This window comes from Myxocyprinus asiaticus, chromosome 4 (genome assembly GCF_019703515.2).
Source record: "Myxocyprinus asiaticus isolate MX2 ecotype Aquarium Trade chromosome 4, UBuf_Myxa_2, whole genome shotgun sequence".
Lineage (NCBI taxonomy): Eukaryota > Metazoa > Chordata > Actinopteri > Cypriniformes > Catostomidae > Myxocyprinus > Myxocyprinus asiaticus.
The window spans coordinates 41484820-41773177 of NC_059347.1; the positions used below are offsets into that span (position 1 = coordinate 41484820).

At 40.4% G+C, this 288358-nt stretch overlaps 5 protein-coding genes across 10 annotated transcripts; 3 read left to right on the forward strand and 2 right to left on the reverse strand.

The window, feature by feature from the left end:
• The first annotated feature begins 14686 nt into the window (after positions 1–14686).
• LOC127440112 (tenascin-like) lies at positions 14687–74653 on the forward strand. The gene is made up of 23 exons (XM_051696510.1): positions 14687–14946; positions 29870–30428; positions 31307–32527; positions 33194–33457; positions 33805–33920; positions 35376–35529; positions 36709–36978; positions 37932–38117; positions 45955–46044; positions 50685–50948; positions 54083–54358; positions 57485–57757; positions 59001–59123; positions 59648–59791; positions 67385–67504; positions 67801–67944; positions 68204–68334; positions 70428–70560; positions 70697–70848; positions 71214–71310; positions 71469–71630; positions 72906–73069; positions 73224–74653. Exons 2-23 carry the CDS (start codon positions 29957–29959, stop codon positions 73332–73334), a joined length of 5067 nt encoding a protein of 1688 aa, XP_051552470.1. The 5' UTR covers positions 14687–14946; positions 29870–29956; the 3' UTR covers positions 73335–74653.
• Positions 74654–82162: 7509 nt separating this feature from the next.
• LOC127439619 (beta-1,3-galactosyltransferase 1-like) lies at positions 82163–84056 on the forward strand. Its single transcript, XM_051695822.1, has one exon. It carries the CDS (start codon positions 82245–82247, stop codon positions 83238–83240), a length of 996 nt encoding a protein of 331 aa, XP_051551782.1. The 5' UTR covers positions 82163–82244; the 3' UTR covers positions 83241–84056.
• A 5614-nt stretch (positions 84057–89670) lies between these two features.
• On the forward strand, positions 89671–128263 carry LOC127439615 (dual specificity testis-specific protein kinase 2-like). 3 transcript variants are annotated; one of them, XM_051695811.1, is made up of 10 exons: positions 89671–89944; positions 90423–90519; positions 113307–113500; positions 114756–114877; positions 117494–117542; positions 117698–117847; positions 125428–125595; positions 125727–125810; positions 125950–126036; positions 126422–128263. In XM_051695811.1, exons 2-10 carry the CDS (start codon positions 90489–90491, stop codon positions 126521–126523), a joined length of 987 nt encoding a protein of 328 aa, XP_051551771.1. In that variant the 5' UTR covers positions 89671–89944; positions 90423–90488; the 3' UTR covers positions 126524–128263. The 3 variants fall into 3 exon arrangements, with proteins under 3 accessions (XP_051551771.1, XP_051551772.1, XP_051551773.1); XM_051695812.1 differs by lacking the exon at positions 90423–90519 and adding an exon at positions 96983–97177; XM_051695813.1 differs by lacking the exon at positions 90423–90519 and having other exon boundaries at positions 89672–89944.
• Positions 128264–176852: 48589 nt separating this feature from the next.
• LOC127439375 (NMDA receptor synaptonuclear signaling and neuronal migration factor-like) lies at positions 176853–218060 on the reverse strand. 2 transcript variants are annotated; one of them, XM_051695621.1, is made up of 15 exons: positions 217742–218060; positions 216454–216540; positions 205496–205557; positions 204468–205151; positions 204317–204389; positions 195564–195616; positions 193725–193814; positions 192553–192680; positions 190909–190992; positions 190536–190569; positions 190308–190378; positions 190094–190173; positions 189898–190000; positions 181342–181417; positions 176853–179939 (listed from the first exon to the last, which is right to left on the reverse strand). In XM_051695621.1, exons 1-15 carry the CDS (start codon positions 217810–217812, stop codon positions 179842–179844), a joined length of 1794 nt encoding a protein of 597 aa, XP_051551581.1. In that variant the 5' UTR covers positions 217813–218060; the 3' UTR covers positions 176853–179841. The 2 variants fall into 2 exon arrangements, with proteins under 2 accessions (XP_051551581.1, XP_051551584.1); XM_051695624.1 differs by lacking the exon at positions 216454–216540.
• A 5126-nt stretch (positions 218061–223186) lies between these two features.
• LOC127439603 (C-C chemokine receptor type 1-like) lies at positions 223187–225004 on the reverse strand. Of its 3 annotated transcripts, none has more exons than XM_051695791.1 (2): positions 224645–225004; positions 223187–224091 (listed from the first exon to the last, which is right to left on the reverse strand). In XM_051695791.1, exons 1-2 carry the CDS (start codon positions 224915–224917, stop codon positions 223984–223986), a joined length of 381 nt encoding a protein of 126 aa, XP_051551751.1. In that variant the 5' UTR covers positions 224918–225004; the 3' UTR covers positions 223187–223983. The 3 variants fall into 3 exon arrangements, with proteins under 3 accessions (XP_051551751.1, XP_051551752.1, XP_051551750.1); XM_051695792.1 differs by having other exon boundaries at positions 223187–224123; XM_051695790.1 differs by having other exon boundaries at positions 224187–225004.
• Positions 225005–288358: the final 63354 nt, after the last annotated feature.

The following is a 288358-nucleotide window of genomic DNA, read 5'->3' on the forward strand; positions in this document are numbered from 1 at the left end:
TCCATCTACTCTCTACTCAGTTATCTACATTGGAATCTGAAATTGTTTGTTCAAAGCCTCAAAGCAATGAGCTTCACACTTGATCCCTGATTTATTACACTTGAATGTACTGTTCAATATCATAAATGCACACTGGTGCTTCCTCTGCCCTCTTTGTACCTCAGAGTATCCTTATGTTTGCTGCTGTGAGTGTCAAACAGAGCTTGGTCAGGTGAGATGTCTATGGTCCAGGGTGAGAGCGAGGCCACAATCTGGGAGCTCCTCTGACTGCTAACCCCCTCAAACCCAGTGACCTGTGAACACAAATATCTAAATATGAGATGAATGGACACCTAAGCAATCAAGTTAAACATATTTAATATGTACACATTTAATAACTATATTTAAATGCATAATTAGATGCTTATAATTAATAAAGTTCAATCTTATATCAGATTCCACATTATGAGATTATAATATTTCTTATATCATTAATATGCAAAGATGGTAAAGGTGTGACTACAGCATATTGTTGTTGGTATTTTGTCAGTATGTTTCTTCAGGCCATTTTATTCATGCTGTGCTCATACATATTGGAAAAGTAAGGTTTCTATCGTTTACCTAACTCCACAGAAGTATTTATGCCTAACATATTCTGTATATCAAGTTTTGATGCTGTGATCTTGGAAAGGTTCTATATAGAACATTTTCACATGGCTACAAAAAAATCTACAAGGTTTTATCGTTAAAACAACTTTGTGAGATGATGTCAAGAGCTGGATTTCAAACATAGTCAAACACAGCTAAGTTCGCTCTTCCAGGTGCATTACATTTATGATGTTTGTCGATATATGTGTGAAAATGTGTGAAAGTGTATTTCTATGTTTGTGTGTGTTTTAGAGAGAGACAGAGAGTTCTTAGGAGTTGACAGAACTGTCTGATGTGCTGAGGCGTGACTTGTCCTCTATTTAGCACCCTGAAGGATTACTCACACAAGGGATGTGGATATGCAGATGAAAGGAAGTAGTGATAAGAAGCAGAGAAAGAGTGAAGGAAAAGGATTGAGGATGGGCATTATTTGTATGTGGGTTTCAGTAGTGGTATTGCCAAGGAATGATATGGTATTTCAGAGGTCTTGTGAGATAGAGCACAGAAGAAAGCAGATTTATAAATTCAGGGCTATCATACATAAATGTCATGCTATCACATTGGAAATATGACATTTTACATGACAAAGAAGTGTACAGTATATAGCTTTCCAAATAAAGCATATTTGTAGATGTAACTTGGTTTCTCCAAATTATTATTATATTTTTATGTATTCTGTACATATACTGTCAACATCTACAGTTGTGCTCAAAAGTTTGCAAACCCTGGCAGAAATTGTGAAATTTTGGCATTGATTTTGAAAATATGACTGATCATGCAAAAAACCTGTCTTTTATTTAAGTATAGTGATCATATGAAGCCATTTATTATCACATAGTGCTCCTTGAAACAACCACACCATCTTTTTCCAGAGCAGCCTGTATTTCCCCTGAGGTTACCTGTGGGTTTTTCTTTGTATCCTGAACAATTCTTCTGGCAGTTGTGGCTGAAATCTTTCTTGGTCTACCTGACCTTGGCTTGGTATCAAGAGATCCCTGAATTTTCCACTTCTTAATAAGTGATTGAACAGTACTGACTGGCATTTTCAAGGTTTTGGATATCTTTTTATATCCTCTTCCATCTTTATAAAGTTCCATTACCTTGTTACGCAGGTCTTTTGACAGTTCTTTTCTGCTCCCCATGGCTCAGTATCTAGCCTGCTCAGTGCATCCATGTGAGAGCTAACAAACTCATTGACTATTTATACACAGACACTAATTGCAATTTAAAAAGCCACAGGTGTGGGAAATTAACCTTTAATTGCCATTTAAACCTGTGTGTGTCACCTTGTGTGTCTGTAACAAGGCCAAACATTCAAGGGTATATAAACTTTTGATCAGGGCCATTTGGGTGATTTCTGTTACCATTATGATTTAAAAAGGAGCCAAACAACTATGTGATAATAAATGGCTTCATATGATCACTATCCTTGAATAAAAGACAGTTTTTTGCATGATCAGTCCTATTTTCAAAATCAATGCCAAATTTTCACAATTTCTGCCAGGGTATGCAAACTTTTGAGCACAACTGTAAAGTTTCTGTCAGGGCTTAAAGTTCACTGAGTATTTATTTATTTTTTTCTTATGTTGCACTGGCCGACATGGCAGTGGTCTTGGACTCATTCTGACACCTAGCAGCATAGATTAATAATTACATTTTCAGTAACCAGTGCCATTGTAGAAATGAGCTAGTCAACCATAATCAATTTATTCTATGAGTGAAATTGTTCAATAATAGGTGGCTGGTCATGTGATGTCAATATGTCAGCCCCCATGATTCAGCCCAGCTCCATGTAAACTCAAACATAATTTAATAAGATACAAATATGCAACCCGTTTTCACTTCCAAGGCATCAAATACTGCCACTTGTGCAAGAGTCTTACACGTCAATCTACAGATGCCAAAAGCGCTATCTGGCGTCTGTTTCCGATGCACACAGCAGGTAAACCCAGGACAGTTTCAAAAAGAGGTGTCACTGTCAATCTTCGGATAGTATCGTGGGTGTTTAACCGCAATGTTGTACTTGTGAATTGTAATCTGGTTCTGATTACAAATTACATGACAAAAAAATTTAATCAGTAATGTAATCTCATAATTACATTTTTTGAGGTAATCTAATCAGATTACTTTTGGATTACTTTTGGATTACTTTCATCCTAATTCTATTTTATTTTGTCACATGCATTTGAGTAGGACAATCATTTTACAAAGAGGAGAAAATTTATTCCATTCTTTATTACTAACAAAAAGAGCCTCACAAAAAGAGCTCTTTTTGTTTTTAAAAAATGCATTAAACATTACATGAATGAAATAAACATTAAATCTAACAGCAATGACAGTGGATGACCAAAGTTTATAATTCAAAACACTGACACATCAAGTTAATTTTAAGTGCATAAAACAATAGCAACATTTCGAACATTAATGACCATAAAATCAACACCAATGATGTTGCTAAGTCAAAGCTTTCATCTAAAAACTGAAACACTTCCAACCCTTACTGCTTACTGACAGTCCATCACCTATTCCAAAGCTGAGGTGCACAATATAAAGTTTCAAAGAATATATAAAATAGCACCGAGTCAGAGTTCCACCAAGTCACACAAGGAACAGTTGTGTCAAGTTTTATGTCACGTTTCATGCAGTGGACTAGAGAGGTGGGTTTTGTTCCATATTGTTGCACATTTTGCAGTTGAACTATTGTGTACCCTGCGGGCAGGACCCTTAGAGTTTGCAAGCACTAGATCCTTTGAAGCAATTAAGTTCAATGTGTGAGCTGCACACCACTGGTGTAATTTCATTCTTAAAAATGAAATCATCTCTACAGATCTAGTAGTTAAATGCTGAGGTAGACGGCTCCATCTTCACCTGGCTGGCTAGTAGCGAGTATCAGTTCTGAGTGCAATACACACAACCCTCCCTATCTCTTCCGAAAACACTTGAAGACTTAGCGAATGTACATATCAGCGGTGTGCTGATTTAGAATGAAAAATGTAAAGATTGAAAAAAAGAGAATGATTAGGATGATCAATAAATTATCAAAAATGTACTGCCGTTGCCTTGTTAATATGTAATCATGTAATCTATAAAAAAGTAACTGTAGTCCAATTATGAGTATTTTAAAATGTAATTGAATCCAATTACAAGTACATGATTTTGTCATCTGATTACGTTATCCAGATTTCATGTAATTCATTACTACACAGCACTGATTGTATTTATACAATAAACATTCATACATTACACATTATACATTACACAGTCATATAGATTGTTTTAGATCCCCCAACCCAACCTAATTCCTAAGCCTAACCAGTTATCAGCTTTTATAATGAGGAACAAATTACAGTGTGCACTTTTAAGGTTTTTACATTTTTAGCAGTAGAGCAGAATGCGGTCTCATTAGCATTAAGGAAGCAGGTTGAAGCAGGGTGAGACAGGTGTGGAAAGACAGATACAAATTTGGTGTGTTTACAGACTGCGCACACACTTTTCTGAAACTGACACTGTGTGAATACCTCTCCCATTGGAGCAGGTAATACTGAGTTGACAGCACAAAGTACTTTGTTGAAAGAAGACACTTTCAGACTGATCTGTGTTCTGCTCTCATGCCTCTCTTATATGGGTATTGTATGGAATTTGGAAGAATGGAACTGACCCAAGATCAGTATGAGAAAGACGATTTCCATCAGGAACATTAACAGCAGTTCTCCATAGAGATGGCTGTCGTAACCTCAGCTAAGCTCATCTGCCCTGTAAAATACCCCTTATTCTGCTTTTTGTTCCTCTCCCACCCTCTCATTCATCTTAGCAGAGATGCATGGCAGATAGGAGACAAAGAGCTAGTGAGGGTGAAGACAATCCACAGCTCAGACAGGGCAGGGCTGGAAGATCACAAAGCCTGAGTCTTAAATGAGACTATCCAGAAAATCTCTTGTCATGCTGCCAGTGCAGTAGCCCCGGACCCTCTCCCAAATCCATTTAACAGCTAACAATCAGTGCTATTAAGGTATAAAAACACTACATTAAAAAATAAAAAATATATATATATATATATATATATATATATATATATATATATATATATATATATATATATATATATACAAATAGTGCATTATGTTTTAGACAGTTGCATGCTGAAAAAATTTAGGCTGGTCTATTTGCTGTTTTTAAAGGGGTTAGGGGCACTTTTCAGCTGGCTAGGCTGGGAGACAAGCTTGCTGCCCAGTTAAACCAGCTGAGCACTAGCTTGGCACCAGCTTGGCCAGGCTGGGAGACCATCTTAAACCAGCTAAGATAAGCCATCTTATTTTTCCCCTGCATGGTTATCAACTTCGGAAACTACAGATGAAAGACTTTCCTAACTATAGGATTTGTGGAGAGTGTGTAGTCAGGTCATGTTTGTGAGAATATTACTTTGTAAAGCTTTGCTGGGTATACCAAGGCTTAGTCTTGCCTGCGCTAAATGCATGTTATTGCACTCCTAGCTTGGGGAAACAGAGACATAAACCTCTAGGACATCTTAATCTCCACAGAAATACACCCTGACACACAGATCTGTGCCTCTACCTGGTATGTATGAATAAATCATCCATCCAAAGTGGCGGCTGTCTCTATACTCAGCACTGGCAATGATGTATCATTCCCGGTGCTGGCAGAGATATGGCTTTATACTCTGCAGGCCCGGATAGTGCACATATACAGCTCAATAATTGATAGTGTGAAGAAAAAGACTGCACATTGTGATAAAAGTGCCACAACATGCCTTAACTGATATATTACCCCATTTATTTTGAGAAAGAGAAGGAGAGGCAGCGGACACTGGATAAGAGCGTTGCCTTTTGTCAAACCTGGTGAAAGTCACAGGGTGAAAACACTTATTCTCAGAGTTTATACGTGATGGTGGGGATTACATAGTATATGTGGAAACCTGGAACATTGTACAATGTTTTTAGAGCTGTTTGTGGAAAGGCAGATGGAGGAGGACACAGGGAGCCCAAGCTTGTCAGAGAAGGAGTGAATCAGATTAATTTGGTTTTGAAGCTTGTCGTCCACTCTCTGCAGCTTGTAAAGGGTGTTTGAAGTACATTGTAATGATGTATTGTGTACAACAGCAAGAGTATTCTTGGATAGTCTGACGATATGTGTGTTATAGCATAGCTGATTTATCTGCCAATGTGGTTCTGGCATTCCTGTGATGTTCAGTATGACCTAATGAAATGTACCCATGAAAGTCTCCCTGTCCTGTTCATTTCTATTTTTCATTTTACTGTATCCTCCTGCGACCCCTGTGTCCTCCTGCGTGGACATTGTGTTTTTTCTTTGCTATACACTATGCATAATTTCATTTCATTTAAGCCAACTGATTTCAGTTCAGAACACACTGGGCTGTCAGTAAAGTATTAAACTTTCGACGCACAGAGTCATGAGACAAAACAGTATGGTGCCGAGTTTTTTGGGAGAAAACTACATCTGTTAAGAAACATCATTAAGCTCACACCTGTTTGAGTCAAACGACTAGAGTCTCTAGTTTCATCCGATATGCCATTTTGAGAATTTGAGTGATTTATCACAAAACAGCACCCTGTTAAACACATTGACCACTGACATGGACTACAGGCCTTTTTTGTCCTTAGAAATCCTATATATACTGTGAATTTTCACATTGAGAAAAAAAATGCATTTAGGCAGGTGGATGCAGTTAGGATGAAAATAAGGTGCATTTCAAACCATTCTGAGACCATTGCAGACAGACAGCACATTGGAGGTTAAGTAATTTACTAAAAAGGGAGCAAGGGAGCATCCTGTAGCTTTCCTATGCAACCAAGTGCATACACTCCAAACATCCAAACAAAAGTTCAGTTTCAGGCTGCAGATGAGGTTTGCACCACTCAACATGGTTGGCAGACATGGCACAATGGTATTCAGTAATTAGATTCAGAATTTATAAAGTATAATTTTATTTTAAAATGATTGGCAGTGATTGGATGATGCTGGGCATTACTTGTATCAGAATGAATTAAGCTAATTTCTGATTTGTAAAATGCTTCAGCACTTGTTTGCTTAACAGTGCAAATAGAGAACATTGATATTTTGTTGCCAAAGTAGAAAAAAATAATTGTAACATAAAAGTCAAATCAAGTCAAATAATTTTTATTTGTATAGTTTTTGTGTGTGTGTGTGCTTTTCCCAATACACATTGTTCCAAAGCAGTTTACAACATCTCAAAAACATGAATAACCAACACACCTGGAAATCTGACTTTCTATAGCCTGGTATTTAAAATTTCACAAATTAGTCCAGCTCTCCCCATGAATTAATATTTTTTTTGGAAAAATATTTGCTCTAAAATGTATTTATATATATATATATATATATATATATATATATATATATATATATATATATATATATATATATTGCATGTTAATTAGGGGCTACTATTTATATATCAAAAAGGGAAACGGAAAAATGCACACAGCAGTCACACTCAGGTCTCAGGAGGGTATATAAGTAAAATATATTTATTTGCTATATATCAATTTTACTATTATTTTATATATCACCAACTAATTTCGATAGACAATGAAATGGAGCATTACAAAATCATGCCCTTTCATCTTCCTCTCATTTTAATATGACCTTTCCCCATATTAAATACAGCTGACATACCAGTGATGACATGTCTCTGAACCCAGTGGTCCTCTTATCTATTGATAGGTTCCCTTAAATAAAAACTATGTGCAGTGTCACTAGATTTTTAAACAACAGTGACAAGCAGCTGACAGGAATAAAAAGTTTTCGGTTTTGGGCCACCTCCCCCTGATGTGCACTGAAGATGCAAATAGCACAAAAAAAGAGTATTTGAATTACAAATATAAAGAAAGGAAAGAGTTCTTATATACAGTATATGCAGGCGGTTGGACTCTGCAGACTTTTCTGTATTTTCTGCCCTGATTTTGTGGGAAAAACTGTGGAATTAATTTAAAATATTTTAAAGGTTCACCCAAAAAGGAAAATTCTGTCTTTATGAACTCATTTTCATGTTGTTCCAAACCTGTATGACTTTCTATCATCCGTGGAACACAAAATGTTATACTGAGCAGAATGACAGCCTCAGTCACCATTCACTTTTATTGTATGGGAAAAAGATATAATGAAAGTTTATGGTTACTAAGGTTAGCATTCTGCCTAACATCTCCTTTTGTATTCCACGGAAGAAATAAAGTTAATGATTTTCAGTTTTGAGTGAACTATCCCTTAAAACTGAGCTGAGATTACTATGTTCTTATTGGTTGCTGAAAGCATGATCAAATTAACCTAACCTAACCATAACCCTAACCCTAAACAAACATGCAAGGCGTGGAGCATTTGTACAACATTTGTGAATGAAGGACATTCTAATTCTGTGGAATGTGCTGTGCCTTAATTTCTAAAATCCTGATTTTTTTTTTTAATAAGTAATAAACAAGACAAGAAATGTTCTCAGTAATATTGTTTCTTCCTAATTTGAATTCTACTGAGACATGAATAGTTAATTATTTGTCAGAGCATAGCTTCATACTGTAGAAGTGATAAACCTGCTGCATGCAGAATGTGCGTGCACTTTAACAAGCTTGCACACCGAACTGATATTTGCATAAATGTTAATGATGTATGTGTATGTGCTGTCTGAGACTGAGCTCTGTGTCTCAGGAGCTGTGGGAAGCAAGCATTCAACCATCTCTTATTCACTCAATAGAATCCTTTTCAACACAGATATCTCTGTCAACCCCCAACCCATGGTTTCACTGGACTCACATTGTCGTGAGCTAGTGTGAAGCATGCAATTTATTTGTCTTTCTATAATTTTTTCAGCACCTTTGGTGTCAAAGGAACATGTTAAATGCACCCTATCTTTGTAAAAACATACACACCTGAGGAAGAATGAAAGATGCAGATTCTGCTCTCTAAATTACCCTGAATGCTAGCTGTAAATTATCTTGATGGACCTGATGGACTTTTTCCATCTTAATCATCATAAGGGCTAAAAGGACCCTCTATAAACAGGGTAAAAATGATATACTGTACAGTGTAATGTGTTCTTACATAGTGTCTGTGGTACACTTTCTCAGAGAAGCAGTTAATCTTTCATCTTTATGGATCTTCACATACCATGCTTCTGAGACTGAGAGAAGCTCATATGCCATTGGCTACCAAAAGCAGAAAAAAGTCTGAGACAATTTTGGTGGCTCCTGAGGACTGAACCCCTCAGAGGTTGTAAGGTCACAGAGTACACATAAATGCTCTAATCTGCTGGCTTTGTCCTCAGAAATGTACAAGCTTTTTATATACGTATACCCACAAATGTCCTGACCTGTGTGCGGTCTTAAGCATCACTCTCTCTGACTTGAACTACCACCACATCACATGTGTCTGCAATAGTTATTTCACTCCCTTCTGTTGTTTTGGTCTCTATATTTCTCTACTCACTATAACTTAAAAGCCACCCTCTCCTTTGGAGGGAAGTAATGGCTGTTTTTCATATCCCAAAGCCTAATGTCCATAATTCACTGCATCGCCAATGCTGGACTAATGTATATATGTACAGGGCAGAAAAAAAAGCCTTTCAACTCTTCCTCTGTCTCTTTATTCATGCCAATCTTTCACTTTACTTTATAAATTGTGGATCAAGTCCTTTGCTTAACTAATTACAGACACAGACCCATTTCACTGATGGCCAGTTTCTCCCTGCACATACTCTTTGCTTTTTACACTCACGCAGGCCATTAGTGTTTTAATTTTCCAGCCCTGGTGGCAAAGCCACACTCTGGGTGGGAGAAAGACAGAGTAACTTCGGCAAACTGTCCAAGTGACCTTCTTCGAGTTAACCCGTCCTGCTCGGGCTCCCTCCTGCATAATAGATAATGGTAAGACTTGGGCAGGTTGGGAAGGCACAGGAGATGAGCCAATATTACCTGTTATTTCATTTTTAATGAGGTTAACAGGTCTGTCAGGGTCATGAGGGTGACCGTGAGTGGAGAGTTTGTCTGTGCAGCTGTCTCCTCTCTCATCACCGTTCCGCTCTCCTCTGACACTTTACCCAGCCGCAAACAGGGCTTCTCCGCTCATAATTAGATCTCACTGGTGCTGAAACAAAGTTCCCTGCTACCCGTTGAGCGCTCGTTCTTTCTTCAAATGGACTGCCACCAATTACGCAGGTGAATGAACTGTATGTGAGTTGTGCTCTCAGCAACCTTTTCTTCAATTTGTAGAGACGGTACCTTTGGGTAGATTTAGTTATAGCCTGCAAATGTGGAATAATGTGGAAAAATATATGGCTGTTTTTTGAACTATAGGGGCACTTTTGGCCTTGTGGACTTATAAAATGAACTCTCTTAAACACACCTTCCACACTCTCTAGTTTATTTAATTTGTTTACTAACAATGCACAACAGTGGACATACAGTATTTAGAACATAGACACAAAATAATACTTTGTGAGAATTCAGTAATTCTTATTATTGTCTTTTTTCTGAAAGCTTTAGAAAAAGGTTTGCACCACAATGTAATTTCCTCCACATTTCAATGTATGTTTCATGTTTGATAGTATTCAGTCATGTAAATAACCTTGTATGTATTTTATGTATCTTATATATACACAATTAAATAATATTAAATAATATCTTAAATAATATAATTTTTTTTTTGCATAATCTTCCTAAAATTACAGCTTGATTGAAAATTTCTTCACTCATCACATATCAATCATACTTTTCACTGACAATGATGTGTACTTGTTAAGTTAGTACACTAACTTTGTAAGGGACTAAATGGTTCATTGTGGTAGAAATGACATGGGACTGCTGAAATGTATAATGATTTCAAACAAGTTTTTGTGTGAAAAATTAAATATGCAAAAATGTAAATTCTCTCATCATTTACTCACCCTCATGCCATCACAGATTTGTATGATTTTCTTTCTGTTACAAAACACAAATTATGATTTTTAGAAATTTTTAGAAATGTTGACACTGCAAAAAGCACATAAAGGCATCATAAAAGTAATCCATATGACTCTAGTTTTTAATCCATATCTTCAGAAGTGATATATTATGTTTTGGTGAGAAACAGATCAGTATTAAAATCAGTTTTTCCCATAAATTCTCCTCCCTGCCCAGTAGGGGGTAATATGCATGAATAATGTAAATCACCAAAAACACAAGAAGAAGAAGAATGTGAAAGTTTACAGTGGAGACTGACTGAAGGTCACTTCTGAAGACATTGATTTAACCACTGGAGTCGTATGGATTACTTTTATGCTGCCTTTATGTGCTTTTTGGAGCTTCAAAATTTTGGCACCCATTCACTTGCATTGTATGGACCTACAGAGATGAAATGTTCTTCTATAAATCATAATTTGTGTTCTGCAGAAGAAAGAAAGTCATACATATCTGGGATGGCATGAGAGTGAGTAAATGATGAGAGAATTTTCATTTTTGGGTGAACTATTTCTTTAAGTTAAATCTAACCAAAGCTAAAGTTGAGCTAAATGTTTCATTTTTTCTCCCACATTAAAATGTATTAGGTGAAATTGAAATGTACAAGTATATGACTCTGTACATCAATAATGATTGTTTTAATGGCTTTGCAATGTAAGCATCATAACAAAGAATTTTAAAGCAAGCACATCTACATGCGCTTTTCTTTAAATGGCATTATGTGCATAAACATCTTTATGGCTCCTCTATTTCTATGGCTCAAAGAAATTGGCTGACAGGGAATGATGCACACTCTTTTGTCAGCTGGGAAATCAGAGCTGGTGGATGCATTTTCCCATGGATGTCAACAGCACAGGTATGCCTGACAAACCCAAGGTGCTCCCACTGCTATTCCCTGTGAAGCACTGTGATTCGGTGAAGGAGAAATTGTGAGAGAAAGGTGAGAGTAGAAACAGATGGAGAGGGGTGATATGTGTTCTCAGGAAGGCAAGGACCCTGAGAGATCCACACACACACAGTGCTGGGCTAGCTAAGCTACAGCTATCCTAGAGAAAATGAGCTCAGCTGAAAATTACCATTTAGAGAAAATAGTTAGCTACACTACAAGTTACATGGCAAGACAAGCTTGCTACTTTTAAGCTAGGTCATCAGGTCTCTCCATAGATATAATTATTTTCTTACTGTACAAACTATAGATTCTATCCCCTAACCCTACCCCTAAACCTAACCCTCACAAAAAACTTTCAGCATTTTTACATTTTCAAAAAAACATTGTTTAGTATGTTTTTTTTAAGCGATTTGAATTATGGGGACACTAGAAATGTCCTCATAAACCACATTTATAGCATAATACCCTTGTAATTACTAGTTTGTAACCTAAAAAAAGTCCTCTTAACCACCCAGACCTGTATTCACACGCACACACACACACACACACACACACACAGACTTTTATATACAGTTTTGGACAAGCTACTCAAAAAATTAGCTAGCTAAGCTACAGATAAATTAGCTGTGTTCCAAATGATACACTAAACCCTATGCACTTACAATATAGCCTACACTATGCAATCAGCCACAGTGAATGCATTTTCAAGTTGTAGTTTCATCCCAAATGGAACACTAATAGTTTATTACTACATGGAAGAAATTGTATTTTTGGCTGAAAGAAGTGATGTTCAAACACACGCAATGCATTGCTGCTAGCTTTAGCGTGTTAGCCAAACTCAGTTCAACACGTCTATCTCAAATAATGTACATATTCACACAGCGTGGGGTGATGGTAAAGCATTCAACTCACATTTGTAAGATCTTGTCTTCACAGAAATTTCTCTAGTTCTCAATTCACCATAAATTACAATTGTTTTGTCAGGCCAGCATCGTGGCCAGGTAAGTGCATGAAGTGTCCAACATTCCTAACTCGTAGTACACTTCTTTTTGTTGCATTTTCAGTGTAAACATACTACTCGCACTACTGCACACTACAAAATGGCATAGAGTAGTCCAGAAGTCTGCGATTTGGGAAGCAGCTATTAGCTAAGGGTGAAAACTACCCTTCAGAGAAGAAGCTAGTTACACTACAAGCTCCAGTACATGGCAAAATTAGCTTGCTACATTTAAGCTACTTTTTTTTTTTTTTTTTCGTTTTTAAGTTGTAGTTTGGTGTAATAACTGTTCATTAAATAGAAAAAAAAAAAACATCTTCAAAAGAGGTACAGTAGAAACATTATTTGCATACTATTTGCTTACTAAATTGCATACTATTAAAGACACTGAAATGTGTGCGTATGTGTGAATTGAACATTGCTAGTTCATATTTTAAACAGCTGAGAGAAAATGTGGGAAAACGGGACAGATGACTTGATTGCTGAAATATTGTCAGGCAAAATGTAGTGTTGCAGCAAGTGCCACTAAGTACTTCTTAATTGATAAAACAGCATAGCCACTGAAAGGATACATGGTTTAAAAAATAGTAACACTACCATTTCGCTGCTTAAAAATTTAGGTTAATAGTGTCACTATTTGTAACAACACTATGCTTACATTACATGGGTTTGTATACATACTGATGTTCATGTACACCAGTTGAAGCTATTATGTTCTGAGCATAGTGTACCTTCTTTTTCTGCTTACTGACGCTAAAGAGATTGACATATTGGCTGGATATTTGAGATATGGTAGGTGTTATATTAATGAACTTCCATAAAGAACTCTTACAAAGGTTTGGGAGATCAGATCTCATTCTGGCAGCATTTCCCTCACCACCCACCACATACATTTTGCAGAAAAATAGAAAGGCATACACAAATGCACCACCACCAAGAGCTTCTCTCTGTGGAGTTCACCTTGGGAAACATCCTCTGCCTATGTTCCTCTCCTGTTTCTCACATTTTACTTTTCCACAAAAGGAAAACCTGCAACTGATATCATTTTTGCCTTGCGGTGGATGAAAAGGAAGCACTTGAATTTGATCAGTGCCTGGGCCTGAATTGAAATGAAGTGATTCTCTCCTCTGAAAATGAGACCTAGATTAAAATCCCATGTTGACCAGGAATATCATCACAAATTCATGACTTATTGAGTACAGACTGATGGGGGTTGATTTTCCCTCACCAGAAAAATGCTTCTTGATTCCTCTCTGGGGGAGTCGAGGGCCCCCTCTCCACGGGTGCTTCTGTAACTCCCAAGCTCTCTCGCCCCCCAAGAGGACTAAAGGCCAGTTTTTGACATCTCATGCACCAGTTGCTCTCTAATTAAATATGTCTGAATAGCATCCCTGCTTGTTTGAAATGAAGAAACATCTGGAGAGAAGATGGCAGTGGAGATACTTTCATATGTTAGTTCTTTGTTCAGTGTAATTTTATTTTTTATTAAGGCTCCCGTTTACACAAAATGCTGGGTGCTGCAGAGTCTGGTAATTGCAGCTGCCGTATTCGGGTGCTCTACTGTACCTGCAGTGCACATTGGGGGAGGAGAGTGTGTGTGTGTGTGTGTGTGTTTGTGTGTAGTGCAGATGGAAAGGTGAATAACCAAACACTCTGCAGAAGGGATGTGTTTACAGAAGCAAAAGGGGAGTGTGAAAAGCCAGAGGTTGCAGCACAGTGAGTGACATTTAAGATTCAAAAGGAGGAACCAACCTTGACTAAAATGACTCTGTTCCATAGTGAGGTTGGATTTGGGATTAAAGGTTGATTATGCTGATCACCGTACATAATCCCATCATCCGCCGTGTCATCCGCCATCATCAAACACACAAGGGTCCTTCCTCCTTTATCCTCACAGTTCTTAATTCTAAGCTGAAATGTATGTTAATGCAGCTTTGCATATATCTCTTTCATCCAATCATTGGCTGCTCCACTTTATGGTAAATGGTCTCTCTCTCTCTCTCTCTCTCTCTCTCTCTCTCTCTCTCTCTCTTCTCCTCCTCTCTTCCCAGTGTGTGTGTGTGTATATGAGTTTGCCAGCCTTGAGGCATCCCGTTTCAGCTCCCTAGCTTCCAGTCAGAGGGAGAAAGGGGAGGGGGGTGTATATAAGAGTGGTAGGTAGGAGTGGGGTCTGACCGCAAAGTGTCTACTGTTTAAAAGAAAGGGACTTCTCCCTCCTTCTCTCTCTCTTTCACTCATTGCTTCTCTCTCAGCACTGCCTGGATGGAACACACTCACTCAGAGCAGAGAGACAGAGAGGAATGACAGAACTGTCATCTCTTTAAAGAAAATAAAGTAACACTTCAAGAACTGAGTTACTGATGTTTGCAACGTTTCATTTTGGTGTCACATTGCATCTCATAGAAAGAGGCACGTCTCTGAGCTTGCACTAGAGGACTGATTTCACTAAGGTAAGCTGTGATGCTCTAAGTCATTTTCATGTACCTGTTAGTGTGAGAATTGCATGTTAAATGCCACTGACTGTTTCCTCTTTGCTGATTATGGTTTAATTGTGTTTGATGTGTTTGGTAAGTTCTGCCTTTTCTTGTTCATATTGCTAAGTCATAAGATTAAAGACTAAATTAGACTAATTAAATCATATTAAGCATGTTGGCATTTTGTATTTCTGTTGTAAAACCAAGCATACTTATAAGTTGAATATTGATGAATATTACAGCTCTCTAAATGTAAGCTGTCTAATAGTCAGAAACTTCTGGAGCTGCTTTTATACTGATGCAATCTGTCTGGTTTTAGGGTGCTCATTATGGTTTATAAGGGAAGTGGCCCACATTTTTTTAAGCTCAGCAATTATTGCAGTTCTGCACGCATTATCAGTGAGGTATACACAGTAGCGTGCCTCCAATCGCTGATATCCGGTAGTTTGGCGTAACTCTACATGTGGTGGGCTTGCCTGCAGTTGTGGTCTCTCGGATGTGGGTCAGCTGGTGTCGGTTACCTGCCAGACTAGCGATGTTATTTAGCTGCCGTGTCCACTCCAGCCAGGGAGAGTGACAGTTGGTTTGTGTTATCTCTCTCCAGCTCCACGTGCAGTGCTGCTGTAAACTGCTGGCTACCTTCTCTCGACTCATTAGCAGCAGGAGGCAGACAGATCTTGGATCAGTACGTTATCCGTACTGATGGGTTGTATCCGTTTTAGAGAATGGCAAAAGTGAAGTGAACATTGATGAGATGATTGTGTGTGTGGTTGTAGGGGGAGGGGTCTAGGCAGGGAAACGGAGGGGCTGAAAAACTTTCTATGAGTATGTACAAGTGTGTGTGTGTGTGGGGGGGGGGGGGGGGGGCGGGGGGTTCTATTGAGAGTGAAAGAAGCTAATTTTTTACCAATGAGGGGCAAGCTTTTGTGACTGCTTAATGTTTAGGAAAAGTGCAGAACATTTCCTAATTAAGTAAAAAAGTATGGGATAGTTCACCATGAAAATGGAAATTCGGAAAAACTTTACAATAAGGTTCCAATTGTTAACATTATTTAACAACATTAGTTAATATGAACTAACAATGAACATTACTTTTACCACATTTATAAATCTTAGTTAATGTTAACTTTAACAGATACTAATATATTTTTAAAATCAAAAGTTGTATAGTTAATGATGAGCTAACATTTTATTAACTAAAATTAACAAAGATTAAAAAATGCTGAACAATTGTTCATGGTTAATTCATGATATCTTATGCATTAACTAATGTTAACATATGGAATCTTATTGTAAAGTGTTACCAGAAATTCTATCATCATTTACACATTATCTTGGTTTCCGGAAACCCATATGACTTACTTTCTTCCACTGAACACAAAAGAAGATGTTAGGTGAAATGTTAGGGACTGACAGCCTCAGTCACCATTCACTTTCATTGCATCTTTTTATTTTTCAATACAATAAAATTAATAACAGAATTTTCAGTTTTGAGTGAACTTACCCTTTAAGTTCTCTGCTTTTTGTGGTTTGAATTCAGAATGTGAGTAAACATTCTTATTTCATGATCTGTTTTACAGATGTTGTTAATGCCTCCTCAGTTGTTAATACCTTCTCAGCTCTTTGCTGCCATTATCTTGAGGACATTGAGGTGCCAACCACACATGGTTGTTGCCTAGACGGAATGTGTAAATGTTTTATGATGCTATGCGCAGGGTATTCATTGACAGTGCCACTCATTACAAAGCTGAGTGGGAAACTAGCCTTTGTTTGAACAGCTGCTCCTTGCCTGGTAATGCACTTGTAGCAGCTATTGGACCCTCAGTGTTCTCCTGTGATGGACAGGCAAACAGGCAGTCTGTCTGTCTAGATGTCTATCTGTCTGTCCATAACGTCCGTCTGTCCATCCATCCATCCACATATTGAAATGTCTGTCTGTTTTGAATATGCTCTGTAAGGATGTTTTTTTTTTTTTTTTTTTTTACTTCCACACTCAAAACTGGTCACAGAGGCATTCAGAATGATTTGTTGTCATTGGTGAACAAAGATTTCCTCAGTAGACTTGTTAAAGTGTTTCAGCCCCAGATGGTTTTAATGGTTGTCTGATGCTAATGTAAGATGGCTAGGAAAGCTGTGGGCTCCGAAAACTGACAGTGTCTCTATTGGTGGCGGCCAAGAGATGAGCACATGTGTCCTATTCAAAATGAATCTGGTTACTTGTCAGTGACACTGCATGCTGGAATGCACGCATCACTACATGCCTAGGACTAGAAGAGCATTTTGTAGTGGAAGATTTAAACTGGGATATGGTTACAGGAAGATCTACAAAGCCAATGTTGGAGTCATGTAATGCCCCAAGTATGTGAATTGGTGACATTGCTCAGTTTCCTCTTATGTGAAAAAGAAAAACAGCTGGCTTAATGTCTCAGTCAGCATACCTGCCTGCATTTCTGTGTGACATTTTTCTTTCCAGAGTGGGTAAAAAGTTCAGTGGAGTCAATAATTTTCTTACAGTATAACAGCCAACAAAAGAGATGATCTACATGATCACGTTGTGCTTATTACTCTATGCATAAAGGGTGAGTAATTGGTCAAACTAGCTGATAAAGTAGGGTGCATTCTATGCACTTGTTTTTTTAATGAATATCCGTAATGTTATCAGGTATACACGATCATGCTTTATCTTTCGTCAGAGAGAGGAAATATACAGTTTCTAGTCGCTTGCAAAAAATAGCAATTCCTGTCAAAATTAAACATGTAGTTACATGGTTGATTTTATTCATTCTAGAGCCAGAAATAATGATCAATAGCTTGATATTTGGGCAGGGAAGGATGCTTTGTACTTGTTTGATGTTCAGATAAGTCTGTTTATCCAGTAGAAAATTTAAATTATGACCTTGTTCATCTAGATTACACTATGTAAACATTCTTTGCACTCCATTCACAAAGTTCTCAATTAAATGTCTATTGCCGTTCCAGACAACTCACAATAGCCCTAAGAAAAGACTTTTGTAAACAACAAATTTAATCTTTCTTTGCACCAAGATGTGAAAGGAACTGTCTATATGGTGTGAGGATAGCGTTTCAATAGTTTTGCAACTGGCAGGCAGAAATAGCAAGAGTTTTGAACATGCAAGGCTGCTTTTCTGGCTCCAACCTAGGTTAAGCTAATAAACACGGGGTCAGCGTTGCTGAAAATGAAAAATGAGACAGCAAGTAACAAATGTTTCTCTTTCATTCCTTCCATCTGGACCTTAAGAAAGAGGACAAGAAAGACACACATGGAGTTGAAATCAGAAATTATACAACTTAACAATCCTGGAGATGTCTCCAGTGTCTCCGGTCTCAAATACTGACTGATGTGTCCTAAAATTTCCATTTCACCTTAATCAGCATGACGGAGTTCACCTTTAGCAATTTCACTATACTCTCGCCCTATCGCGTCCGTCTTTTGTGGAGAAATTGTACCAATATCAGTGAACCACAGGTCCATTCAGTGTGGTGCGACCACCTCTATCTCTGCCTGTCCACCAGCCTGGCTTATCGCTCTCACACACACAAACCCGACTATCGGTGCAATCAGACCTTCCAGCATCATTAGAGCTCTGTAAATGGGGCTCGACTATCATGAAGCCCAGCTTTTTCATCATCTGCATTACCTTTCACTTATCAGTCTTCATGTAATTTTATTCCATTACTATACAGAGAGACAATATAGCCCTCAGGAATGGAATAAGCTGACATGAAAACAGACAACTATTTTCACATTGTATCTAGTGTCTTTGGGTGTATTTTAAATTGGATTAAGAAGTAACATTTTTGAGTTTCTGATAAACATTTTTTATTATTTCATACAGATAACAAAGAAAAGCAAAATATATATACACAGAATCAACATTTAACCCCCCACTATTACGCCCACTATAAGGCATACCCTTGCATCTCTAGATACAGACTTGACATTTTTAAGAATCCACACTCCCTCCTCCAATACCAAGTATAAATCTTTCTCCCATAATCTCTTGATAGAAGTTAAAGCTCCATCCCCCAGACACTGAATTAGCAGGACCTTTTCCAAAAGCAGTAATCACCATTCACAGAGTATCTGCCACTTAAGGGGGGTGTATGCTACTCCCCAAAATAGTATAGAGCAGGTGGCACAGCTGTAAATACCTAAAGAACTGAGATCTGGGAATCCCAAAATGTTGAACCAAATTTTCAAAGGATCTCAACACTCCACTCTCATATAGGTCACGAATGTATTAACCTCCCTCACAATCCACTCTGACTAGCAGAAAGGGGACTTATTAATACATCATTCTGGGTTCAGCCATATGCTCGAGGCAACATTTAAATAAATGTCTGAATTAAACATTCTGGACACTTTTGTCCATACCGAGTGCAAATGCGAGATAACGGGGTGTAACTTAGCTTCTCCGAATAGTTTGATAGAAAGGCTTTGCAATGACGAAATAAGGGCAAGAGCTTCCTGTTCAGTACAGAACCAGGGAGGGGCTCTCTCAGGTGGAAGCGACCAATGAGCCAAATGTCTGAGACCAAATGCATAATAATAAAACAAAATCTTGCGTAGGCCTAGCCCACCATTGTCAATCGGCCTATGCAACTTACTGAAATGTAATCTGGGATGTTTACCATTCCAAATGAAGGACTTCACTATGCTATCAAATTGCTTGAAATAAGAGCGGGGGACATCTATGGGGAGAGACTGTTGCAGGTAGTTGCATTTTGGAATACAATGCATTTTAATAACATTAACCTTCCCAATCATAGATAAATGTAAAGAAGCCCACTTGCCCACATCGCACGAATACCTTTTTATTAAAGGTTCAAACTTAATTTAACTAAATCACTCAAATTTGCTGGGAATAAAATACCCAAATACTTAAATGTCCTGTTTGGGCCACTGGAAGGCGCCGGCTCAAAAGCTGTTACCGGGCAGTACGCTGTAAGAGCCAAAGCTGCAGATTTAGACCAATTAACTCTGTATTTCAAGAACTTAGAAAAGGAATTAATAATTCTGTGGAGGCAAGGCACAGATCTAGTAGGGTCGGAGATGAATAATAAAATATCATCTGCGTAAAGCAAAAGCTTATGTGCCACACATCCCGCCACCACCCCTGGAAAATCATCCTCCTTTCTTATCACGGCTGCTATTGGTTCCAGGCAAGACACAACAATAATGGGGAAAGAGGACAACCCTGCCGGGTGCCGGTAAAATAAATCTGAAATGAATCCATTTGTTTGTACCGCCGCTACCGGGTGTCCATAAAGTAACTTAATCCAACCAATAAAAGTATCCCCGAACCCATGCATTTCCAAAATCTTAAAAAGATAATCCCATTCTACCATATCAAACGCCTTTTTGGCGTCAAGAGAGATGGCAGCGACCGGAGTCTGATCATTCGCCACTGACCACATGATATTGATGAAACGCCAGAAGAGCTACGGCCCCCCCAAAAAACCACCTGATCTATATGTATAAGTGATGTCATAACTTTACTCAATTGGTTAGCCATAATTTTTGACAATATTTTAACGTCTAGCTGGATCAGGGAAATTGGACAGTAACTCTTACACTCGCTTGGATCTTTGTCCTTTTTAAGAATCAGACTGATCCGGGCTTGTGTCATGGCTGGTGGAAGTTTTCCATTTATTAATGATTCCATATAAACTTCTAGCAAAAGTGGAGCCAATTCTGTAGCATAAGATCTAAAAAACTCAGCAGCAAAGCTATTTGGCCCTGGAGCCTTGCCTGTAGGCAAGGCCTTAATTACCTCACCAAGCTCCTCCAGGATTATCTCAGAATCAAGAGATTTTTTTTGCTCCAGTTTTGCTCCAGTTTAGGAAGTTCTAATGGTTCCACAAAGTTTCTAATATCCTCATCAGTAGACGAAGATGTGGAACTATAGAGATCAAGATAGAATTCTTTAAAAGCATTATTAATATCAATGGCTGGGGTAAATATTTCACCACCAGCAGATTTCACTGAGGGAATGGTAGAAAAAGACTCTCTATCTGTTTTATATATCTAGCCAGATGTTTTCCTGCCTTATCCCCCGACTCAAAGTATGACTATCTTGCCCTGAATAGCCAAAACTCCACCTTCCGTGACAAAATAATATTATATCTGTGTTTCAATAGGGTAAATTCTCTGAGGCCATCAGATAACATTCGGCACTTCAGCTCTGCCTCGGCACTTTTAATATTCCCTTCCAACTCCACTTTGGATTTTTGGGTGAATGAGGCATACTGTATGATCTGGCCCCTAAGAACCGCCTTAAGTGCCTCCCAAGCCACGCCCACAGAGGATACTGAGGACCAGTTGGTCTCCATATAAACATTGATTTCAGCCTTTAACATTTGTTGGAATTCAGGATTTTGCAAAAGGGACACATTAAAGCACCAACTATATGATTTCCTTTTCTCCATATGTGGCAACACCTCTAAACTCACCAGGGCGTGATCTGAGACTAAAATGTTTCCAATTGAGCAATCAATAACAGATGAAATGAGGGACTTAGATATATATATATATATATATATATATATATATATATATATATATATGAGAGAGAGAGAGAGAGAGAGAGAGAGAGAGAGAGAGAGAGAGAGAGAGAGAGAGAGAGAGAGAATAAATATTATGAACTGAGAAATTTATAGTCCCTTCCAGATGGGTTCAAAAGTCTCCAAATATCTTTAAGACCAAAATTTTTACACATCCTGTGAAGCATCAATGTTGCTGTAGGGGGCTTGCACACATTAGCTTCACTATGATCAAGGACTGAGTCCATCAAAAGATTAAATTCTCCTCCCAATATTATATCATTAGTGGTGCCAGCGGCTTGCAACATCCCTTCAAGATCTACAAAAAAGCCCTGATCATCAAAGTTAGGAGAGTAAATATTAGCCAAAATAAGACTTTGCCCCTGAATTTCTGCTAAAACAATAATGACTCTTCCTAATTTATCTTTAATCTGTTTGAGACATTTGAATTGTAGACTCTTACTTATCAGTGTAATGACTCCCCTGCACTTAAAGAAAACATGTCCACCCCATAACTTCCCAAATTTTTCAGCTTATTGCGGGGAAAGATGCGTTTTTTGAAGAAACACTATATCATCTTTCTTACGCTTAAGAAGAGAAATAACCTTCCTTCTTTTTATGGGGTGCCCCAAGCCATTCACATTCCACATGGAGATAGTCAATCCGCTCATATTAACACTTGACATTTTGACATATGAGAAAAAAAGGATTGTGTGTCAAAAACAAAATTATAAAGACCACATTCCAACATTAGTGCAACAATCAAACCCCGAACTTCCCCCAGAACCAAACAAATAGAAAAAAGAGGAACATGCGCATTAACCTCACGCACGTCCATCCCTCCAAACTTGCTGTCGGATTGCTCAAGTCCGGTGTTTCTATACAAATTTTGTGAGACAGAGATACACAACAAAAGATATTCTATAAAACAGACTCCAGCCAATAGGCGGAATAACATAAAGAGTGTAGATTCATCCACATAACTGTGCCGAAGGTGTGTAATTCCACAAAACAAAGTCCAGCCGCTAGGCGGAACCAGCACAAAAAAGGCGCTCAATTTCCTCGGACAGTCAAACGAATGTTCAGTGAGCCGGCCCATTCAGCTGCTACATGAGTGCAACAAATGACCTAATCACTCCAGTGTCTTGCAAGAAATACTCCACAAAACAAACTCCTTCCAATAGGAGGCATATGCACAAAGAACATGCAAATTCATCCACAAAACAGTCCTGTAGGAGTGTTACTCCACAAAACAAACTCCAGCCGCTAGGTGGAACCAGCACAAAAAGAAACAAAAAAGGCACTCAGTTTCCTCAAACAGTCAAGTGAATGTTCAGTGAGTCGGTCTATTCAGCTACAACGTGAGTACCACAAAATAACTTACTCCATTGACTTTATGAAGGACATGCTGGGGACATGTGAATGTTTTACGGCCATCCTTAGCATCTATTCTCAATTTGGCCAGTAACATCAGTGCAAAAGCGACCTTCCGCTGATGTAAGAGTTTATTGCATTCCTTTAATCGATCACGTTTCTCTCTTGTCGAATTTGCAAAGTCGTTGAACAAGAAAATGCTGTGGTTCTTCCAAAAAAGCCTTCCTTTATTCTCGCCTCGTGTAACACCAGATCTTTATTGGATGATCTCAGAAATTTGGCCAGAATTGATCAGGGCCTGTCTCCCTCAGTGGATCGCCGAGCCGGAACCCTGTGAGTTTGCTCAATTTCCATCTTATGGCCTGTTATGTCAAGCAGATTCGGAAAGAGCCCTTCCAGGAATTTCACCATATCCTGACCTTCTTTGGCTTCAGGAATTCCGACGATTCGGATGTTATTCCGTTATTTACAGTTCTCTAAGTCCTCCAACTTCTCCCAGACATGCTCCAAATCCACCTTGGTCGCTAGTGGATTAGCAGCTAATTCCCTCTCCGATGACTCCAGATAATCGATCAGTTTCTCGATCAGTTTACCCATGTAACCACCTCAGAGAACTTTGTCTCCATGGCAGTGATCCATCGATGAATTACAGCAAGATCCTCCAAGTCAGCAACGACCTTCGTCAGCATTGCCGACATGTTCAACATTTCTTGCCGAATTTCCCTCATTTCTCCGACCAAATCGACTCCCTGGCTCGGGGCCTTCTCAGGGGTATCAGCTTGAGCATGTAAGTGTCTTTTAATGTCTCCAGAGCCTGATGATTTTGAATTCTTTGACATATTGTCCTCCTAGAACTGTTATGGAACAGAGTGTATCGAATCTCACCGATTTATGTCATTAATAGTGTTAAACTATCAAAGTGCACAGAGCTCGCGTTCACACGTCTGAACCTCACATGGTGTCATGTGACTCCACAAAATTTTCGAGTTTAGAAATTACTTAATCATGTTATTAAGGAAATTATATAGTAGTTGGATACACAATATACAATATGTTATTAGGTTCTGGTTTCTGTGTGCATTTCACACCTTGTTGTCAATCCACTACTGAGAGAAATACCAAGAGAATGCTTCAGGTTAGATATCACTGTCTGTGGCATTTGAGAGACCTTTATGCTTACATTGCACATACAGTGGTGAGAGCGTGTGCCTGTGTGTTGATGATTGCCAGACGTATTCATTTGTTTGAATCTGCTCACTGAACCCAGCGCTAGCCCTGACTGACTTCCTTTTGAAGCGTAGATAAGCCAAGTAAAATGGGGAACAATGGTGTAGACACTCACCAGTTCTGAAAAGGCTCATTTGAGGCCAATAGACAGTGACCACATCAAGCCATAGGAAGTGAATAGACAATCTGCATTCAGATCAGAGCAGAAATAAAAATAGTCTCAACGTCTTAGAAGTCCGTTCACTGACCATCTTAGGCATATTGCACACAAAACTGGAAAACTCTTACTCATACTGGCAAGCTCTAATCTGATTGGCTGGCTTTATGCAACTTCCTGGGCATGTAAGTTTTTAAATCGATCCACCAGTATATTATACTATTTGGCTTGCACAAAAAAGTACGACTTTAATTCCCATAGAGGCCAACCAATCAACATACAGAACAAATCGATACAATACAGGCATCACATTTTAGCTTGCCTCAAATTCAACACATTATTTAAGAAAGGAAACAACTGTGAAAACATTAGGCAACTTATTCCATATGTATTTATGCAGTATAAATGACAGATATGCCAATAACCTGTAATGCTGTTCCCTCCTCTCATTCCAAATCATAATGTTTTCTTTCTTCCTTAGTGCACAAAAGTTCTAATCCTATTAAAATCATGGTAATTAGATTTAAGGTTGTGGTAAGGGGTTAGACTTTATGGTTAGGTTTAGGTTTGAGGTAGGGGACAAACTTAGGAAAACTCATAATAACATCGTTTGTTGGTTCATTTGTTAGTTTATTTTTCCCTTTGGAGTAAAAGTCTTACTGTTTTGTACGAGCCAACTCGAGCAATTTTGCCATCTTGTACTATTATAACGACTTGTCATGATACCAGGTTTACCAGACCTTTTGCTTCATGTCAAATGATATGTGGGAACAGATCAGTAAGATAGAAGAAGAATTGCAGGATAGAAGGATAAAAACAGAATAAAAGAAGAATATTCATTGGTAGGTGCTGGTCAACTGAGCCACTTCTCTTAAATGAGCATTGCTCAGGAGCGTGAGGACTTACAAATCCATTTATAAAACAATAACAGTGGGTTTACGCTTTGCCATCGATCCAAGCACACACTATTGAGCGGCACTATGAGCTCTCCTGGAAATCCATCTCTGTGTTCATGGCTTCATGGTGCTGGTTTTCAGCAACCTCTGTCTTATTCTGACCTTGGACACTGTCCGATCGATAAGCATCCACTTCACAAAACGCCCTTTTATATATATAATTTTTAATTATGATTTATCAGTTTATCAACATTTTCTCATCATCAACCCAGACCAGACTTTGATTTTCGTCCAGAAAGTTTACTTGTTTCATTATCTGGATTAAGAGCAACTTCATAGTATTGATTTTTAATGAAGGTGGACCTGCACCAGTGGAGTTATGATACCGTAAAACCAACATACTTCTGGGAGAGATATTTCTTCATCATTGACTCCTTCCCAGTATTAAACAAACTGTCAGGGCATTTTTATAGCATCTATTAAGGTGAATAGAGTCTCAAGACAATACCAATTCATTCAACATGGCAGACGACCCAAATTAAGGCTTTGTCCCAGAGAAGGTAAGTGCTTTCTGTCATGGATGACCTACAAAACTAAGTCTGCTCCTATTATGATTTCAAAGGAATGAATTAAAAAGAGAAATTAGGATTTGCTATTGTTTGGATAAGGATAGTTTCCCTTCTGTTCATCAGACAGTGGATTCCATCATTTCTAATCACTGAGCAAATTAAAGCCACCACAGCATTGACTTTTATGGTTCAATAACCTGTGGTATGCACAAGTTCAAGTTAGTTACAGTAATTATATTTAGCTAATGTTTTTTTTTTTTTTTTTTTTTTGCCATTAACCATTAGGCCACCAACACTTCTACCACTGACCCTTTGAAGACAGGAAGAGAAGCCAATTTGGCTTAATATTACAAAAGTAAATACATTCCCCCAAAAATGAAAATTCAGATAATTTACTCACCCTTATGTTGGTTTAAACCCATATGACTTTTCTTTCTCTTTGGAATGCAATACAATACACTTGATTGAAGCTAAAATTCTGCTTAACATCTATTTTTGTGTTCCACAAACAAAAGAAAGTCATATGGGTTTAGAACAACATAATGGTGAGTCAATGATGACAGACTTTTCATTTTGGATGAACTATCTCTTTAAATCTACCAAAATAACTAAAACCTTTTGCCCTGTCAACAGTTGTCATCAAAACTCATTTTAAAACAAACTCACTCCAGTTTACAATAATAATATGTTTTGTACTCTGTAATCTGGTGTTTAGCAAATTCCTTTAAAGTTTTATATCTCCGGGCAGTTGTGGTATGTAATCTGTATAGGCAGTTAATTATGCTTCACTCCCCAACCACTGACATGTTAATTGCTCAATTATGTGAACAGCAACAAACATCTAATTTGTTTGTTACACATTTGTTGGTGTGGTTAAAAAATCTTTTTAACTGTTGTGCTGTATAATTTATAACATGCAAATGTATGCATCTGATCCCTGTGTGAGGTATTCTCCCTTTCAAGTGCTGTAGAGTCAGCATTCATTGCTAAACACAACACAGGACCAATTTAGTTCACTAGCACTAAATATGTGTGCCAGCAGGTTCACCTCCAGCATTGAAATTCCTATCACATTAGGCACATGGAAGCCAAATGGCTCAGCCAGAGTCTGAGAAAGTAACAATGTATAAAAACTAGACCTGGCATGAGAAAGCAACAGTCACATTGTGTCTGGTTTATCTGAAAGTGCCAGTATGCAGCAGCATTAGCACACTGAGCTCAGCACTGTTTTAATAGAGCTCTAATAAAAGAGACTGGCTTTGTCTGCTTCTCACAGTAAAAAAAAAAAAAAAAAAAAAAAAAAAAAATTATATAAATATAGATACACACATATAGATATAGATAGTCAAGCCTACTATATGTTTCATTGCTGCCATAAAGCCAAGCTTCTTTCATTTTTACATTAAATTTCATTTTGTGTTGTTGTTTATTCATTTGCAGTCCTCCCTTGGCCAGGGGTAAAGGGAGATAGGGCAAATGCTCACACAAAGACCAGTTTAAAGTGATTTTCTTTCTTCAATTCTTGTGGCAACAAGCCAGGCTTCAAAGTGAAAAAGCCAGCTATCCATCCAGAATTAAAACCTCAAAGCAACTCAAAGCAATTTTCAGCCTATTTTGCTGATTTAATCCCAGGTTTTAGATCAAGAAGTGGGGTGGGTCCCCATCACCCCCAAGGGATGTCTCCAGATCGGGAGTCTCCCATCATCGAGCCCTCCTTTAGTGCTCCATCACAAAACCGCTCATCCCCGTCTGTCTAATCATAAATGGGCGGCAGTATTCGTGGTATCCCTCATCTGTCAGGCCCGGTAATCACATGTCAGAGCAAATCCTCCACTCACTAAACACATCATGCAACATATTACCTGCTGTTGACCTTGCAAGCTGTGGTTTAGGGTCAGCCCCCCCCTCCCCCTCCCCCAATCTCAAGGCAGCCTAGACGAAATTATGATCTGTGGAACCACATTGAATTGCTCTTTTGTTATTGAAGGACTGTGTTCTTGCCCTTATAAAGGAACCTTAAAAGGAAAAGTTCACCCAAAAATGAGAACACAAAAAGAAATGCAGAATGTAAGCGTCAGTTACCACTGACTTCCACTGTATCTTTTTGCAATACAATGAAAATGAATGGTGTTTGACAAAGGCTGTCATTTTGCCAAACATCTCCCTTTGTGTTCCAAGCAAGAAAAATAAGTTAGATGGGCTTGGAATAAAATAAAGGGGGTGGGAAGGTTACTGAAAGGTGAGTTTCATTTTTCAAATTTACGAATTTTTAAGTTAAATAGAGGAGAAAGGTCTATTCAATTTATATGGTTAAATCGGGTTGCAGGTTAAAATGATGGCTTTAGACATTTCAAGTGCAAGCTGAAAGAATGTACACAGATGCTGTGAATTTGATGGAAACACTGGGTGTTTTATGGTACTGAAAAGCATGTGTGTCAGCACATGTGCAAGGTGTTTATTTCCATCTTAAATGCAACCCATTTGGTTTTTATAACATTCAAGAAAACAGTTTATGGAAAACTGAATCTGCAGTCCTGTAATTGCCCAGTATGTGTGTAGTCATACATGGATATGACCTGAAAATGTAGGCTCAGACTGCATGTCTGGAATCAGCCAGACATTCTCAATGTCCCTATCATACCCCATATTACAGACCAGTAACACACACACACAAAAAAAACTGCTATTTCCATTTCATTTGAATCTTTTTTTCAATAGAAAAATGTGCTTAGAAAGTGTCTCTTGAACCCTGCAAAAAATACACAGCTAACTTTTTTTTAATGAGGAAAGAATAGTTTTTCAATGCAAATACTCTATCTGGAGAGTGGTCAAAGAATGATAACTTTTATGAGAAGTGTGAACCCTGCACACCCACACTAGCGGAAACGCTGCAGATGGTCTCCTCAGCACGAGTATTAATCTGTCAGCGTGGGCTGTGGGCATACCGTCAGAGTGGAGAGTACGCTCCCCAGATTCAGGTGTTGCCTGCTGCGGATCATGGCAGCCTGTCATAGAAAACACTGCTGGAGCACTCTCTCCTGAGCACTAGATTGCCACGCTTTTATTGGCCAGAGCTGGTTTCTGTGGAAGCCAAGGCAACCGAAACCTTAGAGTGCTACTTAGCGTCTGTCTGCCCTGCAGTGTTACAGACTAGCTTGAATAGTTAATTGTTTTTTTGCAAGATATGCAATTTTGTTCTAAACATGAACACTCCCTGGTGTGCGTTGCTGTATCTGAAATGAATATGACCTGTTCTAGCTAGCAAGGGATTTCCAAATACAATTTCAAGTACTAACATTTCTAAGTAATTACAGATCTATGAAGGGATTTGATAACTTTCAATAGTTAAAAGTTATCAATGAGCGCTTCTACACTGATCTCACTGTCAATTCAGCGACAGTACGTCGAAAGTTCTTCAGCTAAAATTGGTTTGTGCTTACCAAAATTCGAACCACTGCCCCCAGTGGCTGAAGCGGGAATTGTTCTTGAATGTATGGGCATGTGTCAGCTTAAGTTTCCCTGGTGAAATGTCCACAAAGGGGTGGCAAAGAGAGTTGTAATGCAATTGTTTTTTAGTAAACATTGTTTTTTTAGTAAATGATACTATGTGATACATTGAGGAGGAATGCATTTTTTATTAACTCTATCCCCAAACCCCAACCCTAAACCTATAATGAGTGAATGTAATCTTTGGGAAATCATATCATGCTCATCACTGATTATGTGAACACAGTTACTTCCTGGGGTAAGGTCATAAATGGTTTAAGCAAAAATCAATGGGCACAAATAGATTTTTGCCCAATGTGCACAAGTATCATTAGAGAATAATCTAATGATTTCAAATCTCATGTAAACAGAAGTATTGTGTTGGTGGATGTTTTCAATAAACTGATTTTTGGTACAGAGGGTATTGGTGTGCATGTAAACCTATTTAAGTACTTAAAAAAAGTTGTTTTATTTTACATACAACGGATCGCCTCATAGGGGCCAACAAGTTGAGATCACATGACCCCCCCCCACAATATAATAAATTAATCATGGTTGACAGACTGACTACTATTGAGTGCACCTATCAATTAGAGAGACTATAATCACTTTTCTTTCCTTTACAGGATTAAACCTACATCCAGTATTTTAAAATCGTCTGAATATTCACCACTGCATTTGACACACCAGAGTCCTGTTGAGAGCACATCATCATGGGGATGAGAGGCCTGCCCCTGGCCTGTGTGGCAGTGGCCATTCTAGTCCAACTCTCTAGTGCTGGCCTGGTCAAAAGAGTAATTAGACACAGAAGAGAATCGCTATTTTCCCCAACCACTGAGAATTTGACCATCCCAAGCCCTGATCAACCTGTGGTCTTCAACCATGTATACAACATCAATGTCCCCTCTGGATCCCTGTGCTCGGTGGACATGGATTCACCTGGAACAACAGAAATGAAGCCAAAACCTGAACAATCCGACCAGCACATAGAACACACCATGGATGGGGAGAACCAGATTGTATTTACGCATAGGATTAACATTCCCAAACAAGCATGTGGTTGTGATAACCACCTACCTGACCTGAAGGATCTTCTAAACAGGTTGGAAATGCTAGAGGCAGAGGTCTCCAGTCTAAGGGAGCAGTGCACCAGTGGAGCAGGCTGCTGTGGAGCACAGGTTAGAGGTGAGGCCCAATAAAACACAGGTGTAGGTTATTTGATCTGTTTGATCCATCCTTAAAAATGATCCAAGTCATTAGTTATCAGTCTTTTATCAGGATCTCAAAGCAAACCTGTCAAAATCACTCCTGCTTGTAATCCTAAACCTGAATGACAGTGTATTTTGTGACTGCAGTGCCCAGCTGAAAAGACCAAACAATGCAATTCCCATGCTGGTCTAGGCTGGTTTTTGCAGGTTAGTGCTGGTTTGGTGCTTATCTAGCTGTTGGACCAGCATAACTATGTTGCTCACCAGCTGGTGAAGCTGGTCGACCAGTATGTTTTTTTTCTGGTATTGCTGGTTAACCAAGAATCATGCTGCTTAAAGGAATAGTTCACCCAAAAATAAAAATTTAGCAATTTACTGCTGTTTTTCAGTTGTTTTCCTTTGTAAACACATGCTAAAAGGACGTCTTTGACCATTGCACTGCATCTTGCTGTTTTTCAATGTCTTGCACAGGAATGGCTTATTTTTTTAGACGTTCTGTCAAGTTAAAAAGAACTTTAAAAACGTGTTTTTTGAGACCTGCGTTCTGCTCTATTCATGGCGCTGCATCTAGCTTTTTTAGTGCAAGGACATGTGTAGGGCCCCTTAACCATCATTCAATTTCATTGCATTTCATTTAAAAAAAAAGCGAATGGTGACTGAAGCTAACAATGTGCATAACATCTACTTTTGTGTTTAAGCTAGTCAAAATCCTTGTTGGAACACCAGCATTATGTGAACTACCATTCAAAACACAACACATTCTGGTCACCAGCTATGATTGTTTTTTTCAGCAGGGCATGTTTGTCAGGATTAGGCCAAGCATAAGCCATAAATGACAAAAATATTTGTTCTCAGGTGAAGTCACAGCCAAACCCTACTGCAGTGGCCGTGGCAACTACAGCACTGAAACCTGCAGCTGTTTGTGTGAACCTGGTTGGAAGGGACCCAATTGCTCCGAGCCTGAGTGTCCAAACTTTTGCCAGGATCAAGGCCGATGTGAGGATGGCAAGTGCATCTGCTTTGAGGGTTTCGGTGGTGAGGACTGTGGAATTGAACTGTGTCCAGTAGATTGCGGTGAGAATGGAGAGTGCATTGATGGGGCTTGCCTCTGTGAGGAGGGCTTCATCGGTGAGGACTGCAGCTTAACCAACTGCCCAAACAACTGCCTCGGCAGGGGCCGCTGTGTAGACGATGAATGCTTATGTGATGAGCCCTGGACAGGGATGGACTGCTCTGAGCTCATCTGTCCCAATGACTGCTACGACCGTGGACGATGTGTCAATGGAACCTGCTTTTGTGATGAGGGCTTTACTGGGGAGGATTGTGGGGAGCTTACATGCCCCAAAAATTGCAACCATCGTGGAAGGTGCATCAATGGACAGTGTGTGTGCAATATTGGCTACAGTGGAGAAGACTGTTCTAAGCTAACATGCCTCAATGATTGCAATCTGAGAGGTCACTGCTTCAATGGGAAGTGTATCTGCGACCCTGGGTTCGAGGGTGAGGACTGCAGCATTCTCTCTTGCCCCGACAACTGCAATGACAGGGGCCAATGTGTCAATGGCGAGTGTATTTGTGATGCTGGATATGAAGGTGATGACTGCTCTGAGCTTTCCTGCCACAATAACTGCCACAATCATGGTCGTTGTGTCAACGGAAAGTGCATTTGCAAAGTGGGCTTTGCTGGAGAAGACTGCAGCATCAAGACCTGTCCCAATGACTGCCATGGCCGTGGACAGTGTGTGGACGGAAAGTGCGTTTGCCATGCTGGCTTTACAGGCCATGACTGTAGTGAACTGACTTGCCCCAACAACTGCCATAACCAAGGACGTTGTGTAAATGGCCAATGTTTGTGTAACAGCGGGTTTGCCGGGGAGGACTGTGATACAAAGACATGTCCAAACAACTGTTTGGACCATGGGTACTGTGAAGATGGAAAGTGTGTCTGCTTTGAGGGCTACACTGGTGTAGACTGCTCTGTTCTCACCTGCCCAGGAAACTGCAATGACCAAGGCCAGTGTTTGAATGGAATGTGCATCTGTGATTTAGGCTTCACTGGCGAGGACTGCTCTGATAGTAAGTCACCATATATCAGAATAGAATATAATGCTTCAAAACATAATTCTGCTGTAAAAAAAGAGCTTAAACCAGCCTGAGCTGGTTTTCGGGTCTTAAACTGGTTTTAGATGGTTTAAGATGGTCTATCAGCTTGACTAAGCTGGTTTCAAACCTGATCAGCTGAAAGTTCCCCAAAGCCCTCTAAAACCAGCCAAAAGACCAGGCTGAGAGACCAGCTAAGACCAGCAAACCAAAGCTTGTCTTAGCTGGTTTAAGATGGTCTCCTAATCTGGAAAAGCTGGTCAGCCTAATGGTCTCACAGTCTGGCCAGCTGAAACATGCCCAAACCCCCTTTAAAACCAGCCAATAGACCAGGCTGAGAGACCAGCTCAGACCAGCAAACGAAACTGGTCTAAGCTGATTTAAGATGATCTCCCAGCCTGGCCAAGCTGGTCAGCTAGAAGGTCTCAAAGCCTGATCAGCTGAAAAATCCTCCAAACCTCTCTAAAACCAACCAAAATTCCAGGTTAAGAAACTAGCTGGTCTTAGCTGGGTTAAGATGGAGCTGTTCTTGCTTCAAAATATTAATGAAATGTTCTTTTTCTAAGTTCTGCATGTTCCCATTGACACACAGAGGTTCTGAACTAAGATAAATTCAATGAAATGCCATGTCTCAATCCCCAGTCTCCCCACCCAGAGACCTGACTGTGACTGAAGTGGACCCGGAAACAGTGGACCTCACCTGGGTCAATGAGATGCTCGTCACAGAGTATCTTATCACTTATGTTCCTACGGCTCCTGGTGGTTTGGAGATGGAAATGAAAGTGTCTGGTGAAAAAAAGACTGCCACCATTAGGGAGCTAGAGCCTGGCATTGAGTACCTAATCAGTGTCTTTGCTGTCTTGAACAACAAGATGAGTGTTCCAGTCAGTGCCAGAATAGCCACACGTAAGTCACCCACCACCTAATGGTTGTTGATGGATACAAAAGGTAACTTGGCAAAATTTGCCATGAGTATGCAAGTATTATGTTTCGTTATTACTTTAAGGAACACAAAATTTTTCATTCTGTCATCATTTACTCCCCCTCATTTTGTTCCAAACCTGTAAAATTTTCTTTATTACATTGAACACAAAAAGGAGATGTTAGACAGAAAATCTTTTTGTGTTCCATGAGAGAAAGAAAGTCATACAGGTTTGAAACAACTTTAGGGTGAGTGAATGATGACAGAATTTTCAGAATTCTTTGGGTGAACTATCCCTTTAAAGCTAAACTTCTCTATTCTTTACAATCAGATCTTCCTGAACCCGAGGGCCTGAAATTCAGATCAGTGAAAGAGACTGCAGTGGAAGTTGAGTGGGACCCCTTGAACATCCCATTTGATGGCTGGAACCTTATCTTCAGAAACACAGTGAGTGTACTGGCATCATCTACACATCTGCAGAGTGGTTATGATCTGCACCAAAACTGCATCATATCTCTCATGTTTTCTTTCAAAGAAAATACAGTATGTAATATAAAGAACCATTCTGTTTGCAAGAACTTTATTAAAATGAAAAGCTATAAGAGGGTCCAGTGGAAAATAGCTGAGTTGTGCCACTAAACAAAAGCTACTGTCAAGAAGTCTGTGGTTTTGCCAGACCAAACCCTCTAAGGAGCTCCTGGCAATGGCATGTGTTACCATCTGCCACAGAACTGGTATTGTGAAAGTCAGGCCTATTGATCTGCCAGCCTGTGGGCCAAATCCGGCCCGTTTGAAATTTTCAGTGGCCCACGTGAGGTTGTCAGTTGTCTTAGGGGCTGTTCACTCTAAACATGTATTGTGTTTTTTTTTTTTTTTTCTCATTCTTTCCTATGTAAACTTATGGACGCCACGTCTCGATGTTTTTACAGTGTCTCGTGCAGGAGCACCAAATTTGTTGCTGCACTATAAATAATCTTTATCTGTCATTTTGACGGAATGAGAAGATTAAAGAACTAAAATCATGGACTACTTTCAACTGTGAGTTCGGAGAGACATAAAAGTTCTATTCATTAATTTGGTCAAGAAAAGATTTGATAAAAAAATCAAGAGTTTAAATCATTGTCATTTTGGAAAGCACTCTCTATTTTTTAATGATTGTCTCAAGTTACCTGTATTTTTTTCAGAATTTCCTGCTAGGTGCAAATACTACAAAAGCTATAAGCAGGTATTTTATTTAAATAGTGAACAAATATTTTAAGCCTACTATAACACAATATATGTATATAGAAGCTTTTCGTCAACAAAAGGCTTGGCCTGCATGCCCCAAAGATGTTTTTTTTTTTTTTTTTTTTTTTTTCATCTGTACCACTTGTCAATAAATTTGAATAGCCTTGTCAAAGTAATTCTTATTTTCTTTCTCAAGAGCTTAAGCAAAAAAATTAATAAATACATAAATAAATAAATAAATAAAACAGCTCCATTAGAACATGCAAACCACCCCAACACCCCTCTTTCAAAATACATTTTGGCAGTCGCTTTCATGCATCAAGTTTGGGGGCGTCAATGCCAAAATAACACTCACTGTGAAGTGAAACACTCATCCAAATGGAATCAACTAAAAGCTCAAAGTGTTTACTCTCAAGAAGCCCTTATCATTACTCATGGAAGTTTTACTTTGTTTTACTGAAGTTGTTTCTTAGGTTAGGTAATCATATGACCAAAGATTTTGTATCAGAACAGACATGATAACATTCAGATACCAAAAAATTAACAAATGGAACCTTTACCAGCTATCTATTTTCAGATATAAATATAAGACTATTACTAAGTATCTGTAGTTTTAATTAAAAGTATAATTGCAATTTTATCAATTAATCAAATATTACTGTTTTTGAATGGCAGAAAGAAGAGGATGGAGAGATTTCGAACTCTCTCACCCCACCTGAGACCACCTTTGAGCAGTCTGGTCTTGGACCTGGCCAAGAGTATGAGGTTAAACTGGAGGTGGTAAAGAACAACACCCGTGGACAACCAGCCAGCAGGAACGTTGTCACAAGTAAGCAGCTGTCGACATTAATCAACTCATACCACCAATGACTAGACAGCTGGGGGTTTTTTGCTCAAGACTTTATCACCTGCTCTGTGTCTTAATATAGGGCACCTGATCAACAAACCAAAAATATAAAGCAATAAAAAATATACTTTTTATAGGATGAATCACATCTATTTACCCTCTTTATACAATTTATGGTCTTAAAAAATAAGAAAAATAAAAACATTTTCGCTTATTTAAATGGTGTGGTTGATTTATTTATTTTTTATCACTGGTAAACTCCACATTTCAGAGTTTTAGCTACAGGGAGTAACATTACATAGCTTCTTCATCCTCTGAGACAACAAAGCACTTAATAAAAAATAAATAAAAAATTGCTTAAATTTAATACTTGAAAATGGCTAATGGTTTGCAGTTTAAATACAACCATATGTTGAAAAACCTACTGTATTACCATTGTGACATTTCCCAAATACATCCCCAAATTTCATCAAGCATCTTTTAGAATACACTACAGGTTGGACTGGAATGAGGTATTCTTATTACTCTGTTCAGTGCTAACAAACATAGTTTACCTTCATGAGTTGCTTATTTTGAACACAGCTGTCTTACAAATGTCTAAAAAAAAATCTCCCAGCATGCATCTAATGCTCCGTGCTCTCTCCATTTATTTGACTTGAGCCACACAGGATTTGCATTATTGGGGGAACTAATTGCTCAAAGTGAGTTCTCTCTAACACTCTGTGTGTGTGGGAGGCACCACTCAGCAACATGAGCTCTCCTCCTGTGAGATAACTGTGCATTGGAGCATCTCACATGCACAAATCTGCTCTAAGCTGCATGCAGATTCTCTGTTTTATCTTCCTCTCACATAAGTGTGTGTGACCTGTGTGAGTACACTGCCTACAAGCTAATTTCATAAACTTACTAAAAACCTTATTTCACCATGAAAATAAAGATTGAAATTCTGTATATGATTATTTTACTTTCAGTGTTGGAGAAGCAAGTGTGCAGGTAAAATTAGTTTTATTTACTAATAACTGCCATGAACTATTTGCATATGTAGGGACATGTCTAGATAGGAATGCATGTGTTTAATAGCATAGACAAGGGACTTATCTGCTGATGTCTGGTTACCATCTGGTTTCATCAGCTGACACACACCTCTCCTCTCATCTGCAGTGATTGATGCTCCCAGCCAAGTTGATGTACGTGATGTGACAGACACTACAGCCCTTATCACCTGGATTCAGCCTGTAGCTCAGGTGGACAGGATCTCTGTGTCCTATGGCCCGAACACTGGTTCCTCAGACAGGAATTCAATTGAGGTTTCCTCCATGGATACCCAGTATCATTTGGCTGAGCTGTATCCTGACACTGAGTATGAGGTGTCTCTCATGGCCCACAGGGGAGAGATGACCAGCTTTCCCATCTATGAGACCTTCACAACAGGTATGAGAAACACATTTTAAAAGTCATTTCAATAACTTGTATTATAAAAATGTATTTAAAAACTCTTTAAATGAATAGTTATCCCAAAAATAATCATTTCTGACATTAACCCACCCTCATGTTGTTACAAATTCATGACTTAATTCTGTGGAACGCAAAAGGAGATTTGAGGCAGAAAGTTAGCCTCAGTCACCATTAAAGGAATGTTCCGGGTTCTGTGTTAAGCTCAACTGACAGCATTTGTAGCATAATGTTGATTACAACAAAAATTAATTTAAACTCATCCCTCCTTTTCTTAAAAAAAGGAAAAATCTGGGTTACAGTGCCAATTTTTTTTAACATTAAAATACTGTTTGGATAGCACAGCCATGTGTGTTAACATGATTTTAGTGTGATAAAATCACTTACTAACCTTTTCTGTGTAAAGTTATAGCCAGTTTTACAACTTCGTTACCATGACAATGTAATGTCAACAACCCTTAAAACTCTAAAATGACTGTAAAAATTTCGATTTAAACAACTTTACAGCTCAAATAATACACAAGTTTTAACAGAAGAATTAATGCAAGTGCTTTTATAAAATTATAAGCTTCACATTTCTGGGTTTAAACCCTCCAAAAATTGGCCCCATTCACTTCCATTGTATGTGCCTCACTGTTACCTAAATTTTTGCTTTTTTAAAGAAAAGGAGGGACAAGTCGAAATTAATTTGTGTGGTAATCAACATTATGCCTCAAATGCTGTCGATTGAGCTTAACTTGTATTGAACCCGGAACATTCTTGTCGTAATAAATTTTTTGGGGTAATCATCATTATGCACAAATGTTGTTGATTGAGCAACAATTTTACAGCACTTAAATTTGTACTGAAACAGTTTTGTTTATCTTGCCCTGGAGGATAACCATTCTATTGCAGGAAGCATTGCTGTTCATCCACATGTTGATATGTTTCAGACCTGGATGCCCCTAAGCACCTCAAGGCAGTGGAACAGACAGATGAGAGCATCACCCTGGAGTGGAAAAACAGCAGAGCCAACGTCCTCAATTACCGCATCAAATACGGCCCACTTTCTGGAGGGGAGCATAGAGAACTGGTCTTCCCCAGTGGCCCACAAGATACCACTCATGCTAAACTCACTGGTGAGAGGCTGAGCCCATTTTGAATTACACTATTACTCTTCTCCAGAGATTACAAACCACATCAATTACAAACAAAGTACAGAGATTAAAAACTGTGTGGAATAAAAGTAAAAACTAAGTGGAATAATATTAGGCTCAGCTGCAATAAACAGCAGAGTTAGGGATAGTTTTTAGTAAACCAATTTTTTTATTACTTGAAAAACCCCTTTCTACAGGTCCAAATCATCTGTGTTTTCCTGAAATTACAACAGTAATTCCTTTGAAATGTTGGAAGACATTGCTGAACGCTTTGGGGGAATTCCTTTTCCATGACCTAGTTGAAGCCTTTGTATCATAATGCCAATCTTATGATTGGTAATGGCGTTTGAGCCCCGTCCTTTTAGGCGTGTATTTGCCCTATATAAGCGGGCACTCACACACCATTTCTTCAGAATTTTATTCCTTCAAGACCGACATCATCTCATCTTGACAACGCACCTGGATCAGCCCTCTCTTCGTTGTAGACGGACACCCATCAGCGGATGGGATTCCCTGCAGATGCATCAGGACGTTCTTCACCTGACTCTCAGCGCCTGCAGCGAGGATCACCTGCCCCCTCCAGTGTTCTGGTGAAGAAGTCTCTCTGCTTCGCAGCCGGATTGGGTTCTTAACTCAGCGAGACATCTACCTGCATCCCGCAGCTTCCAGGCAGGAGCTGTAACCTTGCGCAAGCCCCATGAGCCCCTCGATCTTCCCAGGCTGTGTCTTCGCCAGTGCAGTATGCACGTGACAACCTCTGGCCCCCTATGAATGAGCACGGTGTTGTTGTATTCGGCGGGTCTGACGATGATAATGATGCGTGTCCCTTGCAGCATCGGAAGAATAGTGCTATCACAATTAGTGTCAAATATAAAGTGCCCGCTATGCCGTTATGTGAATGCGTGGCGGCCGCTCACAGGCATGTCAGATTGGGTGCTAAAAATTATCGAATATGGGTATTCGATCCAATTCGCACACAGACTGCCTCGCTTCAACAGTGTTTTGTCCTCGACGGTTCCATCACGAGATATGCCTGTATTACGTGCAGAAATTCACAATCTCCTTGCAAAAGATGCGATAGAGGTTGTTCTGAGCTGCCACGGCCGCAAAGGGTTTTACAGTTGCTACCATTTCTGAAGAAAAACGGTGGGCTTCGGCCGATCCTAGATCTGAGACGTTTGAATCACACACTGGCAAAACGTCCATTCAAGATGTTAACTCAGAAATAGATCTTATCACACATCCAACCACGGGACTGGTTTGCGTCAATAGATCTAAAGGACGCGTACTTTCATATCCGAATTATACCGCGCCACAGGCTGTTCTTGAGATTTGCATTCGAAGGGATGACATATCAATTCAAAGTCCTTCCTATCGGATTGTCTCTGGCACCACGCACGTTCACAAAATGTGTCGATGCGGCGCTCGCCTCTTTGAAGATGAATGGCATGCACATTCTAAATTACCTCGATGATTGCCTAATACTGACCCGATCAGAGGCTCTGCTATGCGACCACAGGGACATTATACTTCATCATTTGAACAACCTGGGTATCAATGTCAACTGGGCTAAAAGCAAACTTCCCCCGGCCAACAAATCTCCTTTTTGGGGATTCGACTCGAATCCATGAGCATGCGTGTGCACCTCAAGAGCGAGCGTGTCCAGACCATTCATCAGTGTCTGTCTCAGTTCAAACTGGGAAAAACATTTCTACTGAAGACTTTTCAGAAAATGCTGGGTTTTATGGCGGCATCTTTTACACATGAGACCTCTTCAGTGCCGGCTCAAACACCATGTACCGAGTCACACCTGGTGTCAGGGGCACATCCACGTCACCATGACTCGCCGCTGCCTGGCTGCTCTAGCATGGACAGCTCCAAACCTTTATCTGCAGGGTGTGATGCTGGGTCAGGTTTTCATATGAAAAGTGGTGACCACAGATGCATCCAACATGGGTTGGGGCACACTGTGCGATGGACGCCTGGTTTTCGGCACTTGGACAGGTGTGAAATGAGCGTGGCACATCAACTGCTTGGAAATGCTAGCCGTCATCTTAGTGGAGAAAGCCTTCCATTCCAACATAGTGAATCATCACATTCTGATTCATTCAGACAATATGTCAATGGTAGCATACATAAATCTCCAGGGCGGCACTCGATTGCTAACAGTGTTGAGCCTGGCGCAATGCCTCCTTGTGTGGAGCACACGCCATCTCCTCTCTCTGCGCGTGACATATGTCCCGGGCCGTTTGAACTGCGGAGCGGACATGTCAAGTGATGCGTTCTTGTCCTCAGTCAGAAAATTCTGAAGAAATGATGTGTGAGCGCCCGCTTATATAGGGAAAATGCGCGCCTAAAACGGCGGGGCTCAAACACCATTACCAATCATAAGATTGGTGTTTTGATACAAAAGCTTCAATTAGGTTGTAGAAAGGGAACTCCCCCAAAGCGTTCAGCAATGTCTAGTTCCCTTCATCTCAGGGAAACGAGGTTACAACAGTAACCAGATTTCCAATAAATTTTCGATTAATAATAATTGGAAACCACTTGTAGGCATGCCACCTGAATAGAAATAGGCTAAGTAAAAGGTTTATATATATATGTATAAACATCAAGATAACATGAGTGAGCAGGCAAAACACATTTCTTTTATATCTTATGGGATTCATATTCAACTGTAGGTTATAACAGAATGGCACAATCATAAAACAAAACATGGCAACAAAGAAAAAACTGAAATGACCCCTGTTCAAAAGTCTGCATACCCTTTAGTTCTTAATACTGTGTATTGCCTCCTTTAGCATCAATGACAGTGTGCAGTCTTTTGTTATAGTTGTCTATGAGGCCCCAAATTCTTGCAGGTGGTATAGCTGCCCATTCGTCTTGGCAAAATGCCTCCAGGTCATGCATAGTCTTTGGTCATCTTGCATGAACCGCACATTTGAGATCTCCCCAGAGTGGCTCGATGACATTAAGGTCAGGAGACTGTGATGGCCACTCCAGAACTTTCAGCTTTTTCTGTTGTAACCACTGGAGGGTAAACTTGGCCTTGTGCTTAGGGTCATTGTCGTGCTGGAAAGTCCAAGTGCGTCCCATGTGCAGCTTTCATGCAGAACAATGCAAATTGTCTGACAGGAATTTTCTGATAACATGCTGCATTCATCTTGCCATCAATTTTCACAAGATTCCCCGTGCCTTTAGAGCTCACACACCCCCAAAACATCCGTGAGCCACCACCATGCTTCACAGTGGGGATGGTATTCTTTTCACTATAGGCCTTGTTGACCCCTCTCCAAACATGGCGCTTATGGTTGTGACCATAAAGCTCTATTTTGGTCTCGTCACTCCAAATTACAGTGTGCCAGAAGCTGTGAGGTATGTCAAAGTGTTGTTGGGCATATTGTAACCAGGCTTTTTTGTGGCATTGGCGCAGTAAAGGCTTCTTTCTGGCAACTCGACCATGCAGCTCATTTTTGTTCAAGTATCGTCATAATGTACTCCTTGAAACAACCACACCATCTTTTTCCAGAGCAGCCTGTATTTCTCCTGAGGTTACCTGTGGGTTTTTCTTTGTATCCCGAACAATTCTTCTGGCAGTTGTGGCTGAAATCTTTCTTGGTCTACCTGACCTTGGCTTGGTATCAAGAGATCCCCGAATTTTCCACTTCTTAATAAGTGATTGAACAGTACTGACTGGCATTTTCAAGGCTTTTGACAGTTCTTTTATGCTCCCCATGGCTCAGTATCTAGCCTGCTCAGTGCATCCATGTGAGAGCTAACAAACTCGTTAACGGTTTATACACAGACAGTAATTGCAATTTAAAAAGCCACAGGTGTGGGAAATTAACCTTTAATTGCCATTTAAACCTGTGTGTGTCACCTTGTGTTTAAGTAACAAGGCCAGTCATATTTTCAAAATCAGTGCCAAAATTTCACAATTTCTGCCAGGGTATGCAAACTTTTGAGCACAAGTGTATATATATATATATATATATATATATATATATATATATATATATATATATATATATATATATATACTGCGTGCACAATTATTAGGCAAATTGTATTCCTCAGGAAAAGTTAGTTTTGTCTTTCTCAGGGGAATATATAAGTGTGCACAATTATTAGGCAACTATTAGCGTGCACAATTATTAGGCAACTAAATTACAAAAATAATTTCTCCCAACTCAATTGTTTATTCTCAATTTTTAGAGTAAGTGCAAAAATAAGTAACACAAAATGACAATTAAATAAAATTTTTGTCCTTTCAAAAATATTCAGTGACCACCCTTCTTTTCAATAACTGCCATGGGCCTTCCATCCATGGAGTCTGTCAGTTTCTTGATCTGTTCATGTTCACTTTCGCTGAAGCAGCAACCACAGCCTCCCAAATGCTGTTCAAAGAGGTGTATTGTCTTCCCTCACTGTAAATCTCACGTTTGAGAAGGGCCCACAAGTTCTCAGTAGTATTTAAGTCAGGTGAGAAAGGGGCCAAGTCATTATTTGGGCATCTTTGAGGCCCTTGCTGGCTAGCCAAGCAGTGGAGTACTTGGATGCATGTGATGGAGCATTGTCCTGCATAAAGATCATGGCCTTCTTGAATGCTGAGGAATTCTTCCTGTACCATTGTTTGAAGAAAGTACTTTCCAGAAACTGGCAGTAGGTTTGGGAGTTGTGTTTCAGTCCATCTTCAACTCGAAAAGGTCCAGCTACCTCAACCATAATGATAGCAGCCCATCCCAGTACCCCTCCTTCACCTTGCTGGTGCCTGACTCGAAGTGGTGCCCTGTGTCCATTAGTGATCCAGCCATGGGTCCATCCAACTGGTCCATCAAGGGTCCCTCTCATTTCATCTGTCCATAAAACCTTCGAAAAATCTGTCTTCAGGTATTTCTTTGCCCAATCTTGACGCTTCAACTTGTGAATATATTCAGTGGTGGTCGTGTTTCAGCCTTCTTGACCTTGGCCATGTCTCTGAGCACTTGACACTTTGTACTTCTGGACACTCCATGTAGGTTGCAGTTCTGGAATATAGTGGCACTGGAGGATAATGGGTTCCTGGTATCTTCACGTTTAATTCTTCTCAAGTCTCTTGCAGTTAATTTGCGCCTTTTATTCTCCATGCGTTTTTTTGCCCCAGTTGACTATTCGCAAAAAAACTTTGATTGTCCGGCGGTCACACCTCAATAGTTTAGCTATTTCAAGAGTGTTGCATCCATCTGAAAGGCATTTTACAATTTTTGACATTTCAGTGTCAGTTAAATCTCTTTTTTGGCCCATTTTACCTGAGGTAATGAAGCTGCCTAATAATTATGAACACCTTGATATAAGGTGTTAGTCACTTTCGCCACACCCTCCCTCACTGCACAAATACATACCACCTGAAAATGATTGAATCCAATAAGCAATCAAGTTTATATTGTTTGGAGTTGGAAAATGTTCATGGAAATAATGATAAGATCAGAATACTCACTTGCCTAATTAATAATTGTGCACACAGTGTATGTATATATATATATATATACACTATATTGCCAAAAGTATTCGCTCATCTGCCTTTAGACGCATATGAACTTAAGTGACATCCCATTCTTAATCCATAGGGTTTAATATGACGTCGGCCCACCCTTTGCAGCTATAACAGTTTCAACTCTTCTGGGAAGGCTTTCCACAAGGTTTAGGAGTGTGTTTATGGGAATTTTTGACCATTCTTCCAGAAGCGCATTTGTGAGGTCAGACACTGATGTTGGACGAGAAGGCCTGGCTCCCAGTCTTCGCTCTAATTCATCCCAAAGGTGCTCTATCGGGTTGAGGTCAGGACTCTGTGCAGGCCAGTCAAGTTCTTCCACACCAAACTCGCTCATCCATATCTTTATGGACCTTGTTTTGTGCACTGGTGCGCAATCATGTTGGAACAGGAAGGGGCCATCCCCAAACTGTTCCCACAAAGTTGGGAGCATGGAATTGTCCAAAATCTCTTGGTATGCTGAAGCATTCAGAGTTCCTTTCACTGGAACTAAGGGGCCAAGCCCAGCTCCTGAAAAACAACCCCACACCATAATCCCCCCCTCCACCAAACTTCACAGTTGGCACAATGCAGTCAGACAAGTACCATTCTCCTGGCAACCGCCAAACCCAGACTCGTCCATCAGATTGCCAGATGGAGAAGCGTGATTCGTCACTCCAGAGAACGCGTCTCCACTGCTCTAGAGTCCAGTGACGGCGTGCTTTACACCACTGCATCCGACGCTTTGCATTGCACTTGGTGATGTATGGCTTGGATGCAGCTGCTCAGCCATGGAAACCCATTCCATGAAGCTCACTACGCACTGTTCTTGAGCTAATCTGAAGGCCACATGAATTTTGGAGGTCTGTAGCGATTGACTCTGCAGAAAGTTGGCGACCTCTGCGCACTATGCGCCTCAGCATCCGCTGACCCCGCTCTGTCATTTTACGTGGCCTACCACTTCGTGGCTGAGTTGCTGTCATTCCCAATCCCTTCCACTTTGTTATAATACCACTGACAGTTGACTGTGGAATATTTAGTAGCGAGGAACTTTCACGACTGGACTTGTTGCACAGGTGGCATCCTATCACAGTACCATGCTGGAATTCACTGAGCTCCTGAGAGTGGCCCATTCTTTCACAAATGTTTGTAGAAGCAGTCTGCATGCCTAGGTGCTTCATTTTATACACCTGTGGCCATGGAAGTGATTGGAACACCTGAATTCAATTATTTGGATGGGTGAGCGAATACTTTTGGCAATATAGTGTATATATATATACATTTTTTAAATCTCAGAGTTTATTTGTTATAATGTTAGTCTGTCATAGTAATACTAATCGATATGACTCATGCACTATATTCTAAGCCTTCTTAAGTAGTATGATGAACAGAATTCAAATGTAATTTGTTATTCACTTTCATATCAAATCATACTAATAAAGCACTTAAATCAAATATGGCGGCTACACTGATAAACATCAAACCTTCATCGCGTCTCGTGACTGACCATGCGATACGATGTGAACTGACATGCTGCCGTATTTGATTTAAATGCTTTATTATTATGATTTGATTTGAGAGTGAATAACAAATTAAATCAGAGAAAGTAGAGGCTTTCTTCAACTTAGCAGCACTTCTATTATACACTTGTGCTTTGATGTAATCTCCTATGCTAATTCTTTTTCTTTACAACCAAGAGTTACTGCGAGCAGGGTTTATCAAGGCTGGGAGAAAAAAATATATTCATAATGGATAATAGATTCTTTGTCTGGTTTGGTTCTTTGTCCTTGGGAGGCCTGTTCCCTGTAAATAAGGCAGACGATCTGTTCAGCTAATAACGCAGTGTCTTTCTCTCTCACACACACACTCACTAGTTGTCTCTTTCACACAGTTATTATCTGTCATTGCCGTCACACCTGTGATTTTATTGATAATGAGCTTCCTCTGCATTAGGCATAATTTCATGCTGGAGGACTCCTGCACAGTGACCTCTGTAGGAGCCAATAGAGACATTAAGAGGGGTAAAGTGTGGGATTTGGACTAAGGGCTCTTATGAATGGGGTTATGGGGATCTGAGAATTTCTTTGTAAGATGGCAAATATTGTTTCTGGCCTGTGGAGAAGCTCTTTGATGCAGCCACTGAAAGGCATTAGATTGATATGGCGTGCAGATGAAATCGAATCTGCACTGTGGTGAGTACAAAAAACAATTGCCTACCAGAAAGGCTCCAAAAATAACTAATGTGGGAGATTGATGGTTTGGTTTTGTCTAATGATTTGAGAGTACTGAATTTGTTGGGTGCTCTCTTAGGTCTCAAACCTGGAATCGAGTATGGAATGGGAGTGACATCAATCAAAGAAGAGCGTGAGAGTTTGCCCGTGACGACCAATGCTGTGACTGGTAAGCAAGGATTTTCACAAATGGGCAAGACTAAATGTAAAAGTTTAAGAATCTGCTCCTGGAAAACCCATGTTGATCGACCACAAATCTGAATACCCTGCTGAATAGACCAGCGTAGAACAGCAGGAATTTCCAAGCTGGTCCAGGCTGGTTAATGCCCGTTGGTGCTAGTTTGGTGCTGGTCTAGCTGGTGAACCAGCAAAGCCATGCAAAACAGTACTTAGTAAGTCCAGTAATTAATTATATCAAATGCCATTTTATCTGGCTTTTACTTCTGACAGTGGATCTTTTTTCTCATGATATCAGATCATTTAAACCTATAATGCGTAGTAGACAAAAAAAATCAATGCTAAACATCAATTGCGAATCCTCCGAGTAGGCAAGCAAGGCAGTGTCTTCTTAAAAATTCGGATGAGCAAAATAACGACAGTACATAAATAAAACAAATAAAATATTATGAAATGTGAGCTCAAACAAGTGTCGTGTAAGAGTCATATTACTGCAGTCTCTTTGTCAAACAGCGACACCCAGTGGATACATTTTCAGAGGGAGGCTGCATCTCTCACACCTCTCTTCAGCTCATTGCAATATCACTGCTCATAAAGCGTGTGGTGAATGAGAGTTGTGGTAACTGCCGAATATAGACGAAAAGTCACAGAGTGACGTTGGCTCCAATTAGCTGTAATCTGTTCAATAGGCTGTCAATCAATCAATGCCATAATGATCGCCTCTCATGCTCCCATCCTCATAGCGTGTCTCTGCAGATCGCTATGAATGGGACGACCTGATGAAAGTGGAGAAACTATTTGCACAGTAAACAACTAACTGACACAGACAACCGCACTTTTGGTCACATCCAAATCAAAATTAACTTAAAATTACTTGAAATCTGAAATGGTATGTGAGTGACACGCTTTTTAGTAAGCATTCTCTTAAAAGGTACAAATCTGTGCCATCACGAACCCTGTGTTGTTTATCAAGGAATATGATGGATGATCCAAAAATAAGATGACTATAAAAAATAATTGGTGAACAGATTAAATATACATGAAATATGCTTGTTGCTGTATTCTTGTAGTTATTGTTTTTGAGGCAATGAAAAAAATATATAATTATAAAACAATGCAGACACTTGATGATTCTTTGATTTGACTTGATTAAATAAATAGTGTTAATATGAACTTACACTGTAATTAGGCATGAAATACTTATTTTTGTAAGTTAAAAGGTATTTCATATGCCTTCCCGTACAGTGATCTGATAAATGGCAGTTAGCATATATAATATTCATTTTGTTTGGGCATATATGTACATAGCCTATATAAATTTAATGAAAATAAACTGATTTAAGGAAAATATGTTACTTGTAGAACAACACCCATTTTTAGTATTTTGTTATTATGATGTTACATTTATAAGCAAAATATGTGACTTTTTATATTATATATTTTTATGCAGGCCTACTTTTTCATATCATATGTTGTGATAAATCAGATTTGTATGGATTTAACCTTAAAGCTATTTAAATGTCATCTAGAACTGAAATAGGAATTTATATTGGACCTTTAAAAAAAAGAAAAGAAAAAGAACGCTGAGATGGCACTCTGCCTCATTTCAAAACTCCACCACACGCCACTGCTAAAAACATACAGTACAATAAAGCACTTTATTGTACAAAAATAAAGCAAATACCCATCACCATTAATACTTATACTAATATATAGTTAAAAGTTATATATAATTATAAGATGTATCTTAACATGAACATTAGCCTTCTACAAATGAGTGTAGAGTTTAGTTTATTAATTGGAGTCATTGTAAAATGTTGTCCATATTACTAGTAATAAAAAGAACATTTAATCAAACCTATTGATGTAATTGTTTTAACATGGTAGCAGTGTACACCAGGCAAGCAAGAAACCCCCTTGCATTGCAGAAAAGAAAATCACTTGATAAATTCATAGTTCACAGTATGCCGAACTCTTCAGTCACCACTACACCATTGTGATTAACTTAAAGGGCAGTGGCAATTTCTCAGGGCCAGCAAAGCCTTCTCTGCTGGTGTAACATTCCTAATAAATAAATATTTTTCATCCTTTCATTCTCATTTACCTTTTTGCCTATGTATTTTCAATCACTTTCCACTCCTAATTCATCTACAAACGAATAGTAAAAAACAAAAAAAAATTATCCAATCGGAATTTATTCCTCGATGCTTACAAGCAAAATGTGACAACTGTTTCACAAATCGCATGCCCGAAGCCATGCTCCTTAGACGAAGCAGCGCGTGAGTCTGAGCTCCACCCTGTCAGGCCTTCAGAATTTCCACAGAATCCCCCAACAGTGTAAGTGAATAGGCATCTAAAGTCAGATTGTCAGATTCATCAGCCAATCAGATTGATGTATTTGTTCTTGTGGGTGTGGTCTTTAGTATATGTCCCAGTCCAGGCCTTCTAGCTGGCCTTGAGTGACGCAATCACACTTTAAGTGATGTACGTAATTTGAAAGTGAAGAGCGCGAGATGTTGCTGACGAGTCGGTTGTCATCACTGCTGTTATTGCCATTGAGAAAGAGATCCTTATGGATTTAAAAACCTGATATGTTCTGCATGATCGTACGATTGATTAATTAAACAGGAAAGGAGGGCTGATTTTCATTTCAAGCAAATTGGTAAGTGCTTTTTGCATTGTTATAGCAGCATCAGGAATTTTCTAAGTGTAAATTAGGCTGCTTGAGCATTCAGTGTCGGATCAAGTTTTGAAAAGTAACTTTAAATCGCAAGATTTTTCTTGGTATTAGACCTCCTTGGTTCTGGCTTTCGTGTGTGGATGTGTCTTTAAAATTTCAATTGGTATTATTAGTTGACTGCCACGTAATGTATGATGGGCATACGGTGTCTTGTTCATTGTGAAACTGTGTTTTCTTAATGGCATGAATCGCACTGAAGGCCTAGACTTAAAACGCGCTGGCTGTGGCTGTTAAAAGGATAGTTCACCCATGTGGTGATGGGGGCGGTGTCATGTGTCTGTTTGCGGAAGAGAGGGAGTGGTGTGGCTCGTCAAGCTGGTTGACATGATTTCTAACAGCTTCTCATTACAGTGATAGCGGAGAGAGCTCTTAAAACAGCTGAACACACCAGAGAAGAACAGAGAGAGAACGACACGTGTGTGCAGTGACTGGCGTGTCTTATTTGAGTGTTCTAATGTTTTAGGGTTGTGAAGCTGAGATTTCAAGTAGTTTATGCCTAAGTATTGCGAAGCTGAAGATTTCAAGAAGTTTAAGCTGACTGAGAGTTTTGTTACACTGAACTGTTTGAAATAAGAAATGCATTAAGAACACACACAGAGTGTGTGGAAGGCAGAAAAATAAAAGCCTACCTGAAGCATGTCACTGCTCCCCATCTCCTCCTTTTCCATACCTGAACCTGAAGGAGTGTTACAGTTCAAACAGTTCAGTGTAACAAAACTCTCAGTCAGCATAAACTTCTTGAAATCTTCAGCTTCACAATACTAAAACATTAAAACACTCAAATAAGACACGTCAGTCACTAAACACTCGTGTCATTCTCTCTCGCCTTCTTCAGCTGTTTTAAGGGCTCTCTCCGCTATCACTGTAATGAGAAACAGATGTTAAAAATCATGTCAACCAGCTTGACAAGCCACACCACTCCCTCTCTCCCGCAAACAGATACAGGACCACGCCCCCATCACCACAACCCAAAAATGCAAATTCTCTCATTATTTACTCACCCTCATGCCATCCCGGATGTGTATGACTTTCTTTCTTCTGCAGAACACAAACAAATATTTATAGAAAAATATTTAAGAATATTTTCAGTAGGTCCATTCAATGCAAGTGAATGGGTGCCAAAATTTTGACGCTCCAAAAAGCACATTAAGGCATCATAATAGTAATTCATACGACTCTAGTATTTTATTTATGTCCTTTTTTGCTAGAAATTCTTCTTCCTGCCCAGTAGGAGGCATATGCATAAAGAATGTGAATCACCAAAAACACAAGAAGAAGAATGTGAAAGTGAAAAAGGAGATTGACTGAGCAGGGAGGAGAATTTATAGTAAAAAAGGGCTTAAATATTGATCTGTTTCTCACCCATACTTATCATACTGCTTCTGAAGACATTGATTTAACCACTGGAGTCTTATGGGTTACGTTTATGCTAACTTATGTGATTTTTGGAGCTTTCAAATTTTGGAACTAAAAATATTCATTTGAGTTCAGCAGATGAAAGAAAGTCATACACATCTGGGATGGTATAAGGGTGAGTAAATGATGGAAGAATTGTAATTTTTGGGTGAACTATTCCTTTAATGGGCCTGGTGGTAATACCAGCACACCAGACCAGCAATGCTGGTCTTTTCAGCAGGGTTTTTGGGGCACATGTCCCCTTCTATATTGATTATGGTCCTGTTGGTAAGACATTACAAAATGGTCAGAAACTTACAGAACCTATATAGCCCTCATGTGTTTTACAGTTTTTACTTAAATATGTTTGTGTTTCCTGTTTTCTTCTTCCAAAGTGTGAGTAAAGCTGAGTTAAAAGTATGAGATCTGTTGTCATAACAAAGCCCATCTGTAGTGTATATAATATCATTCTTAATGCAATGTCTCTGTCTTCTAAGATCTTGATGCTCCCAAAGATCTAGAGGCAAGCGAGGCCACAGAGACTACACTGGTGCTGGTTTGGAGGAGGCCGGTGGCCAAGATTGATCTGTATAGGCTAGTGTTTGTGTCAGCGGACGGCAGGATAGTCGAAGTGGAGGTACCGGGTGGTGACAATACCTATACCCTGAGGAACCTAAACCCTGGCATGCTGTACACCATCACCCTGACTGCCGAGAGAGGAAGAAAGAAGAGTGCGCCAGCCAACCTGTCAGCATCCACAGGTCAGTCTATTGCTTCTCTATTGTGATAACATAGATGTGGCTGTAACTTACAGTAAGTATCATATTTTCGGTTTAATACGGAGTCCATAATTTACTTTTAACTGTGAGTGTACTGAGAAGATTAACTGCGAGTGTATTGAGAAGACTTACCAGCCATGAATCTTTATTTTGCATTCCTTTTTTCTACTGACAATGGAAGTATTTAGCTGTTTTATCCTTAAATATTTGTGACAAACAGCATAGACCATTGAGTCATTCGTGGCATTATATGCAAAATGAGTCAGTCTCCATCTCACTCCGTCTCGTCACAAAACTTAGACAAAATGTGACTTATCGTCATATTTTCATTGTGGTGGCGTAATGTGAGGAATGTTTTGTAACACTGAGTTTTAGAGAAAATAAACTTCAAGCATGCAAGATATACAGCACATGCTACATAAACTGATGGTACATCAGTTGTTAAAAGACGTGCAAGTCGCGACATATTTTCTTCAATAATTTTATTTTTTTACTTGAATCTTTCATGTCACTTAAATCAGCTAGAGTCAGAATATTTTTGTTAAAATTCGATTTGAGTCATGCAGACTATTATGTTACAGTTCCTTATACAGTTACTGGCCAACTGGCCAACATTTTATTTACTTGCCAAAGCCAATTTGAATTCACATTTGGCACTTGACGAGTGTTAATTTTGGACTTTAGTTAATATACTAAGAATTTTTCTTCACATCCCTCAGTTTTCTTGCCTCTAGAGTGATAAAACCAATATTGGTTTTGGACCGTAAAATCAACATTCAAACAATATGATTTGAATATTGTCCTTTACACCCAAAACCATTTATTCACCAGACTACTGAGGATCTGAAGGCAACTCAGGAATGTACTATTTCCCCCATGAGTGTCAATATTTCTTTTGGATACTGGATTTCTTTTGCAGATACTGTACTCATTGTTCCAGAATTTTCAATTTGACCATTTTTGTAGCTTCCATAAAAAATCTAAAAATATTTACGTTGTCAGTAAGCCATCATGCACTGAAAATAGATGCAGAAATTAAATTCAATGTTAGTCCAAGCTTAATGTCCCTATTTCCTGGCTTCATCTTTAATTCCTCATTTACAGCATGCAGATTTATTATACTTCTAAAAGAAACAAGTAAAAGCTAGAAAAGGACCTTATTTTAAAGGTCTCTGTGGTCAGGATGCTACTTACCCAACTGCCTACATTTTATGGGCAAAATGTGCTTGTTTGCCAAAATGCGCTTATGTAACATAGTAATCATTAGCTACTACCAAGGAACTACAAAATAAAACATCAGATGTTTGCTTTGGTTGCCAAGCCAAGAGATATAGTGTTTCTCAAGATCCCAAACACACACACACACACACACACACACACACAAAGCTCATTCATGTGATAATTGTCCTAGTGAGCCTACTCCCACTCTTGGATTTGCGTGATTTTACCACAGTGAACTGCGAGGCGGACTGATAAATAGAACACATGCTGAGCTGCCTGTTAAAATGTTGTCTCTGAAATCACCAGCACTATAATCCCAATGCATGTATTTCAGCAGCCATTATCGGCCTTAGACACAGAGCGCAAACATGGGCATACACTTTCCTCAGACTCATAATGGAACACGAGAGGTGGGGGGCAGGGAGACATCTGGGTCTGGGCCTTTCTTCGGTTTAAATATCATTGAATGCTTCTCTGGAAAGATTACAAGAATTTCAGCTTGTAGTGTGGAGATGTGGAGATCTACCATACATTGAGTAATGGCCAAGATAAGTTCAAGAGAAACATCTGAGGACACAACCAGGCCAAAAGGAGAGAGCAAACACTCACATATGCATGCACCTACAAAGAAGGGGTTATAGCATGAAAGATGATACAGTCCTTCAAACTGAGATACAAGATATATCTTGTATCGTGTGATGGTTTGAAGAATGTGCATGTGTACAGGGCCATACAGTGGTGTCTTTATGGCCACATCCACACTAGTTTTCGATTGAAAATGCTTTGTTTTTGCTTCGTTTATGCCTCTCATCCATTCTGAAACAGTGTTTTCATCCACTGAAAATGTTGTGATAATTCGAAGACTTTCACTAAAACACCAGTACCACATACTTTGAAAAACAATGATGTTCAAAAAGTGAAAACGAGTTTTCAACCAAAAACATATTAGTGTGGATGTGGCCTATACAAGCCAGAAAGGTTGTGCATGCATACAATGACTTTATCTAACTGCCCTTGAGGTGTTTGTGGCTTGAGGGATCTCATGTGATAAAGACATTTTTTCAATCAATCTCCTCCCATTCCCATTTGCATGCAGTGAAGGCCACATGGTTGCACATGTTTCTTATGGTTTTCAATGGAGGGATCTCAAAGCACACTTTTCCAATGACCAAAATGAATACAGCTTCGCATTGTTTCATCTCCAGGTTTTTAAAAGCAACAAATGGCCTTAATGCCTGGAAAGGTCATTCACTTCACCCCACTGTTTCTTACCCTATTTGCACGTCATGTTTCTGGCCTCTTTAATGTGCAGAAAGGATAATGGTTAGCCCACCGTGCATCTCCTAGCTATCTGCACCCACTTTGGCTATAAATGCTAACAATGCATGATGATGTTCAATTATAGGTTGTACTGCACTGCATGGCTGCCTCCCATGTTTGAAGTGTTCGGCGTACCTCTCCTCAGACAGGCTAGGTAGAACCTTAAAAAGTTAATGGCTTTTCTCAGGGGCCATTAATAGCAAATCTGTCTCAGCAAGCTGGAGGTAAGTGCTTAGATGTTAATGGGTTGCACGAGAAGTGATTGCAAATTTGTCTGTCACGGCAACTTTTGAAAGTTGTTGCTCGAGTCTCTCACTGCATGGGCAGATGTTCCTGTTCTGTTTGAAACAGATGGAGACCAATTAGAATGTTTAAGTTGTTCACAACATGGAATCTTTTATTCTAATTTTTAAAACAGCTTGCACTGATTTAAGCAACGTGCAACAGAAACCAAAAACTGTTAATTTTGAAATGTCTTTTTAGTTTTCAGGCATTTTTTATTATAAAAGACACCAAAAAAAATCTGTGTGCCATTTCCTGCCATATTAACTCTTTCTGGTCTGTTTGTCATCCAGATGAGAAGAAGCCTCAGGTGGGAAACATCACCATCTCTGATGTGTCTTGGGACAGATTCCGTGTGTCCTGGGAGCTGGAAAGAGGAGAGCTTGATGGCTTTCTAATTGAAGTGTCTGACCCCGATGGCCTGGCAGATGGCCAGAACCACACTCTATCTGGCCAGGAGTCCAGCCTGGCAGTCACTGACCTGTCCCCTAGTACTTTCTACAGGGTCACTCTTTATGGGCTGTACAGGGGAGATCTCCTAGATCCTGTCTTTGCAGAAGCCATCACAGGTATCTTTACTTGCAAAGTCTTAGACCAGTTGGGTCATCTTTTGGCATCTTTTCTTGGGATCAAATGCTGTGAATCTCAAGCAGCAATTAATTTCCGACTAACATCTTACCTCTTTTAATGAGTCATTTTTTATCACATGGCATGCTGAATTGCAACTAACAGTTTGTCTGTTCATCCACTGCTGAAAATATTTTGTACTATCCATGTATTTCTTGTATTTTCCACCATTTAAATAACAGATAAAACAAGGATTTGGGCATTGTGATCAAAATAACAAATTTAACGCAACCCTGTGCAATGTGACAAACTTCATCCAAAAGCTCTAGCACTACAAACAAAACCTTTAAAGTTGCCAAATTTTCAAGTCAGTGGCAGACCTTGTGAAAAATCTATTTCAAAGTCAGAGTCGACACTTGAATCATGGTGACATTCAGAGCACACCTGCACTGCATCATAATGGTTTCCCACATATTTACTTCTGCAAAATCACCATCAAAGCCTGTAGGTGCAGCAACTGACTTCTACCTTTCATCACCAATGCATTTGTGTTTAACAGCCAAAAATTTGTTAGGCTAAAGCTGGTCTTTCATTATTAGTTGCAGCATTCAATACACTTTGATTGTGAGTCAGTCTGTTATTCAGTTGATTGGTTTGTGGTATTTAGACTACCAGCATACCAGACAATATTGTAACATACATTTATTAGATGCGTGCCAAAGTTTTGCTCCTCCCCAGAGAGTCGGCAAATAGAGAGGGTGTCTGGGCCGGGGTTTACTGCCATGGAATTGAGCCTGAGGAGATTTTGTGTCTTCTTGTGAAGAACCTCTTAAGTATGTACGCCCAGTTTTCTGACCCTGCACTACTTCTCATTCGTATGCCTCACATTTTCTTGCAGTTTAGCAGCCAGTGGCTGTAGGGGCTACAGTTGTAGCACTTTTCTCAAGTCTGCTTGCAAATAGGCAGAGGAGAAGGCAAACTGAATGGACTTCTTTTAACCTCTTGTCCATTCATGTCACATGACCCATAGTGAACTCCTTTAAATGTGCTGGACGCAAATTTATGCATTTAGAAATGATCTCATATTTAAAGGTGTAGTCAGTACTTTTTTCCTCATTAAAACAGTTCTACCCCTAAATTATGTATAATAATTACTTTAGGGGTAGAATAGTACTTTCAAAAATATGTTTGATATTATTTACCTTCACGTGAAATCAATAATTCAGCCATATCAGTAGCCTAATTAAAGCTGATTTATTTTACATGGAGCTGGTCTGCATCATGCAGGGTGCCACGTTGACCAGCAGATACGACTTGCTTTATTTTAGAAACCTCATTATTTGACACATTTAAGGCCAAAATATGAGTCCAAATGTGTACAGAAGATTCTGTATATTTCACTCTGTAGCCTGTGTACTTGTTCTAAACAAATACCAGATGTAACATTTAGCTGTGTCAGTACAGATATCCCCCTTTAGCTTTAGAGTTTTTAGTTGCCTGTTGCAGAAATACTGCCTCCAGACCTCGTCTCTGTAGGTTAGTCGGCGCCTTCTTCCACCTTCACAAACAGATGCCTCTTTGTCAAACCAGCGAGACTTAGAAGCCAGTCAGATGAAAGTGATCCTTGGAGAGCACGTTAACACTCTTGAAGTGCCTCAAAACACTCACTGACACTCTTAAACAAGTGAACAGTGCTAATGAAGAGGGACAGCTCCAGAGGACTTGTCCTCTCTGGTTTTCACTTCCAACACTTTTCTTCATTCAACAAATGCTTTTCTGTTTCACATCATCCAGAACTCAAGAGGAAGAAGAGGTTCAGTCTGGTCAAGACCTTTTTTTATCTTGCTTTGGTACTTCTGAAAGTTCAGTTTAGGACAACAAGGCTCTATTGAGGATTGTTGGTTTAGATCAATGCAGCACTGCATTTGTTTTGAACATATTTACATGTAGTATTCAGTATAACTTCGCTCTAGCCTACATTGTCAGTGCTTTAGATTAGAGCTCTTGCGTATGTGTCTACTTTTGCTGTTTCAGCATCTATTATCAGTTTGTGGGTCTAATGGCCTCCTCTCTACCAGTATTGTTTCTCTTAATTGTGTATTAAAAACTTTTTTTGTCTAAACAATGCTGTACACATAAGGCATAAACATATACTGACTTAGCAATAAATTCTGAACACTATGTACAGTATAGTTTGTTACACGATCTCTTTACATGCATGTATGTAGGGTACAACGTGACTAAAGGCACACCTTAATGAAAATTAGTTTTTTTTTTTTTTTTTTTCTGGTCACAAAATGTATAAAGATTCAAGAAATACATTTCATTTGAATGAATATTGATGGACCAACTTGATTTGTGTTAAAAGAAATAACATCAGAAGGTTGTTTTGAATACATTTTTTTTTTTTTTTTTTTTTTTAAAGGTGGCGAGGGAGCCTTTTACACCTTAATAAAACTGGACCACATTCTGGCACAACCAAGGCTATTGTTAAAAATACAATACAGTGATAATGTGGTGTAGGTTTTCAGTTTTACATATCTTACCACGACAACTGCATCTCTGGAGATGTCTTTCTCAGAAGTCATATCATTGTCATTCACTGTCAGTAGCATTCTTGCATGTTCAGCTAAAAAGTAGATGAAAATGCATTTCCAGGATGAGCCCTTCTCATATATGGTTATTGTGGATATGTCAATGTGCTGGAAAAGCTCTGTCTTGAACTCTGAATGGCTGCTATTATAAGGAGATACAATTATGATGTTGGGATCTAATATAATGGTGGAAAATAGAGAAAATACATCAATGTCAATATTTTACACCCCACTAATCAGCAGACCACATTCCATATTCTAAGCCAGACTGGCTCTATGATTTCGACATCATCTGCTATAGACTATAACTGATTGATGGTTGAACAATTGATTTTTATATAAGTAATTTTTATGCATGAATAGCATTTTATTGGATTGTCTCCAAGTCAGCATTGTCTGATCTTTCTAGATGCAAAATCATGGGGTTTGGGAATAAAGAATTAACCAAAATTATAGTTGATGGTCATGTAACCTCTTCTAAGTACATTTCACAGAGTTCACAAGAACATACAACTTTTTTGTTTTATCAACCAGAGGCTGAACCTGAAGTGGAGCATCTGTTGGTCTCGGGAATCACACCACACAGCCTTCAACTGGCATGGACAGCCCGGGAAGACATCTTTGATACATTCGCTATCAAAGTCATTGATTCTAATGGACTAGACCAACCTCACCACATTAAAGTATCCGGAGACAGAAGAACAGAAGTGGTTACAGGTCTTAAGGAAGATACAGAGTATGAAATCGAACTCTTTGGGATAATTTTGGGACGGAAATTCCAGCCCATTTTGGCTGTAGCTCGAACAGGTATGTGGATTTTTAAGAAAAGCTGGTGGAGGAACCACTACTTGAAAAATTGTTTTACAATTTTTAACAGTTAACATGTCAGCACAGACTTTTACATAGTTTACAAAACTAATGATAATATGATTGATAATTTGAACAATGCTAAGCTTAAGTGTGTAATTTCTATGCCACTACAGCCATTAAATGGACTTGCAGAAATAAACTTTGTTTTTAAAACAGCTTTCTGAATACGCCCCCCATCTGCCATTGTTAAAACAAAGATATAGTCCTGCCCCCAACTCACACCACTGGTCAAGTCAGTGTTATTTTGTTTGTATAGATGGTCGCTCAAAACAAACAGAGGATTTTCATAGTGCCACAAAGACACAATGCTTACAAATTTCGAGAAAATTAACCTATGAATGGCTTACATGTACTTTTAGTTGTCACATCATATTAAGGTTGGATAGGAGAAAGTATTTTAACACAGAAAAAGTTACATACTTCAGCTGTACGTTCTCAGACCAAGCAAGCCTTGCGTCTAGAGCAAAAGTGTCTTTTATCTGGCGGACCAAATGACTTCGCCTTTTCCATTTATCCATTGTCTAAAACTTTCCCACACTTACCAAAATCACAACATCACCCATTAGAGTCAAGAGGCTCTCTCATGAACAACAAGGGTTGCATCCAAGTCTTTCCTCTCTCATGCATCAATCATACTCTTCTCCTCTTTTTTTTTCTGTGTGAATCAAGGGTTTTATTTACAGAGCCAAGCAAATTATTTTGTGTATTTGTCCTGATTGCATGCCAGACTTTGGCAATCTTCCTCTCTACCAGCGAGCTTCACTTTCCACTTGAGTCTGATGTTGGCATGTCACACTATTCTGTCTCTGTACTGGGGGCAAGTTAATCTTTCTGCATCTGTCACGCAAGATTCTGACATCCAGCATCGAGAAATAGCTTTAAGGCCAGAGTCTTTTTGTGTGTCTTATAACAGTAGTTGCACGATTGGTTTTCCTTTTAACTTTGATGCTTCTATTTGTTCAGCAGGATAAATGAGGTAGTTCAAGAAGTCTCTTTACATTAACTGTATTTTTTTTCTTTCTCTTTCTTAAAATTAAACTGTTGTGATTGGAGGAAAAGCTTTCTTTTTTTTTTTTTTTATAGCTAAGACCAGCTACAAGTGTGTTTGTTAAATGATTGAACACATTTTGTAACTATTTATTCCTGTTGTGTTTCCCCTTTGTGTATAATTTCCACCAAGATCTGGGTACACCTAAGGGGATACGCTTCTCGGACGTGACTGACACATCAGCTACTGTTCACTGGACTATGCCCCATACCCGAGTAGACAGTTACCGTGTCAGCTATGTACCACTTCAGGGTGGTAAGTAACATGTGGTCATTATGGTATCAATACAGTTAATTACAGTATATGCTATTTATGCCCTTGTACTATTTATAGCTTTTTGGAGTTCATGTACTGGTGTTGATCTGGAAATGAAAACAAAATTGTTAAGTCTTCTTCCTTTATATTCCGAGTTAAATTCTTCCAAGTCATCATTCTTCAGAAAGTTTCTCATAAATTACATGTTATGCAATAGATTATGCAATAATTAGGGGAAATTTTCTTAGACTGCAGTCTTGATGTAATAAGTTGATAGAATCCAGAAGATGTCTCCCTTAAGTCTCATAATGTCCTTTTGGCTTTTCAATGATCTGCTCAGGTAATTAGATCAGACCAATCCTCAATTATGGGAATCTATCAGCAGATATCATCTGTCAAAGGAGGCATTCTTGAGTATCGCTATATCAATTCATCACAACTGGGAGCCAATACTGCCCTCTCCTGACAAATGTCTAATTCCTATTGAGTTCTTCTTATATTATTTTATTTGTCTCCCCCTGCAGGCAGCCCCGTGACACTGCGAGTAGATGGAGGAGAGTCTCAAGCCATATTGCCTAATCTGACCCCTGGAGTGACCTATCAGGTCATGGTCATTGCTGTGAAGGGGTTGGAGGAGAGTGAGCCAGGATCGGATAGAGTTACAACAGGTAAAACTCATCCTAATACTGCTATAATTTCACTAATTGCACATTTCAAACATTTAGATGCCAACTTCCAGGACCCCCTAATATGATGCTCCCCAGCCTGAAAATTATATTTTGTAAACATCATTCTTTTTTTCTCAGATTTTCTGCAGACCTCCTAGCACCTCTATAGACCCCAGTTAGAAAACCCCTGGTTTAAGGAACAGGAAAGCTCTCAGGAAAGGAGATAGAGCTCCATGTATGATTATATGATTATCAGAATCAGAATCAGAATAAGCTTTATCGGCAAGTATGCTAACACATACAAGGAATTTGTCTTGGTGACAGGAGCTTCCAGTACACAACAATACAAAAACAGCAACAAGTCTTTTAAAAAATAATTAAAATTGAATAAAAAAAATAGATAAACATTGAAAAGAAAAAAGTATGTATAAAATACACAATAGACTATATATATATATATATATATATATATATATATACATACATATAAATACACACACACACACACACACACACACACAGGGGCCATCCCCAAACTGTTCCCACAAAGTTGGGAGCATGGAATTGTCCAAAATCTCTTGGTATGCTGAAGCATTCAGAGTTCCTTTCACTGGAACTAAGGGGCCAAGCCCAGCTCCTGAAAAACAACCCCACACCATAATCCCCCCTCCACCAAACTTCACAGTTGGCACAATGCAGTCAGACAAGTGCCGTTCTCCTGGCAACTGCCAAACCCAGACTCGTCCATCAGATTGCAAGATGGAGAAGCGTGATTCGTCACTCCAGAGAACGCATCTCCACCGCTCTAGAGTCCAGTGGCGGCGTGCTTTACACCACTGCATCCGACGCTTTGCATTGCACTTGGTGATGTATGGCTTGGATGCAGCTGCTCGGCCATGGAAACCCATTCTATGAAGCTCTCTACGCACTGTTCTTGAGCTAATCTGAAGGCCACATGAACTTTGGAGGTCTGTAGCAATTGACTCTGCAGAAAGTTGGCGACCTCTGCGCACTATGCGCCTCAGCATCCGCTGACTCCGCTCTGTCATTTTACGTGGCCTACCACTTCGTGGCTGAGTTGCTGTCATTCCCAATCGCTTCCACTTTGTTATAATACCACTGACAGTTGACTGTGGAATATTTAGTAGCGAGGAAATTTCACGACTGGACTTGTTGCACAGGTGGCATCCTATCACAGTACCACGCTGGAATTCACTGAGCTCCTGAGAGCGGCCCATTCTTTCACAAATGTTTGTAGAAGCAGTCTGCATGCCTAGGTGCTTCATTTTATACACCTGTGGCCATGGAAGTGATTGGAACACCTGAATTCAATTATTTGGATGGGTGAGCGAATACTTTTGGCAATATAGTGTATAGATATATATATATATATATATATATATATATATATATATATATATATATATATATATATATATATACACACTACCGGTCAAAAGTTTTGAAACACTTATTCTTTATTATTATTTTTTTATTTTTTTACATTTTAGAATAATAAAGTCATCAAAACTATGGAATAACATAAATTAAACTATGGGAATTATGTTGTGACTAAACAAAATCCAAAATAAATCAAAACCGTGTTATATTTTAGCATCTTCAAAGTAGTCACCCTTTGCCTAGAATTTGCAGACACGTACTCTTGGCATTTTGTCAACCAACTTCTTGAGGTATCACCCTGGGATGCTTTTTAAACAGTATTGAAGGAGTTCCCATCTATATTGGGCACTTATTGGCTGCTTTTCTTTATTATTTGGTCCAAGTCATCAATTTCAAAAACTTTTTTTTTTTAAATAAAATTTTAGTTTTATAATGAAATAAATTAATATGGTGGCACAAATATTTTTGTCTACAAAACTAATTTCAAACATTTAAGCATACGCCTTCAGATCAAAAGATTTTTAAGATCATAAGAAACATTTTAGTCAAGTGTTTCAAAACTTTTGACCAGTAGTGTACATATATACATATATATACTGTGGCAGCGGGGGCGTGGTCAAGCGTCCGTCCGGAGAGAGAGAGTCTGGCACAAGGAAGGCCACGTGCTCCTGAAGCTGTTACATTTATTCTGTTATGTTTGTGAAGCTAATGAGTTGAAGTTGCCACATGTCTGGGAAGCTGATGAGTTTGTGAAGTTGTAAATCACTGAGGTGGCTGATTAAAAATCTTACCTGAGCCTGGAAAACCCGCTTCCCTGTGTTCTCCTTTCACTCTAACTCCCTTACACTCCCTTACACTGGTGCCGAAACCCGGGAAGTCGAAGTACGTCCCATGGAGCCCTCCCAGCTGAGCGAGATCCTCCAGTCCCTCGCTAGCCTGCATAAGAACCATCAGCAAGCCCTACTTGAGCTCCGCCAGTACCAGGATCACCGGTTTTTTGAAATGTTGCGGGCTCAAGCGGAGGACCGGCATGCAATCTGGAGCCTCCTTGGCCAGGATAAAGCCCCGGCCATGACCCCGGACAGCCGCAGCTCCCTGCCCCCACCCCCGCTCCTGAAGATGGGGGCGGATGACAATGCCAAAGCCTTCATTGACCTGTTTGAGAGGACCGCTGGGATTTGGGGCTGGCCGCGTGACCAGTGGGCGGCCAGGCTCCTCCCGTTGCTAACCTCCTGGCCTACGATGACTTGAAGAGGACCGTCCTGCAGCAGGTGAGTCAGAGTCCGGAGCAGTACCACCAGCTCTTTCGAACCCTGAAGCTCAGGAAGACTGACCGCCCGTTTACGTTCTCTCAACGGCTCCGAGACATGTGCCGGAAGTGGCTACTGCCAGGGAGGCGCGACGTCGAGGGATTGATAGATCAAGTGGTGTTGGAACAGTTGGTCCATCGACTGCCCAGTGGGACAGCGGAGTGGGTCCAGTGCCACTGCCCGGCATCGCTGGAGGAAGCTGTTCAGCTCGCAGAGGACCATTTGGCGGTGTACACGAGGGTGGAAGAGCCCTCCTCTCTCTCTCTGTCCCCTCCCCCTGTGTGTTCCACAGTCTCTTCCCCCTCCCCTCTTATCTCTCACTCTGCTCTCTCCCCAGGACCCGTTCCTGCCCCGCGGAGGTGTGGAGCTCCGCCGCTGAGGCCGGTTCCCCGCACGCAGGGATTTGCACCACCGTCAGCCCCTACAGTGCCCCGCCGCCCTCCCCCTCAGGTGGAAGTGTCCGCCGACGCAAGTGCGGGCGTGGCGCCTGGGCTGGCCTGCTGGAGTTGCAGGGATCCGGGGCACTTCAGGGATCAATGCCCTGTGATGGAGCTGGTAACGGTGGTCCGGATCCCCGATACTCCGCAGGCTGCCCCCAATCGGGCCGGAGCGTACCGGATATCGGTAAGAGTCAAGGACACGGTTGTAATCAAACCACTATCCACCAATGCTTGGTTCAACACGGGCGTTGGGCACAACTAAAACGGTGAGGGTGAAGTGTGTGCATGGGGATATTCACAACTACCCTGTGGTGACCCTTGTGATTACATTTCAGGGAACAAAACATAGAGTGGAGGCCACGGTTAGTTCCCACCTCACCCAGCCGCTGATTTTGGAGACTAATTGGCCTGAATTTAGAAATGTTTAAAAGGGAATATGTGCAGATGGGTCCTGCCCAAAAGTGATGAGATGTGAAATGTGCGATGCTCTGGCAGGGGAGGCGGAGCCGGGGCCGTCTTCGGCTGTTCCGTGTCAGGATGACGTGAGGGGCGGAGAGGCTGCAGCCCCTCCCATCCTCAGGGGATTTCCAGAAGGGGATTTCCCTTTGGAGCAGTCGTGAGACGAATCCCTCAAGCACGTCTTTGACCAAGTGAGAGTGATCGATGGTCAACAACTCCAGCCGAATGTCACACTTTCATATCCATATTTCGCAATTATAAATGAGCGGTTGTATAGAGTGATGCAGGACGCTCAAAGGAAGATACAACCCAGCTCTTAATACCGCAGAGCCGTCGGGAAATGGTTTTCCAGGCGGCTCATTATAATCCCATGGTGGGTCATCTAGGAGAAAGGAAAACACTGAACCATCTAATAGCCTGTTTTTATTGCCGGCGATGTCCGCAGGTGGTGTGCGGCATGCCGCGAATGTCAGCTGGTGAATCCATCCGGCCACCCCAAAAGCGCCATTGCGCTGATCTAGGTCCCCTTCGAGAGAATTGGAATGGACCTCATCGGGCGGTCAGCACACAGACATCATTTTGTATTAGTCCTAGTGGACTATGCAACATGATATCTGGAAGCAGTGCCTCTACGCAGCATCTCAGCACGTAGTGTTGCGGAGGCACTCTTCAATATAATCTCCCGGGTGGGGATTCCGAAAGAAATCCTCACCAATCAGGGCACAACCTTTGTCACGAACACTATGCGAGCTTTACAAATTATTGGGCATTAAGTCAATTCGCACCAGCATTTGCCATCCACAAACAGATGGCCTGGTGGAGCGGTTTAATAAAACCCTTAAAAATATTATTCATAAGTTCATGGATGAGGATACTAGAAATTGGGACAAATGGCTCGATCCCCTGTTATTCGCAGTACGAGAGGTCCCGCAAGCCTCCGGGATTTTCCCCATTCGAGCTGCTATATGGGCGACGCCCTCACGGCGTGCTTGATGTCATACGCGAAGCTTGGGAGGAGGGACCTTCAAACAGTAAGAATGAAATTCAATATGTTCTTCACCTTAGAGCAAAACTCCACACCTTGGGGCAACTAACACAGAAGAATTTGTTCCAAGCTCAAGAATGACAGCGCCGGCTGTATGACAGGGGAACTCAGCTGCGGGAATTTGCACCGGGAGATAAGGTACTCGTATTGCTCCCCACATCGAGCTCCAAATTACTCGCCAAGTTGCAAGGACCCTTTGAGGTCAAACGACGAATGGGGGATCTCCATTATGAGGTAAAGCGAACCGATAGAGGGGGCACACGTCAAATGTATCACCTTAACCTCCTGAAATTATGGAGGGAGGCGGTCTCTGTGACGTTGGCTACGGTAGTTCCAGAGAGGGCGGAGCTCAGGCCGGAGGTGAATACGAAACACCATAATTTCACCCCAGTCACTTGCGGAGACCACCTCTCACCGTACCAACTCGCAGAGGTTGCCAAACTACAACAAGAATTCGCAGATGTATTTTCCCTTCTACCGGGTCACATGAACCTCATCCAACACCACACTGAGACCGAGCCGGGGGTGGTGGTACGTAGCCGTTCCTACCGATTGCCTGAGCACAAAAAGAAAATTGTCGGGGATGCAATGCTCGATATGGGGGTAATAGAGGAATCCCACAGTGATTGGTCCAGCCCGGTTGTTCTTGTTCCTAAGAGCGACGGGTCTGTACAGTTCTGTGTGGAATATAGAAAAGTCAACGCGGCAGTAAATCCCAAGAAGTGCGCGATTGGGTGGGTGGAGGTACGGTATCTGGGGTTCCACTTGGGCCATGGGCAGGTGCGTCCCCAAATTGACAAGACTGCGGCGATTGCGGCCTGCCCGAGGCCCGAGACCATAAAGGGTGTGAGACAGTTCCTGGGGCTGGCTGGCTATTATATAAGATTCATGCCTAATTATTCGGACGTCACCAGCCCGCTGACTGATCTCACTAAAAAGGGAGCTCCAGACCCGGTCCAGTGGACGGAGCAGTGTCAACAGGCATTTACGCAAGTGAAAACGGCGCTTTGCGGGGGGCCGCTTTTACATTCACCTGATTTCTCTCTCCCTTTTGTCTTGCAGACAGATGCTTCAGACAGAGGGCTGGGGGCCGTAATCTCACAGGTGGTGGAGCGCCCAGTGCTGTACGTTAGCCGTAAGCTCTCGCTGAGGGAGACTAAGTACAGCACTGTGGAAAAGGAGTGTCTCGCCATCAAGTGGGCGGTCCTCACTCTCCGGTACTACCTGTTGAGTGGGCCTTCACCCTCTGCTCGGATCACGCCCCACTCCATTGGCTCAACCACATGAAAGATACCAACGCGCGGATCACCCGTTGGTATCTGGCTCTTCAGCCCTTTAAGTTCAAGGTGGTCCACAGACCGGGAGCGCAGATGGCTGTCGCCGACTTCCTCTCCAGAAATGGGGGGATAGACCGGCTGGATGCCTCCCCGGCCTGAGTCAGGCGGTGGGGATATGTGGCAGCGGGGGCATGGTCAAACATCCGTCCAGAGAGAGAGAGTCTGGCACAAGGAAGGCCACGGTGCTCCTGAAGCTGTTACATTTATTCTGTTATGTTTGTGAAGCTAATGAGTTGAAGTTGCTACGTGCCTGGGAAGCTGATGAGTTTGTGAAGTTGTAAAGCTCTGAGGTGGCTGATTATAAGTCTTACCTGAGCCTGGAAAACCCGCTTCCCTGTGTTCTCCTTTCACTCTAACTCCCTTACACTCCCTTACATACATATATATATATATAAACACATACATACATAAACACATACATAAACACATATATACATACATATACACACATATACATATATATATATATATATACATACATATACACATATATACATATATATGAATATATATACATACATACACACACACATACACATACGTAGTGCAAATCTAAATACAAATCGGTTATATACAGTGCAAGAGAATGTAATGGCAGAAGAGGTAGGATGTGTTGGATAATATAAAAAGACTAAGCTGTGTATTGCATATTAATTATTGCTCAAAGGAGCAGTTTTAACTGTTCATGAGATGGATAGCCTGGGGGAAAAAAACTGTTCCTGTGCCTGACGGTTCTGGCTCATTATTATAGTTATAATGCAAATCGTCCTTTTTTATTTAGTAAAGCTACATATTATGCTTTTGGAGGGACTTTTGCCACTTTTCAGTAAGATGATAGAGAAGGGATTGGATTGGGAAATGGTCCTTCTTGAACTCATGTGGCCATATGAGTCACAAAGTTCAATGTGTTGCAGCATCTGCACTTATACCATTATACCATGACACCAATAAGTTACTCATAAGCCATCTTTACATTGCAACGGTGGCACAGAAACTGCATCTGAAGTGGCATTTAGTTGTATTCACACGGACTGTTTAATGCTGCACAGAGGTGGCAGAAATGCATTTCCACAGCAGTTACAAATGCATAAATCATGTTATGAGATGAATATTTAAAATAAAAAAATATGAATATAGAAATATGAAATGAATGAAAATATGTTAAAATATGTTATTTAAAATATGTTAAAAAAGTTTTTTGAATATGAAACTAAATTATGAAATATATGCTCTATCATGACAACAACAAAGTTTAAGGCTGCTCTGATGCTGCATTTCATTTACATAGAACCAAACAGCATCAGAACAGCCATTGATACTATGGGCTGAGGTGGGTCAGAGCAGGCATAATTTAGTATGGCTTTTGTCACAGAATTTGCTCTTACACAGAATTTTGAGCAGGCACAGAGCAGGCTTACATCAGCTGTGTAAGACACCTATAGATTTTACTGATTTCCAATTAACTTGCCTATATAGTTTATAAATATATTAGTTGCAAGTTTGCTTTCCTGTCTGGCATAAGTCTAAAATTCGACTCCACGTTGTCTTTCAGTGGTAGTCTTGTTTCTTTCATCTCACTATGTGTATCTGTTGGCCCCCAGCCCTGGATAAGCCACGAGGTCTGACAGCCGTCAACATCACTGACACTGAGGCTCTGCTGCTGTGGCAGCCTTCCATCGCTACTGTGGACGGTTATGTCATCACTTACAGTGCAGACACTGGTAACTCAAACCAAACTGTTGTTATTTATTCTTGAGTGAAGGCTATTAGGGCTTTTTTTTTTTTTTGGGCACTTTGACTTTGGCTTGCTCATTGGAGGCATTATGGTGGTATTTTCTGTAAAGCTGCTTTGAAACAATACGTACTTGGAAATACTCTATACTCATAAAATGCACTAGAACATGCCATGCTCTACTGAAAGACCATAAAGTAAACAGTAATGAAAATGCAAACTGAAAGCATAACTGTCCAGCAGTGAGTCTTATTTGTGTATTTTTTTTTTTTTTTTTTATGTCAGTGACTCCAGTGATGAAAAGGGTGTCAGGGAACACTGTGGAGTTTGAGATGAGCTCTCTCATACCTGCCACCCAATACACAGTAAAAGTCTATGCAGTCAGAGACACATCTAAGAGTGCTGCAACCACCACAGAGTTCACCACAGGTAAGGTTAACACTCACTCACCCTTGCACACAATACCAGACAACCTTAAACCTGCAGACCATCTGACATCTGTTCCTGTTGGGACATAAACAGACATGGTCAATAACAAGTGATCATGCATAATCCTAACAAGAAAATGGCTCGCACATAGTGAGGATACTTTCTTGTGTGTTGCCATCTGCCAGTGCATGCGTGTGCCATTTGTACTTCAGTCACCATAATGAATGCCAACGTAGTAACTGAAAACACTCTTCTATAGATGTTGATGCCCCCCAGAACCTGGCAGCCAGTAATATTCAAACAGACAGTGCAATGTTGACATGGAAGCCACCAAGAGCAGACATCAGCGGGTATATCCTCAGCTTTGAGTCCGCTGATGGTGTCCTCATGGTGAGTGGACCACCTGATCAAATAATAAAGCAATAGGCCATGAGAAGACGTGCATTACATTGATTTTACCATCACTGAGGGGTATTATTAGGCACAATGTGAAGCACAGTGACTTTGTTCTATAAAACAGCAGCAACAACAGCATGATAAAAGATGTTTAAAAATTAATTAAAGGAATAGTTCACCCAAAAATTTAAATTCTGTCATAAATTACTTACCCTCGTGTCGTTCCAAAGCCGTGTTGTTTTATTTCTTCTGCCAAAAAGGAGATGTTTTAATGAAGACCCCCCCCCCCCATTTTTTCAATAAAATGGCAGTGGATAGTGCCTCTTTTTTTCAAAAATGAAAATCTGCTCATCATTTAATCACCATCATGATATCCCAGGTGTGTATGACTTTCTTTCTTCATCAGAACATATTAGAAGAAAAATTGAAAAATATCTTACCTCAGTAGATCCTTAAAATGCAAGTGGATGGTGATTTGGCTTTTGAAGCTCCAAAAATCACAGACAGTCAGCATAAATGTCAACGATACGAATCCAGTTGTTAATTAATGTCTTCTAAAGTGACACAATTGCTTTTGGTGCGATAAAGATAAATATTTAAGTATTTTTTTTTTAACTCTACATCATCCTTCCAGTCAGCAGCGGTATGCGCATGTGACATAGTCATGATGGGACGTGAGACACGTGAGAACTGAGGCATGTGCGACACACATGGAAGAGCAGCACTGTTTACAAATGAGGAGAAGGAACAGCTTCTGTACAGAAGCTTAGTTGATTTTGGTTTAGAACTGTATTTACCTGTTTCCTTACTCAAAATTGTGCGATGTGCGCTTATCCTCGATGTCTCAACCGAGAGGAGAATGTGAGATTACGTCCGTAACATGGCAACGTGAATTCGTCACACGAGAGACCGTGTGATCTCCACCCTCTTGTGAAGCTTACCGGAAGCTTTGGATTATAGTTAAAAAGCACTTAAATATTGACCTTTTTCGCACTAAAAGGGATCGTATCGCTTTAATTAAACATTAATTTAACCACTGGAGTCGTATCTATGACGTTTATGCTGACTGTCTGTGATTTTTGAGCTTCAAAAGAGAAATTGCCAGAGCTAAGATATTTTGATATTTTTCTTCAAATGTGTTCTTCAAAATATTGAAAATCATACACACCTGGGATATCATGAGGGTGAGTAAATAATGAGAGAATTTTAATTTTTGGGTGAACTAACCCTTTAAAAAAGGACCCATAGTAGGCTATCATAAAAGTACTGCATGTGGCTCGTGCATCATATTCCAAGTCTTCTGAAGCTATACGGTTTTGGTGAGAAATAACCCAGAATTTATGGCATTTTTCAACAAAAATCTTCAATGCATAATCCATTGTGAACAAACTTCTGTTTTAGAAAAATGACACATCACATGCCTTAGGACAAGTTCAAATATGCATGGACTACTTTTATGATACTTTGGGGTCCATTTTTAAGCTTTGAAGTGAGGCACTATCCACTGCCATTGTATTGAAAAGATGTAGGGCTATTGTCATTAAAACATCTCTTTTTGTGTTCTGCATAAGAGAGAGAGTCATACAGGAATGGAATGGCATGAAGTTGAGTAAATTATGACAGTTTGTCATTTTGAGTTGAAAATATACCTTTCAAAGTAATCAGAATAAACAATTCCTACAGCAAATAATTTAGTGCTTTAGCAAATCTGTTTGCTGTAGCCTAGGCCAGTGGTTCTCAACCAGGGGGCCGGGACCCACTAGGGGGCCACAGCACACTTCAAAGGCCTAGGCTGTTTGCGGTTGCTAAGCAATGTAGCAAAATGGCACATTAATATGAAATGTGCGGTCAAAGATGTGTGCTTATTGTCTTTTTTCATCAGCGTTGAATATGGCTCATCCAATCAGAAGTAGCAACTATCGGTTTTATAACAGTACTAATTTGCATTTCACAGTTCATTTGTATCTGAAAAACTGGATCGTGATACTTCTATAGTTTTTCTAGTCCAATCCTATCCAATATTTAATTGTCAATAAAGTGCAGTGTATTGAAAGCTGTGTGTGCCTGGTTTTCTTTTCTCGGTTCAGGAGGTAGTCTTCAGCCCCACAGCAACATATTACAGCATGTCCCAGCTGACTGCCTCCACAGAGTACACAGTCAAACTGCAGGCCATTGCTGGACCGAATAGAAGCAGAATTGTCTCTACAGTCTTCACCACCAGTGAGCCAATAACTTTTGATTATCTTATTGTGTCAGTAACAGACTTTAAGTGAAATCACAGATTTTTGTTTACTCTTAAATAGTTACTCACTCAATAAACTGAAGGTCAAACTTTTTTTCTCTCTCTGTGTCAAAGTCGGTGTGCTGTACAGGCATCCTAAAGACTGCTCACAGGCGCTGTTGAATGGAGACACAACTTCGGGGTTGTACACTATTTACCTGCGTGGAGATGAGAATCAGCCCCTGCAGGTCTACTGTGATATGACCAATGACGGAGGCGGCTGGATCGTGAGTAACTCTCTAGTAAACTAGAGAATTACAAGCAGGATATTTTACTGATCCCTGAGGGGATATTTAAAGGGATAGTTCCCCAAAAATGAAAATTCTTTCTGTTGAAAACCTGTATGACTTACCTTATTCTGTGGAGCACAAAAGGGGATTTTAGGTAGAATCTCAGTCATCATTCACTTTCATTGTATGGAGAAAAGATGCAATGAAAGTTAATGGTCACTGAGACTAACATTCTGCCTAACATCTCCTTTTGTGTTCATCAACATGTGATTGAGTAAATAATGACAAGATTGTCACATCAAACACATTTAGCAAACTCATACAAAAGAGTCACACTTTAAAACTGTGGTGATTGTATGCAGGTGTTTGTTAGACGGCAGAGTGGTAAAGTGGAGTTTTTCAGAAACTGGAAGAATTACACTGCAGGCTTCGGTGACCTGAACGATGAATTCTGGCTAGGTATGTGTTTCTAATATCTGTGCACACATATCAAATTACTAATATGGCCCAAAGAAGTAGAGAGGCCCAAAAGTGTTAGTCTTATTCCCCTATACGATATAGCGAAATGAGAGATTTTGAGCATGTTGGTCTGCAAATCTCATTGCCTGTGTCTGCAGGTCTCTCTAACCTCCATAAGATCACCTCCTCTGGGCAGTATGAGCTCCGTGTGGACCTCAGAGATAAGGATGAGTCTGCGTATGCACAGTATGACAAATTTACAGTCTCTGAACCACGCAGTCGCTACAAAGTTCATGTTGGAGGATACAGCGGCACGGCAGGTAGTCTTTTATCTATATTTATATATTAATTATAAATGTATTATACAACATTAATATATACATTTATTAAGGCTATTGATTTTACACTTTATTTCATTGCAATTAATTATACAATGTTTTAAAGGTGCACTCAGTAACTTTTTGTTTGTGTCATCTTGGACTTACAGTGACACCTAGTGGTGTGGATGCAATAGTTTTCAGTTACAGATGCCATTGTAGAAATTTACTATCAGCCATGATTAATTTAATCCAAGAGTGAAAGTGTCCAATAACAAGACTTTTACTGGTTACTGAGATTAAGCGAGTAGTATTCAGCTGGTCATGTGATTCTAAAATGGCAGCCCCCATGAGGGCGCCCCTGCCCCATGTAGAATAAAACAGTTTTTATAAGGTTACTGATATGACTAGAGTCCTCATCTCATGTGAGTGGTCATGATATTATACATACAGTATGTTTCAAAATTAAAATGTATTTCTTTAGGAGTAAAACTTTTTTAAAGGGGAAAAAATTACTGAGTGCACATTTAAAAAATCACCGCTGTACTTCAGGTTGCTGTACTGGCAACGAACCGACAGCTGTTTAAAGACAGCTGGACAGAGTAGAGTGCAGGGGTCTCGGAATGTGTCTTTTAAAGTTTTAAACTACACTACACTACTACTTGACACAGCATGCTAAAAAATACAGTGTTTACGGCTTGAGACATTGAAAACCAGTGAAACGCGACACAACCATAGTGAGATCCTCCAGAAGAATCCGTCTGATGCATGTGTCCAAACAGAATGCAAGAACACAACTTTGAACAGACTAATGAACTCGATTGTAAAATGGATCACTGTAGACTGTAGGCCAGTGATGTTCAATTAAATGGGAATATAACATACAATATATTCACTTCTTAGGCCACTTTATTTATTGTCTAATCTATGCTTTACTCATATGTCACAATAATGTAAAGTCTTTGAATTTTCTGATATTTTTACTATAAATGAATGTTATATTTACTATATTTGTAAGTATTTTGATTATTATACTGTATATTGAATTATCATAACTTAAGGGGCTTTTTTTAATATTAGCAAATATTAATATACTTGATTAATTGTATAAATTAATCAGCATATCTTGTAATTAGATTCCAAATTTTAATCGATTGACAGCCCTAATATTTATTATATTTCAGTGTTAATGTTTGAAATCAACAGTAGACATGCAAAATGATCATTGCTAATTGTTTTTTAATCAAATTCTTTTTTGATGATTATGCTCTTTTAAAGGTGACTCAATGACTTATCACCATGGCCGTCCATTCTCAACCTATGATCATGACAATGATATAGCTGTCACCAACTGTGCTCTATCCTATAAGGGAGCTTTCTGGTATAAAAACTGTCATCGAGTGAATATTATGGGCCGATATGGAGACAATAGTCACAGCAAGGTAAGATTTTCATGTGTGCTTTCTCAGCTGTCTGATGTTTCTGCAAATATACAACACAGGAAGATTATTGTTTGTATTTCCACTAAGAGAATAATGCCCACTAAGTGAAAGATATCGAACAATTTAAGTGAAATTTGAATGTTTTTATCTCCAGGGTGTAAACTGGTTCCATTGGAAGGGTCATGAGCACTCCATCGAGTTTGCAGAAATGAAGATCAGGCCCGCCAACTTCAGGAACTTTGAGGGAAGGAGAAAGCGATCATAAACCAGAGTGCTCCGGCTTGAACCAAGCAACCTTCCCCTGCTGCCCATTCATCCCTTTTTCCTCCTGCATCATCTCATCCCCTTCATCTACCAAAGCCACTGCCAGGAGCCCAGCCTGCTCTCTACACTCTCCTATTCATGGAGAACAGAAACAAATAATTTCTTCTTTCCCCATTCAAAGCTAAAAACCACAAACAGTTGTGTACCACTACTGTTTAGGTCAGTATCAGACAGTAAACCAATAGACTCATAGTGAAGTGCTTAGCATAACACACTGTGCCTGAACATCATAAGCACACGCCAAAGACAGATACTCCAGTAACATCCATACACTACAATATCGGTGGAGGGGAGATTTTGAGTTTGGCTCGGTGCTTTCCAGTTAAAAAAAAATAAACTATGATATCTTCTCTCTGTATATCACATGCAGTTAGTTACAGTGGAGCATGCTTGGATTGCAGAGAGAGCAGAATGTTTGTGTGCGGTATTATTTGTGTTGGAGTCTCTTCACTAGGCTGTACCTAGCCTCAATAATTCTTTATTCTCTAATAATATTCTCACCCTGAGAAGATGGCACATTAAAATAAAAAGTCAAAATTTTATATCCAGATAAAAAAGGATAGCATTATAATATCTAGTGTGGAGGCTCAGATATATTTTTTTTTAAATCTTTTTTTAATCTGTCTGTGACAAATCGCAAGTACCCATGCTCTCTGCTTTCTCTATGCCACAACTTATGCTATTCTGCTCATCAGTTCTGAAGTGGCACATATTAGAAGCAGTAGCTAAGAGTTCATTTATGCACCTTTCTTTGTGTTTCCTGTACCCTATAACCATATTGCCGTTCAGTCACAAGACATACGAATCTGGATTTGTTGCTTGTTATCCTCCAAAAATATAAAGAAAACAAAACAGCTAAGGCAGGACCTATATTCAAACTTTGATTTAATGAAGTGATTTTCTGTTCACCAGTTACAAGCTTGTATAATGTTCAAGAGTCATAAAGAATAATGTTGAGGACAAGAAATAAAAGTACTTTAAAAGTCAGGTTTTTTTAATTATTGTACACATAGCCTTATATGAAAGTTTGTCACAAAAAAAGTTAATATACAGAAGCATGATTACATGCATAAGTCTTCGTGTTGCCCCCCATCCCACCTACCCGACTAAACCACTGACCCTATAGATTACTTGTGTAAATGATGTCTCGTTTTGGTATTTGGAGATTTTTGTTTGATTGTTTGTTTATTAAATGGGTGTACAACAGGTGTTTCTTTGTAACTCCTCTTAAAATAAAAACAGATTGTGTAATAAAACATGTTTGCGAAGTGTGTTGTGTTTTCAGACACACAAAAACAAATTGCTTAATAAAACATTTATAATTTGTGGTTTTTAAAACAGTACATTTCTCAGTTCACTCAACTTTTTAAGGGCTCTGGACAGAAAGGAGGCCCAAACGACACCCCAACATTTTCCTGCATGATTTTGTGATTGCAATTGCCACTTTGCACAACTAAGCTAAAACAAAAACTGCTATTAGACTAGGCGATAAAACTCTTTAGAAGTAAACTTTTTTAATGGGGAAAAAATTACTGAGTGCACCTTTAAAGGTTAGTTCACCCAAAAATTTAAATTCTCTCATCATTTACTCACCTTCATATCATTCCAGATGTGTATGACTTTCTTTCATCTGCTGAACTCAAATGAAGATTTTTAGAAGAATATTTCAGCTCTGTGGGTCCATACAATGCAAGTGAATGGGTGCCAAAATTGTGACGCTCCAAAATCCACATAAGGGCAACATAAAAGTACTCCAGACGACTGGTGGTGGTTAAATCCATATCTTCTGAAGCGATATGATAGGTGTGAGTGAGAAACAGATCAATATTTAAGTTATTTTCCTTCACTTTTTCTGTTTTTGGTGATTCACATTCTCTGTGCATATCTCCCCCTGCTGGGAAGGCAGTAGAATTTATTATAAAAAATGACTTAAAGACCCAGTGAAATCAAAATGAAAGTTTTGCTGCTTTTAGTCTGAATCTATTAGCTTTAAGGGCATCTATATGCTAGTGTACTTCTAAACATTGACAAAATTAGTTTTCAGAAGATATAAGCATTTAAAATCTATAGTCTCTCTCTTCCGACTAAGATCACCCAGAAAAATGTATGACTCACAATGTACTTTTTGACCAATCAAATGCTTTTTAGAACAAGAATGTCCCCACCCCCTCAATCTGATCAGCGTGTCTGGCTGTGTTCTAACTGGCGCTGATCATGACTTCACAGGGCACTTCGAAGGGTGCACAATCCATGCTGTAATGTCGTTCCAAACAGATTTTCCAATAAGAATCACATAAAAATTTAGTTTTAAATGACCATTATCACCTTTCAGCCATCAGAAGGTCTCACAGTGGAGGCTAATTGTCTTTGAAGGGAATAGGGCACAGGGATGATCACTTCTGAATGGGAAGCGCCAACGCTGAACTTGGATGCGAGGAAACTCGCTGGAGTTTCTTCATATGTTTAATGCAGCCATTTTTCTGAGGTTTCTTGGGATTTACCGTGCAAGTGTGTGTTCTTTATTCTTTATGTTAAGTGTACTGTGATTTAAACATTGATATATTTCAATGTTTTACTTGCTTGTTTTTCATTCATCTGCATTGACGATCACAACGGCTCGAGCCTCATTGTTAGCAAATACCGAACGCAATGTGCTGTGTTTGCTTGTAGCCTGGTTTTGTAGAAACAGATCAATTTGATCCTCAAGTCAGTGGATCAGTGGTCAGACTTCGGCAGATCGCTTCCCCGGTTGAACACCAGCTCTCTCTGGCATGAGAAGCATCAGGTGTGTGTGTGTGTGTGTGTGTGTGTGTGCAGTGTAAACTAAAGCTTATTGGTTGTTTTTCAAAAAGGCACGGGATGTTTGTCAAGTCCCGCCCCAACATCATATTTCAGAAGGTAATATGTCAACAGGCTAAAGAAAACTGGGTTTTTCAAGGCACTTCAGGGGGACTATAAATATTGATCTGTTTCACAACCACACCTATAATATCATGTCTGAACACATGGATTTAACCACTGGAGTCAAATGGATTACTTTTATGATAACTTTGTGGATTTTGGAGCTTCAAAATTTTACTTTGCATTCACTTGCATTGTATGGACCTACAGAGCTGAAATATTCTTCTAAAAATCTTCATTTGTGTTCTGCAGAAGAAAGTCATACACATCTGGGGTGGCAGGAGGGTGAGTAAATGATGAGAGATTTTTAATTTTTGGGTGAACTATCCCTTTAAGAGCCTGAGGAAAACTATGCTTGTTGTAAGGAGTAGGAGACAAACATTTTCATTGGACACACAAACTCAGTGAAATGTGACCAATCATTCTATTGTACATAGGTTAAAGGAATGGTTCACCCAAAAATGAAAACTCTCTCATCATTAACTCACACTCATGCCATCCCAGATATGTATTACTTTCTTTCTTCTGCAGAACACAAATGAAAATTTTTAGAAGAATTTCTCTGCTCTGATGGTCCATACAATGCAAGTGAATGAGTGCCAACATTTTGATGCTCCAAAAAGCACATAAAGGCAGCATAAAAGTAATCCATATGACTCCAGTGTTTTAATCCATATCTTCAGAAGTGATATGATAGGTGTGGGTGAGAAACAGAACAATATTTAAGTCCTTTTTTTCAAGAAATTCTTCTCCCTGCCCAGTAGGGGGAGATATGCCTGACGAATGTGAATCACCAAAAACACAAGAAGAAGAATGTAATGGTGACAGTTGCAGTGCTTCTCAATTGGAAGGTTGCAGCCTAGTTAGGCTGGATATCTCGGCTGCCACATCATCAAGCACCGTTGAAGGCTTTCTCAGTTGTGAGGACACTTGGAAGGCTGCCTCATATAGCAGCCTTTGTTCGCCACATTTTGGAGGATGCATTAGGTGCATCCTTTATGGCATTTAATCACCCACAATCCTTTACACAATTAGAATTTTTTTTTTACAGAAAATACTGGAAAACAAATAAAATGGATCTGCACCCACCTGGTGGCTTCCTCCATTTCTACAAAGTAGTTGAAATGTTTCAAATAATTAAAAAATAAATAAAAGAGCAGGGGCTCATAACAGTTCACAAATAATTTATTTTCAAAAGTTTGACTGAGCAAGGAGGAGAATTTCTAGTAAAAAAAGGACTTAAATATTGATCTGTTTCTTACCCACACCTATCATATTGCTTCAGAAGATATTGATTTAACCACTGGAGTCGTATGGACTACTTTAATACTGACTTATGTGATTTTTGGAGCTTCACAATTTTGACACCCATTCACTTGCATTGTATGGACCAAAAGAGCAGAGAAATTTTCTAAAAATCTTCATCTGAGTTCAGCAGATGAAAGAAAGTCATACACATCTGGGATGGCATGAGGATGAGTAAGTGATAAGAGAATTTTCATTTTGGTGGAAATATTCCTTTAATTTGTTGAATATAGGGGAAAATGGGGCACAAACTAATGCGGGGCTAGCTGTAACACACATGGTTTAAACCTTGGTTTAAATGTTTCCACTCAAGCTGGTAAGCCGTAACTTCATTTGTTTACTTGTTGCCATTTCAACACTGTGAAAAGAAAAAATTGGGGCAAAATTCAAAAACCTTTGGAAGATATCGCCAACTTGGTATAATTTTCATCTCCAATCTGTCAGCTAGCACCTTGCATAGTCTTTTACTTCTCAGGTAGCCAGCAGAAGTGAATAGCCAGGTTTAAATCCCAGATGTGCCAGCGGCACATTAACACTGTGTTGCAACGTGCCCCAATTAGAACAAAGTATGCAATTCCATGCAGTCAGATATGCAATTTATATAACTCCCCTTTTTGTGTGTGTGTGTGTATGTGTGTGTCATCAATCCATGCATTATTTCGGCCAATGCTGTGGCTTTGTTGTGTATTTATTGCATGTCAAATTTATTGCTACATTATTTATGACAAAGTTACTAATTTGCTTTAATTGGCATAATATTTTAGTTTATACTTTAAGTATTTTAAATAGATAAGATACAGTTGTTAGAGGGGGAATTAAGCTGTTATATGGTCATGTTTCAATGTGCCTCTCACCTGTTACAACGTGCCCCACCTATGGGGCATGTTGTAATATTTCACTTTCCTTTTTTCGAGGTAGATGGCAAAAGAAGTATATGCTGTATTCATGAAACAAAGATTAGGAAGTTGTCAGTGGCCCCAAAAATTCTAAAGGCACCCATGTTTGCTGCATCAATAACGTTCAAACCTAGCCGTTATTTATAAGAACATATCCGTTCTTTTACCTGCACAGCTGTATTCATACGCTGCTACCTGGACCACGGTAGCCAGGTAACAGCGTGAAATACTGTGAGGGGACTACTTTTTGGCGGAAGGGTTTGTAGACACTTTTTACATTTAATTAACATTCCCTTTTGCTATTTTGTTACCTGTTGTATTGAAACAATATAGCACTCACTAATTTCACTGTTAATTGCCACGGCTTTGACAATCTTCCTCCAAATGAATGCAGATGTTTTCCTTTATTACACTTCTTCATATTTTGTTACATGAAACTTCAAATATTTAAACTATTTAAGCCTTCTGGTGTGATTGGTTTCTCTTGTTCAAACAGGCTTGTAACTGGAAGTTTGAAAAAGACTTTACTTTGAGAGAGAGGCAGTTGGTTTACAACAGCGGCGTAGCTAGACCGTGGCTGATAGGGCTGAAGCCCCGGATCTTTTCTTAATAGCCCCGAATGTTTTTTTGTGATGAGAGAGAGAAACAAAGTAAGGCTTAATGTTAATTACATCAGGGTACAAAAGCAACAAGGCAGGCTTCAATTCTGGCTTCAAATGTAAAATAATTCAGATCAGTGAGCCCCACCTGCATTAATTGACAGTTCGCACTTTGACTTTTACCTGCTGTTCGTGCTCAAGTTCATCAGACGAATCATTATGAACGCCTGTGGGAGCTTTCTATTTTCTCTCACGGGGGTGCAGGTTTTCTGTATCAGAGGCATTGAGGTTGTATTATGTAAGCCTTCTTTCTAAATATATAATCTATATGCCTCATTTCTAATCTTCATTTGTTTTAACAATCCACACACCAAAAAGTTTTTAACGCATGCACCAGTCATCTTGTATGGTTATTCGGGTTTAGTCTGGAGTCAGTGCGTGGGAATAAAGAATGATTATTGCAATGTAATTTCCTCAAACGCAACGCAAAATTGCACCACAGTGAGCTATAAGCCTAAATAGCACAATACATAGGTCTTACAATTGATAAAATCTCATATTAAAGTCAAACAAAAATGACTGCCTGTATATGCGCTCTGCCCGTGCTGGTTCACATTTCCATGTCATGTGTGTGGAGTTACACTGCTGCGTTTAAATAGCAGTGTGCCTTGATTTTGAAATGGTTTAAAATCAAATGACAATGAACTTGTCTAGTTATTGTTCTTAAGTCTGCACACCAGAGCAAAAGGGGAAAAAAAACACTCTTACCATTTATCAAGCGTTGAAACTTTGCTTTGTTAAAAACAACCTGGAATCATGTTTAATAACAGTAGAGGTGATCCTAGGGATCCCACAAACACCCTTTTATAACACTAACCATTTATTTTCCAAAAATAACAGGAACATATAAAACAGAACATTTGCAGTAAGCTATATTTCAAATGCACGTATATTAAATTCATGCATTAATAGAAAAATGTTTAAAGCACATAAATAAATAAAAAAATTAAATAAATTCAAAGTGCACTCAGGACTCCTTTTTCACTATTTCACAGCACACAGCATCACTTGACACTTAGCCATAGTACGGGTCATCTGATATTATTAAAGAGATCTGACTGTTGCTGTGGTGATGCTGCTAGGGAGTGGTATGGCCTCTTTCTCTTTATGAGGTGTTGATGTGATGGAAGTACCTGCTGTTGTGGTACTGCTGATGACACTGCTGGATGTGTGAAGATCCTCTTCATCACGAGCAGAGCAGGAGGCTGCACTGGAAGTCCATGGGACTGCTAATAATTAAAGTAAATAATTATACACATTCAGATATCAGTAAATAATTATATACATTCAGATATCAGATAAATTTAGCTTGAATATTCTCATTCAGTATGAATATTCTCATCGTAACACACAGAATTAGGTAAAATAATTTTTGAGAGAAGGCCATATCGATATCAGTAATACCACATTGTGATACATTGAATTCACATTCAATATGTGCTTGTCTGGGGAGTTGTAAAGACTTCTGTAATGCTCTTAGAGAAAACAAAGCATGGAGCATTTAAGCTACTATATTTCACTAACAGCATTAATTTTTGTAACATACAGAATAGGTTCAAAAGCTGCACATGCCATCTCACAACCACTCTTTTCATGAAAAATAAATGATCTAATCCATAGTCAAAGTTGCTTATCTAAACTCCACAGAAATATAAACCAGCTGTGATGATGTAATAACTCTCTTCTATATGTGCCTTTCTTTCTGTACATATGTAACACGCACCATCAGAGTTGCATAATTTAGATGAAAACTGAATGGCAATCCAATCTTTTCTAAAAAAAACATATGAGAATCCATAAAATTGTCTCTAAATGCACCCATATTTGGACTACAACTTCTAATGGACGTTGTTCACTGAAGCCTCCCAATGACAAAAAGACAAGAGTTTATTCGCTTTAATGGACATGTGTGTCTTTATTACATGTTTATGTCCGTAACTCTCGTTTTGATTTGCATGTCAGATGTGTACTCTTTATATAACCTCATACATGAACAGAGAGCTTGCAAAAACTTCCCACAAATTCAGCTTGGTTGCATAGCCAAGTTATCTCCCTGGTTAATGGTGTTGTATGTGTAATCTTTATTTTGTGACTCTATGTAGGTGAACATTCCAGTCTCCGTGGGCGTGGATGACATAAAATAAACACGGGTTACAACGGTGTAATTCAACCTATCTTCTTTATTAGAAGTACCGACCAAACAGCAGTAACAGCAGCACCTGTGCACTCAATGCACACTCCCAAAAAAGACAAAAGACCCAAGCGCAAGTGCCGTCCCCCTCTCAACCAAAGGGGGGATGTACCCCAAATTAAAGGGACACTGAATGAACAAATAACTTTAATAAACAAAAACTCCCTGTAAGGCAAATAAAATAAGGGAAAACTTATTGTAAAACATTTTAACTGTTTTAAGTATTGTTCTGTGTGAAATAAAACACCACAGTACAAATGAATTATAAATTACCAAATTAATTACTACATTTAGAAATGGCATTTATAATGAATTAGCCAATTTTAGATTACATATACCCAGACGCTCCACTTTGCTGTTGTCCACCACATCACTTTGATATTACTTTCCTTTCGATTTATTCACAAAATATTATGATAAATGACAATTGCAAATATAAATTATTACATTACTTTGATTTTATTGTTAGCGTTAATTTCTGCACAATTAACAATGAGCCGTCATGTTGTAATTCTCGCTTTGATCTTCCGCAATTTAAATTAAAACGTGTTTGATCCGTTTATTGTGCGCCTGATGTTTGCTTATATAAAGTTCTGAACCGGTGTCAGTGTTGAGCTTAATATAATTATTATTTGACAGGTAGGGTGGTCATTTTTAAGTCATGGAAGGAAAGACTCTTCTTATTTTTATATTATAATATCGCCTGTGGGCTAAGCCCTGAAGTCTAACGACGCCCCCGGTTTACAAGCAAAACAATGCAATGTCAAGAGGGTTAAGGTTGGGCACTGTACTGTAAACAAACGCGTGATGTAGTTTACACTGGGTTGGACTTTGCCACTTTTACTAAACGACATTCAAATCCGTTTAGCGTGCGGTGTATCCGCTTACTTAACTTAAATATGCAAAAACGACCGCGATATAGGCGTTTAACGTACCATGCGGTGGCTTGCTGTGGATTACTTACAGTTGTAGGTATCCTGGCTTTAAACAGCACAGTTCTTTCGCAGTCTCTTCTGAGGAACAGGCCGATTCCGATATCTAAAGGGATGCATGGTGTGATCTTACCGTCAACTTACAGATACATTTTGAACCAGCCGGAACTCTGCGAGAGGAAAAGTCCTTTCCTGGTTCTTATGATCCCACTGACCCTTAAAGACACAGAGGCGAGGGCTGCGATAAGAAGGACGTGGGGTCAAGAGGGCTTGATTCCAAATGTGAATATTTTGCGATTATTTGTCATAGGTCAGCAAGCACAAAGCAACCCAGTGCTTCAGGAGCATCTTGAGAGGGAGAGCAAGGAATATGGTGACATCATTCAAATGGATTTTGTGGACACCTACCAAAATCTCACTATTAAGACAATGATGATCATGCATTGGATAGCCACTTACTGCCAGTGCGCCTGGTATGCCATGAAGATTGATGCAGATAATTTTCTCAGCGTGCCTTACCTTGTGGACTACCTTCATGCCCAGGGTGAGTCCTCAAGGAAAGACTACATCACAGGATCAGTCATCAAAAATGGTCATCCTGTCAGGAACAGCCGCAGCAAATGGTATCTCTCAGAGGACCTTTACCCAGACACCTCATATCCCCCATACTTGTCTGGAGCTGCATATGTCTTTTCCACTGACCTGGCCAGAAAAATAGAAATGGCCTCTAGGTTTGTGCAGCCAATTCCACTTGAAGATGTCTATGTGGGGTTGTGCCTGCAAGTCCTAGGTATAAGTCCAGTTTACTCATCAAAATTTTTGGGACTCAGGAATCTTTTTGAAATCCGTAAACTTAGGTATGAAAGGTGCACTTTTGCCAGCCGCATTATTGTTAATGGTTTTAAACCACGTGAGCTTCTTTACATTTGGCATGACTTTCAGAACTCTAATTTTACATGTTAGCAGTAGTGTAGTAGTGTACGCATACGCAGGCAATTGTGAATTAAACAATCATATTTTCTGTTTCAGTAATATTGTGTATTATGTATGTATAACACAACTGCTTGTCCAGTCACTTGTCATAACTAGACTGGACTACTGTAACGCTCTCATTGCAGGCCTCCCTGCATGTGCAATTAGACCCCTCCAAATGATCCAGAATGCAGCAGCACGTCTGGTCTTTAATGAACCAAAGAGAGCACATGTTACGCCACTCCTTGTCTCTCTCCACTGGCTACCGGTTGATGCACGTATCAAATTCAAGGCTCTGATGCTGGCATACAGAACAGTCACTGGGTCTGCTCCAGCATACCTAAAATAATTTATGCAGAGCTACGCGCCCTCTAGAAGCCTGCAGTCGGCTAAGGAACATCGCCTTGTTGTACCAACACAAAGAGGCACCAAAACACTTTCCCGGACTTTCAGCTTCATCGTACCATGTTGGTGGAATGACCTTCCCAACTCCATCCATGAAGCTGACTCACTCTCTGTCTTCAAAAAACGACTAAAAACACATCTTTTCCATGAGCACTTAACCAGTCATTTAAAAAAAAAGAAAAAAAAATTGTTGCACTTTATTCTGTTTTGAATACTATTATGATGCTAGTGATACTTTGTAATACAGCAATTTTCATACCACTGTCTCCTAAGATGATTCGCATATGTTTTCCTTCCATATGTAAGTTGCTTTGGATAAAATTGTCTGCCAAATGAATAAATGTAAATGTAAATGTATAAGCTTATTAATTAGAATAATTATGAAGTATTAGCAATTTTCATAGTAGCCTATTAAAAGGAACATTAAATAAAAGGTGTATGACTTTCTTCTGCAGAACACAATTAAGATTTTTAGAATATCTCAGCTCGATAGGTCCATACAATGCTAGATTTATAGTAAAAAGGACTTAAATATTGATCTGTTTCTCATAAGGCCTGCACCCCTGAGTCTTCTTTTTACTGTTGTACATGAAACTGGTGTTGAGCGGGTAGAATTCAATGAAGCTGTCAGCTGAGGACATGTGAAGCATCTAGTTTCTCAAACTAGAGACTCTGATGTTCTTATTCTCTTGTTTAGTTGTAAATCTGGCCTTCCACATCTCTTTCTGTCCTTGTTAGAGCCAGTTGTCCTTTGTCTTTTAAGACTGTAGTGTACACCTTTGTATGAAATCTTCAGTTTTTTGGCAATTTCAAACATTGTATAGCCTTCATTCCTCAGAATAATGATTGACTGACAAGTTTCTGGAGAAAGCCGTTTCTTTTTTTGCCATTTTTGACCTAATATTGACCTTTAGACATGCCAGTCTATTGCATACTGCACTGTTAAATTTTCCCGTAAAAAAACAGTAAAGAACTGGCAGCAGGGTTGCCAGCAAGTTACTGTAAAATTAACAGTATCTTGCTGTAGCTGAAATTTACAGTTTGCTACTATTTTTGCAAATACAGCATAAAGCTGTTATTTTACTACCTTTACAGTAAAATACTGACAAAAGGATTAGCAGTTAATTACTGTTTATTTGCACTTTTTCACAAGAGGTATATTTGCAGGATTTCACTGTAAACTACAGTAAAAACACACTACATGCTACTGTATAAGCTATTGAGTAATGGACTGCTAGCAAAAAGGACTACAATGTGTTTACTTTTTTTTTCTAAACCTTGTGATTTAATAAATTATTCCTTAGTCTTGCAATAAAAAATACCATGTTTTAATAGTTTATAAATGTAGCCTTTGAAATAGTGACAAACTTTTAAGACAAATAATACAGCTTCAAAGTGTCTTTTCAAAACGTCTCTCTTTATTTGCAAAACCCCATTCTTGCAAAACATCTGTACAAAATTATAAGGCAATTGGTAAAACAAAGCCCAAAGCTGATTTGGGTAAATAAACGTACATTTCATCCATATAAATAATAAATACATATTATAACAAATAATAACCAATCTCTGTCTGACCAAACACTGAACTCTGGACACAAACACTCAGTAAATAACTGAGAAAGTGGCTGAATGAATGACTAAAACAGTGTGTGTGAGTGTCTGAGAAAGTGTTTGTGTGAGTTTGTGTGTGTGTGTGTTTGTGTGAGTGTGTGAGAGTGTGTGTTGAGTGTGTGTGTGTGTGAGAGAGAGTGTTTGTGTGAGTTTGTGTGTGTTGAGTGTGTGAGACTGTTTGTGTGTGTGAGAGAGTGTGAGAGAGTGTTTGTGTGTGTGCTTGTGTGAGTTTGTGTGTGTGTTGAGTGTGTGTGAGAGAGTGTTTGTGTGTGTTGAGTGTGTGTGTGTGTGTGAGAAAGTGTTCGTATGTAAGTGTTTGTGTGAGTTTGAGTGAGTGAGTGTGTGTGTGTGTGTGAATGACTGGGTTCACTGACTTATATAAAGTCCCACTCAAAGTCCATTAGTTTCTTTAGTAGACTGGAGACACGAGGGTTGAATGATATCATCATTTTCTGGGCGACTTTCCCCGAAAGCTTTGACAGGACTTTGCCTCGTCCAGCCTCGGTGCCTCTCTCAGGATTTTTCCCGATGAAACGCCTGAAAAACAAATGTGTGTATTCATAAGTGTCAGGAGAGCTTTCTTAAAGGAATAGATCACCCAAATATAAAAATTCAATCATCATTTACTCACCTTAATGCCATGCCAGATGTGTATGATTTTCTATCATCATCAGAACACAAACAAAGATTTTTAGAAGGAAATCAAGGCTCTGATGTGCTTACAATGCAAGGGAATGGGTGCTAAAACTATGAAGTTAAAAAAACACATAAAAGCACATAATCCAAATGACTCCAGTGGTTTAATAAATATCTTCCGAAGTGATACCATCAGTTTTAGTTGAGAACAGACCAAAATGTAGCTCCTTTTCAAATGTACATCTTGCCATTGCAGTTTACAGGCATGATCGATTTCAAGCTTGATTACACTTCCTTGTGTCATCTAGTGGTTCTACCCATGCATCAAGCACTAGGAAGTTTAATCAAGCTTGAAATCATGATCACCAAGGAGACTGCTGATGTCAAGATTTATAATAAAAAAGGAGTTACATTTTGATATGTCCTCACCCAAAACTGATGAGATTGCTTCAGAAGACATTTAATAAATCATTGGAGTCGTCTGAATGGCTTTTCTGTGTTTTTTGAACTTCATAGTTTTGGCACCCATTCACTTGCACTGTATGCTCCTCAGAGCTTGGATTTATTCTAAAAATCTTAATTTGTGTTCTGCTGAAGAAAGAAAAAGTCATATATAGTTGGGATGGTATCAAGGTGAGTAAATGCTGAGAGAATTTTCATTTTGGGGTGAACAATTTCTTTAACAAGCTCCAGCAATCAGAACTTTTAGGCAGTTGTACATGACTAGTGAAATGAAACAGGAGCAACACATGGTCCTCAAAATGCCCACATCACATAGTTAGAGCTGAAGGATGTAAGCATCTAACCTTTGAATGAATTCCAGTGTGCATGCAGCATCATCTTGGTACTGAAGATTGAAGGTGTAGTAAGTAGAAAAGACAGCAGCAAGCCCAGACAGAAAAGTTGGCTGGATGCCTTCACAACTGATGTGCCCCTCAAGGCTGATCATCCAGTGGTGAATACAGCTTCCTGGTGTTTCACCTGAAACTTTACAAAGAAATCCCATATCAGCATTGACATAAAAATTTTATTAATTTGCCATTGTCACATTGCAAATGAACGCAAGGGAAACTGAAATATTTTACCCATTCACAGATGAGCCCTGTCAATTCAGTGTGCTACAGAGACAACAATGGAACATTATTTAAATAAAATTTGCAACGTTGTTTGAAGGCTGCACTTCGCAGAATAAAAAGTTACGTTTTTATGAATCTCACCCTGTAATATGGAAGATCCGTTTCAGAAATCCAGCTGTACTCGGTGTCACAGTTACAGTTGGTTTCCCACTGAAACAAGTGTTTAAAAAGTTAGATACAATTCCAGTATCACCATTGTTTTCAGATTAAGAGAGAAGGAATATCATGCATCCCTGCATAAAACTTAACATTATCAGCTGTACAGCTGCATTTCCCAAAAGCATTGTATACTTCGACTTCGTCGTAAGTAGATTGTAGAAAGTATTGTCACCAATGGTTTCTACAACCTATTTAAGCTTACAATGCTTTTGCGATTTGCAGCCCAGATGTGAACGTTGAAGTTGTTAATGTTATCTGACCACACTGACCGCTTGAATGAGGTGTTTCTGCACTGTTTTGTGTGTCAGCTCAGACTCCAATCTCAAATCTGACATGTAAATTAACAAATGAACCCAAATCCAGTGCATTATTCAATCTGACAACAAATCACTTAAAGAAAACAATTTTAATAAAAGAAACAAAGATCTTGGGCTTAAAGACAGAAATATAACGTTACAAACAGCTTATATAATTGATATTGGGATCTGATGGCAGGTAGGCTACCAAAATCATTATCACAGCACAATATGAGTTGAACATAAATGTAATGTTTTATGGCTATGCTAAAAAGCAAAGCAAAAGGGTACTCACCTATTAATTCAGAAGGTGAAGATGGGTGAATAAATCACCCCTTAAACACGTGTGGGCTCACTGTAGTCTTGTGTTCCCAAAATGCAATGTAAAAAATACTGTAAAGTACTGTTTTCTTTCCTTTGAGCAATCAATACTGTAAAATACCGTAATATTACGTCTAAGTCATTTAACCAACCAAAATTAACAGTAATGTGCTGCGTTTAAAAATAACAGGATTATACTGTTGATATTTTGAAGTAAATTAACAGCAATTTTTAAGAGTGTGTGGCAACTCAAAAACAAACACAAAGACAATGTTAAGCATCATTTAACAAACCAAATAGCTTTCAGCTGTGTTTGATATAATGGCAAGTGATTTTCTAGTACCAAATTAGCAATTTAGCATGATTACTCAAGGATCAGGTGTTGGAGTGATGGCTGCTGGAAATGGGGCCTGTTCAGATTTGATCAAAAATGACTTTTTTCAAATAGTGATGGTGCTGTTTTTTACATCAGTAATGTCCTGACTATACTTTGTGATCAGTTGAATGCCACTTTGGTGAATTAAAGTACAAATTTCCTTCCGAAACAGCAAAATCTGTATATTATTCCAAACATTTGGCCGCCAGTGTATATACTGTATATATATATATATATATATATATATATATATATATATATATATATATATATATATATTATTGAGGAGATGGAGGAGGAGAAACCAGCTTTGTCAGTCTCTTCAGGAAGAGACATCCATCGAAAGCACACAATGACAACACTGTCAATTACACACACACACACACACACACACACACACACACACACACACACACACACACACACACAAAACTTATTGGTTCTTGCAAATACATCAGTAATGCTCTGCATTATTGCTCATTGTTTTATTAAATAGATTCCACAAAGAGTTACATGTATTTGAACCACTTGTTTCTGCCTCAGGCCACTTTCATTTGAAATGTATCATGGATCTTTGTTAATTTTAATTGTAGTTATTAAAGTAATTAAAGAGACAGAAGCAAATGAGACATCCTAAAACATTTGCACAGTACTGTATGTGTGTGTGTGTGTGTGTGTGTGTGTGTGTGTGTATATATATATATATATATATATATATATATATATATATATATATATATATATATATATATATATATATATATATATATATAATTTATTTATTGATAACTAAAAAAGGTTTGTGTTTTTGTCTCGTTCACACTTCAGAGCTTTTTGTAACGTCACAAAATTTCTGGCGCATAAAGTAAACAGATGGGGGCGCTGTTCGATTATTAATTGCAAATGGAGAAACTACAGCCTATTTTGGAACCGAATTATTAACTAAATGATTAATTACATGCATAAAATTAGAAGATTTACAATCCAACGAACAGATTATACACACCCTTCACTATATATTCATAAATAACAAATTATGCTAATAGTAATTAAAAAAGAACACATCACTTTTACTTATTTTTGATGAGAGAAATCAGTAAAGAGGAAGGCCGATTTAGTGACTCTCTTCTGCATTTACAACATGTGGAATCTCTTCCTGGAAAACGCTGAATTATGTTTGTTGTGTTGTAGTATAATGAATTGTTACAGAAAATTGGCAGGATTTCTCTTCAACCAATTGCATAGGCTGTGTCTAAAAACGTATTTAACTGTCTACGTAGGCAGCATTTTTGGACATTCACGCGCGTTTCGAGTCAGTAGCTTGTTAGGTTTTTAGACACCGCTTATAATAAAGAATTATGCCCAAAATTAAGCAATTCACTTGTTTTTTAACACAGCCCTGGTCTCTACAGGTGGGTGGGGTTGAACTCCACTAGTTTGACGTCACGGCAATTGGCTCCTCCTACACACAGCGGATGAAACATGTTTCATCTGAAGGCGATCCTTGACTACCAGCGGAGCTGTCTGTTTGAAAGCGGGTGGTTTCGCTATATTTGAAGACTGTCTGGGATTATTAAGTGACGGAAAATTGAGTCCTTCCAGAAAACGCTGTAAATGCGGTGGTGTGTCTCGGTCTAGAAACTCAATACACTCTAAAAGTAAAGAACTTGTTTGGGCTTTAAGAAAAGTCGATTTTATTTCAATACTGATAAACCAGTCAGCAGCGCACGTGAAGACGCCGCGGTGCTTTCTACTGTGAGTAAGCGATTGATTTTTAATACGGTCCTATGAGACTGTTTTTTATATCTAGATTTGTTTTTATTTGCTATATTTACAGCATACACATTCTGCTTAAAACATTTCTGCTAGTCAACTGTCACCGCATCTTGCTCCATGTCTATTCATCCATCCATCCACCCACTCCACCGTCTGTCATTTTCATGTTCTCATTTATCATTTTGACTAATAATAGGCTGTGAAAACGAATGGAAATAATTATAAACGATTTGTAAGTCTCGCATTGTGCATTTATGTGCATGTGTCATCCGCATCTCAGGCGACTTTGCACTTTATTAGAGCTGACACCATCTAATGTAAGATGATGTTGCATTTAAATGTCATGTTCAATGTGCAGTTTGTAAGCGCTTGCTGATTCTAGGCTCTGTTACAGTGCTGTGGCTCTGTGTTTGTGTCTCTGTTCATTGTTGTTTGTATGTGTGCTTTTTCCTCATAGCTTCTGTGATATACCCAGCTTGTCTGTGTTTTGAGCTCGCGCGGACTGCCTTCAACCCACCTCAAGATGCACATGAATAGTTTATTGAACCAGTGCAGTAAGTAACACTGCCTTTTGCTGTTGGAATTGGTAATTGTTTTTTTTTATACTTGAAACCACTTGTTATCCTTAAAGGCATGCTGTATTACTTTGCCTAATCAGTGATGTCTGACTCATCACAGAGGACTGTTCATTAGCACTTGACATTTCTGTCACTTGTCTCATTAAGGCTGGGAGTAAGTTCGTGGATTCACATGGAGCTTGTCATGAAGATGAAAAGTTAAAGGCCAGAATAGATGCCCACAGACCCTCTAGTAACTCAATCTAGCCGTCTCCCTCTCTGTCCTTTCCATGTCTTTTTATACCCCCTTTTTTTTTTTTTATTTGCTCAAAATGTAATCAGTAGACTTTAGTCAGCCACATGTTATGAGGTGCCATTTCTCCAATATAGAGTACACATTGTTCCTGGTATTGTGTGCTCATTCCTCTTTATGGGTATTACTATTTTCCGTTCTTTAGGGTGTATATCTTTCTGTTTGTGCCCTGGTGTTGACATAACTGAGATCCTCCCTGCACTTTGGAGTGAGACAGGAAAACATTTTTTCTCCATCCATCGCCTTCCAAAATTACACTGCCCTATTCCTTTCTCTCTCATTTAGCACAACTTAGGAGCTGGGTCATCTGTCTCTGAAGAACTTATCTTGATTTTCCCTGGGTTCCCAATGACACATTATAGCCCTCTGCATTTTTTTTTTAATAAGTTATGTGATTTACTATGGAAGCCCATTCTCGCTACATTAAAAAATGGTTTGGTAAGTCAGAATTATGAGATACAAATTCATAATTTTGAGATAAAAAGTAATAAATATGAGATACAAATTAACAATTTTGAGATGAAAAGTAATAATTATGAGATACGAATTCACAATTTTGAGATAAAAAGTAATTCTTTTGAAATAAAGTCAAAGTTATGAGATACAAAGTAGGGATGGGCATTATCGCGTAATTTTGTAGTCGAGTACTCTAACCCACAAAGAGTAATTGATTCATTGTAAATTAAAATGGAAGTTGAAAATAACAAGTACGTATTTGAGTCTACATAAAGGCAATCACATTTTATCATTTGTGAATCATTTTATAATTTCACAAAATCAATTTGCGATATTCGAGAAGTGTTTATAATAGTTGACTAGCTGGTGCCGAACGAGTTCTCGATTAATCATTTACTCGTGCACATCCCTAATACGTCATAATTATGAGATGCTAAGATACTATGAGATATTATGAACACTATGAGATAATTATTGGATACCAAGTCAAAATTATGAGATTTCACATTTTTAATTATGATAAAAAGTCATAAGTATGAGATGCTAAGTCAAAATATTCATTAACTTCAGACTGTATTGTCATAATTAAATGCTGGAGAGTGTCTTTCCCCTGCTTGCTCATGATCCAAAGTCAAACATCACCAGCTAACAGTTTATGGCTGATTTCTATGTTTAAGGAGGATTTTAAAGGGGAAAAAAGTTTTGATTCCAAAAAGAAAACAAAATCTAGTTTTTAAAGAATAGATCAAAACAGATTTTAACTTTAGTGTGTCTTTTCAATTACTTACAGTAATTAGGTATACGTGTTTAACATGTTACATTTGCCAGAATGTCTCCCTCACCCAGAAATTGGAACTGTTCTCAACAATAATTTATCATAATGAGATAAATTCTTTATTGAACGTTCTTTCCTAAGAAAACACATTTTCAATTATTTTGGTATTTATGTGTACAATTTGGATTTGTTAATAATGATCAGGGATGCAAAATCTTGAGTGGTGAAAAAGGAGAGAAAGTCATAGCAGGTTTTCCAGGGGTATTTTTTCAGTTGATTTTTGTATTGCTGTATTCAAAACGTTTTTTTTTTTCTTAAATGATGGTTTAATTACCGTTCACCTGGGGAAGGGGTCGTTTTCTCAGCTTCAATACGGAACGGAACAACATACAGAACGTCCTGGCTAATATAGTACAGTTCGCATTTGCAACAATTCAAACCAGGGGATTTCTGTGCCGTACAAGCAATGCGCAAATCGTGACAGTATTGGCAGCTATTCCTGCTCCCGCCAAATGATGAGGGCCACAGATTTATTTGAGCACTAAGGCTAACTCATTTTAACACATTTTAATATTAACTAATGTTAGCTAACCTAGCTAATGTGATTTCTGTGTGGCTCTTATTACCTTAAATTTCTCAGGTCCTTGGATAATGAGAGCATCTTCACAGCTGGAAAACATAAATTCCACTGAACTTAAATGTTGTTTCGCTTTTCTCTTTTCTCTTTTAAAGAGCGAATAATGTCGAAATTTCCAAGAAAATAATGCATGTTCTTCCGTGGCCATCGCGATGAAGCAGTTGTTTGCCTCGAGAGCAGAGTGCTGTGAGGCAGGTGTTATTTGCGCATGCGACAGTAGGAGGCACTCCTGACTCAAGTGAGTCATGAGAGAGAACCCGAAGAGAACGCGCATCTAAACCATCTCTCACTCGATCACTTTGTCAGGAAAATTCAGTATTTCTTTTGTCAGAAATTAAAACTTGTAATTCTGACAGTAATCCCAATTTTTTTTAATGTAACTGTAATCTGATTATGATAGTTTTTATGTAACTGTAACGGATTACCTAACACCGTTACAAGTAATCCGTTACTCCCCTAGCCTGGTGTAAATGTACTCTTGTTTGTATTATATTCTTGCATTCCTCTAATAAAAAACGCACTTATACTCCGTGAAGTGGTCCCTGCTCACATACATCCTGTTTAAAATAATAAAACAACATGACATTGTTTTTCTATACTTCATTATCCCTGAGTAATGATTGTAAGGTGAAGTAGTTTAGATTAAGTATTTGAGATGAATTGTACATAAAATAGTCCATAATAATTCTGCGCTGTGGGCACTGCCATTGAAACAGACTGCAGCAGAAGTTGTTTTACGGTACTAAGCGAAGCTTCTGCTCTGCGAATGCGGAAGTGTGATTAAGGCCTGTAATGAGAGGTCCTGGTTGAGGCTAGCCTGGCAATAAAAAACATTCCTCTGAAGTAGGGTTGAGTATCGCCAGCCACCTCACGATACAATATATATTGCGATACACGTCACAATTCGATATATATCGCAATACCTAATGATATCATGATTGGATTTCAATTTTGCTTTTAATTTCAATTATTTTGAGTATATTTCAGTTATAATGTCCATTTGGCTTACAGTATGAAAGAAATTATCTTTCAGCTAATGCTGTTATTCATTATACAGGGGACCTTCTAACTTGTTAAATTATGGACATATACATTTTACAAATTATATTTTATCATTAGTTTTTCATAATTTTGGTGACATTTTAGCTTTTTTTAAATTACAGTTCATGTATTACTTCAATAAATATGATGTATTGAAATTGCGTATATTATATTGCATTTATACAATATATTGTTCCATGTTTGTTGTTTACATATTTGTACTATTTACAAGTATTTACTTAGATATGTAGAACAAGTGCTAAAATGGTAGTCTTTTTAAGACGTGTGGCAGGGACTTTGACGGTAATGGTTATTATTTAGTAATGGTAAATAATGGTTTATTTACAGTATTCATGCTATATGTGATTAGAATTAAATGTTTGTTTTGTTGTTTTTGATAAATAACTGACTGTAGAGAACAAAAAGTATATTAAAAGAGGCATTATTAAACAACAAATGGTTTGCTTGGATCTAGTCTTTGGACTCACATTATACAGAAAGAGTCAAAGCTTTTACTCTCAGCACACAGTGAAAAGATCTCGGTGCTGAACTTCTTCGCCACTTCACCACTTAAACACTGGTGAATGCCTTTTCCGCCATCAGGCACCATTGTACCTTCTCTGGCTGCCCTTTCCTGTTCAGGTCTGTCAGGGGACAAGTCACAGAGGAGAAGTCCACTATGAAGCATCAATGATACCCCGCCAACCCCCAAAAGGCAAATACCTGGGTCTTATTTGTTGGTCGTGGAAAGCTTTTCACCACTGAAATCTTTTCCTCTTGTGGAAGTACCAGACCACGGCTGATGCGGTAACCCAGGTAGCGTGCTTCTGACATTTCCGGGGGTTGGCGGTCAGTTCAGCCCTGTGTAGCGCTGACAGCACCTCACGGAGATGACTAAGGTGGTCATCCCAGCTCTCCAAGTGGACAAAGACATCATCCAAGTAGGCTGCCACATAACTTTGATGGGGGAGTAGGATGATATTCATCATTTGTTAGAACGTGGCTGGTGCCCCATGCAGCCTGAAGGAGAGGACCTGGTATTGCCAGTGCCCTGCGAGGGTGCTGAACGCGGTCTTTTCCTTGGCTTGGTGGGTAAGGGGTACCTGCCAGTATCCCTTGGTTCGGTCTAATGTGGAGATATAGCAGGCCCTTCTCAACCGTTCGATCAACTCATCCACTCAGGGCATGGGGTAGCTGTCTAATGCAGAGACTTCGTTCAGCTTCCGGAAATCATTGCAGAACCGGAAGGTGTTGTCAGGCTTCGGGACCATGACAATCGGGCTGGACCACAGGCTTTTGGAGGTCTCAATTACACCTAGCTCCAACATCCACTGTATCTCATCCTCAATGGCTTGCTGGCGAGACTCTGGAACTCTATTGGGCCACTGCTGGACAATGACTCCTGCTGGGGTTCTCACATCATGGGATAGGAAGGAGATCCACCCGGGGCAGTCAAAGAAGATGTCTCTATACTGTCGGACCTTTCAAACTCATGGCGCTGGAGGGGATGACAATTGGGAGCTCAGGTCGGTCACGGAGTCTTCGACTCGGTTGGTCATTTCGAACCAGCATTTAAGCAAGTTGATGTAATGAATTTTCTCTTCCATTCGCATCCCGGGCTGGTGCAGCCAATAGTTTACTGGCCCAACTCGTTCCACCATGGTGTAGGGACTTTGCTAGGAACATGGAGGTTGGAACTCATGGGACTGCGCTGGCCGATCGTACACTCCGTTGGGCGTGCTGGGCCTCTGCCAGGTGTTCGCACATGAGGGGCTTAACCTTTTCTGTCCTTTCTCTCATGCTTTGCCCGTGCTTTACGACAATGAGCAATGAGGAGAGGGTTGTTGCTCCCAGGCTTCCCATGCCATGTACAGCAGGCCACGAGGCTGACGGCCGAAGAGCAGCTCAAAGGGGGTAAAACCCGTGGAGGCTTGGGGAACCTCACGGATGCCGTAGAGCACATACGGGAGCATGAGGTCCCAGTCTCGCCTGTCCTCGGCAACCACGCTTCGGAGAATCCGTTTCAGTGTCTGGTTGAACCTTTCCACTAGCATGTCTGTTTGGGGGTGGTATACCGAGGTGTGGAGCTGCTTTACGCAGAGAAGTTTGCAGAGATTGGCAATGAGCTGGGAGACGAAGGGAGTTCCCTGGTACGTCAGGATCTCCGATGGAATTCCCACACAGCTGAAGAGCTATTGCATCTCCTTCGTTATAGCAGATGAGGTGGTCTGGCGGAGCAGTACAGCCTCTGAATACCACGTGGCGTAGTCCACTATCACAAGGATGTGTTCGTGCCCCCGAGACTTTGGCAGCAGCCCTACTAGGTCCATACCGATGCTGTCGAACGGCACCTCGATGACTGGCAGTGATCCCACCTGCCGTCACCTGTCGGAAGAGATCAGAACAGATTTCCAGGTTAGTATTTTGAGACTCACCCGCTCTCTCACTCTCCGGAGCAAGGTAGGCTGGCCTGGTGCGGGCCTTCTTGGAGTCCCTGGATAGTCGTCAGAAGGCGGGTGGGCTGGTCCGTTGCAGTAGATGATCCAGTCCTGGCCAGTCTCTTCCCAACATCAGTGGTGCCGGCAGGTCCTTCATGACCCCCACTTCTACGGTCCAGGTACCTGGGGAGGCAGAGATGGAGACGGTGTGAGCTGGCACATACCTGGTATCCCCATGGACGTAGGTGATGGGGAGGAGGGACCGGCCCAACTTTCCTTGCCCCAGGAGCCTGGGCTGCAATAAGGGCACTCCGGGGCTTCTGCCAGGACGTGGTGATGTACAGTACAGCCCACCATCCAGGCCCGCATCTCCGGGGGGTTGAGGTCGGTGGGCATAAGTTCGTCCTGAATGTCTTGCGGCGGGCATTTTAGGTGCCAGCGTGTCAATCGCTCTCTGAAAGAGAAAAGAGAGAAGCATTAAAGTCAGCTCCCTCTGGAGAAAACGTCCTCACTCTCTCGTTTCTCCCACTGGCGTTTATATTTCTGTCCGCTTAATTGTCTAATCCTCCTCAGCTGTGTGCAATCAGGCGTTCATTGGCGTGTGGCGGTTGCTAAGGGCGACCGGGCCTGAAGCATCGGCACCTCGCCACAGTAGCATAAAAGCAGTCAATTTGAACACACAGTAACCAGTGTGCCTCAAACTCCTAGCAAAAATAGACAGACATTAGTAAAACATTTGACATTTTTTTTTTTGTTTGGAATGCCACTGTGCTGAATGTTGTGTTTTTTTTTTTGTACAGAAAGAGAGTGGGAGAGAATGTGAGGGGGAGATCTGTGGCCTGATGCCAAAGCTCTCTCTTCTCCAACAGATCTAGAATAGACTAGAACTACTGTACTGTCCTTGCAGTTCACACCAATCCCAGCAGCACAGGGGCCAATGTAGATCAGCACCTGTTATGATGTTGTGTAGTGCATGGACTCATGCTTATTATGGTGTAAGTGGAAGCAATTTACTTGATCTGAATTTCATGACTTAAACATGTGACGTCCACTTATGTTCAGAGGAACGGTTCTTATTAGTATCCTCACTGTTGTTTCCCTGTGTCTTTCATATCTGTTCTCGCCTGTACTTTTCTAAGTAATTTTGGAACTTTACTGCCTACTTGGCAAGAATAGCTTTTGTTGTTGTATTTCTCATTTGGATAGCACTTTACAACATGGTTGTATTTGTTGGTTAATGCTAAAAATAAAGGATAATTCATTCAAAAATGAAAATTCTGTCATCATTTATTCACCTTCTTGTTTTCCCAAGTAAATGATGATCAAATTTTCATTTTTGTGTGTACTATCCCATTAACATGAACTAACAATGAACTTTAACCATTAATCTTAGTTAATGTTAGTTTCTACATACTAATACATGTTTTACGTTAAAAGTTGCATGTTAACATTTATGCATTTTGAACAAACAATTAACAGTAGTATTTTGATAAATCAGCCTGATCTCATTAATATATGTAGCTATTTGTACGTTAATATTTGTAACATTTAAACATATGTTTGTACATTTGGATAGACACTAAAATGTACAATAATGATGTTTTGAAAGCATCTAAAACATAAACATTTTTATGTATTTACAGCTTTAGACATGTAAAATATTGACGAATCCATTACAAATATATTTGTACAATTTTAACTGTTTTAAAGATATTTTAGATCCCTTAACCCTACCCCAACCTCTAAGCGTAACCAATGTACAGTGACAATTTTTATAACAATATATTAATTTATATATATTTTACTGCCACTAATCCTACTCATAAACCTAACCATAACCATTTATTAAGCATATAAAAAACGTAACCGGCAGATAAATTTAATCACAATAATTTATTCAGAATAATGGCAAAGTTCAGTGCAAAAGTAGTCCAAAGGGCGATGCGCTGCATCCAATGTGCTCCTTGGTAGCATACAGTAGCTTTGTGTGAGGTAGAGAGTCAATGAGCATTCGATAGCACTGCTGTAAAACCTGTGTCGTGCTTCTTTAGGTGGCAATTTTTGAATTATGAAAACGAAACCAATGCAGGTTGACGTTACGGCAGGGGCGCTACGGCGGATGTAGACGGAGATCTTTAAATAAAGCTTAATTTGGGTCTATTCCTCACACAAAGCTGTCTGAAGATTTGGATTATAATGAACAAATAAAATGTATTACTTTTATTATTGTTTTATGGTGCTTTGTGTGTGTGTGTGTGTGTGTGTGTTTTTTTTTTTTTTTTTTTTTTTTTGGTATATTCTGAATACTCCTTTTATGTCCCATGGCAAACTAAATTAAAATTAAATGCTTAATGAATGATTAAATGATTACAGAGTTTTTATTCATTTTAAAATTTAAAGGTTTATTCTTGGTTAAAGTGATATGATCCTTTTCAATGAAACATTGTATAGGGCAGCAGAAATCACAGAATGAAACCGTTAAAATGTCATATTATAATTTCAACTGCGTTAAATAACTGTGATGACATTTAACTAATCTCATTGATTATAAATGCAATGAAATTAACTGATTAATTAATACGTTTTAGATGCTGTCAATATGTCATTCTTGTACGTTTAGGTGTATATGCAAGCATAAGAGAATGAATGTTTGCTAGAGCCAAACTTTACGTAAGAATACATACGTATTCTCATGAGATCAGGTTGGATAAATTAACATTAACCGAGATTCATAAATCCTGATTAAAAAAATAAATAAATATTGTTTAATGTTCATGATACCTAATGCATTTACTAATGTAAACAAATATAACTTTACTGTAAAGTGTTATCATAATTTTTGTTGCTTTTGGATAAAAGTCTATCAAATAATTAAATGTAACGTTGGATCTGCACTGTGAAAAAAAATTACAATTAGTATTTAGTCACAATATTTAGTACAATTAGTTTTGTGGTTTTGCAAAAGACATTAAATGGTGGTAAAGGGTTTTGACCTTTTTATACATCCTACTGTATCCTTTAAAAGACCCACTACATAATCAGAGCAAATAAAGATAAGATCTCTGGTCCTGAACGTTTCTTTTGAACGCATAGGGCATCTGATTAAATAAGAAATGTAATTACATGCAAAGGGATATACTGACGTCTAAGTTCTGGCCGTGGACATTTCTGTCCTGTCATGGTTGTAAACACAGCACATACATCCTGTTCTGTACTGTTTCAGTGTGTGGGAGGAACTGCTTTGGGGATCTGTGTCGCACTGAGGTGGTTTGTCAGCTTAAAGGCTTATATCTACTATCTGTACCAGTTAATCAGTCTGACTACAGCATTTTCATGTAATGCAAAGAGCAAGTAGATTTGTGACTCTGGTAAAGGAGAGTCATTAGGGTATAATGTTAATGAGCTCCATGGCTTTCTGTTGGATTATTATACAGTTAAACAACAAGAGTTTAATTCTTGAATTAGTGGTTGTATGCATTTCTAAAGCAGTGGAATTTAAGTTAATTATGCACACCAATAACTGAGCCCAACCGATATGGGATTTTTGAGACCGATACCGATTTTAGAGGGGGAAATTTCACCGATTACCGATATGGTGGCCTATATATATATAATATTTGAGCTGGAATGAAAACAGACCTTTTCTATGTGGATTTTTCACCGATTTTGCACCGATATGACTATGCAAAGGTACTCAGAAGGCTGATTTCTTAAATATTTTTATCAAAGAATATTTGACATTATTATTATACATTGTCAACAAATTCTAGAAATGAACACTGAGAAAATAAAGAATAAATAAAAATACAATAAATAGCTAAATAAACATCAGTACTGTTTAGTATCAGTCAAATGCTGACCATTAAAATAAAGAATAAATAAAAAATAATATAAATAGCTAAATAAACATCAATACTGTTTAGTGTCAGTCAAATGCTGACTATTTTAATACTGCTGAGTCAAGATAAACAGATAACAGTGGTGTTACACCGTATTCTGCTATACAAGTTCAGGGGAAACTTTCACCGGTGGAAAACCAGACTTTTAAATATTACATTTTATAAATGCAACAGCTGGAATTGTTCAGTTGAAGGGGGTACCAAACTGTGAATCCTGAACAAAACAGTTTGGTGAATACATGTTTAATCATTAGCTTCCACTCAGCTGACCACAATAGCCTAGTTTCCATCCACTATTCGCACTATTTTGTTATCGACAAAGTGAAAATGCGTGAACATTTTCTTTGCTAAATTTGCCGTCTTCTGCCGCATAACAAAAAACACTTTGTCATGTAAGTTTTGGTTTATCGCAAAAGAAATCTGCCCTTAAGCCGTTTCCATACAGAAATGTGTGTTTATCGCTAATTCGCCGCCCAGATGTCCCTGATTTTTTTTCCTCTGAAGTTTTGGTAAAATGGGGAGAGTATTGAGACAATTCATTGAAATTAGACAGCTTACTGTCATTTTAATTTCACAAATAAATGCAATCAGAAGATGAGGAATTGCAATCAAAAGGGAGCAGTTGCCCTTCTGATAGCACTGTAATATTGGTGCTGATGTTGCGCCTATCGCAGGTTGCCACCGGTTCCGACCCGAAAGGGAATCATCATGGCCCTGTTCAAGCTGGCAACCTGCACCAAGTAGTGGGGAAATTTTCGGTCTTAGTATAAGGACCATCAGGCGATGTGTATATGCTGTGTTCACAGCTATTAAAGAAAAATGTATGTGGTGTAATATCAGGGTTTACATATGATACATTCCTGATATACAATAGGATATTTTGAACAATCATCTAATCTAAAGCATTGCCATCTCAACTGCATTATACCCATATATTTGTCCCACAACATTTAACGACCAACTGAACTTGATTATCATCTAAAATTAATTTTAGCGTCATAATGCAATTGACATTTTCTGAAGAAGCTCAGCAAATGTGATCCGAGGTAAAGAGGGTTCGATTTAATATATTTCAAAATTTTAAAAGGTTCAAAAGCTCGTTTTCTGAAAGTGAACTCTGCATTGGACAAATAGTTCTGATAGTTTATAGTCTTGAAGTGTAGAAAATGTCATTCAGCCGACTTTACTCGTCTACAGATCAGGGTACAGCTAATTTAAGTTTGTGTAAAGAAAAGGCATATATAGGTCTAAAAATATAATTTTTTCATTTGGTACTTTATTTTTTTAATTTAATGCGTTTTTCGTTTAGTAATTTATTTAATTTGGCCAGCATTTTTTCAAAAGTAAGCTAAACAATAATTTAATAGAATTGGGCTATGTTAGTGTTCCAGAAAAGCACACTGAAGCTTTTCTTCTAGTATTGTGTATTTATTTTTTATTTAAAACCTATATATGTATATATATATATATTATTATAAAACTATAGCTGGCTAACAGCAAACAGACATGATTGACTTGGTTGTCAGGGACAAAGTTAATGTTATATTAGTTATATTGAAAAGGGAAATGATGGGATCATTGTTTATTAAGTTTCTAGTATGTATTTCACAAACTAGTTAACTTACCGAGACACCGCTTAACTCCGCCCTGTCTGCAGAGCCACCATCAGCTCAGAGTCAGCTCTGTAAACAATGGAGTCGGATCACGCTCTGCTGGACAAACTACGTTATGACACCAATTCTAAAGCATTGTTTTCTGCATTATATGTTCTGAAAAAACATTTTCATATCGGCGCATATCGGTAAAATATACGCCGATACCGATATAGCGGCGAAAGGCTAAAATTGGCCGATAATATCAGCCGGGCACTACCAATAACTACCAAAAATCTGTAAAAAAATAAATAAATAAAAAAATCTGACAATGCAAGAAAATCGTGTTTATACAGTATGAGACTTGAAATCATCTTTATTTTTATATATATAAAAATCATTACCATTATTTTTCTTTTCATAAAATCATTATTCTCTGCTTTTGATGTCAAAATATCATGCATAAACAAGAATGCAGGTAAAGGTGTTTACACGTAATGCAAAATTGGAAAAATGAGCAAAAATCTGCACGTGTCGATCGTTTATATTCTTAAACCGTTTATGAGCTTACCCAGATAAGCAAAAGCCGTTTAAGGTGTTTACAGGACCACACACGCTTACTAAACATTATCGGTGTGCAAGAAGATCATGCATGTAAAAGTGCTCATAACCATGTTGTGTAGCTTTGGCAAACAAACTCGAAATATTTTGCATTTCACGGGGTGCGCTACTGCAGTATATAGTTGAATCACAAATGTAGTGAAGAATAACTATTTCATTATTTTAAACAAGAGTTGCAGTTTTGCTGCAGTGAGTCTTTTGAGGTTTTTTTCCCCCATCATTTCATTTTTGTTTTACAATTAGATGGACTATATCAGCCTTACGCAATTTAAAGTGCCATTTACTGCTTCTGTTTTTCTTTTTAATTTCAACAGTCTTCCTGTAAAAGTCCAGGTTGTGGGGCAACGTCCTCTTGTGTACATGTGAAGTCAGGTTGTGGGCCTTGAGATGGCATACTGACGTGCTGTGTGCTGTGTAAACTTTGAGTAAATGCCTCTCTTTGATCCACATATATTGCAAACCTTCAGTCTCTGCAGCGCCAGACGTCAGCTGTCCCTTAGATAGCGTCTGTTTCCTCTGAGGGTTGTGGGAGGTTGAGTCCACTTCCAGTGCTGAATTTTATCACTGCAGTGTTAACTTGTAATTTGTCAAAAACTAAATGAACTTGTGTGCTTGATCTGTAGTTGAGATGCCAGTTCAGTTGGTCAGCGGCTTTTCTCGTAAATCAATCTGTGGTAGGATGTTGGTTAAACTTGCACCTGGGTGCAATAGCATGCCTTCCATAGGAAGTGGTTTTTTTTAAAAAAAATTTTATAATGTGTTATTAACCAAAGTCCTACCAGGGGCCTGTTTTCAGTATATATATATATATATATTATTTAATTAAATCAGGATTAGATTTGTTATCCACAAATCCTATGAAAAAGAAAATTAGGATTACTCCATTAGAATGGCAGAGAATAGAAGTACATCTTCAACCAGTGTACTCCTCTTTTCAACAAAGTTGGGGGGAAAAAGTATTAACAATTAGTATATAAAAATTGGTTCTGGTTCTCTAATTCAGTGTTTCCCAAACTTGAGGTACGAGTACCCCTGGGGGTACGTCAGGTGACAATGGGGGTATGTGAACAAAATTCTTACCATTGTTTTAATTTCATTCAAGCCTAAAATAACATTCAAATCAATTTCAAGTATTTCTCACTGGCAAAAATATTTTTGCACCCTCTAGTATAGATAAATAGCATGCAATGATATAACCATATCTTTTACTGTTAAAATAGTGTATCTACTCATACGTCGAGCGTGAGTGCGCAGCATGCAAGTATCTTTTTTTGGTAGCCCCACACACTGCTAAGTAATGTAGCTAAGTGATAGCTAGCAAAAGATACTTCGCTGTTTTATCAGACTCACACTTGTCAGTTGTCCAAGATTTTAGTTTAATTTTGTTTTTTGCAATTTAATATGTAATTTGTATATAATGTGAGATGCATTGGGCAGCCTGGTCTCATGAAATTCACATGAGCATTGCAAAGTTTTTGCAAAACTGAAATTACATGGTTCGTTCCATGAAAAATACGTTTTTATTTATTTAAAGTCATTATCAGCAATTGTACTCGTGATTTGTGTGACAGTGAATAAAACGCACAGTTATTGTAGCACCTCCTAGTGTTCATTTCACCAGGAAACTGCAGCAATATATAGAAAGTGGCACGTAAAAGTCAGTTTGCAAAAATTTATATAGAGTAATATTCATTCTATGAGACCAGGTTGGCATTAGGAGTTATGATTCTGATGGGATAAGTTCATAAGTTTTGATTACAGATATCAGATGATTTTTTACATTCACACGCAATAATTTTCATTCACTTTAGTTTTTTCAAAATACCTTGTACGAATGTTATCTATGCGTTAGAGAGGGGGTACGCAAAAGGATGTTTGGAGGGCTATGCCACTGTAAAAAGTTGGTAACCGCTGTTTTAATCTGATGGGGCAAGTTGTGTTCCAAGAGTATTGATATTTAGTACACCAATTCTGATTGCTTCTGTGTTTGTATCATTCCACATGTCTGTGTAAGTGGGAGTTCCAACACTGATCCTGCTTTGGCTTTGTTTGGGACTCTTTTTGTTGATGGACAAAATACCTGGCCATATTGTGTCTAAAATGTAGAGTAACTTACAGCCGATTCACAGTAGTGCTGATTTTCAGTACAACAGCACGATTGAGAGATATTGCTGAAAGGTACACTTACAGGTGTCATTGTAAAAATGCACTATTCACAAATGATTAATTTATTGCAAGAATGAAAATATCCAATTAGAAGGGATTATTGAGAAAAAGTGAGTTATATTCGACTGGTCAAATGAGCTCAACATAGCGGCACTCATGAATGTGCGCCCAGCATCATATGTAGAAAGCAGATTTTTCCTCAAAGACAGATATGACAAGAGTCTTCATCTCGTGCATGTAAAAAAAATTTTTTTCTCAAATACTAGTCTACTTTTACTTCTCTCTGTTTAAAAGTTTAGCAAATTGCAAAAAATAACTGTAATGCATTTGGTCTCTTATTCATCATTCTGAGACTAAAATACAGAGAAAAAATATGCTAGATAGAAGAAATAAATTAGTTCAAACAAACAGACAGAAAGAGTGAGACTCATACACCAGTTAGGATTGCACATATCAGTTATCTGCTTTATTGCAAGATTGTGAAACTGAAAGGGCTGTGATTGTGTGTCTGTTGCTGGAAACACAAAGACCGCATGTGTGCGCTCTACCCATTATGAATACAACTAGATGATTCCCTCTTAAGTGACAAAGCCTAGCGGGTTGTGAAAGCGTGCCACTCCGTGCTATTCAGTGGGCTGTGATGACTATCCCCATTGACTTCAATGCTCCACTTTTATGGTTTGTCTCCACAACACAAAAATTAGGCCTCGGATATATGCACAAAGAGTGAAAGACACAGTGACACAGTGCTGCTCACTTGTGGGCAATGATTGTGAATTGTATTATACAAAATTAAAGATAGTTTATAATATAACAGATATTTAGTTCACTAGTTTTACTTGGTTTATAATGCAATTTTTTTTCTAGCACACTTTGTTTCTACTGGTTTCTTTACTTATTGCTCTACTAATCTAAAGGAAAACCATTGTTATATGTGAAAACATGGTTTTTGGTTACTGATGTAACCTCTGTTCCCTGATGGAGGGAATGAGACGTTGTGTCAATGTAGTGACACAAGAGATTTGATCTTGAGAGCCCCAATCACTTTTGCTTAAAATAGAAAAGGCCAATGAGAATTGGCAAGTGGAATTTGCATGCCACTCTCCGCCCTGGACATACGGGTATAAAAGGAGATGACATGCACCACTCATTCAGATTTATGCTGAGGAGCCGATAGAGAGTCCCGGCCATGTCAGCGGCCGGTTCAGCGCCGTGGCAGGAGGGACACAACGTCTCGTTCCCTCAATCAGGGAACAGAGGTTACACCAGTAACCAAGACATTCCCTGTCTGTCACTCACTCGACATTGTGTCAATATATTGACACTAGGGGTTCCTATTGGAAACGCCGCAGGCGCTTAACCGTGTCACCAGGTACGGAAGAGTGGACACAGGCAAGCTGCTGCGTGCCTCGCAGCGAGCGCTCAACCACGTCGTGACCTTCCAGCTAGTTAGGTAAGGCATCTCCCTAGTCCCGTTAAGGGGGGAGGAGGCACTTACCCAAGGAGGCCACCGGCGGAGCCTTACCTGATTGCTGTTAAGCGATTTCCTGCCGTGCACTTTCTAGAATAACACTGGGAAGTGCTCTTCCCTCTCGAGGAGGGGGAGCACTACGGAGACCACATCCTACCGGAGGGAGGTTAACGTGTAGAATACCTCACATGGACTTACAAGCGGGTAAGTTCACATATGGAATGATACCATCGGAGGACCCTATCTACAGAGAGGGTACGCAGCAACAGTGGCCGAGGTAGAGAGCTTTGGCAAGGGGAAACACAGGGTTCACCTAAGGGGAAACCGAAAAGTGGAAACTCATCATACAGGATTACCAAGGGGGAATCACCATGCATGGAGCACTGAGCACGAGCACACGGGTGCACCAAAAAGGGGCATACCACAAGTACTGGGCTTGGTGCCATTACTCCTCCGCTGAGTTTGTCACCGAACAGTGCTTAAGAATTAAAGAGGCGTCCGGGGTTCACCGGATACGGGGAACTGTTGTGGACAAAAAGGCACACATTATCACCTTTTGAAAAAGGGTACACCCAACCGGCCACCCGGTCTACCTGCTGTTACAGCGTAACACCCGGGTCTTCCCCACGGGAAGAACACCAGTTCGCGATGTGACGCCACTTCAAGGCATACAGCCGCCTCGTAGATGGGGCTCTGGCCTGAGTGATCGTATTCACCACCGCTGGTGGAAGACCCGCTAGGTCTTCCGTGTGCCATCCAGGAGCCAGACGTGGAGATTCCAGAGGTCTGGCCACGGGTGTTGGAGCGTGCCCTGCCCCTAAGAAGGTCCTGCCTCAGGGGAATGCGCCAGGGAGGTGCTACTGCCAGGAGTATCAGATCCGAGAACCAAGTCCTTTTGGGCCAGTACGGTGCAACGAACAGGACTTTTTGCTTGTCCTCCTTGACTTTGCACAGAGTCTGTGTAATGAGGCTCACTGGAGGAGACGCATACTTGCACAGCCCCCGAGGCCAGCTGTGTGCCAAGGCATCTGCGCCGAGGGGGGCCTTGGACAGGGAGTACCAAAGGAGGCAGTGAGAGGACTCTTGGGAGGTGAACAGGTCTATCAGCGCCTCCCCGAATATCCAAAACCAGCTGGACTACGTGGGGGTGGAGTCCCCACTCCCTGTGGAGCCTTACCTGCCATGAGAGCACGTCCGTTGCACGGTTGAAGACGCCTGGAAGGTGAGTGGCTCGCAGAGACTTCAACATATGCTGACTCCAAAGGAGGAGGCTGCGGTCGAGTTGCGACATGCAGAGTGAGCGAACACCGCTGTGTTGTCGGTCCAGACCAACACATGCTTGCCCTGAATCAACAGCGAAGCCTCCTCAGGGCCAGCAACACCGCCAGCAACTCTTAAGCAGTTGATGCCCGTTGCACACGGTGCCCAAGTTCGAGGTGTCTGTTGTGACCACGACGCACCTTGAGACCTGCTCTGGGGGAACATCTGCCCATAGAAATGTGAGGTCCAACCAAGGGCTGAAAGTCTGACGGCACTGTGGCGTGATGGTCACACACCGGGTGCAGTGGTGCCATGCCCACCTCGGGACTCGAGTCTGTAGCCAGTGCTGAAGCGGTCTAATATTCATCAACCCGAGGGTGAGAAGCGCCGCCGAGGATGCCATGTGTCCCTGGAGCCTCTGAAATGATTTCACTGGCACCGCCACCTTCTGCCTGAAGGTCAGCACTGACTGAGCATGCTCGGTTGTAAGACGTGCCGTGAGAGTGACCAACGCCATACAGAGAAAAGAGATGCTCTGCACAGGGGAGAGCTTGCTCTTCTCCCAGTTGACCTGCAGCCCAAGTCAGTCGAGATGCTGAAGCACGAGGTCCCTGTGTGCACACAATAGGTCTCGCGAGTGAGCTAGGATTAGCCAGTCGTTGAGATAATTGAGAATGTGTATGCCCTTCTCCCTCAGCGAGGCCAGGGCAGCCTCTGCGACCTTGGTAAAGACGTGAGGGGACAGGGACATACCGAAGGGGAGAACCTTGTACTGGTATGCTCTTCCCTCAAAGGCAAACCGAAGAGAGGGTTTTTGTCAAGGAAGGATCGATATGTGAATGTACGCGTCCTTCAGGTCGATGGCCACGAACCATTCCTGATGGCGTACTGGCGCCAGGATGCGCTTCTGCATTAACATCCTTTAAGGCTTTGTTCAAGGCATGCAGATCAAAGTTTGGGCGCAACTCTCCCCCTCTCTTGGGCACGATTAAATAAGGGCTGTAAAAGCCCTCGCGCAAATCTGCTACGGGGACGGGCTTTAATGCTCCCTTCGCCAGAAGGGTGGCAACCTCCGCCCGGCAGATGGAGGCACCCTCGCCCCGCACCGTAGTGGAGAGGATGCCACTGAACCTGGGCGGGCGACTGGCAAACTAGAACGCGTAGCCGAAGCGAATAGTCCTAATGAGCCACCGCGAGGGGCTGGAGAGCGCTGACCAAGGGGGCACTCAGGGATAGAATACTCACCATGCACTGGCCCAGGTGATCTCTCCAGCCCCACCATTGCCCCTGGGCCAGCGCGTGGTGAGTATTCTATCCCTGAGTGCCCCCTGGTTAGCGCTCTCCAGCCCCTCGGCCCTGGCCCGTCTGGGGTTCTTGGGGGCCGACTGACGGGCAGGTGGAGCCGACTTCCCATGGGAGGATTTCTTTCTCTGAGGCTGGCGTACGGACTCAGATGGTTCGGGAGCCGGGGCTGGCACCGCAGGGAAATGGCAAGATGTGCACCTCGGTCTGCTTTCTCACTGTCGAGAATTGATGGGTGAAATCCTTGGCGGTGTCGCCAAAAAGCTCCCCTTGGGAGATTGGCGCATTGAGAAAGCGGACTTCCTCGGCACCATGCATCTCCGCAAGGTTGAGCCTTTCTTGGACCACAAGAATGGACATTGTCTGGCCCAGGGCACGCTGTGACCTTTGTCCGCCCGTAAGGCAAGGTTGTCGCAGTATGCAGTTCCTACATCAGCCCTGGGTCGGGTCTACCCTCGTGTAGATCTTTCAGCGCCTTGGCCTGGTGAACCTGCAGGACGGCCATGGCGTGCAGGGCGGAAGCGGCTTGACCCGCGGCCTTGTAAGCCTTTGTTATTAATGAAGAAGAAATCTTACGGGCCTTGGAAGGGAGCCTTGGTCGGTCGCGCCAGGTGGCTGCGACCTTTGGGCATAAATGCACCACTACAGCGCACTCTACCTGGGGGAGCTCGACATATCCCTTAGCCACTCCGCCGTCGAGGGTAGTCAGGGTGGACGAGCCTGCGAAGCGTGTACGGGCAGAAAAAGGTGCCTTCCACGTCCGCTGATATGCGCTGTAAAATCCAGCAGCATAAGCAAAAGGTGAGAGGACGAACACAAGCATGCATTCGGGTCCAAAGAAAAAATCTGAATGAGTGGTGCACGCCATCTTTTATATTATGCAAATTCCACTCGCCAGTTCTCATTGACTTTTTCTATTTTAAGCAAAGGTGATTGGGGCTCTCAAGATCGAACCCCTAGTGTCACTACATCGACACAACATCGAGTGAGTAACAGACAGGGAACCTTTATTTCATGTTGCAAATGTGGCAATAACCTGTGTGGTTTTATACTTTAGATGCAGTGCCTAAAATGATAGCTGAGGCCCACCATAGATACAGGTACATTGTATTGTTGTAAAAGGCTACCATTAAAGTCCATTAAGGAAATAGTTCATAACATTACATGCATACCCCCTTTCCACCGTGCTGATTTTTGTGTCAGCCAGAGCTGTTTGCAGCTGGGGAAACTGAGAACTGATCTCAGTACCATGGTTGGTCATTTTTCCACTGACTTGAGAACCAAACAATGATCTAACTGACCATAAACTATTGTTGGGTTCGAGTTCACCTTAGTCTAGTCCGAGTTAAGTCCGAGTCTTTAATCATTCGAGTCAAGTCTGAGTCCAAAAGGGCCGAGTCGGACTCAAGACCGAGTCCATAACAGGCCAAGTCCGTGTCGAGTCCGAATTAATCTGTTCATGAATCTGAATTAAAATTGTAATCGTTAACTCAATATCAATATTTTAAGCTTATTTTAACCTTTACAACTAATAAAAACAATTTGTCAATGTAAATGTAACAAAAACACTGTTGCATTTCATATTCACATTTTATGATTGGTATCCTGCTGAACAAACTTCAAATTGGTTTCAGAATGAAAGCATATGCTTTAGGTGTATGAAGACAATACTGTCCTTCAAAACTGATGTGAAGTATCAAATACACAGAATGTATGATAGTACTATCTGTAGAGAGCACATCATTATGAAGACAAAGCCAAATCCCAGACATTTAGAGGCAATTTTGAAATCCCAGCCAGATGCTTTTTTTCGGGTCTGAAAAAGAGGACATGTCTGAGAAAAAGAGGATGTATGGTCATCCTATTTTATGTATTTGTTTGCTTGTTTGTTTGTCATTGCATCACAAATGCCATGGACTCGGCTGGACTCTGAGTCAAGGCCAAGTAAAAATGCATCTGAGTCCGTGACAAGTCCAAGTCCATTCAAATTGGACTTGTGACTTGGACTTGAGTCCGAGTCCGAAGTCGAGTACCCCAACTCTACCATAAACAGCCTACAAACAAACACAGCGCATCTCTGTCTTTGCTTACAACAAGGCTGGAGCCGTTGTACAAGTCCAATGCAGATGAATAAGAAACAATTGAGTAAAAGATCTCAATACAGTATATCAATGTTTTAAATCACAATACACTAAACATTAAGAATCTAGAACAGTTACTCATAGTTAACATCTTAATAAACCTCAGAAAAATGCCTGAATTAAAAGTATAAATAACCTTAAGCAACTTTCTATGCATCCAGATCCTGCTCAAATACAGCTCAGAAGTAATTATTCCAATACCCTGTTCTCTTCAAAGAAAATTACCCACCATTGTGAGAGCTTCAGAGGGCTGAGAGGAGATAACAGTCATTCAGAACTAACTTTTTAAGTCATTCTGTTTAGAACGAGCCTACAGCATAGATTGTTCTCCATTCGAAGAGCCCTGCATATGGATCATCTATACTGTTGAGAACACAGCCATGAATGCTGAGCTGATGTAGGGGGAGGGCACGTTCTAGCTCCAGAAAGCATTTGACTGGACAATTCCTCAGACATGGGCTAAAAGTAACACAACTTCAGTTTTGATTTCATGGACTCTTAAAGTTTCTCAATGATGCCACAGCATGTCTTTAACAGTAAATTGCAGTCTTGTTTGTACAGTGTTGATGTGCAGCTCTCTTGCATGTTTTACTGGAAAAAAAAACTTGAAGTCAGTCAGCCTCTCACTTGGATGGGTCAGACTTTTATACATGCTGGGCTATTTTACGATCTTGAGTGGATTTTACCTCCACTTTCATACCCTACCAGAGCAGACAAGAGCTTTCCTGCTCATTGAGCTAATTGAGTACTCATGAGCTTTAAATCAGGCTCCTGTACAGATTCAATTTCATCCATACACAATAACAAGCTGCTGCTACTTTGCCAATTAAAGCTTTGTACTTTATTAACATTTATGAGTTTTGGACACCTTTGAAAAACAGATCTTTGAATAGTTTATTAAAGACCCCATGAAATCAAAATTGGGAGTTTTGAGTCCATGTCTATTTGCTTTGAAACAACTATATTCTAGTGTACTCTTAAAGCATAGTGCACTCAAGTTGACAAAATTAGCCATTTGCAGTTATGCACATTTAAAATTTGCAGGCTTTCTCTCCTGGAAAAATGGACATAAAATATTGATGACTCAGCTTGCACAGATTTTTGTGCAATCAGATGATCTCTAGAAATATCCATCCTATTCTAATGCCACCTACAACCAACTAACAAGGAGCAAACATCTTTCAATTATATTACAACCAATAATATGTAAGGGATAATCCATGGCTAGGTGTATGTTCAACTATTTTAATGCATGATGTGTAGACAAAGAACCACCCTACGCTAAGAGCATTCAAATCGTTTAATGTACACCTAGCCGTGGATGATCCTGCTTATACCATGGTTACTTGCCAGCATTGATTATGTACAGCTGTCATTGATTTTTGCTGTGCAAATTTCAACTGGAAGAATAACAATAACAGTTAACTTTATCTTACAGGGTAGTTAGATCTAGAGTTCTGCTGGTTCTAAATCAAACATAGAGATAGTGCAATCATATTTCATTTATTTGAATGACTTAAAAACCTGTACAAATAATTAAAAAAATAGACATGAGTTTTTTGGAGACTACACACACTGTAAAAACTCTTGTGAATTTGAATGCACAATCCAGAAATAATACCTGCATGTAGAAGTAGGTATTCTACAATTAATATAGAAGGGCTGGCACTCCTAAGAACATGTAATATTAAAGGTCCATTCTTTGTCATTAATGAGGAAAAACCAGCGTTACGGATGTGACAGTTGTAAAAGTGGCACTTACTGTTCATGATGAGAGGAAAAACATCCAAAACACTCTGAAACCTGCTGAATTTGACCTCTGAGACATCAGTATGGTATTCATTAAGGCTGCACGATTGATTGAATTAAGAATGAAATCACGCTGTGGCCTTGCGTGATTACTAAACTGCAAAAGGCTGCCTTTTATAAAACAGTCTGCATTCCTCGCTTCAGTCAGTAATGCATGATCAAGCGGCGGCCACTAGCGGGTGTGTCCTGAGCAGCGCAGCAATATTAAATGATGTTTATCTTATTACAATTCAAATCGTCTTGCCAGACAGCGAAAGATGCATTTCATAGGTCCCGGTTTTCCTCTCTCCCCCTCGGTGCAAAACATGGCTTTATGTTAAACCATACTTTCCTTACAAGCCTTATGGGTATGTGGAAAGTGCAGGTGCATTTCTAAATATCTCCAGGTTGTACTCAGTAATATGGGGATGATGAACACTGGTGTCTCTTCGATTTCTTTTCCTGTAGTGCTTTATAATTGATTTAAAGACTTAATAATGTGCTGTTTTTTGATGTGATGGTTAATCCCGGCTTAAAGGCTCATCAGACTTGCAACATATTATTCGCGTCCAGAGTTCGTTTGAACAGAGGCATAAAACTTGCGCAGTGTCTCATTACATAGTACATAGAGGAGACATGTTAAAATAGAATGGTGATTAAAACTGACTGAAACTACCTGTGCATTAAACGGTTTTAATGCACGCATTCCAGCTGATCAAAATCAAGTATTCGAAGACAATGGGATAAATATATATAACCAATATATGTTAACACAGGTTTATGTGAGGGATAGGGGACAGAAAATCTCAGTAGCTCGGTATAAAAGCAATAGAAGTGAATAGAAAGTCCTCACCATAATAAAATATGTGTGTTTTCATTCTTAGCGGAGATTTCCAGGATGTGTGAGGTGGACGTTTCTTCTGAGCCCACCAGCCCAACGCTGTATAGAGAATCTTCTGATTCTTACTGCCATGTGGACCGCTGGCAGAAACTACGCACAGCCGTTCGCAAGCTAGAATTCTGGGAAAACTTTACTCATGAGCTGATTGGCAGTGGCTTCTTTTCAAAAGTTTACAAGGTAATACTCCTTTAACATGTCAGCTGATATCATAAATATGGTGCAATGTAGAGAATATCTCCATAATATGTAATAAATAAATGAAAGTTTTGGTAGAATGTCTAGATTTATTTCCTTAATTAGAGAAACTTGCTTGCAATAGATGTTTAACAGTGTACAACATTGCCAAGTACATACTGAATGTGCACATTGATTTAGTCACATTGAGATATGCTCCCAATTAACTTTTTCATAACTTTATCATAATTAAGACAACTGTGTTATAGTGAAGTCTTTCACAGACCAACATGCATATTCACATCTGCTCAAGTTGATGTTATGTTTATCTAAGGCATTCTCTTTAAGATAAGAAGGTAGCCATGTGATAATCTCAGTCTAAATGGAAATTATTTAGGCATCATGCTGTTGTACTGCAGAGGGTCTCCCACGGTGTGCTGTATGTGTGCGTATATATCTTAATGGTGCCCGTACAGTGCTTGTATTGTAGTCCTACTAATTAGGACAGATTTTTCAGCTAGGCCCAGTTTGCGGTGGCCTTCATGCCTGAGTAGACTAAACCCATTAATTCCTGATGAGTCCCTGCTGTGTAAATTATATAACTGATGATTGCATTGCTCATAGAGGCCAAACCATTATTACCAGCAGTTCTGTTCCTTCCTGTATATTAACTGTTTAGGTGCTTTTTGTGAACATGTGTTTTTTTTTTTTTTTTTTTTTTTTTTTTGTATATGTGTATATTAGAGACAGTGTAATGTCTTTATACACTACTGGTCAAAAGTTTTGAAACACTTATTCTTTATTATAATTTTTTTCTTCACATTTTAGAATAATAGTAAAGTCATCAAAACTATGGAATAACATAAATTGAACTATGGGAATTATGTTGTGACTAAACAAAATCCAAAATAAATAAAAAAAACAGGTTTCACCCTGGGATGCTTTTTAAACAGTATTGAAGGAGTTCCCATCTATGTTGGGCACTTATTGGCTGCTTTTCTTTATTATTTGGTCCAAGTCATCAATTACAAAAATTTTTTTTTTTATTACATTTTAGTTTTGTAATGAAATAAATTAATATGGTGGCACAATTATATTTTTGTCTACAAAACTAATTTCAAACATTTAAGCATACGCCTTAAGATCATGAGAAACATTTCAGTCAAGTGTGTCAACACTTGACCGGTAGTGTAGCACTTTATGTATCATTCCCCTTTTCTGTAATCTACTGTTCACTGGAATTTACTGTCATTGTCAGGTGATTCATAATACCACTCGGAAAATGATGGTAGTGAAGATCTACAAGAATGACGTGGACCAGGACAGCATTGTACGAGAAATCAGCCTTCTGCAGAAACTCTCTCACCCCAACATAGTGAGGTAATACTCTTATTAATGCTGATTAACAACTCGTCACCCTTTCATGCACAAGTCTGTGATTGAACTCCATCTTAATGTATAATAGTCGTTTGGGCCTTTTAAGCCTTCAAACCTCATCAAGATTTGTATACACACTGTATAGGCCATATACTGTATGTGTATATACATGGATGTACCATGTGGCTAAAATCAAGTTTCTGGTGCTTATTTAACCCTTAAACACATACCTCAGGTCTTTAGTGACCTGGGACCTCATTCCACTCCCTGTGCCTCATTCAGTTTTTGGAGCTGCAACTACTATATAGCATTGATTTTCTGCGCAACAGTGGTAAATTATCAGTACCTCAAATGCGTGCGTGCATGCATATTATGCATGCTGTTTGTTACTCAAGGTGACTGTGGCAGCTGGGGCATTGTCGAGCGTTCGTCCGGAGATAGAGAAAGCGGTAAGGGTACACACCTGAGCGCTATAATGTCTAACACCTGTTTCTGATTGCAGTAAGCGCTGGGGAGAGTGATAAAAGGAGAGACGCAGGAGCGAGTCAAGGAGAGAGAGATGCAGCAGAGTGCAGTTGTGTGTGTGACCTGAGTTAAGGCTGAAAAGCCACAGTTGAGAAAAAGCTGTTAATAAAGACCTGAGTTTTGAGTTCAACGTACCTGAGTCCCACTTCCTTCGTTCCCTAAAACAAACTTTGTTACGCTGGTGCCGAAACCCGAGAGTTTGGAGGAAGTACACGCCGGTATGGAGTCCTCGCCATTGGCGGAAGTCATTCAGTCCCTCGCCAGCATGCATCATTCACAACATCAGGCCCTGCTTGAGCTTCGCAAGGATTACGATGGTTCCTGGAGGTGCTCAAGCAGAGGACCGGCAGGCGATCCGGAGCTTACTGCACCAGGAGAGAGCCCCGGCTGTGACCCCGGAAACAGCAGTCCCCATGCCTCCGGTTGCCCTCATGAAAGGAGGCATTCCTGGACATGTTCGAGAGAACGGCAGAGATCTGGAGGTGGCCGCGTGTCCAGTGGGTGGCCAGACTCATTCCACTGTTGTCCAGGGAAGCTCAGCTCACGGCGCAACTTCTACTGGCGGCGAATCTCCTGGTGTATGACGATCTGAAGAAGACCATCCTGCAGCGGGTTGGCCACAGCCCCGAACAACACCAGCAATGGTTTCGCTCAATGAAGCTTGATGTGTGGGCTGCCCGTTTTCCTTCACTCAACAGCTCCATGACACCTGCTGAAACTGGCTGCTGGCTGAGGACTGCGATGCAGAAGAAGTCGTCAATCTGGTGGTACTGGAACAGCTTATCCGTCGTCTGTCGAAATGAATGGCGGAGTGGGTCCAGTGCAACCACCCGGCATCGCTGGAGGATGCCGTCCAGTTGGCTGAGGACCATATGTTGGCGTACCAGAGGGCGGAAGAGCCCTGCCACTCTCTCTCCCCTCACTATCTCTTTCACCCCCCTCTCTCACTTTCTCTCTCACTCTTCCCCTTTTCTCCATCCTACTCCGGTTCCCCAGAAACGCGGGAATGTCCCTCCGAAGTTGGCTCCCCGTTCGTTGGGTTTTTCCCAGCCACCACTGTCGCAGGTGCAGACGTAACGCCTGGGCCAGCCTGCTGGAGTTGCAGGGAACCCGGGCATTTCTTGGAACAATGTCCCATGATGAAGCTGGGAACATTGGTCTGGGTCCCTGACACTCCACAGGCTGCCCCCGATCGAAAAGGAGCATACAGAATACCGGTGAGTGTCAAGGGGAGTACACATGAAGCCTGTGTGGATACTGGCTGCAATCAGACGAGGCTTTGGGCTCAAGTAAAAGGGTGAAGGTGAGGTGTGTGCATGGGGATATTCACAATTATCCTGTAGTGTCACTCATCATTAAATTTCGGGGGCAAAAGCATAGAGTGGAGGCTGCGGTTAGTTCCCGCTTCACCCATCCACTAATTTTGGGAACTAATTGCCCAGAATTTAAGACTCTATTAAAGGGAATATGTGTGGATGGGTCCTGTGAGAAAATTATTAGATATGAGATGTGCGATGCCTTGGCTGGGGAGGCAGTGCCGGGGCGGTTCATCAGCTCCACGTCAGGATGATGTAAGGGAGGGGGAGGCTCCGGCCAATAAAAAAATAAATCTAACAGTCAGTCAAGCTAAGTCCTGTCCAGCATACTGCTAATATAATGTGTTTAATCTAAAACTATGAGCATGTGTGTTTATCTAAGCAATCTCAGAGTGGATTTTTCCAGTGCGTTATGGGAGAACAAAAGCATATTCAAAGCTCTCAGTGCAGCTTTAATCTATCACAGCTTTCCAGTTACCTGCCAGCTTCCATCACCCTATTACAATTTACAGTCACATTGACCTATGAATAGGATTGCTGAATTTGATAGAAACCATTTGAGGTCACCATGACACATTGAATATTATATTTAAAAATTCATTGCTCATTTGTGGTTCTCTATTATATAAGTGGTGACAAATGAAAGTGAATATAATTTATTCATTCTTTCCAGTGTTAATTTCTTTCCACAAGTCTCTAATTGCTCTTTTGACAATGCAGATTTAGGGAACATGTCATACTGACAGCTTGTGATCTTCTCTCCCATCTCTGCTTCTAGGTATCTGGGTATTTGTGTCAAAGAGGACAAGTTGTACCCGATACTGGAGGTGAGCTCTCCATCTTCTCAGCCTCTGAATCAAAGTTCAATTAGACTGTTCAATATGTTTATTTTATGCATTTCATTTTATTAAAACTACATAGATGTGATGGACATTTTGTTTCATGTTTGTTTCTTCCCCTCCCTGGCTGTCTCTTTGGACAGTATGTTAGTGGAGGTTGTTTAGAGGAGCTGTTGGCCAGGAAAGATGTGCCTTTGTGCTGGAGAGAGAAAGTGGACCTGGCCTCTGACATCTCAAGAGGGATGATTTACTTGCACTACAAAAACATCTATCACAGAGATCTAAACTCAAAGGTACAGCAGCTACACATTTCAGTCACGCTCATCTTTAGCTTTGAAAAGTGTGGCTATGCTCTTATAGTGTAAGTTTTATGCTGCATCAGAGAACACTAGATTAACTCTAGATTAAATTAATCTAGTCCTATTAGTGACAATTAATGCTGAAAAAACATCACCCGGCACTCAAAAATAGCTTTATACCCCACTGCAGCAGACAAGGGCTTTCCCGCTCATTGAGCTAATTGAGTGATTAGCTTGAAACCAGGCTCTTGTACACTTGATTCACTTTCATCTACACACATGATAACTAGCTGCTAATTATTTGCAAATTGAAGCATTGTACTTAATATTTTATGAGTTTCTTTAAAACCTTTGAAAAATAACTGAAAAATAACTTAAAGACCCCATGAAATCAATGTTGGGAGTTTTGCATCTTTGAGTCCATGTCTATTAGCCTTGAATATCCTAGTCTATTAGCCTTGAATATCCTAGAATATTCTAGTATTCTCTGTATTCTAGTGTACTCATAAAGGTTGACAAACTGATCCTTTAGCAGTTATACACATTCAAAATGTAAAGTCTTTCTCTCCTGGAATATGGATCAGAAAAAATAATAAATCATCTTGCACTGCACAGATTTCTGTCAAATCAAATGCTAGAAATGTCCCTCCCTGCAATACTGCCTACAACCGACTTAAAAGTAGCAAATCATCTTTCGATAATATTACATTTTTATATTGTATCTTTCTGTGTACATAAAAAAAAAAAAAAAAAAAAAAAAAAAAGTATAACAGTTTAGTTTTGTCATGCTACTAAGAGGGACAATGTGAAGATCATTTACTGACATATAAAAAAGCAATAAAGTAAATCTGCTTTCTGAAATCCAATTCGGAGTATTCTTGAATCTTAAAAAAATACTAGTCTTATGAATTCCTATTCACTAAACACTCCGTCATAGCTTCCTGTAGTGTGTAGGCCTCCTTATATGGAGATCCTCTGAGAAATCATCAGATCTTAGACAATGCTTGTAAAGCACCTATGCCTAGACTTTACATAGAATTCTCCCTTGAGAAATACAGACATAGATGCGTTTACGTGAGTGTTATTGGTTGCCAGGTTTCACACAAGTGCTCCACAAACGTGGGGTGAGGGGCGTGGCAACAAGGCCAGTCCATTGTGATGGTAATAAACTCTTCCACTCTGTCCTCTCTCTCATTCTTTCTGTCACATACACACAAACTCTCCCCAACTCTTCCTCATCTAAAAATGCAAAATACACAAACAGAGTATAGGCTAGTCATTTTACCACCCACCCTCCCTCTTTTTTCGTGTTTACTCTGGCCTTGTCTCTGTGACAGCTCAATTGTCAGCCATTCAGAGATGAACAATGAGCAAACAAAAATGCCAACCACACAATTAACATGCACAACTGTGACATCTACAGTATCCTGTCGGTCAGTGAGACCGTAGGTTGTTTCCACTGCACTGAAAGTTGGCATGGCTGTGGAAAATTGTCTCAGAAAGTAGAAGCTATTAAAGTTGACTTCACTTCCCTAAAGCTCTAAATGAATGCTTTTGGAACACTACTTTAACATTTAAAATTAAAGAGGGTGAAAGAATTCAATAGAAGTTCAGTCTGAAAAGAGCACAAAACAAGTGTTTTTCCATGGAAATATCATGGCACTTTTCTATGAGACTATAAGATCAAAAACATCCTTATAAAGCTCTGACCGTGACAAATTTATGACCGCACATAATACACTATGAAATGTTGGATAATGGAATATTCTTTATATACTGGGGTAAAAACGTTTCAGTCCACTTTAAAAGTGCTTCTATTTTGCATGTTTCTAATTTGTTTTTGTTTGGGTTTTTTTCATCTCAAATTATATTATCAGCATAACAATTTGAGTATAAAGTAATAAATTAGCAAGCATTTCAGAATTTCTTATTTTCTGTTTTAATGACAGCATGCATTCAAGCAGGCATGGATTTTTAATTCCAGATTTTTAATGTGGACCCCTTATGTACATACAGTGCATTCAGAAAGTATTCAGACCCCTTAAATTTTTTCACATTTTGTTATATTGCAGCCTTATGCTAAAATGCTTTAAATTATACTTTTTTTTCACATCAATCATCACTCCATACCCCATAATGAAAACCCAGATTTTTGATAACTTTGCAAATTTATTAAAAAGAAAAAACTGAAAAATCACATTGACATAAGTATTCAGACCCTTTGCTATAACACTTGAAATTTAGCTCAGGTGCATCCAATTTCTCTGGATCATCTTTGAGATGTTTCTACACTTTGATTGGAGTCCACCTGTGGCAAATTCCATTGATTGGACATGATTTGGAAAGGCACACACCTGTCTATACAGTTAAAGTCAGAAGTTTACATACATCTTAGCCAAATATATTTAAACTCAGTTTTTCACAATTCCTGATATTTAATCATCGAAAACATCCCTGTCTTGGTCAGTTAGGATCACTACTTTAAGAATGTGAAATGTCAGAATAATAGTAGAGAGAATTATTTTTTTTTTTCTTTCATCACATTCCCAGTGGGTCAGAAGTTTTCATACATGGTATTTTGTTGCATTGCTTTTAAATTGTTTAACTTCAGTGTCAAATGTTTTGGGTAGCCTTCAACAAGCTTCTCACAGTAAGGTGCTGGAATTTTGGCCCATTCTTCCTGACAGAACTGGTGTAACTGAGTCAGGTTTGTAGGCCTTCTTGCTTGCACACGCTTTTTCAGTTCTGCCCACAAATTTTATATTGGATTGAGGTCAGGGCTTTGTGATGGCCTCTCCATTACCTTGACTTCGTTGTCCTTAAGCCATTTTGCCACAACTTTGGAGGTATGCTTGGGGTTATTGTCCATTTGGAAGACCCATTTGCGACCGAGCTTTAACTTCCTGTCTGATGTCTTGAGACGTTGCTTCAATATATCCACATAATTTTCCTTCCACATGATGCCATCTATTTTGTGAAGTGCACTAGTCCCTCCTGCAGCAAAGCACCCCCACAACATAATGTTGCCACACCCATGCTTCATGGTTGGGATGGTGTTCTTCGGCTTGCAAGACTCACCCTTTTTCCTCCAAACATAACAATGGTCATTATGGCCAGTTCAATTTTTGTTTCATTAGACCAGAGGACATTTCTCCAAAAAGTAAGATCTTTGTCCCCATGTGCACTTGCAAACTATAGTCTGGCTTTTTTTATGGCAGTTTTGGAGAAGTGGCTTCTTCCTTGCTAAGCAGCCTTTCATGTTATGTCGATATAGGACTCATTTTACTGTGGATATAGATACTTGTCTACATGTTTCCTCCAGCATCTTTAAAAGGTCCTTTGCTGTTGTTCTGGGATTGATTTGCACTTTTTGCACCAAACTACGTTCATCTCTAGCAGACAGAATGCGTCTCCTTCCTGAGCGGTATGATGGCTGCGTGATCCCATGGTGTTTAAGCTTGCATACTGTTGTTTGTACAGATGAACATGGTACCTTCAGGCGTTTGAAAATTGCTCCCAAGGATGAACCAGACTTGTGGAGGTCCACAATCTTTTTTTTTTCTGAGGTCTTGGCTGATTTATTTTGATTTTCCCATGATGTAAAGCAAAGAGGCACTGAGTTTGAAGGCAGGCTTTAAAATATATCCACAGGTACACCTCCAATTCAGTACACCTCTTATCAGAAGCTAATTGGCTAATTGTCTAAAGGCTTGACATCATTTTCTGGAATTTTCCAAGCTTCTTAAAGGCACAGTTAACTTTATGTTTGTAAACTTCTGACCCACTGGAATTGTGATAGTCAATTAAAAGTGAAACAATCTGTCTGTAAACAATTGCTGGAAAAATTATTCATGTCATGCACAAAGTAGATGTCCTAAACGACTTGCCAAAACTATAGTTTGCTAATATTAAATCTGTGGAGTGGTTAAAAAAATTAGTTTTAATGACTTCAACCTAAGTGTATGTAAACTTCTGACTTCAACTGTATAAGATCTCACAGCTGAAAATGCATATCAGAGCAAAATCCAAGCCATGAGATCAAAGGAACTGCCTGCAGAGCTCAGAGACAGGATTGTGTCGAGGCACAGATCTGGGGAAGGCCACATTTCGACTGCATTTAAGGTTCCCAAGAGCACAATGGCCTCCATAATTCTTAAATAGAAGAAGTTTGGAACAACCAGGACACTTCCTAGAGATGGCCACCCAGCCAAACTGAGCAATTGGAGGAGAAGGGCCTTGGTAAGAGAGGTGACCAAGAACCGGTGGTCACTCTGGTTGAGTTCCAGAGATCAGGTATGGAGATGGGAGAAACTTGCAGAAGGACAACCATCACTGAAACACTCCACCGATCTAGGCTTTATGGCAGAGTGGCCAGACGGAAGCCTCTCCTCAGTGCAAGACACATGAAAGCCCACTTGGAATTTGCAAAAAAGCACCTAAAGGACTCTCAGACTGTGAGAAGCAAGATTCTCTGGTCTGTTGAACCCAAGCTTGAACTGTTTTGCCTCAATTACAAGTGTCATGTCTGGAGGAAACCAGGCACTGCTCATCACCTGTGCCAATACCATCCTAACGGTGAAGCATGGTGGTGGTAGCATCATGCTGTGGGGGTGTTTTTCAGCTGCAGGGACTGGGGGACTGGTCAGAGGTGAAGGAAAGCTGAATGCATCAAAATACAGAGATAACCTTAATGAAAACCTGGTCCAGAGTGATCAGGAACTCAGACTGGACCGAAGGTTCACCTTCCAACAGGACAATGACCCTAAACACACAGCTAAGACAACGCAAGAATGGCTTAGGGACAACTTTGTGAATGTCCTTGAGTGGCCCAGCCAGAGCCCAGACTTGAACCCAATCGAACATCTCTGGAGAGACCTGAAAATGTCTGTCATCAAATGTTCTCATCCAACCTGACAGAGCTTGAGGATCTGCAGAGAAGAATAGCAGAAAATCCCCAAAATCCAGGTTTGCAAAGCTTGTCGCATCATACCAAAAAGACTTGAGGCTGTAATGGCTGCCAAAGGTGCTTCAACTAAGTACTGAGTTACTGTTGTGAATAATTATGTCAATGTGATATTTCAGTTTTTTTCTTTTTAATAAATTTGCTAAATTATGAAAAATCTGGTTATTGCTTTGTCGTTATGGGGTATGGAGAGTAGATTGATGGTATTTTTTTTTTTTTTTAATTTATTTATGTATTTTTTTTTAAGCATAAGGCTACAACATAACAAAATGTGAAAAAAATGAAGTGGTCTGAATACTTTCTAAATGCACTGTATAAAGTATATAATGGAACACTTGATAGTAGAATTGATTAATACATTTAAAAACGGTTTGTCTACAACAACTGTTCTATTTAATCTGTAGCACTTTGCTAAGGAGTGCAAAATTTTGAGAATATACCAGTATTTTGTTCCAGTAACAGGCCACTTAACTTTCTTTCTCTTATTTATTAAATGTTTCTGTTTATTTCATTTTATATTGAAACCTCAGTTCTTATCCAAACCTGCCTATTAGCCAGCCTGCAGCTGCACAGCCAGTGGCTGTTGCAACTCTTGGCATATGCACGAGTTACTGCTCTAAATTTAGTTGCTACTTGACTCAGGGCTTGGAGTTTTCTTATTTCTGTAATCATAGGTCACAGTTTTTGGGCTTGGAGGCTGAGCTGTGGTGTAGAATATAATATAAACCAGATGGAGAACCCACTGTTTTCATCCATCAGCACTTTCTCTGAAAGTCCCACTGGTCTTATGCAATGTCTCAGTCTATCTGGCATCCCTTTACTCTGGTCAGCCTCAGTGTCTCCTCATTTGCCTTTCCTCTTAAATAACAGGCCATTTTTTATTATACCCACGATCATTTTTAGTAAATGATGTGTGTCTAGCCATGACGCATCATTATTAGAGACCATTTCAACTAAAAGCGAGGTGTAACATTGCATGTTGGTACCCCAGAGGTGTTTAAGATGGAGGAGAGGAATTGTAGGCGGTGTAGACCCTTTGCCAAAGTACAGGGTCAGCTGAATAATTCATTAAACAGAGATGGTGTTGACATGAAACTTCTCTCATTTGAGCCTGGGAGTTCTGTCCCTGTACTGTCTCAGCTGTCAGTCACAATTTTTATTTTTTATTTTTTTTATTTTTTTACAGCATATCACAGCCTGCTATAGATAGCAAAGCAGACTATAGCAGTCATGAACAGTATCTTAATGTTTTTATACTTATATATTTAGATGTCGTTTAGATTACTTGATTTACACAGTTTTTGTTTACAAACTTCCAGTCAGTAACCACATGAAAAGGTTATCTTTCTTTCTTTTGTGTTTGGCTTGTGTTTATTTGGCATCCATATTTTAAATGCCTTAAGTCTCCCATAAATACACTGCCATAAATTATGGATTTATTTGATTGTCACAAGACAACGTTTTGAGATTTTGGAAATGATAATTTTCGTGACGCTAAACGGTTGTGGAAGACTGTGGACGAGTTGTAAAAAACATTCTTCTAGTTTTTGCCTCCACCTTCTGGCCGTTATTAAGAAAAACACTTTCACTGGAGATCCACTCGTAGCACGAGATCCTTGTTTAACCCTAAAATGCATACGTGCTTTTGGCATACAGTACGTGCAATTTATTTATTTTTATTTTATTTTTTGTCTTTTTTATTTATTTATTTTCAATACAACGTGGTATTTTCATCTGACATTCCAAGAATTCCTCAATTAAGGTGTCTTTGTTCATGTGAACTATTGTTTTCATGTTTCGATTCACTTTATTAAAAGGTTTTATATAAAAGTTTGTGTTAATACCTCGAGTTTACTATTCAAATTTTCATGAACATTTATTTTCATTGACAAAACATTGTGTCCCATGTTACACTTAGCCTACTACGCATTCAAGGGTGGAAGTTCCCTGCTATAAGATCCAACTTAACCAGCATGCAATTCCTATGCTGGTCTAAGCTGGTTAATGCTGGTTTGGTTCTGGTCTAGTTGGTGGACCAGCATAGCCAAGCTTTTCACCAGCAAAACCCAGCTGGTGAAGTTGGTTGACCAGCATGGTCTTTCAGGTGAAGCTGGTTTAACTAATTATAAAGTCTGGCAGAGTCACCAGCACACCAGCATGCCTTGCTGGGGGACCAGCACACAAAACACAACATAAGCTGGTGACCAGCAATGCAGGATTTTTTTAGCAGGGTTAGCTATACATTTTTGGTTAAAAACATAGCCTGGGAACAGATAAATGTTATTTTGCCTTACCTTTTTTTTTTTTTAAATGAAAGTTAAAGGATAGTGATTAAGGACTTACATTTTGGTCTGTTTCTCACCCAAAGTGTATCTCGTCAGAAGGCTTTAACCATTTGAGTTATATGGATTATTTTATGCTGCCTTTATGTCCTTTTTGCAAATAATGAGAGAAACATCCATTTTGGCTAAACAAGCCCTTTAAGATCTATTCAAAAAAACATTAAAGTATTTATAATTAATAATTCAATATATTTTACTGTCTTAAAAATTAGACAAAATAATTGAAGTAAAGCATGGTTATTTGTTTGTTTGTGTCTCACTGTACACAGAATTGTCTGATAAGGGTGACGGCGAGAGGCAGAGAGGCACTGGTGACCGATTTCGGCTTGGCTAGAGAGGTGGTAGAACTTCCTGCAAAAGACAGGAAGCTTTCACTTGTCGGCTCCGCCTTCTGGATGGCCCCTGAGATGCTCCGCGGGGAACCCTACGATCGTAAGGTGACAACCCAAAATGTAGCTCTATCTAGCCAGAGCAAGATATTAATTTGTTCTGATTCTACTTAATGTTCTAAAGTGTTTATTGGTTGGTTCTTTATTGTTCTGCCAATTTTGCTTTTATGTAATGTTAGGTGGACGTGTTCTCGTTTGGAATTGTTTTGTGTGAAATTATGGCTAGGGTCCCAGCTGACCCAGAAATCCTTCCAAGAACTCAGGTGAATATAAATATCATTAATGACGCTAAGGCTCGGAAATATAAAATCCAATCCAACATCAGAATTTAGTGAGAGCCTGACTTTTTCTTTTCTCATGAACTACTATCCCTTTATGCTTATGTGGATGTGCAAATTGCAGGACTATGGCTTAGATGTGTCAGCATTCAAGAAAATGGTCAGTGGGTGTCCTCATCTTCTTTTGGAGCTGGCAGCCAGGTGTTGTCTGGTAAGTAGCTTTTGAACCACTGAGAATGTGAATATAACAATGGACATATAGTGGCCTATTCAGTCTTGTAACTATCTTTCTTCAGTGAAGTACAAAAGGAGATTTTAGGCAGAAAAACAGACTCTGTCTCAGTCACCATTCACTTTTATTGCATCTTTGTTCCATACGATGAAAGTGAATGATGACTCAGGCTAACATTCTGCCTAACATCTCCTTTTATGTTCCATACAAGACAAAAAGTCATACAGATTTGAAATTATATGAGGGTGAGTACTATGGATTATGACAGAATTTTCATTTTTGAGTGAACTATCCCTTTAAGAATTAATATGTTAACATTGACTTGCTCTCTGAAAGTTTTTTTTTTATCCCACTTCTACTGTAGATAGAGGCTTTCCGAAGACCCTCTTTTACAGAGATTCAGGAGGAGTTAGGTGAAATTGCTGAAACTTTGGAGCCTCCTCACACTGATCTTACCACAGGCTGAGGTGCAGAAGGTCCTCTAGGATCCCATGAGCTCTGTAATGAACATTACCAGCTGGAGTTCTGTACATAGACTTGAGCACAAACACAAATGCAGCTGAACTGAAATTTCTCTCTGAACGGTTTGCTTTGAAAGAGCAGATCAATGAAAAGGTCACAATTTTTTATGGACGCTCTGCAGGTAATTAGATGACCTACCATCATTATATAATATATATTGTACAGTAATATTATACAAAGAGAAATGTTGTTTCAGGTTCCAGCTAAAGTGTGTTCAGCTGTTTGCGGTGTCAACTTTCACAAAGCTACAGACTTTCAGATAAACGTGTCGCTGTTTCTGTTCTTGTATTAATACTTTTATATCTAAAAATCACCCTAAATTAGACTTTGATGGCTAAGATAGCCAGTGATTATGAGAAGAACTAACTTGAAGATCACAAAATAAATTGTTCTAAATCACCAAATAATATTTTCATAGAGTCTAAAATTTTCAGTTAATGTGTCCTGTACATTACCAGTTTGGATTCAGTTGTAAATGAGAAAGTTATTTATTTAGTTATTTTGGTACTAAAGTTGGCCCCAGAAAGTGCAAAAAATGCATTTGCATTGCCTGCATTTATGACAGGCCAGACTTTTTTAAAATTTTTTTAGAAAAGTGAAGATTGTGTACTTCTCTTTCATAATAAGCAATCTACACAGAAGCAAGTACTCATCACTTTTTCTCATTTGTGGTTTTGTCTTCCACTGTGAGCGGAGATGGTGCACTTTGGAAACTCTCTATAGGGCTATACAATCATCACAGTACGATCCCCATTTCCTGCCTTAAAGCGCCTCTGTGTTGCTGTAACTCTCTCACCAGAACTTGTATTGCATACTTATTTTGCTCTCATTTAGAATGAGTGTTTGGTGAACATTTCATACAATTTATCCTTTTTCCTTTGCAACATTCAAACAAACAACAAAGCTCAAGTTACTCCTCTTTCTACCTTATGGTTAATTTTAGTTAGCTTATTTACCATGCATTATGAATTTCAGTAGTGTGAGTATGACTTGGTTCCACCAAACAGGCTTCAATATACAGTGACACAAACAGCTTCTCTTAAAACATTTCTTAAAGTCACTGAACATATAATACAGTAATGTGGGCTGTCGCTAAAATTCACGGGGCCGGGCAAATTTTTTAATAGAGGACCTTAGTGATTTGCATAACTTGGCACCCTTCAGACAGAATGTATTCTTGCATTAGAATGCTAGACGCAGTGTAAGGACGTCTTGAGGCATGCTTTATGAGTTTAAAACTTAACTCGGTGTCTTAAAGAGATGCTGAAAAAATGGCAAACATCAAAGGCGTTTGTGTAACCGTGCTTGTTTACGTAGAAAAACACAACGAAGACGGATGCATTATGATTTTGTTGTGTTTGTTCTTTTTTCTTGTTATTTGTGTTTATTAAGTTATTAGTCTGAATAACATGGCTGTTATTTGGGTTGTTAATAATTTATGCTTTAGATGCCTTTGTAAATTGCCTCTTGAACGTTTTTCAAGTTAACATTAACAAAATCTACATTCTGTGCCTCAAAGAGGATGCTAGAGGTTTCCTCTAGTCTTGAAAATCTTATGGAGAGAAATATGTCATGCTAACTTCCCTGTCCCTTGATCACAGGGCTGATGTCTGTATAGTCTGAATCTTTCCATGGTTTGTAGTGTTTTTGTAATACATGTTAAATAAAGATAAAAGGAAACGTATTTGAATGGTGTGTATTTTTCAAATAAAGCCATTGAAAAAACACTTGTCTTCAAGTGTTATTCAGATTCTTTGCACAACATGAGTGAATTGAGAACTGAGCTGATTAGATGCACTAGCCTGTTAGTATCAGGAAATGCAAACTCTTGAAAAGATTTCTTAATGCACAGTATCAAAGCAAAGTTGGACAGTCCCTTTCTCTGCCTGATAGAGGTACGATAAGGAGGAACTTTTGTTTAATAATCATTATCTGACAAAAACAATGAGCTTTGATTGCTTTCATGTCTGGTTACCTGGCAACTTTTTCTGCAGTGTGGACTCTTCTGATGTCCAGTGTTAATGATATTTTAGACCAGACTTCTTTGTGGTGCCTGTTATCAAACCACTCAATGCAAATGATTGGAATAATCATGAATGAAAATCAGCGCACCATGGGATTCATCTCTTATGTGATGTTGGGCTATTGAATTAATTCCTATTAGCTACTGGCAGGTTACTTAAAACAACCTTGGGCGTTATCTCCACATTTAACAAAAATGCAAGTTTGTAATTTTGGTTTAGTAGAAAGGTCTTGTATTCATCTTAAAAAAGAGGAAAACTTAAATGGTATACAGACTCACTATCAGGCCTGTTTGTATCATTAGCATCTCGTTTCTCTTGCCACAGGTGAGCAAACAAAATAGCTTTTCAATAAAAATGGAACGATTTAGCTGGTGCTTTTGGTGTTCAAACAAAATATATTTTGCATTTGTCTCCAGCTGTACCAAAACACTCAATAGATGTGAATGAATTATTAAGTAGTGGCTTTCCTTCTGGTGTCTTTGGTGGGTTTTGTTAAGGCATAGCAACAGTCTGTAACTGCACAGATTAAAGGCACGTGTTTAGCAGCTGATGCCTTTTACGTTGATATTTTAGTGATGGAAGTAAAACTGGTGAACAGATATTTTTAAATTAGTTTACTGTAAGAGATTGATTATTACATTCATACTTACAGTATAAGATGAGAATGGGCTGAAGATAAATAACTGTGTTCTAGTTGTCCATCCTACGTTAATGTAACTCTGTCTGTTTCCCTGCAAAACCCATGCTCATTTCAGTATCAGTTTCATCAGAAACTGGATCAAACTAATTGCTGTTTGACCATTACACACAGAACCATCCTGTTCATTATTAGCAGCAATCTAAATCAATAAAGAAGAGCTCTCTCGGTCTTATTTGCTTAGTTTCGGGTCAGATTCGATTTTGAGATTTAACAGACTCTGCCGTTACTTTATCAGATCAATAAAACAGAATAGATAAATTGTTCAAAATTGCAGTCATGGCCTAATAATGTACAAATCAGGCTATGTAACCATTTTGCCAACACTGGTAATGGAACAAATTCTCCATTAGATGGCAGTGTCTTTTAGGATTCACAGTCTCTTGTGCTTTGCCTTTTGAATTCCAGTGACACTAAAAAGCCTTTCATTCCCATAGACTCAACATTTTACATAATTTTGAATCATCTCATCATCCTTATGATTCTCCCTGTTTTACTGCTGCCATATTTTACCAGTCGGTTCTCTGGCCTCTTAAAAGTGATTGAGGGGTTGGTTGTACTATAATGTAGACATGTAAACGTATACAGTATTTCACCCAAAAATCTAAATCATAATGTTATCATTCACTCGCCCTCATGTTGTTCCAAACCTGTATGACTTTCCATCTTTAATGGAATACAACATGATACGTTAATACGAATGATACGAATGACAGCCTCAGTCACCTTTCGCTTTCATTTTAAAAATGCATTAAAAGTGAATGGTGACTGGGACTTACATGCTGCCTAGCATTTCCTTTTGTGTTCTATGGATGGCAGAAATTCAAATGGGTCTCAAACAACACGAGGGAGATTTAAAAGATTCATGTTCGGGTCCCTTTTATGGAACTTTCCCTTTTATGAATCCCACTGCTTATTTAGGCAGTAGATGGACAAATATAGTGAAATAAAACTTTTGTCAATAGCAGTGATACAATACAGAACTGCAAGTACAAATCTTTCTTTTAGGCTACACACATACTCACCCAGAAATATTGAGAAACAGAAGGCAATAATCTAAGCACTTTATGAGACATCTTCCCCTCTGCACCGTCAAGTCTGGCTGCCCACTTTTAAGCTATCATCTGTGGGTTTAATGTCGAATGTCCGAGTGATAGAAGTCTGATGTTCATTTAGCCCTGCTGCTTCTGACCTTCATACGACACCCCCACCCCACCCCGAACAAATATTTCGAGAACACTGGATCCTCTGTGGGGTTCATGTGCTTCCCACAGCCCGTTATGAGAGTCATGATCGATGGAAATCTATCAAATGTCAGAGCTCCTGCCATAAGAACCATAGCACATCATAGCATAATACAGAAATGTGCCCAGTGTTCACTTAAAATGAATAAAAAATCATTTTATGGCATCACAGAGAATAGTTTGTGGGGTGCAAATAATAAACGTTTTACTGTTAATACTGTTTTAGTGTTATAAGGGTTTATTGTGCTTGGCAAAGATGGTTTCATGTGCCACTGAGTTTTAATGCTTCAGTAAGGTTGAATATTCTCAGAAGAATAAAAGGAATTTATACGGCTAATGGAGTGTAAAATGTATGACAAGGGAGAGACAGAGGGGACAGGTCACACATAGAACAACTTTGAAGGAGTTTACAAGGCATATTACTGAAATACTAGCCACATATACAGTTTATGAGGCATAAGTAAGGCCACTTTTCATTTAAGTGCATTTTTGTAAAATGTTACTACATATCTGGGCAGTAGATTTTAAATATAAATCTCTCTACATAAAAAAGAGGAATAAGTAAAATCCATTATGTTAATAGAAAATTAAAATAATAGGGATTAAGTATAGAACTGTTTATCATTGTGAGACATACAGTGTGGTCCAAATGTCCAAGACTACTAGTGAAAATGCTTTCATTTTGCATTTTTCATATTTAATACAAGTTTTTCCATCACAAATTATATCATCAGCATAATTTGAGTGAAAAGTTGAAAAAAATTCAACTGAATTTTTAATATTTGCTTTACTGACAGCATGCACTTGAGCTGACATGGACTCCACACGTTTGTGCAAAACTTGATGATCCACATTATCCCAACCAGATTTGAGAATGTTCCAATGAGCATCTTGTGTGCTTTAAAGGAAATCTGGCCTTTTGCACAGAGTTCACATGATCAGTGTAATAATGTGACCAAGAAATTGTGCAGAATCTTCTCCTTTATTTTACATCATTACATTTTCAAATTGTCAACATCCTTAAAGTTTTTTTATTTCCAGGTTAAAATGGGATTTTAGATGTTCAGTCTAGTCTCTTACATCTGGAAACCATGCTGTAACTCAATATGGTCTTTTGTCACAGAAACACTTTACTATAACTACATTTTTGCAAAATGGTTTCTACATGACTGGTATGTATTATGACACTTTTCTGGTTACATGAACACTAGAGGTGCTACAACAACAATGACTTTTATCAAGGGTGTAGCAGCCGCGGGGGACGTGGGGGACACATCCCTTGCACTCTTTAAAAAGGTAATTTTTGTCCCCCGCACAAGCTAAACCCATACTGAGTCCAAATGGTGGATTTGTATACAGTATTCTTTGCGTTTTGTTACTTTGGGCTGATTGATCGACCATCCAGTCAATCACAGGTGAGTTTCATGAGCGAAACAACCCTTACGTAATAGGCCGTCAGCCAGACAGTCTAATCAACGCGGCTCCGTTCATTTCTACAAAGTTGCTTTCAACAGTGTTTATTTATCCATGTTTTTTATCGGCATTGATATTGATCTAAATTAATAATCTAGAGATGAGGAACACACAAACGAGAGTTATTTATCATCCTATCATTCCTGATTGGCAGCATAACGTGAAATGCACTGCACAGGCCGATACTAGGGATGTGCCCAAAGTCGAATACCTTATTTGGAAAGGCACAAATAATGACTTCAAAAGAATAACGGATTCATCTGAATAATATAAAAAATATTTCAGTGATTTCAGATCGGGTGGGCGCGGTCTCGTATGTGGTCTCTGTTAATTGTGCGCATCTGGAGCTTATCAAGTGTAACATTAAGATATGACATCATATACACTTTCCACTTCTTGAAATGTCTGTTAATGTATCACACAATCACACATGATTCTCATGCATTCATTTATAGCCTAAACCTGAGCACAATGTTAAATTCCTGACCTGAAGTGATGATTTCATGTTGGAGCTAGTCGATCCATCTCTTAAAGTTGACCACATTTATATTCACATCAGAGATTAAGGTAATTATCTGGTTAAGACTTAATTCTGAAAAAAGTTAAAACGCTCCATAAAGGTTTAAATGCTCCATAGAGTATTCATCTATTAGGAATATTCCTCCTTCTGTAAAACGAAAAACTGAAATGTCTTTTCGTCTTTTTCTTCTTCTTCTTTAAACTGTGCTACCTCTGGTAAGGCGCTATATAAATTTAACATTATTATTATTATTATTATTATTATTATTTTTTTTTAACTAAATAATGGTGTCTTATCTTAAAAACTCCTGATAGATTTACAGGACTTTCACCTGTTTGCAGGCTATATTGATTTTATTTTCACTTCTTTTAATGTTTGAATTTGTATTTATTATTCACTGCAAAATGTGTGCTTGACATTTCACATTTTGCTTGACACCTCCTGTCTTCAGAATAATGTTGTTATACATGCACAGACAAACGAAAATTCTGTTTCATGCAGATATTAATATCAGAAATCTTCTGACTGTTTAAACGGCCTGGATCGCCTGCTTGGATTGTCACGGACTGACCATCATGATTTGTGAATCAGAGGATCTTTTGATCCTGATACTGAAGTTTTGATACTGGCTAATAGAATACGCGCTTCAGAGGAAGATTCAACTGTAGATGAGCACTCGACGGAAAGAAAATTCTGGATATCTGCGTATTTGCAGATGGTATATAATAGAAGTTTTATTGATATTCGCCTTTTATCATTAGAAAAGAGGTAGATATATGAGCGCTCCACAGTTTGCTGGATCTGCTGAAGTTGTGTGAGGTTGGTTTATTACATCTGTTTAAACAAGATATGTGCATATTTGCAGATGGTATATGGTATAGTTTTATCAATATTTGCCTTTTTATCATTAGACAAGACAGTTAAAAGTTACAGGGAACAGATGAGGAGAGAGAGGGAGAATGAAACAGGCAAGCACTTTAACATAATGAGCTCAAACATCTGATATGCAGACCATTTACATAAGACTGTGATGCACACCGGTCTATTATTGTAGTAACACGATGGCATGTAACAACAAAACAAACCATGACTTGTCGTTTATATGTCTCAGTCTGACAGCTGTGTCCCCCACCCACTTTTAAAGTGACTGCTATGCCCCTGATTTTAATGTTTGCATTCCATAACAAACAACATTTACAAGCTTGTTCGGATGCAGTCAAATTGCACAGTAGCTGAACTGATAGAGCATTGAACTTGCAATGCATAGGACCGCGGTGCGAATCCTAAAGACTATGCAAGTCGACATGTGATCTGAAATTGTCATAAAAGCACCATAAAATGGCGTGATTGCTTCAGCAAATGTGTTTCTCATCTCACATTTGCTTTTTCTAACACTGTTACTTAGTTTTAAGGTTTAGGTAGGGAGGATGATACAAAAATCCATAGAGCATTAACTTTAAAAACCTCATCTGTTTAGGAGAAATTTTTAATTTTTCAACTCACTTTTAGTGCCACTCAGTGGGCAGTTCACCTTAGGAATGCTGTGATAGGTCTTAGGAAACCCATGATAACATTTGCAAAAATTTTGCCATAGTCATGTAATTTTATAAAAGTCTATTTATAAGGGCTCTGAAGACTGGTAAAATCCATTTCAGTGGTCAGCAACAGCTTGACCCAGGTTTCAACACCATTAGCAATACAGTTTGCTTTCCAATGTGCCTCTGTTCAGAAAACAACCTTACATCCTCACTTAGCAAATTGTGCAATGATGTATATTCAAGCCTTTGGCAGAAGAGCTTATTAATTTCTTCATTTAAATTGACCTCCATTGCTGATCACATAAAGCTGAGGTCTTGCTGTATCACTGAACCTTTGCAAACACTAATTTGTATTCTGGGAAGGCTCTCTCGTGCTTTATGTAGGCATAAATGGGGCTGTACATTACGATTCTTTTCTATAATTGAAGTGCAGATGACAGTGGATTTACGGCTATGCCAATAGCAGGTGTTTGGAGGTAGATCAGAGCCCCAGTATATTATGTTGGTCTCAATGAAAGGGCCATTTGTTATCTGATGACCACAGGTCTAGTTCTCAAAAGGGTTTAGAGTAAAATGAGAGCAATGTGGATACAGTAAAAAAGAGATCATAAAGTGAGTTAGTGCTTAGGAATGATTTAGGGAGACTTTTAAGGTACTATTGCTAGATAGTTCATTAGTGGGGCCCACTAAGGTCCTCTATGGTAAAAATTTGTCCTGGGCCATGTGAATTCTAGTGAACACCCTTATGACATCCCAACATGCATGCACACTACAGGTGCAATGTGCCCTTGCCCCAGAAAACCGAAGGCTTGAACATGTTGCGGACAGTTTTTTTAGCACTAAGTGTTGCCCTGTGATCAATTCTAATCTAACAGTGAGGAAAGATGGGGAAGAGAGAGCAGGAATCTGGGTCAGTGATAAGAAAATGGACAGTGGTGCTCAAAGAAAGAGGATCAGTGCAGGAATGGAACTCTTCTATTTATGCATGGAAAATGTGCCAGGTCAAGATGGAGGAGAGTCGGAGGAAGGACGCAGAATTAGATCGACCAAGAATCATGAAAGTTCCATCTCTGTCATGACTCTTTCACTGTATGCTCTTGTTTATAAGTTGAGGATGCAATAGGCCAGGCTGTAGCTAAAATAACCAGTGCCCTCCAGAGAGAATGTGGTGAAGACTAGGACAGCAATCGTTTTTAGCACTGATACCCAAAATTCACACAGGAAAGGTACACTGCCAGATTCTCTCAGTTCTTTAGGAGCTTGAGGGGGTGTTGATAAGAGGTTCTGGCTGTTTTGTTGTAGTCATGCTTTTAACACCAAAATTAGTTTAACATAAGGTCTCAGGGCTCCAAAAGTTTCAGAGAGCTTCAGAATTTCACATGACATCTTTTGCAACACCCACTTTACAAGCACATCAGTTTAAGTGTTGTTTTTGATAGACACAAGAGATGGTTTGTGTTTAGTAATTCCGCTTTTCTCCTTCTTAATAATAAAAGCGGAAGAGTGTCACTTCTGTGACACTAGTGTCACCAAACAGAATTGCAAAATAAATTGTAAGTAAATTTTTTTAAAAGAATGTGAGTGGTGCTTGCAGTTGCAAAACTCGCTGCCACAATGTCCTACCAAGGGCCTCAGTACACTCCCCAAGTCAAAAGAGCCCACCCCCACGTCCCCATGATATTCTGGGGCCAAGATATAGTTGGGGCCCCCAGGGGCCCTCAAGGGCCTCAGTACACTGCCTAAAGTCCAACAAGCTCATGCCATGTCTTTACGATCTTATGGTGCAGAGATATGGTGATTTGGGTGGTTGCATGGGCATTGCTAGTTGGTTGCTAGGGTGTTGTGGGTGATTGCTTGGGTGTCACTAAACTTGCCTTACTGCCTTACAGTCATACCACATGTCTCCTCATTAAGCCAGTCGATTTGACATGTTATTCATTGGTTTACAACAAATGGTGCAGGTTATGAGTTGGAGTTATGCGCCAAAGTTTTGGTGGAAGAAGAAGAATTAAGTTAGGGATTTTAGCATATCCCTACACAAAGGACAGATCAATTGTAATAGTGGCGCTTTTCTAAAGCAAGCACCGCTAATGACTATTTTCAAACAGGTTTCCTGAATATAATTTGAACTCTATATAGGAGACCTCCATTGTGTTTCATTCAGCTGTGCTGTTTCCTGTTGTTTTGGAGGCATCCTGGACCGTTTTTGCACCTATCTGTTCAATATTTAATTGTTTGTCTTTTGTAAGCATACACTATATGGACGTCTTTGATTGTTTTGATGTGTTTTGTCGTGGGTTAGTCGACACAAAGAATCAGTCAAAGTATTATCAAAGACTCTGGAGGCTTCAGTAGTAAATGCAGAATATAGGTTTATTGTAGAGTTAGGTCCAATACACCACAACACACTGAGTTGGTCTCGAGAGCAACTGAGCTGAGGCTATGGGGCTTCATCTTTTATAGTCTAGTTGCCCCTCTTTCCTATTGTTACTTTCTTTTATTGACATATTTCTAAAAAACTGTCTGGGTCATCATAATCACATCATTGTTTTCCCACTATTGTTGATCAGCCTCTTGTATCTATTTTAATATAATGGGGGTTGGCGGATGTGCATGTGTTACTCCCTGCCTCTTACGCAGTCAGCCCTCCTTACATTCCTTCTATCATTGTTCACTGTCCTCCACTCATTCTGGGTCACTTGAGGCTATGCATGGGTTCATTGGGTTATGTGAGGTTATAATGATCACGTGATTATAAATTTTATACAACTTTCTCTCCCACAATTTCCTGCAATGTATGGCACGTTTTAAAAATAGTACAAGTGCAACTTCTCATTCAGCTGCCTTCGCTGTAGAAACACATGCCTTTCTGTGTGTATAAAAACACGGAAGATGTGAGATGTCGCTTCTGTGAAGACCAGCATCTCTGCTTTGGCCTGTTGAAGCCAGTTGAAGCACCAAACATCACCATCACCATGGATTGTATTATGCTTGTGTATTCATAATATTTCAGCATGGATTGTGTGTTTTTGGCTCATATCAGCATGGATTGTTTGTGAACCAGTCACTATATGATTTAAGCTTTGCAAAGGAACTGTTATGAAAAATGTGGCAGTTAAGCACTACAAGACCTGTGAATAAACAGTTTAATTCATGAATGTTAGAAATGTCATGACTATTTGATAGCTGCTGTGCTTAAGTGAACATTTTGATACATTCAGATGAATTGTGTTGGCTGTACATTATGTTAACCCTGAAATATAGTTTTATAAATTCAAATTTTCTTTCGATTAAAGATGCAGTATGTAAGATTCAGAAACCCTTGTTATTAATGACACCTGTGGCCGTTAAGTGAAATGCAGCCTGTTGCTTGTGATCGCGCACACACACTGTATAGGGACGCGAGCGAGCATGACTCCATAGGGAAGCAAGACTGAATGTGATTCACCGGCATCATGATCACAGATGAGGTAGCATAATTAAAATTACACAGTTATGATTGTTTTACTACAAACTTTGAGACTGTATATTATATTTGACTCTCCAGTGCTGGAACAGGGCTAAAACAAAGTGTGGATATAGGTCTATGCAAGACTCTAGTTTGAATCGCTTTTCTTTGCATGATACATTGTTTGCATTTATACGATAGCCTATGTCGACGTTAGCTAACTAGACAGCTTTCTCAATAGCTGTTAGCTAAATTTGGTGGATGATGACAGTAGTTGTTTATAAAATAGACTGTACATTATAAATATGTTGACACAATTCAGTATTGATGTGATTCCATCACAACTGTCATTTTGATATATCGATGCGCTATTGTTTTATAATAATAGAATGTATATATTTTCTGTATAACCAAGTTACGTTACACTAATGAATGGGTCTTTTTGCATTATCTTGAACATTGTCTAGCATTCATTTCATGTATTATTGTAGTTTACCTTGCTGAATAATTACAGATGAACATTATGTCGGTTACTGTGAATCAGCATACCTGATTTTTATTATAAAGAGAAGATCGTTGAAATTATTTGAAAGTTACGAAGCAAGGTAGCTTGCAATTCGTCACTGTTAGCAGGCAAGATCAAGTTAACTATAATTACACAGATCAATCCTTATGGCACTATATTTCACATACTTTGCAGTTATGTAAGCTTACCTGTCCAATAAGAAAAACGCCAATTCAGGGTCGGTTTTGATCCCCAAAACCAAACGAAGTTCCCTCAAGGAATCAAATATTCTGCCGATGTTCACTCTAGTTTTTGCTCAACCACGATCACATTCCCGCTTAGCCAGACGGGATTCAGTAAATGTTTTTTTTTTTTTTCTTACTCAGTGTTCGTGTAGGAGTCGTGTTGTTCTGGGAGCCGGACGTTTGCTGAATTCCATCTCTAAGTTAATGTTACCTAGTGCTGCAGTTTGTTGTCGCTGTTGAATAGTGGAAGATAAGCACTGAGGCAAGGCCTCCTTTGGATTTTCCCGGCAAAAGCGACCCGCTCCCTTCGCATGAAAATCAGTCTACAGGCTTTAATAGGCAACCTAGGAAGTTCGGTAAGGGCTCATTTTTTAAGTTGCGTTACAAGCCGTTCACACATTGGCAAAAAAATGTTTTTTACATATTGCACCTTTAAGTTTCAAATATGGCTGTATTTGAGGGACTGCATGAAGTTAACCAATCAGAACAGTGGGCGTTTACGTTGAAGTCTTAAAGGGCCAGATAGCTTTAAACTGAGCTTTCAGACAGAGGGCCAGAGACAGGGTGTTAAAAAATTATATATTATTCAATTATGACTGTTCTGGTTTTAGTGGACCTCAGGGAAGATAATACAATTCTAAAAAAGAGTATGTCATGACCCCTTTAAGGTTTAAAAAAGAAATAAGGCAAAGAAAATGAATACAGATCCCATAGAATCCTCTCCTTTTTTTAACTTGTGATTCATTAATCTATATTGGACAAGATTGCATAAGTTCATCACTAATTAGGTAAACTCTGATAAGAAAAATAAGGTTCTATTTTTTAATTTGTCTACTGTAGGCATTATCAACTTAACCACTTACATGAAGGATAATGCTGTATTTGTAATACTGCAGTGTCTGATCTGCATCAGGGGTCTCCAACATTTTTGCACCACGGACTGATTTTTTTTTTAAAATATGAAAATACGTTTTGAAAAAGCGCTGGGCTTGTTTCCCTGCAATAATACACTGCGTGCCCAATTATTAGGCAAATTGTATTCCTCAGGATTAATTTTATTGCTGAACAAACACAATGCTCTCAGTCAATCCAAAATGTTATTGAACCTCAAACCTGAATGTTTAACAAAGAAACAGTGAGTTTTGACTTTCTCAGGGGAATATATTAGTGTGCACAATTATTAGGCAACTATTAGTGTGCACAATTATTATGCAACTAAATTACAAAAATAATTTCTCCCAACTGAATTGTTTATTCTCAAATTTTAGAGTAGGTGCAACAAATAAGTAACACAAAATGACAATTAAATAACATTTTTGTCCATTCAAAAATATTCAGTGACCAATATAGCCACCCTTCTTTTCAATAACTGCCATGAGCCTTCCATTCACGGAGTATGTCAGTTTCTTGATCTGTTCACGATCAACTTTCGCTGAAGCAGCAACCATAGCCTCTCAAATGCTGTTCAAAGAGATGTATTGTCTTCCCTCACTGTAAATCTCACATTTGAGAAGGGCCCACAGGTTCTCAATAGGATTTAAGTCAGGTGAGGAAAGTCATTATTTGGGCATCTTTGAGGCCCTTGCTGGCTAGCTAAGCAGTGGAGTACTTGGATGCATGTGATGGAGCATTGTCCTGCATAAAGATCATGGCCTTCTTGAATGCTGAGGACTTCTTCCTGTACCACTGCTTGAAGAAAGTACTTTCCAGAAACTGGCAGTAGGTTTGAGAGTTGAGTTTCAGTCCATCTTCAACTCGAAAAGGTCCAACTACCTCATACTTAATGATAGCAGCCCATACCATTACCCCTCCTCCACCTTGGTGGCACCTGACTCGAAGTAGTGCCCTGTGTCTATTAGTGATCCAGCCACGGGCCCATCCATCTGGTCCAACAAGATTCACTCTCATTTCTTCTGTCCATAAAACCTTTGAAAAATCTGTCTTCATGTATTTCTTTGCCCAATCTTAACGCTTCAACTTGTGAATATATTCAGTGGTGGCTGTGTTTCAGCCTTCTTGACCTTGGCCATGTCTCTGAGCACTTGACACCTTGTACTTCTGGACACTCCAGGTAGGTTGCAGTTCTGGAATATGGTGGTACTTGAGGATAAGGGGTTCCTGATAGCTTCACGTTTAATTCTTCTCAAGTCTTTTGCAGTTAATTTGCGCCTTTTATTCTCCATGCGTATTTTTGCCCCAGTTGACTATTCGCAAAAAAACGTTTGATTGTCCATTGGTCACGCCTCAATAGTTTAGCTATTTCAAGAGTGTTGCATCCATCTGAAAGGCAATTTACAATATTTGACTTTTCAGTGTCAGTTAAATCTCTTTTTTGGCCCATTTTACCTGAGGTAATGAAGCTGCCTAATAATTATGCACAGCTTGATATAAGGTGTCAGTCACTTTCGCCACACCCTCCCTCATTGCACAAATACATACCACCTGAAAATGATTGAATCCAATAAGCATTCAAGTTTATATGGTTTGGAGTTGGAAAATGTGCATGGAAATAATGATAAGATCAGAATACACACTTGCCTAATAATTGGGCACGCAGTGTACAGTCATAATGAGGAGGGATGGGGGACAGTGAAATGCGAAGCATGTTGCTAATATCCAGTCTGTTCCATACATTTTTTTTAGTGGCTGTCATCGCAGAAATCCTCGCTTTGCAAAGGTATGAAGTTGGAAAGGGGAGTCAACTTTTAAGAGCCTTCACAGCTATGTCTGGATATTCCGTCTTTGTTTTAATCCAGAAGCCCGCCAGGGATGATGTCTGAAACATACTTTTCAGCCCACCATCATTTGTGATCTCAATGAGTTGATCCTCTTCCTGAATTGACATGGATGATTCGCAGGGCACATTTGCAAACAGGCCATGGACCCATTCCTTTGCACTTCTTGGATCGCTTGCGTTTGGGATGTAACACTAAAACTCGGTTGACAGCGAAGCTATATGATCACAGACCAGCCGGGAGAGAGAAGGCCCAGGTTCTTTATTTCCCAAATGTCCAGACAATGTTGGAAACATGTCAAATGTGCCCCTTTGCACTCGCCGTCCCCACAGTTCCAACTTGCCTTTGAATGCAGACACTTTGTCTGCCAACATAAAGACAGTTGTCATTCTCTCCTGAAGTGACAAATTGAGCTCATTCAGCAAGTTAAAGATGTCACACAGGTACGTGAGTTTAGCTATCCATTCCTCGTCACTGAAGTGTGCTGCCAGTGGTGAATGTTTTTCTGAAAGAAATCTCTGTATTGGCTCTCTTAACTCGTAAACTCTCACTAAGGATCTCCCCCTTGAAATCCACCTTACTTCGGTGTGTAACAAAAGGAGTTTGTGTTCTGCTTCCATTTCTTCATAAAGCTGTTCGAAAAGATGGGAGTTGAGGGCGTTTGCTTTGATATGGTTGATTATTTTAATAACTTCATTCAGCTCGTAGTGAATTTCTGGTGACATTTTATGGCTAGCCAGCATTTTGGGGGTAAGACACAGTGTGTAAATTCACATTCAGGTGCAACTTCTTTGACCTGGGTAGTGGTCATAGATGCAGCCCCGTCTGTGCATATTCCAACGCAAAATTACCAGTCAAGTTTGCCTGACATGTAGTCATTCAAAGATTTGAATATTTCTGCCCCAGTTGTGTTACTTGGCATTGAGCGCACACACAATATATCTTCACGCACATCATCTTTAAATAGATATTGCACATAAACTAATAATATTGCCTTGTTGTCAACAACGGTTGACTCGTCGACCTGCAATGCATACCACGGTGACTCGTGAAGCCTTTCTAACAATTGCTCTTCAATGTCCTCTGTGATGTCATCAATTCTCCGTGTGACAGTGGTAGCTGAAAGAGGAATCTGGCCTATCTTGTTAGCTGCAGCTTTGCCTAACATTTCACAGCAAATGTCTTTGGTAGCTGGCAAAATCAATTCTTCCCCGATAGTGAAGGGCATTTTAGTTTTAGCGATACGGTTAGCCACCAAGTATGATGCTCTCAGTGCAGCTACGTTTGTAGATGTGGTGGCTTTCAGTAGTTGCTGTTGCCCTGTTTGTTTGAGTTTTTTCCAGTCAAAGTAATCAAGGGGTTTGTCTCTCAATGCTGGGTGTTTTGTTTCAAGATGCCGAAGCAATTTTGAGGGCTTCATTGACTCATTAGCTAATTTCTCTCCACATATTATACACATAGGGTTTGGATCATGTGAACTGCCCATAGTAACAAAACCATATTTTAGATATGAGTCATCATATTTTTGGTTAAAGGCGGCTTTATTTTTTCCCTTTTTCTCATCAGTAGCTGTCTCTGCATTATCGCCATCGCTTGGTCTTTTCCTACCTCCTCCACTAAAGAAACTTTCGAGTGATGTTTGTTTCACTCTCATGGTTACATTGGCTGTTGGAAGTGTGGAGCTGATGATTTCTGAAATTGCACCTTCTATGTAAATTTGGATAGTGGCTCTTAAAGGGCAAAACACACAACAAATAATACAGTGGCATATATCAGTGCTACACAGACATTTTGCCCATAGTGTTCTTGCGACCCGGTAGCAACTTTTCCACGGCCCAGTACTGGGTCGTGACATGGGGGTTGGGGACCTCTGCTCTATATAGACTGTATCTGTATACTGTGCTCTTTGTGAGTGATTTTTTTTTATTTTGTCTAAGCCAGCTGGGAGGAAGGATAATGAAAATAGAAGGGAGTGGTGTAAATGACAAATGCAATGATGAAGAAACTCAGCCTCAGGGAAGAGGAACGTGATCAGAGGAGAAAGTGAAAAATGGCAGAGGGAGAAAATGTGAGATAGAACAATGTAAAGATGATAAATTAAAGACATTCTGCAAGATTGAGGTAATGTGAGCTATACGTTCAGCTCACGTGCACATACAGTGACAAGCAATGAGGTAGAGAGAGAACGTGTGGTGGAATAAATAAAGGTTGCATTTGCATAAGTATGTGTGAGTGTGTGTGTGTGTGTGTGTGTGTGTGTGTGTGTGTGTGTGTGAGCGTGTGCGTGCATGTGTGTGTGTGTGTGTGTGTGTGTTGAGAAATGAGCTGTAGAGCAGAATGCAATCTTTTCCACAGATATTGGAGTACACCCTGACTTTCATCATCAAGAAGATTTAAACATGTAACATAAGCGAAAACTGAGAAAGAAACAGAGGCAAAAAGAGAACAAGGAGCAAAACGTCTCAGTTACGTATGTAACCTCGGTTCCCTAAGACGAAGGGAACGAGACATTGCATCAGGAAGCTGACGCTATGGGGAGTGTCCTTCTATATGACCTAGCTGAAACCTTTCTACAATACGGCAATTCTAAAATTGGCTATGGTGTTTAAGCCCCGCCCTGCCCCTTTAGGTGCGAAGCTGTCCGGTATAAAAGTGGGCGCGCAAACACCATTCCTCAAAAATTCCTGACTGAGGGACAAGAGCGCATTGCTTGCACCTCAAAGAACTCTGAGTCTGTAGTGCAGCCAGCTTACGCATTGTCTCGTTCCCTTCATCTCAGGGAACCGAGGTTACATACATTACTGAGACGTTCCCTTATGACCCAGTACACTTGACATTACATCTAGAAGCTGACTCTATGAGGAACAGAGTCCCATCATGCCACACTACACGACATAAACTTCCAGAGAGGAAACCTTACTGACATGAGTGTGCCGCAAGTGAATGACCCTCATGGTGGGCCAGGAGGGGAACACTCAGAATGGATATATGAACTATAGTCATATAGTATGAATTAACCCCTTCACGATCCCAGTCGTGAAGGAAGTTTATTTGTAATGAAAGTGCCTGTGACTTTTGGGAAATACAATGGTCTGAATGCAGGTGGTTGTGTAAAAAGTCAGGGAGCCCGTACTTAAAAAGAGGGGCATAAGTATATGTTTGGCCAATGAAATAGCAAGCGCTCTAGACAGAGATGACTTGCCATGAGAGAGACGTAACATTTAGGTTGTAAAACCTTGCAAATGTGTTTTGAAAAGACCATCCTGCTGCAAAACATATGTCTTGTAAGGACACACCATTCGTCCATGCCCAATTGGGCAGTTCGCACCCTGCGAATCGTAAGCCAGGGTGATTGCATCAACAATCCAGTGAGAAAGTCTTTGCTTGGAGACGGACATTCCTTTCGTGCATCCTCCATGGCACACAAAGAGCTGGTCAAAGGGCATAACAAATGCAAGGACTGTTCCTCATCCAAATTAAATGGAGGAGGGAAAAAGTCTTGAAGGTGAACCACCTGCGCTCTGAAGGGTGTGGTTAGAACTTTAGGCACATAGTTATTTCTGGGTTTGACAGTGGTTTTTGAAAGACCTGGACCAAACTCCAGACATGAATTGTCAACTGACAGTGCTTGCAAATCACCGTTTTAAGAGAAAGCACATGCAATTCAAAATAGTCCAGAGGCTCGAAGGGAGGTCCCACGAGCACTTTTAGGACCAAAGTTAGGTCCCAAGTTGGGACTGTAACCGGGCGAGGGGGATTTAGCCCCCCCCCCCCCCTTAAGGAATTATGATTCAATCATGTTTGCCTATAGAGGTGCCAGCTTCAGGTGTGTGATACCCAGATATAGTTGCCACATAAACTTTGAGCACAGATGGAGTGAGCCCTACGTCCAATTGATCTTAAAGAAATTGATGAATTTCAGGTATGGGGAAGTTCACTGGGTCTTTGCCATGTGAAAAGCACCAATTAGTGAACACATTCCTTGCATAAAGGCATCTCATGGACGGTGCTCTAGCCATGGTGTTCATAACCAATTGAGTCAATCTGGCTCGTCCGCTATGCTCCGTTCAAAGACCACACGTGTAGGCTTCACAGCTTTGGCTGGGGATGCCAAATCGTGCCTTGTGTTTGAGAGAGAAGGTCTCTTTTCAGCTGTATTTCCCATGGAGGCCCGTCCATTATTTCTACCATTTCCAGAAACCAGGACTGATTGGGCCATTTGGACACAATTGATAGGACTGTTTCCATGTCCACTTGGACTTTGTTAATGATATGTAGAAGGAGGCTCACCGGGGGAAATGCATATTTGTGTTTTGCCGGCAATACGTGGGCCAGCGCATCCTGGTGACTTATATATGCCACTACTGTTGTGTTGTCCAAACGAATCAGAATGTGGTGATTCACGATGTCGGAATGAAAAGCTCTCAAAGCTAGAAAGACAGCCAGTAGCTCTAGGTGGTTGACATGCCACCCCTATTTCGCACCTGTCCAGGTGTTGAAAATCTGGTGTCCATCACACACCGTGCCCCAAATTTGTGTTGGATGTATCTGTGGTCAGCACTTTCCTTATGAAAATTTAACCCTGTTGGTAGAAGGCCAGCACTGTCCATGGTGCTAGAGCAGCCAGACAGCAGCGAGAATGTGTGCTCCAGGCACAGTGTGGAACATGATAAAGGAGGGGCCGGGATGCCAGAGAGAGAGAGAGAGAGAGAGAGAGAGAGAGAGAGAGAGAGAGAGAGACATGGCTGCTGTGTGTGTGTGTGTTTCTGTGTGTTTTATGTTATGTTTAAGTTTCTTTGTACCATTAAAGTTTATGTTGACTGCTCAGCCCATTCCCGCCTCCTCCTTTCCCATCCTTGAACCATGTTACATCATCCTTAAGATCTATTGATGCAAACTAGTCCTGAGGATGAAGGTGCAATAAGATCTGTTTAACATTTTGAATGGGCACAGCGTGTCTTCGGACTGAACCGTGGAAGACAGAACACCGTTGAAACGGGGCGGCCGACATGCAAATTGGATCGTATAACCATGTTTGATCATTTTTAGCACAGAGTCGGAAATTCCAGAAAGGGTTTGTTCATTGTATGATATAATGCACCACTCACCATTGGGAAGCGGTTGTGCATAAGGTGTGGGCTTTAAAGTGGGAAAGCTCATTTTTAAAAAGTGTGAGCGTCTCGTGCATGTGCAACTAGCGCTGTACTCTTTTTTGTATTCTTTATTGCATGTGATTGATTGAAGGTGAGACACAGAAACAACATATTGAACAACATTTTGAACAACAATATTCCTTTCACAACAAACAGCAGTAGGGAAGAGGGGAACAGCATTGCATGTCAGGAGCGCTTTTGCTGCGCAGGGGGGTTTTTCCCCTCGGTGAGGGGCTTGCACTGAGGCGGCTGCCTTCGTTTGGGCCACGGTTTGCATGGCTTTACCGCTGGCTCGGCGGCGTCATTTGGCGGCACTGAGGCAGCAGGCATAGGGTTTTTAGCCAGGCACTGGCCCGAGACAGAGCAGGAGTGAGTGATGAAATACTGCTCCATTTTGGCATAACATTTCTCATAGCCTGTGAGTGTTGCTGAGTCTTGATGTTATGCGCAGCAAATCTATCCACAGAGCCGCCGAAAAGGCCAGCTGGAGACACCAGAGCATCAAAGAGAGCAGCTTTTTCCACGTCACGCATTTCCGTGAGGGTCAACCAGATGTGATGATCCAAAACCACCAGGTTGCTCATTGACTTGCCTATGGCCTGTGCAGTGGATTTCGTGGCTCGCAGCGCTAAGTCCGTAGTGGTGCAGAGCTCTTCGACTGTCTTTGGATCGTAGTCTTGCTCGTCCATTTGCTTGAGGAGCTTAGCTTGGAAAACTTGCTGAACCTGCTTGGCCCGCCCTGAGTATGCTTTTCCAGGCAGTGCGGATGTCAGTCGACACAGCTTGGAAGGATGAACAGGGTGGGATTTCCACAGCCTGCTACTTGCCGGGCAGAGATGTGCTGCTACCACCTCTTCCACAGGGGATAGTTGGGCATAACCTTTGTCTTCCCTGTGGTCCACTTTAGTGAGGAGAGTGGAATTTTGTGTGAGTGAACTGAATAGGGTGCATGCCAGGCATTTGTCAGATTGTTATGAACTTCCAGGAAGAACGGGGCAGATCTGCGGAACATGGTCGCTTGACGGTATCCAGACTGCAAGCACCATTCATCAATGTGAGATTTTCAGGTTCCTCTGGAGGACACTACTCGAGACCGAGCTCTTTGACCGCCCTTGAAAGGATGCAAAGCATCCCCTTGTCAGTGGCACGTGCACGCTCCTTGCCCTCGCTGGGGGAAGGGGCGGCAATGCCCTCCATTGACCACTCGCCAGATGCAGCGAGAGACATAACATCATCCCCAGCGTCAGAACCATCAAAAGTGACGAGGTCATGCGCTCCTGCAGAGGGCCAAAGCTTGTCACGCACATACTTTATTGGCATAGATGCAATATATGGAGATTGAGGGGCTCGCAGGGCATGTGCCGGCATGAGGTCCACCTCAAATTCATCCTGTTCGACCTCGCGGGCCGCGAGTCATAGAAGAGGTGGGTGGGAGGGCACTGGAGGTTGAATCGTCCCTCAGAACAAGGGCGATACGCGAGTGACGTGTCTTGAGACTCATGCCCTCACAGTGAGGGCAGTCTGTCTGAATGTGAGTCGTCTCTGTGTGGGCACGGCCCAGACAGTGAATGTAGCTCTCATGCTGATATGACGGCAGGATGTGTCCCTCGCATAATGAACACTTACGGAACGACATCTTTAAAAAGACGAGATGCTTTTATACTGGACAGCTTCACACCTAAAAGGGTGGGACTCAAACACCATAGCCAATTTTTGAATTGCCTTTATTGTAGAAAGGTTTTAACTAGGTCGTATAGAAGGGCACTCCCCATAGCGTCAGCTTTCTGACTCAATGTCAAGTGCACTGAGTCATAAGGGAACAGAGAGAGCTAATAAGAAATGTCAAGACAGGGTATACAGTATCAGCAAATACAATATTTACCATAAGGAATGCAAATGCTGTTAAACAGCTTCAGTAAACTGCATCATTAGAAAATAATTCTGTAACTGATGACAAGAAAATGTACCAAAAAGTACCATGGTACCACCCTTTTTTTTTTTTTTTGGACATGTACCATGGTACTAAATTACTAAATGAAATGGTACTAATAATTTTTTTTTTCCAGACATGGTACAATAGTATCCAAATATCTTGGAACATGGAACCATGGTACTAACATGTTTTTTGTTAGTTTATTTTATTGTATTTTTGGCATGGTACAATGGTAATAACATGTTTTTTTTTTTTTTTTTTGGACATGGTATCATGGTACTAACATGTTTTTTTGGACATGTTACTATGGCAATACCAAATTTGTTTTTGATATGGTACCATGGTTTAATATTTTTTTTGTACCCTAGTAATTCCATGTTGTTTGGATATGAATCAACATTATACTAACATATATATATATATATATATATATATATATATATATATATATAGAAGGAGTATGAGTACCAATACTTCCTTTCTGGTCCTGAAACCGAGTCCGAAACCTGTTTTTTTTTTTTCTTCTTCTTCTTTTCTGAATTCCATATCAATAGTTTATTTCAATTTTATCATCAAAATGGTGTTTAAATATATATATAGTCTAATTCACCATGGGTTCCCTCTGGATTTTCCTATGGAGTTTTATAATGGGGGTTTTCAACTTATGAGTAAAATAAGAGTAAAATATGAGTAAAATCTGTGGTAAAAATGACTTCCTGATACGTGGATGCTTTGTTCCACCACATATATTACACACTTTCATACCCCAAACATAAATTCTGAACCCGCTGTGTGATAAAAAAAAAAAAAAAAAAGAGTATGTATTCAATACGGCTTCAAAATTCATGTTTGAGGTATGAAAGTGTGTAATGTATGTTGTAGAACAAAACGTCCACATATCGTGAAGAAATGTTTACCACAGACCTCATTTTACTCATAAATCTAAAACTCCCATTATAAAACCCCATAGGAAAATCCCGAGGGAACCCATGGCGAATTCTCTTCCGGGGTTGTGGACTACAAACTGAACAGCTCTATCCAGAAAAGCCCCGGTTGCTACATGACTCAATGTAATTATTAAACCAAAAAGGTTGCTATTTAATGAAATAAATATGTGGTCTGTACCTACGTGCCTCATGTTAAAAAGTAAATTGGCTTTCATTTAATTTTTTACTAGAAAATATTGTTATTCATTACATATTTTGTTATTACCAGAAAAGATCAAATTTTTAGTAGAAAATAAGTCATTTTTACCATATAATGTATTAATGATGCAAATGAGTGAAAGTATGTAGCAGCACTGTGCCATCTACTGTTTAAAAAGAGGACGTGGCTCAGCTCATTTGTGAGAAAATCATTTGCATACCACTCCCCTGGACATACGGGTATAAAAGGAGCTGGTATGCAACCACTCATTCAGGTTTTGTGCTGAGGAGCGGAGACAAGGTCCCGGCCATTTCAGCGGGTAGTTCAGCGTTGTGGCAGCGTTGTCTCGTTCCCTCCATCAGGGAACGGAGATTACGCAAGTAACCAGGACATTCCCTATCTGTCACTCACTCGACGTTGTGTCGATGTAGTGACACTAGGGGTCCCTATACGAAACGCTGCAACTGGCTGTTACGTGAACTGGTGGTGTGTGACAGGCAGACCACTGCGTGCCTTGTAGCCAGCACACCAGGCCGACACGTAACCTCCCCCAACACTGTTATGAGTGTTGAACAGCCCTTTGGGGACAAGTCGACTACCCAAAAGATAGAGATGGGCTAGCCCAGTCGTGGCCTCTTATCCCCTTTTTTTCCCTCTCCCCCCAAAAAAAGGGAATTTAACCAACTGGGGCCACCAGGTCTAGTCGGGAGGGTGTCCCTCCCAAGGGGAAGACACTGCGGAGACCACACCCCGCCCGAGGGGGGGGGTATTTAAGTGGAAATACATCACATGGACTTGCCGAACTTTGTCGGAAATATGTAATGTGGAGAAGTCCCATGGTAGGTCCTACCCTACGGGGGAGGAGTTACTACAAGCATGGCGACTGGGGCAGAGGGGCCTCTGCCCAAGGAAGACCAACAGGAAGTTTACCAACAGGAAAACAAATTAGCTGAAGATATACGTCTCATGGGGTTACCTATGGGGAACCACCACATGCGGAGCACCTACCCCAGTACAGGGCTTGGTTAGCACATGTACTGAGCCGGCAGCGAGTTTCTCAGCAAACTCGTCTGCCACAGGGCTCGGAGGAAACCATCCAGGGAACACAGTTTGTGAACATTACTAAACACGCACATCTTCAGCTCAGGGGAGGTGAAAGGCGCTATGCGAAAGCGATACACTCGGCCAGCTGTCCCGAACTTACCTGCTTGTGCGTGCCACTACACAGGACGAAACCGGTTCCACCCGGAGATTGTAGAACCTCGCAAAGGTGTTGGGTGTTGCCCAGCCCGCTGCTCTGCAAATGTCTGTTAGAGAGGCGCCACTGGTCAAGGCCCAGGACACCACTACACCACTGGTAGAATGGGCCCGTAGCCCTACCGGGGGCGGCATGTCTAGGGCATGATATGCCATTGTTATGGCGTCAATGAGCCAGTGGGCGATCCTCTGTTTGGAAACAGCGCTTCCTTTCCGCTGTCCACCAAAGCAGACAAAGAGCTGCTCAGAGACTCTAAAGCTCTGCGTGCAATCCAAATAGATGCGTAAAGCACGCACCGGACACAGCAACGTCCTGGGGCAGCGCTTGCAGGTTCGCCACCTGATCCCTAAATGGGTTCGTGGGAACCTTGGGCACATAGCCCGGTCGGGGTCTCAGGATCACGTGAGAGTAGCCCGGACCGAACTCCAGGCATGTTTCGCTGACAGAGAACGCTTGCAGGTCTCCTACCCTCTTGATGGAAGTGAGCGCAGTCAGGAGGGCAGTCTTCAAAGAGAGTGCCTTAAGATCAGCTGTCTGCAAGGGCTCAAAGGGGGCTCTCTGTAGACCCTGAAGAACTACAGAGAGGTCCCATGAGGGAACGAGGTGCGGTCTGAAGGGATTCAACCTCCTGGCACCTCTCAGGAACCTGGTGATCAGGTCGTGCTTCCCTAAGGACTTACCGTCCACTGTGTCATGGTGTGCCGCTATAGCGGCTAGATACACCTTCAAGGTGGAGGGGATAGCTGCCCTTCCAACCTCTCCTGCAGGAAGGAAAGTACCGATCCGACTGCGCATCTCTGGGGGTCTTTGCGTCAGGAAGAACACCCCTTAGCGAACAGACACCACTTAAAGGCATACAGGCACCTCGTAGAGGGGGCCCTAGCCTGAGTGATCGTGTCTACCACCATGGGTGGTAGACCGCTTAAGTCTTCCATGTCCTGTCTAGGGGCCAGACATGGAGATTCCAGAGGTCTGATCGTGGGTGCCAGATGGTGCTCTGTCCCTGAGAAAGAAGGTCCTTCTTCAGGGGAATTTGCCAGGGGGGGGGGGGGCTGTCATGAGGCGCGTGAGGTCCGAGAACCACGTCTGGGTGGGCCAGTAGGGTGCTACCAGGATGATCTGCTCCTCGTCCTCCCTGACCTTGCACAGGATCTGTGCAAGTAGGCTCACTGGGGGAAATGCATATTTGTGTAGGCCAGGGGGCCAGCTGTGTGCCAGTGCATCTATACCGAGAGGTGCCTCGGTCAGGGCGTACCAGAGCGGGCAGTGGGAGGATTCTTGGGAGGCGAACAGGTCTACCTGTGCCTGCCAGAATTGACTCCAGATCAGCTGGACCACCTGAGGGTGGAGTCTCCCCTGAGGGTAACCTGCCATGACAGTGCGTCCGCTGCAGTGTTGAGGTCACCCGGGACATGAGTGGCTCGCAGCGACTTGAGGTGCTGCTGACTCCAGAGGAGGAGACGGCGGGCGAGTTGTGACATACAATGGGAGTGCAGACCGCCTTGACGGTTGACATATGCTACCGTTGCCGTGTTGTCTGTCCGAACTAACACGTGCCTGCCCTGGATCAGCGGCCGGAACCTCCGCAGGGCGAGCAGAATTGCCAGCAACTCGAGGCAGTTGATGTGCCAACGCAGCCACGGGCCTGTCCATAAACCGGTGGCTCCGTGCCCATTGCATACAGTGCCCCAGCCTGTATTGGAGGCGTCTGTCATAACCACGACGTACCTGGAGACCTGCTCTAGGGGAACGCCTGCCCGTAGAAATGTATGGTCGGTCCAAGGGCTGAAGTTGGCAGTGACAGACCGGCGTGATTGCCACGCGATGTGTCCCGCGGCGCCATGTCCATCTCGGGACTCGAGTCTGAAGCCAGTGCAGAAGTGGTCTCATATGCATCAACCCGAGCGGAGTGGCCACCACTAAGGATGCCATATGCCCCAGGAGCCTCTGAAAGAGTTTCAGTGGAACCGCTGTTTTCTGTTTGAAGCCTTCAAACAGGTCAGCACTGACTGTGCGTGCTCGTTCGTGAGGCAGTTAGTCCAACTCCAAACCGAGAAAAGAGATGCTCTGAACCGGGAGGAGCTTGCTCTTTTCCCAGTTGACCCAAAGTCCTAGTTGGCTGAGGTGCGAGAGCACCAGGTCCCTGTGTGCACACAACACATCCTGAGAGTGAGCTAGGATTAGCCAATCATCGAGATAGTTGAGGATGCGAATGCCCACTTCCTTTAACGGGGCAAGGGCTGCCTCTGCGACCTTCGTGAAGACGCGAGGGGACAAGGACAGGCCACAAGGGAGGACCTTGTACTGATACGCCCGAACCTTGAATGCAAACCGCAGGAAGGGTCTGTGTCGAGGTAGAATCGAGACGTGGAAGTATGCGTCCTTCAGGTCTACCGCCACGAACCAATCTTGATGCCGGATGCTCGCCAGTATGCGTTTTTGCGTCAGCATCTTGAATGGGAGTCTGTGTAAGGCCCTGTTCAGTACTCGCAGGTCCAAGATTGGCCGCAACCCACCGCCTTTTTCTGTAAAATAAAGTAGGGGCTGAAAAATGTTTCATCTCGGCCGGAGGGTCAGGCTCTATCGCATCCTTCCGTAGGAGGGTAGCGATCTCCACGCGCAAGGTAGCAGCGTTCTCGCCCTTCACCGAGGTGAAGTGGATGCCACTGAACCTGGGCGGATGCCTGGAATCGCGTAGCCGTGTCGGACGGTCCAGATGAGCCATCGCGACGGATTGCACACGCCAAAAGTGCACGCCATGCATCCAAGCTCTGGGCGAGGGGGACCAATGGGACAATCTCATCGGACGTACCGGCAGGTGGGACCTCGCAGCGGAGTTCCCAGGGAACAAAGAAACTGCTCTTTTGCTGAACTGTTGGGTACCGCAGCCACTTGGGCATGTGCCAAAATTAAATGAAAAGGCAACAAAAGATTCTCCTCCCGGCCCTCCACCAGGGGATGGAGTGGTCTGCTTACCAGCTCCAAGGTGGGTTTCGTCATCCCTGGGTCGCCCGTCTCAGGGGCGCTTCGAAGCCTTCCATGGGTTCTTGATGGCCGGCTGTGAGACGGGTGGCGTCTGCTTCCTGCGGTGGGCTCCACGCCGGGGCCGGGCCAAAGGGGCGGGCTGCGGTGGAGCCGGTGCAGTCACCGCAGGTGGACGCCCTTGGTGACGAGCAGGCGGGGTGCGGGATCTTGAGCCATGCTGGGGCAGGATGTCCCGGATAGCCTCCGTCTGCTGCTTCACCGTTGAGAACTGCTTGGCAAAGTCCTCAGCAGTGTCGCCGAGTAGGCCAACCTGGGAAATGGGGGCATCAAGGAACCGTGCCTTGTCGGCCTCACCCATGTGAGAAAGCATGTCCGTCATTTCCATGTCGGCCTGGGACTGGGCGACCACTCCCAAAGGAGGAAGCCCAGTCAAAGCTTCTGCATCCGACTGGACGAGCCCGCTTTCCGATGATGCGCTCGATAACTCGTCTTCTTCTCGGGCTCTGAATGAGATGTCGAACTCGCCCTAATACGAACCGGCGATCTCGTCCGAGCGCCCGACCGAAGCAAGCGAGCGTGCTGGGGAATGGGAGATCCGTGAGGGGATACACGGCAGAGGTGGTCCCATTGAGGTCCCCAAATCGCCCCCAGTGCTAACCGATACGGCCTCATACCCGTAGGTAGAAGGACCGAGGCGGGGAGCCACTGGGGTGGCTTGCTTTCTTTCGAATGCAAGCCGCGACCGCAACGTTGCCATAGTCATGTTCTCGCAGTGAGGACAAGACCTTTCCACGAACGATGTCTCCGCGTGGGCAGCGCCCAGACATGTAAGACAGCGATCGTGGCCATCAGAAGTGGAGAGATATCGACCGCAACCAGGAATAACACACAGACGGAAAGGCATCTTTAAAAAGACGTTCCGTGTGTGCCGCTCTTTTAGAAAGAAAATATACTCTTTTTTTTTTAGAATATACTCTTTTAGTTGTTTCTGCCGAAGCGCCCAGGGGTGTTCTCTGCACTCCACGGGTGCAGAGGGGGAGAAGCCGCTGAAATGCGGCGTAGAATCCAGCAGATGAGGTGAATGAACTTTGCGGATTAATTCAGCTTCAATGAAAAGAACCGCTCGGCTCCGAAGAGAAAATCTGAATGAGTGGTTGCATACCAGCTCCTTTTATACCCGTAAGTCCAGGGGAGTGGCATGCAAATTCCACTCGCCAATTCTCATTGGCCTTTTTTCAAAAAAGCAGAGGTGTTTGGGGCTCCCAAGAGTGACCCCTTGTGTCACTACATTGACACAACGTCGAGCGAGTGACAGATAGGGAACACAAGATAAGCGCGCCAGATTACGTGTTCTGTCGCCTGTCTCCACTGGGGAAGACAAGAAACTGCTCATGTAAGTTACTTTTTTTTTTTTACTAATTCATTTGATAAGTTTAGGCTTAAACATTATGAAAGCTGTTAAATAATGAAGTTATGTGATATGTATATCAGTCTCCCGTCTTTCCAGGAGACCTGTTCATATAAAAGTCAATCACATGCGTTTACATTTTACATTTAAACAAGATATGATGTTTATGAATAATTACCAGTACTCATGAAAATGTCCAACAATATTTATTTTGATATTTGCACATGAATATGTCCCTAAATATTTATTTTGATATTTGCTCATGAATTTGTCCATAATATTTATTTTGATAGTTTATGAAGATGTGAATGGTCTTTACCTAAGCAAAACTAGTTTTCTGGTGGTTGCTAAAGTGTTATATTTGCTTTGTAGCATATTTATGCTACAGTATGTGCTTACTAGGGTTTTATGGATGGTTGCTAGGGCATGCTATGCAGTTGTCAAGGTGATTTCTGCTGTGTGTTTGGCACATTGCTACAGTATGTGGTTAGCAGGTTGTTACTATGCTGCTGCTAAGTTGTTTTCTGGTTTGTTTGTTTGTTTGTTTGTTTTTTGCACATTGCTCTGCAGTTTACAGGGTGTTCTAGGTGGTTGTCAGGTTGTTGCTATGCTGTTGTAAAGTTGTTTTAACTGTGTTTTACCACATTGCTTTGCAGTTGCCGGAGTGTGCTGGGTGGTTGCTTATTGGCCCAAATGAAAAGAGCCCACCCCCACAAGTCACTGTTCTGGTCACTAATATGACTCAGCTCCACCCTTCAATGTTCCAGTTTTTATGGGCTGTGGTGTTCATTTACACTCATCCCATAAATATGATCATTCTGATTTGACTTGAATGCGCCATTAAATGGATAGTTCATTTAATTTTCTTACCCTCATTCGATCCAAGATGTGTATGACTTTCATTTTGTTTCTGCAGAACACAAAGAAAAAAAGATTTTCAGAAGAATATGGCTGTTATGTAGGTCAATTCAATGTAAGTGAATGGTGGCCAGAACCCTGAAGCTCAAAAAAGCACATAAATGCAGCATAAGAGTAATCCATAAGACTCCAGCGGTTTCAACCAATGTCTTCTGAACAGATCTAATTGGTTTTGGGTGAGAATAGACCAAAATATAACTCCTTTTTTCGACTATAAATCTTGACATTAGCAGTCTCCTTGGCAAACATGATTTCAAGCTCGATTACACCTCCTATAGCGCCATCTAAGGCTTTTGCTAAATCAAGCTTGAAATCATGATCGTGCCTAGAGATTGCAATGGCAAGATATTCAGTGAAAATTAGTTACAATTTGGTTTGTTCTCACCCAAAACCAACTGAATTGCTTCAGAGGACATGGATTTAACCACTGTAGTAGTATGGATAACTTTATGCTCCCTTAATGTGCTTTTTGTAGCTTGAAATATCTGGCCACCATTCACTTGCATTGAATTGACCTATAGAGCTGTTCTGCAGATGAAAGAAAGTCAAACACATTTGGGATGCATGAGGGTGAGTAAATGATGAGCACCACCAATCAAATAAGTTGCCAGGGGTTTAATTAACTGTTCTTAATTAACTTTTGATACTTAAGTACATCTAATATCAGTTACTTTAATACTTTTACTTAAGTCGTTTTCTCGTGAGCTACTTTAACTTTTACTTGAAGGTAACTTTGCTTTTAGTCAAGTATGACAAATGGATACTTTATATAACTCTGATAGTTTCATTAGGACATGTAATAACATTATTTTTATTTGTGTGCTGAATGTTTACAGAATGACATTCGTATGTCCGATGGTATCGGTTTTTGGTGTCGGAGCATTTTTATGAGCACATATTTGCAAGTACATGAGTCAGTTTAAACAAACTTAGGAATTTTTATAGTGCCACAGAGACAAAGTGTCTACAGTTTTTGAGATAATTAACCTATAAATGGCTTACTTATAATTGTCTCTGCATATTAAGCTGGGATTGGAGAAAGTATTTCAACACTGAAAAAGTTACATACTTTAGCTTTAAATTCCTGTAAATACCATGGTACATTAATTTCAGTACCATGGTACATGTCAGAGTATCATGTTATTATTATCTGATAGCATAATTGCACCATCATACTGTAACATAATTTTTTTTTTTTTTAAATTACCCAGATTACCCAGAGTTCCATTACTCTTTAAATTGAATCTTTGAAATAAATACCAGCTGCCAACAAACCCCTATAATCCTCCAAAGAGAGAAATAATGTGTCTGACAGAATGACTCATGATAAAGTTAGCCAGCAAAGTGCAGACATTCTCTCCATAATAGCTCTACAATACTGTGTCTTGACCCTTCACCAGAAGGCCAGGATAGTTCTTGTCCTGGTGTTCTATTACCCTTGTAGTGTTCAGAAAAACACTGTCACTGTCATGCTTTATTAGTCTTCCAATAGAGAAAAGCTACAAGCATACAGAACTCTACAGATTTTAGATTTATGAGATTACCAAACACCTCATTTTGCTCAAATCTGCTAATTAAACTGAGTTTGACAGCCAAGCTCAGGCATTGTCATCACAGTCATCTGTGGGAAGAGCTGAAACAGCTTGTTACAAAGTGGCCTAGAACAGATGTGAGCATGCACCGTCTCTTCTCTCTCCTGAATCTTCACCTATGGGGACTCAAATTAGGTTCCTTGAGCTAACTGAGAATGAATGGAGACTATCACTCAAAAACAAAAATTAGGTCATGTATTACACAGCACAACCCATTTACAGTAAATGCATATCTGTAGCAACTCTTAAATATTTGGAAGGCTGATTTCAGTTTACCCTTCATCAACGATATTGGGAGGGAAAAATGTATTCACTAATAAGCGTTCAGCAGTTAAAGCTGGATGGCTTTGATTGAATAAGATGGATCGTCCTTTAATTGCCTAAACATTCTTATCAACAGTGCGCATTAGATACTGTGAATAAACCTGTTGATAAGAAGTGAGAGAGGTAAGAAGTGAGACAGACACACAAAGAAAGGGAAAGAGAGAGAGAGTCAGAGAATAGACCTTCCATTTGAGAAAGGGCATGCCATCTGGGCAAATACTGGAATTGTATTCATAGAGACAGGCACAGGCTTTCACCCTTTTTGACAGGGCATGTCTGGGTCAAGATGTCCTTTCTTCTCCTGGCATTCAGAGGAACGAATGCCACTAGCAATCAGAACTGTGACCATGTCTGCTACACTTTAAGACACAATGGCCACATACACACTAAAAAGTGTGTCTAAAGTGTCTTTGGGGAGTGACAATCACATTTAAATGTGGGAGTAAATCCTCTAAATTATGGTTCCATGGATGTAAAACACAGGAGTCACTCCTACTATTCCAAACTTTTGATGGATTATATAGTGATACTATATCAATATCTTGGCATCTTGCAGCTGTAAACACAAGACAGGAATGCAGTTTGGTGTTAGCTATTTTTAACGAAAGACATATTTGCGACCAGAGACATAATGTCCAGCAATTTTTTTTTAGCAAACTGCCGTTGACAGAGATGCCATGTTTTGTTCAAGCTCTTTAAGCTGCTGCTTTTAAACAGCATGCACTCTTTGGACTGTAATGTTTGAGTTACTCCTTACAATTGAGTCTAGTCACTTATCTCCATCTCTGTAATTTACATAATGAGAATCAGAATGGGATTTGGATACGTCAGTCCTCAGAGTATTGACAAGAGTGTAGCCTACATGATCACACGGGAAGTCGACATGTTTTTTTCCTAGAGTTCTGGTACCCTAGGATGGGCCACATTATGCCGACTCACAAACAAGCAGCATCTCCTATCAGATATTTTTGCATTGGCTCCACTGTATTTACCTTTTCATGTGGCATGACTGGAAGCGTGTTACATCAGCAATGTGGGAGACCATAGTTTGGATCCCGTGTTGAAACCAGAAAGTAATCATGTTTGTAATATCAGTGACGAGCACAATTCGGAGGTTGCATTTTTCCCTTAAAACAAAATTTTTACTCCACTGATGGTTACATTAAGGTTTGGGGTTTGGGGTGAAGGGTACAGTTAATAAAGTATGCATTTCTCTTCACTGTATTATAGCCTGCACAGCTCAAAACAGCTCTCTTTTTCTCACTTTTGGTGCCACTCTGTAGACATTACATCTGGAAAATGGAGCTCACATATGCCCATAAGCCCAACAACACTTAGCACTTTGGAAACTGGGCCACAGTGTCTCACATTTTGTTAAGTGTATGTGGCCAATAGGTGGTCCATAGGTTCTAAATCATTAAATCAACATTGTATAGTTTGTCTTTTTATATTAATGATGAGAGGATTGTTTTTTTCTTCTTCTGCAATAACTAAATAAAAAAATAAAAAATCCATTACTTACTCCCTCCCATGCCTTTCCAACCCCACATCATTTTCTTTCTCACAGAGGACCCGAGAGTATGAGAATAACATGAGTTTCATGAAATTCTCAGTAAGCCTTGTATTATGGTTCAGCATTAGGATTTTCATTGGAACTGCCAGATCGTGCCGAAAGAAGATGATGGCAGTGAAGGGGACATAAACTGGTGGTGATGGGGTGGTGAGGGTGAAAATAACTGTGGTATAAGGAAGCGATGAAGGACAGCTGTTTAGGTTCAGAAGGCAGATGCTGGATTGTGATTGGATGAGATGCCTGAATTGAATAAAAGGATACCGTAGTGCTTACTATGAGCCATCTGCCAGAACAAATGCATAGGTTTCCATTTCTTCCATTAAACCAAAAAAGGAGATTTTAGGCAGAATATCCGAGCAGCTCTTTTCTATGCAATGAAAGTGGAAAGTGATTTTAAATCCCAAGCTCCACAAAAGTATGATAAATGTATTAGGGTTAGGTTAGGGTTAGAAAGTAGTCTGTATGACTGGTGAACTTTATTCCAGGTCTTCTGAAGCCACACAATAGATGAGTTAAGTCATAGGTAATCTTCCCTTCTGCCATTGCTCATTATCATTCGCGGTCACATTTTTAAAAGTTGTGTTTGGTCATGTGACACACGAGCAATTGCATTTGGTGTCAATGCATCAAACCTGGAGCAGCACGAATGATATGAGAACAATGGCTTGGAATATAATGCACAAGTTATGTAGACTACTCTTTTTATAGGCTACTTCTGTGTTGCCTTTTGCCATGTAGAATCTCACTACATAAAATAATGCTAGACTGGAATGAGTGAAGGTGAGTAAATGATGACAAAATATTCATTTTTGTCATCACATCAAAATAATAGATGCCCTTCCAAAAGCTGCCAGACACTCTTTCTTTCAAGTGATGAAAGTTTCAGTAAAGGTTCATCTCTAAACAAAAACACTCAGCAATCGCTAGCCCTCTGTCAGGGTCACTCGCATTCACCATGGCCTGATGAGAAGAGACGAGGCATACCCACCGAGACGAGCGTAGGTTTGCAAGGCGATGAAAATAAACCTGAGCGCAGCAGTCAGGACATGACATCCCCGCTGGTCAGGGCTCTTGCTTTAGTGTTAGCACATGCTGTTACTTGTTCAGGCAGACAGTAGCACGAGGCCACATCGAATAACGTGTTACACAACACCCACGCTGGATGACCAGGTTCAGAATAAGTATGTGCGCTGCGGGTAAACAAAACAGCACAAACAGTGATATTTAGTACAAATACCACTTATTTAACATACTGTGCTGATGCCACTGGCATGCCTCTATTCAACTATCCTCATCCATTTATGACTCATTCCTGTGGTTGCCGTCAACATCTGTTTTCACATCTAGTGAGCAGCAGCATTACTTGAAAGCACATTTTTGATAAGTGCATGAGTGTTCATTAATAATTAGATTTTGTATTAATGCTGAATACACAATGGTTTAACAAAGTGCCATTTAGCCAACTTGACAACCCTGATTACACTTAGTATTTACACTTGTCTTGAATGATCCTATCACAAGTGGTCAGGTGAGACAGATCATCATTTACACCTGGTAGTAACGTAGCAGTAGGCTAGTCTCCTGTGACCAATTGTGATTGTATTTTGACTACACTCACTATTTCAGTGTTTTACTGTATGCTAATGAACAAGTTAACATAAAAACATAAAATTTCAGCACACATTTGCTTCCAGATACACTTCAAAATCTCTTTTTCTTTTTCCTTTTCTTTTAATCGAGCAACAGTATTGACTGAACTTCTAATGTGCTTCACATGATCTGTGTCACTGCATTTAGTCAGGCAAAACAGACAAATTTCAAGTTAAGGTATGTACAGTATATGCAGGGGCTTTTTTTCAGTGGGCGACTATGTATCAGTTATCAGCTCTTTTAAATCTGCACGTAGCTGGTTTAAAACCCTTGTTTTTGAGCAATGGTTGATTGACATGGAAGGAGGCAGCCCATAGCTGTTGTCCGGGAGGGTTCAGGATGCATTATCATTCATTTTACTTATGTTGCATTCAAGCTCAACATCAGTATGTTCTCTGGGAATTATTGAACCCATGCTCTTTGGAACTGCTAGTGCTATACTTTCTAGGTGAGCTACAGGAACAGGAACAGTTCTGAGAACAGAAAAGTGAGGAACACATGCAGTAAAAGTAACACTATGAATTCAGAGAACAGCTGAGTGTGGAACACCTAAAGTGCTAAGCACTCTTTGATGTTGAGGCTGTATCCACAGATAAATGAGAAGATAGCCTCACTAAATTGAGAGCCATTACCACACTCTGATTGCCGTAAATAAATTAGGCCAATTATGTTGATCCCGACAAAAAATAAATTTTGAAAAAAGCAACTGCATTAACTCTTCTGTTAAAACTTGTGTATTATTTGAGCTGTAAAGTTGTTTAAATCACTATAACCAAAGTTCCCTATCTGTCACTCACTCGACGTTGTTTCGATGTAGTGACACTAGGGGTCACTCTTGGGAGCCTGAGACACCTCTGGTCTTTGATAAAAGGCCAATGAAAATTGGCGAGTGGTATTTGCATGCCACTCCCCCGGACATACGGGTATAAAAGGAGATTTTCTCTTCAGAGCCGAACGGTCGATGTCTACCGTCCCAGGCTGTACCGGGGGTGGTCACAAGGAGCCAGGTAAGTGCTTCGATGTCCCTAGACTCAGCACGGCCATGACATGGTGTGGCACCTTGAGCTCCGCCCCGCCGCGAGGCCCCACCTGCCGGTACGTCCGATGAGGTTGTCCCTTTGGTCCCCCTTGTGCGGAACTTGGATGCGTGGCTTGCGCTTTCCAATCCGTCGCGATGGCTGGTCCGGACCGTCTGACTCGGCTACGCGATTCAGTTCACGAGGCGTCCGCCCAGGTTCAGCGGTATCCACTTCACCTTGGTGAAGGACGAAAACGCTGCTACCTTGCGCACGGAGATTGCCACCTTCCTACGGAAGGGTGCGATAGAACCTGTCCCTCCGGCCAAGATGAAGAAGGGGTTTTACAGCCCCTACTTCATCAAACCGAAAAAAGGCGGTGGGTTGCGGCCAATCTTGGACCTGTGAGTACTGAACCGGGCTTTACACAGACTCACGTTCAAGATGCTGATGCAAAAATGCATTCTGGCGAGGGTCCGGCATCAAGATTAGTTTACGGCAGTAGACCTGAAGGACGCGTACTTTCACGTCTCAATTCTACTTCAACACAGACCCTTCCTCCGGTTTTCATTCGAGGGTCAGGCATATCAGTACAAGGTCCTCCCTTTCGGCGTGTCCTTGTCCCCTCGCGTCTTCACGAGGTTACAGAAGCAGCTCTTGCCCCGTTAAGGGAGGTGTGCATTCGCATTCTCAACTATCTCGATGATTGGCTAATCCTAGCTCACTCTCGGGACATGTTGTGTGCACACAGGGACTTGGTGTTCTCGCACCTCAGCCGATTAGGGCTTCGGATCTACTGGGAAAAGAGCAAGCTCCTCCCGGTTCATAGCGTCTCTTTTCTCGGTTTGGAGTTGGACTCAGTCTCATTGACAGCACGCCTCACGAACGAGTGTGCACAGTCGGTGCTGACCTGTTTGAAGGCGTTCAAACATAAAACAGCAGTTCCACTGAAACTCTTTCAGAGGCTCCTGGGGCATATGGCATCCTCAGCGGTGGCCACCCCACTTGGGTTGATGCATATGAGACCGCTTCAACACTGGCTTCAGACTCTAGTCCCAAGATGGGCATGGTGCCGCGGGACACATTGCGTGGTCATCACGCCAGTCTGTCACCGTCTCTTCAGCCCTTGGACCGACCTCTCGTTTCTATGGGCAGGCGTTCCCCTAGAGCAGGTCCCCAGGCGCGTCGTGGTCACGACAGACGCCTCCAAAATGGGCTGGGGCGCTGTTTTCAATGGGCACCCAGCCGCCGGCTTATGGACATGCCCGCGGCTACGTTGGCACATCAACTGCCTCGAGTTGCTGGCAATTCTACTGGCCCTGTGGAGGTTCCGGCCATTGATCCAGGGCAAGCACGTGTAAGTTTGGACAGACAACACGGCAATGGAAGCATATGTCAACCACCAAGGCGGTCTGCGCTCTCATTGTATGTCACAACTTGCCCGCCGTCTCCTCCTCTGGAGTCAGCAGCACCTCAAGTCGCTGCGAGCCACTCACATCCCGGGTGACTTCAACACTGCAGCGGATGCGCTGTCATGGCAGGTTACCCTCAGGGGAGAGTGGGGACTCCACCCTCAGGTGGTCCAGCTTATCTGGAGTCGATTCGGACAGGCACAGGTAGACCTGTTCGCCTCCCAAGAATCCTCCCACTGCCCGCCCTGGTATGCCCTGACCGAGGCACCTCTCGGCATAGACACGCTGGCACACAGCTGGCCCCCTGGCCTGCGCAAATATGCATTTCCCCCAGTGAGCCTACTTGCACAGACTCTGTGCAAGGTCATGGAGGACGAGGAGCAGGTCATCCAGGTAGCACCCTACTGGCCCACCCAGACATGGTTCTCGGACCTCACGCTCCTCGCGACATCCCCCCCGGCAAATTCCCCTGAGGAAGGACCTTCTTTCTCAGGGACGGGGCACCATCTGGCACCCGCGACCAGACCTCTGGAATCTCCATGTCTAGCCCCTGGACGGGTCACGGAAGACCTAAGCGGTCTACCACCCGTGGTGGTAGACACGATCACTCAGGCTAGGGCCCCCTCTACAAGGTGCCTGTATGCCTTTAAGTGGCATCTGTTCGCTATGTGGTGTTCTTCCCGATGGGAAGACCCCCAGAGATGTGCAGTCAGATCGGTGCTTTCCTTCCTGCAGGAGAGGTTGGAAGGGCGGCTGTCCCCTTCCACCTTGAAGGTGTACGTTGCTGCTGTAGCAGCACACCACGACACAGTGGACGTAAGTCCTTAGGGAAGCACGACCTGATCATCAGGTTCCTGAGAGGCGACAGGAGGCTGAGCCACTCCAGACCGTGCCTCGTTCCCGCATGGGACCACTCTGTAGTTCTTCAGGGTCTACAGAGAGCCCCCTTTGAGACTTTGCAGTCAGCTGAGCTTAAGGCACTCTCCTTGAAGACTGCCCTCCTGACTGCGCTCACTTCCATCAAAAGGGTAGGAGACCTGCAAACGTTCTCTGTCAGCGAAACATGCCTGGCGTTCGGTCCGAGCTACTCTCACGTGATCTCGAGACCCCGACCTCGCTATGTGCCCAAGGTTCCCACGACCTCTTTTAGGGACCAGGTGGTGAACCTGCGAGTGCTGACCCAGGAGGAGGCAGACCCAGCCCTGTCATTGCTGTATCCGGTGCGTGCTTTACGCATCTATTTGGATCGCACGCAGAGCTTTAGGATCTCTGAGCAGCTCTTTGTCTGCTTTGGTGCACAGCGGAAAGGAAGCGCTGTCTCCAAGCAGAGGATCGCCCACTGGCTCATTGACGCCATAGCTATGGTATATCATGCCCAGGACGTGCCGCCCCCCGTAGGGCTACGAGCCCATTCTACCAGGGGTGTAGTGGCCTCCTGGGCCCTGGCCAGGGGTGTCTCTCTGACAGACATTTGCAGAGCAGCGGGCTGGGCAACACCCAACACCTTTGCGAGGTTCTACAACCTCTGGGTGGAACCAGTTTCGTCCCGGGTAGTGGCACGCAATATAAGCGGATAAGCCCGGGATAGCCGGCCGGGTGAATCGCTTGCATATAATGCCTTCCACCTCCTCTGAGCTGAAGATGTGTGCCATTAATTCCCAGTAGTGTTCACAAACTATGTTCCCTGGTTGACTTTCTCCGAGCACTGTGGCAGTTGAGTTTTTGGAGAGACTCGCTGCCGGCCCAGTACACGAGCTAACTAAGAGCCCTGTTCTGGGGTAGGTTCTCTGCATGTGGTGGTTCCCTGTAAGGTAACCCCATGCGATGTATATCTTCCGCTAATTCGTTTCCCTGTTGGAAAACTGCATCTTCCTTGGGCAGAGCCCCTCTGCCACAGTCTCCATGTTTGTAGTAACTCCTCCCCTGTTGGGTAGGATTTACCATGAGAATTCTCCACATGGTTGGCAAGACCATGTGATGTATTTTCCACTTAAATATCCCCCCCTCTCTCTGGGCAAGGTGTGGCCTCCGCGGTGTCCTCCCCTTTGGAGGGACACCCCCCGACTAGACCCAGTCGGATATTCCCCCTTTTTTTAGGGAGTGGAAAAAAGAAATGGAAAAGAGGCCACGACTGGGCTAGCCTGTCTCTATCTTTTGGGAAGTTGACTTGTCCCCAAAGGGCCGTTCGACACTCATAACTATGTTGGGGGAGGTTATGTGTTGGTCTGGTGCGCTGGCTACAAGGCACACAGTTGTCTGCCTGTCACACACTGCCAGTTCACGTAACACATTTCAGCCAGTTGCGGCGTTATGTATAGGGACCCCTAGTGTCACTACATCGACACAACGTCGAGTGAGTGACAGATAGGGAACGTCATAGTTACTTGCATAACCTCCGTTCCCTGATGGAGGAAACGAGACGTTGTTTCCCTCCTGCCACAACGCTGAACTACCCGCTGAAATGGCCAGACCTTGTCTCTGCTCCTCAGCATAAAACCTGAATGAGTTGCACGCCAGCTCCTTTTATACCCGTATGTCTGGGGGAGTGGCATGCAAATACCACTTGCCAATTTTCACTGGCCTTTTATCAAAGACCAGAGGTGTCTCGGGCTCCCAAGAGTGACTCCTAGTGTCACTACATCGACACAACATCTCGTTCCCTCCATCAGGGAACAGAGGTTACGCAAGCAACCATGACGATTTTTGCTTTTTTTTAAAGAAAAGGAGGGACAAGTCAAAATTCATGTTTGTGGTAATCAGTATTATGCCTCAAATGCTGTCGATTGAGCTTAAATTGTATTGAACCCAGAATATTCCTTTGTAAACAGCAAAATAAATAAATAAAAAAAGAGGAAAAGAAAAAACATGTCCTGTGTGTGTTAGGATTATTGTGGTTCATGCACAAGCAATAAGTGCTTTTTCAACACCAGGCCACAAAAGTCTCAGCACAGTTATCTAATTGTACCCTGTTCTAATCCTGATTTTATAGCACCACAGTGGAAACATACCCTAACCATGCCAGTGATCTCAGATTGGTACGGAACAGCACTTTTCTGCAACAAGAACCATCCAGCCAGCTTATGATTGCCCCCTAGACTGCCAGTGTAAGTAAATTTCTGTCAATGCCTTTTTTTTCTGGTAATCGACAGCATCGTGCTGTTGATTCCCACAAAAATAATTTCAACTAGAGGAGGTTAGCTTGTATTTAACCCAAAATATTCATTTTAAAACAAAATCAGGATCACTAGGTCTTGTTCTTTGTAGCGACTGTGTATTTTATCTCTCTAGAGGTAGAACAAAACATTACCACAAGCCATAAATCAAGATCCTGTAAACTACAAATATTCATCATCAGTATTTTCCATTATCAATATGCACGGACTTGCACTTACACTAACCGCTTGCTTACACTAACCGCTATTTATTCTTTTATGACACATGGTACACATGGACGCGGTGGTCATATAATGTGAAAATGCATTATATAACAGCAATATGTGGAAAGTCTCAGTGGAGCTTTTCTATCCATACACAAACCTCCACATTCACCATGTGGCATCATGGCATTAATATCACTCAGTGAAGCAGAGCGGGATGGAGCATTCCCCTGTTCCATGTAATAATGATGGATGCACTTGGGCAATGCACCCGGTAGCTCCCTTCTCCCATCAGCACACATTACCCTAATCACTTAAGACACCAGGATGCTCCAGCCTGTCACACCTAATAACCCAACTAGAAATAGATGATGCAATGTTGCCTCTCTTCTGTGAGGGTTAGTCAGACGACCAGGCAGTGATTGCTGTATACATCATAAACCTTAGTTTAGAGTCGGTCACCCTCTTATTTCATCCGTTGGCGCAATAGGTTATAGAGTACTGGCAGGTTTGGAGGATCACTTTGCTGTAAAATGTCAATATCATAATCCAGCAGAACTCATAGCTGCCCCCTCTTGTCTACACTCATGCATCTGCAGCGCTCTCTCATCCTGGATTATTGATCAGATCTTTATAGTCTATATCCAAGTTCAATCCAATTAATCTTCAAAAACTGCAGCAGAGACACAAGCAGGCTAATAGAGATGGACTTTCCATTAACCCTCATGTTGGTGTGCAAACACTTGAGGTGTAAAAAAAACCCTATCCCTCCACCCCCCCAACCACAATATTTAAAGCCCCTGAAAAGAGATGTGTCAATTGATTAAAATACTCATCACTCATCAATTTATTTTATTATTTAAGATGTTTAAAAAAATTATGTTTTAATGTTGTAGGCCTACATTATGATTTGACTTAAGTCCCCCTTGGACGTTTGCTAAGACCCCCTGTTTGAGAACCACTGATCTAGCACGTTTACATAGAAAAACATTTAAAACATATGGACACAAAAATGTGTTCGGTGTGTATGGCCCCTTAGAAGAACAGAGTGCTTCATTAATCTGATGGCTGCTCTATTTGCTAACCCAGTTTCTCTAAGTATTACCTTTGCCCTAAACCTCACAGTGTGCATGGCACAGTTTTTTTTTTCTTTTTTTTTTCTCCAACTTTTATACTGAACACTACAGAGATTTTTAACTGTTACTGATTTGACCTGGATTGTACTTGCTTAATAGGACATTACAGAACATTCAAACTACTCAAAGAGAATGTATTCAGTACCTAATGCATTGCCAAGCAGCATCAGCTATTTTGAAATTCAAAACACTTTTCAGACCCATTGTCAATAGGTGCAAGAGAGTGGCCGGTGAGTGCTACAATGTGTTTTAGCAGACACAGTGCACTACAGATACCACATCCAGGAAGGTAATTGGGTTTTACAGTGTATTGCATTTTTGTGTAATAATAAGACAACGACAGTGAAGCGGTGTTGTGACCTTGGTGTATGTGGGGCAAATGCCAACAGAGCACACATTCTGTTTCTCTCTGGCTGTCTATATTTGTGTTGGTAGAAGATAGATCACTCCCCTCTCTCTTCCTCCTCCATGCGCCATCACACTGAAACAAACTGCTTGGCTAGCAAACAGTGACAAACAGTCTATCTACCCTTTTTCACCATGTGAAATCAATGCTGACTTTGTGATAAATGTTTTTTTTTTTATTATTATTTATTATTGTGTTTATAATTCCTGATTGGACAATAGAATGTTATGTTGTGGTACTGATGAGCTTGTCTGACTCATTATTTGTAATGAACCAAAAGTCTTCCAGGACCATACATTTCACAACCTCAACAATACAGCACCAATTAAACACTGCAAACTGTGATTTTGTCAAGAGATTTGGCAGAGTGGCCTTTGCTGCACTTCAGGTCATTGTTGGAAACATATAAATATATATATATATATATGTTATACACTAAATTTGATAAAAACACTCCCAATATCTTTTAAGCATAACACAGCAATTAGATCAAAATTTAAAGTGACATTTAAAGTGACACATTTAAATTTAAACAGTAGAGAGCTGTATTACTGAACATAACTACAGACTGGCCAATTATCTAAAATATTCTAGCAGAACATTTATGTTATATTTTGTGCATTATTTACATTTGATTTGATAGGTAATAATTATATATATATATATATATATATCTATATCTATATATATATATATATATATATATATATATATATATATATATATATATATATAAACACTGGCAGCCAAGAGTTTGGAATAATGTACAGATTTTGCTGTTTCGGAAGGAAATTGGTACTTTAATTCACCAAAGTGGCATTCAACTGATCACAAAGTATAGTCAGGACATTACTAATGTAAAACAGCTCCATCACTATTTGAAAAAAGTCATTTTTGATGAAATCTAGACAGGCCCCATTTCCAGCAGCCATCACTCCAACAACTTATCCTTGAGTAATCATGCTAAATTGCTAATTTGGTACTAGAAACTCACTTGACATTATATGAAACACTGCTGAAAGCTATTTGGTTCGTTAAATGAAGCTTAAAATTGTCTTTATGTTTGTTTTTGAGTTACCACAGTATGCAATAGACTGACATGTCTTCAGGTTAATATTAGGTCAAAAATGGCAAAAAACAACAACAACAACAAAAAAAAACACACACACACACACAAAAAAAAAAACAGCTTTCTCCAGAAACTTGTCAGTCAATCATTGTTTTGAGGAATGAAGGCTATACAATGCTTGAAATTGCCAAGAAACTGAAGATTTCATACAAAGGTGTGCACTACAGTCTTCAAAGACAAAGGACAACTGGCTCTAACAAGGACAGAATGAGATGTGGAAGGTCAGATGTACAACTAAACAAGAGGATAAGTACATCAGAGTCTCTAGTTTTAGAAATAGATGCCTCACATATCCTCAGCTGACAGCTTCATTGAATTCTACCACTCAACACCAGTTCCCTATCTGTCACTCACTAGGGGTCACTCTTGGTAGCCCCAACACCTCTGATCTTTGAAAAAAGGCCAATGGGAATTGGCGAGTGGAATTTGCATGCCACTCCCCCGGACATACGGGTATAAAAGGAGCTGGTATGCAACCACTCATTCAGATTTTCTCTTCGGAGCCGAGCAGTTCTATTCATTGAGCTGAATTCTCTGCGATTTTCATTCACCTCCTCTGCTGGATTCTTACGGCGCATTTCAGCGGCTTCTCCCCCTCTGCACCGGTGCAGTGCATAGAACGCCCCTGGGCACTTCGGCAGAAACAAACAACAAAAAGAGTATATTCTAAAAGAGTATATTTTCTTCACTAAAATAGCGGCACACACGGAACGTCTTTTTAAAGATGACTTTCCGTTTGTGTGTTATTCCTGGTTGCGGTCGTTATCTCTCGGCTTCTGGCGGCCACAATCATTGTCTTACGTGTCTGGGCACTGCCCACATGGAGACATCATTCGTGGATGGGTCTTGCCCTCATTGCGAGAACATGACCATGGCAATGTTGCGGTCGCGGCTTGTCTTCGTAAGAAAGCAAGCCACCCCAGTGGCTCCCTGCCTCGGTCCTTCTACCTACGGGTATGAGGCCGCGGCGGTTAGCACTGGGGGCGATTTGGGGATGTCAATGGGAGCACCTCCACCGGGTTTCCCCCCATGGACCTCCCATTCCTCAGCACGCTCGCTTGCCCCGGTCGGGCTCTCGGATGAGACTGCCGGCTCGTCTCAGGGCGAGTTCGACCTCTTATTCAGGGTCCAGGAAGACAATGAGCTCTCGAGCACAGCATTGGAGAGCAGGCTCGTTCAATCCGACGCGGAGGCAGTCGCAGGCCAACATGCTTGCCCGGGCAGCCACGAGCGTCAGGATAGAGTGGAACCCTCGGCTCGAATTGTTTCCTCGGCTCGAAGCACCGCTCACGGCCGTGCCTGGCCCCGGTTCCTTTCTTCCCGGAGGTGCATGCGGATCTGACAAGATCATGGAGGGCACCTTTCACGACCCAATCCTGGACTCTCAGCTCCCCCGTCCTCACTACCCTCGATGGTGGGGCGGCCAGGGGCTATTCAGGGATCCCCCAGGTGGATAAGGTGCTCCCAGTGCACTTGTGCCCGCAGAGCACCACCACCTGGCATGGGCACCCGAAGCTTCCATCCAGGGCCTGTAGGTTCACGTCGTCTCTGACGGCTAAGGCCTACGGCGCCGCTGGATAAGCCGCCTCCGCCCTGCATGCCATGGCTCTCCTGCAGGTACACCAAGCCAAGGCACTGCGCTCAGTGACCGACCTCACTCTCCGGGCGATGAAGGTCACGGCGCGGTCTCTCGGGCAGGCGATGTCCACCCTGGTGGTCCAGGAATGCCACCTCTGGCTCAACCTGGTTGAGATGAGAGAGGCTGACAAGGCATGGTTCCTTGACGCCCCCATTGGCCTGTTTGGCGACACTGTTGAGGACTTTGCCCAGCAGTTCTTGGTGGTGAAGCAGCAGACGGAGGCCACTCAACATATCCTACCCCGGCGTGGCTCAAGACCCCGCACCCCATCCTCCTGCAGCAACAGCACCGGCTCCGCTGCAGCCCGCCCCCATGGCCCGGGCCCCGGCGTGGAGTCCACTGCAGGAAGCAGACGCCACCCGTCTCACGGCCGGCCTCCAAGAACCCAGGGACGAGGAGATCCGCTGCTCTGGAGCTGGTGAACAGACCACTCCATCCCCTGGTGGAGGGCTGGGAGGAGAATCTTTTGTTTCGTTTTCATTTAATTTCACCACATGTCCACGATGGACGCCTCCAAGACAGGCTGGGGCGCCGTATGCAACGGGCATGCAGCCGCCGGCTCCTGGACTGGCCCACAGCTACGTTGGCACATCAACTGCCTCGAGTTGTTGGCAGTACTGCTCTCCCTGCGGAGGCTTCAGACGTTGATCCAGGGCAAGCATGTGTTGGTTCAGACAAACAACACGGCAACGGTGGCATACGCTCGTGTTGCATGTCACAACTCGCCCGCCATCTCCTCCTCTGGAGTCAGCAGCACCTCAAGTCGCTGCGAGCCACTCACATCCTGGGCGACCGCAACACCGCAGCAGACACGCTGTCATGACAGGTTACACTCAGGGGAGAGTGGAGACTCCACCCCCAGGTGGTCCAGCTGATTTGGAGTCGATTCGGTCGAGCACAGGTAGACCTGTTTGCTTCCTGGGAATCCTCCCACTGCCCACTTTGGTACGCCCTGACCAAGGCACCCCTCAATATATGGCACACAGCTGGCCCCCAGGACTTTGCAAATATGCATTTCCCCCAGTGAGCCTACTTGCAATCGAAGGACCTTCTTTCTCAGGGACGGGGCACCATCTGGCACCCGCGACCAGACCTCTGGAACCTCCATGTCTGGCCCCTGGACGGGATGCGGAAGACCACAGTGGCCTACCACCCGAGGTGGTAGACACAATCACTCAGACTAGGGCTCCCTCTACAAGGCGCCTGTATGCTTTGAAGTGGCGTCTGTTTGTTAAGTGGTGTTCTTTCCGATGCGAAGACCCCCAGAGATGCGCAGTCTCCAAACAGAGGATCGCGCATTGGGTCATTGACGCCATCGTGATGACATATCACGGGCAGCACATGCTGCCCCCCACGGGGCTATGAGCCCATTCTACCAGGAGTGCGGCGGCCTCCTGGGCCCTGACCAATGGCGCCTCTCTAGCAGACATCTGCAGAGCAGCGGGCTGGGCAACACCCAACACCTTTGCGAGGTTCTACAATCTCCGGGTTGAGCCGGTTTCGTCCCGTGTATTGTCAGGTACGAACAGGTAAGTTCCGGGACAGCTGGCCGGGTGTACCGCTTGCACATAGCGCCTTTCCCTCCTTTGAGGTGAAGACATGCGCTGTTGACTCCCAGTAGTGTTCACAAAGTGGTGATCCCTGGATTATTTTCCTCCTTAGCCCTGTGGCAGACGAGTTTGCGGAGAAACTCACTGCCGGCCCAGTACATGTGCTAACTAAGCCCTGTACTAGGGTAGGTGCTCCACTTGTGCTGGTTTCCCATAGGTGGCCCCATGTGATGTATATCTGCTGCTAAATAATTTCCCTGTTGGTAAACTGCATCTTCCTTGAGCAGTGGTTCCTCTGCCCCCAATCACCGTGTTTGTAGAGTTCCTCCCCTCTCGGGTAGGACCTACCATGGGACTTCTCCACATGACATACTTCCGACAAGACTCAGTAAGACCATGTGATGTATTTCAATTCAAAATACACCCCCCCCCCACCCCCACCCTCGGGGTGTGGTCTCCGCGGTGTCTTCCCCTTGGGAGTGACACCCCCGATGTAGACACTTATGGCCCCAGTCGGTAAACAAATTCCACTCTTTTTGGGGAGAAAAGAGAGGAAAAGAGGCCACGACTGGGCTAGCCTGTCCCTATTTTTTTGGGTAGATGACTTGTTCCCTAAGGATCGTTCGACGCTCATAAGAGCGTCGGGGGAGGTTACGTGATGGCCTGGTGCGCTGGCCGTCACACTGGCAGTCTCGCACCACCAGTCCACATAACACAGTTCAGCTTACTGTGCCATTTCGTATAGGGACCCTTATTGTCACTACATCGACGCACCGTCGAGTGAGTGACAGATAGGGAACGTCCTGGTTACTTTCGTAACCTCCGTTCCCTGATGGAGGGAACGAGACGTTGTTTCCCTCCTGCCACAATACTGAACTACCCGCTGAAATGACCGGGACTTTGTCTTGGCTCCTCAGCACAAAACCTGAATGAGTGGTTGCATACCAGCTCCTTTTATACCCGTATGTCCGGGGGGAGTGGCATGCAAATTCCACACACCAATTCCCATTGGCCTTTTTTCAAAGATCAGAGGTGTTTGGGACTCCCAAGAGTGACCCCTAGTGTCACTACATCAACACAACATCTCGTTCCCTCCATCAGGGAACGGAGGTTACGAAAGTAACCAGGACGTTTCATGTACAACAGTAAAGAGAAGACTCAGGGGTGCAGGCCTTATGGGAAAAATTGCAAAGAAAAAGCCACTTTTGAAACAGAAAAACAAAAAGAAAAGGTTAGAGTGGGCAAAGAAACACAGACATTGGACAACTGATAATTGGAAAAGAGTGTTATGGATCTTAACCCCATTGAGCTTTTGTGGGATCAACTAGACTGTAAGGTTCGTGAGACAGCCACATCTATGGCAAGTGCTACAGGAAGCGTGGGGTGAAATGTCAACTGAGTATCTGGACAAACTGATAGCTAGAATGCCAAGGATCTGCAAAGCTGTCATTGCTGCACATGGAGGATTTTTTGATGAGAACTCTGAAGTAGTTTAAGAAGTTCTGAACATTTTATTCAAATTGTAATAATAATTTTTCACATTATTAATGTCCTCACTATACATTGTGATCAGCTGAATGCCACTTTGGTAAATAAAGTACCAATTTCTTTCCATAAGAGCAAAATCTGTACATTATTCCAAACTTAGGGCCATTCAGCATTGTTTTTTTGTATATATATATATATATATATATATATATATATATATATATATATATATATATATATATATACAGTATGCACATTTTCATGTGAGCATGGATGTGTTCATCAAACAGCATTTGGAGATCATAATGGACAGATGTCAAAAACAATGCTGAATCTAAGTAAATGCCACCCATTTTTATTTCTCCTTTGTTTTTTCTTGGATGTGGCTGGCCATGTGCCTTCACACACCTCCTGTTTTCCTGTGGTTTACCACTTTGTTTTCATTTCAGATTTCTTTTATTTTAAGGAGGAAAATCATGTTCATGGTGAGAAAAGAAGACCCAAGACTTGTTTCACTTAAAGATGGGCACATTTTACTGTAAAACAGATTAGGAAACATTTCCAGTGTTCATTGCTGTGAAGAGGTTGTACAAAGAAAAACAAACCTTTTTATGAAGTACAGTTTTACAGCAAACTAACTTTTAGCAAATACTGCAAACACTGAGCTAATAAAGAGATAGGAACTATGAGTTGCACTCAGTTCTTTAAAGTAGCAAAATGACAAGATGAGCACTCTAATTCGCTTAAGAAATATTGACCATCTATTGGAACTAAGCTATAATTTTAAACATTTGGCAATTCAGCCTAGTTAATAAATACATACATGTTTACAGTCATCACTCTTCAAGACTTTCTAGATATTGTAATACAGGCTATTTGAAGTGATCTCATTGCTACTAAAACTGCTTAGAAGTTATTAGTTCCACGTACTAGGCTTTGCAGAGAATAAGAGAGACATTGCAAGTCACTTTTAAAAACCTATTTCTTTCAACATCATAAGCCAAAGAGTCTAACTGTGCAATCACGATGCTGTCAATCATTCAGCATTTAATCTAATCAACAACTCTGTATCAAACAGCAGGACATCACCTTAGAGCTGCAGAACAAGAATGAGTCTCAACAGAAAAGCTCTGCTTTGAAAGGTTGTATAAAAAAATAAAATAAAAATAAAAGACATTTTCAAGTAGTGTGCGATCTAGATTTAATAATTCTTCATATTTTGTTCTGTTGGTCAAAATCCGGATCCTGTGGGTATTTTCTTTCCCTTAGGCAGGTAGCACATTAAAACCACGAAAGAACCATTTTAACATTCTGCAGATATTACTCTCTCCATTTCTCAAAGACTCTTTTATCTCAGCATATCAGTCCTCCAGTTTTTGCTCCACAAACTCCACTAAGAGAACTAAAAGTAATATTGATTTTTCATAACACATATCATTTACCTCTGTGTCATATCCATTGTTGGGGAGTAGTTAGCTAAAAGTAGCTATGCTACTATCTTATCTACATTTTTCAGTAGCATGACAGTAGTTAAGCTATTTTCACAATAGTATTGTTTTTTTCCAGAAACAAGGTATATTTTCCAACAAGTAGAGCGGTAGCGTCACTATATTAGTCATATTGTATTGTGAACACAGCAATGGAGCTGAGAGAGTAATCAATGTGGATCAGTTCTTTTGGACAGTTTATGTAAAATGAATAAATGTAAAATAAATGTATCCCTTATGTTTAGCTTTAGAAACTCGATTCATGTAGATGAACTAGCTCAAATAAATGATTCACTTGAGCCTTGTGCAGCTTTAAAGGTACTTTGCCTTCTTTTTTAAGGCAAATATTTAGTGTATTGCTTTTTTGTACTGTTTATCACTAAATTTCAATTCAGTTATAATAGTGTGTATACTACTTATAAATGTATGTTCGATTCAATGTTGTCACTCTATTTGTTAAACCCTCACAAAAATTAACCATGGTTTTACTATAGTAATATTTTAATCGTGACTGTATTAATTGTGATTTTATAATAGTGATATTGTTGTGGTTTGTAGTGTAGCTAACTAGTTAAAAAAGTAGCTTGACTGTAGTTTAACTACTTTAAAGGAATATTCCGGGTTCAATACAAGTTAAGCTCAATTAACAGCATTTGTGGCATAATATTGATTACCACAAAAATAAATTTCGACCCATCCCTCCTTTCTTTAAAAAAAAAGCAAAAATTGAGGTTACAGTCAGGCACTTACAATGGAAGTGAATGGGGACAATGAAAGTCTATGTAGCCAGAAATGTGAAGCTTATAATTTTATAAAAGCAATTGCATTAATTATTCTCTTAAAACCTGTATTATTTGAGTGTGTATTATTTTAGCTGTAAAATTGTTTAAATCGTAATTTTTAGTCATTTTAGGGTTTGTTGAAATTACATCGTCATGGTAACCAAGTTGTAAAATTGGCTATAACTTTACACAGAAAAGGTTTGTAAGTGATTTTATCACATTCAAATCATGTTTACACACATATCTTTTGTCTTGTGGCTATACTTTTGAAACAGTGAGTATTTTAACATAGAAAAAATGGCCCCCATTCACTTCCATTGTAAGTGCCTCACTGGAACCAAGATTTTTGCTGTTTTTAAAGAAAAGGAGGGACGAGTCAGAATAAATTTTTGTGATAATCAATATTATGTCTAAAACGCTGTTGATCGAGCTTAACTTGAAATGAACATGGAACGTTCCTTTACGTTACGAGTAGCTTGTAGCTTGGGAAGCTACAGTTTCAAAGTAGCTTCCCCAAAACTTGTCATATGTCAATATTAAAGTTTAGGAGTTGTTAAAATTAGTATGATACATTAGCATCACAACTAACAAAGTAGTTTGACTGTTTCAAATTAGGATCATTAATTATTTGTTGAGCTAATTTTAAAGTGAGAGCAAAACTGCCTGTAGCCTTCAGAAATTATTGCCCAAAGCATATTGACATCCTGCTTGTCACTCTCCATTGCGCTGCAAAGCCAGTAGTCATGGTTAAAATAAAACAGATGCTGTTGAAGTCATAAACAGCATCATAACATATTCAGACAACAGTCTGTTCAAGAAGTAAAGCAGTACAGTCTGCCCTAGAAAAAATATAGTTAATGTTACAAAATAGTTTTGAAGATCAGCATGTATAAGGAATGGGTGTATTATAAATTGGACCACACATGCAGTGTTAAAATGGAATAAACCCAGAGTAAATGTCAAAGTGATGAAAAGTGACAATGACTCTCAAAGATCCTACTGATGCAGACATGATACAATCAACACAAGGCCATACAGCATACACTAGAGTTAATAAATGTCTTATTGCAAGAGTGTGATGTGGGTCTTCACACATCATGTTTTACAACTGACTTGCCATAGACCTTTCTGCAATTTCAGATGGCTCCATACAGAGTCCTTATGGTTGGCATGTGCTACACTTCCTCAACAACACGTAATAACAAGCTTTATATATCAAATGCTATGTTCTATGTCCCCATATCATCCCTCTATACATTTTCATATATATATATATATATAGTGTATATACAGTCTACTTTGTTATAGCATACAATGATTTTGGTATACAGTAAGGAGATGATTATTTAAGTTTAAATGATCCTGGAAGGCAAAATACAAAGCATTACATATGAAAACATGCAATCATCAGAAACAAATCTCTGATTTCCTCAGAAATTGAGCTGCTGGACTGTTTTGATTTTATCAAAACAGAACACACTCCATTCCCCCTGATGGCCCTAGATACATAGATATGCTCTTGTGCTTTATTTGATTATCTGGGTGTCTGCATGAGTGATCATAGATGAAAAGAGTGTGATGGATCAACATGGAGGCAAACACAGATGCATCCTTCACATCTCAGTGCCATTGTGCACATCTCTAATGTTAAAACACACACTCATCCTCAGACACACATATACGTTTAATTCTGCACAATCTCTCTCCACAACTTGAGGGCACCTACGGACACCAGTTTATTTTGTTCTAAAAAGTGATATTGGGGATATTTTCTGATTGCTGCCACCAGATATAACAATGCCTTCTCCTTCCACAGTTTTAAACCAGCAAGGAGTAACCACATTGCACATTTTGTATCTGGCAGCATTCTATGTAATGCCTTGAACTATATGTACAAGCCGCTGCTGTTTGCACTTGAACATCTACTAATGGCATGATCATTAAAGTACAACTATCTTCCAATATATCAGTTTATCTATTTGGTGCGTCCAAAACGCACCCACGCACCAAACAGAGAGCTTTGAGAACATTTTCCTCCCCAGAGTATTGCTTTAGAGGCTAAGTGTACTATCCTATATAGTTTCTGTTTTTTTTTTTTTTAAGTGGAAAGCATGTGTGAAACTCTAATTTCGATATTTAAAACATGATCACAGTAACATTCAGTACTACTTACAATTCAAAGAGAAATATTGCAGACACATTTGCACTTTAACTCATGAAATGTATGAAATAAAAAACTATCAGTTGAGTTATCCTACACATAATAATGTTGCCTGCTATATCAAAGACCAAAGAACTTGTGTATAGCTCATAACATCACGTTAAATACACACAGACGCTTATGACAAAACACAGCCAGAGAAATACAATACAAATATGGTACAATCTGAGAGAAATTAATTGTGTACTTCTGTCTATATTTAATTAGTGTTTTCCTGAATCTAATGTTTGCTTAATATACTAGAACATTTTTAAAAGGTGTTATCTGGAGCTAAAAGTTGGAAGATACCACAAAACAAAATCTGCTGCTCTATAGCAAGCTTTGTCTACACATGCCTTAATGATACACATAAATTATTTTAGACAATGGATCAATAAACTAAATCTATAGAAGTCTTAAAACACCTAAACACACACACAAATCCCCAGATGCAGATATTGTGAGTGTTATTTTAACCCCTTTTAGGTAACTCAATCATTCTGACTGAAAAACTTCCTGCTGAATTGAAAAAAATATATATATTTCTTTTTCCACTGTTTCTTTCTTCTTACAGGAAGTACATTACAGAGGGAGGTCAGTGAGATGAATAAAACCTGAGTTCTTTTTTTTTTTCCTCTTAACAATTATAAACAGAAAACACCATAGTTTAAAAATGAAAACTGTAAAATATCATTAGGTTGAAAAATAAATTACAGTAGTAATTCTATAGAGTTAGATTGGATATGTAAATACAACAAGTAATTCCAGTTTCTTCTGGAAGATAGTGAATGAAATATTAATCTCAAGACCTGTTTAAAACATAGCCTTTGCATCACTATCCCTGCTAGTTTACCACAAACACGGCTACTCAAAAATAGAAAAAGTATCTGTTCCTACTTTTCCATCTTCTTATTACAGCTTTTTCATCTCTCATAGAAATTGAACATTACTTTGTATACCTTCACACAGGCTAAAAGACCGTGTTATTTACCAAATGTTTCTCTTTCTCTCAGAGGCTTAAAGCCTAAATGGATGGGGGTGAACACACAGCACCTAACAGTAGTGGCTGCTTCGCCTCTCTGTACATCTGAGGGCAGAAGATTCAAGCATCTTTGCAATGTTAACCATCTTCATCCACAACCTCATCTTCCTCAGTCTCCCTTCTCCACCTCAGGACATTTCTGCCTAGGCTTTCTTGGGAGGGAACGTTGCCACGTGGGCCCTAAAGTAAGCTACCTGCCTCTTGGGCTGCTTAAACCAACTACACAATGTCACAGAAGGTCATCGTAGTCGAGGAGTTTGGAGTGCTGACGGCTCTTCCACAAGCGGTAGAGACGGAAGTCAAAGTACATCTCGATCATCTCCTTACCTGAGAATGCAGAGAGTGGAACATTTTTAGCTCTCCTAAATAAAACTGACAATAAAATTGCAGGCAGTATATCACTGCGCCATCTGCTGTGTGAAATATATCAGATGACGAAGCATTTATAGGCCTTTGTGGGTGTTTTAAATACAGTTCTCTATTTAAAACAGTGGTAATTATCCCTCAACAGTGTGAATCAAGCTGCATAGAGTCCGTAGGGGACAAAGGAAGATGGAAGAGGAAGGAGGGAAGGGAAGGGGAGGGAGTGGGCCTCCTGGGTTCAGTGAGAAGAAAAAAAAACAGTGGGAAAAGATGATGAGGTCTTCACTGGAGAATTATTACTGTTAAAATCAGTTGCTGTGGTATGGATGAGAACATTTTGTTGGGGTCAGAGGTCACCTGGCAGACAGGTTGCTTTACAAATGCCTTGTGTTTGTTTGTTTGTTTATCTATCAAAGCCTGATAAATTAGCACCAGTCCAGATATAATAGTATACACAGTGAGTACTGATACTACTAGACATTTGAGCCACACTTAAAAGTATAAATGTAATTGTATTAAATAACAAAATGTAAAACTAATTACTGCTGTGTCGATACAATCAAATATCCATATATCGGCATACATTTCTCACAATATTGTATCGATAGTTTAGATCCATGTATCAATATTTATATTCAACTATGTGTGTATTCATATCATGTCCAGCATTTCAATAAAGAAGCAGGTCGTCTAAATAAGTGCAAACTCTAAGCTGTGTTCCTCAGTGCAGTCAGAGACGCTTCTATGAGGCGCAAGAGAGACTGAAACTAAGCCAGTTTCTCTCATGGACACGCTGAGCCTCTCTCACGCGTTTGGCACGAGGGCCAGGCAAAAATATTGATATTCCGCTTAAGTGTGATCTTCTTTTGAACGATCCCGATGTCGATTCTTAAAATCCCAAGATCGCTCTTTCTTTCTATCAAACCTTTACAATCATATGTGCATAAATCCCTCCCATATGCGACTAAATGTGTGTAGTTTATCACATTATATATAGACATATTCCACTAAGCTTTTGAACCAGAAAGTGAGTAAATACATTAGTAGTCTTAATTTTGACTAATATACTGTATTTATTGTTCTAACAAATTAAAATCTAACAACTTTACATTTTTGCATAAAAAGTGAGCTTTTGCTAATTTTCAAAAATATTTCACTTGCTTTGATATTTTGTTATATAATACCAAGACATTCATAAATTTTTCATAGCAGCTTAAGTGTCCAAATACTTTCTGGGGCCACTGTAGTTGTGTGCTCTTTTGCTTAGCCAGGGTCTGTTTTTAATGTGTTTCAGCATATATAAGTGGTCAACTATGTGAGTGTGTGTGTGTGTGTTTGTGTGTGTGTGTGTGTGCAGTGCACATACCCTGTGCTGACAGTTCCAGAGGAGACTTAAACTCAATGGCATGAGGTTTCATCAGTCGCTTGAGGTTTTGAAAAAGCTGAGGAAGAGAGAAAGTTTTACCATTTCACTACTTCTCTATTTTCACAGTTATTAAAAACTAACACAGTGACACAAAAAAGAAGAAACAAGTTGAAATTGGCAAAAGAACTTCAATATTCCCCCCAAAAAACTAAAATCTAATGATTGAGCAAGATAAATTTTTCAATGGACGATGGCAATACAGATATCTAGAGAGCAGGTTAGGCAATTTCCTTAATAACACTGATATACTTTAACCTGTTGATGTGCATGCCCCCCCCCCCCCCCCCCAAAAAAAACTGATGTCACTTTGCTTAAATTAGTTCACATTTACTATATAGTCTAGTCAAAAAAGAGTTAATAATGTTGACAAATTATAAAGATGTATAATTTATCAACATTATGAACAATTTTGAACAGCACTCTATATAGTAAATGTAAACTCATTTAAGCAAAGTACAGTCAAACCCATGGGTGGGGTCAATGAGCATCTACAGGTTAAAAAAAAGAATTCATCCACAAATGATAATTGTCTCATCATTAGTCACTCTTTTGCTGTCTCAAATTCATGTGACTATCTTTCATCCACGGAACAAAAACCAAGATATACTGATGGAGATATAATGTGAATATATCCATACAATGCAAGGCAATCCAAGACTTTCAAGCTCTAAAAAAGACAGATCTAATCCTTGTGGTTTAATTTATGTCTTCTGAAGTGATGCAATCAGTTTTGGGTGAGAACAGACCAAAATGTAACTTATTTTTCACTCTAAATCTTCATATAAATAGATTAATAGATTGAAAGATTAATCATTATTAATCTATTGATCCTAGGCATGATCACGATCTGAAGCTCGATTACACTTCCTTGCTCTTGACAGCTTCAAAATCTCAGATGTCAAGATTTGGTATGTTCTCACACAAAACTGGTCATATTGCTTCAGAACACATGGGTTAAACAACTCGAGTTGTATGGGTTACCTTTATGCTGCATTTATGACCTTTTTGGAGCTTAGAAATGTGTTAGTCCCCATTGACTTGCATTGTATGGATATATTCACTTCATATCTCCATTAAAATACCTTTGTTTTGTATTCTGCAGAAAAAAGTCACATGATTTCATGATGGCACAGTGGGGAGTAAATGATGAAAGGATTATCATTCTTAGGTGAACTATTCCTTTAATACAACTTAATAAAAGCAAATGAGATGTATACAAAATTGCTGAAAAGGATCACTTATTTTATTATATATCTGGGCTCAACAATAAGGATTTTGTTTTCTGCTGGCCCAGTTGGGCCAGTAATTCAAAATTGTATTTGCCCTGCCAACATTCTCACTGGCCCCACAAAAAATAAATAAAAAAATTATACATTTCAAAACATTTACAATGCAATTACTAGGTTTTTAATATGTAAATAGCTGGTAAAACTCTAAGACTATTGGGAAAGTGACAGTTTCATCAACTAACCTGAAACTCTCTGACACTGGCCCTGGGCCAGCAGGCCATCCTTATTTTTGAGCCCTCTGTATTTAGCCTACTCAAAATTAAAAAACTTGAAAACAGAAACTGTAAGTATCCATTGACTAGATATTATTTATTGTGGGTAGATTTTGGATCTAATACTATCCACCTTATTATTCAGCAAAACTAGGGCACCGCCATTATCAACCTTGAATGTGGACCACTTCCGGTTTCAGCCACTTCCAGCTATTTTAGCTATACAAAAATACTACATTATGCTGCTTTATATTACAGGCTGGCAATATATGTCATCATTTTATCACCATTAATTATGATTTTCATAAACGAATTGGTTTTGAACGCATATAATCTAGTTTTACCCTATATCGCATTTTGCCATCATTTTATCATACTGTTGCACAGGCAGAATGAATGAGAGATCAGGCGCTGACAGGACAGTCCTCTGCACCATCTGACACACCTCCACAAATTTTACACAACCAACAGAGAGCAGAAAGCCACTGGGTAAATGCTGCTTTAACTTTCTTTGCACCAAAACTACATCTTGTTTCATACTGGCAAATTAATAAACACATTTTACTCTCCATTCTTGTCAGAGAGCATTCTCTCTTTCTTAGCGGTGCATAGTAAACAGACACGCAGATTAGCATTCAGCATGGCTTATGAAACATTGCCTTTGGAAATAAACAAATAAAGGCATCATTGGAGGTTATGCAGGTACATATAAATGGAGGTTTACATGGAGACAATGAACAATGCATCGTCACGATCTCGGTAAAGTAAGAAGCAGATTTATTACTGTCTCTTCAATACAACACACAGCAACAAGTGAATGATTTACTTACTCTTTTACTATAAATGCTGAAGTTAGAAAATTATCTGACCTTAGGCCATCATTCTGCTATACATCCTGTGGTTGTGTGATAGTTTATAAACTTATATAACTAAATTCTGGCATTATTATTCTTCTATTTATTTACATTGCGGTCAATAACAGTGGAACTTTTACACATTCGCCGGAAATGCAGCCGCTGCTTACTTCCATGTTGCAAAATAAGGTGGATAGGCGGAATTACCATATCTGTTAATTAGCCAAGCTGTCATGGTTATGGGCAGATCTTCAAATGGCCAAATAATGTCCAATTAATTAGCTTGACTGATATATCTGTCTATCACTTCAAAATACTAATCAAAATCTTTTTGTTCAAATTTCACTGTGGCTGACTGTGATGGTAGTGTGATTGCATATGTTGCTAATGGGAGTCATTTGAAGGTAAACAGTATATGTGTCCAGAGTGAGCTGAAAAGAAGCGAATTAAGTAGTGTTAAACTGTGTTCTACTATACAGTGGTCGGGGTCACTGGAGGGGGTCTGGTAGTGTCAATGAGAATACTTCAGCAGGACAAAGCTTGTCAGAATGCATTAACTGCCCCCTGCTTTCCATGTCTTCATCCCTCAACTTCTGTTTCTCTGGTCACTGTCAGCATCATCTCTCTTCTGGGTGTTTGTGCAATTCTTTTTTTCCTTTCATAGGAACTACTCTCCACCTCTCTAATCAATCATGAAAGCTACGGGAAGCTTTATCAATCTCTTTTGATAGTAGTGAAGGAAGGGACATCTGCCATTTGGCCAGTCCTTTTCTAAGTCATTACTAAACCAAAGTGCTTCCATTCAGAATCATCTTTCATAAGTATGAGCCAAATATGATGCAAGACGCCAGAGAAATCATAAATATTAAAAGCAAAAAAGCATTAGCTACTCAAATTTACAACAGCACTTATGAGGAACTGTTCAAGACTCATAGTTATGATGATGCATGACAATTAGCCCCTTCCTTTTATTCTGTAGAATGTTATGGGAGCTCAGGCAATTGTTAAAGGCTTATTAGTTTTCTAGTATAGAACACACAAGACATATGGCCGCCTGCTGCTGCCTTGGCACGGCAAACAGAAACAAATCACAGACACAGTGTATTACTGTTATCTGACAGCAACACTGCATCAAAAGAAAAAAGGCAGGAGCTTTAAATCAAAGAGATCTTGGCGTAGAGCTGTTTGGTTGCTTGCTGCACCTGGTCAGGTGTTATAAATAGTAAGATCACTCCAGCTCTTTCTTTGCCCTTCTGAAGAAGCAGGGTAGTGCTCAGAGGGCCATGGGGAAAATTGCTTAATGCACTGAAAGAGCCTACTTTAAAAAAAAAAAAAAAAAAAACGTTTTTTTTTTTTTTTTTCTCTGTTGACCTGCCTGCAGAAAACAGTGAGATGAACTGCTCAGGTGGCAGAAATTTTAGTGAGGTAAAAGACTGCATATAAGCACTCCAGTTTCATGCTTAAATGTGCACTTCAATCAGGAGATTGTGTGTACTTCAATCAACAAACTGCATCATGATTTGCTTACCCGGCATTTGTCAAACAGGTGCATAATGTACCTGTAGCATAATGGTGTTGCAGAACATTTTTAAACAGTGCTTGAAAATGATCTGTGTGATTTGTGTGTGAGAATAGTACTTTGCTAACATATCTGCACTAACAAAAAAAATAAAAATAAAATTGGCACAATATTAAATAGCTCATGGATATTAAAAGTTCACATGTTCATAAACAGGGCTCAGTAAGGATTTTTTTTTGGCTGGCCCATTTGGGATAGTAGCTCAAATTTTACTTGGCCAACCAAAACTTTTACTGACCCCACCACAATCAATCTATCTGTCTATTTGTCTGTCTGTCTGTCTGTCTACAGTATATATCCACCCATCCATTTTCTATAGCCGCTTGTCCTATGCAGGGTCGTGTGTAGTGCTGGGGCCTATCCCAGCTGTCTTGGGCCGAAGGCAGGGAAACACCCTGGACATGTGACCAGTCCATCACAGGGCAACACACACAAACTCTCACTCACACCTACGGGCAATTTTAGGGTCTCCAATTAACTTAACCTGCATGTCTTTTTGGAATGTGGGGGAAACCAGAGCACCCAACAATGGCAATCTGAGTAAACACAAAGTTAAGTTTTTAAATGATAATGTTATTTATTGAAGAAAAATGTTATCCAATACCAACTGGGCCTGTGTGAAAAAGTAGTTGTTACTAAATCCTCAAATCTATGAAACTGTATTCATAATGGGGTTCAGCTGGACTAGACACACCCAGGCCTGATTACTGCCAGACCTGTTCAATCAAATCAACACCTAAATAGAACTTTTTCAGCAGCATGAAGTTGGCTAAAAGGCCGAAAGAAATTCTAGAAATGATGAGGAAAAAGGTGATTGAAATACATCAGTCTGGGAAGGGTTACGAAGCTATTTCAAAGAACCACAGTGGGGGCCATTATCTCCAAATGGAGAAAACTTGGTACGGTAGTGAACCTTCCCAGAAGTGGCTGACCTTCCAAAATTCAAGAGCACAGCGACGGCTCATCCAGGAAGTCATTAAAAAGCCAAGGACAACATCCAAGGAACTGCAGACCTCTCTCGCATCAATAAAGGTATTTGTTCATGACTCCACTATCAAAAAGACACTGGCCAAAAATGCCATCCATGGAAGTGTGGCGAGGCGAAAACCACTACTAACCCAGAAGAACATTAAGGCTCATCATAATTTTGCCAAAAAACACATTGATGATCCTCAAAACTTTTGGTAGAATGTTCCGTGGACTGATGAGTCAAAAGTGGAACTGTTTGGAAAACGGGTCCTATTACATCTGGTGTAAATAAAACACAGAATTCCTGTGGTGGTAGTGTGATGGTGTGGGGATGCTTTGCTGCTTCAGGGCCAGGGCGACTTGCAATAATCGAGGGAAACATGAATTATGCACTCTACCAGAAAATCCTAAAGAAGAATGTCCAGTCATCAGTCCGTGAGTTGAAGCTCAAGCACAACGGGATGATGCAGCAAGACAATGATCCAAAGCATAGGTGCAAGTCCACCTCTGAATGGCTCAAAAGAAGCTAAATGAAAGTTTTGGAGTGGCCTAGTCAAAGTCCTGATTTTAACTTGATTGAGATGCTGTGAGAGGACCTTAAATGGGCAGTCCATGCTCGAAAACCCTCCAATGTGGCTGAACTCAAGCAGTTCTGCAAAGAAGAGTGGGCCAAAATTCCACCACAGCGCTGTGAAAGACTGATCTCCAGTTATCGGAAGCGTTTGGTAGCAGTAGTTGTTGCTAAAGGTGGCACAACCAGCTATTAAGTTTAAGGGGGCAGTTAGTTTTTCACATGGGTGATATAGGTGTTGGATAACTTTTTTGCTTCAATATATATATATATATATATATATATGTATATATATATATAAACTAATTTCAAACATTTAAGCACACGCCTTCAGATCAAAAGATTTTTAAGATCATGGGAAACATTTCGGTCAAGTGTTTCAAAACTTTTGACCAGTAGTGTATATATATATATATATATATATATATATATATATATATATATATATGAAAACTGTATTTTGAGTTTACTCAGGTTGCCTTTGTTCTATGTTATATCTCGTTTGAAGATCTAAAAACAATTTAGTATGAAAAATACAAAAAAATTGAAGAAAATAGGGGCAAATACTTTTTCACATCATTGTATATATACAATATATTATATATATATATATAAATCTTCGCACACACCAAAAACTGGCTTCTGGCATATTATGCATAGTAATGCAAAAAATTACTGATTGATTTATAATTTTTTATCCCATTCTTAAAAACGCTTTTAATACTAATACACATCATTCTAACTATTTCAAGAAAACCTCATCTCTGTTCGCAACAAAGATAATGTCACCTTTGAACACGTTTCAATCAGCAAAAAAACACATGTACAAGATCAATTAATGTAAAATTTAGTGACAATCCGGCACTGGACCTGTTGGTCAAGAGGCAGCTCCGTCAGCTGACCTGAAACTCATTTATACTAGCCTAAGAGTCATCTTTATTGAGCCCTGAATACATTACTTGCAACTGAAACAGGTAAACAGGTTTGGTATACTGTCCACAATGGAGACTTGACTTTTACAAACAGTCCGAAAGTTGAGATTCACTCTTTAATGAATACATTTCAGTCTCTTCATCACACAGTTGCCGTGCTTCAGAAGACTTGGAATATAGTGCACAAGTAGTATAGCCTACTTTTACTGTGGTTTATTGTGTTGTTTGCCATTTTTGGAATGTTTCTTTTTGAGTTCCGCGGAAGAAAGAAAGTTATACAGGTTTAAACAGGATTACATGAACAAGCTCCTTACGAACTTCATTTAAAACTCAAAGTTTTGGACATGTACCATGGTAAAAGCATGTTATACTTTGATCTACCTTGGAGTATATGAGGATTTGTTACATGGTGCTCTGGAATACTAGATTCTGATTGGCCAATGGTGCCATCTAGCAGTCCGATATCTCTGAGTAACAACTGCACATTCAGGGATTAAAGGAATGTTCTGGGTTCAATACAAGTTAAGTTCAATCGACAGCATTTGTAGCATAATGTTGATTACCACAAATATTAATTTCGACGACTCCTTTTCCTTAAAAAAATTAGAAATCAAGGTTACAGTGAGGCACTTACAATGGAAGTGAATGGGGACAATTAAATTGAATGTGTCCAATTTTTGGAAGGTTTAAACACAGAAATGTGAAGCTTATAATTTTATAAAAGCTATTGCATTAATTCTTCTGTTAAAACTTGTGTATTGAGCTGTAAAGTTGTCATTTTTAACAGTCATTTTAAGGTTTTAGGTTTTGTTGACATTACATCGTCATGGTAACAAATTTGTTAAACTGGCTATAACTTTACACAGAAATAGTTTGTAAGTGATTTAAGAACACTAAAATCATGTTTATATGCATATCCTTCTTGTCTTGTGGCTATACTTTTGAAACGGTGAGTATTTTAGCGTTCAAAAATTGGCCCCCATTCACTTCCATTGTAAGTGCCTCACTGTAACCTCGATTTAAGTCCAAATAAATTTTTGTGGTAATCAATGTAATGCCACAAAAGCTGTCAATTGAGCTTAATTTGTATTAAATCCGGAACATTCCTTTAAGATCAGACCGGTCATCCAGGTATTGCGAGTCATCTTTCCTGCTTGTCGGATCACTGTGCAATCTCTACAAGAAAGTTAATAAAATAATTGCAACTCAAATCAAAGTTTCATGTCCATTTATTTATTTGGCAAGTAGTCTTGTAATAGGCTGAATAATGAGGAGTCAGATGGTCAGAATTCCGATGCAAGTCGGAGTTGGATTTCAGCTGTTCAGAGATTTACTTCTTCTCACATAATGACATAATTTCAATGCAAATCAATATTTTATGTCCATCTATTTATTTATTTGGTTAGGAATGTACAGTCAGCTGGTTGTTATCACAAAATAAACCCCTTCAGGGTGATACCTGCTGACTGTACATTATTCCTTACATAATCATTCATTACAATTGTATATATCAAAATACCATGCTATTACCATCTGATCTATGAGTACCCCCATAGTACTTTTTTGTAAGGGTGTAGTAGTTACAACACACTGTCCAGCCTGACATAACTGAATACATGTCCAGAGTTGTGGTGGCCAGAGGGAACTGAACATGTGTGTACATGTCTAAGCGTGTGCGTTTGTGTGAGGCAGAGAAGTGAGGGGGCTGAAGGGTGACAGACTGTCTATCTTTCAGTCACAGAGCAGTTGGTTGTCAATCTGGCACCCTCATCTCCTCCCATCATATCCCAGCCTGACCCTGAACGCACTCCCACCTGTCATCCTCTCTTTCTCATGCACACACACCTACCACAGCATGGAAAAGTGAGGCTGTACAGTAGTGACAGTCATTCTGTAAACACTAATAGATTTATGACTGTGTTTAGCATGGTGCTCATTTGAGAGGCATAGGTTCGATTAGCCCAATCTCTCACCCTTAATTTCTTGTCTTGTGTCTATGGCAAAAAAGCTCAAGACTAAAATTTCTGAATGCTAATGGCATTAAAAATTGATTTGGAAATGGGTTGGGGAGGTGAGAAGAAATGATCTACCTTTTCTCCATTAGCATTGCCAAGCACATAGCAGCCCATAACGTGGATGAGGTTAGGCTTGGGATTTAATAAACTCATGAATTTGCCAAGTCTCCTCCAGAACCTGCGCACAAAAGCTCAGGATGATTACAAAGAGAATACAATGCAGGTATTGCAGGCAGTAATTTATTTGGGCTTTGTGAGGGCAAACACTCACTGTATCATGTCTTCCTCCTTCTCAACTTTTGCAAATGTGGCCACCTTGTTCTTCAGTAGGTACAAATGACCTGGACCTCCCTGGAGAACACAGAGAGCCAATTTACACAGTGCAGAAATACATGCACACAAATACACCACATACACACTTGTGAAAAAGCAAGAGATATGCAAATAATAACACTCACACACATACAAAAACATATTTGTCAAACCTGACAGAAGATGAGCATGTTCCAGATTTTGCAGCCTTTTCTGTAGGCGGTTAGTTTCTTTTCAATCTCCTCTGAGAGAGATGAGAGAAGACAGATAGCAGAGAAGTAGAGAGAGAGGCAGCAAGGGAATCATACGAAATTACAGACCAGAATTTTCATAGTAAACAAACAATAGCAGCCAACATCAGACAAGCACACAAAAAGCTGTGTAGCCCAATTAACACGTACCTATTATATCATCAAAAGTGGCGTGTTCGTGATCCTGAGGGCAGAACACAGAGCATGCTTGAACGGCTCATAAAACAAACAGTGCTAATCTGAGATAGGAATTATCTGTTGGTAATTAGTAGGTGATGTTTTTATTCGAACATAATTAAAGTGTAATATCAGCACTAAATCTTAGCCTCTGCATTACAAAGCTGTTACCATGGCAATCTCAAATGACAGGCTAAAGAGATGATTTGCACTACTAAAACTTACATGAGAGAGCTGACTGGCAGAGATCGTTAACACTGCTTAACACGAGGGGCTTTGTACTAGATAATCAAAACTTTGATTCTCTTTGATCCAGTGCGTGACTGCATCATTGAACCATACTCACGTAGAGAATAGGGATTATGGAGTTGTCGTTCCGGCGGATGATGTTGGGAAGGTACTCGGCCTTTGGTACTTTTGATGAAATTAGCTGTTTAAAAACAAGGATGAATTGAACACATGCCTATTAATGAGCCAGTTGATGATCAAAAAGCTGCACAGCATGTTATGATGGTTTGTTGATGAGCTCATAAAATTTTTTGTTATATATTGTGGTCGATTCGTGTCAAAGTGGATGTGGGTGATCAGATTCAGGGTTTTTATAGTTTTGAAATTTTTATTTAGTTTTTATTTCTACTCTATTTTCAATTTGTTCTTTTAATTTAGTTTAATTTTTGTTTGTTTTCACTCCATTACTGTTTTTCGTGCTTTCATGCTTCAGTTTAGTCTCAGTTTTATTTTAGTTTTAGTATTTTAGGACTGCCAAAGTTAAATGTGCACTCAGTAAATCCAGCAACATACATGCAGCATCATGCAACAAATGTGCAACTTCATCACTATTTTGTAAATGTCTTGAATTGATGCTTCTGTATGTCTTTAAATTGTTTTTCTTTTGACATACGACGGGATTACTTTCTTTTCATTATATGGCTGTTTTCTAAAGTTTTAGATGTAGTCTAAAAAACTGACATGCTCTTTAGCTAATTACAAACTTCTACTATGATGTAATCGTCTTCTCCTGTTGGTAATTGTTGACACTATATGTGTTTTTTATCCATTGTGATGAAATTATACCTTGAAAAAGGCTGATAGCCAAAACGTTGGTAAATAAATTAGCCTATATTTTGAGATGTGCAGTTATACTCTTCTATAAATGATTAGCGTCATTTTATTTATTTTTTGGATTTTTCCTCTTTTTCTCCCAATTTGGAATGCCCAATTCCCAATGTGCTTCCAAGTCCTCGTGGTCGCGTAGTGATTCGCCTCAGTCCAGGTGGCGGAGGACGAATCCTAGTTGCCTCCGCGTCTGAGACCATCAACCCGCCATCTTGCATCTTATCACGTGGCTTGTTGAGCGTGTTGCCACGGAGACATAGCACGTGTGGAGGCTTCACGCCATCCACCGCGGCAACCATGCTCAACTCACCATGCGCCCCACTGAGAACGAACCATATTATAGCGACCACGAGGAGTTTACCCCATGTGACTCTACCCTCCCTAGCAACCGGTTGTTGTGAACTCCAGGTGTGGTAGCCAGCGTATTTTACCACTGAGCTACCCAGGCCCCCCAAAAATGACATCTTTAAAAAAATGCATCTTTAAAGCATGAAAGCTGAAGTGTGTAATTTCTGCGCCACTAGCGTGTCCAAACAGAATTGCAAAAATACACATTGTTTCAAACAAACAGATAGCCCCGCCCCCAACTCATGCCATTGGTTAAATGCAATTAAAAATCTCAGCGCCATCAAGTGTTATCACTATAGAGGATAATGGCATTTTCATGTTTAATGAGGGTGGGTTGTAAAGGTTTCAAATATTGTAATATTCTATGTATCAAAAATGTACTTAATTGGTGGTCATTTGTATTTTACTTTAGCTAGTTTTGGAGTCATTAAAATTTATTTTAGTTTAGTTTCAGTTTTTCCAGTTATGTGAGTTTTTATTATTATTGCAGTTAACGAAATTGTTTTCATACAAAGGATGTAAGTACCATAATTTTGGGTGGAATGAAGTCATTGCCCTGACAAGCTGCTCTTTCCATCTCCCTTTCTTCCTCCCAGTCCACATCATCACATTCTGCTTCATCCAGATTGCCAGACAATGCCTGGAGGTCTCCACCTGGTCACATGCACACACACAGAAAACCACAGACACCCACAAAACAGCCAATGAGGTGACATGTCCTCAAGGCAAGGATTCTATCATCCATGTCTGTGAGGTCTGGGGTCCTAGTATGAATTCTCATGCTTGCTGCCCTATTGTTTGTGAAGAAAAGGTCTTGACAGGTCAGAAAAACAGAAATCCACACAGAGAAACACAAGACAGGGCTTCTTAGTGCTATGTTTTAAACACATGACACAAAGAGAGAGCAGTTAGTACTGTACATGTAAGCAGTAGGGTGCACACATTTATGCTGTACACAGATGCTGATATTGGGAGAAGATGCACACTGTGATGCACAGTCATCCTCTGTGCAGGACAATTAGGCAAACATCTTGGTCATATTTCACAATCTACAGTACATGGTAATGAAGCCCCTCAACCCCAAATTACATTTATGTGCTTTATTGTCATGTTAATGCATCTTAATGGTCCTAAAGTAGGCACTATATATTTTTTTCTTTGGGGTGAAATATGACCTGAATGTGTTCTTGATTATCTTTGTGAAGTGCAGCCATGTTTTTGTCATGTAAAGTGTTTAGTGTGGGTGACCAATCATGTGCATGTGATAAAATTAGAAAGAGAGACTATGTATGTACAGTATGTGTGAGTGTGTGTGTGTGTGTGTGTGTGTGTGTGTGTGGGCAGGTTTAAGTGGTTTACGAGGACTTTTTTTAGGTTACAAACTGGTAATTACAATGGTATTATGCTATAAATGTGGTTTATGAGGACATTTCTAGTGTCTCCATAATTCAAATCACTTAAATAAAACACACCAAACGATGTTTTATTGAAAATGAAAAAATGCAGAAAGTTTTTTGCGAGGGTTAGTTTTAGGGGTAGGGTTAGGGGTAGGGGATAGAATCTATAGTTCGTACAGTATAAAAATAATTATGTCTATGGAGAGTCCTCATAATGATAGCTGCACCAACATGTGTGTGTGTGTTTGTGTGTGTGTGTGCACGCACATGTGAGTGAGTGTGTGTGTGTGTGTGGACTCACTGTCTCTGGAGTCATGGAGAGAGTCAGGCTTGACGGGAGTAGGGTCACTCCAGGAGCGACTGAAACTCTTCGTTTTGCGATCAGCGAATGCTAATAATGAAGCGGAGGAGGAAAGCATCACACACACTGCTCCTCAACACACATACTGTACTCTCGGCTCTTGTCTGACACTGTTTGAGGTTTGCCAGTTTTTCACTGATATGCACTAAAAATGAGAATCAATTTCACTACACTTTACATTGTAGCCCTTTTTGATGAGAGGGAGGTGAGTTATTCAGAAATGGTCAGGAAGAGTTTGTGAAAGAAACTAACCCTTATCACTGTGTATCAGACAAGAGCACCAAAAGGTTTTGCTTTTATTACATTTATCAGATGCCTGGAGCATCTGTAACCCCTGAAAATAATTCATCTGACACCATGAATTATTATAAAGCAACGGTATGTTCACATATTTACATAAAATTTACCAAACATCTCACACACATACACTATATTGCCAAAAGTATTCGCTCATCTGCCTTTAGACGCATATGAACTTAAGTGACATCCCATTCTTAATCCATAGGGTTTAATATGACATCGGCCCACCCTTTGCAGCTATAACAGCTTCAACTCTTCTGGGAAGGCTTTCCACAAGGTTTAGGAGTGTGTTTATGGGAATTTTTGACCATTCTTCCAGAAGTGCATTTGTGAGGTCAGACACTGGTGTTGGACGAGAAGGCCTGGCTCACAGTCTTCACTCTAATTCATCCCAAAGGTGCTCTATCGTGTTGAGGTCAGGACTCTGTGCAGGCCAGTCAAGTTCTTCCACACCAAACTCGCTCATCCATGTCTTTATGGACATTGCTTTGTGCACTGGTGCGCAGTCATGTTGGAACAGGAAGGGGCCATCCCCAAACTGTTCCCACAAAGTTGGGAGCATGGAATTGTCCAAAATCTCTTGGTATGCTGAAGCACTCAGAGTTCCTTTCACTGGAACTAAGGGGCCAAGCCCAGCTCCTGAAAAACAACCCCACACCATAATCCCCCCTCCACCAAACTTCACAGTCGGTACAATGCAGTCAGACAAGTACCGTTCTCCTGGCAACCGCCAAACCCAGACTCGTCCATCAGATTGCCAGATGGAGAAGCGTGATTCGTCACTCCAGAGAACGCGTCTCCACTGCTCTAGAGTCCAGTGGCGGCGTGCTTTACACCAGTGCATCCGACGCTTTGCATTGCACTTGGTGATGTATGGCTTGGATGCAGCTGCTCGGCCATGGAAACCCATTCCATGAAGCTCTCTACGCACTGTTCTTGAGCTAATCTGAATTCCACATGAACTTTGGAGGTCTGCAGCAATTGACTCTGCAGAAAGTTGGCGACCCGCTCTGTCATTTTATGTGGCCTACCACTTCGTGGCTGAGTTGCTGTCATTCCCAATCGCTTCCACTTTGTTATAATACCACTGACAGTTGACTGTGGAATATTTAGTAGCGAGGAAATGTCACGACTGGACTTGTTGCACAGGTGGCATCCTATCACAGTACCACGCTGGAATTCACTGAGCTCCTGAGAGCGGCCCATTCTTTCACAAATGTTTGTAGAAGCAGTCTGCATGCCTAGGTGCTTCATTTTATACACCTCTGGCCATGGAAGTGATTGGAACACCTGAATTCAGTTATTTGGATGGGTGAGCGAATACTTTTGGCAATATAGTGTATATACAGATGAAATCACTAACAACATACTCTCATTCTCACACATAAAACATCAGTATGGACGCACATCCTCATGTCAGTACCCATCCAAAAACACACATACTGTACAGATATACACAGATATCTACAAACAACTCACTGTGGGCCTTGACCCTCTTGCTGCCCACCATCCTCAGGTGCTTCCGGAAGTTTCTGAGATACAAAAGATTGGCAGAAGCACAGTGGATTGTAAAGAGGTATAAAGTAAGAGAAAACACACCCAAATGGCATATGGAGGAAAAGAAGACAAAAACTGACATTTTAAATATGCTTTTAAACAGTCCATGTATACATGATAGCCTTAGCCATGCCTGATTATGGACAGGGTTGAGTGTTTGAAGTTATACAACAACCTCTGTGCACTACAAAGAGATCTCCAGTCCTCCCAATTCCTCAGCATAAATAAGCTTTTTCATTTCACTGTGTGCGACATTATGTCAGACTGTACAATACACATTGTAGCCAAAACGTTGGTCCCAATCGTCCTGATTAACAGCATTCACTGGGTGTTACGTTATCTGGCTACTGCAGAAGCAGTCACAGTGAGAAACACAACAATGCAAAATCGAACACTTCCAGAACTTCATAGAATAGTGCTAAATGCTATTTGCAAATAGTGGCAGATACCATTTGCAGCCCTAATTAAATACTAACATACAGTATAGGGGCATCAGTGCATTGTGTTTATTGTGTTCATTTAGAGTCACACAGACACCCTACACCAACCCCTGCCCCTAAACCTAACCCTAACCTTCCCTTACAAAATGTAACCATTTTACTACAGTAACCATAGTATTTCCATGGTATTTTGTAGTAATTCATAGTAACCATAAAATTATGGTTACTGTATTAACACCATATTACTGTAGTAACACCATGGTTTATTCCATTTGGTTATTGCCAAAAAAACATGGTTACAACAATATTAGTATAGTAAAACCATGGTTAATTTTACCTGGATCAAACCTTTCTCTCCACTCCCTGACCTATAAATCAACCTTTATATTCATTTTTATTTAATATTATAAGTACAGGAAATTTTAAAAGTGGAGACAGGAAAGAGGATGAGAAAAAGTGGAACAAAGGAGAAATTGAACCCGGGTCATCTGCACGAAAAAAGCACTTCCACACCGTCCTACATCCCACACCACTGCAGCGACACTAGAAGGTGCAGTTTGTATTCAATTTCTGTGTTTCCACTAGTGGTTCCCAACTCTGTTCCTGGAGGCCAACCCCAACACTGCACATTTTGTATATCTCCCTTATCTGACACACCCAATTCAGGTTGTAAAGTCTCTACTAACGAGCTGATGAGTTGAATCAGGTGTGTTTGATTAGGGAGATATCCAAAATGTGTAGTGTTGGGGGGCCTCCAGGAACAGGGAGGGAACCACTGAACTAGACTGTTTGAGTGCAAATAGCCACGCCATGTGGCTGGTGCTATTTACACCATGCGCAAATAGTCACTCCGATAAATAAATTGTGGGTGGAACATACACATGTGAATAAGTTATTTCTACAAAAGTTGGATACTTAAAAGCTTCGTGGCATTCACACAATATGTGTCAGTATAAAACTACTTGGCTAGCAAAATGTACATAAAAATTTACTTAGTACAAAGTTTAATTTGCCATAGCTACAGCTTGAGAGTTAGCCCAGTAAACTGCAATAATTGCAATTTGCTTATAGAAAGTGTGAAAATTAAAGCCATCCTTCTGAAAGACATTGTCACACTATTCAAAGTCTTTCACAGTGCTTCGTCTTCATTAACACAGTTCTGATGACTTTCTCACACTGAAATTAGCTGTCAGTGAGTTAGCATGCACTCACATAAAATTTACCAGTACATACTCCCTCATCAAAGAATCAAAGTGAGTTCAGTTGACCCTCTCTCTTGTACACACTCTCTCTCTCCTCTCCTCCTCCTCTCATTAGCACTCCAAACTGCATCAGGTAGTCATGGTTACACCGTAGTGTGTTCTACTAAAGTAGGAGTGTGTGGAGAATAGATGGTCTTTCCTCATTTACCAACAAATAATACAGCAGCTCACACAGCCAATGCAAAGCCCTTATAAAAAATTAAAGTTGGACCAGGAGGCATGGAATTTCTAGGCAATTTGACTTGCAAAAGTAAAGAAAAAAATTTGCACAAAAAAATAAATAATCAAAACTGATGGACAGGGTGCCCTATTTCCTACAAATGGCATGGCCATTTCTTAAGCAGTTTCTCTGCAGGCATAATGCTGCTGCAGCACAACCCACAATATTAAAAAGCACCACTGTGGTATAAGCCAGTAAAATATAGGAGAACTAATATTCTTCCAGTATGTAAGTGAGGCATAGCAGAGGCAATATTTTATGTAGCTGAGCTGCAATGTGAGCCTCTAATCAAATCCACCAATGTGAACATTAACGAAACAGATACAGACATTTTTTAATATCTTCCTCATATATGAGACTGTTATAATGAGCACTGTGACTATGCATCAGTTGTCAGAATTGCTTTTCTTCATACAGTATGTCTATCTCACTGACGTTCTTCTAAACCACTGTCAAAGTCAATATGAAGGGTGTCAAGAAACGCTAATGATCTTACAGAAGACCTCATTTGTGAGTGTGCTTAAAATAGATATGTGACATGTTGATCCTCACAGATATGTATCATTATTCTCATGCTGTCTGTATATGCTTGTGTACTCTCTTGACCCTTTACTTTTTATGCAAAGTTAATGATAGCTTTCAGGAAAAAACTAAACTCTAACAGCTTCCAATGTGCAGAATAGAATGAGATCAGAATTTCTGAAAAACTATTGGGCTGTTTTCACAATTGGATTCCACCCCCATTCCCCTGCAGGTCTCTTTTAACATTGTACTTTTGGGTCCAAACCACAGTACATGTATGCCATCACCACCGTGGATATCACCGTTTGTACTAGCGTCAGCTATTTACCACTGAAACTAAGTAACAACTCACCAGCCTTACTGGAGGAGAAGATGCCAGCTTTAATGTTTTATTAAAGTATCTTTCTCCTTTGAATTTACCACCAAAACCTGCATGCATTCTTTATTCTTTATTCGGATCCCCATTAGCTTCCAGAAGTGATTGCTAGTCTTCCTGGGGTCCACAAAATGCATTGTTCTGCCACAGATGCAAATGAGAGCAGCTCTCCAAAGGCAACTTATTTGGAGACAAGCAGCTATGAGATTATACTATAATAAATGTGATCAGGAGTATGCAAAGATGCAAATTATACATAATCAATAGAGTGCAACTTCCATCTTGGTTTCAAAAGTATTTTACTTTTCTTTTTTCCACAGGGATTTCCTTAAATCCTTCCTAATAGAGTTCTTAGCAATGAACAACAACAAACCAACCAGCTCCAAGGTGAATCACTCCATTACAAACTTTGATTTAAAGCAAAAAAAAACAAAAAAAACTAAATTGAAAAACAGACAAAAAGACAATGGTACAAGACTGTGTATGTCTTTCATGAGAGCATTAAATACAATCCTATGAAGCACTATGGTTAGTGTAAGCGAATTAAAAACATATAAAACAACTGATTTAAAGTTGTTGATTATAAGTATAGAAACAATATGTTTTAATTTAATTTCAAAATATTGAGATATTTGCAAATATACAATTAGTTTGAGACTGTTGGGAGACTGACTGGATTGCGTCATTCACAGTGCATCATAGGAGTGGGCGGTAGCTGCTGAACTTGTTTGGCGCACTTTGTTGGCAACGATTCTCTGATTGATAGATCATTCTCTACTGGATCATGGATTGTGTAGGTCTTCAAGAGGAATTTTGCTTATAAACATGATTTTCAAACAATGCATTTGAAATAACGTGACTGATGACTTCAACAAATGCATATACCATCGATCAACAACCTTGGACTTCATGGAGGGTCTGCCTTTGAAGGTTTATAAGTTAGCGATAAAAATCAATTCACCTATGGAGAAACAAAATGGGATTTTTACTTCTGAAACCCAACTGTTGTGCTCTACATTGGTTCACTTCAAACCCTAACCAGTGCCAGAAGGCAAACTGGGTTTTAGTTATCTTTCACTTTGTTCTTCAGATAAAGAAACTGACCAGTCTCAAGATCTCACCTACATGCACACAAACCTACACTACAGTTGTTTTGAAATACCAGTGGATGCAAACAATCATCTGCACCCATCAGGGGCAGAGGCAGACATCTACAGTAATGTTATTCAGTAGAGTTGGGAACTCTTAAAAAATATCATAATCTGCTCTTTCCATCTTTCTATTCTCCAGAACACCCTAAACTTGCCCATGGTAGCTTAACTCTTTTGTGCCTTTGCAGGGAATTTTAAGATAATTTTTGTCCTTTCAATTCACTGTACCTTCAGTGAACTGTGCATTGGTTCCCTCTAGTCATTCAGAATAATGTTGGATGACTTTTTGATGATATATCTGCCAGCAAGTCCATTAGAATGTTCCCGTGAATAAGTGTGTTTACATATGTAAGTCAGTTCAGCCAGGCATTATCAAATTTGCTGTTGAGCTATTTATTTTGCATATGGCATTGGTGTGCTGCATGACACTCGACTGATAAGTGAAACTCAGAAGGTGTTCAATTGTAAGCTGTATCGATTAACACACTCCAGGCACTGAACCTTGAGTTATTCGATTGGCCTATTGATCCAAACAGTCAAACAGACAGACATACACACGTAAACCCAGGTGCTTAATGCATGTGCGTTGGACTACTCAGATCAATAAATTGCTGGTTGCTTTCTGCTTGGTAAGCCTAGCATCGTGACTCCTCTACACGCCGTATGCCTTTAGGGGAAAGAGAAAAGGACAGTTCTGCAGTGTAGTGTGCTGAATTAGAGTGTAGACTTTAAAGACCACAAGATATTGCTTGACAAGCGCAACTGTTGTTCCACAAATCCACAGCTGAGTATTTTTTTTATAGCCATTAGGCTTTAGTTATGTAATAGCCTTAAACCATGATTTGCTACTTGCCGATTGGTTGTCGCTTCTATTATGACCCAACTGGTTCACCCCAATACACTCCAAAATTTCCAACATTCTGAAGTTAGCTGATGGATTTGTAATGTTGGGAAAACATAACTCTCCATTTGCTGTCCACACTGTCCTAACAAACACCAAAAGGGTTAAAACACTGATCCAAAATAACCCAACAACCATTGGAATTTGGGATTTGGTGGTGTTTTGCCATTTGTTGAAGCAGCGGGAACTAGTCTTTAAAGGGAGGGACGTTCTCATTCTAGATAGCATTTGATTGATGAAAAATCTATGTAGTGCAAGATGAGTCATCAGTATTTCTGGTCCATTTTCCCGGAAGAGAGAGACTGTATACTTACACATGTGGAATAAAAACCACAAAACTCCAATTTTGATATTTATTGGGTCTTTAAAAAGCTGAGAAATAAGAAATACAATAATACTACAATAACACAGGTCAGCACAGAAACCAAGCACTATCTCTGCATGGTTTCATTCTACATTTATGTGTAGGGGTCGGGCTGGGATACTGGACAGTAGGGGTAGTAGACAGTACCTCTCGATCATGGCGGTGGCCTCTTGCTCTTTTTTCCTTCTCTTTGTCTCTGCAATTCCACGGAATGCCCTGCTGGGACCGGTCATAGTGTTATAGGCTGTGGGTGTAGGTATGTGTGTGTGTGTGTGTGTGTGTGTGTGTGTGTACGTGTACAGGGAGCAGTGCAAGGGGTAAAACTAAAGTCGCCACAGGTAGGTTCAAGCCACAACAGGTGCTGATCACCACCCACAGGTCAACTGACAACCACACACAGACGCATTTATACACACTAAACACTACAACCACAACAAGGTCAAGTGTAACAGACACTCAGTCAACAACCAGCACAGAAGATAATTTCATAGAACTATAACAGCTTTGTGTTTGTGCGAATGGCTGCATGGATGCATGTATGTTCTGTCTAATATGTATCTATTTGTATCTATGTCAGCTTGAAATCCTTCAGAATCCTGACAGACTTGTGACAGTCTTAGAACACTGTGTGCGGATCTTAAGATGAGTGACTTTTCTGGGGTATGCCCAGGCTATATTTATATATATTTGCTTGTAATGCTCAACACAGCAATCACCATCTTCCTTCTCAGAAGGACAGTCTGCCATTTTGTCATCATGTTTGAAATTATGCATCAGATTGCAGCCAAAAAAGTAAAAAAAAAAAGTGTAATTCATGTGAAATGTGTGGTTAAAAAAGTAAGTTCAAAGATCAGTTAACAATAAAAGTTAGACAAACAAGGTCTTCTTCTTATACAACTGTTGAAAATGTGATTAGGGATACTGATCACTGTATGACTCACTGGTATACTGGAAAACAAACTGCACCTCTGTTCTAAAACCTAGTGAGCTACACTGCTTCATAAAATTCCTAATTTTGACCAAAAATGTGAATATTTTGCCTTAATATATTATATGTATTTTATGCTTTTTAACAGTATCACATTCCTAACTTTACCACCTGCAAACATCAAACTCTAACTTAATCAAGCGCTATTTGTGTACCACAGGGAGTTGCTGCTTGTGTAGTGTTCCAAATGAATCCCTTCCACACTGAGGTTTCATTTAAGTTAAAATGATGCCTTAGAAGGCAGCTGCCTATATGTACACTGTAAAAAAATCAACCCACTAAATTTGAAAACTAAGTTTCTGTTGCCTTAAATTGTAAGTTAATTCAAGGTGGCCCAAAGTTACAACCTGCAGTGATAAGTTCATTGCACATTTTCAACCACTTTAAACTAAAGGGATAGTTCACCCCAAAACATAAGTGCTATTGTCATTTATTCACCCTTATGTTGCTCAAAACCTGTATGTCTTTCTTCTGTAGAACACAAAGGAGATGTTAGGCAGAATGACAACAGTCACCATGCACTTTTTATGGAAAAAGATGCCATGAAAGTGAATAGTGACTGAGGCTAACCATGAAGGACATTACAAAAAACACACATTTGGAAAGGATGATTGTGAGCAAATGATGACAGAATTTACAATTTGGGGTGAACTATTCCTTTAATTACTGATGAGGAAAATCCAGAATATCCCTCTGAAAACTCATAAAATCGACCAGAAATGACAGAAATTATTGTGATAAGTTAAATAGATAGAAACAAAGATTTTCTTCCCATTATGATAATGTAGTGATGAAATTTATTAATTTATTTATTTATTTACAGTTTAAGCAGTAGACAGAAAAGTACCTTCCCTAGGTTTTGGAGGAAAGATTATGTGTGCTGTTTGAGACAGAGCTCCTCTATAACTTCAATCACTTTCCAATGCTGGTGGATTAACAGTTAACACAGGACAGGAGATGCTGCAGCACACAGGAGCAGAGGGTGGGGATGGAGTGGAGTTTTAAAAATGGTGGATTAATGTGAAAGGAATACTTACGATATTCTTTAGAGCCAAGGAAAGATGCATAACCAAAAAGATAAAAGAGTGGAAAGAGAGAAAAGGTACTTTAACATTCATGGGAAACTCACAAAAAAACATGTAAAAAGATGGAAAAGAGTGTCATTCATTTGTTAACACTGGGTCAGTTAATATGAAAGCATCACCAGACTGCTTCATCACTACCGTTTAGTCAATTATCACTAAAATGCCATTTCTACAACAGACCATGAAAGACTGACATTTCACCCAAATTTAAAAGGTTCTAAAGTGAAAGTGTCAATTACAAGTCAGCAAAGAGAAGTAATGAGTAAGCCAGAGGAGAAAGTTAATTAAGTAGTTGAAGAGATACAGTAGCAATGGATTTTAAGACAGAGAGAGGGAGACAGTGAAGGAAAGGGAGAGGGAAAGGCAGAGAGAAGTGACATCAAATGATACGGTGGGAGGGCATCGTGTGGTTGCATATTGGCATATTGGAGAGGAGGTGGACTGCACCCAATGGGGGGCTCAACCAGTGGGCTCTGTAATTATGACTTCTGCGAGGCAGGTGATAATTAGCAGAAAATAGAAAGAAATAGAAGAGAAAGAGAATAAGGAGAAGAAATAGTAGTAAAGAATAAAGAAAAAGAAATAGAAGAATGAGGAAGACAAGAGAAAGAGGTTGGAGGGAAAGAAAAAGAGAAGGGATAAATAATGATGAAATGGAGGAGATAAAGAAAATTTGTAAAAGGAGGAAAAGAAAGAGGAAGAAAAAAGACAGAAGAAAAAAAAGAAGATGAATGAGAAAGGTGAGAATGAGAAAAGGGAGGAAGGGAAAGAAAAAAGAAAGAGGAAGGGAAAAAGAAAGATGGTAAGGAAGAGGAGGAGATAAAGAAAAAGAGGAAATGAAAGATGAAGAAAAAAGACAGAAAGTTTAAGAGGAAAAGAAAGAGGAAGAGGAGGAGATAGAGACAAAAGGAGGAAATGAAGGTGGAAGAAAAAAGAAAGAGGAAGTAGAAAAGAAAGAGAATAAGGAGGTGAAAGAGGAGTAAAAAGTAAAGAAAAACAAAGAGGAGAAAAATGAGGAAGAAAAAGAGAAAGAGTTGGAAGGGAGAGATAGAGAGAAGGAAGAAAAGAATGAGGGAGAGGAGGAGAACGAGAAAGAAAGAGGAAAAGAAAGAAGAAGAGGATGAGGAAGAGGAGGACATAGAGAAAGAGGATGATGTAGAGGAGATAAAGAAAACAAAAAAGAGAAATAGGACACAAATGAGGAAGAGGAAGCAGAAGAGAAGGAAGAGTAAAGAAAAAGGACGATACCCACATGCATGAGTAAGGATAACTTAATGATATGTCTTCTTAATAGACCAAGCCCTCTCCAGAGGAAACGGAAGGACAGAACAAGAGGTTTGATGTCATGAATCCCATGTGTACTCACGCTTGCATTGTGGTGGTCGCAGTCTGGAAGCTGAACATGTTCTCTTTAGGGAACCAGCTATTGACATGATCATCTGCAAACAAAAAGAGAAAGGGCATATCAGGCATTGTGTAAATCTCATGAGTAAAGCATTATCTTCTCCCCTCCTCACCTCTGTCCTCAGAGGACACATGGTCTTCACTGTACATCCTCTCCAGCTTCTTGTGCTGCTTGCCACCATCATGAGTTGAGTTATCAAGGTCCAAAGAGCGCTGGCTCTGGCAGTGTGGCCGAATGCAGGCCACACAATCTGGGGTGCAGTCCTCCCTCGACCTGCTCCGCCTTGATCCCCAGTCCCGGATGTTGTGAGTGCTCCGTGAGCTCTGAAAAGGTTGTGTCACAGGGGCTTGACCATAGTGATGCTGGTGGATGTGGCCGTTGTTTCCACAGTGATGGCTTCCTCGATGCTGGCTGCCATGTAAATTGGAGGGAGTGTTGGTTCGTGGTGGCTCTGTGGTCCTTTTTAGCACCTCTAGTTCCAAACTCTCCTCGCTTCCCTGCCCCCCAAGCATATCTCGCTCTCTGGTAATGGTGTAGACACGTGCTGGTTTCAAAGAGTTCTCTACACACCTGTGATGCTGCTGGTCCTCGGAGGAGAGGCTGCACTCAACTAAGAGACAACGCTTGGAACTGGTCAGGAGAGGGGCAGACTGGCAGCCTGGCGGATTATTTTCTTGAGTTGGCTTGACCATAAGAGTGTGATGGGAGTATGGCTGAAGGCTATTTTTGTTGTTCAGACTGCTAATGTCCGGGGACTCTTTGTCTTGACCAATGATGGTGTCAGATAGCAAATGATCTGTAGAAGAAGAAAGAAAGCGAAAGGGATAGAAAAGAACAAAGAAGAACACATTGCTCATACTTTGGCTTGTGCATTGTGCCTTGGCAACAGTGGGACTGACAAAAAGGGGCCAATAAAGCTCTTTTCTAATGATTAATCAAAAGAGGGCCGGCCTGTTACATACTGGAGGAGAAGAGGGTAAAATTGACTAATTAATTAATGTTGAACTTAAAATTGTGATGCTTTGGAAGATGCCTACTGGAAGTACAGTACTTTTACATGCGTCACTCAGGACCTTGACAGACTGTAAAATTTTTTACAGACTGTAAAAAAGGTAAGGGATGAGGTGGAATGGACCTAACCTGATCCGTTGCAGTTTTCTGGGTGAGTGTGAGAAAGGTATTCTCCAAATGCTCGAGCTGCTCTGCAGAGAGACAAACAGAATACAAAATCAAAGCATGGTGATAAAAAAAAAAAAAATTCTTTCTAGACACTCTTTCACGTAACTACTGCTCTCAGATTGTGCAGAGTTCATGCCCCACTCAAATCTTTCTATAATGATTGTCTTGCAAACAGCTTCCACTCTGTTAAAGAGTGTCATAGAGAGAATTTACTTACCACTTACTGACTAAAGTGTTTTTAGCAGCTCTTATCAGCCACCAATGGGCTTGAGACACTTATGGCTTCGTACTCGAATATAATCCTGTTAAAATAGCCTAAGCTGGTTTGCTGGTCCTAGCTGGTATCTCAGCCTGTCCAAGCTGGTGTTTAGCTGGGTGGCCAGCCATTCTCCTAGCCTGACCAGCTGAAAAGTGCCAAACCCCCTCTAAAGCATCCAACAGATCAGTCTGGCCAGGATGGGAGACCAGCAAACCAGCTTAGGATGGTTTTGGATGGGTTTTGTTCATCAGAGAAGTTTTTCAGTCATTGTTTTGACAAAAATTATTATCACTACCACATCACAGAGCATATGGCTACAGACCTAGCTCAATATAAAGTATTTCTCACAAACCTGATAAGCTCACAAGCGAAAATGACAAACCATTAGAAGATAATGTTATATGATGTGTGCTCCAGTTTCAACTGGGCAGCCATGCCTGCAGATGCTTTCAGGAAAAATAAGCAAACCTCCCCATCCCATGACTCCTCAGGGCAATGAGGTGTAAAACAGAGAATTAAATCTGGACCCTTATGGGAAGCTCTCAATGTCAGGTCACTTAGAGTGAGTACAGCTGTGCTATGAAAACATGGTCTCCATGCCACAACCACAATGTTTTGAATAAACCTATAAAAATTTACAATGTTAAAATTTTATATATATATATATATATATATATATATATATATATATATATATATATATATATATATATATATATATATATAAAAATGAAGACAATCTTGAGATTTGTTTGAAATTAAAATGCTTAACCCATTCAGTTTTTTTAAGAAAAGAAAACTACATTTGTGTTCAGTGAATTTGTGTGGAAGACACTTGTATCAGAAAGTCTGTGCATACTGTATGCACATACTGTATATATTACTGACAACCTTTGTTACAGAATGTTCCTATCATCAAAGCAATTCAAGCTTGATGTACCACCTTAATGTTTTTTTGAATCTGTGGCAGTAGGGTGCAGTCAGCGCTCCAGCTGCAACAGACACAACAAACCTCGTCAAACCAATGAGCAAAGAGCATAGCCGTTCACAGACCCACTTTTGTGCTCAAAGAAAGCTGGACCAAGCACAACAGAATGCAGGGATCTCATTTTTATTGTTATTTTATTTCTTTCAAAATACTTAACTTCATTTTTAAAAACAGCACTTTTGGCAAGAGTTGCTGAAAACGAATGAGACATGACGCAGCCAAAGTGAGATGCTCTAAAAGTGTCCGTCTGATGCATGAGGTCATAGACCAAAAATTATAAATAGAGCATCCTTTGAGGGAATCCTTTGACTTTTAAAGCCATTCATATATTGTCTAAATGCTTTACTTTTCTGTTTCCAGAATACTGTATGTGTATATGATGTAATATATTTGAATGTTCTGAATTATAATAATTAGCCTGTTGCATTACTCTTTTAATGGTTTCAGTATACATTGAAGAATGATAATTTGGTGGCCTTTCTCAGTAAATTGCCTATTGATATAAACAGTAGAAAACAGTAGAAAGATCTTTACGGAATGTGTGTGTTTGCATGTGTGTTTGTGCTTATGCTACAGGCATTAAAGCTAGTGAAGATGGCTTCCAAAATTATGCAGTTTGTTGTTTTCACCATGACATTTTTTTTCTAATGCATTTCCACTCCCAAATGCCCTCACAATAAGCATGGATGATTTATACAAACAATTTATACATTTCAAAAAGCTGTCAAATTCCATTATCAAAGGCATCACTCCACCTCTGAACCATGGGAAAGATTAACACACTATTCCCCTCCTGTGTGGCCCAGCAAGAACACTCTTAATGCAGCCTAATTATGAAACTTATATCTCTGCAGAACAAAAATGGGCTTTTCCCAATCAGTTGCCGTTTTTAAACCATTGAGATTCCCTACTTTCATTGGTTAGTTTAGAAATGCCCATCCTGGTTTGAAAATGCCCACAGATTTGACAACACCCATTACTGTTCTGCAGAGACCTATACTTCCTAATCACTCACATGCACTGGGGGTGTACATACACCAGGCATGTACAAACGAAAAATAGTGCCCAAGCTGTTTCACTCACCTTGTCTTTAATTTAGTCCCCAACCAAATGATAATGATGCCTTCCCACACAAACATTTCTCCTTGTAGCATGCACAAGCTCACACACACACATGCACAAAGTTAAATATGTTGACTCAAACATGCATAACTACAGTGAGAGTTCACATTGAGGCCCGCCTCCATGCTTACAGTATAATTCTGGAAACGCACATGCTTTCGCTCCCCCCCAGAGAGCCATGCAAACCCATAATCAGCATGCTGTGGGCAAACTGTGCAATCTCGGCACATCCCTGGTGATGCTTGGAAATGGGATTACTCTGTTGTTGGAGTAGCCATGCTTTCCTGCAACAACACTCTGAATAATTAAATACTAGCCAGCACGTGCAGATCTCTCTCTCTCTCTCTCTCTCTATCTACCCCCTCACTAACCAAACTCTTGACACAGATGGGAAAAGTGGTACAGAGTGGATTCATCCCCTCACTATATTATGATTTTCTATATCTCATTCTGCAGTGCCTGGCAAAGCAACAAATTGTATTAAAGTGTAATGGGATGATCAAAAACATTAGAGGGTTGGAGAGGACAAACTGCTAGAGAAGGCAGTAATGTTTGAATGATGTAAGTGAGGCAGAGAAATCGATACCCCACCTCACACCTTTTGGGTGCCCAGTGAACCAGAGGACCTGAAAACAGCTTCTGATTATTTACACTCTGTGACCATGGTGACCAACAGGTATGACTCTTGAATCATCCTGTTCATACTTTGAGGAGCAGCACGAATGTGGTCTGTTTGATGCCAACCCTCTGATCCACTGTTCAGTATTCTCGTGATAGCAGTTAACACCTGTAACCATAGTTCAGTCATGACATTCTCAGATAGATTTAGCATGTTAATGTGAGTATGATATTGGATATATTGACAGGATCTTGGTCTTGGTGGACTAGGTCTGCTACGCTACTGTTGCTGCAGAGCAAATATGGAGACTTGCTACAGCTTGAACATACACAGACATACTAAGTTAAGCATGTGGATATGCTGCTGCTGCTGCACAGTTAATAAAACACAAGACATGCTGCATCAAGCATGTATTACATGCTGCTGCACAATTAAACATAAATACAATCCCCCAACTAAGCAGGGAAGCTGCACAAACGCATAACACAAAACTCCCCAAACAAGCAGATCCACCCTTACAAATAATTTAGAGTTCTGGCAAGCTAGTAGCAAACAAAACACAAATTTGCTGCAAATTCACCACTCGTTATTTTCACATGCAAATAAGATTGTGATTTGCCACAAATGTTTGCCAGAAATTTGCAGCTCTTCACCGGTAGTGATGAACCTGCAGCAAACCTTTGGTAACAATGGACAATTTGCCGCAAATTTGCTGCAAAGCTTTGCATGTAAAAATGATCAGTGGTGAATTTGCGGCAAGTATGCAGAAAATTAGGTATGAACTCTAGATTTTTGTAAGGGTACCTCCAAGACTTGTGTACTGCTGATGCTCTGAAGAGCCATGTGCACTGAGTGGGTGCTAGCTAGGTGTACCTTGACCTACTTGGCTGAATGGCATAACGCTACTGAACTAAATCTCTATGTTTGCTTGAACATGCTTGGCCGAATGGCTTAAACGGCTAGTGACCTGACTCATTATGTGTACCTGAACTTGCAAAGCCCAGAGCTTTAGCCTAGCTATGTGTGGATTTATTCAAACTAATGACCTACGATAGCTATGTGTGCCTGTGCCTGATTTGGCTACAGCTTACCTTGATAAAGATTCACTTCTATGTTTCATGGCCAAAAAGCAGACCTTACTGTGCTAGCTGATAGAAGAAAAAGCCCCAGCACCCACCTGTGCAAATATAATTTTCTGAGAAAACTCTTGCAGTGCGCTGCAGTGAAACCCGCTTGCTTGCTAACTGAGCAAATTTAAAGTTGATTGGCAACCGATTAAACATCAAAGGAGCTATCGGCTCACACCATGTAAGCCATTTGGCTTGACATATCACATGTGAGCAAGCTAACTGGCTAACAGATTCAAACAACCTATCAGCCTGTGCCATTCAAAGTTTCATGCCTGAACTTAGTCATTGACTTAAGTAAATATAAAGATGGTAACATTCATTACACTAGAAATTCACAATTGATACAATGTTATTTAATAAATGAGTCCAATCGACGAGTTCATCCATCAAATCTTAACTAACCTACAGCAGCTTTGAATGTTTTTTTGTTTACGTTGTTTTTTGTGACAGAATTTCATTCGCTCCTTGGCCAAAAAACTGAATGGAGCAGCTCTGGTCATGGCTGACAAGAGGTGTCACATATGGGCAATCTTAATTTAACCAAAATACGGGATGTCCTGGCTGTTTCAAACAAAACACATTCGTTTTGGCCAGATTTTGTGTGAAATGATGTCACACCTGTTCTTTCTTCAACTGGGGCCTTAACTCCCTCTTAAAATTCGGTTGTGAGTCCTGAAAATTTCTGTTTGGTTCAGTTATCGAATGTGGATAACACTCTCGTTTATAACCGAACTGTGAGTGAACGTAACTGTATTTAACACTCTAAAACAGGACTGACAACCATGCTGCTGTGTGAACATAGGCTGTGATTCTTTTGTTCCTTTGATTTGCCTTTTTGAAATCCAATTGTTCTGCATTAATACTTTCTACCTAAGCACAAGGCACAAGCAATTACCCTGTATTAATAAGAGGTTAGCTTACTGTTCCTTTTTTATCTAGAAATCGTGGACACAAATTTAAAAACAAAAAAAGTCTACTCAGTCGGAGAGAATTAAAACATGAATTATACATACAGAGAAGCACTGTAGGGTATAAGAGGCCCAAATCGCTAACAAACATACTTCCACTCTCACACACACACCCTTCATCTTATGCCCTGTCAGTTTGTCTGAGAGTGTAGCGTGTGCATCTGGGAGCATCTCACATGTTTTCTGACATGTGACAAAACAGAAAGGGGAAAGGGGGGGAAGGGGAGGAAGGAATGAAAGAACGCAGAAGGATAGGATGAGGTGAAAGTGGCACACATGAGGCAGAGAACTAAGCAGAGAGTGTGTGAGCAGAGAGAAGCGTATTAACCATATTACCCAAAGCAGATGCTTTAACCAAGCTGTGGACTACAAGACTGCAGGACGAAATCCCTGCAGCGCTCCAGGAGAAGAGATGGAAAAACAATCAATGCCCATTACGAAAAAATGAAAATACACAAATTATTTGTAATTATTTGTATATAAACATCGTTTAGTTGCTCCTGGAGAAATTGTGGAGAAACATTCAGACTTTGCGCATGTATTTTTTGGTCATGTAAAAAGCTATACTTGCTTCTGTCAAATGCAATTTCCAAAAGCCTAGCTGTTTACTTTATTTGGAGTTATGTGTATGGAACCTGACAACACATCAGAATTATATTGTTCTCCAGATATTGCTTGTTGCAGCTTTGTCAGATATAACATTGTCTGAAACCCACAGTACCAACATGTGAATCTTGGATTTATGGAAGCTCTGTGATATGGAGGAGTTAAACCAATAATTTAACACTAAATTGGGAGAAACTTTTGAAAAATCAAAAGGTGAAGTTCAGCCATGCTCATGAGTGGAGGAATTGGTTGTTTTCTTTTCTTTATATGAGTGAAACTAATGCAATCTTCATTATTATATGGTATTGTTTACTTCTGTAAATTGACATGCAATGCATTTTTTCTTTCACTTCCGATAATGACCAAACTAACCTAAAATTAGTTCCATGCATCCCATCCATCCATCAAACTTGGACACTAATACACACAGACACAGATTGAATGGACAAGGTTATACAATATCTAAGTCTAAGTTTGCAATGGCAGCATGGGTAAAAGAGGGTAGAGATAATTCACATGGAACGTGAAACACGGGAGATGTTCATGCACCCTGGAGCTGTTCATGCAATGCTGTTTCATGTGTCTGTTCACACACAATGAAAAGCAGAAATGAGTGCTTTTGCCCAGGGTCACTTTGACTTTAGCATACCACGCATTTCATAAAAAGCAAGTACAATTTGTTTCCGAGTGCCTCTGCATGCATTAAGCAGAATATCTATGTGAGACATGACCCCTTTCTCTCACATTCTCATTACTCATGCTCATCCTCAAGATGAACTTACAAACTCAGTGTTCTCTTTGCTGATTTGATTTCTTAGTGTCCTGTTTATCCTCTTCAAACTCTCATCTCACACTGTTCTCACTGCCAGCTAAGAGTTTTTGTCTTTGACAGTTAGACTTTATGTAAGCTTGAGTCATATTCATCTCTGAAAATCTTCAACATCTGCCATTGGCATTAAGTTTTTAAAATGTCATTATCAATTTATGGACACTTGATGAGCATGTCTCTAAATTAGCCACACTAGTAAACATTGTCGTTCCAAATCGCTATTGACCAAGATTTCTAAGCTGATCTATTCCAAGTTTTTGAGGGATTTCAGATCAACAGGGTTTGTTCACCCAAAAAGGACAATTCTCACATCATTTACTCACCCTTATGCTGTAGAACACAAACAAAGATATTTTGATGGAGATATGATGTTAATACAGTATACTGTATATCCATATGCAAGTACAGTAAATGGGGTCATCATCATATCTCCATGAAAATATCTTCATTTGTGTTGCACAGAAGAAAAAAAGTTGAGTTTGAGACAGCATAGGGGTGAGTAAATGAATTTGAATGAATTTTTATTTTTGTGTGAAGTATTCCTTTAAGTAAAAGGAGGAAGTGGGATGGCTGCTATAATTATTCCTAATGACCAGAAGATAAGTTTGCCAAATGTTGCACGTTTCTTTGCTGTGGGGTAACATCTACATCTCTGTTTAGCCTTCTGAAGCATCTTCCAAGAACATGAGTGGCTGAAGTGTATTTTTAATAAGGTCCCTAATCACATTGGCCCAACCTTCACAGTGTCATGTTTATGTGTTTTGTTCTTGTTTTCATGTGTTTTATTCAAGTTTAGTTCCTGTTCCTGTCATGTGATTTCCTGTTCCCTCATGCGATCTTGTCATGTGTTTCCACTGTTCATGTGTGTTGTTTTCATTGGTTCATTGTTTGATTACTTTGTTATTAGTCTTGTCTTTTCATTGGTTTAAGTTCATTTAGTCTTGTTATCTTGTTTATAGTTTAGTCTTGTGATTGGTTGTCTTGTTTACCTGTTACCCATGTCCTTGTATTTAAGCCCTCATGTTTGCCATTGTCTAGTGTCAGGTATTGTTAATGTAATGTAGTCCATAGTCAAGTCCATAGTCAAGTCCATAGTCAAGTCCATAGTCAAGTCCATAGTCAAGTCCATAGTCAAGTCCATAGTCAAGTCCATAGTCAAGTCCATAGTCAAGTCCATAGTCAAGTCAAATTAAGTTTAGTTAAGTCGTTCATGTTTTGTTTTGTTCACATTTATAGTTAGGGTTACTGGTTATCACGTTTGGAAATAAACTACACTAAACATCACTGTCTTTGCCAGCATTGTTACACACAGGTTATGCTACATATTTGTGTGAACAGTCTTGTCACTATGCAATGCAAGCTTTGCAATTGTGAAGAGGCTTCTATTGAAGGATGTAGCTGAGACAACTATATCGGACCCGATAGCAAACCAACTGCCAAACCAACTGAGGGCATTTATATTGAAATCTTAAAGGTACAGTAGCAAAAAAAAAAGTGTGAGTGGAAAATGGTCATGTAATACTAAATTATGACTAGGTGCAAAAAACCTTGATTAACATTATAAGTGAAGCTCTCTGAAAAAAAATGTAATCAAAGAATTATTTGACCCCTTAAGTTGTATGGTCTCTTAGCTCAATAGCTAACACATCTAAACTCCGCAAAAAAAGAAAGGTCCTCAATTTCAACTGCTTTTATTTTCAGCAAACTTAACATGTGTAAATATTTGTATGAACATAAAAAGATTCAACAACTAAGACATAAACTGAACAAGTTTCACAGACATGTGACTTACAGAAATGGAATAATGTGGGGGTCAAAGGGGGGGTCAAAATCAAAAGTAACAGTCAGTATCTGGTGTGGCCACCAGCTGCATTAAGTACTGCAGTGCATCTCCTCCTCATGGACTGCACTAGATTTGCCAGTTCTCGCTGTGAGATGTTACCCCACTCTTCTACCAAGGCTCTTGCAAGTTCTGGACATTTCTGGGGGAATGGCTCTAGCCCTCACCATCCGATCCAACAGGTCCCAGACGTGCTTAATGGGATTGAGATCCAGGCTCTTCGCTGGCCATGGCAGAACACTGACATTCTTGTCTTGCAGGAAATCACGCACAGAACGAGCAGTATGGCTGGTGGCATTGTCATGCTGGAGGGTCATGTCAGGATGAGCCTGCAGGAAGGGTACCACATGAGGGAGGAGGATGTCTCCCTGTAACACACAGCATTGAGATTGCCTGCAATGACAACAAGCTCAGTCCGATGATGCTGTGACACACTGCCCCAGACCATGACGGACCCTCCACCTCCAAATTGATCCCGCTCCAGAGTACAGGCCTCGGTGTAACGCTCATTCCTTTGACAATAAACGTGAGTCCAACCATCACCCGTGGTGAGACAAAACCGCAACTCGTCAGTGAAGAGCACTTTTTGCGAGTCCTTTCTGGTCCAGCGAATCCAGACGTTGTTGCTGGTGATGTCTGGTAAGGGCCTGCCTTACAATAGGCCTACAAGCCCTCAGTCCAGCCTCTCTCACTGATGGAGGGATTGTGCGTTCCTGGTGTAACTAAGGCAGTTGTTGTTGCCATCCTGTACCTGTCCCGCAGGTGTGATAATTGGATGTACCGATCCTGTGCAGGTGTTGTTACACGTGGTCTGCCACTGCGAGGACGATCAGCTGTCCTTCCTGTCTCAAGCGTCTCACAGTACAGACATTGCAATTTATTGCCCTGGCCACATCTGCAGTCCTCATGCCTCCATGCAGCATGCCTAAGGCACGTTCATGCAGATGAGCAAGGATCCTGGGCATCTTTCTTTTGGTGTTTTTCAAAGTCAGTAGAAAGGTCTCTTTAGTGTCCTAAGTTTTTATAACTGTACCTTAATTGCCTACTGCCTGTAAGCTGTTAGTGTCTTAATGACCGTTCCACAGGTGCATGTTCATTAATTGTTTATGGTTCATTGAACAAGCATGGAAAACATTGTTTAAACCCTTTACAATAAAGATCTGTAAAGTTATTTGGATTTTTACAAAATTATCTTAAAATACAGTGTCCTGAAAAAGGGAAGTTTCTTTTTTTTTTCTTTTTTTTTTTTTTTTTTTGCTGAGTTTAGTTATGGTACTCTAGTTATTCAAAACCATGATGTTAGATGTCCAAGAGCCTGACCTAAAGAATCATAATCACACTCACAAACATACTGTACACACAAGGTTTCCTATAATCTGGGCCCCCCTCCAGTACAACTCCTGGTGGTCTCAACCTCTAATTAGACCATTTACAGATCAGCCTGTGAGACAATAGGGAGGCTTGTATATCTATACCACTCACTACTGGTAATACTAATTGGCTTGTGCTTTCATTGCAGCCTGGTCCTCACTTTCTGTCCATGTCTTTGGATACAGGGGAAACTTAAAAGGGCAGAAAAATATGGAGGAACAGGATTCAAAAGTCATTACTCATTAAAAGAGGTCACCATTCTACTTGCTTTAGTCTTTTTAAGTGTATAATATACTGTACTTCTGTAACACCAAAGCTACTGTAATCCAATTCCACAAGATACCGCTTTACCGTGGAGTATTGTACAGTGTAAAAAGGACATTGTGGAATTTTAAAGTGTCCTATTTTCTGCCTTTCTAATGCTCAGTGTTTACGACAACAATTTAGTTTGTAATATTCTGTTTCTGTATTGCTTTTTTACTCTATTCTTACATTTTAAAGTTACTCTTGTACATTTATTAGTAATATAGTGATATATAGGAATATAGTCTTTGTTTGTGGACTATTTTTCTTAACTTGCATGTGAGAATTTGAAATAATTAAGGTTATCTGTCTCTGCCTTGCTTACAAGGTTAGGGAGAGTTATAGAATAAGCCCATCGGGAGACAAATTGCTAGTTTACAAGTTCGGGTGCCATGATGAATAAAGCATGCATGCATATTGGAGTGCATTAACAGGTGCGAGCAGGGATTTATTGCTTGCAAATGTGTATAAACATTAATAATCTTTTGAGTAAATTCTCAGTTTTAGTTTATCTCAATGGCTGATGAATACAGGCATAATTTTTGTTCTTTTTCTGGAATAACTTCTATAGATTGATGAGCAGCCATTCAGTGCAGAACACATGCTGGATTGCATTCAACCATGATCCAACACATTGCATAGCATTTGATTTGATCTGATCACATCTCCAACCTTACAATACATTAGGTCGGAAATGGGAATTACATCATAAATCATACTATGGTCAAGAAGCCATATCAAGCTATTTCAGACTCCCCTGAGGCCTGTGTACAGTCCAGTCCATTTCCAAACTGTCTGTAAATGCATCTTACACAACCATAACCCATCTGAGAACCCTATTTCAACAAGGTTACATCAGTAGCAGAGACAGAGAGGACACTTACTGGAAGTGATCAAGCATTCCTCCTGTCCGGATCAAGAATTCCTGCAGTTTGTTTCTCTGCGGAAGTGAGTTCATAGATCTGATAAGTCTGAAAGTGTCAAGCATCACACAGATAAATTGATGAATTATAGAGGGAGGATGAATAAGAGATCGGGTCCACAGTCTGTCACTGTGGTGCAGTGGGAGTCTCGAGTGCTAGTCAAAAGTTTGGTAGCAGCTGATTCAGTAAACAGCAGTGGTGTCATGATGAATAAAGGTTGGTTTCTTTGCTACTGTCTAGTTGGTAAAGGTCACTGAATGTGAGTGGGTGAAATGAGCGAGTGAGTGAGTGAGTGAGTGAGTATTCACATTAAGCTGTGTTTTGTTTTAGATTCACTAAAAGGCATCAGTGTAAAAGACTTTAAGCCTATCATTCATGCTTCATGCTTAAATCTGAAATAATCACCCTAGAGGCAGTAGGGAGATAATATGGTATATATATATAAAATGTATCTCCGGTGGAAATATATAAACACATCAACTAACAAACAGGCAAAGGGGTCTGAGTTGATTTCACTTCTTCGTGACCACTGTGAAAATCACCAGCTGAGACTGACACAGTGACTGTTGTGTCACAGAACATCAGTCTTATGAATATCTGCATACAGGGCTGGTACTAGGATGGAATCTTTGGGGAGACATTTTGACCTTTAAGGTGACCCAGCCATTTGTTTGATATGCAAAAACAAATTTGAAAGTTAACACAACTGACAAAATAACACATTTACTTTTGCTGAAATTATCCAGTACGTTTGACACCATATCAGTTTTATAAATCAATATTTTTTTCTTTTTAAATAGTCCAAACAACAGAAACAATACCCTACATAGGTCATTCTGTACACGCAGTCGTTATCATCTCAAAAGCCATAATAAGATCTTCGAAATTATCTATGCGAAAAAGAGCAAATCGTGATTTATCACTACAAAAGCACAATGCATTTACATTTTAATAAAATCCTTCAAAGTAGTTGCCAGGCCAAACTTATTTGTAGCACGCTTAGTTATTGCACTTGTGCATACAAAGTGTTGTCAGCATTATTAAACCAAACGCGAGTCCGTCTTAACTGACACTGTCGCATCTATCTTTTTAATTGATCGTTCATTAGCAACAGCAGAGGAAAATATGAGATCTGTAGTGAACAGGTGCATCACACAGTCCATAACAGCATATGATAAGCAGCTCCGTCCATCAGTGAGGCGCGCTGCCTCTTTCACTCACTCGCCTGTGCTGAAGCAAAGAGACTCACCTAACTTTTGCGGCAACAGAAGAAATCGCATCATTCCTTAAATTCTTCTTCTTGGACACGGCAGTTCCCATGCTGCAGTGGAAACGACCAGAGTGTAAAAATAGCTCATTCCACTCGTCACATTTGCAAAGGAGGAGATAAATGCTCAATACAAACAAATCATCCGCAGAATGGAGATGGAAATCACCACCTCTCTTCTCCCTGATTCAAGTGCTACGTGGGTCTGTATGTCAGATGTTCCGTTTGTTCCTCATGTTCAGGTATGACACGTTCATCAGAATGCAACTACACGAAGTGTACGGGTCTGTCGTGAACGGAGTTTGTCTGTCGTGAGCTACTGTAGTATAGCAATGTGATGGGTGAGCTACCAGCGTGCCCTTACGCGTCTCTCTCTCTCTCTCTCCTCTTATTGGTTGGTGGGCATAATGTGCGCTCAGGCGTGTCCTTTGGCGACAGTTGCAAAGTGGGTTAATTAATATATTGATGTGCTTTCTTAGCAGACTTGAAAAATATTGTGGATTGATTAATGATTATGTTATTGAAACTATTTGGAAAATCTCACGAAGTCTGTCCGGGTCATCCTTTACACACACACACACACACACACACACACACACACACACACACACACACACACACACACACACACATGTTGGTGCAGCTATCATTATGAGGAGAGTCCACAGACATAATGATTTTTATACTGTACGAACTATAGATTCTATCCCCTAACCCTAACCCTACCCCTAAACCTAACCCTCACAAAAAAACTTTCTGCATTTTTACATTTTCAATAAAACATTGTTTAGTATGTTTTTTTAAGCGATTTGAATTATGGGGACACTAGAAATGTCCTCATAAACCACATTTATAGCATAATACCCTTGTAATTACCAGTTTGTAACCTAAAGAAAAGTCCTCGTAAACCACTTAAACCTGCCCACATACACACACACACACATACACACACACACACACACACACACACACACACACACACATATATATATATATATATATATATATATATATATATATATATATATATATATATATATATATATTAGGGCTGCAACTACCGATTATTTTGATAATCGAATAATCGGATAAAAATAAAAAATAAAAAATCCTGTATTTTATTAAAATATGATTTTTAAAAAAAAAAACAGAAATGATAAAGGGCGTAAGGATTTGGTTCGATTTACATTACTGAATTCATGATTCTATACTCTCACATGAAAAGTTACATTTGAATTTATTATTGTTATTATTATTACTTTCAGTACATATGCAAAACATTTCCTTTCATTACTTGTAAAACTTTGTAGAATTAAAAAGTACTGTTCATTAAAGAGTAAAATGATCCATCAGCCCAGCAGAGGGCAATGGTGACACCAGAATAGAAATATTAATAATTCTGCCCAGCTGAAAAAATTAATAGGCTAATTATGTTAGATACATATGCTTGTCACTGATTACATACATTTTAAGTATTTTAAATTAATATTGTAGGTTTTAAAACAGTATTGTCGCTGATTACATTTTTCTAAACTATTCTTTTCAAAAATATGTGTATGTTTATCCAGTAAAATAATGTTTGCCATGGTAGAAATTTACTAGTGGAATCAGACATAACGTTTTTCATTATCAGGACGATCAAATATCAGGAACCATAGCATTATTATACATTATATTCAGCATTATATACAGTTTAATATAGTGAAATCATCTGTAAACCCAGTGCAGATTCACTCTCGCGCAGAAAAGTCTGACCCCGGTGCTCAATGTATTACATGTGCTCACATGATGATAAATAATCTAATTAAAACTTTGACCTCTGAGACATCAGTGTGACATCATTGAAAGCTGCACAACTGATTACATTGAAACTGAAAGCGCGGTATGATTTTGCACGAGTTTAATGAAAGTGATTGCACTCCCTTTCTCCATTGTGATTGGTTATATTGACATGGATGCGTGCGCTCGCTTGCTCAGTGAAGTTTAACGGAGGCTCGCATGTGGTAAAAACAAACAGTTTTGCGAAATACGTGGAAATACGCGTCTAATTTTGAATTCATAACATGTATATATTATAAAACAGAAAATAGCAGTAAAATGTATGTCATGTGCTGGAGAGAAACAACTCTTATGCCGAGTTTACACTACACGATTTTAGGCCCGATTTTCACTCGCCGACAGTTTTGTGGAGATTGCCGACAAAAGCCCGAAATCATAGGCAAATCAGAGCTCGCTCCTGCGAGCGACTAACACAATGTATGAATTATCAAAGACACGATCTGAGAGAAGCGCCGACGCGCCGCCGATGTCAGCTAAATATCTAGCATGTTAAATATCTGGACCTGTCTGCGATTCCAAATCGCGCAATGTGAAGTGTGTTTTGACTGAATACAACTGCAGCGTTGACCTACAGCCAATGAGAGAGCAAGAATCGGGGCACAGGAAGTTTCAGCGGGAGGAGTCCTGATGTACCTGCAACAGAACATCAACTAGCATGGCTGCGGTATCAAGAAAGTCTCATTGGACCGAAGAGATGGAGGAAAAATTTGTGGAACATTGGCAGGAGCACCAGTGCCTGTTTGATGTTTCCTCTGAACTGTACCACAACCGGGTGGAGAAAGAGAAGAGTTGGAGAGAAATTGCCAATTCTCTTGGACAGTCAGGTAAGCAAATAGGTAGATGTTTCAGTTGGAGGTACTTTTTCATATTGTAACCAATAAAATATATGATGCCTTTACACATTATGTAAAGGTGATTAAAGACATACACATCATATTCTGAAATGCATAACATATGATCATACATTTGTTTTTGTATCTCATATCACTTCTTGCGTGTACTCTGTTGTGAAACGTAAACTGGAGTCCAGGCAGAGTCGTCGGGGATTCATCAATAGTGAAATGTTTTGTAATGTGCTGTCGCCGATTCCTCGTGTAATTTGAAAACCCTATGACTTCCATGACAAGACAGGCAGTTGTGTAATATGAACGATACCACAATCCGACGTCTTTGAAAGTCGTGTAGTGTGTAGGAGGCATTAAGCGCATCAAACGGCACAATCACTGTTTCAACGCACCGAATGCAGCAACAACTCCACACATTAAACTGTATGCTTATTATGATCTTCTTTGAAGTGTTTTTAAAGTGCTCTCGTGTGCTGGACAACTTGTGTCGTGTTTTTCCCGCTTCAGCTTGTCTCCATTGTTTTTCAAATGAGTTTAATCATGCAACTTAATGGTTGCAGCCCTTATCTATATATATATATATATATATATATATATATATATATATATATATATATATATATATATATATATATATATATATACACTGATCAGCCACAACATTAAAACCACTGACATAAGTGAATAACATGTATTATCTCGTTACAATGGCACCTGTAAAGGGGTGGGATATATTAGGTAACAAGTGAGTTCTTAAATTTTATGAGTTGGAAGCAGGAAAAATGGGCTAGCGTAAGGATCTGATCGACTTTGACAAGGGCCAAATTGTGATGGCTAGACGACTGGGTCAGAGCATCTCCAAAACAACAGGTCTTATGGGGTGTTCCCGGTATGCAGTGGTTAGTACTCACCAAAATTGGTCCAAGGAAGGACAACCAGTGAACCGGCGACAGGGTCATGGGCGCCCAAGGCTCATTGATGCACGTGGGGAGTGAAGACTAGCCCGTCTGATCTGATCCCACAGAAGAGCTACTGTAGCACAAATTGCTGAAAAACTTAATGATGGCCATGATAGAAAGGTGTCAGAACACACAGTGCATCGCAGCTTGCTGTGTATGGGGCTGCGTAGCCGCAGACCGGTCAGAGTGCCCAGGCTGACCCGTCTACTGCCGAAAACGCCTACAATGGGCACGTGAGTGTCAGATCTGCACCATGGAGCAATGGAAAAAGGTGGCCTGGTCTGATGAATCATGTTTTCTTGGTGCGTGTGTGTCATTTACCTGGGGAAGAGATGGCAGCAGAATACACCATGGGAAGAAGGCAGGCCGGTGGAGGCAGTGTGATGCTCTGGGCAATGTTCTGCTGGGATACCTTGGGTCCTGGCATTCATGTGGATGTTACTTTGACACGTACCACCTACCTAAAGATTGTTGCAGACCACGTACACCCCTTCATGGCAACGGTATTCCCTAATGGCAGTGGCCTCTTTCAGCAGGATAATGTGCCCTGCCACACTGCATACATTGTTCAGGAATGGTTTGAGGAACATGAAAAAGAGTTCAAGGTGTTGACTTGGCCTCCAAATTCCCCAGATCTCAATCCGATTGAGCATCTATGGGATGTTCAGGACCAACAAGTCTAATCCATATATAATATATATATATATATATATATATATATATATATATATATATATATATATATATATATTATAAAAAATATTAATAATAGTAGTTACTGTATATTATTTAAATTGTAAGTAATGTGCAGCTCTATACCTGAAAATATTTTACACACCCTATCGCATCCACAATTTATTTTCCCTTCGGTATTCACATCTTTGTATTGGCTTTTTTTCTTTTATTATTATTATTATTATTTGTTGCAGTTCCACCAGAAGGCACTTTTCCTGTTGCTTGCATTTTGTTGGACTATGCAGTTTGGTTGTCACCTTCTTGTCCATTGGCTGTGACACACCTAAAAATGACCTGATTTGTTAGTTTATGTTTCCATTATAAATTTTTTTATTATGTTATTAATTATTATATTTTATTCTGGTTGATCAAGTTTTGTGTGTTTTTTCTATTTCTTTCATTTACTCATTCTTTTTTTTTCTTTCTTTTTTTTTTTCATCTGTTTGTGGGGTGTTTATTTATTTGAATGCTGATTTTAGTTAAAATATCATGGTTGGGTTCCCTGCAGACTAAGGTAAGTCCAACCCGATCTCATGAAAATTCCAACAGACTCTCATTGTGAAATCATCAGGATTTGTACAATTTTTCTACATTTGGCTAATTCGTATGATATCGTGTGACTGCACTCGTTTGAATTCCTACAACTTTCACTACAGCCAATGATGTTGCTGGACATCGTTTCCATCTAATACGTGACAATTACTTGCTTCTGTCACACACAACAGCTTCCTTTCATGTTTACACACTCTACTGATTGGTTAAGTTTAGATAAGGGGTTTGGGTAAGGGCATAATATTAATAAGTATGTCCTTAATGCTTTGTGCACGGAAATCGCACTTACTTCTGCATTAGACATCCGGGAATTTGCACGTGATGAAGTCGTACAAGTTTATGCAAACAACATCGTTTGAGACCATACGAAATAGCCAACTCGTAAATTATGAAAGAATTTCCCAACACAATCTAATGAAAATTCTTTCATAATTTACGAACGTAAGTCACATGCTATAAGAAAGACACTAGGAGACGTCACGTTTGTATATTGCCACCCAAGAACAAAGGCTTTATTTAGTCAACTTCAGGTAATAAATGACAACAGTAGAATAACATGTCTTTGTTGGCATCCTCCTTCTCTTCTAAGGGATTAATGATCCTTTATTGAGCTGTTCAGTGTTCAAATAAGGCCATCCCTCAGTTACAGCTGAGGTCAGTAGAGCAAGAGGAGTGTATCTGCCTCATCAATACCACACTGCTTCCCCCTTTTCGAGGGGAGCTGAAAGCTTACTATAAAAGGCTTTTTTAAAACCTTCACTTTCTGAGAGCCACGATTTCTGAAAACAAATAGCAGAAGCTACTCTAGTCTTGGTTGTCTTTGCTAGCCTTGTTGCAGAGCTACCCAGCTTTTATTTCTGATATTGTTTGAAAAGTGGAAGTGTACTGGAAAGTTTGCAAGTTGAGGAAACATGCTGTATACAGGGTGTGATATGTTCCCTTTAAAAGATAAGTACACAAATCAAGCAAACACACATAAAATCACACAAATGTAAAAATGTTTTGTCAGATAATGTAAAAATGTGCTCCATTTGCTAATATCTAAATTAAATTGTTTTAGTCAAGTCCAAAATATTCTTCAATGTGACCAAATCAACAGGACTACATTAGGTTACACATACGAAAGTAATTTTAAGGGTGAGATCAGGTAGAAATCGCTCCTTAAGGTGACAACAGCCCATTTTCACTTTTTACTATGTATAGAATACCATTAAATGCACTCAATACTCTTTAATCATATACACGATTTACACCATAATGAGCAAACAGAAATATAGTCACATATGCACACATTTTACAGACAGAAACTAGGCGCTGCTGTGAAAATGTGTTTACTCAGTTTCGTTCTGATGGGGATGTGGCTGGTCTGATTGCTTTCTGTATCCACATCTGAGCGCTCGAGCTGAAAAGGCATAAAGAAAGGGGTTCACACAACTGTTGATAAAGAAAAGAGACCCAGTTAGATTATAGCTGACATTTGGCTTCCATGACACAGACATTATGACCAAGTTGTTGATCATATAGGGGGTGCTGAATATGAAGAAAACCACTACGATTCTGACTGCCAGTTTAGTCAGCCTGTGACTGTTGAAAAAAGATGATTGACTTATCCGTTGATGAAGTCGAAAGTAGAAGCAGACAAGGCTGAAGATAGGTACAACAAACATTACAAGAGTCTCTACAAGTAGGACAATAATTTTTTCTAGATTACTGCTGTAAGCTTGATGACAGTGTTGGTGCCCATCCTCCTTCACCTCAACACTTCGGTAAAAAAGAGAATAAGAAGCCAAAGTTCCACTTAATGTCCAAATACCAAAAATCAGCCCCTTTTGTCCCATTGTGCCGAGCTTGGCCCATCGCTGTGGATACAGCACCTGTAGGTATCTCTGCACACTCAACAAGCTGACGGACAGTACACTACTGTAGAGGCTCCAGTACACAATATACGACAATACCTTGCATGGACCTTGGCCAAAAATCCAGCCATTCAGTAAGGCGTAGATCCACACAGGCAGAGTAATCAGACTCAGTAGGTCGGACACAGCCAGACTCAGCATCAGTTGTGGGGTGAAGCTGCCCTCCTTTAAATGTTGGGTAAGCATCACCATCACCACTATATTACCAGGTACACCCAGCACACAGCACAATCCCAGAACAGTGCTGGCAGCTAGCACATCTGCTGAGGTCCGGGCAGACAGAGAGCTGTTGGAAATGGTCAGGTTCTCCATGGCTATCTGGCAATTGCTGATGTGAGTGTGAAGTTTAAAGTTTCCCCATTAATGGCAGAGGAAGTACTCTCAGGAAGTGAACCTTCATCAGAATTGTGGTCTTGTGGAGACAAGTTAACATTCTGAAAGCAAATAAAAGAGCATGCAAAAAAAAAAAAAAAATGTTCCACAGAAGTAAGTCATATGGCTTCAGAACAACATAAGAGTAAGTACATTATGACATTATTGTTAAGTTTTTGCACAATTTTTATTAGTTTTAGCATTTTTTGAAGTTATGTGTGTAAAAAGCAGATGCTGAGCAGGCATGTCACAGCAGGTAAAAATATACTGGGCTCTTAAATATGTATCAGCACTGGTTGTTGTTGTCCTCACATAAGGCAGAGCACATTTAACCTGTTACCTGTTACTATTTCCCCTCGTAAGTAGCTAGTATGTATATGCACGCTCTCTCTCTCTCTCTCTCTCTCTCTCTCTCTCTCTCTCTCTCTCTCACTCTCTCTCTCACACACACACACACACACACACACACACAGGTTTATTTCACTATATACTGTATAACTGAGGTCATCTCATAAACTTCCATTGATTTCATAGCAGGCTAATTATATATACCTTAACCCTACCCTTAAACCTAACCCTCACAGAAACCTGTGCACATCAGCATATTTAAAGCTAAACCTAATTTGGCCGATTTATCAGCCTTTTTAACTAGTGAGGAACACCTAAAATATCCTCACTAGTAGATATTCAACAAGTTTCTCTATATTAGTGAGGACATTTTCGAAAATTTGGCACTCACAAATGTAGTGAAACCTGTACACACATACACACATACACACACAAACACATTTTATCTCTCACTTTCACACATATAAACCAGACAGGAAACATATCTGCTGTTTACTGTTCTGTAAGTCTATAGATAGGCTAAGAACTCTTTTTTTAAATGTAGATTATCATTAATAGTATATTAGCAAGCAGGGTCAGAAATTAACTACAGTGGTTTGAAAAAGTGTTTGCCCCCTTCCTGATTTCTTATTGTTTTGCATGTTTGTCACACTTAAATGTTTCAGATCATCAAACAAGTTTAAATATTAATCAAAGATAACACAAGTAAACACAAAATGCAGTTTTTAAATGAAGGTTGTGATTATTAAGGGAAAACAAAATCCAAACCTACATGCCCCTATGTGAAAAAGTGATTGCCCCCTAAACCTAATAACTGGTTGGGCCACCCTTAGCAGCAACAGCTGCAATCAAGCGTTTGCGATAACTTGCAGTGAGTCTTTTACAGTGCTGTGGAGGAATTTTGGCCCACTCATCTTTGCAGAATTGTTGTAATTCAGCCACATTGGAGGGTTTTCGAGCATGAACTGCCTTTTTAAGGTCATGCCACAGCATCTCAATAGGATTCAGGTCAGGATTTGACTAGGCCACTCCAAAGTCTTCATTTTGTTTTTCTTCAGCCATTCAGAGGTGGACTTGCTGGTGTGTTTTGGATCATTGTCCTGCTGCAGAACCCAAGTTCGCTTCAGCTTGAGGTCACGAACAGATGGCCGGACATTCTCCTTCAGGATGTTTTGGTAGACAGCAGAATTCATGGTTCCATTTATCACAGCAAGTCTTCCAGGTCCTGAAGCAGCAAAACAGCCCCAGACCATCACACTACCACCACCATATTTTACTGTTGGTATGATGTTCTTTTTCTGAAATGCGGTGTTACTTTTACGCCAGATGTAATGGGACACACACCTTCCAAAAAGTTCAACTTTTGTCTCGTCAGTCCACAGAGTATAATCCCAAAAGTCTTGGGGATCATCAAGATGTTTTCTGGCAAAAATGAGACGAGCCTTAATGTTCTTTTTGCGCAGCAATGGTTTTCGTCTTGGAACTCTGCCATGCAGGCCATTTTTGCCCAGTCTCTTTCTTATGGTGGAGTCATGACCACTGACCTTAACTGAGGCAGGTGAGGCCTGCAGTTCTTTGGATATTGTTGTGGGGTCTTTTGTGACCTCTTGGATGAGTTGTCGCTGCGCTCTTGGCGTAATTTTGGTCGGCCGGCCACTCCTGGGAAGGCTCACCACTGTTCCATGTTTTCACCATTTGTGGATAATGGCTCTCACTGTGGTTCTCTGGAGTCCCAAAGCTTTAGAAATGGCTTTATAACCTTTTCCAGACTGATAGATCTCAATTACTTTCTTTCTCATTTGTTCCTGAATTTCTTTGGATCTCGGCATGATGTCTAGCTTTTGAAGATCTTTTGGTCTACTTCACTTTGTCAGGCAGGTCCTATTTAAGTGATTTCTTGATTGAGAACAGGTGTGGCAGTAATCAGGCCTGGGTGTGGCTAGAGAAATTGAACTTAGGTGTGATAAACCACAGTTAATTTATGTTTTAACATTTTTTCACACAGGACCATGTAGGTTTGGATTTTGCTTTCCCTTAATAATAACAACCTTCATTTAAAAACTGCATTTTGTGTTTACTTGTGTTATCTTTGACTAATATTTAAACTTGTTTGATGATCTGAAACATTTAAGTGTGACAAACATGCAAAAAAATAAGAAATCAGGAAGGGGGCAAACACTTTTTCACACCAATGTAGGTGCCACCGAAAGTAAGAATAATGCCCTAGATATTTAGGGTATTAGCTCTGTTGTAAATCCCTCTGTGTTTTATTTTTTACCAAACATTTTTATATATTTCATGATTTCTATTCCAGACCTATCTATATATTGGGTTTAGACACCATATTGGCCATTTCAGTTCTTTGATTCAATTGAAGAATTTTGCAGAAATGGACAACACACTTTCTTATTAAATGTAAGAAAAAAATAAATAAATAATAAAAAAGCCCTGATGATCAATTCCAAGGTGCAAATATTGGCTCTTAATAAAAAGGTTAATTTCTGTCATTGATTAGCAGTTTCAGTCCATATCTGCAGTAGTTCCCCTGTAGAAGAAGAAATCTTGTATAGATTTTCAGACATCATTGAAATAACTGAATTGCCTAGAAAGCAAAGGCAAGGTGAAGAGCTGCCCATTTTAACTCTGCATGTGTAAATATGCCATAGTTATTCACACAGCAATGACCTTGAACACACTGTCAGCCTTATTCTTAAACTGCACACATATTTATAAAAATCAAACATCTTTAATATCATCAAATATAAAGATTACTATGAGTCTTTCATCATTGTCATTACCCAAGTATATTTAAAGCATTTTAGTTTTCCAAATGATGCAAATGATCTACAAACTACTTTATCATAAACTCTGTCATTACCTTATTACTGCGTATCGCACCTGTTTGCAATTGCATTGTTTTGTGCAAGCTGCTTGTCAGACTTTCCAGCTTACTAGTAGGAAAAGTGCAATGGAATGCCTCTTTAAGTCAGCTTTTAAACAAATCATGAGGACATGAAAAATGTTATTGATTTTTTTATTTTTTTTATTTCTTATTTACATCATAATATAATGTGTTATATTACAACAGAGGTTTACATGTAACAGACCTTTCCATTAGAAGGGAAACATGGAAGAAATACAAATATGAAGTGTTAGTATTCATGGTGAAGCTGATATCAGTGGAAAAAGTAATTAATATCGGAACAAGGTTACATAACACAATGTTAACACAATATCATTAATCAGAACATGCAATCACACATTACCTCCATTTCAGAGGTGTACACCAGACCTGTCGTAACATCTTTGAGATCGATCACCAACATTTAAGTAAAACATCTCATAAACATGATTGCATATGATAGTGCATTGATTGACATTGATTGGAAATGATGACAGAATATTAAATTGTGGCTGAGCTATCACTTTAAAGGGGTAGTTCACCCAAAAATGAAAATTCTCTCATCATTTACTCACCCTCATGCCATCCCAGATATGTATGATTTCCATTCTTCTGCAGAACACAAATTATGATTTTTAGAAGAATATTTAATCTCTGTAGGCCAGTACAATGCAAGTGAATGGGTGCCAAAATGCTGATGCTCCAAAAAACACATAAAGGAATCATAAAAGTAATCCATAAGGCGCCAGCAGTTAAATCCATATCTTCAGAAGTGATATGATAGGTGTGGGTGAGAAACAGATCAATATTTGTCATTTTTTGCTAGACATTCTTCTTTGTGAATCACCAAAAACACAAGAAGGAGAATGTGAACGTTTCTCATCCGCAGCTATCACATCGCTTCTGAAGATATTGATTTAACCACTGGAGTCTTATGGATTACTTTTATGCTGACTTAAAAATGTTGGCACCCATTCACTTGCATTGTATGGACCAAAAGAGCTGAGAAATTCTTCTAAAAATCTTAATTTGTTTTCAGCAGATGAAAGAAAGTCATACACATCTGTGATGGCATAAGGATGAGTAAATAATGAGAGAATTTTAATTTTTGGGTGAACTATCCCTTTAAGGGCTCTTGTCAAATCTGGATGAATTTGTTAATAAGAACATGCAGGACAAAGTGCACTGATATATTTCTGCACTGATTTTAAAATGTACGCTTAAAAACTGATGTCACAAGAGCCCATATTTACAGAATCACCCTGAAAATGACCATCATGTCACAAAAAAGCCTGCATTATCATATGAGCCACAACTTACCTCAGAGTGCTGCCATGAGTTGGAGCTTCAATTTGAAATATCCGCTCTTGTAATATTTGAAATATTACACCAAGGTGTTAAATGAAGGCATTGCATGACAAAACTATTCTTTTTTCACTGTGCAGAGTGAAGAAAGTGTTTCACTTTCAAGAGCTTGATGCTGGAGCAGTGATGGACTCGGCTTGAGTGACAGTCTGTGACAGCGTGCGCAGCTGTGTGAACTTCCGCTGTCGTTAAAGTCCCATTCAGTAATCTCTAAATAAATTACACATTAACTAAAATTAAACCCAGTAATGTAATGACATGAACGTCGCCCATTGTAATGAAGTAAAAGTAAATTGTTTTCATTAGAAATTTACTTGAGTGAGAGTAAAAAGTACCCACTTTTAAACCTACTCTAAAAGCAAAAATGTCTCCAAAAAGTTACTCAGGTAAATATAATGAAGTAAATGTAGTGCGTTACTACCCACCTCTGGTTATCGAGGTGCTTTTGTGATTGTCTGGCTGTCTGTTTAAGAAAACAAACATATTATATGCCTGAAAAGATTGTTTGAGTTGTTGTTTGTGTGAAAGTAAACTGCATCTGCACCTAATAACTAGAAACAGCTGTGTGCATGGGAAAATTGCACATTTAGAGGTGATGGCTGTGCATATCGAAGATGTGAACTGTTGTCGTGGTACTTTGGTGACAATTGGGCTGTTTGTTACATAAATAAACATATTATGTGCTTGAAAAGATTCTTTGAGTAGGTGTTTGTTCAATGAATGACAACCGCTACTAATGTAAACAAATTGCAGCACGCATTGGAGGAAGATGACGTTTGATGTATTGACTGTGCGTATAAGAGCTGTAAACTTTTTATCGTGGTACTCTGGTGACGAGTTGGATGTATGTATATAAAATAAACTTATTCTGTGGTTTAAAAGATTGTATGAGAAACTGCCTGAGCGAATATAAATTACAGACGCTTGGCCAGTGCAGTCTGTGCCAGCGCAAAAGCCGATTTGAATCTGGCAGCTTCTAACATAACTGGCTGTTGCAGAAACACATATGTGTGACGCTACTCTGCAGGGCCCAGTTATAAACTGTCACATATGTGTGGTGGTACGTATGAAAGGGTTAACCTCCAGTCTCAGAAAAAAATAATTACTTCTCTTGATTAGAACTGGGTATTTATACAGATCTCCCGATTCGATTTCAATTCATAAGCTCTCAATTCGATTCGATTCGATTTTGATTCAATTCGATTCGATGTGGATTCATATGGGTATAGAATATTTCAGTTATAACGTCCCTTTGCCTTACATATGAAAGAAATTTTCTCCCAGCTAATCCTCTTAATGATACAGGGGACCTTCTCACAAGGCACATAATGAAAATATTAATTTTAAGAATCATATTTTATTCATTTTTCATAATTTTGGTCTCATTTTTGCTTTTTACAAATGAACAAATCTATTCATTCCATCAGTAAATATGATACTATATTATATTTTGCTACATGTTTATTGTTTACATGGATAATTGGTACTATTTACAAGTATTTACATTTATTTGTTGAACACATGCTAAAAATCGGTACTGTCTTTTAAGAACACCGGCATTTCTGTAGACCGTCTGTAAAGAGCATCTGTAAATGAGCGCATGTTGACACTAATGGTTTACCTGTGCTATACGTTATAATAATTAAACGTTTATTTATTTTTTTTTTATCAACAACTGACTGTAATGAACAGAAAGGATATTAAATGAAACATTGTTCAATGACAAATGGGTTGCGTGGATCCCATTTATGGACACACATTACACGGAACAACTTTTTATCTCAACACGCAGTGAAAGGATCTCAATGCTAAACACTCCACCAATATATGACACAATCACTGTAAAAGATCGATCTTAAATTTAAGAATCGAGATCATTCAAATGAAGATTGCAATGCATAGGAAAATAATAAATTTTATCCACCCTTATTCTTCACTGTATGATACTCAAGAACATCCCATCTTTCAATCACATATGATGCAAAGCAGTAAAAATTATGATGGTTGGGAAGATCTCTTAAGTATCTAGTGGGGATGTGTGGATAGATAGATAGATAGATAGATAGATAGATAGATAGATAGATAGATAGATAGATAGATAGATTAGTCACATATAAAAAAATAGCAAATATATATAAATATATACACTGGCGGCCTAAAGTTTGGAATAATGTACAGATTTTGCTCTTATGGAAATAAATTTGTACTTTTATTCACCAAAGTGGCATTCAGCTGATCACAATGTATAGTCAGGACATTAATAATGTGAAAACTTACTATTACAATTTGAAGAAAAAAAAATTCAGAACTTCTTAAACTACTTCAAAGAGTTCTCATCAAAAAATCCTCCATGTGCAGCAATGACAGCTTTGCAGATCCTTGGCATTCTAGCTGTCAGTTTGTCCAGATACTCAGGTGACATTTCACCCCACGCTTCCTATAGCACTTGCCATAGATGTGGCTGTCTCACGAACCTTACAGTCTAGCTGATCCCACAAAAGCTCAATGGGGTTAAGATCCATAACACTCTTTCCCTATCTGTCACTCACTCGACGTTGGTGTCGATGTAGTGACACTAGGGGTCACTCTTGGGAGCCCGAGACACCTCTGGTCTTTGATAAAAGGCCAATGAAAATTGGCGAGTGGTATTTGCATGCCACTCCCCCGAACATACGGGTATAAAAGGAGCTGGTATGCAACCACTCATTCAGATTTTCTCTTCGGAGCCGAACGGTCATGCTCATTGAGCAGAATACTACTGTTCATTCACCTCTGCTGGATCTGACGGCGCATTTCAGCGGCTTCTCCCTCCTCTGCACGAGGGTAGTTCCGCCCCGGGATTGATGCAGGAACCGCGCTTGGCGACCGACCTCGCTCTCCGAGCGACGGAGGTCACGGCGCGGTCTCTCGGGCGGACGATGGCCACACTAGTGGTCCAGGAGCGCCACCTTTGGCTCAACCTGGTCGAGATGGGTGAGGCCGACAAGACACGATTCCTTGCTGCCCCCATTTCCCAGGCAGGCCTATTCAGCGACACCGTCGAGGACTTTGCCCAGCAGTTCTCGATGGTAGAGCAGTAGATGGATGCTAGCCGGCATATCCTGCCCCGGCACGGCTCAAGATCCCACACCCCATCTACTCATCGCCAAGGGCATCCCCCTGCGGTGACTGCACCGGCTCCGCCACAGCCCGCCCCTTCGGCCCGGCCCCGGCATGGAGCCCACCGGAGGAAGCAGACGCCACTCATCTCATGGCCGCCCAGAACCCGCGAAAGGCTTCAAAGCGCCCTTGAGACGGGCGACCCAGGGACAACGAAACACGCTACTCTGGAGCTGGTAAGCAGATCTTCATATTTTTGTTACCTTTGCGTTTAATTGCGCTGCATGCCCAAGTGGCTGCAGTACTCAAGAGCTCAGCAAGAGTGGTTTCCTTGTTCCCTGGGTCACGTATCTGGTGTGTACAGCTGGCATCACAACCACCGTCCACCACTCCATTTGGCAGGTTGGCGCTCCAGTGGCGGTCTCCCGACCCTGAGCGCCCAGCTGTGGCACAAATCCGCCCCCGATGTGACAGTCTCCACGGGCCACGAGGACAGGCCTCTTCCTCCCCCGTCCCAGGCTGTTCCGGGAGTGGTCACAAGGAGCCAGGTAAGTGCTTCGATGTCCTTAGACTCAGCACAGCCACGACGTGGTGTGGCACCTTGAGCTCCACCCCGCCGCGAGGCCCCACCTGCCGGTACATCCGATGACGTTGTCCCTTTGGTCCCCCTTGCGTGGAACTTGGACGCATGGCTTGCGCCTTCCAATCCGTCACGAGGGCTGGTCCAGACCGTCCGACTCGGCTGCTCGATTCACTTCGCCAGGGCATCCGCCCAGGTTCAGCGGTGTCCACTTCACCTTGGTGAAAGACGAAAACGCTGCTACCTTGCGCGGAGATCGCTACCCTCCTACGGAAGGATGCGATAGAACCTGTCCCTCCAGCCGAGATGAAGAAAGGGTTTTACAGCCTCTACTTCATCGTATCGATAAAAGGTGGTGGGTTGCGGCCAATCTTGGACTTGCGAGTACTGAACCGGGCTTTACACACTCCCGTTCAAGATGCTGACGCAAAGCCGCATTCTAGCGAGCGTCCAGCATCAAGATTGGTTCACAGCGGTAGACCCGAAGGATGCGTACTTTCACGTCTCGATCCTTCCTTGACACAGACCCTTCCTGCGGTTCGCGTTTGAGGGTGAGGTGTATCAGTACAAAGTCCTCCCTTTCAGCCTGTCCCTGTCTCCTCGCATCTTTACGAAGATCAAACAGAAAACAGCGGTTCCACTGAAACTTTTTCAGAGGCTCCTGGGGCATATGGCATCCTCGGCGGTGGCAACCCCGATCGGGTTGATGCATATGAGGCCGCTTCAGCACTGGCTCCAGACTCGAGTCCCGAGACGGGCATGGCTCCACGGGACTTACCGCGTGGCCATTACGTCGGTCTGTCACCGTCTTTCCAGCTCTTGGACCGACCTCTCATTTCTACGAGCAGGTGTTCCCCTAGAACTGGTCTCCAGGTGCGTCGTGGTCACGACAGACGCCTCCAAAACGGGCTGAGGCGCTGTTTGCAACGGGCACGCAGCCACCGGCCTGTGGATGGGTGCATGGCTGCGTTGGCACATCAACTGCCTCGAGTTACTGGCAATTCTGCTCGCCCTGTGGAGGTTGCGGTCGTTGATCCAGGGCAAGCACGTGCTAGTTCGGAAGGACAGCACGGCAGCGGTAGCATATGTCAACTGCCAAGGCGGTCTGCGCTCCCGCTGTATGTCACAACTCGCCCGCCATCTCCTCCAACGGAGTCAGCAGCACCTCAAGTCGCTGCAATCCACTCACATCCCGGGCAACCTCAACACTACGGCGGACGCGCCGTCACAACAGGTTATCCTCAAGGGAGAGTGGAGACTCCACCTTCAGGTGGCCCAGCTGATTTGGAGTCGATTCGACAGGCACAGGTGCACCTGTTCGCCTCCCAAGAATCCTCCCCACTGCCCACTCTGGTACGCCCTGACCGAGGCCTTCCTTGGCATAGACACGCTGGCACACAGCTGGTCCCCTGGCATTCGCAAATATGCATTTTCCCCCAGTGAGCCTGCTTGCACAGACCCTGTGCAAGGTCAGGGAGGACGAGGAGAAGCTCGTCCTGGTAAGCACCCTACTGGCCCGCCCAGACGTGGTGCTCAGACCTCACGCTCCTCGCGACAGCTCCCCTCGGGCAAATTCCCCTGAGGAAGGACCTTCTTTCTCAGGGAAGGGGCACCATCCGGCACCCGCGCCCAGACCTCTGGAATCTCCATGTCTGGCCCCTGGACCTGAAGACCTAAGCTGTCTCCCACCTGCGATGGTAGACACGTTCACTCAGGCTAGTGCTCCCTCTACGAGGCGCCTGTATGCCTTTGAGTGGTGTCTGTTCGCTAAGTGGTGTTCTTCCCATCGGGAAGACCCCCAGAGATGTGCAGTCAGATCAGTGCTTTCCTTCCTGCAAGAGAGGTTGGAAGGGAGGCTGTCCCCTTCCACCTTGAAGGTGTACATTGCTGCCATAGCAGGTGTGACCTGCAAGCGTTCTCTGTCAGCGAAACGTGCCTGGAGTTCGGTCCAGGTTACTCTCACGTGATCCTGAGACCCTGAACGGGCTATGTGCCCAAGGTTCCCACCACTCCTTTAGGGACTAGGTGGTGAACCTGCAAGTGCTGCCCCAGGAGGAGGCAGACCCAGCCCTGTCGTCGCTGTGTCCGGTGAGTGCTTTACGCATCTATTTGGATCGCACACAGAGCTTTAGAATCTCTGAGCAGCTCTTTGTCTGCTTTTGGTGCACAGCGGAAAGGAAGCGCTGTCTCCAAGCAGAGGATCGCCCACTATCTCGCCCAAAACATGCCGCCCCCGGTAGGGCTACGAGCCCATTCTACCCATGGTGTAGCGGCTTCTTGGGACTTGGCCAGGGGTGCCTCTCTAACAGACATTTGCAGAGCAGCGGGCTGGGCAACACCCAACACCTTTGCAAGGTTCTACAACCTCCAGGTGGAACTGGTTTCGTCCCAGGTAGTGGCACGCAACAAGCGGATAAGCCCGGGATAGCCGGCCGGGTGTATCGCTTGCACATAGCGCCTTCCACCTCCTTTTGAGCTGAAGACGTGCGCTGTTAATTCCCAGTAGTGTTCACAAAATTGTTCCCTGGTTGACTTCCTCCGAGCCCTGTGGCAGTCGAGTTTTCGGAGAGACTAGCTGCCGGCCCAGTACACGCGCTAACTAATAGCCCGGTTCTTGGGGTAGGTGCTCCGCATGTGGCGGTTCCCTGTAAGGCTAACCCCATGCGATCTATATCTTCCGTTAATTCGTTTCCCTGCTGGCAAACTGTGTCTTCCTTGGGCAGAGCCCCTCTGCCCCAGTCTCCATGTTGTAGTAACTCCTCCCCCATTGGGCAGGATCTACCTTGAAGGCTCTCCACATGGTTGGAAAGACCATGTGACGTATTCTTCCACTTAAATATCCCCCCCTCTCTTGGGGCGAGGTGTGGTCTCCGCGGTGTCCTCCCCTTGGTTAGGGACACCCCCCGACTAGACCTGGCATCCCAGTCGGATAATCCCCCTTCTTTTTTAGGGATTGGAAAAAGAGAAGGGGAGAAGAGGCCACGACTGGGTTAAGCCTGTCTCTATCTTTGGGTAGTCGACTTGTCCACAAAAAGGGCCGTTCGACACTCATAACTGTGTTGGGGGAGGTTACGTGTCGACCTGGTGTGCTGGCTATGAGGCACACAGCAAGTCTGCCCACCACACACCGCCAGTTCACGTAACACAGTTCAACCTTGTGGCGTTTTGTATACGGACCCCTAGTGTCAATACATCGACACCAACGTTGAGTGACTGACAGATAGGGAACGTCATGGTTACTGGTGTAACCTCCGTTCCCTGATGGAGGGAACGAGACGTTGGTGTCGATGTATCCAGTTATCTGTTGTCCAATGTCTGTGTTTCTTTGCCCACTCTAACCTATTCTTTTTGTTTTTCTGTTTCAAAAGTGTCTTTTTCTTTGCAATTCTTCCCATAAGGCTTGCACCCCTGAGTCTTTTTTGCCATTTTTGACCTAATATTGACCTTAAGACATGCCAGTCTGTTGCATACTGTGGCAACTCAAAAACAAACATAAAGACAATGTTAAGCTTCATTTAACAAACCAAATAGCTTTCAACTGTGTTTGATATAATGGCAAGTGATTTTCTAGTACCTAATTAGCAGTTTAGCATGATTACTCAAGGATAAGGTGTTGGAGTGATGGCTGCTGGAAATGGGGCCTGTCTAGATTTGATCAAAAATGACTTTTTTCAAATAGTGATGGCGCTGTTTTTTTACATCAGTAATGTCCTGACTATACTTTGTGATCAGCTGAATGCCACTTTGGTGAATTAAAGTACCAATTTCCTTCTGAAACAACAAAATCTGTATATTACTCCAAACCTTTGGCCGCCAGCGTACATATATATATATATATATATATATATATATATATATATATATATATATATATATATATATATATAGGGTTGGGGAGTAACGGAATACATATAACGGGATTACGTATTTAAAATATAAGTGACTGTATTCCACTACAGTTAAAATTTAAATAATTGGTAATTAGAATACAGTTACATTCCCCAGCCTAGCTGGGATATGTGAAAAAAGAAGAATTTCACTGTATATGTGCAAATGTATAATGTGATAAATAAAGAAAATTATTATTATTATTATTATTACATTCAAAAAGTATTACTTTGCATTTTATTGTCATTTGTTTCATTTAATATTTAGTCCTTTCAGATGGAAAACATTTATACATATAAATGATATGATCCAAAGTGCATTTGGACAGTGGTGAAACACTTTCTTATGATGTGTTACATTCATATGAGCAGACAGAGAAGTAAGTTTGAAGTAAGTTTGGAGCAGAAGAAATAGAAATAAACTTTGTGTAAATTGTCAGCTTTATGCTAAGCTAAAATGCTATTTCTAGCCATTTTACATGCACGTTACCAGGCACGATCTTATTTTTTTATCAAGAAAATTCACGTTAGATCATAATTTCTTTTTTTCTAGTAAGACCATTGATATTAGGGCAAAAATCATATTCTTGATAATAATTTTTTTATTGTTTTCCTGTTAAAATATCTAAAAATCCTTGAAACAAGATCAATTTGATTTATCTTGCTTTAGAAACAACACTGCATAAGATATTTAGGTTTTTCAGAGAATGTATTTTAATCATGTGTATTTTGTCTTACTGTACTGGCAGAATGTTTATAGTCAAAACAAATGAAAAAATCTACCTGTGTTGAAGAAGTAATCCAAAGTATTTAGAATATGTTACTGACCTTGAATAATCTAACAGAATACGTTACAAATATATATACAGTTGTGCGCAAAAGTTTGCATACCCTTGGAGAATTGGTAATATATGAACCATTATTAAAGAAAACATGAGTGAGCAGGCAAAACACATTTCTTTTATTTCTTATGGGATTCATATTCAACTGTAGGTTATAACAGAATGGCACAATCATAAAACAAAACATGGCAACAAAGAAAAAAATGAAATGACCCCTGTTCAAAAGTCTGCATACCATTAGTTCTAAATACTGTGTATTGCCTCCTTTAGTATCAATGACAGCGTATAGTCTTTTGCAATAGTTGTCTATGAGGCCCCAAATTCTTGTAGGTGGCATAGCTGCACATTCGTCTTGGCAAAATGCCTCCAGGTCATGCAAAGTCTTTGGTCTTCTTGCATGAACCGCACGTTTGAGATCTCCCCAGAGTGGCTCGATGATATTAAGGTCAGGAGACTGTGATGGCCACTCCAGAACCTTCAGCTTTTTCTGCTGTAACCACTGGAGGGTCAACTTGGCCTTGTGCTTAGGGTCATTGTCGTGCTGGAAAGTCCAAGAGTGTCCCATGCACAGCTTTCGTGCAGAAGAATGCAAATTGTCTGCCAGTATTTTCTGATAACATGCTGCATTCATCTTGCAATCAATTTTCACAATATTCCCCGTGACTTTAGAGCTCACACACCCCCAAAACATCCGTGAGCGACCACCAAGCTTCACAGTGGGGATGGTATTCTTTTCACTATAGGCCTTGTTGACCCCTCTCCAAACATAGCGCTTATGGTTGTGACCATAAAGCTCTATTTTGGTCTCATCACTCCAAATTACAGTGTGCCAGAAGCTGTGAGGTGTGTCAAGGTGCTGTTGGGCATATTGTAACCGGGCTTTTTTGTGGCATTGGCGCAGTAAAGGAGGTTACCTGTGGGTTTTTCTTTGTATCCCGAACAATTTTTCTGGCAGTTGTGGCTGAAATCTTTCTTGGTCTACCTGACCTTGGCTTGATATCAAGAGATCTCCGAATTTTCCACTTCTTAATAAGTGATTGAACAGTACTGACTGGCATTTTCAAGGCTTTGGATATCTTTTTATACCCTTTTCCATGTTTATAAAGTTCCATTACCTTGTTACGCAGGTCTTTTGACAGTTCTTTCCTGCTCCCCATGGCTCAGTATCTAGCCTGCTCAGTGCATCCACGTGAGAGCTAACAAACTCATTGACTATATATACACAGACACTAATTGCAATTTAAAAAGCCACAGGTGTGGGAAATTAACCTTTAATTGCCATTTAAACCTGTGTGTGTCACCTTGTGTGTCTGTAACAAGGCCAAACATTCAAGGGTATGTAAACTTTTGATCAGGGCCATTTGGGTGATTTCTGTTATCATTATGATTTCAAAAGGAGCCAAACAACTATGTGATAATAAATGGCTTCATATGATCACTATCCTTAAATAAAAGACATGATCAGTCATATTTTCATTTTTGCATGATCAGTCATATTTTCAAAATCAATGCCAACATTTCACAATTTCTGCCAGGGTATGCAAACTTTTGAACACAACTGTATATTTGCTATTTTTTATTTTATAAAATTCTCTGACTAATATATCTACATTTAGAGCCACGATATGATGCTAATGCAAAACTCCATCTTATTGTACCTTGCAGCCCATACTAGTCCTGCTAAACAGCCTCCAGTAATGCAAGACCCTGCAAGCCGGTATGCTATGTTAACTCCTGTGGGATTTTTTAAGGACAGTTTAATGGCATTCTGTTTTGGAATGGAGAAACCTTCAAATTGAGGCCTTTGTTTCAACAGACAGTAGGTATTCAGTGCAGCAGGTTGCAACTTAGTATGCACGCATGCACACACACACACACACACACACAAAGAGAGAAAGACAGCACAGTAAATAAGCAAAAATGAACTGGTGCCTAAGAAGGATGAGATGTGTTGATATTTCTCTGCAATAATGCAAAATTAATTTTCACAATGTCAGTGGTGTCTCTCGGGTACTGTCGGCTGAACTGCTTTGAGTAGAAACCGAAGATAACTTAGTTATAATGAGAAACCTGTTCTTAAATCAGATTAAGGTGCATATTTAGCTAATTTCATCAACTGAATGGAGTATGACTTTTACTGTGACATTGTTCAAGGGCAGAGCATACACAGTACTCTGCAGGAGACTTTCAGATGCAATATATTTTACCATGTCAACTTAAAAGATTTTCTTATTGAGCAAACAAAATTGATTAATAGCTTTTTGAAGGGTGATCTGTTTGTGTGTACGACCATAATGATCACTCCCACGTGATTGGCTGGTGAGAAGCACAGAGTGGGGAGAAGCAGAAAAGGAATGGAGTATACGTAAAGATACTTGATGAAAAAGTTAGAGATGAGAAGTAGACAAATGGCCAAAGAAAGCGGAGGGAAGAAATGAGAGAATGAGACAGGTGGAGAATAAATGAAGTGGGCAGCAAATAATGACGAGAGATATATATATATATATATATATATATATATATATATATATATATATATATATATATATATATATAATGAATATAAATTATTTAAAATAAATAAATAAAACTTTGCAACTCTCCTGCATTTACTTTTAGACCAAAAACCATGTCAGCATAAAGAACCATGTCTTCAGGTATGACCTATGCACAAAATTTAACAAACATTTTCCATACATCAGTAACAAAATCACAGAATGGTAAAAAAAAAAAAAAAAAAAAAAATCCCTTCCTAGCACTTACACGATCATCAGACTGAAATCCCCTGAATCTGTGACCTAAATAAAAGTTGGACACGAGAATGAGATTAGCTGGCTGCGTTTTACACCAAATGGTCGCCTTGGTTGCTCGAATTGGCATGTGGACCAGCCGGTATGGGCAAGGAGACAAAGATGAAACTGAGACACTGGGCACTAACTTGGAGAATTGATAGTGTCCCTGTTTGTATAGCTACTATTTTTCACTTACAATGACACACACATTTACAGTTGTACTTTTTGACCAAAAGCCATGTCCCCTACAAAGCACCATGTCTTCAGATGTGATCTGTTCATTGATTTTACAAATCTGTGCACATGTACCATGTTGTGAGAGACACATGTATAATTTACATGTTAAAGCACAAATAACCTCAAAATCTTTTAAAATGTCTCCATCTGTCCAACCGTTACATCCCTTAGTTTAAAATGTGCAGTGGTCTTGGTACTTTGAAACTGAGCAAGCTATCTTTCTTTTCTTTGGTTCAAAGACCAGAACCCCACTGTCAAAAGATAGGTGGGTTGGATCAGTGGGGATGTTGTCATTTAGTTTTGATCGACGAAGAAGGAATAGAACAGCCACAAATGAAAAATGTGGTGAAAAGTGTGAGAGAAGACCATAGACACACTAGGACATTGTGAAATTCGCCACAATACACACAGACCTGTTGTTATCGGATCACACGTCTCAGAAATTCTGATGTGAACTGACCAAACAACTGAGAGGTGTTTTAACACCACCCACATATCTCAGGTTCTTCGCTCCTGTAGCAGTGGGCCGTGTCTCGACTTGTGAGCTGCTTAAGTTACTGCTCAATAAGGAGAGCATCATGTGATTTTTGAATTCCCAATTTGGGAGCTATGCATCAATGATGCAAGTGACTTCAGCAGTTTTAAACACACCCTCATTTTCCATAATGCTTTTTAGTTGGTGGAACCTACTGATAGATGTTTAAAATTATATTTGTCTTCAATTTTAAAATAGGAACAGCAGTCTGAGCTCCTTGAAATGTATCAGGTGTGGATTAGATTTTGTGTTCTAGTTCTCTGAAATGCAGCCCTCAAGGCATACCTTCAGCTATGACTCAATTCCTGAGAGGAAGCTGTTGTTTTATTATTTCTTACAGCACTTTTAGCTCAGGTCTAGGTAGACTGAGGCAGCATTGTGTGTGTTGCGTGGGTTTTCACGTTTTTATTTTTTAGCTTTTTTTGAGGTCTAGGTTATTGGTGACGCACATCAGGAGATTCATCACGTCTGCACACCTTCTCACCATATACCAGTGCATATAAAATCAGGCTTGTCAAGTTGCTATTATTGTGACCTCTTCCCAGAGCTCGAAATTTGAATTGATCCAGCTGTCTCCCCCTGAGAAGTAATGGAAGGGCTGCAAGAGGTCAGGCCACTCTTTTTAACTGCATACATCATTGCTCAGGTTAGAAGGGATACTAGATGTAAACATTCATTTTGAACTGCATTTCAATCTTTTTGTTGTCATAGAAATGATGGATGTCTGCATTTTGTCTGACCAGTTTGATATCATTTTTAAATGTATTTGCATAAATGCTGGAAAAGTTTACCTCATTTAGAACGGAAAAAAGAACAACTTGATATCATGATGGACTTAAAACTATTCATTCATACATATGTCAGCAGAAGGAGGATATTGAGATGTGACACACAAGATGGCGGCTTGTGTGTAAGGCTGTGCTGTTCGGTCTCCTGTCTATCCAGTTTTAAGTTTAATATTTTATGCCTAAAATTTTCTTTCTGATGCTGGCTATTCTCTTTTTCTCATACCAACTAAGTCCTTTCGTTAATCACCTGGGCATTCATTGATTTTGTTACGAATCTGCTACCAAAATGTGGATGTTCTTTGCTGCTTTACCTGTTCAGCTACCTGGTGCTGCGGATTCCTGTGACTGGCATGTTCCTCGACGATGAGGATAGGCAAAATGCACCTGCAATTTGTCTGTGGCTTACCCCATGCACTGTTACCTCCACGGAATCGGCCAGAGATCCTGCCATGATGACCCAGCTGCTCATGAATGGCCTTTCTTCTCGGTCGCCTTTCTTTCAAGGAGATGCACTGCGAGGTTTGCGCTGCCTGTGGTATCAGGGGAGTGGGAAGCTGTCTACCTATACGGTGCCCCCTTGTGACAGCAGCTCAACTGTTGGCCTAGCGAGGAGAAACTGGTTTGTCTTTCTTTTGCTCTTACTTTCGGGCAATATTTGACCTAATCCAGGCCCAGAGCTGACACAGCTTCAAACACCCGATGAGTTTAAATCTCTACGGCTTTTTCATCTCAATGTACGCAGTCTGGTAAATAAAATGGACTTAATAAGAATATGGGCTGACTCGACTGACTCCGACATTATGGTCTTTTCAGAGAGGTGGCTAAAACAAATTAATCACAAATGACATGATTAATATCAAGGGATCAGTGGTGGAAAAATTACTGATTTTTTTTTACTTAAGTAAAAGTACTGCTACTGAAGAAATAATTCACTTGAGTGCAAGTAGAAGTAGTAAGAAATATTATGACTCAAGTAAGAGTAAATAAGTAGTTTGCCGAAAAACTATTCAAGTAATTACATTACAGGTTACACAAAGACATTTTTTGTTCTTGAAAGAAACTTATGCTTCCTTTCACCAAGGAAGCATTAAATTGATCAAAAATACTGTCAAAATCATTAATTGCCAATATTATTACAGTTTGAAATAATTGTTTTAAGTGATATTTATTCCATTTGTTCTATACACGTGATGGCAAACATATACTGTGTCACCTATTCCTTACAAAAGCATTCTAAAGTGCTAATTTGGTACTCAAGAAATGTTTCTTATTATTAGAACAATTGAAAATGGTTGCGCTACCATGTAGAAATCACAGGTTTTTCCCCATTTGCTGAGGTATTGAGTTCTTACAAGTTGCATTACACTTGCAAGTCAAATTTTGGCTTTAAAAATAGGCTAAAAGAAACACATTTCTCCTGAAATTATATTTTCTCCTAAAGTCTATTGTTTTAGAGAGATGAAGGCTATTCCATGCATTACTGTTTTGAAAAAAGAATCTCTAACCAGGATAGAGAGGGAAGTGGATGGCCAGATGCACAACAAAAAGACAAGACAGTATCTTGTTTGAGAAACAGACTCCTCACAGGTCCTAAACTAGCTGCTTAAATGCCAAAGACCTGCATTGCTGCAAGAGCATTCTTGGACAAACAGAAAATTTTAAGAATACAACATTTATTTAAATAGAAATAACCATTTGTAACATTCTAAATGTCTCTAAATCGTCCCTAAACTATTTCAGTAGTTTGTATGTTAATGTAATCATGTGTTGAAGCAGTAAACGTATTTGGCTTGCTTTCCATATACTGGAGGGCTTGGAGTTCAAGACTCGACTCGAGTCCTGATTACTCCCCCCCCCGGACTTTACTTATTTAGATAATTAATCTAGAGAATAGGTGGAGATGGGGTGGAGGTGGGATGTCAGGAGAGTTGTCACAGGAAGCTGGTAAGCAGCAGCTTATATACTCCTGCTCATGGGCTGTGATTTGTCAGATTGAAATTATCATGCTCCTCCCAAACCTCTGTTAATTAACTCAATTTCAGTAGTTTGTTTGTTAATGTAATCTTGTGTTGAAGCAGTAAACTTATTTGGCTTGCTGTCTGTATACTGGAGGGCTCGGAGCTCGAGACTCGACTCGAGTCCTGATTACCCCCAAAAAGGCGAAAAGATGAAAGATCAGTACCATGACTATGGCAGGAAGTATTTAGGACAGCAAGCCAGCATCAATTGTATTTGGTAAATTGGCTTGGCGGATGCTTCTGAATTGTTCTTCCCCCCAAAATTTTTATAGAGGGACACTTTACGTATTTCTTTTAAGGTGCGTTCTTGTACGATGGCTGGTCGAGAGGGCTACACTGCAATTCGAACGAGAAACCACCACTCATCGTAGAAGTGGATGGGCTAACGGTATGCGAACAAGGAAGGTGAAAATGAGAGTGCTGCATTCGAAAGGGAGGGCTCACACTGCGATTCAAATGGGAGACTGTTCTAAAGAGAGAGAGGTTTAGCTCATGGTGTTTGAACAGGTAAGCATTGCATTCAAACAGGGAAGGTGAGAATGAGAGTTGGCTCACGCTGCATTCGAAAGGGAGGGCTCACACTGTGCTTCGAACAGGAGACTGCTTCTATCAAGAGAGAGAGCTCACTGCATTTGAACGGGTAAGCCCAGCAAGCAATCGAAGGGGGAAAAGAGAACAAGAGTTGGTTCGTGCTGCATTCGAAAGGGAGGGCTCACACTGCAATTCGAATGGGAGACTGCTCTATGGAGAAAGAGAGCTCACGGCATTCGAACGGGTAAGCCCAGCAAGCAATCAAGCAGGGAAAATGAGAACAAGAGTTTGCTCGCGCTGTGTTCAAAAGGGAGGGCTCACACTGCGATTCGAATGGGAGACTGCTCTATAGAGAGAGAGAGAGCTCACGGCATTCGAACAGGTAAGCCCAGCATGCATTCGAACAGGGGCCACTCTGTGTCTGAATAGGAAAGCCCATCGATCGCCTCGGAAGGAAAAGGCCTTGATACAAGGACGTGGATGAGCTTGTGCTGCATTTGATTGAGAGGGCTATGCTGCGATTCATACGGGAGGACTTCTGATTTAAATATATATATATGCACATGTACACGCACCCACGTATGCACACGCACGCACACCCGCACTTATACGTACATGTACACGCATGCGCATGTGCATGTAGGATGTATCGAGATGGCAGTGGGTGGTAACGTGAGTGATGGTGACAGGTGGTACTGATAAGGGTTTCGCTGATTAGTCATTGCTGAGCTTTCATGATGTGGAAAGGATTGGATCTGGTGTAGCTGTGATATGTGTCTGAGGACCAACGACCGAGATATTGAATTTGTTGTTCTGATAAACCTTTTTTGGCAGCTGTGGTTGCTGTGCCAATACAGAATGAATGACTGGAGTAAAATTTTGCCGGGATTCCGGAATGGAGATGGACGGATTTAAGGTGCTTTTGGAACCAGAATCTTGAAACTACGTCGTCGGTGAATAGCAGATCAAGAGGGGACTTAATGTGGGAATGTCTGTAAGAAGGAGTGGGGGCTGAGCCGGTGCTGAAGGCGGAGGCATCCTCATGCCTGGGGCGGCTCCGAAGGCAGGATAGAGTGAGGGGGGGAGGAGCTGGAAAAGGTAAACATTGGGCTGGAGCGTTTGTCGTTAGGGGAGGCAGCCTCGTGCTGTATTCCACTCGAAAGGGGGAGAGAGCTGGGAATGCTGGTTGAGGAGAAGGATTTAGAGCCTCTGAGGTTGGTGATACACCAAGTGGTGGCGGCGGGCAGACTCCTGCATAAGGGTGCCTGGTGGTTGGGTGCGAAGTACGCGGAGGCTGGAATGGGAGAGAAAGGAGAGGTGGTGGCTTGCTAGGTGCTTGGCCTGATGCCGACACTGCACTGGCTGTAGGCCTTTTACGGGATGGAAGTTTGGTGAGGGAGAAATGGCCTGTGCCTGAAAAACCAGAGGGTTGTGAGCAGTCGGAGTGTTTGCGAGCTGGAGCGTTGCATCTAGAGGAACGTGTAGAAGGTAAGGATTCGGCTATAACATTTTCAGTGGTTTTAGAGGTAGATGGTATGTCGTGTCGGTCGGGGCACTACTGCGGCAGTATCAAAAGCGAAAGTGGTACTGCTGTGGCGGTATCGAGCATAGGTGGGAGCTGCTGTGGCACAGTATCAAGTGGGGCACTGTTGCGGTGGTACCAAGTGGGGCGCTGCTGCAGCAGAATCAAGTGGGGCACACATGGCTTTATTGTGTTTACACACGCCTGTAAGGAAAGCACAAGGTTATTTTGGAGGTTATATCAGGCTCTATTTATTATGTGTTGGGCTCATTTTAACCATGAGCAAAAAAATGCCAATGCGAAGGCTAAAGGCTCTTAAGATTACTGCACCACCACTGCACTCGAACGGGAGAGCTCATACTGCATTTTGGACAGGAGATCCCACGGAATGAATGACGTGAAATCTCACACTGCATTCAAATGGGAGAGCCTACCCTGTGATTCAAACAGGAGAGCTTGCATTGCGGTCAAACGGGAGGGCCTACACAGTGATTCGAATGGGAGAGCCTGCGACCAATGCGCTGAGGCTCACACTGCAATTTGATAGGAAAGCCTGCATAGCATTCGAACGGGAGGGTCCACACTACAATTCAAACAGGAGAACCTGTAGCCAAATTGCATAAGCTCACATTGCATCCGAACGCAAGAGCCCACACTGTATTCGAATGGCAGGTGGTGCAGAGTAAAGAAACTTGCTGAATTGCGGTTTGTGATGGGTATATATTTATGAGCTATGCCCCTAGACTTTAATAAGAGGAAAAATAAGAGGGAAGAGGAAACATGATTGCGGTGTTGTGGGAGATGTAATGGCATGGCCTGAAAGGTTCTGCAGTTGCAGCACCTGTACAGCATGTTTGCGTTGCTTTGTGGTGTCGTGGGAGTTTGTTGCATGACCTGAAAGATGCCGCAGTTGTGGCACGTGGAGAGCACATTTGTGCTGCTTAGGGATGTTTTGAGCCAAAGGCAGGAGCACTGCAGTTGTGCTTTCTTAACAACTAAAATGTTTGCCATCTTTGGCTCCTCGGTAGGTAATAGCGAAGTCTTGGAAAGACACCTAGATAGAGAAAGTGAGAGGTAAACCTGCATACAATCCAGTGACTGGAATTTAAATGGGCTCTCACAGAGACCTGCTGGAAGTAATATTGGTGAAACCCCTGCGGAAGGCGCAATTTCGGGTGTTGCTGTAGAAAAGACAAAATAGTCATATTTAGGTGAAACTTATACTAGGAAGACTTTCCACGATCCTGTGAAATAAGAAATAATCTGTGAAAAGTTAGCTCCATTGTCACTGGATAGTGGGCTGCACTTGTGCCGGTAGAGGGAAAAAAATTTTTTCTAGAAAGAGAGAGAAGAGAAAATAAATATTAGTAACATTTAGAAAAAATTTGACCAGAAGCATAATGATCTATGAAAAGAGAGTTGCAGGTTTGCAATGCATACGGAAATGCAGGAGAAATGTGCTGTGGAATACAGTACATCTTAATAAACAATGCGAAAAAACTGCATAAAATGATCTGAGAAATAAGAGTTTGGCTCTGTACTGCATACAGATATGCAGAAGAAATGGACTTGCAATCATCATTGAAGGATTCACTTGAGGCCATTCGCTCCTTAGGCGGATAACTGTCACCTGTAGTACAATATACATCTTGCATATGAAATGCATCGTATAGCAATAGGTGTGAACAGTATGAAATTATCTAGAAATGCATTGAGTTGCAGCTCTGCACTGCACACAGAGATGCAGGGGAAATGTGCTGAGAAATACAGTACGTCTTAATAAACAATGAGAAAAGAAAAACAGCCTAAAATGATCTGAGAAATAAGAGCTTTGGCTCTGTGCTGCATACTGATATGCAGGAGAAATGGACTTGCAATCATTACTGAAGGATTCACTTTCACCCTTAAGAGTATGACTGTCCCCTGCTGTACAATGTACATCAATAATGCTGAGAGGAAGCGAGTCACATTGCAGGATGATTATGAATGAATTGGGACGTGGTGCATGATGTCTGTGTTTGTTCGGACAGAGGTTGTGTATAACTGTGCTGTGGAATGGTCAGAGCGAGTTTTGCGCGGTAGCGAGCTTGCATTAAAATGTCTGCGTTGGTTTGAAAATAAGTTGTCATTAGATTATCGGTCGATTGGCAGGAGTTCTCTGTTGCATGATGCCCCTGTGTTCAGAATGGAATAAATCATGCTCCGAAGGGCACTTTGGAGGGAGAAACAATCGTGAAATTCATGTTAGAAGATGACGAACAATTGCTGGATAGAGCACGCCCTGAACAGGCTGTGGCGAGGTAATGAGGTTGACAGGCATCACCTGTGTGGCAGAACCTGATTAAACAATGCTGGGGGTTGAAATGTTGGTTGGATTGAATAGTTAATCTTTATTTCTCTCATTTCAAAATAAAATGGAACTGTAATGGCATGAAGCCGGAATGGCGCCCATTCGCGGAGGCAGCTCGCACTGCTCTCTGGGTGGAAAGTTTAGATAACAGAACATGAGCAGTCGTAGAGAGCTGTTTCACATTTTTAAAGAGCCAGAGCAGCCAGTTTGCAGAAGCAACTTCAAGCTATAAACTGTTTCGGTGAATAGAGCATAGAAATAAAGACAGGGTAAAAATATAACACTTAATGTGGTAGCTGTCAATACTGCTAAAAACAAAGAGCTGTTGTGGCAGCTTCTGTTGAATAACGAGATTGTTTGGATGGAAGAGCTGTTCTGGTGGAGCCGAATGCTTTGCAGCGAAGTTGCATCCAATGATCCGACTGCCTGGGTCTGTTCGTGGGCAATGGGCAGGGCCGAATGCTGGAAAGACTGAGAGTCTGGAGAGTTGTCACAGGAAGCAGGTAAGCAGCAGTTTATATACTCTTGCTCGCGGGCTGTGATTTGTCAGATTAAAATTAACATGCTCCTCCCAAACCTCTGTTAATTAACTCCATATAATGTGCATTGTGACTGAAACACATTCCTTCTGTATTTTAGGTTTATTCTAATTCATGTATGTCCAAGTATTTTGGCTATTAAGTTAACATACTGTATAAAACTAATATAATGCAATATCAAAGAGGAGGACATTTATCCTCTATGATATTGTAGCAATTATCCAGATATGGAATGAGATTATTAAGTGAACTGTTATCAACTCCTACATATGATTTATTCAAACACTAGAAGTGGCTGTTCTGTATATGTATTATTGTATTACAGTTGTAATAATAAAGTCTTAATTAACATTATGGTTATTTAACATATTGATATATTATTATTAAGTAAATTGTAGCATTTGGTTACATTATGTTTTGTAATTTCTCATACCTTCTTTATATAACATCCATTCCTTGCACACTTTTGGCCTCTAATGGGTGAGACAGGGCAGGTAAGTACAGTACAGCACCGTGAGTGAGAGTGTTACCCACTAGGCCAGTTTATTTTGAACAAGAGGGGTGAACAGTTAAGGAATTTAACGTGGGAGCACAATACCTAACTGATGGGGACTGACAGAAGGGAGAGCTCATCTGTGCGCACGATGGTGCGAGGAACCGGATGGCAGGAAAAAAAATTATGTTCAGTGAAAAGTCAAAAGAAGATCACAATGTATGTAATTGTAACTATATCAGCTATTATTAATAAAACATGGGAACTCGTTGTGTGGGCATTTATTGCCCCCATATTTTGAATTTCTGGGATAATTTTGTCAATTTCAGTGGCATCCCCGTTAAATTCTGACACTATTTGCATTGTATCTTTCTACTGTATATAAAAAGTTTGTTTTAGACATATAGTAGCAAGTAAACAAGATATCCTCACATATATGTAAAACGTCCTGGTTACTTGCATAACCTCTGTTCCCTGATGGAGGGAATGAGAGGTTGTGTCGATGTAGTGACACTAAGAGTCACTCTTGGGAGCCCGAAACACCTCTGGTCTTTGATAAAAGGCCAATGAAAATTGGCAAGTGGTATTTGCATACCACTCCCCCAGACTTACGGGTATAAAAGGAGCTGGCGTGCAGCCACTCATTCAGGTTTTGTGCTGAGGAGCCGAGACAAGGTCCTGGCCATTTCAGCGGGTAGTTCAGCATTGTGGCAGGAGGGACACAACGTCTTGTTCCCTCCATCAGGCAACAGAGGTTACACAAGTAACCAGGACGTTCCCTATCTGTCACTCACTCGACGTTGTGTCGATGTAGTGACACTAGGGGTCCCTATACGAAACTGCGCAACTGGCTGAACTGTGTTACATGAACTGGCGGTGTGTGACGGGCAGACCACTGTGTGCTTCGTAGCCGGCGCACCAGGCCGACACGTAACCTCCCCCAACGCTGTTATGAGTGTCGAACGGCCCTTTGAGGACAAGTTGACTGCCCAAAAGATAGAGACAGGCTAGCCCAGTCATGGCTTCTTATCCTCTTTTTTTCCTCTCCCCCCAAAAAAAGGAATTAACCGACTGGGGCCACCAGGTCTAGTCGGGGGGGTGTCACTACCAAGGGGAAGACACCGCGGCGACCACACCCCGCCCAAAGGGGGGGGGTATTTTGAGTGGAAATACATCACATGGTCTTGCCGAGCTTTGTCGGAAGTATTTCATGTGGAGAAATCCCATGGTAGGTCCTACCCTGTGGGGGAGGAGTTTCTACAAGCATGGTGACTGGGGCAGACGCAGTTTACCAACAGGGAAACGAATTAGCGGAAGATATACGTGGCATGGGGTTACCTATGGGGAACCACCACATGCGGAGCACCTACCCCAGTACAGGGCTTAGTTAGCACATGTACTGAGCCGGCAGCGAGTTTCTCCGCAAACTCATCTGCCACAGGGCTCGGAGGAAATCATCCAGGGAACACAGTTTGTGAACACTACTGGGAGTTAACGCGCACGTCTTCAGCTCAGGGGAGGTGAAATGTGCTGTGCGCAAGCGATACACCCGGCCAGCTTTTCCGGACTTACCTGCTTGTGCATGCCACTACATGGGACAAAACCGGTTCGACCCGGAGATTGTAGAACCTCGCAAAGGTGTTGGGTGTTGCCCAACCCGCTGCTCTGCAAATGTCTGTTAGAGAGGCGCCACTGGTCAAGGCCCAGGGGGCCGCTACACCCCTGGTTGAATGGGCTCATAGCCCTACCGGGGGCAGCACGTCCTGGGCGTGATATGCCATTGTTATGGCGTCAATGAGCCAGTGGGCAATCCTCTGCTTGGAGAAAGCACTTCCTTTCTGCTGTCCACCAAAGCAGACAAACAGCTGCTCAGAGATACTAAAGCTCTGCGTGCAATCCAAATAGATGCGTAAAGCATAGCAACGTCAGGGCTGGGTCTGCCTCCTCCTGGGGCAGTGCTTGCAGGTTCACCACCTGATCCCTAAAAGGGGTCGTGGGAATCTTGGGCACATAGCTCGGTCGGGGTCTCATGATCACGTGAGAGTAGCCCGGACCGAACTCCAGGCACGTTTCGCTGACAGAGAACGCTTGCAGGTCTCCTACCCTGGAGGACAGTCTTCAAATAGAGTGCCTTAAGCTCAGCTGACTGCAAGGGCTCAAAGGGGGCTCTCCGTAGACCCTGAAGAACTACAGAGAGGTCCCACGAGGGAACGAGGCGCGGTCTGGATGATCAGGTCGTGCTTCCCTAAGGACTTACCATCCACTGTGTCATGGTGTGCCGCTATAGCGGCTACATACACCTTCAAGGTGGAGGGGGACAGCTGCCCTTCCAACCTCTCCTGCAGGAAGGAAAGCACTGATCTGACTGTGCATCTCTGGGGGTCTTCACGTTGAAAAGAACACCACTTAGCGAACAGACACTACTTAAAGGCATACAGGCGCCTCATAGAGGGGGCCCTAGCCTGAGTGATCGTGTCTACCACTGCGGGTGTTAGGCCGCTTAAGTCTTCCACATCCCGTCCAGGGGCCAGACATGGAGATTCCACTGATGGGGCCAGATGGTGCCCCGTCCCTGAGAAAGAAGGTCCTTCCTTAGGGGAATTTGCCGGGGGGGGGGGGGGGGCTGTCACGAGGAGCGTGAGGTCCGAGAACCACGTCTGGGTGGGCCAGTAGGGTGCTACCAGGATGACCTGCTCCCCGTCCTCCCTGACCATGCACAGGGTCTGTGCAAGTAGGCTCACTGGGGAAAATGCATATTTGTGAAGTCCAGGGGGCCAGCTGTGTGCCAGCGCATCTATACAGAGAGGTGACTCGGTCAGGGCATACCAGAGCGGGCGGTGTGAGGATTCTTGGGAGGCGAACAGGTCTACCTGTGCCTGACCGCATCGACTCAAAATCAGCTGGACCACCTGAGGGTGGAGTCTCCACTCTCCCCTGAGGGTAACCTGCCATGACAGCGCGTCCACTGCAGTTTTGAGGTCGCCCAGGATGTGAGTGGCTCGCAGCGACTGGAGGTGCTGCTGACTCCAGAGGAGGAGACAGTGGGCAAGTTGTGACATACAACGGGAGCGCAGACTGCCTTGACGGTTGACATATGCTACCGTTGCCGTGTTGTCTGTCCGAACTAACACATGCTTGCCCTGGATCAACGGCCAAAACCTCCACAGGGCGAACAGAATTGCCAGCAACTCAAGGCAGTTGATGTGCCAACGTAGCTGCGGGCCCGTCCATAAGCAGGTGGCTGCATGCCCATTGCATACAGCGCCCCAGCCTGTTTTGGAGGTGTCTGTCATAACCACGACGTGCCTGGAGACCTGCTCTAGGGGAACGCCTTCTCGTAGAAATGTGAGGTCGGTCCAAGGGCTGAAGAGGCAGTGACAGATTGGCGTGATGGCCACACGATGTGTCCCGCAGCACCATGCCCATCTCGGGACTCGAGTCTGAAGCTAGTGCTGAAGCGGTTTCATATGCATCAACCTGAGCGGAGTGGCCACCGCTGAGGATGCCATATGCTCCAGGAGCCTCTGAAAGAGTTTCAGTGGAACCGCTGTCTTCTGTCTGAACGCCTTCAAACAGGTCAGCACCGACTGTGCACGCTCATTCGTGAGGCGCGCTGTCAACGAGACTGAGTCCAACTCCAAGCCGAGAAAAGAGATGCTCTGAACCGGGAGGAGCTTGCTCTTTTCCCTGTTGACCCGAAGCCCTAGTCGGCTGAGGTGCGAGAGCACCAGGTCCCTGTGTGCACACAACACATCCCGAGAGTGAGCTAGGATTAGCCAATTGTCGAGATAATTGAGGATGTGAATGCCCACTTCTCTTAGCAGGGCAAGGGCTGCCTCTGTGACCTTCGTGAAGATGCGAGGGGACAAGGACAGGCCGAAAGGGAGGACCTCGTACTGATACGCCCGACCCTCGAATGCAAACCGCAGGAAGGGTCTGTGTCAAGGTAGAATCGAGACGTGGAAGTATGCGTCCTTCAGGTCTACTGCCGCGAACCAATCTTGATGCCGGATGCTCGCTAGGATGCATTTTTGCATCAGCATCTTGAATGGGAGTCTGTGCAAAGCCCGGTTCAGTACTTGCAGGTCCAAGATTGGCTGCAACCCACCAACTTTTTTCGGTACAATGAAGTAGGGGCTGTAAAACCCCTTCTGCACCTCGGCCAGAGGGACAGGATCTATCGCATCCTTCCGTAGGAGGGTAGCGATCTCCGCGCGCATGGTAGCAGCATTCTCGCCCTTCACCGAGGTGAAGTGGATGCCGCTGAACCTGGGTGGACGCCTGGCGAACTGAATCGCGTAGCCGAGTTGGATAGTCCGGATCAGCCATCGCGACGGATTGGAAAGCGCAAGCCATGCGGCCAAGTTCCGGGTGAGCGGGACCAAGGGGACAATCTCGTCAGACGTAGCGGCAGGTGGGGCCTCATGGCAGGGCAGAGCCTGAGGTGCCACGCCATGTTGTGGCCGTGTTGAGTTCAGGGACATCAAAGCACTTACCTGGCTCCTTGTGACCACCCCTGGAACAGTCTGGGACGTGGGAGGAAGAGGCCTGTCCTCATGACCCGTGGAGACTGTCACATCAGGGAGTGGATTTGTGCCACAACTGGGCACACAGGAACGGGGAGACCACCACTGGAGCGCCAAACCTGCCAAAATGGAATGGTGGATGGTGGTCATGATGACGGCCATGCACACCAGGTATGTGACCCAGGGAACGAGGAAACCGCTCTTTTGCTGAACTGTTGGGTACCACAGCCACTTGGGCATGCGGCGAAATTAAATGAAAAGGCAACAAAAGATTATCCTCCCAGCCCTCCACCGGGGGATGGAGTGGTCTGCTTACCAGCTCCGAGGCAGTTGGTTTCATTGTCCCTGGGTCGCCCGTCTCAGGGGTGCTTCGAAGCCTTTTGCGGGTTCTTGGTGACCGGCCGTGAGACGGGTGGTGTCTGCTTCCTGCGGTGGGCTCTACGCCGGGGCCGGGCCGAAGGGGCGGGCTGTGGTGGAGCCAGTGCAGTCACCGAAGGGGGACGCCCTAGGGGACAAGCAGGCGGGGTGCGGGATCTTGAGCCATGCCGGGGCAGGATGTGCCGGATAGTCTCCATCTGCTGCTTCACCGTCGAGAACTGCTGGGCAAAGTCCTCGACAGTGTCGCCGAATAGGCCAACCAGGGAAATGGGGGCAGCAAGGAACCGTGCCTTGTCGGCCTCTCCCATCTCGACCAGGTTGAGCCAAAGGTGGCGCTCTGGGACCACCAAGGTGGACATCGTCCACCTGAGAGAACGCGCCATGACCTTCGTCGCCCGGAGAGCGAGGTCAGTCGCCAAGCGCAGCTCCTGCATCAAATCTGGGGCGGAACTATGCGCCAGATCCAGCAGAGGTGAATGAACAGTCAGCTCAGTAAACATCAACCGTTTGGCTCCGAAGAGAAAATCTGAATGAGTGGTTGCATATCAGCTCCTTTTATATGCAAATACCACTCGCCAATTTTCATTGGCCTTTTGTCAAAGACCAGAGGTGTTTCGGGCTCCCAAGAGTTACCCTTAGTGTCACTACATCAACACAACTTCGAGTGAGTGACAGATAAGGAACTACATTGTGTTAATGTTTGACACAGTTAAAACATTGCTTACCTTAAAAACAAGTTAAGTTTTCAAACGTGTTCAGACAGTTCCTTCGTACCTGAATGAACGACTCCTTTCCAGAATAAAATTAAATGTGCAGAAAATCCCCGTATTACAGTTTTTGTATAGTGACAGGGCAGAAAGTCTCGGAGAAGCTAGAGAAGAGAGGACACCGGTGGCAGTTTATGAGAGCTGCTGTGCTCATGATGCTGTTCCCTGCGGGCTTCTGTCATGCTGCGCACAGCAGGTTTTCGTTTATAAACAGATTTAGCGCTTATAACTTTGTCTTCCCAAAAATCAGAAATATTAAGTATTATTTGTACTTTGTAATTGTGGTGAAAAATAATTGTAGTGAAGTTGAATACTTCATTTTTAATCAACTCAAGTAAAAGTAAAATACTATTATTTATTTATAATTAAAAATGTACTCAAGTACTGTAACAAGAGTAGTTGTCATTTGTTACTTTCCACCTCTGCAAGGGATATAATGTATTTAGAACAGGCCGTGCTAAAAAAGGAGGAGGGATTGCATTTTATGTCAAGTCTAGATTAAACTGCTCTTGTATTCAGTCCATCAGCAAACCAAACTGTTTGAACTCTCAGCAATTAAATTATCTTTCCCAAATGGTTCAGATATTACTGTGGTCAGATGTTACCACCCGCCTTCAGCTTCAAGCGAAGCAGCTACCTTACTTATTAACCTTCTTAGCAATTAGAGTAAATCAGAGCTGGTTCTACTTGGAGACCTAAACTGGGACTGGTTATCGTCATCCTCAGAACCATTCAAGGACATTTGTGACTCTCTTTGTCTGGTGCAGCTATTAAACTCAGCAACCCGGTTAAACCAAAAAGATCTGGTTAAATCCACTCTACTTGATCTTATTTTAACAAATGCACCCCACAGATTCTCTGCGGTTGGAACTTTTTGTAATGATGTTAGTGATGTTAGTTGTCTGTGTGAGAAACTGTAAGATTCCTAAGAGTACACCACGTTTTATCTATAAAAGACAATTGAAACATTTTAATGAACAAGCTTTTCTGCACTATGATTATAACAGTGACCTGCGTATTGTTTCACAAATGGCTGATGTTGATCTAGCTTGGGATTATTTTAAATCCACTTTTTTGGCTATATGTGATAAACATGCACCTTTTAGAAGATTTAGGATACGTGGTAAAGACAACCCGTGGTAGAAAACTATACCTCAGCCTCACTTACAGTAAACAAAGGTGTCCCGCAAGGATCTATTTTAGCCCCCATCTTATTTTCTATTTTTATAAATGACATAGGTCATGGAATAAATCCAGCTAAAATACATTTGTATGCTGATGACACAATCTTTTATACAGTGGCACTCTCTTTGAATCAAGCCACAGAGCTCTTGCAGGATGCTTTTCGATCACTGCAGCTTTCAATGTTAAAATTAAAACTGATCCTTAATTTAAAAAAAAGACCAAATATATGACCTTCACTCGTTCTTGCTCTAAGGCAGCTGATCCTATTATTTAACATTAGAAGGTATATGTATACCTTGTTACAAATTCATAGGCATAATGTTTGATGGAAAGTTGTCTATTGATATTGATAATCTATTAGACTATGGTAATGTGATTTACATGCATGCAACTTCATCCCTACTTAAAAATTTTTATTCTGCATATGTGCTGCATTACGCTTTGTAACAAGTGTGGGCTCACGCACTCACCATTGTATTTTATATGAATCTGTAGGATGGTGCTCCTTATACCATTGGAGAAAAATACATATGTTGCTATTTATTGCCAAGTTAGGTAAACTACCTACTTACTGTATATCTCCTGCCTCTTATCCTATTATACCAGCAACTATAGCACTAGATCAACTACTGGAATTCATTTAAATGTCCCCAGGGTACACTCAGAGCTTGGTAAAACTGCTTTCTCTTTTTATGCACCCTAGGCAAGGAATGAGCTGTAAATTACTATTACCTTAGAAAAACTCCCTTCTTTGAATATCCTTAAAGGTCTTTTACAAACTGCCCTGAAGGTAACATGCTGCTGTCTTACATAATCATTGACCTGAGGTGGAATGTGTTATGGATATTGCTGGTATGACCTGTATGGCCTTTTTTTTCTTTTACTATTTATCTTGTGTTGCTTTTATGTTTTGTATATGTGCTACCATGTGAAATTGTTTTTTATGTGAAACTGTTTGTGCTGCCGTCTTGACCAGGACACCCTGGAAGAAGATATCTTTTATATCAATGGGACTTCATGACTAAATAAAGGATTAAAAAAAATAAAAAAATAAATAGTGACACTTTTTAGTCTTGTGTGTCCATTAACAAATATTTTGGGTCATGCAATAACATTAAAGATGCATTGTGAGATATGACGGTATTAACAGTTCATTCAAACAAATATAAAACGGGTGGACAAGAATTATAAAAGGTTATTTATCTTATTATGAACTTTAAATAACTATCATACTAAACTAGTACAATCCAAATACCATGCAGTATCATATCTGAAAGTTATTAAACTTACTGGTTGATTAACTTTCTGCTAACCTCTCTGGGGGAGTCTTCACCTATGATAACCTTGGTTGGATTATGTACACATCATCAAAACATTTATAGTTTACACATTTCATTTTTAAGGCACCAGTGGTCATATGGTATACCAAATAGCCCTTAGCTGTTACCAAATCTCCAACAAAAAAAAGATTTTTTTTTTTTAAAGATCTTTATTTGTGTAATGAATTTCTAAGCAACTGTAATCCTTTAGAGATCATTTAATAACACTGTACAGAACAGTGTAGCCGTATGGCAACCATTTATTTTCTTACACTTTCTAACCTTTCAGAAAAAGGAAAAACCTTTCATAATGCATTGTTGGGAATAAAAGGGCAGTCTTTAAAGTAACCAATAATTAACCCTGTTTTTAAACTAAAAGACATTTGATTTTGTTGTTCCTGGGGTCAAAGGGGAGACACCTGCTGAATTGCACCACAAATTGCTCTATTAAATATTTTGAGTTAATTAGATGTTGTTAAATGATCGACTTACACAATTTTACAGAAAATTGAGAAAATATGAATGTTTCCACATATTTTGCAAAGCTGAACCACAATGAAAAAAATTGCTATATTGCCATATATAACTCTGTACAACAATTAAAATACAGTAATGCATTTTCTCATTGGGAAATTTCACAGATAGTGGCATCTTTTATATTATTGCATTTATTCATTATTTGGAAGTGTTTACGATGTTAACACAATTTTGATTTGTATTTCTTCTTTTCGGACAAAAATTAACACAGCAATGTTTTATGGAAAAGGCCAGAAGCGTGCACAGTTAAGTTATTTTATTTGACAACAGTGAGGATGAGCTTGGCCTCATAGTGACAATGAAAAATATCAATAATATTGGAGAATGCATGATAATGGTTCACTCAGTATTAGTTTGTAGGAGTTTTAAGCGTATACTGTATATACATCAATGAAATATTGAATAGTAATTTTATTTAAGGAGAAATCGATAAAATGTTTTAACTAGTTTTTAGACCCTTTTTCATTGTGGTACAGAATTCCCATATGGCAAAGTTTCCCAAAACTATTTATTTGTTATTAATTATTCATTGTATGTTTCCCCCCATTACAGAGATCTGTTCTTCACAACTAATTATCCTTTCAAACTTTAAAGCAACTTTTTTATACAGAATCTGAGCTTAGTTCAGTCCTTGATGTTCAAAATTAAAGATTTATTTGTTACATTGGTACACTGCCAGTAAAATGTTCTGTTTTCCGGCCTGCCATGACTACACACACACACACATGCACACGCACGCACACACTATATATAAAATAGTATAAGAGAGAAAAGAGTATAAGAGAGAAAGTATGAATGACCAGCACAAGTGAACATAATGCCAAAAAAAAAAAAAAAAAAAAAAACATCCAAAAGATTATGAAGATGATGACTGTGACTTCATCTGTAAGAATAACTGGCCAGTAAGGCTTAATCAATGCATCTTTGTAAAAAATATACACTAAGCTCTGACCTTAAATGCCTTCTTGTTAATCTAATTTAGCAAAATGTCATTTCTCTATTGAGCTAGATTCTGAGACTTTACATATGTTTTACTTTACATACATTACTTTAACATATGTGCAAGTAAATTCTTGAAACAACCAATCAGGTCAGGACTGATTGGCTGCATTTCAGAGCTCAGTTGGAGGACCAGCTCAAGTTCTCTTTGAGGGAAGGGGAAGGAGGGGGAGGATGGTGGAAAGATCCATGGGGAAAACTTCATTTAGCTGCTCATTTTCACTTTTATCCACCCTCTGTGCCACCTGAACTTCAGAAGGGAGCCCAGTGGTGGCCAAACACGTCAGGCCCAGCTGTCATTTATTCAAGTCTGTCTGCTGTGATCCCTCTGCGGGCCACTTTAATTACCCGGTCCTTCCTTCTCTGTACTTATATGCCTCCTTTTCCTCCAACCAGTCAAGTGAGATAGGTCACACACCAGGTGCTTGTAATTACTCATCCAGAATCCTTCAGTGTCTGCATCAGCCTTAAAAAAAAAAAAAAAAAAAAACTTGGTCCCTTCTGACCTGCTTGGTCAATATGGTTGAGAGAAATAATTGACATTATAAAATTATGGGGGGGTGAAGTTATTGTGGAGAAATGAAGCCCTTAATTAGCTATCTATAAATTATGCTACATATTATGCACAAAAAGCTCAGAGGTTGCTCTTTCAAAGTTCAGGAGATTCAATGCCGTTCAGTTGTCTTATATGTTTTATCTTAGATGTTTCTCCAAAAATTCCTTAAAAGAAATAACAGTAGACACAAATGAGACAATTTTAGACAACATTAGTATAGAGCTTTAAAATTTGAATAATTTGATGAGAAATGTTTGAGTTCATATTGAAATCTCTAACATTTGATTGTAGACTTCAGTATCTTGGCAAATCTGAGCACATTTTGAGACATTGTTGAGATCTCATGAAACTCTAATGTTCAGCAAAAGTCTCCATTTGTTCTCCAATTAATCAAATTGCTTGGAAAAATGATTGAGATAATAAAGTGATCTCGTTTGTGATATATTTTCCTATGCAGAGGTACTTTAAAGAACCAGGAACTACAGTAGGTGCATTTTAAGAGAGTAAGGACAAGCAGCTGTACTCTTACAGAGATACATTCTTTCCAGGGGACATACTTTATGGCAGAAGTTGTTTTTATTTATTTATTTTGCTGGCAAATTGATCATAGTGTGAAATATTGAGTGTTTGTTTTATATATAAATACATATTCAGGGCAATTTAGAAGCACTATAGCGAACTTATACGTTATTACATTGCATCATACAGCACATGTAATATGCAGTTTTATAGGATCAATCAAACCAAGGACACCCATACATAATGATAAAGGGGAAAGACATTACATTCATGTTATGCATGGCAAAACCAAAAGGAAAGCATAATTGCATACAATTTAATACATTTTTTCACACACCATAATGTGAAATATGAAAGAAAAAAAGTACCAGAATGTTTTTTTCAAGACTAATATTCATAATGCAAATTTATGAATTTATGTTGTACTCTAGGAACTCTAGCTCATGCAAGGAGTGTAACACTGAAATACAGTTTTTGTGTAGACAATAAAAATCAATGCAGTCAGTTCCTTCTTTCTCTGCATCACTTATTCTATTGATCCTGGTTTCACGTGAGTAACTAATCAAGGGGCCAACTGACCTAAATAAAAGTGTATGGCATTGATCTAGCTGGAGGGGAGCCAACATTAACAGGGCACTGGCACAATTACCTGCTCATTCTTTTATTACTCTGACAAAGTCAGAAACCTTCCACTGACGGTGCTGAAAATAACAGCAATATTAATCATATTGGTGTTATAACAGCGATATTTCAAGTTTCAGCATATGTTATTTCGCATTAATAATAATTTTTTTTAAAAATTGTATTTTTAGGGGGCCCTCAGCTTTTAGGGGCCCTACGTGGTTGCCCACCTTTGACTAGTGCTAAATCCGCGCCTGCCCGCTGCATGCATCTGAACAAACAGCAGATCAGACACGAGCAATGACAACTTTTCTTTTGTCTATTCTTATATGATAAAATATAATAAAGTTTCTTCAAGCACATGTCTTTGTGACTAACAGCATTTCTTGTCATGTGTCACTCCAAGAAGTCTTACAGGCCACCCGCCTGTTGCATTACTTGCATGAAATACCTGCATTTGGACGAGGAGCTTGCGAACTGAACTGAGGCTTGTCACATTTGGCGGGTGGCGGGTGCTATTTCACACCCTGGGCGGACATAAAAAACTGTTCGAACAGTTTGAAGTGCATTCCAATTCATGCACTCCTCCATTTGAAAGAAAATAAAACGTTGACTGACTAAGAGCACATTTTCTTAATGGTATTCTCTTCTACCAGCCTTTATAGGTATTCTTGTTATTTTATTCACAAACACTGCAGTCATAGGGGTGCGATGCAATTAAGGATTTCGAAAATAGTGCAGCTGTAAATTTAAAAAAAAGTTTAACTTAAAGGTCATATACGGCTAGGATGTCTTAAAGGTTTAACTTTTCACCTAAGACCTTTAGAGCTTGCTTTTATTAGGTATAAGATTAGTCATATATGTTTGTGTCTGACATTTTGGAATGTGAAGCATATTACAAATAACATTGTAATAATTCTTACCATTTTAAATGTCAAGTTAATAAGTAGCCTATTTACTGTATCTAAACCTTTGATTGTAAAAGAAGAGTTGTGAATCAGTTATGATGCCTAGATATCTAAAATCCTGTACTACCTCAAGTTTATCCTCTAGAAGTACTATTAGGTTTAATGTCGCAATTTTTCTTTAGGAAAAAAAAATTGCAGACAGATTTCTTGGCATTAAGTTTGAAACATGCACCATTTTTGCTGATGTATAGCCAGCTGCATACTGAAGAACAGCATCATCAGCAGACATTTGACAGACATCAGTGATGACATTAACGTATATGCTGAACAGCAACAGACCCAAAATGGATCCTTGTAGGGCAACATCGTACAGGTACTCTAAATATCTAATGTTAAATTACAAACACTATTGTCTAAATACCGTGATGGCACCTGGAACAATGTCAATGTGACATCCATTTTCCAAAAAAAAAAAAACAAACAAAAAAAAGCAGCTGTTGGCACTTTCATAGGAAATAGTGGTTCCATTTCAGAGTGCATTTGTTTTGTCTATGATACAAATGTGCTTTGTCTTTTTGAATCACTTCTTCTTCATGACACAAAATTGATTACAGCACAGCTTGAAACCTGATCACCTTTTTGTCCTCACTGACAAATGTTGTGCTTTTTGTAATACCAAAGCAAATCCACTCAGCAGTATTGTGTATTGTTGAGTTTTATATTGTGAATGGATTCTAAGACTCTGCATGGGTTTGTGTGCACATGTGCATGTACCAGAGTACCAATGGTTTAATATGATGTTTTTTTGTAGAATAACCTCTAACTTGTTCTTTGAGTGAAGAAGTGTGGAGTTGAAATAAATGCAGTATCTTTATATGTGGGTGTATGCTAAATACGGTGCCTATTTCTCACCATCCTAGCCTCCTTCACTGGCTCTAATTCTGGACACACAATGTTGGTCAGGTCAGTGAAAGATTATTTGGACAGGTCACCACCTGGATGAAAGTCCCTTTCAAGGTAAGTCAGTTCACTTTAAAGCCACATTGGTAATGCTCCCAGGCAGCTTTTATGGATATGAAAGGCATACAAGATCAGCTGCTATCTACTTGAATGGGGAAAGACCAAAATCTCAACTGGTTGACAACTATGGTATCATAAATTGTACTTATATAGCTCAGATCATGCTAAAAAACCAAATTTTTAAGGCTGACCCTGCCAATGTGTGTGCATATTCTCTGACAGGCGATGTCTCTATCTAAAAGGTGATTGGCTCTTTTACCTGTTAGACGGCACTTCCTTTTCTACATCCGCCATATACAAGTGGTCCATCTCAACTGTCTCTGGTGAAAGGTAGTAAGAGAATTAGGCCTTTTACTATGGGTTCTGAAGAGGTGTTGGAAAGTTGCATGTCATTAAAACTAATTGTACCTCACACAGTTAATTTAGTATTGAGTGCATTTACATAGATCATACACCGATTATGTTTAATAAGAAGACAACTTGTAGGTTATGTAAACGGCTTAAACGGTTTTCCTTTATTGGCTTAAGATCAGAAGGAAAAATCTATTAGCACACATAGATTATTACCCCGATTTCACATTGCAAGTAATCATGCCATTCTTACCAACTTATCTAATGTAAGCAAGTGTTGTGCACATGCCTGTTTACTGTACGTTTCGGTGTCAAAATCAGAGAATAATCCGATGATTTAAAATCTCATGTAAACTCTGGTTTCTTAAATTGTCTGCCTTTTTAAATAAGTTGATTTTAGATAGTTACTAGTGTATTGCTGTGCATGCAAAAGTGCACACTGTGAGAAATCAGTCATTTGTAATGATGCAATTTGACAAGGAAAAGCTCTTTTAAAAAGCTCTCTATTGAGAGGCATTGTGCAGTTCTGTTTTACTCACAATGGATCTTCTGATATTCATCATTGTGTTGATCTATGAGCATTTCTTTCCACTACCCTGCTCTTGGAGGACACATCAAACAGTGTTCCCATGCAGGTAGTCAACTTCATACTCAGCACAGAAAAGTCACTGCTATGGCCAAAAGCCAAGCCACAAAGCAATGATAAGAAGATGAAAGGCATTGAAAGCAAACCTATTAAATTTGCCTCCAATGAGCCAACTGTGATCTTTAATGCTCAGTAGTGCTGTCCTTTTAAAGGAATAGTTCATTCACACAATTACAATTCTGTCATCATTTACTCCCTTATGTTGTTCCAAACCCACTTTCTTTCCTCCATGGAACACAAAAAGAAATGTAAGGCAGAATGACTGTCAGAATGAAGGTCTCAGTCACAATTTACTTTCATTTTATGAAAAATGAAAAGAAAAAGATGCAATGAAAGTGAATGATGATTGAGGCTATCTTTCTGCCCAACATCTCCATTTTTGTTCCACGGAAGAAAGAAATTTCATATGGGTTCAGAACAACAAGAGGGTGAATAAATGATGACAGGAATTTCATTTTGGGGGGAACTGTCCCTTTAAGAACTGTGATGTAAAGAACATGCATAAGCTAGTCAAAACTCAATCTTCAACAGATGTTAGTAAGTCACAAAAAAGCACATATCCATCTGTCTCATTCATAAATCTGTGCATAAGCTCAATCATCTAATGGCCGCAGGGGAGTGTGTCTGACTGGTTATTGTACATAGCCAAAAATCATGTGCTTACAGGTAGGATTTATACCATCACATTCATAAATAGCATTTTTTAAAGCCAAAGCAGTCTTGGATTTAAATTATCACCAATCAATTTACATCTACCTTTTTCTATATCTAGAATTCCATCAACATAAATAGCAAACATATGTATGAATACCACAGGTCAATGTTGAATTAAGCAGCTCACAGTTTGACACAGCCTGAAAGGAAGATGAGGCCCTTGGATAACCCTGCATTATTAATCCCATAATCAGTTATCATATTTTTCTAACCTTCACTCTCTCTGCCAGAGGGTTGAAATGTTTTCATCGCAGACACCACCCAGACAAATAGCCTCCATTGTGGGAAAGTGTCATCTTGACTTCCCAGTATCTCTGGCAAGCATCAAGTCAATAATTAAATAACGTTTTAATTATCGATTTGTTTCTTACATGGACCTATAGATTTGCTACAGAAGACATTCACTGATTGACTGGAGTCGCATGGATTACTTTTATGCTGCCTAAATGTGACCTTTGGTCTGTCAAAGTGCTGGCACCCTTGTACTTGCATTATAAGGATCTGACAGAGGTCTATCTTCTTCTAAAAATCTTCATTTGTGTTCTGCTGAAGAAAGAGAGTCATACACATCTGGGATGGCATCAGGGTAAGTGAATAATGAGAGAATTTTCATTTTTGGGTGAACTATTCCTTTAATTTTAAGGAACATTAGTATTTATTACTTTTTATAGTGACAATAAGCCAACGGTGTAAGGTGCCAAATTTCAATAAATAAAAGTAAAAGAACATAAGGCCAGTCTGCGGGGTCAGTTGGCAAGGGACTTGCTGGCTCATCATTACCAGAGTCTGCACTGGAGCTGCTGAACTTAAGAATTGTCCCAGAGGGCAAAGAAACAAACAAGCAATAAATAAATAAAATTGATTCTTATGTAAATTAATGAAGACTGAAAGACAGATACAACATATTAAAATGAGAGTAAGACAAATGAACAGTGAAAAAATTGAAATCTAATTTTGATCGACCGCTCTAGCGTTCTGTAAAATTATCACCGTTAAATGCTTTATCGATAGCAAAATTTACCCGAAAATGTGAAAGATTTTGTTTCCCTCAAGAAATCTGAAGTACACATATAAGCATATTTCTTTAAATGTGCACACTTTGGACTAAAAGTTCTAATGGATATTGTTTATTGAAGCATTGACATGACATGGCCTATTCAGCGAACTTGCATGAATAAACAGGTATGTACATTTCTTTATTACATTCTGAAATACATGTCGAGGTTTGATTTTCCATGCTGTGATGTGTACTATGGGATCAAAATCCCGCCAAAACTATTGGCGGTCACGGATCCAAAAAAGAATAAAAAAAAAAAAAGAAAAGAAAAGAAAAGAAAGATTAAAGCAAAGTCATCAGAATTGCAAACAAAATCATGTTTTCCTTGCTATTTTACCATTTTTTGTGCTCTCTGACAATTTGCTCACATTTTAATTTTTTGGTAGTCTACACTGTATTTTTCTTTGCTTTTGTTTCCAAGTTCTGCGATTGGTTTTCCAAAACTTGTGAGTAGAGTTTCGTGTAAATCAGGGGGCGTTTTGCGTCCCTATTGGTCCACGAGTTCTTGATCGACAGCTCCTCCTCTAGCCAATCATTCGAAGAGGGGAGGTGACGTCACTCCAATGCAACTCCGACGGCTACTGCTCAATATTAAATTGTTTGTGGTTGATAGATACACTGCTTGTGTCTGTTTTGAGCTTTAGGAAACAATTTGTTGTCCGAGTAGGCCATTATCATAGTCCGTTAACACATGTATCAAGTCTGAATTTAGTTAGCAGAGTCTTAGTTTAGGCATTATAAGACTTCATTGTTTGTAGGTTATTGGCTGCATATATTTAAATTAAAAACAAGGCTGGATTGGTGTGGATGTTTGATGCATGTTTTTACTAGTTGTACCAATGTAGTCCTGAGTTCAGAACCCAACTTGATCCGCTTTTCCATGAAATAAAATCCAGATCCCGACACCAAGGCTTATTACAATACTGATGAATATAGAAATGCTTACATATAATTGGACATTTTTAAAAGGTGTGCATTATTGCTGACACCTACATGCACACTTGGAGTTGGTTGTATGCCTGTTAAGTCATTTGCTTCAAATGTTACTGAAGTAATAATAATGTTATAGAAATGTTCAATATAATATTGAGCAACAGCCATTGGCGTTGCACTGAAGTGATGTCACCTCCCCTCTTCGAATGATTGGCTAGAGTAGAGCTGTCGATCAAGAACTAGTGGACCAATAGGGACGCAAAACAGCCCCTGATTTACATGAAACTTTGGAAAACTAAGCGCAGTACTTGGAAACAAAAGCAAAGAAAAATATAGCTGCAAGCAGCAATTCCGGCACCATGAGCAGCAAAAGAAGCTTTGTGACATGTTTTTGGTTAGAGTCCGATGGACAGTGTATGAGGAGTTAGAAAAAGTAAACTTTCAATCATAAAAAACCCATTTATTTTAAAAATAACTAAAAATAGCTACTTCTTAGAATTTTTGTCCAGTATGTGGCACTGTTCTGAAACTGCTCAGGTAGTATCTAGGCATGATGGTTATCATGCAGAAAAGAGTTCAAGAGTTATAAGCCAAAATAGCCATTTTTCTATATCCTGACCAGTAGGGAGCAGTGCGCCAAAACGCTGCAGGTAACCTCAGGGCCTAATGATGACACATACCAAGTTTCGTCCCAATCCCTCACAGCATTGCAGAGATACAGCCTCAAGTTCAATTTTGAGCGTTCTTCATCGAATTCGTTGAAGCGCCATTCAAGCGCCATGGTTTATCAAAATTCTGTGAATAACTTTTTGTCATGAGTCTATCAAGACCAGTCTAAAGGAGTCAATAGCTATTCGCATTTTTAGAAATAGCATTATAATTTTTGACCACAAGGTGGAGCTGTCCCGAAACTTTTTGAGTCCCTTCAGAGCATGGTGCCAAAGACACATACCGAGTTTCATAACGATACTATAAGTCATTCGTAAAATACAGCATTTTATTACTAAATTCAAAATGGCAGACATCCAAAATGGCCGACATAGGAATTTTTCATATCGTTGGACTCGCTATACCCCACTGAATCTAATGAGACCATAAAATTTGATAATTTTATGACAAACTGTTCAGAAGGTATAAGCAAAAATGTGCTTTTTTCATATCTCGTGACCAGTAGGGGGCAGTGCGCCAAAACGTACTGAAGGTAACCTCAGGGCCTAATGATGATGAAACGTACCAAGTTTCGTCCCAATCCCTCAAAGCGTTGCGGAGATACAGCCTCAAGTGCAATAAGAACTTTTTGTCGTGAGTGCCTCTAGATGTTGCAGGCCAATTTTCGTGCAAATCGGACAAACGGCCTAGGACAAGTTCGAAAAAGTACCTTTTTCAGAAAATTCAAAATGACGTTTCATTTTCATGACGGAAAATGACGTCATATGGATGAATCGAATTGTCTTGAGCCAAGGAATCAGAGGAAAAAAGAAACTTTGTTTCTAGGACTCACGGTTCAAAAGTTATTAACATAAATGAGAGTGCAAATTTTGGCAGTTGGTGGCGCTAGAGGGTTTGAGGAAGAGACGCCAAATTTGTTGTGGTAACATATCAGACTTTCCTCTATCTGTGTGCCAAATTTCCTAACTTTCCCGCAAGCGGTTCTATGGGCCACCATAGACTAAAGTGCGGAAGAATAATACGAAGAAGAAGAAGAAAACTAATGAAAACAATAGGGGTCTTTCGCCCCTTTGGGGCTTGACCCCTAATAAGAAAACTAATGAAAACAATAGGGGTCTTTCGCCCCTTCAGGGCTTGACCCCTAATAAGAAAACTAATGAAAACAATAGGGGTCTTTCGCCCCTTCAGGACTTGATCTCTAATAATAATAATAAGAAGAAGAAAGCTAACTAAAACAATAGGGGTCTTTCGCCCCTTCAGGACTTGATCTCTAATAATAATAATAAGAAGAAGAAAGCTAACTAAAACAATAGGGGTCTTTCGCCCCTTCGGGGCTTGACCCCTAAATACAGCGTATACATACAAAAAAATGAAAATATGAGCACAATTGTCAGAGAGCACAAAAAACAGTAATATAAGCAAGGAAAACATGATTTTGTATGCAATTCTGATGACTTTGCTTTAATTTTTCTCTTGATATTTTTTTTTTTTTTTTGCAGCATATTTTAAATGTTTATATTTTTTTATTCATGCTTGTTATTTTTTTATCTGCGCTAATTATTTTGATCTGCGCTTTTTATTTATTTTTGCACTTATTTTTTTATCTGCGCTTATTATTTTGATTCACACGTATTACTTTTGGATCCGTGACCGCAATAGTTTTGGCGGGATTTTGATCCCATAGTGTACTTCTGACACAAATTAAGAGATTGCTAACTAATACTGAAGCCAGAGATCTGAAGTTTGAGCTTTCTAAAGATAATGTAAAGTTTAAATAAGAATTTTAAATATGACAGAGGTACATACCTTCTTCTTGCTTGATCATTTCACTATACTGGTGCGTTTTTGTCATTTTTCAGCTCCTGATGTGTAGTAGCTACAATAGCCATGTTACACCATACGTTATAACCATACGTTACGCATCTCGTTACCTGGCGCATGTCTGAAATGAATTAATATTTTGTTTCCATTTCGGACATGTGCCAGGTAACGAGATGCGTAATGTATAGATAGATATGGCTATTGTTAGCTACTACACATCAGGAGCCCCTGGCGGATTGGGGGCCCTATGCAACTTGCATATATTGCGTAAAGGGAGGACCGACACTGATCGTGGTACACCATTGAGTGAAACAGATCATCTAGAAGTAAAGTGGGGCAGCTGGATTTCATCAAATCATCAAAAAACTAATCAAATCACATAAATGAATATCAAGCATGTGCCTAAACTGATTTCAATGGTAGAACAGACATTTAAAGTTTTTAAAATAACACCTAAATTAAATTTGTTACAATAATGCAGTTTGGTCACTAGTGTATACCAGTACAAAAGAATACATCACTAGTATTGATGTGTATTGATATCCATCCAAAATTACCATGCACACCAGGCTTGGTTCCAGATCAAAATCACTGCAGGTGCTTCTGAAAATAGTGGGGATGCTCTGTATAAAGTGGAGATGTATCATAATTTTAAAAAAATAAAAAAAATAGATTAAATCATGTTTAAATGCTACTTAAACAATGTAAAGAAAAGTGTTAGGGTTTTTTTTTCATGTGCAAAACATTTATTGCTTCGGGGGGGGGGGTTCCCCCATGATCTGTCGCTGAAAATGACAGCAAAATTCTGCACTTGCAGATTAAGACATACTGATTTGCAAAATCATACACGTTTATAAGTTTTGTGCATTCACAAAATGCAAGGATTTTTGTGTGTTTGCTGGTATTCAAGAAAATCTGCTTGCCAATTTACAGTATTTGTCTTACATATTCAACTGAGCAGGGGTGTGCAATTATTTTGGTACAGGGGCCACATCAGCTGTTAAGTAGAACATGGAACAGAGAAGATACAAATTTCTGCATAGTTTTATCTTGTAAGCCCAGACATGCACTCAATGAATGATGCATAATTTTCTGAAGTGTATACTGATGGGACCATTCTGCGATTGCTTGAAGTTTTGCTGCAATACTTTCTATCCTGTGTTAGTAAAACTGAATAAAGGCTGAATAAAATTATTAAATGATTATATTACCATACTTCAATGCAATGGTAATTTAGTATTCAATTTAACACTCTATATCAGGAGTCTGGTTTAAAAGTAATATAAAATATTATAAGCTTATTTTAATGTTGGTTGCAAAGTGGACCCGTTTACTTGTTTTATTCTCAGAACATTATCAACCTGTTTACATGCTCATGGGTCATGAGGTGAGTCTCGTCAATGTTTGGCACCCCATTCAGCACACCACTGAATAAAACAGGCTGCATGAAACTGATAAATGATAACTGCCAGAGTAACATTCACATACAGGTGTGAGGGACTTCAACATTTTACAAATAACACAAAGAAGAAATATATGCCTCTCTCACTTGGTTTTACATGCGTGTCCCCTCCCTGCACTATTGAGCGCTAAGTTGTTGTTTGTTTTTTTGTGGAGAGAAAGCGCGTGCACCTGCACGTGACAAGATTTAAAGTGAAAAAGGAGTTACATTTTTGTCTATTTCTCACCCAGAACCAATTGTATCGTTTCAAAAGACATGAATTAAAGCATGTTGTATGGATTACCTTTCTGCTACCTTTGTCCTTTTTAGAGCTAGAATGTTTTGGACCCCATTGACTTACATTGTGTGGATATAAATACATCATATGTCCTAGAAAAATCTTCGTTTATGTTTGTATAAAAAAGTCATATGAGTTTGAAACAGCATAAGGGTAAGTAAATATGGAGACAATTTTCTATTTGGGGTGAACTATTCCTTTAAGATTAGAATTTGATTTAAAAAAAAAAAATTGCTGATAGACACAATTACAAGACCAAACTGGATTAATCATTAGTCAATATTCCACTAACATCAACATGCTTTCACGGGTTTATTTATGTAGGGTATACATCACAGAGATGATTTTGGCAACACACCATGTTTTTCAAGGTGGAACAGATTTATAAGAGATGGAGAGGAAGTTATGTACTGCTGTAAATGGACCGTTGCATCCCATCGATTACATTGCTTGTTAGGTCCGAAGCCAGGCTTGAGAACTCAGAGTGCTGGAACAGAGGCTTCTCCAATACCTACTTGTTTAGTTTTGGTGGAGATAAGAAGAAACGTTGAGGACTAAAAGTAAATCTGGTATTGGCATCTGCTGTTTGAAGATATAGAATCTAGATCTTCCATCCAAAGACACACTGTCATAAAAGCAGGCACTGAGATCAAATTTGCATAATCTTGATTTCACCATTCAAACTAGGGTTGACATTTGTAATAACTCTGAGTTAAAAGTTTGTGGACACCCAAACACCACACCAAAACATTGAGCATTTCATTTCAAAACTTTCTGCATTAATATTGAGTTGGTCCTTTATTTGCTGCTACAACCACTTCCACTCTTCTGAGTAGGCTTTAGATGTTGGAACATGGCTGTGGGGATTTGCTCCTATTCAGACACAAGACCATCAGTGAGGTCAGACAATAATGTTGGATGATGGCGCCTGGCTTGCAGTCGGTGTTACAATTCTTCTCAACGGTGTTAAAAAAAATTCTTCCCAACAGTGTCTGGGCTTTGTGCAGGCCAGTCAAGTTCTTCCACTCCAGACTTAGTAAACTATTTCTTTATTGAACTCACTTTGTGCATTGGAAGATTCGCCTTACTGGAATTAAGGGGCCCAGCAAAACCTCTAAATTACATGGAATGTGCTGTACTAGGCAATGTAGTGTATTGTCCTGTTTTTGAGATTGTTTGTGGTTCAACCTAAAGGTATGTCCTTTGATAGAGTTATGCATGTTAGTTTAATGGGCGTACTGTACATGCGATTATGAGCACTGAAAATATCCTTATACTTCTTTAATTCCAAACATATATAAATGCATTACACTGCTATCTGGACAGAGTTACACATTACACAGATTCAGAGGTTTTGAGATCACAAACTGCATATTTACACCGTTTCAGTCACCCTGAGGTACTAGAAATATAAGTACACAGAGCAATCATAAACTGAAGTATAGCTTGACTTGGAGCTCAATAATTTTAATTGTGGCTTGGAAGTTTTGAAAATGGCACTAACGTTGGTGTAGTGGATGTGGCGCCCTCCAATGTCTGAAGTTGTGTAACACAACTGAGCTTTTCCATAGCATTTAAAATACTTAGGGGAATATGCAAAATGTAAGAATGTTTATGGTCTTTTATTGCTTTTGTTGATTGATTTATTTTCTTTAGAACATCTTTTGTCTGCATGTTCAGCCACTAAAGTTGTCGTGGTGGTCTTGTTTGTAAAATTAAGTTTAGGCCTTAGTGTTAAAACAGAGAGCAGGGTGCAGTGAGGTAAGATGTGCCAGTGGATAAGATGTTTTACCCAGGGGTGGATTTAGGCATGGGCGACATGGGGTAAAAAGCAATCTTTTCTTTCCCCCTCTTTTTCTCCCAATTTGGAATGTGCTTTTAAGTCCTTGTGGTCATGTAGTGATTCACCTCAGTCCTGGAGGACAAATCCCAGTTGCCTCTGTGTCTGAGATTGTCAGCCTGTGCATCTTATCATGTGGCTTGTTGAGCATGTTGCCATGGAGACATAGTGTGTGTGGAGGCTTCATGCCATCCACTGTGGCAACTATATTCAACTCACCACATGCCCCACCAAGAACAAACCACATTATAGCAATCACAAGGAGGTTACCCCATGTGACTCTACCCTCCCTAGCAACTGGGCCAATTTGGTTGCTTAGGTGGCCTGGCTGGAGTCACTCAGCATGCCCTGGGATTTGAACTAGTGAATTAGCAAACTCCAGGTGTGATAGCCAGTGTATTAAAAAAAGAGCAATCCTTAAAATTTTATGTGGACTTTAAGAGATCTGTTTTCAGTGAAGGAACACAACAGGTCCTAGTAACAAGATGTGGTGTGCTGCTATCTAGTGGTCAACAGCATTGCAGGTTTAAAACTGAAATAAAAATAAGTGACAAACTTTTGGAACAAAATGATATTTTCCATAAATTATTAAATAAACCTTGCAAATTCACAGATATGTGTGCTCATATCATTAGAAAACAGTTATATGGAACTGTTGATTACAAAGAATCAGTCAGAATTGAGGCTTAGGCACACTCCCTGTAGTACCCAGTGAGAGGCCTTAAACACCAGGCCAAAACCCATAACATTCCTTCTCATAGAGGTTGTGTAGACTGGAGTCCTCAGGGTGTTCTAGATTGAAATTAAACCAAAGATACACATGATTTACTAATTGCAAGTATTTTAAGACAGAAATTCAAAAATGTTGTGGAATAAAAAAAAAAAAATAATAAAAAAAAAAAAAGGTATCTTGCCTGGAGTTTAAGCCGACGTGCTTCAGTGTGAATGATTTTGAGAATGGGCAGTTGTGCCACTAGAACTCTGGGTTTACTGCGGACCAGAAAGCCCTCTTCAATGTCCCAGTCTTCAATGTTCCAGATAAAGCCCTGACACAAAACACTGTGATGAAGTGGGCTAAAGCAAATAACTGATAATCAGAAGGTTGCTGGTTCAATCCCCACAGCCATCACCATTGTGTCCTTGAGTAAGGCACTTAACTCCAGGTTGCTCCAGGGGGATTGTCCCTGTAATAAGTGCACTGTAAGTCGCTTTGGATAAAAGTGTCTGCCAAGTGCATAAATGGAAATGCTTGGGTCTTGATGTCTTCATTTTAATTTTTCACTGTAAGTGTAAGGTGTGTATATGAGTTTTTACCCTGTCCTGTTCTCTCTTTGACCTCCTCCTCACTCCTGCAGTGTGTAACCTGTATGTAGAGAGTGGAGTGGTCCAGAGGTCAGCCATTCTTCCTACAGGTGGCCTGGACCAGTGCTATCAGGTACGACTCTGGGATATGTAATCCTGACAACCACATTGGGCTCTCCCTCATCCACCTACATAGATGTCTATATAGTAAATTCAGTTAGTGGTTCATTTATATGGACATTTTCACAGGGATAATACACAAGGTTAACTAACAAAACTACAAAAAATTCTGATCAATTACCAATTAGATCTCTTAGACCCTGAATACACCTGGTATGCCTCTCTGATCTGATCACGTGGTCAAGTGAGACACATCGCTGTTTACACCTGGCCACTTAAATACATCTCTTGTGACCACTTGTTTTTATATTCCATGATGACATACAGTTGTGCTCAAAAGTTTGCATACCCTGGCAGAAATTGTGAAATTTTGGCATTGATTTTGAAAATATGACTGATCATGCAAAAAAACTCTCTTTTATTTAAGGATAGTGATCATATGAAGCCATTTATCATCACATAGTTGTTTGGCTCCTTTTTAAATTATAATGATAACAGAAATCACCCAAATGGCCCTGATCAAAAGTTTACATACCCTTGAATGTTTGGCCTTGTTACAGACACACAAGGTGACACACACAGGTTTAAATGGCAATGAAAGGTTAATTTCCCACACCTGTGGCTTTTTAAATTGCAATTAGTGCCTGTGTATAAATAGTCAATGAGTTTGTTAGCTCTCACATGGATGCACTGAACAGGCTAGATACTGAGCCATGGGAAGCAGAAAAGAACTGTCAAAAGACCTGCGTAACAAGGTAATGGAACTTTATAAAGATGGAAAAGGATATAAAAAGCTATCCAAAGCCTTGAAAATGCCAGTCAGTACTGTTCAATCACTTATTAAGAAGTGGAAAATTCGGGGATCTCTTGATACCAAGCCAAGGTCAGGTAGACCAAGAAAGATTTCAGCCACAACTGCTAGAAGAATTGTTCAGGATACACAGAGAAACCCACAGGTATACTCAGGAGAAATACAGGCTGCTCTGGAAAAAGACAGTGTGGTTGTTTCAAGGAGCACAACACGATGATACTTGAACAAAAATGAGCTGCATGGTCGAGTTGCCAGAAAGAAGCCTCTACTGCGCCAATGCCACAAAAAAGCCCGGTTACAATATGCCCGATAACACCTTGACACGCCTCACAGCTTCTGGCACACTGTAATTTGGAGTGACGAGACAAAAATAGAGCTTTATGGTCACAACCATAAGCGCTATGTTTGGAGAGGGGTCAACAAGGCCTATAGTGAAAAGAATACCATCCCCACTGTGAAGCATGGTGGTGGCTCACTGATGTTTTGGGGGTGTGTGAGCTCTAAAGGCACGGGGAATCTTGTGAAAATTGATGGCAAGATGAATGCAGCATGTTATCAGAAAATACTGGCAGACAATTTGCATTCTTCTGCACGAAAGCTGCGCATGGGATGCTCTTGGACTTTCCAGCACGACAATGGCCCTAAGCACAAGGCCAAGTTGACCCTCCAGTGGTTAAAGCAGAAAAAGGTGAAGGTTCTGGAGTGGCCATCACAGTCTCCTGACCTTAATATCATCGAGCCACTCTGGGGAGATCTCAAACGTGCGGTTCATGCAAGACGACCAAAGACTTTGCATGACCTGGAGGCATTTTGCCAAGACGAATGGGCAACTATACCACCTGCAAGAATTTGGGGCCTCATAGACAACTATTACAAAAGACTGCACACTGTCATTGATGCTAAAGGGGGCAATACACAGTATTAAGAACTAAGGGTATGCAGACTTTTGAACAGGGGTCATTTCATTTTTTTCTTTGTTCCCATGTTTTGTTTTATGATTGTGCCATTCTGTTATAACCTACAGTTGAATATGAATCCCATAAGAAATAAAAGAAATGTGTTTTGCCTGCTCACTCATGTTTTCTTTAAAAATGGTACATATATTACCAATTCTCCAAGGGTGTGCAATCTTTTGAGCACAACTGTACATCCATCACTATGTCAGCGTGTTACTGCATGATAAAAAACCACAAGAAAATTATAAAAGATAAAGCGTGAAAAAAAAGCTGTTTCCCCAGATGCGGTTAAAATTGTATCTAACAAACGCAACATTCCTAGCAGAATTCTCTGTTATTTTAGTAGAATACCTGTGCTTCAGGTGTGTGTGCTTCTCATCTGTCACTGCATGGTGATATCAGGCAAACTGTAAAAAGTTCAGTGAGGTTCTCATGCTTGTGTATTTATGCGCTTTTTCAAATTTTCCGATCGCACACAGGGCTCGACAATAAGGACCTCCCAATGGCCCGGGCCAGTGTGAGAGAGATTCGGGCCAGTTGCTAGAACTGTCACTTGCCCGATCGGGCCAGTGCTGCATTTATAACATTATTGCAAGCAAACAACAAGCGAGAGAGCACAAAAATGACAGAGAGCAACGAAGTCTTCTAACCGAGGAGCGAGCACGAGTATATTTATCTCGCAAAGATGTGCAAATTAATATACTGGACGCGCCAAGGCACAGTCGCGTGCAGATGACGAGCACACTCTTCTAGCACTGTCCTCGCTCTTTTCCAAGTGTCTTAGCAGTAGCTATTACCAATGTGTAGAAAATAGCAGGAAAAAAACCCACTTAATGAATTTCGTAGTGGGATTTAACATTTTGTGCAACATTTTTAGTATCCCCGCACATTCCGTGTTCACAGTGCACGAAATCCCCACATTGTTTGTTTTTACATGTTGGTGAAAATTAGTAATCTACATATTGGAACAAAATAAATCAACAGTTTCTTTCTATAGGACTGAAAATCCATGTCTCTCCATGCACATGTCTCATCATCATCTCTCTTCGTGCAGCATAGACTGTTTAAATGCATGTGCTCTCGTAAAGTGACAAAGCGCAAGTTTATTCCCACTGTAAAAAAAAAAGCACATTTTCTCTCATTAATTCGCCTTTAGAGATGACACGCCGAATGAGACGTAATAAACTTTGTTAAACCCCAGTTATACACGTGTCTGGAAATCACGAGCTGCTCAATATCCAAAATGTAAGTATACATTTAATTAGGTGATGTTTCAAAACGTAAACATTAATTCGACATGATAATGCCGTTTGATATGAAAAGAAGCAAAATCACGATGGCTATTAGGCTATTATTATCAGAGCTGTTCAGCTGCAGGGTGAAGATGAATATTTGAAACAGTCTACTTCATATCATCCTCATAAAACTCCTGTTACATGTATCATTTCTGGACCGTACAGGTATTTTTGTATTTGTGCTTTGTGCATCAGTCTGTGTTGGGCTTTAGGTTGTCTGATTTCATGTTATATACACATTGTTAATTCACAGATTAGGCCTAATATCTCCCTAATGTATATTACACGTCACAACCAATTTGGTAGCAAGTCTCTTCTCAGGGATTCATATGTTTATAAAATTCAGCCAATAATCACATCTTTAACTTAGTGATTAAATATTTGATCCTGTGTGTGAATACACTACACATGGCCAAAAGTTGCATGACAGCATGACTAAACGGGTGACCGAAAACCCATCATCTGCACAACAGAACTCTTCACTTAAAAACTCATGTGTAAATGGCAGTATGGCTGAGGTTAATATGATGTATTTATACATTTATATCTGTAAAGCGCTTATATGGGATTACATAAGGCATAAATCATATCTTGCAAATTATAAATGTGATTCAATTTGGGGGGACATTGTCTTAAAAACATAATATATGTAAAAAAGAATTATCTTCGGACACATTTTGATGGTAAAAACAGCTATTTATGTGTTGGGGCCAGTGAAAATTTTGGCAGGGCCAGTAAAAATCTGAAGCACTGGCCCAACCGGGCCAGTAGAAAAAATCCTTAGCATTGAGCCCTACGCACAGTTATTTCCTTTTTAAGCTGCAGATAACCGTCAAACTTCAAAACTCTTGCTTTTAGCACTAAATAACACATGAACAAAAACACAAGTTCTCACATGAAAAAGCAAGCCACTGTGAACAATCTTCTATCATAGCTCTCATGAATGTGCAACAGATGTTAAAGGGGTCATATAATGAGGAATAAAATATAAGAGGTCATTCTACTATAAAAACTGTACATTTCAGATCTGAAAACTTAATCCCCAATGCACTAAAAGCATTAATTGAAACCAAGTTGCAAAAAACACCTCGTTCTCTACTTCCCCGAATTCCCTACATCACTAGGAGGCCCATTAATTCATGACCACCTCATGACCAACAACATCAACGCCTACTTTATATAATTGCACCCTTGGCCCCGCTCACTGCTGCTTAGTTCTAAACAGAGGAAGAGCAGGACAGACCAAGTGACAGACAGTCCTAGTGTGGCCTACGAACTATTACTGAACACCAAAGGGGACACATCTTGACTATTTTGAATGATTTTTGTTTATAAACATGCACTAGATGGACGTCTTTGACCATTTTCATGTACAGTATCTCACGCAGCTTTTAAAAGACATGGTGTCAAGTTACAACTCTGAAAAGGAGACTCTGATTCTGTTTCATTCATCTGCACTGCCTCTTGCTGTTTTAAACACAAATGCATCCTGGACGTGTTCTTGGGCCCATCTGTGATATTTTTAATAGTTGATGTAAACATGCACTAGATGGACGTCTTTGACCATTTCGATGTGTTTCTAGCGATGTGCACCTCAGTGCAAGCGAGACTGTTCATAAGTGCGTCACCATGCTTCGGACTGTACAGTATGTGCGTCGTGTGAATGTGTCTTCAGCGTATTTCAGCATGGATTGTGTGTTTTTTAGGCTCATATCAGCATGGATTGCTTGTGAAACAGTCATAATATGATTCAAGCTTTGCAAAGGAACTGTTGGGAATTGAAGGAAGGGGCAGTTAAAACACTATTGGCTCCGATCTCAAAACCTTAAGTACACGGTTTCATCTGTGAATATTTCAAATGTCATGACTGTTTGATAGTGTAAGGGGCTGATGTACTAGAGTGAACAGTTTAATAATTTTTTTTAATAGTTGTTCAGATATAATGTGTTGGATGTGCGTTTTGTGTAAACCCTGAAATGTAGTTTTATATTGTTGTGAAGCTTGTTCATTCTCGTCCGATTGAGTTTCAAATATGGCTGAATTTGAGGGACTGCACAATGTTAGTCAATCATAACAGTGGGCATTTACACTGAAGTTTAAAGGAAGCACTCACGAATAAGCTGCTTGAATAACCTGTTGGCATATGTCACAATAATATGGCAGTGACGCTTGTGTTGTCAAAACACTGACTCAATCCGGCAGAACGACTGCTTTAAAATGCTCATTTTGAGCACATGCTCTGTTACTCCTTACACTTAAATGGACAATTAATCAAATTAAAAACATGACATGTCCTAGTGTGATTTATTAAATAGCTAAAGGCTGCAATCTTAGTGTGGAAGAGATGCGTACTTTGAATGAATGCATAAGTCCGACCGCTCATACACTGGAAACTCCACAGACATTGAGAATAATTCATGACACGTTGTATTAGATGACAGAGCAGAGCACAAATCTACTGTGAACAACACAGCACATGTAAACTATATATTTATATAATTAAATCACAGCATTTGCGCTTTAATCTCTCAGCTCAACTTTATTTATACAGCATTTAAAACAACAGTTGAACTAAGTGCTTCACAGTAATAACATTTAAAACATAACATTTAAAAATTACCATATACACAAACACCAGTAATCTAAAACACAAAAAACAAACACTCCAAAACTGTGGCCTACATACCATTTGTCTGACTCAAAGGCCAGTGTAAAGAGATGAGATTTCATACGTGACTTAAAAGTCTCTGTGTCGCAAACTGTTTATACAGAAAGTGATGATAAAAGCACATTTCAAAATATAAACTAGAGCCATGAAATTGTATAAATTGTGACAGAAATATATTAAAACTGTATTGTAAAATGTAATATTCACTGTAATAATAATAATAATAATAAATAATAATAATAATAATAATTAAGCAATATAATCATAAGCAAGACTGATGTTGAATATAAGTTTGGCAACTAAATGCAATATGTTGAAAAGTTCTATTTTCACTTTTTAAAGGTTTTATGAATGAATTGATTAGACACCAGTTTTATTAAATTAAATTAAACTCTAAAACATGGAGTTCTGGAAAATAATAATAATAATAATAATATCAAAAAGAAAACATGATTTGGTAAAGAATAAAACAGATTTCAGTAGGATGCTACTTAAAAACACTTAAGCAATGCACCTCGATTGAAATAAACTTGAAGGAAAAATGCATTTATTTTAATTTGTTATTTACATTGAAATGTAACTTTTTAAATAGGCTAAACGGGTGTGTTCAATAGCACATTGTCATATTAGCATATTTATGCTGTGGTACCGAAATTGGTACTGAGAACCGTGAAATTTCACTGGTATTGGTACCGACTACTGACATTTTGGTTCCATGACAACACTAGGTGGCGCCGTCAGAAGTCGGACAATTTCTGACCAACATGCACTGCTTCAAGTCAGGCACTGATCGGTCTGTGTAGCGCTGCATGAAGTTGAACACACCTAATATCTTTGCTGCTGGTTTGGAGCTCCCGCCCCTTTTCGGAGCTCTGCCTGCAGCCCTTCATAACTCAATTAGCTACTACCAGACAGTGTACAATTAGCTACCTGATTCTCAAACTGATCCAGGATCAGACCAGAATGAAACATTTGTCATAGCTATTCAGTAAGAAGTGCTTTCTGATAAGGAAGTGTCTGCCAAGAAAACTATAGGATATTTTGTGATTTTTGGATCTCACCCATAAGCTGTCTTGTTTGTATCATCTCTTGAAGTGGACCATCCAGTTTCCCAGAGATCTGAGAGTGTCTAGTTCCAGTTTCCTCCAGATGACAGGAATCTGCCCTTTAAACAGAGCTCTCGCAACCTCATCCAACTCACTGCTCATTCCCACCTCACCAGCCAAAGCCTTGTCCACAAACACAAAAAAGCCTTCATACAAACATAGACAGTTTACTCTGAAACCTATTAATCTTTTAAAGAAGTGTTTTTAAATTGTGTTTAAAGTGTGTTTAAATGTTTTTTAGATGTTAAAATATGTTCTTATTTCCCAGCTTAATATGCAGGGACTGTAAGTAAGTCATGTGTAGGATGATTTCCCTGGAAAGTGTAAACACTGTGGCACTGTGCTCGCTTTCAAAACATTGTTCTGTTTGTTTGAGCATCCAGACAAGTCTGACATTGAAATTTGTAGAGCAATTTGGTAAAAAATATACATTCTTTTTTCTCTGTCGTTCTGTTGCTCTCCCTCTCACCACTCCTTCTCTGTAGTTCAGCCAGAGATTGACTCATCCTGAGGATGATTTTATTGAAGTGCTCTAGCTTTTGTAGCACTACCACAGATGTGGGAGAGATCTCCATCCCAAACTTCTTGCGGATCACGTCCAAGTCAAACACGTTGGGTAGCTTGCTCTGAATGTCCCATGCCACCTGACTGATGTATTCCTCTCTACTAATTCTACCACCTGAGTCACCTTTAGATGGTACATTAAAGTAAATAGAACTATTACTTAAAGCCAGCACTTGGTAATAAAAGTTGATTCATCAAGTAAAATTGTAATGAAAAACAACTGAAATCTGATAAGTTCTGATTAAATTCTATATACAGTTGAAGTCAGGAGTTTACATACACTTAGGCTGAAGTCATTAAAACTAATTTTTAACCACTCCACAGATTTCATATTAGCAAACTATAGTTTTGGCAAGTCATTTAGGACATCTACTTTGTGCATGACATGAGTAATTTTTCCAACAATTGTTTACAGACAGATTGTTTCACTTTTAATTGACTAAATCACAATTTCAGTGGGTCAGAATTTACTGACTGTACTCAACTGTGCCTTTAAGCAGCTTGGAAAATTCTGGAAAATGGTGTCAAGCCTTTGGGCAATTAGCCAATTACATTCTGATAGGCTAAGTGGAGTAAATTGGAGGTGTACCTGTGGATGTATTTTAAGGCTTATCTTCTCAGTGCCTCTTTGCGTGACATCATGGGAAAATCAAAAGAAATCAGCCAAGACCTCAGAAAAAAAAATTATGGACCTCCACAAGTCTGGTTCATCCTTGGGAGCAATTTTCAAACACCTGAAGGTACCACGTTCATCTGTACAAACAATAGTACGCAAGTATAAACACCATGGGACCACACAGCCATCATACCGCTCAGGAAGGAGATGCATTCTGTCTCCTAGAGATGAACGTAGTTTGGTGTGAATAGTGCAAATCAATCCCAGAACAACAGCAAAGGACCTTGTGAAGATGCTGGAGGAAACAGGTAGACAAGTATCTATATCCACAGTAAAATGAGTCCTATATCGACATAACCTGAAAGGCTGCTTAGCAAGGAAGAAGCCACTGCTCCAAAACTACCAAAAAAAGCCAGACTACAATTTGCAAGTGCACATGGGGACATACTTTTTGGAGAAATGTCCTCTGGTCTGTTGAAACAAAAATGTAACTGTTTGGCGATAATGACCATTGTTATGTTTGGAGGAAAAAGGGTGAGGCTTGCAAGCCGAAGAACACCACCCCAACTGTGAAGCATGGGAGTGGCAGCATCTTGTTGTGGGGGTGCTTTGCTGCAGGAGGGACTGGTGCACTTCACAAAATAGATGGCATCATGAGGAAGGAAAATTATGTGAATGTATTGAAGCAACATCTCAAGACGTCAGCCAGGAAGTTAAAGCTTGGTCACAAATGGGTCTTCCAAATGGACAATGACCCCAAGCATACCTCCAAAGTTGTGGCAAAATGGTCAGGGCTTTCTGAAGGCGATTTGTGGGCAGAACTGAAAAAGCATGTGCGAGCAAGGAGGCCTACAAACCTGACTCAGTTACACCAGTTCTGTCAGGAGGAATGGGCCAAAATTCCAGTAACTTATTGTGAGAGGCCTTGTGGAAGGCTACCCAAAATGTTTGACCAAAGTTAAACAATTTAAAGGCAATGCTACCAAATACTAACAAAGTGAATGTAAACTTCTGACCCACTGGGAATGTGATGAAAGAAATAAAAGCTGAAATAAATAATTCTCTCTACTATTATTCTGCCATTTCACATTCTTTAAATAAAGTAGTGATCCTAACTGACCTCAGACAGGGAATGTTTTCTACTATTAAATGTCACGAATTGTGAAAAACTGTGTTTAAATGTATTTGGCTACGGTGTATGTAAACTTCTGACTTCAACTGTATGATAGATACAGTATAGTGTATGGAGTAACTTTTGATTAAGTTTGTATACAGTGGCCCCAAAAAGTATTTGTATTCTTAAGCCATACTTATACATGTAGAAATGTCACAGCATTAGGTACCAAAATATCAATTACCGGACACTGAATTCAAAGAAAGACATCTTAAGCACACTTGTCAAGCAAAACATTTTACAAAAATATTTTTTATATAAATTATAAAACACAAATTGCTCAAAATTATGACAAAAGTACATAGTACACATCCATAATGTGACTGAAATATCCAAATACTTTTAAGAGCCACTTTATTTCCAGTGTAATGTAATTTGTTTACATAGGCAGTGTAATTTATGTTAAAGGGGTCATGACATGAGGAATCAAATTTTCCTTGATCTTTTGATATAACAGTTCATTGTACTATAAGAAGAAGAAGTTTCATTTATATAGCGCCTTTCCCAAGCTCAAGGTCGCTTTAAAATAAGCTGGTATCATTGATACATTTCATTGATACATTGCAAATATACACAATAAAGTTCACATAAACAGAGGGGATAAATAAAAAACACAATTTATATTCTAAGTGGATTACTCAAAATGTATAGAGAAGAGATACGTTTTGAGCTGGGAATTGAAAGTGGATAATGAGGTGATATTATGAAGACTAAGAGATAGTGAATTCCATAGTTTAAGAGCCACAACGCAGAATGAACTACCACCTACTGTGGATAATCGAAATCTTGGAACAGACAAAAGTCCAAGTTCACAGGATCGAAGGGACTGAGTGGGGAGATATGGGTGGAGTAGATCAGACAAATAAATTGGAGCAAGACCATTTAAAGCCTTAAATTTTAGGAGTATTCTGAATTAAATTCAGGATGCAACGGGAAGCCACTGGTAGCCATCATGCAGAACAGGGGTGATGTGGACAGAGCGCTTAGTGAAGGTGAGAACTCTTGCTGCTGCGTTTTGGATATATTGTAATCTTGCAATGTTTATTTTTTTTGGATTAGCCAGCGAAGATGGAATTGCAATAATCAAGACGTGAGGTGATCAGAGCATGCATCAAGGTTTCGTCATCAGCCAAAGTGAGAAAGGATTGGAGGTGTGCAATATTCCGTAAGTGATAGAAAGAATTTTTAACAACAGTGGAAATATGAGAATTAAAAGAAAGAGATGATAAGATAGGACAATAGGATAGACAAATAGGATACCAAGGTTTCAGCCAGAGAGGGAGGGCTGGACATAAACTCCATCAATATCAATGCAAAGGTCGATAATTTTTACTTGAGCAGTAGAACCAATTAACAATATTTCAGTTTTCTTGGTATTTATTTTGAGAAAATTCAAGAACGTCCAGTGTTTGATATCCTGAATGCATGCAGTGAGTGAAGCTGGAAAAGATGGTGAGTCACGGGTGATGGTAATGTAGATTTGTATGTCATGAGTATAACAATGGAAATTGAAGCCATGCTTACGGATGATGTCACCAAGTAGGAGCATATAAATGATAAACAGTAATGGACCCAGGACTGAACCCTGTGGAAGACCTTGTGTGAGAGGGGCAGTGGGAGATTTAGACTTCTGTATAGTAATGAAATATTTTCAGTGAGGTAAGACATGAGCCAAGAGAGAGCTGAACCAGTGATGCCAATTTCAGAGAGATGAGAGAAAAGAATGTCATGGCAAACTGTGTCAAAGGCAGAACATAGATCAAGGATAATTAAGATGTTTGTCTACCCAGAATCCACAGACAGGAGGATGTCTTTTACCACCCGGAGGAGAGTGCTGTGAGATGTGCGGAAACAAGACTGGTAAGGTTAAAAAAAGATTATACGAATTTAATTAAGAGTGCAGCTGAGAGGTCACTACTCTTTCTAAAATCTTTGCTACAAACGGTAAAATCGAAATAAATGGAACTGTAATTATTCAGATTTAAAGGATCTAATCCAGGTTTCTTAAGAATGGGGGTAACAGAACCAGTTTTTAGCTCAGCTGTGACTGTGGCAGAAGCTAGGCTGCAATTAATCAAATGTGAGACAGTAGCTGAGATGTCAGATTCACACATTATGAGTAGAGAGGTGGGAGCAGGGTCAAGTTGACGGGAAGAAGAGTTAGACTTTATAATTAGATCACTAACAGCAGAAGGAGTAGTAGGAGTGAAAGTGGTCAGAGAAATATTTGAGCAGAGTGACATAGATCCTGAGTGAGAAATATGTAGGGTATCACTGGTGAAAGACAAATAGATAGACTTTACTTTGTCTGTGAAAAACTGAAGACAACCTTGCACAAGCTCATCAGAGCCAGATACGTTATGTTCTGGAGGTTAATGAGTTGCGAAAAGTGTTACACAGTTGCGAAAAGTGCTTCAGGTTTGCATCGAGAGTTTTTAATGGAGGAAGAGAGATAGGAGCATGCGGCAGTGATAGCGGCCCGATAGTTAAGCAGGTGTTCTGCATGAGGCAAAGAGTGAACAGTAAGAGTGAACTATAAAACTTTCAGAACTCAAAACTTCCTCCTCACTGCAAAAAGAGCCTTTGTTGAAACCAAGCTGCCAAAATGACTCGTTCTCTACTTCCTCCACATTGTGATGATGTCACACTGTGGTATACATTTGCATCTGACCGCCTCCACAACAACACTTCAAAGCTTACTTTACCTGATCACTTCTGTAGCACCGCCCAGCAGTGGGGAGCAGTGAGATGGCAAGGAGAGAGCAGGTCAGTCAAGGACAGAGAGCCAATCATAATAGTAGGTTTACATAATATTAGGTTTACTGTCAAGTCTTAAAGGAGAAGCAGCACCAAAACCAAGCATGTCTGACAGACGGTCTGAATGAGGGTGGAACATTATCATGTTTAACAACAATTTGACTGTTCTTTGTGCAAAATACTTTGCTTATATTATAATATAACAAGTGAACCTCAAGGGTTTTTATATTAAAATAATTTTAAAAAAGCTATGTCATGACCCCTTAAAAGTTTAAGTCATCACTATGAAACGATCAAGCATTTTCATATTTCACTAATATAAAGTATGAGGTACCTGTCTGTGGCTGCAGCTTTATGAGATGAGTCCACATTTCTCAGGCAGCCTGCGTGTAGTATCCAATCTCAGCATTAGGATGCAGACCAAACACCTCTGTTGTGTTAGCAAGGGGCAGAGACTCTCATCTCATTTACAAAACATGACATGAAGAGTTTGAGTGACTGTTGCAACCTAGCCAGTGTCTTTCTGATGCTAGATTGCATGCAGCAGCATACCAACATAAACCTGCTTGGGTCCGTCTGGTGGGATCTTGTAGTCCACCTCTTTATTGTGGAAGAAGTGGAAAGCCTTGAAGGTGTCAAAGATGAAATCTCCCAGATACTCATCCATGTAAACTGTGAGGATTTTGCGATCAATGCTATAAATAGCTCTTCCACCATATATCACCTGTTACAAATTTAAAATACTTTACTAAACATGCAAGGCATTTAAAGGGATAGTTCACCCAAAAATAAAAAATCTCTCATTATTTACTCACACCCATGATATCCCAGGTGTGTACAACTTTCTGTCTTCATCTGAACACAACTGAAGAAAATAGAAAAATATCTTAGCTCAGTAGGTCCTTAAAATGCAAGTGGATGGTGATTCGACTTTTGAAGCAAAAAAGATCAATATTTAAGTATTTTTTTACTATAATCCATTGCTTCCGCTAAGCTTCACGAGATAGCAGAGTTCATGCGGTCTCTCGTGTGACGTATTTGCGTTGCCATGTTACAGACGAAATCTCATGTTCTTTTCTCGGTTGAGACATCCAGGATAAGCACACAAACACACCACTGTGAGTAAACATACAGATACAAATACAGATCTAAATCAAAACCAACAAAGCTTCTGTACAGCATTCCTCCTACTCAGCTGTAAACAGTGCTGCTCTTCTGGGTGTGTCGCACATGCGTCAGTTGTCACGTGCTTCACATGCCAATACGATTACGTGACACGTGCATACGGCTGCTGAACAGAAGCGATGGTTTATAGTTAAAAGTACTTAAATATTAATCTTTTTCACACCAAAAGCGATTGTGATGCTTTAGAAGCAATTAATTTAACAACTGGAGTTGTGGATGATGTTTATGCTGACTGACTGTTCTTTTTGGAGCTCCAAAAGTCTGATCACCATCCACTTGCATTTTAAGAACCTACTGAGCTGAGATATTTTTCTATTTTTCTTCAAATGTGTACTGCTGAAGAAAGTCATAACACCTGGGAAATCATGAGGGTGAGTAAATGATGAGAATGAAAATAATAAGAATTTTAATTTTTGGGTGAACTAACCCTTTAAAAGTCACAGAAAACAAATACGTATATTATCCTTTGCATTAAATAAGAAAATATATTCCACATACTGTATGTTATTGCTGTGGATAAGTCTACTCATTGTAACATCCGAGGCTGTTACCCATCCTACCAAACACCAGAGGGAGCCCTCTCCCAAATACTAGGGGTGGAACGGTACGGACGTCACGGTTCGGTGCATGCAGTCAGACGAAGAATACATCTGAGTCAGTCACAGGCGATCCACACACCAATCTAGAAGGGGGCGCGCGCAGTAATGCAAAGCTTTTTGCTAACCGCCACAAAAGGAAAAAGAGCAGAAGAAGAAGAGACCATCTATGCACCAACCCAAACAAGAATGGCGAGTTCAGATGACACGCAAGAGCTCGAAGACCCACCTACTTGTTTTAAATCAGCAGTGTGGGAAAATTTTGGGTTCCCAGTGAACTACGGCAGCAGTGGAGAGC

Coding starts and splice junctions, on each gene's coding strand:
- LOC127440112 (XM_051696510.1), top strand. CDS start 29,957: ATGGGGATGAGAGGCCTGCCCCTGGCCTGTGTGGCAGTGGCCATTCTA. Junction 32,528..33,193: donor TGGCGAGGACTGCTCTGATA/GTAAGTCACCAT, acceptor CTCAATCCCCAG/TCTCCCCACCCAGAGACCTG. Junction 67,945..68,203: donor CACCACAGAGTTCACCACAG/GTAAGGTTAACA, acceptor ACTCTTCTATAG/ATGTTGATGCCCCCCAGAAC.
- LOC127439619 (XM_051695822.1), top strand. CDS start 82,245: ATGCAAAAACGACCGCGATATAGGCGTTTAACGTACCATGCGGTGGCT.
- LOC127439375 (XM_051695621.1), bottom strand. CDS start 217,812: ATGGGAACTGCCGTGTCCAAGAAGAAGAATTTAAGGAATGATGCGATT. Junction 216,541..217,741: donor TCTGTTGCCGCAAAAGTTAG/GTGAGTCTCTTT, acceptor TGACACTTTCAG/ACTTATCAGATCTATGAACT. Junction 179,940..181,341: donor TCTGGAACTGTCAGCACAGG/GTATGTGCACTG, acceptor CTGCATTCTCAG/GTAAGGAGATGATCGAGATG.
- LOC127439603 (XM_051695790.1), bottom strand. CDS start 224,917: ATGGAGAACCTGACCATTTCCAACAGCTCTCTGTCTGCCCGGACCTCA. Junction 224,092..224,186: donor ATCAACAACTTGGTCATAAT/GTCTGTGTCATG, acceptor ATGCCTTTTCAG/CTCGAGCGCTCAGATGTGGA.
- LOC127439615 (XM_051695811.1), top strand. CDS start 90,489: ATGCACATGAATAGTTTATTGAACCAGTGCA. Junction 117,848..125,427: donor ACAGAGATCTAAACTCAAAG/GTACAGCAGCTA, acceptor CACTGTACACAG/AATTGTCTGATAAGGGTGAC. Junction 126,037..126,421: donor TGGCAGCCAGGTGTTGTCTG/GTAAGTAGCTTT, acceptor CTTCTACTGTAG/ATAGAGGCTTTCCGAAGACC.